General features: G+C 40.0%; 1 protein-coding gene and 1 non-coding gene across 7 annotated transcripts; one reads left to right on the top strand and one right to left on the bottom strand.

Moving 5' to 3' along the window:
• Nucleotides 1-57364: 57364 nt before the first annotated feature.
• On the bottom strand, nucleotides 57365-277278 carry REPS2 (RALBP1 associated Eps domain containing 2). Of its 6 annotated transcripts, none has more exons than XM_003924137.4 (18): nucleotides 276897-277278; nucleotides 214285-214408; nucleotides 199453-199601; nucleotides 196233-196359; nucleotides 191524-191621; nucleotides 170861-170996; nucleotides 166102-166165; nucleotides 159964-160106; nucleotides 153327-153421; nucleotides 147975-148044; nucleotides 146454-146507; nucleotides 142223-142268; nucleotides 138993-139129; nucleotides 110387-110448; nucleotides 78101-78184; nucleotides 76922-77067; nucleotides 67019-67124; nucleotides 57365-58716 (listed from the first exon to the last, which is right to left on the bottom strand). In XM_003924137.4, exons 1-18 carry the CDS (start codon nucleotides 277134-277136, stop codon nucleotides 58648-58650), a joined length of 1950 nt encoding a protein of 649 aa, XP_003924186.2. In that variant the 5' UTR covers nucleotides 277137-277278; the 3' UTR covers nucleotides 57365-58647. The 6 variants fall into 6 exon arrangements, with proteins under 6 accessions (XP_003924186.2, XP_039331536.1, XP_010333200.2 ...); XM_039475602.2 differs by having other exon boundaries at nucleotides 147975-148041; XM_010334898.3 differs by having other exon boundaries at nucleotides 196233-196356.
• On the top strand, nucleotides 174572-174703 carry LOC120366688 (small nucleolar RNA SNORA16B/SNORA16A family). Its single transcript, XR_005581268.1, has one exon. It is a non-coding gene; the product is annotated as a small nucleolar RNA SNORA16B/SNORA16A family (small nucleolar RNA).
• Nucleotides 277279-288358: the final 11080 nt, after the last annotated feature.

The following is a 288358-nucleotide window of genomic DNA, read 5'->3' as shown; positions in this document are numbered from 1 at the left end:
CTTGACTTCTTAGCAGCTGAGGGAGCTCTTGTATAATATCCCATGCTTTCTGTAGCCCCATGCCTATTAGGAAGTGTTACCTGCATGAATTTTTTGAGAGAAGAGATGTTCCAGAAGATTTTCTATTATTATTCTCTTAAAGTGTCAATAAAAATGTGTATATATTATACAAAAGAATGTATAAAACATATGTATATGCATAGCCTAAAGAAAAGCAATACAATGAACATCCACGTACCATTATCCAGGCTAAGGAGTAGAACTTTATCATATCCAGAAGCCCCTGCACTCCTTATGTCCATCTACAATTGAACTCCCCTCTCTACCCCACCAAAGGTAACCATTATCCTTAATGTGTCTTAATCTCCCCCTCACTTTGATTTCTATTTTTTTATCACCCTATGCATGTATCTTTTTTCCATTCATGGAACTTTATGCAAACGGAATCATACTGCATAACTCCCTCTATGATTCTTCTCATCAAACATCTCATTTCTGAGATTCAGCCATGTTGGTGCATATAGCTATAGTTCCTTCATTTTTACTGTGATAGAGTACTCCATTATATAAATCTATCACAACTGATTTATTCATTCTATTGTGGGCAGACACATGGGTTGAAAATTTATTATTCCACGTTTCTAACATCTGGCTCTACATTCTAGGCCATCCTCCCTCCTCTGCTTGAGTTGTGCATTCAGTTTTTGTAATGGCGAACAATGCCCTACATAGAGAGGGGCTTTGAAAGCCCCATACTTACCACAAAGCCTCTCCCCTACACAGACTATCCCTGGGAGTCCTAGGATCCAGGTAAAACTCACTTTGTGTTATTAGCATAAAGTTGATATTAAGGGCTGTTCCAAAAGACAAAAGCAGCCTCCAATTGGGCACAGCTGTCAGTGAGGAATAAGGAGAGACCATGAGTAATCCACACAATTGGCCTCAGAGCCACTCCCCATTTTTGCACATGGTTGCTGGTGGGATTTCCCGCCCAATTGCTAGCACCCATGTCTTAGTTAGGCAGTTGCCCTAGGCTGCCAGAGCCTGCTTGGTCCTTGGGTACGGAAAGCTGGAATTGCCCAGGGACAGCCCATTGGCAAAATGGCTGATGGGTACAGGATATAAACACCCTTGTCCCCTGATGTAGACACTATCTCCGGTGACGGAGACACTAATCCTGCCTGCACTGCTGCAGGATTGAGTCAGTTTTATCTCCATGGGGTTTTCCCTGATCCACCCTCACTTGGCCTCCTTCCCTTCTCACTGCCACTTCTGCACTCCCCAACTGGGCTTTAAATCAGTACTTTCCTATGAAGTCTGAAGTCAGAGTTTACTTATAGAGAACTTAAAAGGAAAAAAGTGAATATTGATATTGGGAGGCTGTGGGTCCCACTACTCAATTAGATAAAGATGGAGCAGGGTGAGAAGTTTGCTTAAGAGCCTCAGACCTTTGCATATACAATCTGGCGACAGGCATCTATGCCACCTCCTAGTTCAGCCATAAGCCACAAGGCCTGCCTCCCCTCAGCAACTGCCATTTCTCTCTAATCTTGGCAAGGTCTTCCCCACTAAAATGCAAATAGGTCTCCTGAAAGCTACTGAATGTGGCATCCCAGATAAACTTTGCTTGGGCTGGCCCTCATGCTTCTGAAAAGTGTCATGGAAAAGGCACACAGGTTTGACTCCTGATCACTCCTCCTGGCATTCCAATGAGGAAGGATTTGGGAGCACTTTCACCTGGGAAGGGGAGATAGCAGAAGAATGCTCATTTCACATCGACTGGGCCATTTCTTACCATATTTGCTCTGAAGGAAACTTAAATTTATAAGCGTCCTTGATCACAGAGGGTTATGGAAATATTAAGGGAACATATTCAGTCTTAATGGAGAGTGCCTCTAAATCATGTGCCTTGGTAGCACAGATCCTGCTGACTCAGGATTTCAGAATTAGCAGCTGTGAAAAATCCCTACCGTCCATCATTGTAAAACTCATCATTTCCCTGGGGTCTGAAGCTAGCAGAGCTAAGGAAGAAAGAAAACACACTGAGAAGGAGACACTGCAGGAAAAGTAGTAGGGACTTTCAGAGTCACACACTGACATTCATCATCATTAGTCAAACGAAGAGGGAAGCCAAGGGCCGGCAGCCTCCCCATTATTGACTTCCACCTCTGAAGGTCTGGAAGAAGGTGGGCCAGAGATCTTGTGAGAGGCTCATGGTCTTTAACCCAAGTGCCACTTGGGTGCGAAGTGGCCCCGTAGAGACTTTCAGCAGAGCCATCGCTGGGTACCCTTGGTCTTCCTGCCCTGGCCTGTGCACGATGGACAGAAATTTGGTAGAAGGTAATTATGAATTAGAGGAGAACTGAAATTAAGTGTAAGATGGGTTTCTGGAAAAGGTGTAGGTAAGATCAACAAGGTAAGGCCTCAAGAATGAAGACTCTTCAGGAGCATACATGGTTGTGAACAGAAATACTCTATGTTCACTGAAATCCATTTCCTTCGCTTCTTCATACCGCTGAGGAAGCAACATTCAGTACAGTCCTTGTTCTCTGCTCTGAGCTGTCAGGAAATGGCCCACTAGGATCAAGCTGGAATCAAACTTCTGTCTAACACTCCAGAGTCAACTCAGTCTGCTTAGTTAGCTTGGGAAGGGATCAATTACCTGCTGCTTTACCCTCTGGTATGGGTAAATCTGTACTTCCTTCCACCTGCCTTTCTGAGGTAGAGGACATAGTGGATGACACTGAAGCCCTAGGGAAGGGCAGTGCCTCAGGCAGAAGGGACCTGGATCTCTGCATGACTGCATGGAGCGAAACCTTTATCCTCACATGACCAACTGGACTATGTGAGCAAGAAATAAATGTCTATTGTGTTAGGCCCCTCAAAATTGGGAGGTTCGTCTGTTATAGCAGCTAACATTGCCTAAATTAATTGAATGAAGAAGCTGGACCATGACAAAAGCAACCTTCAATATTCCACTATTAGGCCAAGGATGGGCCCTGGTGGCAACAATCCTAATGGGAGGCAAGGAAACACACAAAAAACCTAGCTGCCTGAATCAAAAATGTCCCTTAAAAATTTGAGAAGCAGAGTGATATACAAAAAACAAGTGCTATGCAGGCCAGCAGGTGAAAGCATGAATTCTGCTTCTGTCATTTGCTAGTGATGTGATCTCACAAGGAGGTTTCTCCTCTAAGACTTAGTTTCTTCATCTGTAAGATGGAGATAATAATATTTAATTATTGTGGTTGTTGTATCAATCAGATTCAATGAGATTACACATTTAACATGTCCATACAATTCCTGACACCTAGTAGGCCTGTCTGAAATATGAGTTTTCCATTTTCTTCTTTATCTTTCTCTATACCACCATTTCCCCCATAATCACTGGGTAGTGACCTCAGCAAAATGGCATACACATATACCTTCTCCCAATTTATCAGGCATAGGAGAAAGGCAGAGGTTGGTGCTGGCCTTCTCTGTCATGCTGGGGCCACTTGACCAAGGCTTTCATTCCTTTGATTGATCACATTCATTTCGAACTGCATTTGGCTGCCCAGAGAAATTCATCTCCAGCCTTCACAGTGAACTGGAAGGCTGGCTTGGCCCCAAAGACACCTCAGCAAATTTGCTACCCAGCTCCAGTGGCAGGCAGCCAGGCATCTGGTCCCTCAGTCTCAGGCATGCGGCTGTGACTGACAGCCAGCAGGGAGCTGAAGCTCTGATGTGAGGATCTGCTTTGGCTTCTAGAAAAATAGCAGCAGCAGTGGCGGCAGCAGTGACAGTAGGCTCCATTGAAAAGCAGCCCTACCAGCACAGCTGAGGCTGATGCCCTGCTGCCCAGGGACCCACACCGGAGGGTGAAACAGCAGGTAATTGATGGCTTCCCAAACTAACTTAGCAGACTGAGTTGACTCTGGAGTTTAAAACAGAGGTTTGATTCCAGCCTGACCCTCGAAGGCCATTTCCTGACAGCTCAGAGCAGAGAACAAGAACTGAATGTTGCTTCCTCGGCTGTATGCAGAAATAATCCCTGGCAAGTGTGGGTGGCTCTAGTAGTGAGTCTCAACCCTAGCTGCACATTAGAATCACCTGGGAGCTTTAAAAAATCCTGATACCCAGGCCAAGACCCACACCAATTACATCAGAATTTCTGGGGCCAGGACCCAGGCATCTGTCATTTTTAAAGCTCCCCAGGTGATTCCAAGTGCAACCAGAGGTGAGAATCATTGATCTACAGTTTTCAAGTACCGGCCCAAGCATTAACTCCCTTGATGTACACGAGGTAGTGTAAGTGCTGTTAACCCTCTTTGACAAAGGAGACAAACTCAAACGAGAAGAATAATTTGCTTAGTAATATGCTTGATGAGTGAAGAAGCTGGAATGCAATTCAAGCCTTTGGTATTTAAGTTAGTCAACTTTTGTTTACCCTTCTGGCCTCATCTTCTTCTATAAAATGGGAATAGCATTAGTATTTACTTTACAGGTTGTTGTAAGTATGGTGTAACTCAATTCGTTTTTTTAAATTCATTTTACGCTTCAGTTTGGAAGATGGCCGCCTAAGAACAGCTCAGGACTTCAGCTCCCAGTGAAAGCGCAGAGTGTGACTGGACGCCACATTTCCAGACGAATTTTTATTGCCCACAGACCAGGAGATACCCAGGTGGAGGGGTTGCCAGCGCCGTAGTCCTGGCCGGCGCAGCTGTTTTGGCCCCCGCGGGGCTGATTCGGCCCGTGGCTGCTGTGACCACGCCCTGTTGCTGCGGTTCTCCGTACAAAAGCCACTGGTCTGGGAGCCCCCTTAGCTGGCAATCGGAGCCCTGAGACAGCAGAGTTGCCCATTCATCTGAAATAGCGAGTCAGGCCAGGAGATTCCTAGGCAAAAAATCCGCCAGGAGCCAGCTCCGCTGTTTGAGCCAACTCAGTGAGTCGCAGAGTGGGAGATCCCAGCGCCTTTTCAACAAGCGACTGGAACGCGGGGTCCTTCAACTTAAAAGAAAAGACTCTGAGTCAGGGAGCCAGGTGATCAGGCTCAGTTGGTCCCAGCCCCCCACCCCCAACAACAACGAAAACAAAAACAGTAATTGGAAACCCTCTGGGTTGAGCCCTTCAAACCAAGCACAGCTGAAACCGGGATGGTCCCGCTCAGTGGGGGTGGGGTGTCCGCCATTACTGAGACTCTCCACCACTATGGAGGCAGGCCGCCGTCGCCGAGGCAACGCGCCGTCGCCGAGGCAACCTGCCACAACAGAGAGAGTCCGCCATAACAGAGGCAGGGCCACCGTTGCCGAGACAGTTCTAAATACGCCCATATAAACAGGACTGCAGGGAAGAGCACAGGCCAGCTGGGCGGAGCCCACAGCAGCTCAGCAAAGCCTCTGCAGGCAGGCAGTGGCTAGGCGTGCTGCTATCTGGGCAGGTCAGACTTGAAAGAAAAATCAAAAAAGGCAGTAGCACAACGGAAACTCATAAAGCCCCAACTCCCCGGGACAGAGCACCCGGGAACAAAAAGTGCTTTATGAGTTCAGCTGCAGCAGACCTCAACGTACCTGCCCAGCAGCTCTGAATGAACAACGGAGCTCACAGCTCAGGACTTAAGCCCCAATAAAAGATAGACTTTCTCTACAAGTAGCTCCCTGACCCCCATAGATCCAAAGACTCGCCTAATAAAGGAGAGAACAGACTGAAAGTAGGCGAGCATCCTTCTGGGACAAAGATAGTGGAAGAGGAAACTGGCAGCAACCCTTACTGTTCTGCAGCTGCTGCAGGTGATCCCCAGGCAAGCAGGGCCTGGAGAGGACCTCAGCAGTCCTACAGCAGAGGGGCCAGACTGTTAGAAGGAAAGCTTAAAAAAAAAAAAAAGAAGTAACTTCAGCATCCACGAACTAGAAGCTCACTCAGAGACCCATTCTGAAAGACAGTAATTACAAAGACAACAGGTGGATAAACCCACAAAAATGGGAAGAAACCAGCGCAAAAAGGATGAAAACTCCCGAAACCAGAACACCTCTCCTCCTAAAAGGGATCACAACTCCTCACCAGCAAGGGAACCAGACCGGATGGAGAAGAAGGGTGATGAAATGACAGAATCAGACTTCAGAAGGTGGGTAGTAAGAAACTACAGTGAGCTAAAAGAACATGTTCTAACCCAACGCAAGAAACTAGGAACCTTGAAAAAGATTGGACGAAATGCTAACGAGAATTGACAGCATAGAGAGGAATATAAGTGAATTGATGGAGCTGAAAAACACAACACGAGAACTTCGCGAAGCATGCACAAGCTTCAACAGCCAAATAGACCAAGCAGAAGAAAGGATATCAGAGGTCGAAGATCAACTCAATGAAATAAAAAGAGAAGGCAAGAACAGAGAAAAAAGCGCAAAAAGGAATGAACAAAATCTTCAAGAAATGTGGGACTATGTGAAAAGACCCAATCTACGTCTGATAGGTGTACCTGAATGTGATGAAGAGAATGAATCCAAGCTGGAAAATACTCTTCAGGATATTATCCGGGAAAACTTCCCCAACCTAGCAAGGCAGACCAATATTCAAATCCAGGAAATACAGAGAACACCACAAAGATATTCCTCAAGAGCAACCCCAAGGCACATAATCGTCAGATTCACCAGGGTTGAAATGAAAGAGAAAATGCTAAGGGCAGCCAGAGAGAAAGATCGGGTTACCCACAAAGGGAAGCCCATTAGACTCACAGCAGATCTCTCAGCAGAAACCCTACAAGCCAGAAGAGATTGGGGGCCAATATTCAACATCCTTAAAGAAAAGAACTTTCAACCCAGAATCTCCTATCCAGCCAAACTAAGCTTCATAAGTGAAGGAAAAATAAAATCCTTTGTGAACAAGCAGGCACTCAGAGATTTCATCACCACCAAACCTGCTCTACAAGAACTCCTGAAAGAGGCTCTACACATATAAAGAAACAACCAGTACTAGCCACTCCAAAAACACACCAAATGGTAAAAGAGCATCAACACAATCAAGAAGCTGCATCAACTAACCAACAAAACAGCCAGGTAGCATCAAAATGACAGCATCAAATTCACACATAACAATACTATCCCTAAATGTCAATGGACTAAATGCCCCAATCAAAAGACACAGACTGGCAAATTGGATAAAAAGCCAAAACCCATCAGTGTGCTGTATCCAGGAAACCCATCTTACACGCAAGGATACACAAAGGCTCAAAATAAAGGGATGGAGGAAGATCTACCAAGCAAATGGAGAGCAAAAAAAAGCAGGAGTTGCAATTCTCATCTCTGATAAAATAGACTTTAAAGCAACAAAGATCAAAAGAGACCAAGAAGGACATTACATAATGGTAAAAGGATCACTGCAACAAGAAGAGCTAACGATCCTAAATTTATATGCCCCCGATACAGGAGCACCCAGATACATAAGGCAAGTTCTTAACGACTTACAAAGAGACTTAGACTCCCGCACAATAATAGTGGGAGACTTTAACACCCCATTGTCAATATTAGACAGATCAACCAGACAGAAAATCAACAAGGATATCCAGGACCTGAACTCAGACCTGGAACAAGCAAACCTAATAGACATTTACAGAACTCTCCACCCCAAATCCACAGAATACACATTCTTCTCAGCACCACATCACACCTACTCTAAAATTGACCACATAATTGGCAATAAATCACTCCTCAGCAAATGCAAAAGAATGGAAATCATAACAAACAGTCTATCAGACCACTGTGCAATCGAGTTAGAACTCAGAATGCAGAAACTAACTCGGAACCGCACAGCTTCATGGAAACTGAACAACTTGCTCTTGAATGTTGACTGGATAAACAATGAAATGAAGGCAGAAATAAAGATGTTCTTCGAAACCAATGAGAACGAAGACACAACATACCAGAATCTCTGGAACACATTTAAAGCAGTCTCTAGAGGAATATATATAGCAATGAGTGCCCACATGAGAAGAAAGGAGAGATCTAAAATTGACACCCTATCATCAAAATTGAAAGAGCTAGAGGAGCAAGATCAAAACAACTCAAAACCTAGCAGAAGACAGGAAATAACTAAGATCAGAGCAGAACTGAAGGAAATAGAGACACAAAAAACTCTTCAAAAAATCAATAAATCCAGGAGCTGGTTCTTTGAAAAGATCAACAAAATAGACAGACCACTAGCCAGATTAATTAAAAAGAAAAGAGAGAATAACCAAATTGAAGCAATAAAAAACGATAAAAGGGATATCACCACAGATTCCACAGAAATCCAAACCATCATCAGAGATTATTACAAACAACTTTATGCACATAAACTAGTAAACCTGGAAGAAATGGATAAATTCCTGGACACCTGCATCCTCCCAAGCCTAAACCCGGAAGAAGCCGAAACCCTGAATAGACCAATAACAAGGTCTGAAGTCGAGGCAGCAATTAAGAGCCTACCATCCAAAAAAAGCTCAGGTCCAGATGGGTTCACAGCCGAATTCTACCAGACATACAAAGAGGAGCTGATACCATTCCTTCTGAAACTATTCCAGACAATACAAAAGGAGGGAATCCTTCCCAAATCATTTTATGAGATAAACATCATCCTGATACCAAAACCCAGCAGAGACTCAACAAGAAAAGAAAATTTCAGGCCAATATCTATGATGAACATAGATGCAAAAATCTTCAATAAAATACTGGCAAGCCGATTGCAACAGCATATCAAAAAGCTCATCCACCAGGATCAAGTAGGATTCATCCCAAGGATGCAAGGCTGGTTCAACATACGCAAGTCCATAAATGTAATTCACCACATAAACAGAACCAAAGACAAAAACCACATGATTATCTCAATTGATGCAGAGAAGGCCTTTGACAAAATTCAACAGCCCTTTATGCTAAAAACCCTCAATAAACTAGGTATTGATGGAACGTATCTCAAAACAATAAAAGCTATTTACGACAAACCAACAGCCAATATCATACTGAATGGGCAAAAACTGGAAGCATTCCCTTTGAAATCTGGCAATAGACAAGGATGCCCTCTCTCACCACTCCTATTCAATATAGTACTGGAAGTTCTAGCCAGAGCAATCAGGCAAGAAAAAGAAATAAAGGCTATTCAAATTGGAAAGGAAGAAATCAAATTGTCTCTATTTGCAGATGACATGATTGTATATCTAGAAGACCCCATCATCTCAGCCCAAAATCTCCTGAAACTTCAGCAAAGTCTCAGGATACAAAATCAACGTGCAAAAATCACAAGGATTCCTATACACTAGTAACAGACTTAAAGAGAGCCAAATCAAGAACAAACTGCCATTCGCAATTGCTACAAAGAGAATAAAATACCTAGGAATACAACTAACAAGGAATGTAAAGGACCTCTTCAAGGAGAACTACAAGCCATTGCTCAACGAAATAAGAGAGGACACAAACAGATGGAGAAACATTCCATGTTCATGGTTAGGAAGAATCAACATCGTGAAAATGGCCATACTACCCAAAGTAATTTATAGATTCAACACTATTCCCATGAAGCTACCAATGACCTTCTTCACAGAACTGGAAAAAAACACCTTAAACTTCATATGGAACCAAAAGAGAGCCCGCATAGCCAAGTCGATTCTAAGCAAAAAGAACAAAGCAGGAGGCATCACACTACTGGACTTCAAACTATACTACAAGGCTATAGTAATCAAAACAGCATGGTACTGGTACCAAAACAGAGACATAGACCAATGGAACAGAAGAGGGGCCTCAGAGGAAATACAACATACCCACAACCATCTGATCTTCAACAAACCTGACAAAAACAAGCAATGGGGAAAGGATTCCCTGTTTAATAAATGGTGTTGGGAAAACTGGCTAGCCATGTGCAGAAAGCAGAAACAGGACCCCTTCCTGACACCTTACACCAAAATTAACTCCAGATGGATTAAAGACTTAAACATCAGACCTAACACCATAAAAACCCTAGAAGAAAATCTAGGCAAAACCATTCAGGACATAGGCGTAGGCGAGGACTTCATGACCAAAATGCCAAAAGCAATGACAACAAAAGCCAAAATAGACAAATGGGACCTAATCAAACTCCACAGCTTCTGCACGGCAAAAGAAACAGTCAGTAGAGTGAATCGGCAACCAACAGAATGGGAAAAAATTTTTGCAGTCTACCTATCTGACAAGGGGCTGATATCCAGAATCTACAATGAACTAAAACAGATCTACAAGAAAAAAACAAACAAGCCCATTCAAAAATGGGCGAAGGATATGAACAGATACTTTACAAAAGAAGACACACAGGAGGCCAACAAACATATGAAAAAATGCTCATCATCACTGGTCATCAGAGAAATGCAAATCAAAACCACATCCAGTTAGAATGGCGATCATCAAAAAATCTGGAAACCACAGATGCTGGAGAGGATGTGGAGAAATAATAACACTTTTACACTGTTGGTGGGAATGTAAATTAATTCAACCATTGTGGAAGACAGTGTGGCGATTCCTCAAGGACCTAAAAATAGAAATCCCATTTGACCCAGCCATCCCATTACTGGGTATATATCCAAAGGATTATAAATCATTCTACTATAAGGACACATGCACACGAATGTTCATAGCAGCACTGTTTACAATAGCAAAGACCTGGAACCAACCCAAATGCCCAACGACGATAGACTGGATAGGGAAAATGTAGTACATATACACCATGGAATATTACACAGCCATCAAAAACGATTAGTTCACGTCCTTTGTAGGGACATGGATGAACCTGGAAACCATCATTCTCAGCAAACTGACACAAGAGCAGAAAATCAAACACTGCATATTCTCACTCATAGGCGGGTGTTGAACAATGAGAACACATGGACACAGGGAGGGAAGCACTACATACTGGGGTCTATTGGGGGCAAATGGGGGAGGGACAAGGGGTGGGGAGGTGGGAAGAGATAGCATGGGGGGAAATGACAGATACAGGCAAGGGGACAGAAGGCAGAAAACCACACTGCCATGTGTGTACCTATGCAACAATGTTGCATGTTCTTCACATGTACCCCAAAACCTAAAATGCAATAAAATAAATAAATATTACCAAAAAAAAAATTCATTTTACTTAATATGTATATATGACTGTCCAGTGTGCCCAGGACTCTTCAAGCACTTTACAAATGTTAACTTAGGTTAGTTTGCTAAAATGCATCCTGTGCCCTCCTACACCACTCAGGGAAATTGACCTAGGGAGCAATTTAGCAACACTATCGATTGCCTCTAAAATATGTGAACTTTTTAACCCAACAAATCCATCTTTTATAATTCCTGAAAAGAAAATAATTAAGGACCTATGCAAAGATTGAACCACAAGGGTGATTGGGTGATCACTGCAGTTTTATTTAAAATGACAAAAAAAAAAAATGGGAACGCTAGGTTTGTAATATAAGGGATTCATTAAAGGTTCAAATATAAGGGATTCATTTGTCATACACCACTTAGAATTGGGCCACACTATTTCAAAAGAAGAAATAGTTTGGCTCAATTCTAAGTGATGTATGGCAAATGAAGCCTAGAGTAGCTTCATGTTCACACCCTGTGTAATATCCTCCACTTCTGGAGTATGAGCAGGACCTGAGACTTCCTTCTAACAAATAGAATATAGCAAAGGTGATGAGGTCTCACTCTTGTGCTTAGATTATGATAGAGACAGAGATATAATACTCATCTTACAGGACTTAAGGAAATAAACCACCATGATACAGAGAGGGCCACCTGGCAGGCAATTGTGGGTGACCTCTAGGACCTAAGGGCAGCCCCCATTCAAGATCCAGGAAGAAGTCAGGCCCTCATCATACAGCCTCAAGAAAAGAAATTGTGTCAACAACCCAAATGAGCTTGGATGAGAATCCTTCCCCAGTCAAACCTCCAGATGACTACACAGCTTGACCTACCTCTTGATAGCAGTCTTGTGAGACTCTGAGCAGAGAATCAAGCTAAACTGTGCCTGAGCTGCTGATTCATGGAAACTGTAAGATAATTAATATGTGTTGTTTTTAGCCTCTGAATTTGTGGTAATTTGTTATACTGAAGTAGAAAACTAATAGAGGTATTACTTTAGATGAAAGACATTTATAAAATATTATCAAACTACAAAGCTCAGATTATAAAGAACTACAATACACACAAAAAGACTCTGGAAAGTAACAATATAGTAAAAATTGGAATGACTTTGATTTCCTTCTTTTTGATTCTCTGTACTTTCTAAAATTACTTTTATTGTTAATATACTATTAAAAACATTAAAAATGAATACTAAATAAAATATTCAAGTGTTAACAGTGTATCTCTGGGTGGTAAAATTATGTATTAATTTTGTATTCCGAATTTTAGGAAATTATTTGAATTTTTCTGCTTTGAAGAGCTGACACTGACTAGTGTAATTAAACAGAATAAATAAATAACTCCCAATTGTTTGTCCCAGTATAGAAAAAATTCTACCATTATTGCTCCCAGATTTAATTAAGACAGAAAAACTATCACCTAGGGCCTGTAGTCCATTCTCACATTGCTGTAAAGAACTACCTGAGACTGTGTAATTTATAAAGAAAAGAAGTTTAATGCACTCATGGTTCTGCAGGCTATACACAAAGCATGGCTGGGATGCCTTAGGAAACTTATAATCATGGTAAAAGGTGAAGGGGAAGTAGGCACATCTTACGTGTCTGGAGCAAGAGGAAAAGAGTGAAGGGGGAGGTGCTACACACTTTCAAACAACCAGATCTCATGAGAACTCACTCACTATCACCAGAACAGTAAGAGGGAAATCCATCCCCATGATCCAATCACCCCCGACCAGGTTCCTTCCTCAACAATGGGAATTACACTTCACTATGAGATTTTGGTGGGGACACAGACCCAAACCATATCAGCCTGTCTGCCACAAATCAAGATACAGAATAGCAGAGCTAACAGCACAAATTCTAGTATGACATGGCCAGGATTCTAAGCCTACCTACCTATTGTATTTTCTGAAATTGGGCAAATTATTTAGCCTTCGTATATTTGTTTCTGCATCTACAAAATGGGGTAACATCTATCTCACAGGGCAAAAATATCATGGGACTCAATAAGATCACGTATATAATTAATCTTTAGATGAGCCTGACATGTACTCAATGAACATTGGCTAGTGTTACCATCATCATTATCATCATCATTATTATTATTAACCAACCTCCCATCATAGGGATGGCCAATATTTCCGTCCCAGTATTATCCTTAGGTTCAGCTCTTAAAAACAAGTGCAAAAGAAAAACATAAGAATTATAATTAGGAACCAGGTGTGGTATATCACGCCTGTAATCCCAGCACTTTGGGAGGCTGAAGTGGGTGAACTGCTGGAGCCCAGGAATTTGAGACCAGGCTGGGCAACATGGCAAAATGCCATCTCCACAAACCAATAAAAATATAAAAATTAGCCAGGTGTGGTGGTGTGCACCTGTAGTCCCAGCTCTAGGGAGGCTGAGATAGGAGGATTGCTTGAGTCCAGGAGGCCAAGGCTGCAGTGAGCTGTAATCACACCACTGCACTCCAGCCTGGGCAACAGAGTGAGACCATCTCAAAAAAATTATAATTATGGCATATTTGTTCAGATATTAGAAGGAATCTCACATCTCTTGAAATGCCTAAAGTGGATGCTGTGGGATGCTAAAGATACATTTTGCCCATTTCTTTTTCTTTTTTTTTTTCTTTTTTTTTATTGCATTTTAGGTTTTGGGGTACATGTGAAGAACATGCAAGATTGTTGCATAGGTACACACATGGCAGTGTGGTTTTCTGCCTTCCGTCCCCTCCCCTGTATCTGTCATTTCTCCCCATGCTATCTCTTCTCGCCTCCCCACTCCCCCATCCCTCCCCCATTTCCCCCTAATAGACCCCAGTGTGTAGTGCTCCCCTCCCTGTTGCCCATTTCAATGTTAGAAAGAGGTTTAAATAAAATTAGCATTATGCTTTGCCAGGATGATACGGGGTGTTTGGAACTGGCCCTTTAAGAATCTGAGTCAATCTGGTTTGAGGTTTATTGCATGCTATAATAAACTGGTTAGTTATGGTGTGAGGTGAGCCAGGTCTAGGTCAAAGCTCTCTCTCAACATTCCAGAGGCCTCTGGGAGCTGGGAGGGAAGCACTCCAAGGCCGCCATGAAGCACAGCTGGAGAGATACAGCTGCCCTTGGGATATTGTCAAAATCTGGGCTTGGCTGGGGCAGGCCAGGCCAATAAGACTTCACAAACAGGCTAGAGCAGGGGAGAGGCCAATACCAGGCGACCTGTAGGCAGGGTGTCTGTTGGTGCGGCCACAGGCAATAGGCAAACACCCTGCCAGCCAGACAGATGGAGTCAAGGATGTCCTACAAAGTTTTCACTGTCTGAGATAGACCTGGCCTTTGGAGTCTGGCAGAGAGGTGAGAGAGGCCAGGCCAAGCCAACCAATGGCACAAAGGAGCAAATTTACTGGTGGCAGTGCCACAGCTCCAAAGTGCCAAGGATGGCTTCTTGTCTCAAGGAGCAATTCTAAGTGATGGGTATCTCTCAGAAGCATGTGGCTCCAAAATGCTCCCAAAGACAGGCACTGAATTTCCCTCAGAGTGACCAGAAGTGAAATCCATCTAAATCTTTCCCCAGAAAATTCCTAAAGATCATCCTGCTTCCTCAGGAGGGCCTGTGTCACTCACAAAGAACTAGGCAGCCAAATGGTGGCATCTATTTTGTTTAGATTAGGATCTCAGTAGTGCATGGCAGAAAGGAAAAATGTATCCCAGACTCAGAGAAGGGACAGTGCCTCTCTGGCAGAGCTGGCATTATTATCATTGTCCTTTAAAAGAATCTTCAGATCTATTTTTTTGAAGAACTGGCCTTTGAAGATTCCAATCTTGAAATGCTAGAGCCAGTTTTCTAACTACCAACAACCAAACAGATGGAAACAAGTTTAGGAGTAAATATTTTCTTGTGCATGGTTGGACTGTCCAAAATTTAACCAGTTTCTTACCCTGGAAGTAAAATGTCTAACTTGAAAGGACACTCTACTTTGGTGCTTTCCTTTTTACTTTCATAGCTAAAGCCATATCCAGGTCATTGTCTCCTTAGTCCCAGAAGGCTGGAGGAGCCATTTCACCCTGACTTTGGCTGCTAAAGCCTACATCTCCAAACCACTGTTCTGAGGAGTACAATACCCAACTCAAATTCCTGTGATGGTGCCAACATTCATCAGGGCAAGTAATGCCAGATGCAGCAACAACCCCCAAATCTCAATGACCTAACATGATAAAAGTTTATTTCTTGCTCATGCAAAGTCCACTCTGCTGAATGGTTCTCCTCCATGGGGAGACTCAGGAATTTGGGGTATGTCCATCTTGAGGTTCTACCATCCCATAGGTGCCTGGGTATCATCTAACTGCCAGATGGGACAGAGGGATAGCTTGGAGGGTCCTATACCTAACCCCTAGCCATCTCAGCCTGAAGGTTACACATACCCTTGCCACTTGCATCCCACTGGAGGAACTAGTCATGTGCAAAGAGAACTGGGGAAAGACAGTCCCTGGCTGGGTAGACCCTCTCTGGCAAAATGGGTTCTACCCCATTTTGTAAGGTCTACTCAACACTACAGAATGGGGAACCCAAATCTTTGATGTTCAGCCATTCTTTTCTTCCATAGTGCTTCTTTGATTTTTTCTTTTTTGAGATAGAGTCTCTATCACCCAGGCTGGAGTATAGTGTCATTATCACACCCACTAGAGCCTCAACTTCCCAGGCTCAAGCAATCCTCCCACCTCAGCCTCTCAAGTAGGTGGGACTACAGACATGCACCACCACACCTGGCTAATTTTTAAGATTTTTTTTGTAGATATGGGGTCTCACCCTGGTGTCCAGGCTAGTTTCAAACTCCTAGGCTCAAGTGATCCTCTTGCCTTGGCCCCCTCAAAGTGCTAGAATTACAGGTGTGAGCCATCATGCCTAGCCCCACAGTGCTTCTTTACCTATTAATTCTAAAATTTTTAGTATGGCATTCAAAGCCTAATATAGCCCCAATTTGCCATGGATGCCATCTTTTAACTCAACAGAATGATCAAGTTTTCCCCTAGATATATTAGTTAGCTTTCATTGCATAGCAAACCATTCCAAAACTTAGTAGCTTAAAACAACACAATTCTTCAAGTCACAATTTGCGTTTAGCTTAGCTGAGAGGTTCTTCTGGTCCAGTTGTACTCACCCATGTCTGTGGTCAGCTGCTGAGCTGGCTGGGGGCTATAGGTCTAGAAGGTTCCTCAGCTGGGGCAGCTTGGCATTGCTTCACATGGTCTCTCATCCTCCAGCAGGCTAGTCCTGGCTTGCAAATATGGCAGTTTCTGCTTCATGGCAATGAGAGCAGAATTATGTTGAGTCACCTGAGGCCCAAGCTTAGAACTCACACAGCTTCACTTCTGCAGTGTTTTATTGGACAAAGCATGTCAAAGCCATTTCAGATTGAAAGGTTAGAGAACAGATTCCATGTCTTGATAAGAGGAACTTCAAAACTACTACGGCAACCAAGTACTACACTCTCCCATGCCTTCTCTACAACGTGCCTTTAACTGAAACCTCCCCTTTCTCCCTGTCTTTGCCTGTGGACAAGGTCAAGTTCAAATGTCTCTGAATCCATAACAGCTTTTGCCTTAGTTTAGATTGTTCCAAAAATAGAGCCTGAGACAAGAACTTGAATACAGATATTTAGTGAAGAAGTGAAGACAGTAAAACAGATATGGAGTACAAGCCAATATAAGGGTACTCTACTGAGATCACTGTTGAAGGCAATGAGAGGTAAATTCTACAGAGATCCCTGAGAAGCTATGGGATGCCTCTTAGACAGTCTTGCCCTGTTGCTCAGACTGGAGTGCAGTGGTACAATCTTGGCTCACTGCAACCTCCACCCATCAGGCCAAGAGATCTTCCCACCTCAACCTCCCAAGTAGCTGGATCTACAGGTATGTACTACCATCCCCAGCTAATTTTCGTATTTTTTGTATAAATGAGGTTTCACCATGTTGCCCAGTCTGGTCTCAAACTCCTGGGCTCAAGTGATTCTCCTACCTCCATCTCCCAAAGTGCTGGGATTACTGGTGAGCCACCATGCCTGGGCCCCATCTTCTATTGGTTGAGAATTACCCCACTGAACAGTATCTTTCCCACTCCTTTAAACTGCTCTTACACATGGACCAAGCCAGCTCCCACAGCATTAGATAAAGCCCTGAAGCTGAAAGATACATGTGCCAACTTGAGGTGGGATGCTGTCAGCATGACTCCAAGTTTGCCTGGAACTATCCACTGCAGCTGTGTCTGAAACCAGAGGGAGATCAGAGGTTTTGTGAGGCGCCTAAAATGTCAGGTATAATTTTCCTGATATCTTGTTGGAAGTAAATTCTCCCTGCTCAGAGATCCTGTGCTCCAAAGTTTCCATCACTCCAGTGGCACCCATCATACAGTTTTTAATTGCAGACATTCACGTATGTGTATAATCTCCCCTGCTGAACTACAAGCTCCTGGAAAACAATAGCCACATTGGATAGAACTTTTTAGAATCCTATCTTGGCTCCTAATGCAAAGCCCTGTCAGTTGTGTTGGCTGCATAATGGAAGAAACTCCTAGATCCAACACATTGTAATGTACTCTTTTACTCATTTGCTCTGTCAACATGTAACAACTCTAAGTGCCTACAATGGGCAGTATCAGAGCATCTGTAAACAAACAAACAAATAAAAACAAGCAGAAGACTGACTCTCCCCAGTCTTGAGATGCTTTTAGTCTAATTACGTGTATAAACCACACATATATACCTAAAGTCTAAAACACCTAAAACAGCAAGTAAGCATGTCTAAGGCAGTGCCATGGTAGTGATCTGAGTGGACAATAGTTAAGTAGGGAAGAAGACTCAGTAGTGATGTTACTTTGGTCTGACTGCTCTAACAGAGGTCTATCTAGCGAAGGAGGTAATATAATAAAAAGGCAGTGCTATCTTTACCAAATGGCTCAAAATTTTTACAACATTCTTCAGATTATAGACAAAATATACATACTTTCTAGAAGATTTGGAAGAAGCCAAAAAGAAAAAAGAATAAAGTTAGTGCTCTCTCATAATCCTACCACCCAAAGGCAACCTCTGAAAACATTTTGGCATAGTTCCTTCTTGCCTTTTTCCTACATATTTATGTTATATGGCTGAAGTCATACTGGGTGTTGATTCCTGGTTTATTTAGCATGAGAACTATAAGAGACAGAGAAACTTAAATCCAACTCCCACACTGTATACATGAGAAATAGAAGCCCCAAAGAAATCAACATAAAAAGGCCTCAGAACCAAGATCAGAATGGAGGTCTCCCAATCTTAATCCAGTGCTCTTTCTATATGACACCACCTCTATTTACCTTTTCCTCACCATATAATTGTGAATCCAGGCTTCAGAAACTTATGTTTGAGACTTAAAAATTCCCAAATCAATATATATGCCTAAAATTGTCTGTGTACATTTGTACACACCACTGTGGAAAGAGCTAATGGCCGCCAACATGGCTGTTATGAGAGTTAAAGAAGATAGCATAAATGAGAAAGCACTCAGCATACAGCAGGGACTCTGTAAGTGTGACTGGGGCATACACATGTGTGTAGAGAAGGGCAGAGAAGAAATCCCAGCTCTGTTTTCTCCACACATCCTCAGGTATGGGCACACAATGTTCTGTAGCTCAGGCTGGAATATAAAATAAACTTCTCAGCCAGGAAGGTGGTTCTGCCAGGTCTCCTCTGTGTCTGGGTGGATTCATTTTTCTATAAACTTTATGGTCCTTTGCAAAGAATGACTATAAGTGCTGCAGATGTTGCAGGCTCCTGTGAGCAGATGTTCATGACTGTAAAAAATCTCAGCCTTTTAAGTCAACGAGCTAAAACCCAACATAATGTTCTGGGCTCATTTATTATTTTCCCCCATTACAGCAGGCTGTGGATTAGTAGCAGTGAAACAACTGCACTTCCTGGGGAGTAGCCCACGGTCACTGGAGTCCCAGATAAGCCCAATCTCTCTGTGTCTTAGCCACTATAATTATCTTTTTTTCTGGGCTTGACTGACAACACAAACCCTCTGATACCAGAGGAGAAATATATTCAGGGACTCTGTGGGTGACAAAGAAAGAAACATTTCTTCTACCTCTGTCCCCACAGCAACTTCCAACCCCTCCACTGCTATTATCACCCAGGTCAGAGGCAAGAGGATTAGAGGATCAAAAGAGAGCTTTGGAACTATTTAGCTTCCCTCTTGTGCTGGAACTCAATATAATCATAAAATTATGTATAATAATCATGAAGGCATAAAGGAATTTTAGGAATAGAGCATTAGTAGAAGCCACTTTTTCCTTTCTCTCTTTTTTCTTTATTTCAGCAAATGCAAGAATACCTCTTTTGTTCACATATACCTCAGTGCCTTTTGCAGGGAGGGATCAGGTTACTTGTATAAAGCTATGCATAATTTCTCTTCAAGAGTAAGGACAGGGCATAACATTCTCACCACCATAAGCAAACAAGTACACAAGCTGTTCTTTCTCCTCCCCACCACCCAACCTCTCCTCCCTTCATACCACTCCTGCTTCCCAAGCTTAGAAGTAAATGAGTAATGATAAACAACCTCTCTGACATGATGCTTCAACATTAGGCCAGGGCATTGCTAAAAGCACACTCCAAGTAATTTTCAAAAGCAGAGTTTGTTCAAAAGCACACTCTGTTCCTCCCTCAGACAACTAAACAGGGTGCAAATTGGTTTACAACCTGATTCCCTGCAAATGGAATAAAAATGGAGTAGCATCCCTTAAAACAGAATTCTGGGGAAAGTCACATGAAAATATTGGACCCACGTTAAATGCCCAAGGGGAGAAGAAGATTCTCAGGAAGGCAGATACTAAGAACAATTTCTAACTAGCAAACAAATAGGCACTTCATTGCTGAGCTCATCCCAAGCAAAGCAGCCAGGAGCCACCCTGGTTCTGTTGGTGGCAGTAGGCAAAGGTCCAGGTTCCCTTAGTTTATCCAAACTGGTTCATCCATCACCCACTTAAGTATGCAGTTTGTTTTCAAAAGTCATTGCCAGAGGTTTCTCTCACAGCCTGACTGACTCAACAGATCCATAGAAGGAGCCAGGACTGCTTAGTTAGTTTGGTGGTCAGAAGTTGAAGAATTTCCCATCTAACAACTTCTATTTTCTCTACAAAAATAATGACAAGTTTGTTTCCTGTAAATTCAGTTCAAGTGGTGCGCGTGTGCGTGCGTGCGTGTGTGCGTGTGTGTGTAGTGGCGGTGGGAGGGTATCTAGGAAAATGAAGAGGGTTAGAAATAACCCCTGCAGAAAATGGGAGAAAGGGAGCTAAGGACATAAAAGATAACTGTTTTGAACACACCACAGAACTGACCCAATAAAGGTTGATTAATTTTGTTCATCTTTTCAAATACCCAGCTTCTGGTTTCATTGATATTTCTCTATTATTTTTATATTTTTCATTTCATTAATTTCCATTCTACTCTTTGTTCTTTCTTTTCTTCTGCTTGCTTAGGGTTTAGTTTTCTGTTGTTTTTCTAAGTTTCTAAAGGTGGAAAATTAGGTTATTGACTGGGGATTTTTTTTTTTTTTTTTTTTGAGATGGAATTTCACTCCTGTCACCCAGGCTGGAGTGCAAAGGCGTGATCTCAGGTCTCTGCAACTTACACCTCCCAGGTTCAAACGATTCTCCTGCCTCCACCTCCCGAGTAGCTGGGATTACAGGCATGTGCAATCACGCCCGGCTAATTTTGTATTTTTAGTAAAGATGGGGTTTCTCCATGTTGGTCAGACTGGTCTCGAACTCCTGATCTCAGATATCTGCCCACCTCGGCCTCTCAAAGCACTGGGACTACAGGCATGAGACACTGCACCTGGCCTTCTTCTTTTTAATGTAGGTATGTACAGCTATAAACTTCTCTGTAAGCTCTACTCTAGCTGCAATTCATAAGTATTGTCTATTTCTTGCTCCAATTTTGACAGCTTTTGCTTCGTATATTTTAGGACTCTGTTGTTAGGTGAACATATGTTTCTGATTGTTATAACTTCCTGATGTTCTTCTTTGTCACCAGTAACTATTTCTGTCTTAAAATCTATTTTGTCTGATATTAGTATAGTTACTCTAGCTCTTTTTGGCTGTTTCATGACATACCTTTTTCTGTCATTTTGCTTTTAACTTATCTGTGTCTTTGAATCTAAAGTGTATCTCTTGCAGACCATGTATTATGGGATCATGTTTTCTGTAATCTATTCTGTCAATCTCTGCCTTTTGATTGGAGTGTTTAATTCATTTATACTTAATGTAATTATTAATAATGTGAAATATATATCTATCATATTGCTATATTTTGGGGTCATTTTCTTAGTGATTTCCCTGGGTGTTGGAACTTATATCTTAACATATAACACTTGTATCTTGACTTATAAAAATCTAGTTTCACAACTTAATTTCAATAATACACAAAAACTTTGCTCCTACATAGTTCCATTCCTCCCTGCCTCTTTTGTGCTGTTATTTTCTACAAATTACATTTTTATACATGTTCATCAACAGATTTATAATTTTTGCTTTGTGTAGTTGTCTTTTTAATCAGAGAGGAGAAAAGAAAGAGTTACCAACAAAATATATTTATACTATTTTTTATCTTTACCTATGTAGTTACCTTTACTGGTGTTCTCTATTTCTTGATGTGGAGTCAACTTACTATCTAGTGTCCTTTCATTTCAGTATTTACTATGTCTTGTAGGACAGGTCTGCTTGTGACAAATTCTTTCCATTTTTGTTTATTTCAGAATGACTTCATTTCTAAAGAACAGCTTTGCTGAATATCAAATTTTTGGTTGATAATTGTTCTTTCAGCACTTTGAATATGTCATCCCACTGTTTTCTAGCTTCAGTGGTTTCTGGCAAGAAATCAGCTCTTAATCTTATTGAGGATCCCTTGTACATGATGAGTTGCTTCTTTTTGCTACTTTCAAGATTCTTTACCTTTGATTTTCAACAGTTTTGTTAAGAGGTGTCTTCATGTGATGCTCTGACTTTTTCCAACTAGGAGTTCATTGAGATTCTTGGATTTGTAGATTCATGTTTGCCATCAAATTTGGGAAGGTTTCACCCATTATTTCTGCCCCTTTACCTCTCTTCTCTCTTTCAGGGACTCCCATTATACAACTAATGGTATGTTTTACAATGTCCCATAGGCTTCTGAGGCTCTGTTCATTTTTCTTCATTTTTAAGTTTCTTTCCTAAGAATGAACAATCTCAATTCACCTCTCTTCAAGTTCACTGATTCTTTCTTCAACCTGATCAAATTTGCTGTTTTTCCCCTCTAGTACTTTTCAACCCTGAATTTTTATTTGTCTGATTTTATAATTTCTATCTCTTTATTGGTATTCTCTATTTGGTGAGACAACATTCTCATGCTTTCCTTTAGTTTTTAAGACATGGTTTCCCTTCACTGTCAAATATATTTAAAATAGCTTATTTAAATTATGTATTTGTCTAACAAGCCCAAGATCTGGGCCTCCTCAAGAACAGTTTCTATTAATTGCTTTTACTCTCATATTTGGGGCATACTTTCTTTCTTTTTACATCCTATAATTTGTCATTACAAACTGGACATTTTTCCTCCTCCCCATGGTTTGTTGTTGTAGCTGTTTGGTGTTGTTGCTCTTTGCTCAGTGACATTCCTGAACTAATTCTGTAAAGTCTGTATTATTTGCTTCTACTTAGCTTAGCAGTCAGTTAACAATTGTACTGTCATTTCCTTAAATGCCTTGAACCAATAACTTTGAGTCTTTGCTGAGGGGCTCTCTGTGAATGTTAGGACACACCTTTTACACTCAGCCAGTATGAATGTTCTTACAGTTCTTGTCTAGATTCAGTCAGTTTCCTTTAATTGTTATAAGCCATTGGTTAATTTACAGAACTAGTTTAGAACTCTGTCATAGACTTCCCTTTCTGCTTATGCAGAAGCTTAAGGTCAGTCAGAAGTGAGGGCTTAGAATATTCTCAGTTGTTTCTTGAGCATGTATGCAGCCCTGAGTATGCACTCAAACCCATACATGTATACATGTGTGTAGCCCTCTAGATTTCCAGGAATATATGAGAGCTTTTCAAGGCCACTTATGAATATCTCATTTCCTAGTTTTTCCATTTATGTTTTTTAGTTAGCTTGTTATTTGTCTCAACTTTTACTACTGCCTCAGGCAGCCATGATATTAAACAACTGTTGCTGATTGTTTTTGACAAATGCCCTTAGGAGAAGGCAGTTCACACTGGATGAGCTCTGAGTCAGGTCAAATAAAGACAAGTATTTTGAGTGAGATTTTCCAGGGAACTGTAAAATAGGTCAAATAATGACAGTTCTCTAAGAATGGGGCTTTGAAAGAGCTCCAACTCTGTTCTGACTTACCCAGTGGCTACCAAGTTGCTGGTTTTCACTGCAGTTGCAGACTGTTAGTTTTCAAGGCTATCACAGAACTGGGGAGAGGAAGATGGGAATTAGACAAGTTAAAATCCCAGAAAACTCACTGTTCTTAATGAGAGTCAGCCTGTTTAAAAAATTGAATGCTTCTCAGATTGCTACAAGCTTTGGGTTAATTTCCACAGTTCTGAAAAAGTTGATTTTGACCTGATTTGCCTATGTTCTTGTTACTTTTATAAAGCAGAGGATTTTCAGAGGTCTCTGCTCCAACATTCCCAGTAATATTAATTCCAGGCAGTTCACTTTTAAAGAATGCTACAGTCTTGGGCAGGAGTGAGATGGATTAGCTAAAAGTATGGAAGTAAAGATGGCTGTTGCTTCTTCTCAGTAGGTATTGCATTATTATTTATAATTATCCACCCTTCCCTGTATCAATGCCCTTTGATCTGTGATGTTATATTTCTTTGATCTATAGGTGGAATATATTTCCCTTACCCATTGATGATGTTTCTTGGCCATGTGGAATGCAGACAAAAGTGAGCATGTCAGTTCTGAGCTTAGACCTTAAAGCAGTTGATATTTCCCCCCACTCCTTTTATGCTTCTGTCAATGCTATGAAAACATATTCAGTTACAACTTTCTGCTCCAAGAAGGAAGAGAGACACTGGGAGCTAGTCTGAACCCAACCTTCAACTTGCAGCCAAGTTCAGCCAAGCACAGTTTATATCATCCAAATGCCAGCCAACACACAGGTGCATGAGCAAGAACAAATTATTTAAGCCATTGAGTTTTAGAATGGCTTTTAATACAGCATTATTGTGGTGATAGCTGACTGATACAACACATGTTTTTTGGTCACACCCTTAGAGTCTGCCTATTCTAAGAGCTGGATCTCAAATGTATCTACCAGTTATTTGTGCCAACACCACTTTCCCTCTCCCTCTAAACAAATGGAGGAGTTTGCTCCTCCTTCTCTTGACTAAGATAAGGAGCCAAAAAAAATTTGTCAGTTATAGATGAGCATCTGATATAAAAGGCAACAACTATAACAGATCAAGAACACCCAAGCCAGTCTTTACTTCTCAGGAAAGCAACCAACAAATCACTTCCCAATAGCAGAAACCCAAGGTCAAAAGGCCAGGTCTTTTTTCCAAAAGAGAAATGACTAATTCTTAACTGAGGAACAGTTTGTAACATGGAAAGCTATAATGGAAACTCCAGTTTTCATTCCAGGGATTTTTTTCCTCCAGAAAACTAGGTATTTTCTTCAAAGCATTTTGAGATCATACTCTTGTGATTGCATGACATCATTTGTAGGGGAAAATGTTTTTTGCCACAGCAACTTTCTGGTCAAATTTTGCCCTGAAAAATGGTAGACTGTGTGGAAGATATGTGAGAGAATGGATGGGAAGGTACATGGTAAACTTTATTGGTGTTTTAAAAAGTATTGGTACTTTCTCTGTTGACTACTGTCTTTTGCTCAGTTAAGTTTTTAGTCTTTAATAGGTAAGCTTTAACTTACCAATGATGTTAATCATGAATGATGATCAGTTATCATTAGAATAATGTTAGAGACTGAAGTAAATATAGAAGAACTGGTTAATTCTTTTCTGGATATAAGAAAGAGTGTGTTCTGAGTTGGTGAATAAATATACATGGGTGAAAGTCGAAGCCCAGTAGTTCACTGTTTGATGACTTTGTCCTCAATCTTAAAACATGTTTTATTTAAGTAACCCCCTTTCAAAAGGGGCTTGTGCACATCAAAGAAGTGTTGATTTTCTACATAAAAGAAAAACATATTTCCTTGAGAACCAAAAAGTAAACCAAGCACAACTGCTTGTTCGGGGATTTGCAACATATGGAAGATTCACATTTTCTTCAGTTTGTGATAGCCACTCTTTTTTGTCTATCACAACTCTCATCATACTCTTCTTTCAAGTAATGGAACCTCAATTTTATTCACTATGACTATAGCATAGCTTAAAGGTTACATTTTCCCAGTCTTTCTTGCAATTAGATGTAATAAAATGACTAAATATTGGCCAATGAAATGTAAAACGATATACACACACATATATGTACAGTTTATAGGAAGTCTCTTTGAAAGAGTGGTAATTCCCTCCTTCTCCTTCCTACTGCCTGAATATGGATGTGATGGTTGCACATCCAAGCTAACCATATTGGACCATGATGTAACTTAGAGAAAAAAATCCCATATGTTAAGGATTATAAAACAAAATGATATTCAGCAGGCTTCCTGACACAACATGAAGCCACTATACTAGCCCTGGCCTATTACCTCCAGAGTTCTCTTACCTTATATAAAATTCTGTTCCTTAAAATCAGGCCCACTGAATAATGTACATGTGGTAAAATTCTACCCTTTTTAGCCATACAGTTTGATGAATTTTGATGAGTTTACACAGAACCACCACTACATTCAAGATGTAGAACATTTCTATCCTACCCCCAAAATTCTCTCATATTCCCTTGCATTCAATCCCTTCCCTCATCCCAGCCCCTAGCAATCTCTGATTTGATTTCTGTCCAAATAACTTACTTTGTCCAGAATGTCACATAATTGTAAACATACTATGTAGCCTTTTGTATCCAGCTTTTCTCACTTAGCATAATGCTTTTGAGATCCGTTCATGTCATTGCATGTATGAATAGTTTGTGCCTTTTGTGGCTCAGCCACCTCAATTTGTTTATCCATTTATGAGTTAATGGATATTTAGGTTATTTCTAGCTGCTATAACTATTTGTGTACAAGTCCTTGTGCAAACATTGTCCTTTTTTTTTTCTGAGACAGGGCCTTACTCTGTCATCCAGGCTGGAGTGCAGTGGTGTGAACATGGCTCACTGCAGCCTCCATCTCCTGGGCTCAAGTGATCCTCCCACCTCAGCTTCCCAAGTAGACAGAACTACAGGCATGGCCACTGATATGGTTTGGCACTGTATCCCCACCCAAATTTCATCTTCAGTTGTAATCCTCACATGTCAAGGGAGGGACCTGTAATCCCCATGTGTTGATGGAGGGAGCTGATTGGATCATGGGGGCAGTTTCCCAATGCTGTTCTTGTGATAGTGAGCGAGATCTCATGCGATCTGATGGTTTTAGAAGTGTTTGACAGTTCCTCCTTCACATACTCTCTCTCCTGCCACCTTGTGAAGAACATGCCTGCTTCACCTTTTACCATGATTGTAAATTTCCTGAGGCCTCCCCAGTCATGCAGAACTGTGAGTCAATTAAACCTCTTTCCTTTATAAATTACCCAGTATCAGGTATTTCTTTATAGCAGTGTGAAAAGAGACACATATAGCCACCATGCCTGTTTGATTTTTTGTTTTTTTTTTTTGTTTTTTTTTTTATTTTTTAAATTTTATTTTATTTTTTAATTATACTTTAAGTTCTAGGGTACATGAGCAGAATGTGCAGGTTTCTTACATAGGTATACACCTGCCATGGTGGTTTGCTGCATCCATCCCCCTGTCATCTATATTAGGTTTTTCTTCTAATGTTAGCCCTCCCTAATCCCCACATCAAGATACCATCTCATGCCAGTTAGAATGGCAATCATTAAAAAGTCAGGAGACGACAGATGCAGGAGAAAATGTAGAGAAATAGGAATGCTTTTACACTGTTGGGGGTGGGGTGTAAATTAGTTCAACCATTGTGGAAGACAGAATCTAGAAATAAAAATACCATTTGACCCAGCAATCTCATTACCGAATATATACCCAAAGGATTATAAATTATTCTATTATAGAAACACATGCACACATATGCTTATTGCAGCACTGTTCACAATAGCAAAGACTTGGAACCAAGACAAATGCCCATCAGTGATAGACTGGATAAAGAAAACATGGCACATATATACCATGGAACACTATGCAGCCATAAAAAAGGATGAGTTCATGTCTTTTGCAGGGACATGGATGAAGCTGGAAACCATCATTCTCAGCAAACTGATGCAAGAACAGAAAACCAAACACCACGTGTTCTCACTCATAAGTGGGTGTTGAACAATGAGAAGCCATGGACACAGGGAGGGGATTTTTTGTTTTTTTTACAACAAACTTCCTGTAAACTTCCTTTGTTTTTTTAGTAGAGATGAGGTCTCACTGTGTTGCCCAGGCTGGTGTCAAACTCCTGGTCTCAAGCAATCCTACCTGTCTGGGCTTCCCAAAGCACTGGGATTATAGGCATGAGCCACTATGCCTGGCCTGTTCATTTCTCTTTAATGTGATTTATGAGTAGCATGATAGGTATATGTTTAATTTTATAAGAATTTGCTAAATCTGTTTCACTCGCCACCAATGTATAAGAGTTCCAATTGCTCTACATCCTTGTCAGCACTTTATAGTGTCAGAATTTTTCATTTTACCCATTTTAGTAGACATGTAATGGTACCTCTTTGTGGTTTTAATCTGCATTTCTCTAATGATTAATGTTGAACATCCTTTCATATGTTTATATACCATCCATATTTTATGAAATGTGTTCAAATCTTGTTCACATATTTTTGTCTTATTAATGAGTTGTATTTAGACTATAAATCTTTCATAAAACAATGTGCTTTGTAAATATTTTCTTCCAGAGTGCAACTGATCCTTCCATTTTCTTAACATTGTCTTAAAAGAGCAGAAGTTTTCATTTTGATGAAGTCTAACCAATTCTTTCTCTTATGGTTTGTGCTGTTTGTGCTCTTTTAAAGAATACTTTACCTACCCAAGACCCCAAAGATTTCTCCTTATGCTTTCTTCCAGAATTTTTATAGTTTTAATGCTTACATTTTGGTTTATGTTGTAATTCAAACTGATTTTTTACCTATGGTACTAGGTAAGGGTTGAAATTCACCTTTTTTACATATGGTTATCTAGTTGTTTCAGTAACATTTGTTGAAAGACTATCCTTTCCACATTGAATGATCTTAGCACCTTTGTAAAAAAATTAGTTAGCCATGTATGTAGTTAACTATTTATGGACTTTTATTTTGTCCCACTGATGTATGTCTGTCCTTATGCCAATGCCATTCTGTCTTGATTACTATAGCTTTATAGTAAGTCTTGTAATCAGCGAGAGTCCACTGACTTTGCCCTTGTTTTTTGTGTTTGTTTTGAAATTGCCTTAGCTGTTTTAGTTCCTTGAATTTTCCATATAAATTTTAGAGTCAGCCTGCAGTTTCCACCAAAAAAAATTCTTGGATTTTTTTTTTTTTTTTTTTTTTTTTTTTTTTTTTTTTTTTTTTTTTTGAGACGGAGTTTCGCTCTTGTTACCCAGGCTGGAGTGCAATGGCGCGATCTCGGCTCACTGCAACCTCCGCCTCCTGGGTTCAGGCAATTCTCCTGCCTCAGCCTCCGGAGTAGCTGGGATTACAGGCACGCGCCACCATGCCCAGCTAATTTTTTGCACCTTTAGTAGAGACGGGGTTTCACCATGTTGACCAGGATGGTCTCGATCTCTTGACCTCGTGATCCACCCGCCTCAGCCTCCCAAAGTGCTGGGATTACAGGCTTGAGCCACTGCGCCCGGCTCAATTCTTGGATTTTTGACTGGCATTGCTTTGAATCTATAATTTGGAAAGAACTGACAATCTGACAATATTGAGTCTTCTAATTTATGAGCATGATATATCAAAAAAGAAAAAGGCTGGGCATTGTGGTTCATGCCTATAATCCCAACACTTAGGGAGGCCAAGGTGGGAGGATTGCTTGAGCCCAGAAGTTCTAAGACCAGCCTAGGCAACATAGCAAGAACTCTTCTCTATAAAAAAATTTAAAAATTAGCCGGGCAAGGTGGTGCACACCTGCATTTCCAGCTGTGAGGGAGGTTGAGATGGGAGGATCACTTGAACCAGGAAGTGAAGGCTTCAATGAGCAATGATCGCACCACTGCACTCCAGCCTGAGTGACCAAGTGAGATCCTGTCTCAAACAAAAAGAGAGAGAAAAAAAGAAAGAAAATGCAATCTTGTTTCAAACACTGTTATCTAAAGTTTTTTGCTACATGCAGCCAAGCCTAACACTAACCAATGTAGAAGCAGTCATAACTCCTCATGAATGGGACAGATACTCTATTAAAATAAAGACAGAGATGCTAAAAAAAAAAAAAAGGGATGGGGGCATGTCAAAAGGACACAGGAGCCAACCTGAAAGAGCTTCTGATTGGCAAAGTTAAAACGATTTCAGCAACAAACTAAATAACAATAGTATTAGATTATAACTCAAAGATTACAATAAATATTTATGAATCCATACTGATGTAAATAAATGATTGAATAAATAAATGAGAAAGAAGAGACAAATATTTCTTACAGAAGTGTTCCACTTAACAAATGCAGAAAGAATGAGGGAAATCGAAAAGTCACTCTGAGAACACTATAGCAGAAATTGCTTCAGGCAAGATTCACTGATGTGTATGCATATGTCAAAATTCATCCAATTGTACACTTTACATATGTACAGTTTACTGTACATCAATTATATCTTAGTACAGCTGAAAATGTATAAATTTTATTGCTTTTTATTCTCCAATGAAAAGTTAACCATTCAGTGCTTCACTCAAATAAAGGTGAACTTTCTGTAGGCAGAAAAACTGTTCTAATACCTATACTTAAGGTCTCAAAGCATATCCAACGGAGTCATAGCAGGCTCTGTTGGTGATCTGCTCTTACACCCTCCCCCTTACTACTTCAGATGCTGGCCTGACTTCCTACAGCCAGCACTGCATTGGCCTGAGGGATTTCTCTGGCTGCTGAAGCCCACTTTGCCTGCCCACTTGTCAGGCCAGAAGTGCCAGGGAATTGATGCCCCCAGAGGAACTGCCCTCAACCAGTGAGTGCTAGGAGTTGACTGATGTTCAACTTCCTCATGTCTTAGGTGGAGTAATTATGAAATGCATGTTCTACATGGTTTCCTAGAGTACCACAACAGAACTGTGCTCTCCAGTTGTCCATAGAGCTAACTTACTGGCTGCCTTCCCATCCTTAACCTACTTCCTTACTGGTATTTCCTTTACTTCCAAATAAACTACTTGAAATTGAATCCTTGACTCAGGTCTAGTTTCTGGGGAAACTTAACTAAAACAAATATATAGTGGGTACCTTTGATGAATCAATGAGCATCTCTTAGAAAAATTGCTAAGGAACATACTCCCCCAAATAGAAAAATTACCAAGAATTTAAAGAATGTAAACACTTATTTTTTTTATCCTACAAATAGGCTTTAATATAATTGTCTATAAAACCAATACAATTAATAATAAGCAATATTTGCAACTGGCTTACAATTGGTCAGCTTGTCACTGTTTCTGGTGGGTAACTCATGCAATTACAGCCATGACTCAGTCTATTCTTATTCTAACAGTATGTATTTGTCTATTTGTCACTTTTCAGCAACTCTTTTCCCCTAGAATTTTTGTTTTTGCTACCCTTTACTTGTTTTCTTATCTGAGAAGAAAAGGGGAGAGCAAGCTCACTGAACAAAGCTGCAGCTTTATAAGGCAATTATTTATCCTAATGAGAGGGAATGCTGAGCTCAAGACTTGAACACAATGGCCCAACAATGAACAATTTGTGTCACAAATTAACATGGCAATTAAAAACCATAAGAAATAAATATTGGAAATGAAATAGTTCTGGAAACAGCACCAACTGACATACTTGTCACCTCTGTGAAGAAAGTGTTGGTAAGTATGATAGATTGTAAAAATTGCCTCATATTCTTTACCTTTACCTTTAACCACATCCCCTTTTCCATTTAACTTTGCAGTGTCCTTCTCCTGTGCCTCTCTAGGCTCAGCCATGTGGCTTGCCTTAGAGTGACAGGATGTAGGAGAACATAACACAAGCAGAGGCTTGAAAGGACCTTCCATGACTGGACTGGCCTGCTCTTGCCCTCTACCATCATCATGAGGACATGCTCAGGATGGCCTGCTGGAGGGTAAAACAGGGTTGCAGAGCAGAGCCAAGCCACCCGACTCATTTCAGCCAAGGCTATCTCGAACCAGTTAACAGCCAATCGCCAGATATGTGAGTGATCTCAGGCAAGACCAGATATAATGCCCAGCTGATCCCAGCTTAAATCACTAACCCACAGACATATTAGCTACATTTGTATATAATATTTTAAGCCACTGAGTTCTGCAGTAATTTGTTACATAGCATTTTGGTGGAGATAGATAATTAAATACAGTAAAGTTGGAGATTAAAAAATATAACCTTTCTTGGGATAATGAGGCCCGAAATTCACATGAAAATGGATAAATTCAGCAAGTCATCTTAGTACTTATAAATATCTAGATTAGTGATGAATTCTAAAACACAAAGATCAGAGTTTGCAAGCTATTGGCCCACCACTCACATGCAGTCTAGGGATGTGTCCCTATGGAATGGCAAAAGCACAATTTGTTGTCTTTTTTAAGTCAGAAAGAGTACATGAGTCCATATTAGACAGCTTACCTCTATTCATTTAAGCTTCTTTCCCTGCTATAAATTGAATGTAAAATCTAAAGCTAATCCCTAGGTTGAGGAAAACTTGACTCTGTGTATCAGCCAGGGTTCAGAGAAACAAAACCACTGGAACTATGCAGAATAGGAATTTATTTATAGGGATTTGACCTGTATTAATCTATTCTCACACTGCTATAAAGAATGGCCTGAGACTCAATGATTTATAAAGAAAAGAGGTTTAATTGACTCATAGTTCCACATGACTGGGGGGCCTCAGGAAACGTAAAACTGTAGTGGAAGGCAAAGGGGAATCAAGGCAAGTCTTACATTGTGGCAGGAGAGAGACACACCGAAGGGGGAAGCACCACTTTTAAATCATCAGATCTTGTGGGAACTCACTCACTCTCATAAGAACAACATGCGGGAAACCGCTCCCATGATCCAATCACCTCCTACCAGGTCCCTCCCTCGATATGTGGGGATTACAATTGGAGATGAAATTTGGGTAGGGACACAGGGCCAAACCATACCGTAAGTTAAGCAATGGGAACTGATAAAACAGCCTCAGTTTGGTTGTTTCATGTGTATCTGGTGCTGAGCCTGAAGTTAGGTAGGCCTGAAGTACGTGAGGAGGGCAACTGGGACCTGAGAAACAAGTTGAAACTTATGTTAGCCTTTCTACATCTCCAAGCCTCCAACTTTGCTGCCTTGGGTGACCTGCAGGAGACCTTAGTGCGCCTGCCATAAAACCACACTCACACCTGGCCTGGGATATGGAGACACTGAAGGAAGAGATCCTGTGAGAACTGAAACTGCAAACCTGGCTGCTGACTTACTAACAAGATGTCCCAGCTGATCCATGAAAATGTACACAAGCTGCAACAGGGCCTGACCTATTCCTGAGAGCAAACTAGCTATTTCCACCTTCCAAATTTCCTGCAAGCTTCTCCTGTGGCTGACCCTAACTAGAAATATATGCAGAGAAAGGAACTCTGGGAAATGTAGTACTGGCTTAGTCGAGTTGACACATTATAGAGCCACCACATCTTGACACTTACTTGAACAACTGAAAACTTGGGTGGGCATCAGGAAGTCAGCTATTATATCCTAAGCTTTAAATTTCTGGATGAAAACTAGAGAGAGATGAGCCATCAAGTTCCTGCTGTGTGTCTCAGAAAGCTTTTGACTGCAAGTGAGTCAAACTGACTTAATGTAGGGAGACTTTATTGTCTCACATAATAAGATGTTCAAAGGTGGTATGGTTTCAGAGAAGGCTAATTAGTGGCTGAACAACTCGATACAGGATCCACATTCTCTCCATCTTTTTGCCCATCATCCTTAGCATATTAGGTTTGTCCTTAGGCTAATCTCTTCCTGGTCACAGGGTGACTGAAGCAATTCTGACCATCACACTATAACATCCAAAGCTGTCTAGCCCTGAAGCATGAGGAAGCTTTTTCCAGAAGTCTCCCTAACAGATCTCCCTTAATGCCCCATTGGCCAGAACTGGTCACATGTCCACCCTAAACCAATCATTGGCCAGGAAAATGGAATTACAAAAATTTAGCTTTATAACCTATGTTTTCCACACAACTGTTTCTCTTATTTTGGTTACTTGCTTTATAACATATGCTCCAAGTTACAGCTATTATAACACATACTCCGAAATGCAGCAAAAGGCACAAATAGCACTTTTAAGGTTTTTTTAATGTTAAACTAAACTGGCCTGGTCATTGACATCACTTTTCCTCTTTCTCACTGGAGTCCATCACTGGAGCATTTATATACTGACAACCAGTGAATGAATGATGTAGGCTGCCCTGAATCACATGGTTACCCATAACCTGGATCAAACTGGGTTTCTATTAGCAAGGAATAACAGGACAGAGGGATGGGCAGTGGCTTTTCTTGTGTCTATTCAGTCACCTGGCATTTACTTTGCACCTGCAACCATATCGAGAGAACAAGATATGAAAGCCTCACAAATAACATGTATGGAGGGGGAAAGAATTTATCTTTGACCCAGAGAAATGAAATGTGACCATCTTGTGAGTTCAATAGGGAAGCTTAAAATAGGTATATAAAATGGCCAACAAGCACATAAGAAGATCCCCAACATCATTAGTCATTAGGAAAATGCAAGTCAAAACCACAATGAAGTACCACTTCACACCCACCAGGATTTTCCAAAACCATGGAAAATAACCAGTGTTGGTGAGGATGCAGAGCAATCAGAACCCTCATGAACTACTGGTGGGAATGTAAAATGATGTAGTTGCTGTGGAAAACAGTTTAGCCATTCCTCAAAAAGCTAAATATAGAGTTACCACATGACTTAGTAATTCCACTGCTAGGTATATACCAAAAAAAAAAAAAAATTGTCCATGTAAAAACTTGTATACAAATGTTCATGTCAGCATTATTTATATCTAAAAGGTGGATACAACACAAACAACCATCAATGAAAGATTAGATAAACAAGTTGTGGTATATACATATAATGAGATATTATGCAGCCACAAAAAGAAATGAGGCAGTGAAACATGCTACAATACAAATGGACCTTGAAATATTATGCTAAGTGAAAGAAGCCTAACACAAAAGGTAAAAAACAGTATTACTCCAGTTATATGAAATGGCCAGAAAAGGCAAATGTATAGAGAAAGCAGATTCATGGTTGCCAGAGACTAGGGGAAACGAAAGGGAAAGTTATTGCTCAGTGGGTATGTGGTTTCCTTTGGGGATGATGAAAAGGAGGCAGGTGCACAACATTGACAATAAACTAAATGCCACTGAATTGTTCACTTTAAAACACAGTTAATTTTATGTTAGGTGACTTTCACTGCAATAAAAAAAATCATATAAAAAATAGACACATGAGAAAAAACACCTTTTCCCACCTTCAGATGTCATTGTTAAGACTAAAATGGTTGGAATTGCTACAGCCACCTTGTGATCATGAGAAAATAAGTCTGAGGAACAGCAAACAGCCTAAGATGGCAGAGCAAAAAGATGGAAGGAACCTGGGTTCTAGATGGGTTGCCAAGTCATTTAATTAAACCTTCCACAGATCACTCTTCCTTAGGACTTTTTATTTTGTGAGATAATAAATTCCCTTGTCAAGAAGTCCTAGAGATTAGATGTTTTGCCAAATGCCTTTACTTTTTTCCCTTTTATTTATATTGCTTCTTGGAAGCTGCTAGATTTCTGGAAATTTCTCTGAATGATTCTAGGTACTCCTATAATAATTTTCAGGTACCACATCTTTTGAAAACGCTCCTACTTACCTGCAGAAAATAGACATGCACCATTCCTGCTGTTATAAAAACCACCCCTGTGAACCTAACCATTCTAGATCTTCCAGAAGTGGGGACTGGAACAGAATAGCTCCCTTCTGTTCAGATCTTACCTGCAATCCACAGGCACTTGAGGTTATACAGTCAGAAGGAACCTAATCTGCAACAGGATGGACCTCTTTTAGTCTCAATTTTTCTTCAATTAATTTTAATGTTTCTGTATATGCTATTGGGGCTTCTTCCCATTCCCACCACCACATATTGGTACATGTGAACATGTATGTACACACTTGCACAAGTTCCACAGCATATCCCCAGAGAAATATATTTTTAATCTTGAAAATCACCCAGAAATCACAATACCACAAATACTTCAATATAGTTCTACCTCAGCCTCCCCAACCTCATCACCAAAGGAAGCCACCTTGGTGGAAGGAGAGAGGCATCTTGCCACCTCCTGCCCCATCCTCTAGGATACTTGAGCCATGGTTGTGGAGTCCCATGTTGGAAGCCACACCTGCCATTCATCAGGAGCCCAGGCAGAGTCTCCTTTGTATTACCCAAGATATTTTGTATGAAGCACTCAATCAATGTCTATTAAGTTTGGTGTCAGGTGTAACAAGCCCCAATTATGACTTTGTGACACTGGATAGCTGACAAAATTCTTCCACATGCATCATGTTATTTAATTAGGATTACAGTTCCTCAAGGTGGGTCTTCTCCTCATCTAGACTTTATGAAGGGAAGCCAAGAAGTTAGGAGGGGTGATTTTCACAAATCCATGGCCTGAAAAGGGCATCTAGGACTCTAGCCTAGATCTTCTCACCCCAGATCTCTTGCCTTTTCTTTCTGTTCTCTGTTGTGGACATCTGAGAACCAGCTGCCAGTACCCAGCCCTCAGGGTCCTCCTCTAGAGGACCCAAGAGTCTCCAGGGACTCCCTACCATTGTATCGTCACCCCAACCCCGACCCCACCATCCAGGCTGTCTGATGCTCCTTTTCCTAACCTCATTGTTACAACATCCTATCTGCAGCTGTGCTAAGAAAGGGTACTTTCATGGTCAGGCTCATAAACTGGGGAGGCAATAGTAGCGCTGCAGGACTGATGTAGACAAAAACAGAATCACCTCTAGAAATTCACCAGAAGCAGCCACTAAGCCACTATACCTCTATGATCTTTTTTATTTTCCAAAAGACAGTCTTTCATAAAAACCATGAATGCTGGGAGAGGTCAGAAAGGGCCTTTTATTTTTTGGCCTTTCCCTAATCCCATCTTACTCCAACTCCAAGGAATACCTGGTGGACACCATAATGTTGGAAACTGAATACAGACTTTGTATTAGTTTCCTATTGATGCTGTAGCAAATTGCCATAAATTTAGTGGCTTAAAACACTGATTATCTTGCAGTTCCTTAGATCAAAAACTTGAGTAAAGCGTGGGTCAACTAAATCCTCTGCTTAGAGTTTATCAAAAAAAGGTGGGGTGCAGGAGATCCACAGGGTTATGATACTTTCTGGAGGCTCTGGGGATGAATCTGCTTCCATGCACATTCAAGTTGTTGGCAAAATTCAGTTCCTTGTGACTATAGGGTTAAGGACCCTGTCTGCTTACTTGTTGCTAGCTAGAAGCCTTTAATCAGTTCCTTAAGGTTGCCTTGCATTCCTCATTACATTGCCCACTTCATCCACAAGTCTTTTTCATGCTTCAAATTTCTCTGACTTCCTCTTCTTCGTTTAAGGGCTAATGTGATGACATTGGGTCTGGTGGATAATCCAAGATAATCTCCCTATTTTAAGGTCAACTGAATAGTGACCTTAATTGCATGTATGCAATCTCCTTTGCCAAGTAACATACCATAACCACAGGAGTAAGATCAGAGAGTGGAGATTATGACAGCCAAAATTCTGCTTATCACAGTCTGTCCTCTGGTGGCCCCCATAATTCCCATCTATTCCACAAGCAAAATATATTCACCCCATCCCAAGGTCCCTAAAGATCTCATCCCATTACAGCATCAACTCAAAGTCCAAAAATCTCATCTAAATCTCACTAGTTTAAAAGTTTCACATCTTGTCATTTACATAATCTAAACTAAGTACAAATACAGCTCTGGGTATAATCTCTTAACTACAACTTCTGGGGCACAATACCTCTCCATCTGTAGATGTATGAAATTAAAGAAACAAGTTATCTGCTCTTAACATACAATGGTGGGACAGGCATAGGGTAACAGTTACAGACATTATGCTTTAAAAAAGAGGAAATAGAAGTAAAAAGGAATCACTGACCCAAAGCAATTTTTAAGTCCAGCAAAACTCCACAGGTTCTAAGGACTAGAAATAATCGTCTGTTATTGGAAAAAAAACACCTTAAACTTCATATGGAACCAAAAGAGAGCCCACATAGCCAAGTCAATTCTAAGCAAAAAGAACAAAGCAGGAGGCATCACAGTACCAGACTTCAAACTATACTACAAGGCTACAGTAATCAAAACAGCATGGTACTGGTACCAAAACAGAGATATAGACCAATGGAACAGAACAGAGGCCTCAGAGGAAATACAACATACCCACAATCATCTGATCTTCGACAAACCTGACAAAAACAAGCAATGGGGAAAGGACTCCCTGTTTAATAAATGGTGTTGGGAAAACTGGCTAGCCATGTGCAGAAAGCAGAAACAGGACCCCTTCCTGACACCTTACACCAAAATTAACTCCAGATGGATTAAAGACTTAAACATCAGACCTAACACCATAAAAACCCTAGAAGAAAATCTAGGCAAAACCATTCAGGACATAGGTGTAGGCAAGGATTTCATGACCAAAACGCCAAAAGCAATGGCAACAAAAGCCAAAATAGACAAATGGGACCTAATCAAACTCCACAGCTTCTGCACGGCAAAAGAAACAGTCAGTAGAGTGAATCGGCAACCAACAGAATGGGAAAAAAATTTTGCAGCCTACCCATCTGACAAGGGGCTGATATCCAGAATTTACAAAGAACTAAAGCAGATCTACAAGAAAAAAACAAACAAGCCCATTCAAAAATGGGCGAAGGATATGAACAGATACTTTACAAAAGAAGACATACAGGAGGCCAACAAACATATGAAAAAATGCTCATCATCACTGGTCATCAGAGAAATGCAAATCAAAATCACATTGAGATACCATCTCACACCAGTTAGAATGGTGATCATTAAAAAATCTGGAAACAACAGATACTGGAGAGGATATGGAGAAATAGGAACACTTTTACACTGTTGGTGGGAATGTAAATTAATTCAACCATTGTGGAAGACAGTGTGGCGATTCCTCAAGGACCTAAAAATAGAAATCCCATTTGACCCAGCAATCCCATTACTGGGTATATATCCAAAGGATTATAAATCATTCTACTACAAGGACACATGCACACAAATGTTCATTGCAGCACTGTTTACAATAGCAAAGACCTGGAACCAACCCAAATGCCCAACGATGATAGACTGGATAGGGAAAATGTAGTACATATACACCATGGAATATTATGCGGTCATCAAAAATGATGAGTTCGTGTCCTTTGTAGGGACATGGATGAACCTGGAAACCATCATTCTCAGCAAACTGACACAAGAGCAGAAAATCAAACACCGTATATTCTCACTCATAGGCGGGTGTTGAACAATGAGAACACATGGACACAGGGAGGGGAGCACTACACACTGGGGTCCGTTGGGGGGAAATGGGGGAGGGACAGGGGGGTGGGGAGGTGGGAAGAGATAGCATGGGGAGAAATGACAGATACAGGTGAGGGGACGGAAGGCAGCAAACCACACTGCCATGTGTGTACCTATGCAACAATCTTGCATGTTTTTCACATGTACCCCAAAACCTAAAATGCAATTTTAAAAAGAAATCCATATTAAAAAAAAAAAGAAAAGAAATAATCATCTGTTGGCTCTCAACTTTACCTTCTGGGCTCTCAGCTTCACCCTCTGGACTCTTGGTTCCACCTTTTGAGTCATCATCCCTTTTTTATGAAAGTTGGTATTTATCTGTACCTAAGTATTTATATCAGTTTGCTGCCTGCCAGGAGAGTTTGAGGGATGTAACAGCCTTCTTTCATTTAATATACTCTCTGTTCCTTCTAGTGCAAGCCAACAGTGTTCTTATTGGTATAAAATTCTTAAGAACTTTGGGAATCTCCCATGGATGTCATGGAATGAAAGCCAGGTCCATAAAATTTTTGAAATAACTTCATCTGTTTTTGACTTCTGCTAAGATGACTGAGGGATAATCCTCATAAGCTTTCTTTAAAACCCCTGGTTTGATTGTGAGAATCTGTGAGTCACACATTTAACCTCTTTAGAGGGCCTTTGTGTGGCCAAAGACTTTGACCTTTGCAATCTGGATAGACTGAGGATTTCCCAAATCATCAAATACTTGTTCCCTTTTGTTTAATGGTTCTTCCCTCAACTTATCTTTTCTCTCACATTTAACTCTCAACTTATCTGTTTCTCTCACATTTAACTAAAAAGAAAGGGAACAAACTAATGTGTGCTTTCAACATTTTGCTTGGAAATCTCCTCAGTGAAATTTATAAGATCATCATTCACAAATTCTGCTTTCCACATTACTGCAGGACACAGTTCTGGTAGGCTCTCTGCCACTATAACAAGGATCCTGGGTAAGTCACTTCACTTCTCAGGGTTAAAGGTTTCCTCATCTGCATAATAATTCTAGTTTCAATTTTTTTAGGAGAGAGAATTCCACAGAATGATGTTAATCATCTTCTGAGTGGCTCTGAATTTTAGACATTACTGGATTTCACAAAAAGAAAGATGTCATGAAACCATCCAGTGGTCACATTTTGGCCAGTTCAAGGAAAGGAGGAGGGTCAATTTGGCCAAGTTGTTTGCCCATCTTTAAATCAATAGTGGGCTGGTGGTCTTTGAGATACTCTCTGGGACAGGGGCCACATCTTCTATTTTCCAATGTTCAGCACAAGGCCAAGGCCTGACAAACAACCAGTCAACAGTCAATTTTTAATTTAACAAACACATGCCTAGCACTTACTAGGCACTGTTTTAAGTGATGTGTAGGGGTAGAGGCACTATCATTGGTAACTTATAGATGAGGGAGTGAGGCATAGAGAAGCAAATAACCTCCCCAAGATTACTAAGCTATTAAGGAATAGAGCCAGGATTTGAATCCAGGCAGTCTAACTCCAGACCCTATGCTTTTATCAACTATGTTACGCTGCCAGGATGCCATCGTTCAGGCCACCTACTCCTATTCATCGTAAGAGTGGGGTTAGAAGAGGTAACAAGAGGAAATTTTCCCCAACTTCACCCCATTGCTTCAACTTAAGAATGGTGCTTGGAAGAAGGAAAGAGACTAGACCCAGTTTGGAAAGAAGGCAGAATGTAAGGAAGTTGGATATTAATGAGCTCGAAATGTAAAAAGTTTAAACTCAGTCTGTTTCTGCATGACTTCTGCCTCATTGAAGCTTGAAGCTGACTTCTCAGGTCTCTAAAGAATCATTCAGAGAGGCTGAGAAATTCTAGAGACAGAGCAAACAAAGTGAAAAGGGGATCAGTTGTGGTCTTCACAGAGCCAAGCCAGGCTGAACACAGGGTGGGGGCCAATGAAAAATTTTGATGGAATCATATTTTGAAATATTCTTTAATTATTACATCTATCAGAGAGGAAGAAAGTGTTATTTAAGACATAAACTCACTATAACCAGCTGTTCTGCCATCTAAGGAAAAATTATTTGGAAACAGATGTCTACATTGTTGCTTCCCCTCACCTAGGCTGGTCAAGTAAAGAGTGAGAAAATGTGGAAATGTTAAAGCCTCTTTCATTCTTCTGTGCTGCTAAAGGTGAGGTCGCAAACAGGCAATGCGTCGGCCTGAGCTGGCTTGCAGACCTGTTTTGTTTGGCCTGTGTATTGTCAGCCTGCACAGTGGTTTCTTTCCCCTCAGTGTTTTAAATTAGAAATAGTTGCCAACATAGAAAAAGCAGGCAAGTATCCTAGACAGATGTATTGTAAATAAGTTCTACTGTTCTTCAGCTTGCCAAAAGTCTCTTAGTCATGAATTCTGATAAAAAAGTGCTTAACATTAATGAAATTCAATGTATAAATTTTTTTTCTGAAGTTAGTGCTTTGTACAGCCTGTTTAAAACCCTTTTTATGAGACACGTGAACGTATTATCCTATGCATTCTTCTAGAAACTTTATTGTTTTACCTTTCACATTCAGATCTATGATACATATTGAATTAATTTTTCTGCACGGTAACTATTCCAGGTTCACTTTTTTCCATGTGGATATCCAATTGCTCCAGTATCATTTATTGAAAAGACCATCTTTTCCACCACTGAATTATGATGGTTTTTAAAAAAAAAAAAATTGTAAGTCAAGGGATCATATATGTGTGGCTATATTTCTGGGCTCTCTATTTTGTACTATTAACCTATCATTTGCAACAATACTACACTGTCTTAATTACTGTAGCTGTATAAGTCTTGGAATCTGGTAATCTAAATCCAAGTTTGTTGTTTGATATTATCTTGATGATTCATTGTGCTGCACACTTAAATTTGGTACATGTATGTATGTAACAATCCAACTAAAAAAGTAAATAACATGAAAAGGGATTACTGGGGGGTGAGGGAGACAAAATATTGAGTCTCTTTCAAACAATCTGTCATTTATCAACACAGGTGCCTGCATGGCAATAATTTAGGGCTACCCTTATACACAGGGTATGCAGTCTCCAATTTGCCCCAGTCCCCACCATTCCCCATTGTTCCCTACCACTGAAGCAGATGGGCCAGTGCCACTTCTGATCTTACTCCTGACTCACTTCACTCAATTTATATTGCTGCCTGAACCCTGGTGACAACTGAATTAATGGACTAATTTCACAGAGCTTGTTGATATAGCTTTGACCATGTGAAGGGTTGTTCCTGATAGTGGTAAGAAGGCTAAATTGCTCTAGGTAATTGAGAGAAATGGAAACAAGGCTGAGGGGCTCTTCTGGAACAGTTTCTCATTCTTAGCACTATTGACATTTTGGGCCAGATCATTCTTTGTTGTGGGGGATTGTCCTGTGCATTGTAGGATGCTTGGCAACATCCTTAGCCTCCACCCACTAAATGCCAGTAGCATCTCCCAGTTGTGACAACCAAAACTATCTCTAGGCACTGCCAAGTTACAAACATTGCCAGACAGTGCAGAAGCAGAATTCCACTCAGTTGAAAACAACTGGCCTAAACTCATAATGGAAACAGTAAGGGTAGAAGAGGTCTGATGTGGGGGTAGACTAACTGGGTTAGAAATGGTGACAGGACCCCTAAAGTTCCCACCTCCCCATCTTCCTTCGACCAGCAAAAGCAGAACAATAGATCTATAAAAAGCAAAAGGAGGAACACTTTGAGAAAGTGTGAACTATGCAGCATGGGGCAGTAAAGAGGACAGCTGCATCACAAACTCCAAGGGGTGTCTTATCATATAAAACACAAGGTGATATCCAATAAAAAAGTAAATAAATTTAAAAATACAACATGAACAATGCCTCCTGGAGCTGTGCAATGTGATGATTCTGGATATAAACTTATTTAAAAGCTCTCATCTCTTTAAATATTCTATGAATTCTGCCCCATTTCCATTCCGTCCTATCCTCCATACACATACACACAAACGCCTCATGTAAATGGTATTTTGGGGGAAAATAGATTGGCAATCGATCAAACTAATGCCTAGGAAGCATATCAGAGCCAGAAGTGACTAAGATAAAAACATTAGTCCCTCCACCATAACCTCTGCCTCTCAGAACCTCCACAAAGATTGGGATGCAGGCTCCCAGCACACATGGGTTGAAGTTCAAGCTAATTTCATTTGAATTTCAAAGGACCTGCATCACAATTCTCTGTATCTGTATTTAATTTACTTTGGTTTCCTTTATTCCATTCCCTACACATTATCTTTCTTCCCCCTGGCTTCCCTTCAGTCTTGTAGTTTTGATTAACTCTAACACATGGATGGAGGCATACACTTTGTTCTGTAGTGCTATGCTCAGGATAGAAATGGTCCACCCCAGGTTCAAGAATAAGTGGTGTATTCTCTGCAGAAAACGTTAAAACAACAAAATTGACTAAAAGTTAGTTGGCCTTTATCATCATCATGAACCCGTAATTCTCAACAACGTCAATGATAAAGTACTCATCCTCCCAAAAGATATTTTGTTGGTCTACATTCTAAACAATTACTGTGGCTACTGTTGAGTTTTAAACATATATATACACATGTATATTTAATGTCTTCTGCTTATGATGCTAGAGGATTTTCACAGGTGAATCTTGAAATTTTTACAGTTTCTGTGTCAATTCCTTCTTTTTGCCAAATCTACTAAGAGGATTTCAGGGCAAATAAAGGAAAATATATCCGGGATATAATTTAAAAACCAAAGTTAAAGATCCTTTTCCCTCTATGTTTGAAAGAAAAATGCAATGGGTTAAACACCACTCAGAGCCTGAAAATACTTTTGTTCACACTTCCAGAACACTTAACATTTGAAAAACAATATGGCAGGGTTCTTTGAAGTTGCAGTTTGCCATGGAGATGCTCTACTTGAAGCATTCTCTCCTGCAGGCTTGGTAACTTTTCAAAAATGTTAAATAAACTCATAGAGCACTCTTGTTCAAAAGGAATTGGATATTTCAGCTTCATTTCCACATTCTTTATTTCTGCCCTTTGATATACTTCTTGATAAAACCTCTCAGTCATCTCAGGACCCCTGACATCTCCTCCAAAAAGACAGAGGTGAAGATGGAAAGTCTCACATCATTCACTAGGACTACTGCTTACCAGGGTTTACTTGTGTTCTGGGTTTTGGTCCTTTGCCCAAACAAATGCCAGAAGATATATATAACAAGTCAAACTAGCAGTTTTGGTCCAAGTTAAAAGACTAGTTTACAATCTTCCAGCAAAACACTTCCTTTCTAGGGAGCAGGAAACAATTTGGAGAATACAAATCATTCCTTGAATACTCATGAAGTAAGCAACTTCATGCACTTCTTAAATCTTGAAAAGAGCTGGGATGCTGGGAAGATGGCCGCCTAAGAACAGCTCAGGACTTCCGCTCCCAGTGAAAGTGCAGAGGGTGAGTGGACGCCGCATTTCCAGACAAACTCTTATTGCCCACAGACCAGGAGATACCCAGGCAGAGGGGTCGCCAGCGTCGCAGTCCCAGCCAGTGCGGCTGTTTTGGCCCCCGCGGGGCTGATTCCGCCCGCGCCACTACTGTGACCACGCCCTGTTGCTGCCGTTCTCCGTACAAAAGCCACTGGTCTGGGAGCCCTCTTAGCTGGCGATCAGAGCCCTGAGATGGCAGAGTTGCCCATTCATCTGAAATAGCGAGCCACGCCAGGAGATTCCTAGGCACAAAATCCGCCAGGAGCCAGCGCCACCGTTCGTTCGAGCCGACTCAGTGAGTCGCAGCACGGGAGATCCCGGCGCCTTTTCAACAAGCGACCAGAACGCGGGGTCGTTCAACTTAAAAGAAAAGACTCTGAGTCAGGGAGCCAGGTGATCAGGCTCGGTTGGTCCCACCCCTATACCCCCAACAACAACGAAAACAAAAACAGTAATTGGAAACCCTCTGGGTTGAGCCCTTCAAACCAAGCACAGCTGAACCGGGACGGTCCGGCTCGGTGGGGGAGGGGCTTCTGCCATTACTGATACTCTCCACCATTACAAGGCAGGCTGCCGTTGCCGAGGCAACCTGCCATTGCCGAGGCAACCTGCCACAACAGAGAGAGTCCGCCATAACAGAGGCGGGGCCACCATTGCCAAGACAGTTCTAACTACGCCCATATAAAAAGGACTACAGGGAAGAGCTCAGGGCAGCTGGGCGGAGCCCACAGCAGCTCAGCAAAGCCCCTGCGGGCAGGCAGTGGCTAGGCCTGCTGCTAGCTGGGCGGTTCAGACCTGAAAGAAAAATCAAAAAAGGCAGTAGTGCAACGGAAACTCATAAAGCTCCAACTCCCTGGGACAGAGACAGCCAACAGGTGGAAAAACCCACAAAAATGGGAAGAAACCAGCGCAAAAAGGATGAAAACTCCCGAAACCAGAACACCTCTCCTCCTAAAAGGGATCACAACTCCTCACCAGCAAGGGAACCAGACCGGATGGAGAAGGAGGGTGATGAAATGACAGAATCAGACTTCAGAAGGTGGGTAATAAGAAACTACAGTGAGCTAAAAGAACATGTTCTAACCGAACGCAAAGAAAATAGGAACCTTGAAAAAAGATTGGACGAACTGCTGACGAGAATGGACAGCACAGAGAGGAGTATAAGTGAATTGATGGAGCTGAAAAACGCAACACGAGAACTTCGTGAAGCATGCACAAGCTTCAACAGCCAAATTGACCAAGCAGAAGAAAGGATATCAGAGGTTGAAGATCAACTCAATGAAATAAAAAGAGAAGGCAAGAACAGAGAAAAAAGTGCAAAAAGGAATGAACAAAATCTTCAAGAAATGTGGGACTATGTGAAAAGACCTAATCTACGTCTGATAGGTGTACCTGAATGTGATGAAGAGAATGAATCCAAGCTGGAAAATACTCTTCAGGATATTATCCAGGAAAACTTCCCCAACCTAGCAAGGCAGACCAATATTCAAATCCAGGAAATACAGAGAACACCACAAAGATATTCCTCAAGAAGAGCAACCCCAAGGCACATAATCGTCAGATTCACCAGGGTTGAAATGAAAGAGAAAATGCTAAGGGCAGCCAGAGAGAAAGGTCGGGTTACCCACAAAGGGAAGCCCATTAGACTCACAGCAGATCTCTCAGCAGAAACCCTACAAGCCAGAAGAGATTGGGGGCCAATATTCAACATCCTTAAAGAAAAGAACTTTCAACCCAGAATCTCCTATCCAGCCAAACTAAGCTTCATAAGTGAAGGAAAAATAAAATCCTTTGTGAACAAGCAAGCACTCAGAGATTTCATCACCACCAAACCTGCTCTACAAGAACTCTTGAAAGAGGCTCTACACATATAAAGGAACAACCAGTACCAGCCACTCCAAAAACACACCAAATGGTAAAAGAGCATCAACACAATCAAGAAGCTGCATCAACTAACCAACAAAACAGCCAGGTAGCATCAAAATGAAAGCATCAAATTCACACATAACAATACTATCCCTAAATATCAATGGACTAAATGCCCCAATCAAAAGACACAGACTGGCAAATTGGATAAAAAGCCAAAACCCATCAGTGTGCTGTATCCAGGAAACCCATCTTACATTCAAGGATACACAAAGGCTCAAAATAAAGGGATGGAGGAAGATCTACCAAGCAAATGGAGAGCAAAAAAAAGGCAGGATTTGCAATTCTCATCTCTGATAAAATAGACTTTAAAGCAACAAAGATCAAAAGAGACCAAGAAGGACATTACATAATGGTAAAAGGATCACTGCAACAAGAAGAGCTAACGATCCTAAATATATATGCACCCAATACAGGAGCACCCAGATACATAAGGCAAGTTCTTAATGACTTACAAAGAGACTTAGACTCCCACACAATAATAGTGGGAGACTTTAACACCCCATTGTCAATATTAGACAGATCAACCAGACAGAAAATCAACAAGGATATCCAGGACCTGAATACAGACCTGGAACAAGCAAACCTAATAGACATTTACAGAACTCTCCACCCCAAATCCACAGAATATACATTCTTCTCAGCACCACATCACACCTACTCTAAAATTGACCACATAATTGGCAATAAATCACTCCTCAGCAAATGCAAAAGAACAGAAATCATAACAAACAGTCTCTCAGACCACCGTGCAATCGAGTTAGAACTCAGAATGCAGAAACTAACTCAGAACCGCACAGCTTCATGGAAACTGAACAACTTGCTCTTGAATGTTGACTGGATAAACAATGAAATGAAGGCAGAAATAAAGATGTTCTTTGAAACCAATGAGAACGAAGACACAACGTACCAGAATCTCTGGGACACATTTAAAGCAGTCTCTAGAGGAAAATATATGGCAATGAGTGCCCACATGAGAAGAAAGGAGAGATCTAAAATTGACACCCTATCATCAAAATTGAAAGAGCTAGAGGAGCAAGATCAAAAAAACTCAAAACCTAGCAGAAGACAGGAAATAACTAAGATCAGAGCAGAACTGAAGGAAATAGAGACACAAAAAACTCTTCAAAAAATCAATAAATCCAGGAGCTGGTTTTTTGAAAAGATCAACAAAATAGACAGACCATTAGCCAGATTAATAAAAAAGAAAAGAGAGAATAACCAAATTGATGCAATAAAAAACGATAAAGGGGATATCACCACAGATTCCACAGAAATCCAAACCATCATCAGAGATTATTACAAACAACTCTATGCACATAAACTAGTAAACCTGGAAGAAATGGATAAATTCCTGGACACTTGCATCCTCCCAAGCCTAAACCTGGAAGAAGCCGAAACCCTGAGTAGACCAAAAACATGGTCTGAAGTCGAGGCAGCAATAAAGAGCCTACCACCCAAAAAAAGCCCAGGTCCAGATGGGTTCACAGCCGAATTCTACCAGACATACAAAGAGGAGCTGATACCATTCCTTCTGAAACTATTCCAGACAATACAAAAAGAGGGAATCCTTCCCAAATCATTTTACGAGACAAACATCATCCTGATACCAAAACCCGGCAGAGACTCAACAAGAAAAGAAAATTTCAGGCCAATATCCATGATGAACATAGATGCAAAAATCTTCAATAAAATACTGGCAAACCGAATGCAACAGCATATCAAAAAGCTCATCCACCATGATCAAGTAGGATTCATCCCGGGGATGCAAGGCTGGTTCAACATACGCAAGTCCATAAACATAATTCACCACATAAACAGAACAAAAGACAAAAACCACAGGATTATCTCAATTGATGCAGAGAAGGGTTTCGACAAAATTCAACAGCCCTTTTAAACCCTCAATAAACTAGGTATTGACGGAACGTATCTCAAAACAATAAAAGCTATTTACGACAAACCAACAGCCAATATCGTACTGAATGGGCAAAAACTGGAAGCATTCCCTTTGAAATCTGGCACTAGACAAGGATACCCTCTCTCACCACTCCTATTCAATATAGTACTGGAAGTTCTAGCCAGAGCAATCAGGCAAGAAAAAGAAATAAAGGGTATCCAAATTGGAAAGGAGGAAATCAAATTGTCTCTATTTGCAGATGACATGATTGTATATCTGGAAGACCCCATCATGTCAGCCCAAAATCTCCTGAAACTGATAAACAACTTCAGCAAAGTCTCAGGATACAAAATCAACGTGCAAAAATCACAAGCATTCCTATACACCAGTAATAGACTTCAAGAGAGCCAAATCAAGAACGAACTGCCATTCACAATTGCTACAAAGAGAATAAAGTACCTAGGAATACAACTAACAAGGAACGTAAAGGACCTCTTCAAGGAGAACTACAAGCCATTGCTCCACGAAATAAGAGAGGATACAAACAGATGGAGAAACATTCCATGTTCATGGTTAGGAAGAATCAACATCGTGAAAATGGCCATACTGCCCAAAGTAATTTACAGATTCAACGCTATTCCCATCAAGCTACCAATGACCTTCTTCACAAAACTGGAAACAAACACCTTAAACTTCATATGGAACCAAAAGAGAGCCCGCACAGCCAAGTCAATTCTAAGCAAAAAGAACAAAGCAGGAAGCATCACACTACCGGACTTCAAACTATACTACAAGGCTACAGTAATCAAAACAGCATGGTACTGGTACCAAAACAGAGATATAGACCAATGGAACAGAACAGAGGCCTCAGAGGAAATACAACATACCCACAATCATCTGATCTTCAACAAACCTGACAAAAACAAGCAATGGGGAAAGGACTCCCTGTTTAATAGTGTTGGGAAAACTGGCTAGCCATGTGCAGAAAGCAGAAACAGGACCCCTTCCTGACACCTTACACCAAAATTAACTCCAGATGGATTAAAGACTTAAACATCAGACCTAATACCATAAAAACCTTAGAAGAAAATCTAGGCAAAACCTTCAGGAGACAGGTGTAGGCAAGGACTTCATGACCAAAACGCCAAAAGCAATGGCAACAAAAGCCAAAATAGACAAATGGGACCTAATCAAACTCCACAGCTTCTGCACGGCAAAAGAAACAGTCAGTAGAGTGAATCGGCAACCAACAGAATGGGAAAAAATTTTTGCAGCCTACCCATCTGACAAGGGGCTGATATCCAGAATTTACAAAGAACTAAAGCAGATCTACAAGAAAAAAACAAACAAGCCCATTCAAAAATGGGCAAAGGATATGAACAGATACTTTACAAAAGAAGACATACAGGAGGCCAACAAACATATGAAAAAATGCTCATCATCACTGGTCATCAGAGAAATGCAAATCAAAACCACATTGAGATACCATCTCACACCAGTTAGAATGGCGATCATTAAAAAATCTGGAAACAACAGATGCTGGAGAGGGTGTGGAGAAATAGGAACACTTTTACACTGTTTGTGGGAATGTAAATTAATTCAACCATTGTGGAAGACAGTGTGGCGATTCCTCAAGGACCTAAAAATAGAAATCCCATTTGACCCAGCAATCCCATTACTGGGTATATATCCAAAGGATTATAAATCATTCTACTACAAGGACACGTGCACACGAATGTTCATTGCAGCACTGTTTACAATAGCAAAGACCTGGAACCAACCCAAATGCCCAACGATGATAGACTGGATAGGGAAAATGTGGTACATATACACCATGGAATATTACGCAGCCATCAAAAACGATGAGTTCACGTCCTTTGTAGGGACATGGATGAACCTGGAAACCATCATTCTCAGCAAACTGACACAAGAGCAGAAAATCAAACACCGTATATTCTCACTCATAGGCGGGTGTTGAACAATGAGAACTCATGGACACAGGGAGGGGAGCACTACACACTGGGGTCCGTTGGGGGGAAATGGGGGAGGGGCGGGGGAGTGGGGAGGTGGAAAGAGATAGCATGGGGAGAAATGACAGATACAGGTGAGGGGACGGAAGGCAGCAAACCACACTGCCATGTGTGTACCTATGCAACAATCTTGCATGTTCTTCACATGTACCCCAAAACCTAAAATGCAATAAAAAAATAAAAAAAAATTAAAAAACAAAGAAAATAAAATAAATAAATAAATAAAAAGAAAAGAGCTGTAATCTCAGAGTGGTTTATGCCTTTTCATGCAAGGCCTTCCCATTTGGCCTTGTGCCCTACCTTTGCATCCTCCTCTGCTCCACATTCCATATCCATTTGCTATAATTTGAATGTTTGTCCCCAGCAAAACTCATACTGAAACTTAATCGCCAAAGTCACAGTGTTGCGAGGTGGGGCCTTGACTAGTTAATTGGGTCATGATGGCTGCCCTCATGAACGAATTAATCTATTCATGAATTAATGAGTTATCATGGGAGTGGGACTTGTGGCTTTATAAGCAGCAGCAGCAGAGAGACCTGAGCTAGCATACTCAGCCCCCTCACCATGTAATATTATCCCCTCCCCCTGCCACCTTGAGACTCTACAGAGTGTCACCACCAGCAAGAATGCCCTCACTAGATTTAGCCCCTTGATCTTGGTCTTCTCAGCCTCTATAACTGTAAGAAATAAATTTCTTTTCATTATAAATTATCCAGTTTGGGGGTATTCTGTTATAAGCAACAGAAAACAAGTTAAGACACCATCTAGTCCATCCACAGGAGAATTTCTTTGCAGTTCCAGAATATATCATGCTCTTACCCTATCCCACCTTAGCACATGCAGCTTTCTCTGCCTAGAATATCCTCTTCTTCCTAGTTAATGCGTATCCCTCTTTTAAAACTATTCCATGAAGCCTTCCTGAATCCTCATCATCTGGGTTAAATACCACTCCTGTGTGTTCTTAGAGCAACCTGGCCTTGTGTCTTCTGGTATAAACAGTGTTCACCAAAACTTCTTCCTCCTGAGCTCACAGGTAGACTAAATTTCCCAGTCTCCCTTGTGGTTAACTTTTGTCAGATGACTGAATTCCAGGAAATGAAAAAAAGTGATGCATGTTACTTCTGTGAAAGGTAATTGTATCTTCTCCACCGTCTCGCTTTTCTCAAACCTAAAGTGAGAGGAAACTAAAGGGAGGAAAGAGGACAATGGGCCCATACATGTAAGGCGTCTGGGTCCCTAAACAACCACAAGGAAAACAGGCCAACTGTAAACATCCATCCTGGATGGTGAGGTGAATAAGATTCATTGAACTCTCATGGTTCTTTGTTATGTCAGTTGTCCTACCCTTACACAGCACAGCACCTATCCCACTCTGCACTGCAAGTCATTTGTAAGTCTCTGTCCCACTGGACTGTGGGCTGGGGGGAGTTGTATATTGTTAGTCTCATTTACAGCTCCTAACATAGTGCTCAGTTAAACAGGAGGAACACATTAAATAAATATCAATGGAAAGAGGGTCATGGGAGGGAAGAAACTCATGGATAGAAAATGTAGCACAGCAAAAACTATGCCCTGGAAACACAATTAGCCTTTGCTCTGAATCAGTTGAGACTGGATGAGTCAGTTTTGCCTTTCTGCACCACAGTTTCTTTGACTATAAAATGAGATTGGCTAGTCTGTGGTTCCAACTTTGGCATACACCAGAATCACCCAGAGGGCTTATTAACACACGGATTGCTGGGTCCCACTACCAGAGTTCCTGATTCAGTTGGTGCAGGGGAGGGGTGGTAAGAATTTGCATTTCTAGTAAGTACCTGATGATGCTGATATTGCTGTTCTGGGGACCACACTTTGAGAACCGCTTGCATAGATTATCTCAGATCCCTTTTATCTCTAAAGCAAATGGCCCAGTGATCCACATCAATGCTTAGGAATGGTCAGGGCCTGGTGATCTCCAGCATCCAAGCTTATGGGTCAAACGATAGATGATTCTTCCAGAGTTAGTTTGGCCTTTGGGACTACTAGATTGGAAATATCCTATGTGTGGCCCACCATTTGCATTCACAATATGGAATACATGGAATAAAACCCCTCACCCAATAGGAGAGGTGCCTCCCCAAATTATTCAAATTTTAAAGGTAAGAAACTGTAACAAGGGTGCCAGATTATTTGTTTGAGATTTCAAGCGAACTCTTTCTGATCCTTCCCGATCACCCCAACTCCAGCTAAGGACATCATGATGGGAATATTTTTGAACAAAAAGAACACTAACAAGACAAAGCAAATAACCTAGGCCCACATTAGGTCAAGTTTTCAATTTAGTGGATCTTTAAAATGTACTGTGAATCAGCCATGATATCCCATGACTGCCAAGTGATTACTGTGCTCAGGTATTTTAAGAACCTGTCTCAGATCACCAGGAGGTAAAAATAACCGAATCTCAGACTGATTTAATTGAAAAAACTTCCAACTCCTTTTCCCATCACTTTCATTAAATGCATGAGCCAAATGCAAACCACAATATATTGACAACGAAGACGCTATAAAAGCCACACTTAGTTATCATACATTTATTTTTAACATAGCACCCCAGTTTCACATCATGTATATTTTCCAAAGTTGGACATCTTTAACTTACTATGTTCTTCATAGACTTTTCAACAAGTGTGAAAAAGAGGCAGTAAGGTTAGCTTGAGTCTACAAGTCACAATCCAAATATAGGATACCTATGTTTAAGGTCAATACACAATGTTCCCAATGCATAGCAAATGAATGAGACTCTGGCTGAGTAAAATATTAACACAACTTGTTAGCACATTATCACGAAAAGACAGAAGGCATCAAATATATACTTTGCTGTTATACTTTTTACTTTTCAATGTACTTGTAGTGAAAAAATATACATTTTTACTTTCAAGGTTAAAATAGACCATCAGCTCATTATCTCTCTTGGCCAATAGCTATGAAGACTAAAATGGTTCTTCTTGCCTCTGGCTCACTTGAACATCTTATTTGTGCTGAAGACAAAAAGGATGGCAGTGCTAAAGAAAAGGGTATACCCAGTTCCCAAGATAGATGCAGTGAGGCTCTCACACAAGGTGACTTAAAACAAAAATAACACAACTCAGTTGATCCAGTCGCCACACAATGGGGTTGCTGTATCAACTGTTCCAGCCCCAGGACAGAGCTCCCTGAAAGAGCTTTAGGATCTAGCCCTGTTGGTCAACAGAGTGCTTCGGGATGTAACTGGTACCTGAAGGTTTCTTTACTGTAGTTCCCAAATTCCAATTTAAGCCCTTGTAAAGTCTGATGCCTTCTGGTCTTCAGAGTCATAAACCCGCTCTCTCTAATCTCTGACAGTCATGACATTAGCTTACAGCAAGACCAGAGTATTCACAAAACATGACAAAATGAGCATTCCCCAGTTGTTGACAGCAGAGCAAGGCTTTAACTAGAACATGTCCTGTGTATTGAAACCATGCAATGCCTCCTAGAAAAGGTTCCTTTATCATCATGTGTATTAGCATACGTAGAAAATAACTATACAAGCCTAAAAGCAACTATGTACTTCGTATGTCTTACTCATACTAACAGACTGGCTGCTTTAGGGCATGCATGTAAGGCAGCCTCCAAAAGCCTTTTTTGGGGGAGGGCAGCAGCTCTTCGAATCTGCTTGCACTGCTTTTCAAGTCTGGCCCTCAATGTCTGCTGCTCTCAGGAAATTCACATAATTGGATCCATTTCTCCTTACAAACAAGTGAAGCAGTGTGGCTCACAGAGTAATACCCACCTTCAAATTGCCATCAATGACTAATCTATCAGTGTTGGTGGTATCTCCCTTAGCTTATGCTGAAGGAGGAGCAAGATATGTGAGCTGAGGACTCCAAAACCAAATTCCCACTTCTTACTAGGAAGTTGAACAATACTGAGTCATGATGCAAAACAAAACATAACAAAACACCCATAACTAAAGTATAAATTCAACTGATCCTTTGAAATGAGAGTTTTAAAAGAATAAACTTGAAAAAGTAAAGTAGTTAGAAAGAAAAACCAAAGTTACTAATGTTCTCTTTAAACAGAGGGGGAAAAGACCTCAACTATTATTTCATTTTATTCACATTCAGAATGTTCAAACCACAACCTAAATAGCCCTACTTGTCAATAATATGGAAAGATCTAGTTGCTATTATATATTATATTCTTTTCTTTTTATTTTTAAAACCACATTCCCTTGGTGATATCTAGTGAGAAAGTGTGATTCTAGTTTGTGTTGAACAAATGTTTTTAGCTCTAAGGTGTTATACTGTAATTGAGATCTTTTCAACTACTGCTTAAAAGAAAACATTAGCAAATGCCTGCCTTAATTGCAAAAAAACACATGAATTCCAATATTACCTTATTGATCTTCTGAGTACACATCTATTAGAACCATGGCTGTGAAATCATTTCAGAAACAGACAAATGTCATTTAGAAACAGACTACAGAATCAAATCACAGCTAAAGAGAAGAATGCTTTATGACAGTTCAGACAGTGGTAGGAAATCAAAGGCAAATTCACATTTTTTATTACTCACCCTAAAATATGCTGAAATTGAACATTTGTGAACCAAGTAGCTAAAAATATATTGAAGAAAACTATAACTTAACTACATATTGAGCTCATTTCAATCACAGTAGTCTATTTTAAAAACAAACTCCCATAAGGAATATAGGAATGGAATCCATTGAAAGCAACAGCTGTCAAAAACTCTGCCAAGAAACTCAGAGTAACTTATTGCATCATAAAAGGTGAGGTGTTCAGAAAAACAAATAGTTCAATCATATTCTTTTCTTTCAGACTTTGTCACTTCAATCCACGAGAAATTTCTAGAACTAAACTCCCTAAAAGATGTTTTCAAATTTAAAGACTAAGTCAAGGAAATTCAGCATGGTAAACAGAAAAAAAAATACCTTTTAATCTATTTTTAGTATTGATCGAGCTTAGAGAATCTTACTCAAAAACATAAATTCGGACTAGCATCCCAAATCTGCCACTAGTTACCTCTTTCTATAGATTTTTTGGGCCAGGAACTGTTGTTTCTTAGGGCTTTGATTTCCCCACATGCAAACTGCAAGTGATGGGTACCAGTACTGCCTGCCCAGCTCTGACATGCTATTCTCCAGTGACAGTAAGATGGGCACAGCTTCCAGCTAAGCTGCCTCCTCTCTCAATCATGCCCAAGCACTTGCTTAATATTTGTAAAGCAGTTAGATCCTTCCAATTAAGGTAAATATCTGCCTCAATTACAATATACACATTAATTTCAGATATCTACTTTTTGGGCTTGCTTTGATGTCTGCTGGATAGGAAAGTGGCAAAAGCATTATGCGACATACAAGATGCCGAGGGACCCAATAAGCTGGCTGTCAGCTACTACTGTGCTTTCTGTGGGACTATAGGATCCCAATGGGTGAATACCACTTAACAGCAAGGTAATTCAACCCGTATAGATGGGGACAACACTGACCTTCTGTCTATAGAATTCTCCCCAACAGGCAGGTCTAATTTTGGAGTCGTTTTATAGAAGAGGTATAATGGTGATTTCAATAACTCAGCCATCCTATAAGTCACATTAAAGGCTTGCAGAAATATTATCAGGCATTATAATCCTAAATTAAAAGTGCACATCCTAAGAAAACACAGAAAGAGAGGATAAGCACTACTTTGGTAATAACAGCAGTGTGTCATTACTTGTGTCTTACACACACACACTTAACTGTTTTTTTAAACTCCACTTCTAAGTAACTAATAAACTGTGGTTACAATTAAGTCCACCCAAGAAGGTTGGTATAAATATTATTAACGTGTGTGCTTGCCTATCTCAAAATATTGATGAGATTATGAAACTTGGGGGAATCTGATTGTCCAATGCAAGTTTTTTCCCTTAATGGAAACCAAGCCAAGCAAACAAAACCCCAATCTCCTAATTTGGCTCACTCTGACACTGACTTCATGGAGGGGAGGGGGAAAGCATGTCAATATTTTTTAAATGAATAGTGCTGATTAACATTCCTTGGTTTATACATCTACCTAATGGAAATGAAGTGCTATCCCAACTGAGAGCCTATGTACTGGAAGATTATGAGATAAAGTGCACATGCTAGTCTCTCCCAGATTGAATTTACCAAAAGCCAAACATGCTGTGAAATGTCTGCAGTAAGAACACTGCTGATAGCCGGGCAGGGTGGCTCATGCCTATAATCCCAGCACTTTGGGAGGCTGAGGCGGGCAGATTACTTGAGGTCAAGAGTTTGAGACCAGCCTGGCCAACCTGGTGAAACCCCGTCTCTACTAAAAATACAAAAATTAGCTGGGCATGGTGGTGGGCGCCTTGTAATCCCAGCTACTTGGGAGGCTAAGGCATGAGAATTGCTTGAACCCAGGAGGGAGAGGTTGGGGTGAGCTGAGATTGTACCACTGGACTCCTGCCTGGGCAACAAAGCAAGTCTCTGACTTTAAAAAACAAAACAAAACAAAACACTGCTGATAAAATTTGTTGTAGCCCCTAGATCTCAGAACATGGAAAAAGCAGTTGCCTAAAAATTTGCACTGACCCATTCATAATCTTAGAAAGAGTTTAAACTTATTCCCAACCCTTCCCCCACAGAAAACAAAAAAGGCAGCAAATGGGGAAGAAAAAAGGGAATAGAGAAATAGCCCAATATTCATGATTTTCAAAATCAAATCAATTCAAAATCCTTAAATATGCATGCAATAGATTCAACAATTTGTTTTTCTGTGGAAAAACATCATCTGTTTGAGCCTTTCTCCTCTGCCATTAAGCTATTGATAAAGCTTGCCAATGGACTAAGGAAACATTAATAAATGCCTACTTGTTCTAAAAGCTCTCAGCTCTATTAAAATCAAAGGCTGAATCCTACATATTGTAAACCTATCCAAAACTGCTTCAAAAGACCCTGTACACACACCCCCACCCTGATACCCTAAGAATGGGGAAATTAGTAAAAATGCACAAAAGACAACATTTCTTGCCATTAGTCTCTCTGGTGTTAATGCTGGCATGCCCTATGAGGGCCAGTGGCCCTGTGACCCTGTGGTCCCATTTTCAACTTGGGCTTTCAGGAGAAGCAGTAGCTACTTAAAATTTCTGTAGGATACTGGCTTCTGCAATTTGAGCTTACTGTTTTACATCACCTACACTGAAGTTAATTGGGCTCCTCTGAATCTGATATAAACCAATCACTTCCCAAGAGTACACTTTACGGAGAACCAAACAGTCATATATCCACCATGAGGACCACTTTCTTTCATTATCTCTTCATACCCAATACATTTGCAATCCAGGTTAAAAATAACTACTAGAGATTGTTGGTAACAACCATTTCCCCTTCTTCCCCAGTTTGGATACCTGGGTTCAAACAACAAATGTTTATCAATCCTAACAGTCTCATCAGCCTTTCATATTTGATGGGTGGTTTCCAAGGTCATGCACTTACAGATATATTATCCTATGCAGTATAAAAGTAGAGATCTGGCAACTATTTAATTTGATCAGGCAAAGCAGTCAAAGCAAACTTCTCTTGCCCAAAAATTTACATAAAAGAACTGAGTTGTCTTGCTTGATGGCCTAGCTTGACCAAGTTAAATAGCTCATTGCCAAAACTTCCACTTTACAGAGGTGTAAAGACCCAATAAGTCTTTGACATTCAAGAGGAAACAATAGTCATCTATTATTTATAGCTAGATATAATATCAAAATGGCAACAGAGAAGCAATTTTTGGCATATAGTGGTGGAGGGCACAGCGCCAGTCTAAATCTGATGCTCTTATTTTATTTTAGCTTTTGTTTTTGTTATCGTTGCACCAAAGACTATCAAGTTGGAATCCCAATTATTCAGGAAACCAACCTACTATATGTGATATGCATACAAAAAGCATCCTGAAAGTACTTGGATACAAGCATCCTGAAGATACTTGGTTACAAGGTTTTATGCAAATCATAAATTCTTTAAATAAATAATGCTCTCCGTTATTTTTACTTGCTAAAAAACTGATTTTTGATAAGGAGCAGCATCTAACACCTTGAAAAAGTACTTAAGAATAGGAGACAAATTCCACTGATAATTACCATTTCAAGTGTGATAATCAGTTGAAGTATTTTTTCCACCAGAGTAAAACATATGAGTGAAGTGCAAGAGAAAAGGTCATATGGATTATATTTTGCTGCTCACAGCTTTTGACACAGTCAAACATCTATGACAAGTAGTTGGGTTCAAAACATTAGAAATAAAGATCTTGGCAGACAAGGTCACCCACTGTCACTTGAACCATGGAGGGGGGGTCACAACACAGTGACTGGACGAAGTTGTTCCAATTGGTTTTCCAATGCAATTCGTTCTTGATGAACCTCCTGAGTTGTACAAAACAGAAGAAAAACAAAAAAGCAAAGGGGTCATTTCTTGAATTCATCCCTACTTCATCAGATATTAAAAGGAAACTTATGGCTGGACCCACAAACACCAGTGCTGTATAACTCAAGAACAGGAGGACTGGGAGGTACCAGATTTAAGGCTGGCGACCAGACAAAAGGGGCTTCCCAATTTGTAATTTCTCAACTCCTTTCTGAAGACAATGAAATGAAACTGACCTACTCCCCTCTACCACCCCACCCTAGTTTTAGCCTGTTTTAACAGGATCAGTAGCTAGTGGAGAGCGTCATTAAAAATTAAAAGACTAGGAGAGAGCTGAAAGCAAAAACAGACTCCCAATACTGAGTGGTGGGCAAATAGGACTTAAATTTCTAGTTGCAATCTCAGGTTTGTAAACCAGCACCATACTCAGTCAGGTCTGAAGACCAAAAAGGTATATTAGTCGCCCCTCCACCAAAGTCTCATCCAGGTTTCTGCACAACATATGGTATGAGGTACAACATCTGGGTGAAAGGCAGAAAAGAGGCCAAGCAATCTGCTGTTTGGGAATTCAAACTTTCAGGCCTAAAATGGATTTTTTGGCAAGAAGAGAGGGAACACATAAAAGTACTCAAGTAGAACCAGTCACAGTGGGAAAGAATTCCATATAAAGGCTGAATTGTGAGATTCAGAAGAACCAGTATGCTAATAGTCAGCATACAACTTCACAAGTATTTATTCACATGCTCTCCTAGCCACTCAGCCAGAAGTCTTTTGGTTTCTATCTCCTATAGGTAAGGTACTGCTCTAGCTGTGATGGTATCAGCAAAGAACATGCCAGATCAGAGTAACAGGCCTTATATTCAAATGGCTTGAGAAAGATAATAAAGTTAATGAATAAGATACTTCCAGAAGGAAATAAATAAGATGGCATCAGAGAGAGTAACACAGTGGGATCTGGGAGAAAGGAGAGAGAGTGGCCTGGGAAGGCTTCTCAGAGTTAGCACTACTTGAGCAAAGACTTGAATGAAATGAGGAGTGAGCCATATGAAGATATGGGGGGAAGGATATTCACAGTGACAAAATGGCAACTGCAAAGGCCCTGAGGGACAAATGAGTTTGGTGAGTTTGATGAACAAGAAGCCTGTGTGACCCAGAGAAGAGGGAACAAGGAAAACATTGGCAGGAAATTAAGTCAGAGATTTAGGCAAGGAACCAGATCATACAGGGCCTTGTGGGCAGAGGAAGGAATATGGAAGAGTCGGGGAGGGATGGCATTGAGAGTTTATAATCAATGAAGGAAGATGACCCAACTTATAATTCAAAATTTTCACTCTGGCTACTGTGTAGACAGATTATAGGAGGGTGAGACTGGAAGCAGGTGAGCAACTGAGAGGTTACTGCATGGACCCAGGTGAGAAATGAAAATGGCTTCCATCAGGATAGAAGCCATAAAGATGAAGAGAAGTGGATGAATTCCAGATAAATCTTGAATCTAGAACTAGTAGGACTTGCTGATGAAGTTGATGTAGGAGAGAAGGAAAATCTGGGAATGACTCCTGGGATTTTTGTATGAAGAAAGTAGCTGGCTAGTAGTGATATTGAGAAGCAGAAGATTAGATGAGAAATTGATATTTCAAGAAGAGGGTTTGGAATCAGTTATCTGAGATGTATATTAGATATCTAAGGAGAAAACATTAAGAAGTTATATATGCAAGTCTAGAGCTCAGAGGAAAAGAGAAGCAGGGTTTGAAGACATGAATTAGGTTTCACTAGTTTATGGATGGTCTTCAAAGCCAAGAGACCATATAACATCATCTAGCAAAACAGTATAGATAGAGGTTTCAGGTAAAGATATAAGAATGACCAGATAAAGATGTAAGAGTGACCAGAGGTACCATACTCTCTTCCTCCTGGAGCACAACTACAACAATACAGTAACTTTTCAAAGTCACGAACCCACAAGACAGGGAAAACAAAAGGGACAAGATGATAGCAGAAAGCTGAGTGGCAAACTGGTGAATGGTAAATGACTTAGGAGATACAGGAAAATAAATGTGGGGATTCTGCCAGCTGCTGAGTATGTGTATTCCAAGCATGAATTCCAGAGTTAGGGAAATAACCACAGGGTGGGTTTGGGAGTCCACTGGGTCCACTGTGAGAGGAACGTAAGCTAAAACTCCATTGATCACCTGATCTCCCTAAGCCCCAACTCTGACTGATGGACCACAGTGACACTTCGCATCTCCTGGAATTAGTGTCAGCTCAGAGCCAGTATCTAGTAATTCTCCAAAAGTCTAATTATTTCCCTTCCTGTAATGACCAGTCACACTGGTAAATGGCAGCAGGGTCCCCTTGGGAAAGGCTAGGAGAAATATTTACAATATAAATTTTTGGCTGCATGGTGGGCCCTTCCTTAAGGAGACACAGACGACCCTTCATCATCCAAGAGGGTCTGGACCTGTAAACTGGCTTAATCTGGGAATTAATTGAGGGGCTATGACTATAGTTCTGTTTCAATTATTCTTCAGACTTCCATTCACTAGACTTAGAACTTTTCCACTCATACAGATTAAGTAAAGAAAGCTGAGTCCCAAGCTAACATGAAGAAAAATAAGAACCAATTTAATTTTACATAGGAGAATTCCTGAAAGACTCAAACTGGCAACACCAGATATTTATGAAAGTGGGAGTGCACAAGGGGAGATGGGGGCTGGCTAAAGTAAGTGTTGGTTGAAAATCTGTTTCAGAACCAATTAGATCCCCAGATCATTCCTGCCACCAGGGCCGAATGCTGAAGGTTTATTTCTTGAAACGGTACAATAGAGAGCATCTGGATTAGCAAGAAACAGTCACAGTTGAGAACAAGATACTGGGCTGGAAATAGGAAGAGTGAATGAATATCCTGGAATGCTGAAATCTACAGCCCTCTTGCTCCACTGAACCAGCTCTTTCCCTCTATGCAGGTGACCAAAACAGTCTCCGCTCTGGAGACTCCAACCAGACCAAGAGTAAAGAACTAATCATATTCCCTTTGACAGTTCCACAACTATATAGTTGAGCCAAATTGCCAGATAGTGACAAGCCTCACAATATGCAATGAACTTCCAATCACTGTTTTCATCTTCCTTTTAAATATGAGCAAAGAAGAGCCATCAGATATTGAAGAAAAGCATCTAAGATAAGGCAAATACAATACAACACAACACAACACACACACACAAACTATTCAGGAAGAAGAAAGAAAAATGACCATGAAAAAAGATCACAACAATTAAACAAGAATAAGATATAATCAAAAATAATCAGAGAAGAAAAAATAATTATTGGTCATTAAACAACAGAAGATTTAGAATATATGATTAAGTTTCCAGAAAGAGACAAAAAGAAAAAAGAAAAGGTAGGAAGAAAGAGAAAAGAAAGAAAACAGAAGAGAAAACATGAGAAAATTAGAGAACTGATCTAAGAATTCCAATGTCTGAATATCAGTAAGGGAGAATGAGAAAAAATGGAGGTGAGGGCAAGGGGGAGGCAATAATCAGCAACAAGAAAAAAAAAATCCCTCCAGAACTCAGGAATATCAGTTTCCAAATTAAAAGAACTCACCAAATGTAGAGAACAATGGATGAAACTGGCCTAACCCAAAGCAGAGGGAGACAGGAGAAAAACCAAAACCAAACAAAATGCAAAATAAAACAAAAACAAGTTCACATACAAAGTTTCATATAACAGAATCAACTCTGACATTTAAAAAACAATCTTATTTTTTAAATTATCATAGGGTAAAACAAGTTTTTTCTTTTAGGGTACAGATTTGTGTAACCACCACCACAAACAAGATACATTACAGTTCTACTAAACCCAAAAGTTCCCTGGGACTACTCATATAAACTCTCATCTCATGCATAACCTCTGCCAGCCACTGATTTGTTTTCCCTCACTATAGTTTTACCTTTTCAAGAACGTCAAACAAAAGGAATCATACAGTACACAACCTTTTGATACTGGCTTGTCTCACTCGGAATAATGTCTGAGTTTCATCCAAGTTGTGTATCATTTATTTTCTCCATTGAGTACTATTCCCTTGTATGAAAGTACTACAACTTATTCATTAATCTTTTGAAGGACATTTGTGTTATTTTCAGGTTTTGGCTATCATGAATAAAACTGCTAAAAGCATTCATGTATAGATTTTTGAGTGAACATAAATTTTCATCTCACTAAGGTAGAGAGACTTCTGAGTCACACAGTTAGTGCATGTATAACTTCATAGGAAACTGCTGAATGATTTTTCAGAGTGGTAGTACCATTCTGCATTCCCACCACCAATAAATGAGAGCTCCAACTGGCAGCAGTTGGTGGTGTCATATTTTTTGTTTTAGAAATTCTAATATGTGTATAGTGGTATGTAACTGTGGTTTAAATTTGCATTTCCTGAATGGCTAATGATGTTGAATATCTTCTCATGTACTTATTTGCCATCCTTATATATTCTTTAGTGAAGTGTCTGTTCAAGTTCTTTGCCCATTTTTAAATTGAGATGTTTTGGTTTTGAGAGTTGTTATTATTGAGTTTTAAGAGTTCTTTATATAATTGAGATATAAGTCTTTCATCAAATACGTGGTTTGCAAACATGTTCTCCTAGTCAGCAGCTTGTCTCTTAGTTTTCTTAACGATCCTTGGCAAAATAAAAGGTTTTAATTTGGATGAAGTCCAATTTTTCAGTTTTCTCTGTTATGGATTGTGCTTTTGATGTTATTTCTAACCCCAGATCATGATTTTTCACCTACGTTTTCTTCTAAAAAATTTTATAGCTTTATGTTTTACATTTACATCTATGACTCATTTCAAGTTAATCTCTGTATAGATGTGAGGTTTAGATCAAAGTTCCATTTTTAAATGCAAATGACAAATTGTTATAAAACAATCTGTTGAAAACTATTCTTTCTCACTGAATTGATTTTGCACCTTTGTCAAAGATCAAATGGCTGTTTTCATGTGGTCTATTTCAGGACTCTGTATCCTATTCCATTGATCTATGTATCAACATCTTGATTGCTGGAGCTTGAGAGTAAAGTGATTCCTCCAACTTTGTTCTTCCTTTTCAAATTTGTTTAAGCAATTCTAGCTCCTTGGTCCTTACATATAAGTTTTGGGATTAGCTTGTCTACACTCACAAAAAATCCTGCTGGGATTTTTATTGGTTTTGTCATAAATCTATAGACTACTTTGGAGAAAAATAACATTTGAAAAGATATTTCATGAAGTAAGATATATGAAAGGTAAATAATCACAAAGAAAAGTGGTCAACATAATTAGCAAGGAGATGATGATAAAAACTATATCACTAAAGGGCTGGCTAAAATTAAAAAGAATCATTACACCAAATGTTGGCAAAGATGTGGAACAACTGGAACTCTCATACATTAGTGATAGGAGTACAAATTGCTACAACCACTTTGGAAAACGGTCTAGCAGTTTCTCAGAAACTAACCACATACACTTACCACGTTACCTACTAATCCCAATCCTAGGTATTTATCCAAGAGAAATTAGAACATATTTTCATACAGAGACTTACTTAAAATGCAGTTTTATTTGAAATTGCCAAAAACTGGAAACAGCTCAGGTGTCTGTCAATAGAATTGATAACCAAATTGTGACATATTCACTCAATGGAATACTACTCAGGAATAAAAAGGAACAAATTACTGATACACACAAAAATATAAATGAATCTCAAAAACAATACTAAGTGAAAGAAGTTTTACACACAAGTATAAGTTATAAGACACCACTTATATAAAGTTATAGAACAGGTAAAACTATGGTATAAAAATTAGAATAGTGATTGCCTCTGTGTGAGTAGGGCAGGAATTGACTAGGAAAAAGCATGAGGGAGCTTCCTGGGATGATGGTAATATTCTCTATCTTTATAGGGGTTTGGGTTCCGTAAGTACATGTACTTGTTACAAACTCAGCAAATGTATACAAGATTTGTGCATGCATTTTGTATAAACATTTTACATCATAAGAAAAAAACTTCTAAAAATTATTGAACTCTAGCTAATAATAAACACACTAGAGTATTTAGGGAAAGTATACAGATATCTGTAATTTACTTGAAAATATGTCAAAAATTAAAAATAAAAAATAAATAATAAAAAGAAAATATGTCAAAAATAAGAGGAACTGATGGATACAAGGATAAAAGGGTGGATATGTGATAAAAACAAGTATAGTAAAATGTTACTGGTAGAACCAATGTGATGTCTATAAAAGCAGTCACTTATGATTCTTTCAACTTTCCTGTAGGTTTGAAAATGTACATACTAAAACATTGGGGCAAATGGGGTTGGGGTATAAAAGTGAAGTCAGGAAAAGAAGGGATAGCAGAGAATGAAAAGCACCAGTGAAGCAGAAGGAAAACCAGGAGAGTATATATAGTATCTCAAAAACCAGTTAGCGAAGCAATTTCAGAGGAGGAAATGATCAATTGTGCAGATGTCTTCTGAAAATTTTAATAGTATTAAAATAGTCGCATTGGATTTAGCCATAAGATGGGTGTGAGTAGAGGAGAGCAAAGTGAAAGAAAGAAACCACTGGTTGGAAAGTAAAGATAATGAATAAAAACCACTCCCAAGAAACTTTGCTGTGAAGGGGACCAAAGAAATTGGGCAGTAATTGGTCAAGTGTTATGGACAATACTGGAGCATATTTACATGTGGATGGCGAATGATCCAGTAGAGAACCGGGAGATATAGCGAGTAGATGCATGTCCTCTCAAAAGATATATTCAAGTCCTAACCCTCAGTACCTGGTCACATTTGTGACCTTAAATGCAAATAGGTTCTTTCTAGATGTAATCAAGTTAAGATGAGGTCATGCTAGATTAGGGTGGGTCCTAAGCCAATGATTGGTATCCTTATGATAAGAGGATACAATAAGAAATTTGGACACAGACACAGAGAGATACAGGAAGAAGGCCATGTGACAACAGAGGCAGAAACTGGAGTGATGGAGCTGCAAGCCAAGGAACGCCCGGGACTGTCAGCAACACCAAAAGCTGGGAAGAGGTTAGGAAAAACTCTCTTCTAGAGCCTTCAAAGAGAGCATGGCTCTGCCAATGCCTTGATTTTAGAGTTCCAGCCTCTAGAGCTGTGAGATAATAGATTTTGGTTATCTTAAGCCACCACATTTGTAGTATTTTGTTATAACAGCCCTAGGAAACAAATATACAGGAGAGTAATGATGAAGAGAAACAGGGGTGATGTCCTTGAGAAGGTGAAATGGAACCATTTGCAAGTTACCAGGGGAGAGGCTGGCCTTTGATAGTACCAGGGCCACTTCCTTCTACTGAAATAAGAATTTATGTCGAGGATTTAAATAATTAAGGGCTTACCCAGAAGCTCTGGACAATAAAGAATGCTCCAAACAGCCTTCATAATAGATTATCTTTCCTTTTAACTCCTATACAATATGAAGCCTACATATTAAAGTCACTAGTCTTCCTCTAACTATGCATGAACCAACCCATGAAACTTAAATACAGTAATTCTCCACTTTCCAAAAGGGGTTTTGAGAACAAAGAAGCAAGTCTTGTCAACAGGGATGAACTAAATAGTCAGCAAATGGTCACATCAGATCACTGTACATGATAGGTATGGAGACATCACGATATACCCCACCCCCTAAATATGTACAATTATTATATGTCTATTAAATAAAATAACACCTTTTTAAAGTACAAATATGTTTAATAGAATTCAAGTCATACAAAGCATATTCTCTGATCACAATGGAATTGAATTAGAAATCAACAACAGAAAGATCTCTGCAAAATCCCCAATTATTTGAAAACTAAGCAATACACTTCTAAATACCCCATGTGCCAAAGAATAAATGAAAAGGGAATTTAGGAAGTATTTAGAACTAAATGAACACAAAATACACAACATTCAAAATGTGTAGAATGCAACTAAAGTTGAACTTAGGAAGAAATTTATAGCACTGAACATTCATATTTGAAAAAAAGAAAGTCTTCAATCATTGACATGAGAGCTCTCATCTTAAGAAGAAACTTGAAAAGCCAAATGAAACCTAAAGTAGAAGAAAGGAAATATAAAAAATCAGAGTAAGCCAGACATGATGGTGTACGTCCATCATCCTAGCTACTCAGGAGGCTGAGACAGAAAGAGTACTTGAGCCCAGGAGTTCAAAGTTGCAGTGAGCTATCATAGAATATCACCTTTTTTAAAAGCCAGAGAAAAGCCTGATCATCTAAATCTGGGAGTCATTCCTTACCTTGAGCTGCTGCTGGAGCTCACTGTTCAGCCGAGCCAGCACTGCGTTTGCCTCTTTATTTTTGCGGATAGCAGTTTGAATGGCCTTCTTCTGTTTGGAAGACTGTCTATAGAAAAGCACAAACACTTCAGTGAAAAAGGACTTAGAAGGCTGGACCCTTGAGGGTCAGAACTCTGATTCATGAGAGGTGTTAAAGTAACAAGTGGTTAACAACACAGGGCTCCAAAAATAAAATCTCATATTCACAGGTGGCCAGACAGATAGACACCAAATGAAACAAATTTGTTGGGATGAATTATTTACACCTGAAGTAATTCCCATTTTATAACTTGAATAAAAGCTGTGAAGTGGGTCTTTTCAAACATTTGTGTTCCATTATTCCAAGACATTTTAATAAGTATTTCTTCCTGATAAACCATATTAATTGGAATGCCCTTTTTCTGTAAGAATTAATAGCACTTAAAAGAACTGCAGGTGCCCCCTGTGAACAAGTCTGAAGGAAAAGAATAATATTCTTTTTAGCAAAAATTCTACATTAATTCAGCCAGACTACCTATCTCTACCTTATTTGTTATTAGGCATGAATGCCTAAGGATATGTGTGTGTGTGCATGCATGTGCACTCGTGTGTATGTGCATGAACCAGCATATATCTGTGGCACTTGAGAAAAACACAGAACATTTTAATAGCCATATTCCCCAATTAACAGCAAATTCACAGAACAGGCATAACCAGAGTGACCACGCATCCTACTGTGCCCATTACAGTCTCCATTTAAACTATCTGTCCAGCATAAGTACTATTAGCACCCTCTTTACCTTTCAAAACCATCCATGGTTGGGATGATAAACAGTGTGTTTGCCACAGGGATAATCTATAATCTTTCATCCCACAGCAAGAAACACTGAATTATTAGAGCAAAAGAGCAATTGATGTTCTCCTAGAAAAACAACCATATGTGCTACTACTGAGAGATGGGTTCTAGGCCAAAGCAACTGAACTAGGATGGACTGTGACCACTGTACAGATCTGATTAATACTGAAAATTGGCTGGGTGCAGTGGCTCAGGCCTGTAATCCCAGCACTTTGAGAGGTAAAGGCAGGATGATCACTTGAGGCCAAGAGTTTGAGACCAGACTGGGCAACAACAGTAAGACTCCATCACTACAAAAAAAAAAAGAAATTGGCTAAGCATGATGGTTCATGCCTGTAGTTCCAGCTACTCAGGAGGCTGAGGGTGACAGAATCATTTGAGCCCAGGAATTTGAGGCTGCAATGTGCCATGATTGTGCTACTGCACTTCAGCCTTGGTGACAGAGTGAGACTTTGTCTCTAAAAAATAAAAAAAAAAAAAAAAGAAAGTGAAAAGACAACCCAAAGAATGAGAGAAAATATTTATAAAGATGGCTCAATTTTATCATATATCTGACAAGGGAGTTGTACTCAGAATAAATAAAGAACTTATAACTCAAATATAGAAAGATTAATAATCCAATTAAAAGTGGGCAAAGGATATGAATAGATATTTCTCCAAAGAAGATAAACAAATGGCCAACAGGCACATGAAAAGATGCTCAATGTCATTAAACATGAAAGAAATGCAAATCGAGGGTGGGATCGATCCAAGATGGCCAAATAGGAAGAGCTCTGGAGTGCAGTTCCCAGCCAGAATAACACAGAGGGTGCATAATCACCACATTTCCAAATGAGTTTTTACTGCCCACAGACCACGAGATTCTCGGGCAGAAAAGCACCATGAGTTTCCAGCATGGCTGTTTCAGCCAGCGCTGTGGGTCTCTGCACAAAAACTGGCACAAATCCGGGCAGCCGTTTCAACAGGCGCCTGGAATGCCTGGGATACAGAGCTACCCATTCAACTGAAGAAAAAGGGGGCTGAAACAGGGAGCCAGGTGATCTGACTCAGCTGGTCCCATCCCCGACAAAGATCAGCAATCTGAAACACTCTGGATTGAGAGTTTCGCAACAAGCACAGCTGGACCTGGGACGGTCCAGCTCAGTGGGGAGAAGGGCGTGAGCCATTACCAAGGCAGTCCGCCATTACCAAGGCAGTCTGCCATTACTGAGGCAATCCACCTTCACCAAGGCAGTCCACCATTACTGAGGCAGTCTGTCATTACCGAGGCAGTCCACCATTACTGAGGCAGACCACCATTACCGAGGCAGTTCTAACAGGAAGTTCACACAGCAGCTGGGCAAAGCCCACAGCAACTCAGTAACGCCTCTGCTGGCAGACTGTAGCTAGACTACCACCTTGCTGGGCAGGGCATCTCTGGAAAAAGGCAGCAGCATGTCAGGAACTTATAAATAAAGCCCCACCTTCCCAGGACAGAGCACCTGGGGAAAAAGGTGTTTATGAGTTCCGCTGCAGCAGACTTAAAGGTACCTGCCCAGAAGCTCTGAACGAAACAACAGAGCTCCCAGCTCAGCACTTGAGCTCCTATAAGGGACAGACTATCTCCTCAAGCAGCTCCCTGACCCCTGCATATCCAAAGAGACACCTCATAAAGGAGAACTCAGGCGGGTACCTTTCTGGGATGAAGATAACAGAAGAAGAAACTGGCAGTGACCCTTACTGTTCTTCAGCCCCCGTGGGTGATACCCAGGCAAGCAGGGTCTGGAGTGGACCTCCAGCAGGCCTACAGCAGAGGGGCCTGACAGTTAGAAGGAAAACTAAAAAACAGAAAGAAATAACTTTGACATAAACAAAAAGGACGTCCACTCAGAGACCCCATCCAAAAGTCACCAACAACAAAGACCACAGGTAGATAAATCCACAAAGGTGGGAAGAAACCAGTGCAAAAAGGATGAAAACACCAAAAACCAGAATGCCTCTCCTCCTCCAAGGGATCACAACTCCACACCAGCAAGGGAACGAGGCTGGATGGAGAATGAGTCTGATGAACTGACAGAAACAGGCTTCAGAAGGTGGTAATAACAAACTTCTCTGAGTGAAAAGAACATGTTGTAACCCAATGCAAAGAAACTAAGAACCTTGAAAAAAGGTTAGACGAAATGCTAACAAGAATAAACAACTTAGAGAAGAATATAAATGACCTGATGGGGCTGAAAAACACAAGAGAACTTCGTGAAGCACACAGAAGTTTCAACAGCCGAATCGACCAAGAAGAAGAAAGGATATCAGAGACTGAAGATCGACTCAATGAAATAAAACGAAAAGATTAGATAAAAAAGAGTGAAAAGAAATGAACAAAGCCTCCAAGAAATATGGGATTATATGAAAAGACCTAATCTACATTTGATAGGTGTACCTGAATGTGATGGAGAGAATGAATCCAAGCTGGAAAACACTCTTCAGGATATTATCCAGGAGAACTTCCCCAACCTAGCAAGACACGCCAATATTCAAGTCCAGGAAATACAGAGAACACCACAAAGATATTTTTCAAGCAGAGCAACCCCAAGGCACATAATCATCAGATTCTCCAGGGTTGAAATGAAGGAAAAAATGCTAAGAGCAGCAAGGGAAAAGGTCGAGTTACCCACAAAGGAAAGCCAATCAGACTCACAGCAGATCTCTCAGCAGAAAATCTACAAGCCAGAAAAGAGTGGGGGCCAATATTCAACATCCTTAAAGAAAAGAACTTTCAACCTAGAATTTCATACCCAGCCAAACTAAGCTTCATAAGTGAAAGAAGATAAAATCCTTTACAAACAAGCAATTGTGGAGAGACTTCGTCATCACCAGGCCTGCCTTACAAGAGCTCCTGCAGGAAGCACTACAGATAGAAAGGAACAACCAGTACCAGCCACTCCAAAACGTACCAACTGGCAAAAAGCATCAACACAATGAAGAATCTGCATCAACTAACAGGCGAAACAACCAGCTAGCATCAAAATGGAACCATCAAATTCACGCCTCACAATATTAACCTTAAATGTAAATGGGCTAAATGCCCAAATCAAAAGACACAGACTGGCAAATTAGATAAAAGTCAAAACCCATTGGTGTGCTGTATCCAGAAAACCCATCTCACATACAAGAACACACATAGGCTCAAAATAAAGGGATAGAGGAAGATTTACTAAGCAAATGGAGAGCAAAAAAAAGCAGGAGTTGCAATCCTAGTCTCTAATAAAATAGACTTTAAACCAACAAAGATCAAAAGAGACAAAGAAGGACATTACACAATGGTAAAAGGATCAATGCAACAAGAGCTAACTATCCTAAATATATATGCACCCAATACAGAAGCAGCCAGATACACAAAGCAAGTTCTTAATGATCTAGAAAGAGACTTAGACTCCCATACAATAATAGTGGGAGACTTTAACACTCCTCTGTCAATATTAGACAGATCAATGAGACAGAAAATAAACAAGGATATCCAGGACTTATTTCAGATCTGGACCAAGCAAACCTAATAGACATCTACAGAAATCTCCACCCCAAATCTACAGAATATACGTTCTTCTCAGCACCACATCACACCTATTCTAACACTGACCACATAATTGGAAATAAATCACTCCTCAGCAAATGCAAAAGAACAAAAATCATAACAAACAGTCTCTCAGATAACAGTGCAATCAAATTAGAATTCAGGATTAAGAAACTAATTCAGAACCATACAACTTCATGGAAACTGAACAACTGGCTCTTGAAAGTCGACTGGATAAACCATTAAATGAAGGCAGAAATAAAGATGTTCCTCAAAACCAACGAGAATGAATACACAGCATACCAGAATCTCTGGGACACATTTAAAGCAGTGTCTAGATAAAAATTTACAGCAATAAATGCCCACATCAGAAGCAAGAAAAGATCTAAAATCAACGCCCTATCATCAAAATTGAAAGAGCTAGAGGAGCAGGATCAAAAAAACTCAAAAGCTAGCAGAAGACAAGAAATAACTAAGATCAGAGCAGAACTGAAGGAGATAGAGACACAAAAAGTCCTACAAAAAAAATCAATAAATCCAGGAGCTGGTTTTTGAAAAAAAAACCAACAGAAGACAGTCCACTAGCCAGGTTAATAAAAAAGAAAAGAGAGAAGAATCAAAGAGATGCAATAAAAAATGATGAAGAGGATATCACCACAGATTCCACAGAAATACAAACTACCATTAGAGATTACTACAAACAACACTATGCACATAAACCAGTAAACCTGGAAGAAATGGATAAATTCCTGGACACTTGCACTCTCCCAAGCCTAAACCAGGAAGAAGCTGAAACTCTGAATAGACCAATAACAAGGGCTGAAGTTGAGGCAGCAATTAATAGCCTACCAATCAAAAAAAGCACAGGCCCAGATGAGTTCACAGCTGAATTCTACCAGACATACAAAGAAGAGCTGGTACCACTACTTCTGAAACTATTGCAAACAATACAGAAAGAAGGAATTCTTCCCAAATCATTTTATGAGACCAATATCATCCTGATACCAAAACCTGGCAGAGCCTCAACAAAAAAAGAAAACTTCAGGTAAATATCCATGATGAACACAGATGTGAAAATCTTCAATAAAATACTGGCAAACTGATTGCAACAGCACATCAAAAACCTTATCTACCACAATCAAGTAGGCTTCATCCTGGGGATGCAAGTCTGGTTCAATATACACAAGTCTATAAACATAATCCACCACATAAACAGAACCAAAGACAAAAACCACATGATCATCTCAAGAGATGCAGAGAAGGCCTTGGACAAAATTCAACAGCCCTTTATGCTAAAAACTCTCAACAAACTAGTTATAGATGGAACATATCTCAAAGTAATAAAAGCTGTTTACAACAAATCCACAGCCAATATCATACAGAATGGGCAAAAACTGGAAGCATCCCCTTTGAAATCTGGCACTAGACAAGGATGCCCTCTCTCACCACTCCTATTCAATATCGTATTGGAAGTTATAGCCAGAGCAATCAGGCAAGAGAAAGAAGTGAAGGGTATTCAATTAGGAAAAGAAGTCGTCAAATTGTCTCTATTTGCAGACGACATGATTCTGCATTTAGAAGGCCCCATCGTCTCAGCCCAAAATCTCCTGAAACTGATAAGCCACTTCAGCAAAATCTGAGGATACAAAATCAATGTGCAGAAATCACAAGCATTTCTATACACCAATAAAAGACTAAAAGAGAACCAAATCAAGAGCGAACCCCCATTCACAATTGCTACAAAGAGAATAAAATACCTAGGAATACAACTAACAAAGGATGTAAAGGACCTCTTAAAGGAGAATTACGAACCACTGCTCAGCGAAATAAGGGAGGACACAAACAGAAGGAAAAACATTCCATGCTCATGGTTAGGAAGAATCAATACTGTCAACATGGCCATAATGCCCAAAGTAATTTAGAGATTCAACACTATCCCCATCAAGCTACCTATGACCCTCTTCACAGAACTGGGAAAAAATCACCTTAAACTTCATACAGAACAAAAAGAGAGCCCAGACAGTGAAGACAATTCTAAGCAAAAAGAACAAAGCTGGAGGCATCATGCTACCTGACTTCAAACTATACTAAAAGTCTACAGTAATCAAAACAGCTTGGTACCGGTACCAAAACCAATGGAATGAAACAGAGGCCTTAGAGGCAACACCACACATCTACAACCATCTAATCTTTGCAAACCTGACAAAAACAAGCAATGGGAAAAGGATTCCCTGTTTAATAAATGGTATTGGGAAAACTGGCTAGCCATGTGCAGAAAGCAGAAACTGGACCCTTTCCTGACACCTTACACTAAAATTAACTCCAGATGGATTAAAGAATTAAACATAAGACCTAACACCATAAAAACCCTAGAAGAAAACCTAGGCAAAACCATTCAGGACATAGGCATAGGCAAGGACTTCATGACTAAAACACCAAAAGCATTGGCAAGAAAAGCCAAAATAGACAAATGGGACCTAATTAAACTCCAGAGCTTCTGTACAGCAAAAGAAACAATCATTAGAGTGAAACGGCAACCAACAGAATGGGAAAAAATTTTTGCAAGCTACACATCTGACAAAGGCTAATATTCCAGAATCTGCAAATAACTAAAACAGATTTACAAGAAAAAAAATAAACCCATTCAAAAGTGGGTGAAGGGTATTAACAGACACTTTTCAAAAGAAGACAGATGATGCCAACAAACATGAAAAAATGCTCATCATCACTGGTCATTAGAGAAATGCAAATAAAACCCACATTGAGATATCATCTCATGCCAGTTAGAATGGTGATAATTAAAAAATCTGGAGACAACAGATGCTGGAGAAGTTGTGGAGAAATAGGAACACTTTTACACTGCTGATGGGAGTGTAAATTAGTTCAACCATTGTGGAAGACAGTGTGGCAATTCCTCAAGGACCTAGAAATACAAATTCCATTTGACCCAGAAATCCCATTTCTGGGTATATATCCAAAAGATTATAAATCATTCTATTATAAAGACATATGCACACGTATGTTCATTGTGGCACTGTTTACAATAACAAAGACCTGGAACCAACCCAAATGCCCATCAATGATAGACTGGACAGGGAAAATGTGGCATATATACACCATGGAATACTATGCAGCCATAAAAAAAAAAAACAATGAATTTGTGTCCTTTGTAGGGACATGGATGAATCTGGAAACCATCATTCTCAGCAAACTGACACAAGAACAGAAAATCAAATACCACATGTTCTCACTCATAGGTGGGTGTTGAACAATGAGAACGCATGGACACAGGGAGGGGAGCATCACACACTGGGGTCTGTTGAGGGGAACTAGGGGAGGGACAGTGGGGGTTAGGGAGGTCAGGGAGGGATAACATGGGGAGAAATGGCAGATATAGTGATGGGGGATGGAGGCAGCAAACCACATTGCCATGTATGTACCTATGTAACAATTCTGCATGATCTGCACATGTACCCAGAATCTAAAGTACAATAATTAATACATATATAGAGAAATGCAAATCAAAACCATAATGAGGTAACACTTCACACTCATTAGGATGGCTGTAATTTTTTTTTTAAAAAAAAAGGTAAGTGTTGACAAAATGGAGAAATTGGAATGCTCATACATTGCCAATGGGAACATGAAATGGTTCAGCCACTATGAAAAGTTTGGCAGTTCTTCGAAATATTAAAGATAGAGTCACTACATGACTTAGCAATTCCACTCCTAGGTACAGACCCAAGAGAAATGAAAATGTAAGTCCACACAAAAGCATGTACACAAATAGTATAGTGGCATTACTCTTAAGAGCCAAAAAGTGGAAATAACCAAAATGTCCATGAACTGATGAATCGATGAATCAAATGTGGTCTATCCATACAATGGAATATTATTCAGCCATAAAAAGATAAGTCCAGATTTATGCTACAACTTCGATGAACCTTGAAAACATTATGCTAAGTGAAAGAAGCCAGTCACAGAAGACCACATTTAATAATTCCATTTTTGTGAAATGACGAGAATACACAAAGCCATGAAGATAGTAGATTCATGGTTGTCAGGGGCTAAGGGGAAAGGAGAGAATGGGGAGTGATTGCTAATGGGCATGGACATTCTTTTAGGATGACAAAAATTAGATCATCATGATGGTTGCATAACTCTGTGAATAAACTAAGAACCACTGAATTGTATATTTAAAAACATGAACTGCGTGCTACATGAATTATATTGCAATAAAGCTGTTATAAAAAAGAGAAAAAGAAAACATTTCTGTATGAACTCCACCAGAAGACCTGACATCTACTCTGGAGGATGTTAAGCCACCACTGACTGAATCAAATTAACATGAAGCTGAAATTAAAGTGGAGTGCTGGTGTAGAACATGGAAGAAAATTGAGCCATCTTTGTCTCTGATAGGAATTAACCCCCACCCCGCCTCCAGGCTTAATGAGGGCTGGAAGACGGTCAAAGCTCTTAGCGAATGTGATGAACAAAATATACTTCCTTTATGGGCTGATATCACCAGGACCTGTCCATGTGGGGATAAAAAAATCATCTGAATGAAAGAGCTGCAGAGATTCAGAATGGGACTCTGGCTTCAAAGACAAGTGGCTAACATCACCCACAGAATCTGCTGCTTTTCATTCTACAATAGTGTAAGCAGAAGAAAATCTACAGCAGCATCTGAGACCTGCAAGAGCTCGAAAGCAGGGTCATGATGGCCCTTGAGTATTTATTTTAGTGACTGGCCAGGCTCACTTGTGGTCAAGTGACAGGAGCAGGTTTCTGTCCTCAACACCTTCCTCAATTTCACTACAAAGAAACTGAAGCAAGTGATGGCTCTTCTCAAAGCCAAAGTTTTACAAAGAAGGATAGTTTGCCCAGAGCATCATTGTCTCAGTCCCTGGCCATGTCCACAGGTGTCTCCACCCTCCCTCCAATATCTGTTCCAGCTGGTTAGATAAATATAATAGAGGTTCTGCATGTATCCATTCTGTGCTGAGATGACCAACAACAGAAACTCTTTGCAGAGATTTAAAAAGAATCACATACCACACCTACTAAAAGTGTGTCTATGGGTGAAGGAGCTAGCCATTTGTCCTGAGGGAACAGAAGAAAACACAGGCAGAGGGGCAAAATTGCCATTTACAATACTATCTTCTTGCCAAGAAAATCCAGGACAGCACAAGAAAGAGGGGTAGGAAACAACAGAAGGTGAGAGGAAGGGAAAGAAATCAAACCAAACCAAAACACCACAGCCTAGGACTCACCTGCCCCTTTATGTCAGGTTAAGTCCTATAGCTTATAAAGCCTTCTATGTGACTGGGAGACTTGAATCCCATCACAGAGATGAACAAGATAAAACTTACGACCATGAAATCCTTGTATTGATGTGCACGTAAATGTCAACACATTTACACATCCGCGTACATCTCCGAGCGAGATTCTGACCTCACTCTTGTTTATGTGGTCTACTTACTTTTGGACTGTTGGATGTGGTTTCACAGTTGCTGCAGAAGCTGGCCCACTTGCAACAGTGGAAGGCTCTTGGTTTTCTGTAGCTTGATTTTCTGGTCTGAATTTCCTACGAATGGGCTTTGATGGTGGCTGAGAATACGGTACATCCTGTGGATTTAAAACAATAAAATTTAAAAGTTAAACATTTAAATGTTCCCTCCACTCTTCTTGCCAGTGTCCCACATTCCTTTAGCCCCGACCCCAAGATCAGGAGGGTGCTCTATCTATTGACCCATAGCTCAGCAAGAACTGGGGGGCACAGGCATCAGAGTTCAGTGGTCTTCCCTTTTTTCTTTTTTAAATGTTTCAAGAAGTCTATTACTTCTCGTCACCTGAAACTCACACAGACCCTGGGTGCATCTCACACCATGGGGCCTCTTCTAACTGAAGACAAGATATGCTCCTGCCTCACTTTGGAGCCTTTTAAAACCTAAGCTTTGGAAGTTTTTAAAAGTCTTAGTCACATGCTCATCATTCTCCTCCTACCCCCAATTCCTACATAAAGTCAAGAAAAGGAGCCACAGTGTATTCTGGAAGGACACAGTTGTTCCACTTTCTTGGAGGACTCCGCCTCACCTGTGCTCCTGAGCCCAAGGCCCACTTTCTCTGAAGGTAGAAGAGCCTGGGAGAAGGACAAGAAGAGGGTGAGGAGATGAATGGAAAGCATGATGAATGATGGGTACTTACTGAGCAAATGACAGGTGTCCCAGCAGCATGGCTGGGCAGATGCCAGGTGAAAATGCCAGGATGCAAGAGGAAACCATGGTACAAAGACCAAGAAAAAGAGCTATCCCACCCCAAGAGGTGCTCACAGAAGCTTAGCAGGTAAATGGTATTTCGCTAAATACATGTGTCCCTCCCCAAAGCCCTTTATGATCTTGCCAAAAACAGGGCCACCATGTTTAGCTGGGGAGTTAAGAAGGTGAGTATGTACTGTCATATACAAAATGACATCAAGGGTCAAGCCCAGGAATCTTCAGGACCCCAATCTTCACAAAGAACCCACATTCTAGGAAATCTGAATCATTGACATTCATTTCAGGACACAGAAACCTTCAAACAATAGATTTGCCAATAGAGATAAGAAGCCCAGAGGTGGGAATCACAACACCATCTGATAGCATCCTGAGGCTGACCTTACCTTCTTTGAGGGACTACTTTCTGCAGCCTGGGATGGGGCTCTGCTCAGCTGTGGGAGTAACTCGGCCTCCAACACTTGTTCAGACTGTAGCAAGAGATCAGAGAGAGGACAGAAATGCAAAAACACAATCACCTAAATATATAACAAAGAGCACTTAGGAAGATAATCACCAAGGGAAAAACTGATTTAGGCCACCTTGCAGCCAAGAATGCTTATATCTGCTGATCCTTGGGAAAAACCTCCCATAGATGATGCTATACCCTCCCATCCCTCCTTCCCAGATTGTTCAACCTTAGGAAAAGGAATCACGGGAATTTCTTCCGTAATTGAACATGTGTATGTCTAAAAAGCGAATGCTTTGCAATAACAAACTCTAAAAATAATGAGGCTTATAAAAAAAACAGGGTTAGAAAAAAATTATTTTAATTTGAGCACCAACAAAAACAATCATCATCATTTAAAACACTGTGATGTTTTTAAATGTGAAGTCTCTAATAAAGAAATACTCTATGAAGAGTATGAAGAAGAGGTGAGAACTATCCCCCAGGCCAACCAAAGCCCACGCGCTGCTGCATTCCCAGATCCAGCACCTACATTCCACTGCAGTCGACGCCACCATGCCCAAGAGAAAAGCTGAAGGGGACACTAAAGAAGATAAAGCCAAAGTGAGGGTAACCCCAGGGAAAATCTGCAAGGTTGTCTGCCAAACCTATTCCTCCAAAGCCCAAGCCTAAAGAAGCCCCTGTAAAGAAGGGAGAAAAGCTAAAGGGAAAAAAGGGGAAAAAGCCCACGCTGGCAAAGAAGGGAATAACCACACAGAAAATGCAGAGGCCAAAACAGAACAGGCACAGAAAGTTGAAGGCACTGGGGATGCTAAGGGAAGCATGTGCATTTTTGATAACTGTGTACTTCTGGTGACTGTGCAATCTGAAGTACTCATTTTTTATTAAGTTTTATAAAAATGCAGATTTTTTTTCTTTTAAGCCATGTTGTTAGCACACTGAACACGTTGTTGTGTTTTATGGAGAAGTGGTATATGTCACTAACAGTATGTATCTGAAGCTGGACTGATGTGGAGGAAACACCTTTCCCTTCTAGTTTTGTAAGACATCTTCTTGGTTCCCAGGAGGAGGGACTGTCTGACATTGACACACACAGTCACCTTGGCACAAAGGCCTTGTGACATGGAGAAAGAAACTCCTCTAAATGTCCCCCCTCCCTCTCTACCTTCAGTATACACTTAACTCCCTTAAACCCTCTCCCTGTTGGGGTCCGGCCCCTAATAACCAGTTACCAGCCAGGCTGGCAATCTGGACTTTCCAGTAAGAACCTTTGAAAGACCAGTGCTCTGTTTCTAGGTTGTGGATCTTCAGATAAATTCTGCTATTTTTGTTTCATTTCCTGAAAGTCAAGGTCAGCTCATGAAAAGTTCTTAAACAGCATGTTGAATATAAAATGTCAAGCCTCATTCTGAACTTTCCCTCTTCAGGGCACCAAATAAAGACTTCATTGGGTTTTATTTTGGTTTTCTGGTTTTGGAAGTCCACTGAAGGAGGGAGTCTGAAAGTCGTATACTGTTTATGATTGTAACTCATGTCCTGCCTGAAATACCATGATTGTTTACAAAAAGCATTTTTAATAAAGCTGGATACAGTTTGGGGGAAAAAACAACAGGGAAGTGACAAAGCCACTTTAGTAAATATGGCTCTTTACCTTAAAAAAGAAAGAGGGACTGTAGTCAAAGGGTTATCAGAAGGGTCGAGGGTATTGAGTGGGATGGAATCAGTGACTAGACTCACAAAAATTGGCAAGGAATGTCCCCAAAGCACTTCAAGACAGATCGGGTGCCAATCAGTGAAGTGGAAGAACAGGGTAACTGGGCCTCATGAGCAGCTCCCTATGTCCCCCATTTCCCCCAGTCTTCTGCCTACAGCTATGTTACAGTAGTTTGCTTTCAGCCACTAGTAGCCAGTGATGCCAAAACATTCATGTGCTGAGAAGGAACCCCACATATGAACCAACATGACTTCTACATCATACTGACACCAGTCATCTACTGACCCACAGGTAATTGTCATTACAGAAATACACATTATAGCACAACAAACTGACTTCATGTGCCCACTCTGTCCCTAACCTGGCCTTCTCTAACCTCCTTCAGAGTGTGGCTTCTTCCTCTGACTCCACTGAAATGGCTGGTTCCCAAGGGTGCTAACATACTCCCACTTAGCATATTATGGCTGCCTCTTCATGTCTTCTCCTCATAGATCTTCTGCCCAGTGTAGTGCCTTTAACTACTTTTTTCAAACTTCTGCCCCTGGCATCTGAGAAGCTACAATCTCCTAACTACAGTAATTATTTTTCCTGTTTTGACTCTTCTTATCCCTCAAACGTAGGATTTCTCAAGATTCTGTCTCTGGTTCCCCACCCACTTTTCCCTCCCTGTTCATTCTCTCTCAGGATAATCCCATGTGTTACTACATTTTGTCCCAAGCAACTCCCCATCTCCTCTAAATCTACTAGGCAAGCACTCAATGTTCCTGATTTCTAGTTCCAACTAGTTCTTATTGCTTTCTCTCTTCCATTAAAGTAACTATGTTGTTGTTGTTGTTGTTGTTGTTGTTGTTATTAATAGGTACTATGATGCATACAACACTTACTACGTTGTCATACATTGATCAAAGGGCTTTGCATGGATTATTGCAATTCATCATCATAGCCCAAGGAAGTAGTTATTATCCCCATCTTATTGGTGAAGAAATCGAAGATCAAGAAGTTAAGGAACTCACCCAAAATCACACAAATAGCAGAGTCTGAATGCAGGTCTTGATTTCTATGCAGTCTTAGGTACTCTCAAGGCCTGGGTGTTACTCATTCAAGACATATTTATTAAGCAGCTACTACAGGCAGGCCCTGTGCTAGCACTGGCACTCAAGGATGACCAAGACACAGACCCTGCTTAAGAGAAGCTTGAAGTCTAGTGGGAGCAACAGGGAAGTGACAAAGCCAACTTGCTTCAGTGGACTGTGGAGGGCAAGTATTAGGACTTCAGAAGCACCCAGCCTCATAGGTACACAAAGACTCAGGAGCAGTTGATGTCTCAGCTGAGGCCTGGGCTAAAAGAGCAATGTGTAGGGATGGCGAGAAAGACCCGAAAGTAAGCTCACACAGGGACTCCCATGCTCCAACATCCATAATTTCAGCCGGGGCTACCACAAGAATACTGACGTCAATCCTCAAGATGAGAAACATAGGAGAAGCAGGAGTGAGGGGAACTTGTCTTTAGGCAGACTGAGTTTGAAGTACTTGGGAAACAACTAAGCAAAGCTGTCCAGGAGCCATTCACTGTCAGGAGTCTAGAGAATTGAAGCCCTTACCCTACTTTCCCTGGAGGTTCATACAAATGGAGGCATACTCCAAGCTCTATGAGCCAAAAGTTGGCTTTATTAACAGCTAAGAGAGGACCCAGTAGCCAACTGAATGCAGGGCCTCCTGTGAACCATGCTGAAGAATCCAACTTGAACCTGAGGCCCCTTCTTGCCTTTTACCTGGAAATCTATTGCTTGGAAGGTAATATATGTTCTGTCCCACGTCTAGGCATATAGCCTCCTGCAAGGACCACAGGTATGCAGTGATATCTTGCAGCAGGTAAGCAGAGAGAGGATAACAGTTTCAGGCTCTCTACCTTTCAGTTAGTTGGTTCTCCTCCATCACCAGGTGGACAGAGAAGTGTTTGCTCTACCACTCCATTCCCTGGTGAGATAGCAAAGTTTCCTTGTGGAAATACTTAAGGAGATGATAAATGGATGCTTTTTCAACAGAATGAGGGTTCCAAGCACAGCAAAAGTAACAGAGCATCTTTGTTATTGCCTCATTTTTCTCTTAAACTTATCTAAAAACACAAACAATGGGGTAGGGGTTGAGGAAGCAGCTGTGAGATGTGTCTTAAAATGTTTTTCATTTGCAAATTTACCTTTCTGAAGTTGTATGCAAAGGCCTGGGTTTTCCAGCTCTATATCTGGTAACACACTACTGCATGGTGTTATGTCAGGCTAAATCTGACCATCCATCCCCTAAATTGATCCATCTATCAAGCATTCAGAGGAGCAAATCTCAGGAGGGACCTAGGACACAGGCTTCAGGAAGGTCCCGGAATAAAGCACAACCTTGACAGAGCCAGACATTATCCCAGGAAAAGAGACTGGCAAAGATAACCAGCTTTGTGATAAGAAAAACTAAAGATGAGATTGAAGCATGCGAAAGACCCTCTTTACAATAAGCTTTCCTTCATAAAAGTAGTGTGAGGTTTACGTTAGGCTTGGCATGTGGAAAGTAGAATAAGGTAGGGAGATTTCTTTGCTATTTCTTGAGACTTTTCTAAGTTACCAATTTTGGAAGAATGATAATCCAAGAAAACAGGGGGCCTCAGTGGTTCTCTTCCTCCTCTGTGTATTTGGGGCCAGGGGGAACAACTCTACCACCATGATAATGGCCTTGTCCAAAAGCTTTGGTTTTCTTAACTGAAATCCAGTGACTGATTCTTGTGGGAAAAAAAAGAACAGATATACGGATTATAATTAATATTGCAAATGGCAGTTCTGCCCTCATGGTTCCATGTGTAACAACATGTACCCAGTCAGGATGTCACAAACCAGGAAAATGTACATTTAGCAAAGAGCTCACTGAAATGTGAGCTAAAGGTTCCTTTTAAAAATATGTATCTAACATTATAATATTAATACTTCCTTATTCACAAATAGTAAATATACTTTCATTCTAATTTTGCAATGAAAATCCTGGACTTAGAGAGTGCTACCACTCAGGATGTGGCAAATTGTCCTGGGTCTTGGACCATTCCCATGGTTGATGGCATAATATGATCCCTGCTGAGTTGCCTTCCCAGAAATGAACACAGGTCCAGAGAGACTAAGAATTTCTGTGCATTCATTTATTCAATTACACAGATATCTCTTTAATATCTCTGGTGTGTCAGGGACCATGGTAGGTGCTTGGGACATGAGTAGGAGGAGGTCCACTGTAGTAGGTGCTATGTTGGCCCAACCTGGGTCACCTTTCCCTGGCTGGCATACCATCCCCCAGCTGCTCTGAGTGTTGGCTACTGAAGACTCATAGCTACTCTCTTCTCTAGAGACTTATTCTCAACTAATGGGAGCCTATCTCCCAACCCCACCTCCACAGCCTATAATGACTGACTTAGAGAAGGATATAAAAGGCCAGTCCCATCTCAAGCAGGGTTAACTCTATTATGCAATTATGTATCAGAATCCTGCCCGTGTATCAGGCCAAGGTCAGATTTAATCTCAGACTACATCATTGCTTGGCTCCTTCCCCTTCCCTACTTTTCTTCCCTCTCCTCCTGGATTTTTTTCTAAAGAACACTCTCTCAACAAATCACTTTTCAAGAATCCTCATCTCAGGTTCTACTTCTAGGGAAGTTGACCTGAGACGCTACGCAACGTACTCCCAGGAGAGGGAACTGAAAACACTCTAGTATACTCCTCCTTGTTGTCTCTGTTTCTGTTTTTCTTTCTCTCTCTTTTTTTTTCTCTCTCTCTCTCTCTCTCTCTCTCTCACACACACACACACAAACACACACACACGCACACACACACACTGCTTGTTCTGGAGACAATAAGCTGCCACACTGTGAGAATACCCAAGGAGTCCTAACAAGGAGTCCATGCAGCAAAGAAGTGAGGCCTCCTGCCAACAGCCCTGTGAGTGAGCCATCTTGAAGTGGGTTATCAGCTCCAGTTAAGTCTTCAGCTGACTACAGCCCTGAAAGGCATCTTTACAGAAGTCTCACAAGAGAATGTGACCCAGAACCACCCAGCTAAGTCACTCCCAAGTTTCTGACCGGCAGAGGCTTTGAGTTCGTAAATGCCAGTTAAGTTTCTGGTGGGGGAAGGGCATTCTGATATATCTGGAATTTGGGATCTTGCAGGGTGGAGGAAGGGTGAGGAGTGAGGAGAAAAATGGGAGTGCTGAAGCTGGAGAAGGGCAGTATGGTCTCCTAGACCTGGTTTGTCCTGGGTCATTTGCCAGACACTCAACACCATCCCCGATTTCCATACACTTCCCTATGCCACAGCAGGTAGAATCCTGGGAATATCTATTCCTTTTCATAAGTACCTAATTCCTTAAATTAAATCTCTTCTAGTAGGAAATACCAAGAGTAGTTTCTGTTTGCCCAACCAGACTGACACATATCCATCCTGAGGAGCTGAGCTTATCCTGAGGGGCACAGGGGCCACTGAAGGATTTTAAGTAAGGAAGCAATCTGACTAGAGTTCTATTTTACAAAGGTTATGCTAGATCCAGTGAGTAAAAAGGACTAGAGGCAACTCATACCTGGGGAAAAGGAACCCAATTCAAATGCTGAAGAAGAAAAGATGATGGTCATCTAGGCCAGGTTGGTAGGAAAGGGTTCAGGCTGACTTAAGAGCTACTCAGATTGGAAACCAAAGACACCCTTGGTGATTTTTGGAATGTTGTAAGTGAAAGAAAAGGACACATGGAACCCAGGTTTGGATCCTGGATAATGGGTAAGTGGTTGAGGGATAAAGTAGTTTAAAGCAAGAGGCAGGTATGATGACAGTATGGAAACAGAATAAAATTAGGCCAATTAATCACAAAGCAGTGCTAGAACCACCCGTATATATCTTCTAGTAGCATCTCTGAAAGAGGATACCAGCAAGCACCAGTTCCATGAATTGTGTACAGCAGGGATTGGCAAACCTTTCTGTAATGGGCAGATGGTGAATATCTTGGGCTTTGAGGGCCAGACTGCCTCTGTAGCCACTTTGTAACTCTGCTGTTGTGCTAAAGCAGTTATAGACAATACAATGAATGAGCACAATTGTGTTCCAATAAACTTTACTTACAAAAACAAGTGGTGGGATAGATTAGGCCTATAAGCCATAATTTTTCAGCCCCTGGCCTAGGGGGAAGAAGAATCTACAGACAGGCTTAGGAAAGACTGCCTGGTTTATCTCCCCCTTGGAGATTCACTGAGCACACAGCACGTTACACACTCTGAAATTCAGTGAGGTAAAGGAAGTCACTTGCTTTTGCTTAACCCATCAGTTTCCAAACTTATTTGGTTTCAACTCCTTATTCTCATGTAACTCCTATTAACATCCTGAAGAACTAATGTTCTGTGGAACACATTTTGAGAAACACTTACTATAGACTGGATTTTAGAGGAACAAAGGAAGAACATTCTATTTGACTTGAATGCCAAATGCCATGTTCCACACCTAATCCTTGGGGAGGTGCATTCTCCACGGTGGTTGGCAGATCCAACTCCAGGGGCCCCTGCTGCACTCCCTTTCCCTCTAGCTTTGGCCTAGAGTATGGAGGCAGGGTGAGAATGAGGTTGCTGCCTGGCCAGAAGGGGCACCCTTCTCCCTGCCATAGCAGTTGTTGCTGCTGTTGCTGCTGTTGACTACTTCTCTGCATGAATTTATTTACAGGGATCCTTTAAAACTTCTTGGACAAAAACACAATAAAAATAGTTAATTACAATAGTTAAGGCAGATGAACATAACATTGACAAATTATGGCTTTTTTAAGGAGTTTAAAACAGTACGTCTCAGATTCCAGCTCCACTGAGGCAGGGTAGCTTTACAAAGATACCACTGGTCCCATCTGAGTCCATATACTCATCACACTTCTCACCTGGGCCACTGCAAATACTTCAATGGGTCTTTTTCCAACCTTCAGTTCTAGCCTAGTCTGATCTACCCTACACACCAATGAGAAATTAATCCTGTAAAACACCATCTAATCAAAATGCTTTTTCTCAAAGCCCTTCACTGGCTCCTCAAGGCCTATGGCACGCAACACGATTCCTCAGCTATTAAAGGTCTTCCATCCTCTGGCTCCAATTTACCTCTGCATCATAACTGGGTTAGTTCACCCATATGGAACCTGCTCCAGGCATATAAATATTCCCTGAATTGGAAGAAGTTTCTCCCCAACTTAATTGTTTGTTCTAGACCAGGCGTCCCCAAACTTTTTACACAGGGGGCCAGTTCACTGTCCCTCAGACAGTTGGAGGGCCGCCACATACTGTGCTCCTCTCACTGACCACCAATGAAAGAGGGGCCCATTCCTGAAGTGTGGCAGGGGGCCAGATAAATGGCCTCAGGGGGCCGCATGCGGCCCACAGGCCGTAGTCTGGGGACGCCTGTTCTAGACCCTCTAGCCCAGTGGTTCCCAAATATAACTGGCACAGGATAATTACCTGAGGAACTTTTTACAAATTACAGACTTGTAGATGCTATTCCAGGCTTCCCTCATCAGAATCCCCTAGGAATGGAGCATTAGAAACTTGTATTTTAACAAACTCCCTATGTGATTTTTATGTTGCCAGCCCAGATCAACACCAGGGACCACTGATGGTCCAAACCAGGCGTCCCCAAACTACAGCCCGCGGGCCGCATGCGGCCCCCTGAGGCCATTTATCCGGCCCCCCGCCGCACTTCAGGAAAGGGCACCTCTTTTATTGGTGGTCAGTGAGAGGAGCACAGTATGTGGCGGCCCTCCAACGGTCTGAGGGACAGTGAACTGGCCCCCTATGTAAAAAGTCTGGGGACACCTGGTCCAAACTCTTCATTTAAGAGATGAGAAAACCCTAGCCTGGGCAAGGCCACAGGTGCTCTTGCAATAACTAACTAGGTTTCTTGTTTCTCATCATTCACCATGGAGGGAATGGCGGTATATGCCACATGGTTCTATAGATAAATATTTGCAGATGGGCAAAATCTTCAGCAGTAAGATTTTGTTTCAAAGTCAAATTTGCAACAACAACAACAAAAAAGTCAAATCCCACTTAAAATATGAATAGTCTGGCTGGGCATGGTGGCTCATGCCTGTAATCCCAGCAGTTTGGGAGGCAGATCACTTGACACCAGGAATTTGAGACAAGCCTAGCCAACATGATGAAACCCCATTTCTACTAAAAATAAAAATATTCGCTGGGTGTGGTGGTGCACTGCTGTAATCCCAGCTACTCAGGAGGCTGAGGCAAGAGAACCCAGGAGGCAAAGGTTGCAGTGAGCCGAAATCTAGCTACTGCACTCCACATCCAGACTGAGCGACAGAGCAAGACTCTGTCTTAAAAAAAAAAAGACAAAAAATGTCTAACTGTAGAACTTTGCTAAGGTTTGGATAATAGGTAACTTTTTTTTAGGTATGCAATATTGGCAGGTCAGAAAAAGAAACTCAAGCTTTGTTTATCATTCAAGGATCCAGGTGGATTCCAAGAATGGGGATCACAAAAGCAGCAGATAAATTCTAGGCAGATGAGTAGACAATCCTGCTGCTGCCTCTAGGGCCTTTCCAGCATTCTGTCAGTATTCTAAATATCATTTGGTGCCTAGTTTTCACCTGCCCCCCATCTCAGCTGGGCAAGAACACACCAGAAAGCCATTTGGTAAACCCAGTAATCAAAGACACAGAACCAATGGCCTAGCACACCACTGTTCCACCCCATCATTCCCCAACCAGGCTCAAAGAGAGGGGTAAATAGAGCCTCAAGAAGGTCCAAAAGACTGAATTCTCAGCAAGAATGATTACTAAAATCCATGACTCAAGTCACCTGTGATGAAACAGGACATGATGAATGGTAAGCACCTGGAGGGCAGGATCTATTTTGCTTCACTATCATTTTCCTGGTATCTAAGCTGAATGCCAGCAAACAACGGGTCCTCTAATCAATGTGTGGAACAAGTGAGCAATGAATCCAATACCGTTTCGTACTCCACTGAAGAAGAAGTCAGTAATTCATCCCTTAGTAACTGGAGCCACAGAGCACAGAACAGTTACAAGGTATAGGCTCTGGAGTCAAACCCGGGTTTTGCACTTGCTCGCTGTGTGAGCTGGTCACATGCTTAGCCTCCCTGAGTTGCAATTTCTTCATCTGCAAGGTGGGATACTTCACCTAACTCACAATATTATAAAGATTAAGCAAAATATCTGTCCATAATTACATAATAACTGTTTGACAATGGCAGCTACTATCATCATTAGGATTAAAATTATGATTGATTTCCCAGGCATAGTTGCTCCTACTGCAGGCAGCAGCCAATCCTACATAAAGGCATTTTCCCCCTTGCCAAAAAGATGAAAACCTAGGCGGAGAAAATGCTGGCTCCAATTTACTTTATAAGCAGATCCCACAAAGCAGGCTTTCCACAGTCTAAATCTGTGCTTCTGGGTATTATTGCTACTAATATTGAGGGGAAGAAAATTTTAAAATAAAATCCCTTTCAGACTTTCATGTTTCATGGCTGCCTTAGCATAGATATCTCAGGCAGTTTGCAGTCAACATCTCTGGTTGGCACCCCCCTCAGCAGACCAATCCAACATTAGAGACACTCAGGAAAACACCGATAGAGGGGCTCAGGGACAACTTTTCAGGGTGAAAGTGGGTACCAGTGACTATAATGGGCAGCTAGCCACTGGATTTAGCACAAGGCAGAATGCCCTGGAGATTCCTAGAACCCATTAGATTATGGATAACACCCACGAAATAGACCTACTGTTACAACTAAAGTACTCTGAGCATTTTATTTTGGTCTAAAAGACAAATATTTTGACCATGACCTGGGTTTTGTTCTTCTATATCCAATTTCTAGTAATAGAACAGAAATCTGAGTCAAGTCTGAACTGCACTCTCTACATCACATACCTAAAGCCATATTATAACAACATCTGCAGAGTCAACAACATGAGCCTCAAAGGTAAGGTGATCTAAAGCAGGATTCTCTAGAGACTCATACTCCCCAGGGATGGGTTGAAGAAAGATGCCCCATGCATGTCTCTTGCCAAACCAAAGAGACCCTTACTAAACAGGTACTCACCAGCAGCACAATTGAAAGGCACCTTGTTATGAGGCCTTTAGAAATCCTTTCTGCTGGGTTCCAATCCCTGACATATATAGGCATGGCAATAATAACAAATGTATATACAAATTTCAAAATGCCTCAGAGTCCTGACCTATGAACCAATATTTTATCACGCTTAAATCTGAATTCCTTTCCTAGTTCCTTTGGTGTGATGGAGTGTTACAGTAACATCCTTTCTGACTTACTAATAGTTCACACTTAGACTGCGATAAATGTCCCCTTTTGGGTTGACATAGCCCTTCCTGCATGAGCCATGTCCATCAGAATAATGTGGCTTTAAAATTTTTCAATTAGAAATAGCTGGCCAGAAGCTTAGTTTGGCTGGATAGGAGATTCTGGGTTGAAAGTTCTTTTCTTTAAGGATGTTGAATATTGGCCCCCAATCTCTTCTGGCTTGTAGGGTTTCTGCTGAGAGATCTGCTGTGAGTCTAATGGGCTTCCCTTTGTGGGTAACCCGACCTTTCTCTCTGGCTGCCCTTAGCATTTTCTCTTTCATTTCAACCCTGGTGAATCTGACGATTATGTGCCAAACTAAGCTTCATAAGTGAGGGAAAAATAAAATCCTTTGTGAACAAGCAAGCACTCAGAGATTTCATCACCACCAAACCTGCTCTACAAGAACTCCTGAAAGAGGCTCTACACATATAAAGGAACAACCAGTACCAGCCACTCCAAAAACACACCAAATGGTAAAAGAGCATCAACACAATCAAGAATCTGCATCAACTAACCAACAAAACAGCCAGGTAGCATCAAAATGAAAGCATCAAATTCACACATAACAATACTATCCCTAAATGTCAATGGACTAAATGCCCCAATCAAAAGACACAGACTGGCAAATTGGATAAAAAGCCAAAACCCATCAGTGTGCTGTATCCAGGAAACCCATCTTACATGCAAGGATACACAAAGGCTCAAAATAAAGGGATGGAGGAAGATCTACCAAGCAAATGGAGAGCAAAAAAAGGCAGGAGTTGCAATTCTCATCTCTGATAAAATAGACTTTAAAGCAACAAAGATCAAAAGAGACCAAGAAGGACATTACATAATGGTAAAAGGATCACTGCAACAAGAAGAGCTAACGATCCTAAATATATACGCACCAATACAGGAGCACCCAGATACATAAGGCAAGTTCTTAATGACTTACAAAGAGACTTAGACTCCCACACAATAATAGTGGGAGACTTTAACACCCCATTGTCAATATTAGACAGATCAACCAGACAGAAAATCAACAAGGATATCCAGGACCTGAATACAGACCTGGAACAAGCAAACCTAATAGACATTTACAGAACTCTCCACCCCAAATCCACAGAATATACATTATATACACCATGGAATATTACGCAGCCATCAAAAACGATGAGTTCACGTCCTTTGTAGGGACATGGATGAACCTGGAAACCATCATTCTCAGCAAACTGACACAAGAGCAGAAAATCAAACACCGTATATTCTCACTCATAGGCGGGTGTTGAACAATGAGAACACATGGACACAGGGAGGGGAGCACTACACACTGGGGTCCGTTGGGGGGAAATGGGGGAGGGGCGAGGGGTGGGGAGGTGGGAAGAGATAGCATGGGGAGAAATGACAGATACAGGTGAGGGGACGGAAGGCAGCAAACCACACTGCCATGTGTGTACCTATGCAACAATCTTGCATGTTCATCACATGTACCCCAAAACCTAAAATGCAATAAAAAAAAAAGAAAAAAGAAATAGCTGGCCAGAAAGGGAGCTATAAAAATTATGTTAAGAGTTAGGAATCAGCCATAAAATAAATTCACTATTGATGAGGACGTGGAACTGGAGTAGGAACACCATTAATGGAGTGTAAATCAGTACAAACACTTCGTAAAACTATTTGGCAGTATCTACTAAAGCTGAACATATGCCTACACTATGACCCAGAAATTCTACTCTTAGGTATATACCCAAGAGAAATGAAAACACTCATCCACTCAACAACTTGGATACAAATGTTCACAGCAACACTATTCATAATTGCCCAAATCTGAAAAGTACAAAACTATCCATCAATAGTAGAAATTATTGTTGTATTTGCACATACAATGGAATAGTACACAGCAATGATGTCAATTACATTCAACAGTGTGAATAAATCACACAAACATCATTTAATAAAAAGAAGCCAGACAAAGAGTACATACTGCATAATTCCACTTAAAGTAGAACACAGGTCAAACTAATTTATGCTGTTAGAAGTCAGAATAGTAGTAACCCTAAGAATAAGAGACAGTGACTGGAAAACAGTACAAGGAGGGCTTCTGGGGTGCTAGCAATATTCTGTTTCTTGATTTGGGTGCTGATTACATGCATGTGTTCTGCTTGTGAAAATTCACTAAGTTGCACATTATTGACGTGCAACATGCATGCTGAAGAACAAGTTGCACATTCAATGTGCAACTCAATGAATTTTCACAAGCAGAACACATGCATGTAATCAGCACCCAAATCAAGAAACAGAACATTACTACAACTAACAAAGGATGTAAAAGGAAATGAGAGAGGACACAAACAGATGGAAAACCACTCCATGCTCATGGTTAGGAAGAATGAATATTGTGAAATGGCCATACTGCCCAAAGTAATTCAATGCTATCCCCATCAAGCTACCATTGACCTTCTTCACAGAACTAGAAAAAAACCATTTTAAACTTCATATGGAACCAAAAGAGAGCCCGCATAGCCAAGACAATCCTAAGCAAAAAGAACAAAGCTGGAGGCATCATGCTACCTGACTTCAAACTATACTACAAGACTACAGTAATCAAAACAAGATGGCACTGGTACTAAAACAGATATATATACTAATGAAACAGAACAGAGGCCTCAGAAACAACACCACACATCTACAACCATCTGACATTTGATAAACCTGACAAAAACAAGCAATGGGAAAAGGATTCCCTGTTTAATGAATGGTGTTGGGAAAACTGGCTAGCCACATGCAGAAAGCTGAAACTGGACCCCTTCCTTACACTAAAATTAACTCCAGATGGATTAAAGATTTAAACATAAGACTTAACACCATAAAAACCCTAGAAGAAAACCTAGGCAAAACATTCAGGACATAGGCATAGGCAAGAACTTCATGACTAAAACACCAAAAGCAATGGCAACAAAAGCCAAAATAGACAAATGGGATCTAATTAAACTTAAGAGCTTCTGCACAGCAAAAGAAACAACCATTAGAGCGAACCAGCGACCCACAGAATGGGGAAAAAAATTTTGCAATCTACCCATATGAAAAAGGGCTAATATCCAGAATCTGCAAATAACTAAAACAGATTTACAAGAAAAAAAATAAACCCATTCAAAAGTGGGCGAAGGATATGAACAGACACTTTTCAAAAGAAGACATATACGCGGCCAACAAACATATGAAAAAATGCTCATCATCACTGGTCATTAGAGAAATGCAAATAAAAACCACATTGAGATATCATCTCACGCCAGTTACAACGGCGATCATTAAAAAATCTGGAGACAACAGATGCTGGACAGAATGTGGAGACATAGCAACACTTTTACACTGTTAGTGAGAGTGTAAATTAGTTCAACCATTATGGAAGACTGTGTGGCAATTCCTCAAGGATCTAGAAATAGACTAAATTCCATTTGACCCAGAAATCCCATTACTGGGTATATACCCAAAGGATTATAAATCATTCTATTATAAAGACACATGCACACGTATGTTTGTTGCGGCACTGTTTACAATAGCAAAGACCTGGAACCAACCCAAATGCCCATCAATGATAGACTGGACAAAGAAAATGTGGTACATATACACCATTGAATACTATGCAGCCATAAAAAACGATGAGTTCGTGTCCTTTGTAGAAACGTGGATTAATCTAGAAACCATCAGTCTCAGCAAACTGACATAAGAACAGAAAATCAAACACCACATGTTTTCACTCATGGGGGGTGATGAAAAATGAGAACACTTGGGTACAGGGAAGAAAATACCACTCACTGGGCTAGGTGGGGGGGAGGGGAGGAGAAGGACAGTGGGGGTGGAAGACGGGGAACGATAACACCAGGAGCAATGCCTGATGTAGGTGCGATGGTGGTTGGGGGGGCCGGGGATAGGCTAGAGACAGCAAACCACTATGGCACTTATGTACCTATGCAACAATCCTGCAGGATGCGGGATGTGCACACGTACACCAGAGGCCAAAATACAATTTAAAAAAAGAAAATCCAGTAGAGCCAATTTCCTGTGATGTCCTTAAAGTGCCACCTAGTGGCACAAGTTAAATGTAAACAAGAGGGAAGTTTTGCCTCTAGCAACTTCAAAAATACGGCCCTATTTCTAACAGCACATTCCGGGATTGGGCTGAAACAGTGCCCTAGACTAAAATTATTGGCACGATACATAAAGAAAAAAAGTTCTTGTTGCCTGGCACATAGAATCTTGATACAAGGATTCAGAGGCAAGTGAAGCCGTCTACCACGGAGCATGCTAGTGTTAGTGAGCCGAAGATACACATCTCTTCCCAACTCCACTTGCAGTCAGCATGGTGGGAGCATTCACAAAACAGACAGCAACAAGGGCTGCAGACTGGGGCTTTCCCCCAACCCTCAGGGGAGAAGGTTTACCAACACACTACTGATACCTACAAAATCTGCTGGGCAGAGCAGGGTATTTAGGAGGGAGTTGGGAAGAAAAATTCCTTTAACCTGTCTTCTCTGGACAGGCTTGTTTCCTTCTTCCTCTTCTTCAAGGTACACTACTGTGGTGAGGCCTAGTCTGGCTTCTTTTAATTGTGCTTGCAAAACAGAGATGGGGAGGTCTATCCACTGCAAACTTTTGAAGCTGCCAGTTGTATGAAAGATACTGCTCAGAGTTTTGCTAGTAAAGTCTGAAAGACAGATCATCTCGGTGAAAGGTCCTCAAGGAAAAATCAGAAACCATAGGCATGTGATCCTTGATATAAGAGCAGGAGGGTTAAAGGCTGATGGGGAGGCCTATCCATCTGTCCACTGATTCTTCTCATTGCTATTCTTTTGATCTATGGCAGGATTCTCGTGACTCATGTTCTCTGATGGAGAAGGTTGAAGATGCCCTATATGTGCCTCTTGCCAACTGATTCTCCTTTGCATTTTCATTATTTATAAACAGGTGACCATCTGGATTTCACCTGTAGGCTATAATTTGCCAATCCCTGATGTAGACAGAGGGACAGCCCATGAAAGGTCACAGATGAGGGTAACAACGTGCTTCTACTACAAGTGGTTTAGCAAGCCAGTTCAGCACTCATTCTGGGCTTGTGGCAACTAATTTCTAGCTATCTGGAGTCTGTTCTGTGTTTGCCAGCTAGATCCCACCTCCATTTCACTAGTCCTGTGGTGATGACAATTATAACAGCTAAATGTTGTTGAGGGTTGACCATGCACCAGGCATCATTCTAAGTGCTTCAGAGATCTTTACTGATTTAATCATCACAACCCTATGAAAATGGGTACTACCATGATCCTCATTTTACGGATGATGAAATTGAGGCACAGAGAGACTAACTGGCCCAAAGTCACAAAGCCAGTAAGAGGCAGAGATGGAATTTGAAACCCCAAGCCCATGCTCTTAAATCCTTTGTCAGGCTGCCTCCCTGAGCCCAACCCCTGGTTAGTGTCCTTCATTGTCCTTTCCCATTAACATGGTAGTACATTTGGGCACCCTCCCAATCCACATTCGCTCCTCCCTTGATCCCCTCAGGAGTGCTTCCTTAACGTCATAGTGCGGGCCGGGCACAGTGGCTCATGCCTGTAATCCCAGCACTTTGGGAGGCTGAGGCAGGCAGATCAAGAGGTCAGGAGTTCGAGACCAGCCTTGCCAACATGGTGAAACCCTGTCTCCACTAAAACTACAAAAATTAGCCAGATGTGGTGGCACGCACCTGTAGTCCCAGCTACTCAGGAGGTTGAGGCAGGAGAATTGCTTAAACCCAGAAGTCAGAGGTTGCAGTGAGCCAAGATCATGCTCACTGCACTCCAGCCTGGGTGACAGAGCAAGACTCTTTCTCAAAACAAAACAAAACAAAACAAAACAAAACAAAACAAAACAAAAAGGGCAAAGCGCAATAGAGGGCAGCAGAGAAGAGAAATGAGGATTCCATTGCTCAGGAACCTAGAAAGCAAGCATAACTGAGCCCCCCAGGGAAAAACTGGGCTATATTGTTAGTTATTAGAAACATTGTGACCAGTTTATTGCCTACAACCTGTATCAATAAAGCATGAAGAAATGGGTTTAAATGAGACACACGGAAAATGACTCAGTTTTAAGAACCATGAGAGACTATAGAATAGATAGTGTTGGGCATGACTGCTGTGAGAGGGTAACGCAGAATGAAGGAACTATGGAATAAGGATCACATCACAATCTTTGTGCTCCCATAGTTCTCAGCAAAGTGTGGGCCTACAGTAAGCACATTCCATTAGCATCTGATGAAATGATTAGATGAACTTATGGCATCTTCCGGAAGAATGATATCAGCAGAGTGAGCATTATATAATAAAACAGTATCATGGGCATAAGACAATGAAGAAGAACCTAAGAAAGAAAACAAGTCACCAGAAGTGAGGTAAAGCTATTTTTTAACTAGTTCCATAAAATAAAATGTATCCCTGACAAAGATAGTATGTAAGTTTGGTTGTAAGAAAGTAATTGTGATATGTGGTTTCACAGCACAGCATAGTAGTATAGTAAGAGCTGGCACCCTGGGGCTAAATAGCCAGGGTAGGAATCATAGCCTTAACTCTTTCTATCAGTGACCTTGAACAAGTTGCTGAGGTTCTCTGTGCCTTGGTTTACTTATCTGCAATGTGAGGATATCAACAGAACCCACTGCACGTTGTTGTTGTGAGGCTTAAATGAGTCAATATTTGTAAAGCATCTAGAAGAGCATCTGGCACTCTGTTGAAATGCTTGATAATAAATAAAATACATGAAGAATCACAAAGCCTCTATGGTTTCTGTATTCTTAAAATCAATTTTGAAATGCCTAATTATTTATTACCAATTATCTGTTCCCTTTTAGAGGGTAGAATAAGGGTTACCCTTGGCCTTTTGCTACATCAAATATGGCCCACAAACCAAATGTGAAGGCCATTTTGGCTAAGATGAATGTACATCTGCACTGGGGAAGGCACTTAAAAACAAGTATTTGAGATTAATGTAGGAAGGAGTTCATATTTAGAAAATTATTGGTGGGCCCAGAGTGTAGAAATTTCATCAACTTTTACTTAGCAGATCTACAGTTAATTTTTATGATGTACGGTGAATGATTTTTCTCTCTCTACATGCTTATTAAATATCTAGCACTTCCCCAGAAACCTTTTCCAGCCCTCTTCTTCTCCTATAGCAGGCCAGCTTACTTACTAACTGCAAGATCCAATTAGTTAACTTCTGCTCTCTGAATCTCAACTTTGCCTTCCATAAAATGATATGCAATGACAGATTTGAGAGTGTCAGCACGAAGTGTTAAAATTTAAAAGACTCAGTACCACTTGGAAGCCAGATAAAGGTCCCTGTGGGGCCAAATCACAAAGTGGTAGGTCAGGCAGAGGGTGCAGAAGCAGACAGAGGCAGCTGAGAGCTCCTAATAACAGGTATTTAAGTGTCCCACATTAGGCAGAGGACTTTTCTACCAAGTTCATTTCCTATTGCCAGAGGCTAAGCTATCACTTTGCTACCTGTGAAACTGCAAAATCAAGATGAAGCCTGTAAAGACGCTCTGGGCTGCCTACTTAGGAAAGAAACTGAAGCAGAAATAACACTGAAGCCTGGTTCTGGGCTAAGCCACCATCGAGTGCCAACTACAAGACCCCTGACACCTGCACCAGATGGAAGTGCTATATGTCAAGTATAAGAATCAGCTCTTGACTGGAGGCCATGGATGCCAGGAATAGCTGGTAGAGATAGCCACTAAACTGGTAGAAAGAGAGGAGCTCAGAGAATTGAGAATGAGATTTAACTCCAACTCAAAATAAGCCTACAAAACAAAATTCAAAAAGCAATGGTAGAACAGCTAAATAAAAAAGACAAATTTGCTCCTGACAAAAATGAAAATAGAACAAGTTAAAAATAACTTTAAGTATGTTTAGAATCTTCAAAGTTAAAAGTGGAGAATACATCCTAAAAAAGGTATAAAACAAAAATAAGGAAAAGTAAAACAAGAACAGGTTGCTATAAAAAAGAATGGATTGTAAAATCTAGAATCAAAGAATACTGATAGGTGCTTAATAACAGAATAGAAAATAATTCTAGCCTATATAGTTATGCAGAGGATTTTTAATTTGTAAGATGAAGATTTCATCCAAAGCAAACCCAGCAAGATCACAACATAAAAAGATGAAGATAACAAAGTGCAGTGCTCACATCTGTACATTCCAGTACTTTGGGAGGTCGAGGCGGGAGGATTGCTTGAGCCCAGGAGTTCAAGACCAGCTTGGGCAACATGACAAAACCCCACCTCTACAAAAAATACAAAAAATTAGCCAGGTGTGGTGGTGTGCACCTGTAGTCACAGCTACTCGGGAGGCTGAAGTGAGAGGACAGCTTCAGCCCAGGAGGTCGAGGCTGCAGTGAGCCATGGATCATCCCATCACACTCCAGCCCAGGTAACAGAGCAAGATCTTGTCTCAAAAAAGGAAAAACCAAAAGATGAAAGGCTCATTACTAGAAATTTTTTTAAATGTGTTGACAGAAATACAGCTAGTTTGAGTTCAAGAAGAAAACAGAAGAAATAAGTAGAGAAGCAAAACCCACAGAGATATCACTAAATGTTCTAAAATTAAAGATGATTTTCCAGGAGGAAAACGCATGCCAAGTGTCACCTGAAATAAACAAATTTAAATCTATGCTTAGACCCATTACAGCACCATCAAAACAGAACACTGAAAGTAAAAATAAACTTTTAAAAGCCACCCTAGAGAAAAGACAAAGCTGCACCAAAGAAATAAAAAATAGATTGACAGTAGAATCCTGAGCAGTGGTGGCAATAAATTCTAGAAGAGAAGGTAATGCATTCAAAATACTGAGGAAAAATTACTTTCAGTCTAAAATTCTGTACACAGCAAAATTACTATTTAAGAGTGAGGACAATAAGAGTTTACTATCCAAAGAACATAGATTTAAAAAATGACTAGATGATAATACCTCAGTACACTATTCCTTTGAACCTCACAATTGCTAGAGTCATCATAACAATGTATTTATGCAATATATGCCTTATGGCAATTTCTGAGAGCTAGTCTCTAAAAGTACCTTCCAAAGGTCATTTTATTCCGGTAAATCTTCAAATGACTTTTTATTCTAATTGTCATATCAGATGACTTTTTTTTTCCTTTTCCCCAATCCTTAATTGAAAGACTAAATTTTTAGAAGAAAAACTGCATAACTTCCCCACCAAAACAGCTATTTAAATTTCTACCAATTACTTAGCAGTCTTCTCCAAGTATTTAACCACAGGCACTCGACATTTAGGACTGAACTGCCTAGAGACCTTCATAGATACCCCAATTCATGTAAAAACTACACATACAGAATCTCCCAAAATATAGAAACTTATAAAAGCAACTTATAAGACAAGATAGGTAAATTATAAATGAGTTACCTAAGCGATCTCTCTAGACCCCTGAAAAGAGTTAGTAGAAATTCACTAAGGAGCTAAGAATCTCGAAACCCTACTGGGAAGGGAACAGTGGCGAATCTAAAACTAATTAGAAATCCGATCACTGGAAAGGGGTCAATTACCATGCGCCATGGACCTTCAAGATCACCCTCAGAGATAAGAAAACCTTACTATCAAAGGTCTACCATATACTTATGTGGTACAATCAGGAAACACTTCTGTATTCAGCTGTTACCCCTCTTTTCTACTATTTGTCATGTAATCATTTTAATAGATGCCTAATATTTGAATTAGGCAGATATACATTACCCTTGACCAGTACTTTCTTTCTAGACATGAAGGTGGTCTGTATTGTTCTTATTTTTATTTATAATACTAAAATAAATGTCATCATAGAACTTTTCCTTTCTTTTAAATTAGTTACTAGGATAAATTCTAAAGACATTTGTTGATAAAGAGCAAAATGCTGAGTGCTTCTTTTAAAAAGAAGGAAGGGTAACAGGCTTACATTTAATCTTTTTTCCTTCATTCCAATGCTGGTATTTCATTAGTAATTCTCACCCTCTATTTTCCTTGCACTTATCACTATGGTCATTTCCTTTGCCTTTTGAATTTGTCATTCAGTGCCAACTGTTTGAGAATAGTAGTTTTCAAATTTAAGAAATCCTTATAAGAGAACTTCCAAAACTCTTGAGATTCAATCAACACAGGTTGGTCTGAAACAGAATTGTTTCTTCATGATACATGAATCTAGAGCTATGAGTAGCCCTGGGCAATCTATGAGCCGATTCTACAACTAGGGAATATATAGTAAAAGGTACTGCCAAAGTTAACAAAGGAAAAATACATTACAGAAAACAAGCATTCCACTTGAATATCCAACTTTGATAAATTTAAAACAGTGTTATCTAGGGCAAATGATAAATTTATCAGAACCTGATTTTACTTTAAAATAGAGCCCTTTATTTTGACCAAAGATTGACACACAATTATACTCTTGGTCAGTCTAGCTAAAGGTTTATCAATTTCGTTGATCTTTACAAAAAAATCAACTTTTCAACTATTTTCTCTGTTTTTCTGTTCTCTATTTTGTTTATCCCCGCTCTACTCTTTATTATTTGTCTGCTAGCTTTGGATTTAGTGTGCTCTTTTTCTTCCAGTTTCTTAAGGTGTAAAGTTAACTATTGATTTTAGATCTCTTCTTTTTTAATATAAGTGTTTATAGCTAAAACGTCCCCTCCGAGTACTGCTATCATTGCAGCCCGTAGGTTTTGGTATGATTTTGTTTTCGCTCATCTCAAGGTACTTTCTAATTTCACTTATAATTTCTTCTTTGTGTTTTTAATAGTATGTTAATTTCTACATATCAGGGAATCTTCCATTTTACTTCTATTATTAATTTCTAGTTTCGTTCCAGACATCAGAGACGACGTTTAATATAATTTCAATCTTTTTAAATTTATTGAGACTTGTTTTGTGGCCTAACATATGGTCTATCCTGAATATTCCATGTGCACTTGAGAAAAATGTCCATTATGCTGATGCATGTTCTATAGTTATCTGTTACATCTAGTTTAGAGCCATGGTATTGTTTAAGCTTTGTATTTCCTTATTGTTCTTCTGTCTACTTGACGTCTCTAGTTTACTACCACGTCAGTCCTCTTTCCTCTTTAAACCTTTCAGTCTTCATTCTGGCCAGGCATGGTGGCTCACACCTGTGATCCCGATGCTTTGGGAGGCTGAGGAGGGAGGATTGCTTAAGCTCAGGAATTTGAGACCAGCCTGGGCAATACAGCAAGATCCCATCTCTACAAAAAATAAAAACATTAGCTGGGTATGGTAGCATGCACCTGCAGTCCCAGCTACTAAGAAGGCTGAGTCCCTTCAACCCAGGTGGTCACGGCTGCAGTGGGCTATTATTGCACCACTGCACTCCAGCCCAGGCAACAGAGCGAGACTCTGTCTCAAAAAAAAATCCTCTTTCCATTATAGTATTTCCAAGGTTTTTACTTAGCAAGGAGAAGCAGAGAAAATTAGTCCAACCTATCTTGTCTCTCAACTGTGTTTCGTGATGTTTTATCTATATTACAAAAAAATTCTTGAACAGAGAATGCAAAATAGTATCAGACATCTTAGTATTAGAAGGATTCCTCAATCCAATCTTCTTATTTTACAGAAGGGGCAATAGGTCCATGAGACTAACTTACCTAATTCCCACAAAGCCACATAGCTACATAGTAGCAGGGCTAAGGATAAGACCACAGATAGACACGTTCATATTACTACATTCAGCACAGTGTGGTACAGCTTCCAGTATGTTCTTTCACCATCACATTAAAGTACATCCTTGGTTTATATCTTCTTTCCTTAATCACTGAAATACTCATTAACATGTTGTGATTTTCAGCTAATCTATAGCATACACTGTAGGACAGAACAAAATAACTTTGGAAGAGAATGAAAGTATCGTCTTAGGTGACATATGTTTATAAACTCACTTTGGAATAATTTCTGAGTTTCTAATACATGCATAAATAAAAAATATCTTGATACATATTAAATTCATATTTTGATAAGTGAAAATCAGGATGTTTTATATACCTTTGAAAGTTCATAAATATGCTTTAACTACACAGGCAGTATATGAAGGTGACTCAATGACTTTTACACATTACATGAAGTCATCTGAATATATTACAGCAAGAGATTTCACATCTGGTGTTTATTCATGAAGATTCTAATTTGATAAAAAAACATGCAATTTTTAAAACAGTGACATTTCTCTATTGTTTACATTAAATAATGTTTCCTACTATTTTCTTATAGATATTTGAAAGTTGACAACAATATAATACAGGTTAAGCATCCAAAATCTGAAAGTGAAAAATCCAAAATGCTCCAAAATCCAAAACTTTTGTTGTTGTTGTTGTTGTTGTTGAGACAGTCTCAGTCTGTCATCCAGGCTGGAATGCAGTAGCACAATCTCGGCTCACTACAACGTCCACCTCCCTGGTTCAAGCGATTCTCCTGCCTCAGACTCCTGAGTAGCTGGATTACAGGCACATACCACCACGCCAGGCTAATTTTTGTATTTTTAGTAGAGATGGGTTTTACCATGTTGACCAGGCTGGTCTCAAACTCTTGGCCTCAGGTGATCCACCCACCTCAGCCTCCCAAAACTTTTTGAGTGCCAACATGAGGCTCAAAGGAAATGCTCACTGGAGCATCTAGGATTCTGGATTTTCAGATTTGAGATGGTCAACTGGGTAAGTATAATGCAAATACTCCAAAATCAAAAAAAAATCTGAAATCTAAGCCACTTCTGGTCCCAAGCATTTCAGACAAGGGGTACTCAACCTGTACTTCATTTTACCATCTTAAAAACTGATTTAATATGTGTTAAAAATAGATACAGTATGTATGTTATGCTTTAATAAAATTTATATTAAAAATGGGGCTGGGCAAATTAGCAAATTAGCTAGCCCTGTAAGAGATTTACATAATCACCAGGAATTTCTCCAAAAAAAAAAAAAAGAGAGAGTGTGTGCTCTAAAACTCTTAATTTCTCCCAGAGGAATTTACTGTTTTGAATCATCAACTGTGTATTAACTTGTAGAAATAATAATTTTAATGACAGGATATTAATTAAAAGGACAAATTATTTTAAATGGTGTCAAATATTTCACAAGTTCAGGGCCTATGAACTGCCATTTGAGTTTAAGTAAGCTGCAGTTTTTACTTCCAAATAAAACAAATGTAGTATTTTATAAAAAGTTGTGCGTAAAAAATTTGACGTTGAAAAAGAGTAGCATGACAGCCATATTCCTATTGGGTTCAATATCACTTTCAGGACCTGATTCTAGCCAAATGAGGAAGTTAGATGAGGAATTAACTGAATGGACCACAGCTGTTCTATTCTCCTCTCAAGGCCATGTGTTCATGGCTAGCCTCTCACAGCAGTACACACAGGATCTGAGGCATACAGTGACTAGTTCTTCCAGCAGGACCTTCCTGTCACATCCTCTAGCCCTGTTGACATCAGTCACCACAAGAAGCCATTGACTCCCAGTCCATCCCTTATGAGCTGGGTTCTTGTCCCCATAGGGTCTGAGTACATCCCCTAAGGTGACCTCATGCCTCCCCACCTCCAGAACCCTTTTCATTGTGCCCTATAAGAACTCATCAACAAAATTCCCTATATTCTCAACCTCTTCTCTAGGCATTCCTTCCTCTTGCCCTAATTCAGTGCTTCTTGTCCTAATTCAGTGCTTCTCATCTATGGCTACACTTCAGAATCACCTGGGGAGATTTTTAAAACTCCCAGTGGCTGGACTTCAGCATCCCATGCCAAAATCTCTGGGAGTTGCTCCAGGCCTCAGCAGGTTTAAAGCTCCCCCGGATGATTCCACTGTGCAGCCAAGGGTGAGAACCACTGGACTAACTAAAACTCTGTACTCCTGTCAGTTTCTGCTCCCCAGACAGAACTCCTTTGGTAGCGGCTGTTTCTTTCCCACAGCCCTGCCGCAAATGGAACTAGAAGTGAATTAGGAGGCTTGCTACCCACGGCACTTTCGGAACACTACAGCCATTTTCCCTACAATCTGGCTTTCCAAATTTCAGGCAGCTCCTCAAACATATCAGGACCTCTTGCATCCCTGTTTCTCTGCATTTGTATTTTTTTTTTCTCTCTCTCTCTCTCCAGTAAAGCTCTGTACCTTTTAGCCAGCTAGAAAGAAAAGTTCTCTTGTTTCTTCAAAACTGATTTCATTGTTCATTTCGCCCCTTCGATGAGCCTTCTTGGTCTCTCTAAGCTTAAAGTTATTCATTAAATGCTTCTCCCACAGTGCTTTCACCCTCCAGTGCTATTTTTAGTACTCATTAGATTGCTAGTGAGGAATACTTTGTTACATATAAGGTGAGAAATTAGTGGCAGAAATAGGAAAATTCTGAGCGCATTTGTCTGCAGGGAACCCCAATTCATCAAATGTGGTGCTAACAGAAAACTTAAAAGATAATGTGTTGTATCCCCAAAATCTTTTCTTTATTAAAGATAGTTACACTGAAGCTGTGGCTCTATCACAACTGCCATAAGAAAACTGTCATGAGATCAACACTATTAAAAGGATTTAGCTACTGAAGTACCACATAGTCCCTTAGCAGAGAACTGACCTTAGCAGAATAAACACGAACTCTATAGATGGCAATTTGCTGGATTTATGTGCACACTAACAGTGAGCCAATACATGTAACTAACTCTCACTTTAACACTACTTTAGGCCGGGCACAGTAGCATATGCCTGTAATCTCCAACACTTTAGGAAGCTGAGACGGGAAGATCACTTGAGTCTGGGAGGTCAAGGCTGCAGTAAGCCCTGAACATGCCACTGCACTCCAGCCTGGGTGACAGAGCAAGACCTCATCTCAAGAAAACAAAAACAAACAAAAAAAATTAAAAAGCACCCATTGCTCTATATGAAATCATTTACTTTAATTGCTTTTTTGTTATTTATGCTATAAATCAGTGTTTTTTTGTTTTTTTGTTTTTTTGGTTTTTTTTTTGAGACAGAGTTTCGCTCTTGTTATCCAGGCTGGAGTACAATGGCGCGATCTCGGCTCACCGCAACCTCCGCCTCCTGGGTTCAGGTAATTCTCCTACCTCAGCCTCCTGAGTAGCTGGGACTACAGGCACGTGCCACCATGCCCAGCTAATTTTTTGTATTTTTAGTAGAGACGGGGTTTCACCATGTTGACCAGGATGGTCTCGATCTCTTGACCTCGTGATCCACCCACCTCAGCCTCCCAAAGTGCTGGGATTACAGACTTGAGCCACCGCGCCCGGCCAAATCAGTCTTTTTTTTAAAAAAAGTTACCTCTTCTGAGCTGAGCCAAAAGACAATGTTCCAGTCTCTAGTCTTGCCACAGGAAAATGGGAAACACAAACTACTTTTTATATAGTCACTAGGTTCTTCTTTATCTTACCTACAGTATGAAAAAAAAAGATGTTTCTTTTAACTTATTCCTTTTCTAACTCCAGGGCCCCATTTATGTATAACTTAATCCAGATGTTCATATCATAGTGGTTCTTGAGTAGGTATGAGCCAGCTAAACTGCTTTTTATGCTGAAAAACCTACACTTCATCTCTCTCACTTTATAGAAGAATATATACTTTTGGTGTATGTAGAAATGATCTTTATATATCTTTGTATGCATACTACAAATATACAAACTTATTTTTCTTATATACGTAAAACCTAGAAAGCCAGGTTTGGTAGTGTGTGCCTATGGTCCTAGCTACTCAGGAGGCTGAGGTGGGAGGATCACTTGAGCCCAGGAGTTTGAGGCTGCAGTGGGCTATAATCATGCCACTGAACCCCAGCCTGGGTGATAGAGGAGACTCCATCTCTTAAAAAAAGAAAAAAAAAAAAAATCCTGGAAGCACATCACTACTGATTTGCCACATAGTTTGTAAAATAGTGCTCCTTTATAGGAAACAAAACATTTTCTTCTTCATGCCCATTTAACAAGTTAAATAAAATTTTTAAATTGAAAAACTTAATTTTACTCTCTTTCATAGCTACTAATAAATAGAATAGTTTTAATTATGTTAGGTTTCCTAGTTTCTTTACTAGGTCTCCTGGTGATGATACTATATGCAGTCTAATAAAAGAAGACTTTGTAGGTATAGATATAGATATATTTCCAAATTCAGGCTGATGGGCCTCATATAGCAAGGAACATTCAAAAAATTTAACGGACCAAAGTAAGAATTCAGTGTTTAAGTTCTAATAAAACTTGCTGTGGGGTGGTAAAAATGACCTTATGAGAGAGTAAGTGAGAAGGAACAGAAAAGCGAGGATGAAACCAGGTCAAACTGAAAACATGGACAATGTGAAATCCCAAGTTAATGTGCTGTAAATTTTCATGTTCAATTTTTCTAGGGAAAACTATTGCATAAGATATAAAATTTAACTTTAACCATATAATACAGAGATAAGGTGAAAGATGAGAAAGGTTTGGAAATGTTCTTAGCAATACCTTAAGACTGGTGTATAACTGTTTCATAACCATTAAGCCCTCAGGATATTAACAGGCATATTATTTATTAACATTTTATAAAACACCTTTTAAGCTCAGAGGTACACATGCAGGTTTGTTACATAGGGTTTGTTATACAGATTTTTAAATTTTATTTAAAAAAATGGGATACATGTGCAGAACGTGTACATTTGTTACATAGGTATACGTCTGCCATGGTGGTTTGCAGCACCTACTGACCCACCCTCTAAGTTCCCTTCCCTCATCCCCCCAACCCACAACAGGCTGTGGTGTATATTGTTCCCTTCTCTCTATCCATGTGTTCTCAATGTTCAACTCCCACTTATGAGTGAGAACACGTGGTATTTGGTTTTCTGTTCCCGTGTTAGTTTGCTGAGGATGATGGCTTCCAGCTTCATCCGTGTCCCTGCAAAGGATATGATCTCATTCCTTTTAATGGCTGCATAGCATTCCATGGTATATATCTACCACATTTTCTTTTTTTATTTTTATACTTTAAGTTCTGGGGTACATGTGCAGGTCATGCAGCATTGTTACATAGGTATACACATGCCATGATGGTTTTCTGCATCCATCCCCCCCGTCACCTACATTAGGGTATTTCTCCTAATGTTATCCCTCACCAATCCTCCCACCCCCTGCCATCCCTCCCCTTGCCCCCCAAAACCCCACAACAGGCCCCAGTGTGTGATGTTCCCCTCCCTGTGCCCATGTGTTCTCATTGTTCAACACCCACTTAATGAGTGAAAACATGAAGTGTTTGGTTTTCTGTTCTTGTGTCAGTACATTTTCTTTATCCAGTCTATCACTGACGGACATTTGGGTTCATTCCGTATCTTTGCTATTGTAGACAATGCTACAATAAGCATATGTGTGCATGTGTCTTTATAGTAGGATGATTTATGTTCCTCTGGGTACATGCCTAACAATGGGATTACTGGGTCAAATGGTATTTCTGGTTCTAGATCCTTGAGGAATTGCCATACTGTATTCCACAATAGGTGAACTAATTTACATTCCCACCAACAGTGTAAAAGTGTTCCTATTTCTCCACAGCCTCAACAGCTTCTATTGTTTCCTGACTTTTTAATAATTGCCATTCTGACTGGCATGAGATTGCATCTCATTGTGGTTTTGATTTGCATTTCTCTGATGATCTGTGATGATATGCTTTTTTTCATATGTTTGTTGGCTGCATACATGTCTTCTTTTGAGAAGTATCTGTTCATATCCTTTGCCCACTTTTTGATGGGTTTTTTTCTTGTAAATATGTCTAAGATCCTTGTAAATTCAGAATATTAGACCTTTGTCAGACGGGTAGACTACAAAAACTTTCTCCTACTCTGTAGGTTGCCTGTTCACTCTAATGATAGTTTCTTCTGCTGTGCAGAAGCTCTTTAGTTTAATTAGATCCCATTTGTCAATTTTGGCTTTTGCTGCAATTGCTTTTGGGGTTTTTGTAATGAAGTCTTTGCCCATGCCTAAATCCTGAATGGTATTGCCTAGGTTTTCTTCTAGGGTTTTTATGGTTTGGGGGTTTTACCATTAAGTCTTTAATCCATCTTGAGTTAATTTTTGCATAAGATGTAAGAAAGGGGTCCAGTTTCAGTTTTCTGCTTATGGCTAGCCAGTTTTCCCAGCACCATTTACTGAATAGGAGATCCTTTCCCCATTGCTTGTTTTTGTCAGATTTGTCAAAGATCAGATGGTTGTAGATGTGTGGTGCTATTTCTGAGGTCTCTGTTCTGTTCGACTGGTCTATACATCTGTTTTGGTTCCAGTACCATGCTGTTTTAATTACTGTAGCTTTGTAATATAGTTTGAAGTCAGGTAGCATGATGCCTCCAGCTTTGTTCTTCTTGCTTAGGATTGTCTTGGCTATACAAGGTCTTCTTTGATTCCACATGAAATTTAAAATAGTTTTTTCTAATTCTGTGAAGAATGTCAATGGTAGTTTAATGGGAATAGCATTGAATCTACAAATTACTTTGGGCAGTATGGCCATTTTCACGATACTGATTCTTCCTATACATGAGAATGGAATGTTTTTCCATTTGTTTGTGTCCTCTCGTATTTCCTTGAGCAGTGGTTTGTAGTTCTCCTTGAAGAGGTCCTTCATATCCCTTGTTAGCTGTATTCCTAGATTTTTTTTTATTATCTTTATAGTGATTGTGAATGGGAGTTCATTATTTGGCTCTCTGCTTGTCTATTCTTGGTGTAAAGGAATGCTTGTGATTTTTGCACATTGATTTTGTATCCTAACATGTATTTTATAAATAAAGATATCAATGGTCATAAAAGCTAGGAAATTGCTGGCTTTAACAGAATTTACCAGCTTTCCTTACTATAGGCCTTCAAAGCCTTTAGTGAGCTCACTTACACAGTGACTCTCCCAGAGGGGGTAGAGGGGCAGCAGCCTGCAAATCTGTATCACAGAGTCCTATTAATACCTCCCAGAGACTGTTTTATCACAAGCAGTTTGGGAAAGACTAGACTATATAGGTGTCCCATACAATTGGTTAGTAAGATTCTCCTAGGGTCAATGTCAATTTGACATAGCACAAAAACTAAATATAACCATGTGTGTATTGTCCAGGACTTCATATATTTGAATGTATGTGTCCCACTTACAGTAGGCAAAAGGAGGGAATGGGGGAGAGAAATGGAATGTGGATTTTCTGCCTCCATTTCTTACACATCTGTTCTTAAAATCTGAAATCTCCATAGTTAGGTAGCTGAGCTGGAGGCTTGGGCTGAGAACTGGGCTCACTGTTTATACTGTGATGGGAAATCTGATAGACGAAGAAGCAGACTCATTCATCAACAGTAACTAGAGAATTCCCAGTCCCTTAGTCATATCTTTGGTGACTAAGCTCTAAAAGCAAGCAAGAGGCCCACCTCAAGCAGCTCAGGTAAGACTCCTGATAGCAGCAGCATATTTTGGGACTTAACTGGCATTTTCATAGCAAGAGCAAGTTAGGAGTTTGGTTACAAAAGCCCTTTCAGACAGGTCTTCCATGCATTCGACCAGGTGGCCCTCAAGCCCCAGGCTTGAACTAGCAGCTAGCAAATGCCTCCTCATTTAGTTGTGACCAAGTCCAGGTTTGCTGTTGGTGCAGAGCAGGAGCTTCATATCATCAAGGTCCTCCTTAGGGGCCTGTGATGAAAGCCTCCATTGCAAGTGCAATGGATCTGCTGTCTGGCTGTATACATAGACACTTAGACTTCAGTGATGGGGACAGGATGGGGCCTTTAGGAGAAAGACTGCAATTTGGGATCTGGCTCTACTATTTACTAGCTATGCCGCCTTGGGTAACTTGCTTAGCCCCTGTATACTTCAACTTCTTTATCTGTAAAAAAGGATAGTATTAGTACCTGTATCTACCTCAGAGGAGTTTTGTGAGGTTTAAACAATGCACTGAAAGCACTTAGCATAATGCCTGGTTTATTATAGATGCTCAATAGCCATAGCTAATAATTTGAATGAGAAGAAATTATAGCCAAGGAAAGACTTAGGGGAAACTAAGGTTTGGCATTAGATATACAGCAGAGCCTCAATAAATACTTGTTGACGGTTCACCCAATATCTCTTAAGGCCAATGTCAGATCCTGAAAAAGGAGATTTCACTGGTTTATATGCAAGTCAGGAAGAAATGGGCTTTTTATTACCTTTCACACTAAAGCAGAAAGCCAATACCTCATTGTATTTGTATCTCAAGGTTGAGTGGATGCTAAAAACCATTTCATTCGCTGAAAGAAGGACAAGCATGTGTTAAAAGTAGTTTCATTGACTCATGAGTCCTGAGATGTCCCCATATGGAAGGATAGCTCTGAACCACCCAGAACAATAAAGTAGAATCAGGGACTATCTACAGAGAAATTTCCCAACATTTTCTGCCAAAAATCATGAAAAGTCTTTAACGATAGAAAGTTTCTTCAGCAGCAATTAACAAAAGGAAAGATCTGTAGCACCATATACCATGCTCCATGCTCCATAGACTTGCTATTTGCTTCTCATTTTCAGCTTTGCAAAGTGTTGATGAATAAGGCCATAGTAGCACATGTAAATAAGGCAGAATTAATTTAGAGCTGAAACAGATCTTGGTGACATGATCTCCCACTCCTGCTATTTCAGCTTTTTGTTCTGAGGAAAAATACCATCCTAAAGAAAGCACCATAGGCCAAAATCATGGCACTAACCCCATGTTGATAACCATTTTTTTAAATTTATGTAGAATTAATCACAGCTCCTAAAGTGCTGATGAAAATATAGGCACCTAGACTGCACATACTATACAGAAAAACCATGTCCCCACTTCCAATTAGAGAGAGACCCCTTCTTCTACTCTTCTCTCTGGAGGAAAACAGATGCACCCCTGGACAGCCAAGAGTGAACTAGTATATGTGTGCTTGGTGGCTTATTGAGGAAACTTTCTCTCTTCCACATGAGGCTGGAGTGCTGGCTGGATGAGAAGAAATTAAACCACTCTCTGCTCTCTTCATAGGGTATCAGCTTGGGAATCTCATGGACCAGATCTGTAGCAATCAACCCTTGCAAAGAAACACAGCGATAGGACAACTTCCCTACCACCGAACAATTTACGGAAATCAAATATGTCTCCTACCTGTGATGGACAAGGTCTCGGAGGGAGCGCAGGTGGTGGGGGTAACAATCCTGACTTAGTAGCTGAAAAGAAAAACACATACTGTTAAGGATCAACCCCAAAAATAAACAACAAAAAATTCTTAACACTTGTTAACTTGGAATGGCAATGGCATTTGCATTTAACATCTTTAAGTTTTTTAAATCCTTCTGAAGGCTTAAGAAAAAAGAGTAAATGTTATTTCTAATCCCTTTTTCATTTTCATCCTAACCCAAACTAAAGTATTTATGTAGGCTGTTATGATTAAGATGACGTAATAAAACAGTATGGAAAAGACACCTGGAACGCGGCATGGGAAAGGTGGTCAATTCTTCATTATTCTAATGTTACTTAGTTTCAAACAATCTAGGACAAAAGTCGGAAAGAGTCATCTCTGATTTCCCTCATATTTCTCCCTAGCTCTCAGCCACTACACTGCTCATTAGCTCAGTGAGTATGCTACAGAAACTAAGGGAGCTGGAACCCAAATGAGGAAGCTTGGCTGCCCTGTAAATGCACCTGGGAATGGATCTGAAAGCAGTGGGGGAGGCCGACAGTGATGGACTGAAATGATATTTAGGGATTCTTCAAACACCTCAATTTCTTTTTCTCTCCCTGATATTTATTATCAGGGATAACTAAAGCTGTTTCTAAAATAATCTGGCCACATCTGAAGAATCTTTACAAAGTATCAATCTAACTTTAAATGTTGTGAGATACAGACAATACTGTGTTAAGCCAAGAACATCTGAATTGTACCTTAGCAAAGAAAATAAACAGCTGCTATGAAATTATAAAGTTCATAATAACATACAAGAAGTAAGTTTAGCATTACACAGTGGCGAGTTGAACCACATTCTTTACAAAGGTCTTAGAAAAACACCATGGTCCAAATAACTATATGTATGTAGTTTATTTGCTAATTTGTAGTATGCATTTGGACAATTTTCTGTGCCTTAAAAAATAAATCGGAGTAATGTACCAAGAACATAAAAGATTTTGCAAATTACTTTTGATTTCCCTTAGCTAGCTGGATCAGACAAGCTGTAAGACGGAGTTTGGTGGTTTCCACAAATGTAACTCACGGTAGTATCACATTTTCATTTTGAGCCAGTGCATGGATATGGTACAATCCTGTGGGCCTATCTATGATTTCTCTCAATCTGTCTTTCATTAAAATGTATGAAACACATCAGTGGGTCAAAGCTCCAGAGATGGTAAGAGCTTGAACAGCCGTCAGTAACAAAGCACACAGCAGGAGAGAATGCTGAAAGCCTTCAGGAATTATTCATCTCAGGGCTCCTACTCTTTAGGTCCTTACAGATTGGACCTCTAAAAGTTAACAGTTACTTTCAAAACAAATGAAACAGGCCAGGCATGGTGGCTCATGCTGTAGTCCCAGCACTTTGGGAGGCCAAGGTGGGTAGATCCCTTGAGCTCAAGAGTTTGAGACAGGCATGGGCAACATGAAGAAACCCCTTATCTACAAAAAATACAACAATTAGCCAGGTGCGGTAGTGCACACCTGTAGTCCCAGCTACTGGAGAGGCTGAGATAGGAGGATCGCTTGAACCCAGGATTTGAGGCTTCAGTGATCCATGATTTTGCCACTGCACTCCAGCCTGGGCAGCAGAGTGAAGCTCCGTCTCAAAAATTAATTAATTAATTAAAATAAAATAAACAAAATCTGTGCAAGCTTCTAAGAAAGAGGCCAAGCAATTGTATTGGAATAATGTGTGTGTATTAAAACAACTCTTTATTAACCAAAAAAAAAGGACTATACAAGAAATGATGAGCCATTTAATTAAATTGGCTTCTGCTTCCAGCCAAGATGAAGTTAACAGAGAGCAGATTTACCCACCCATTTAAAACAATCAAAAACAGATAGAAAAAAATACGAAACAACAGTTTTCAAGGAACTGGAAAATCAGGCAACAAAAGACAGTGAACCCTGAGAGAGAGGAAACCAACCAGGTAACCCCTGTGACTGACTGTCTCTACTCACTGCCTTGAGAGTTGTTAGAAACAGTATTTAGATCCTGATTCAAATCTCATTAAGTTCTTCTGCATGATTTAATTGTTTAAAAAGGCAAATGCCCTGCTCTTGTAAAAGATGATGTGTGGGTCTATTTCTGTATACACCTGTAGATAAAAGCATGTCACCTACAACACCATTTATTGGGGTTCATCAGAAATTGGCCCAAATATGAAGAAGAAATGGAGTAACAGACTGAGACCATTTAATATGGAATCCTGTTTCAGTTTCTCACAACTGAGCTCCAAGCAACAAAACAGTATCACAGGTATGTGTCCGTTGTTCATTCTGAGTCTTTCATTCTAAGAGTGGCATAGGTTAGTTTCCTCATTAAATTCTGAGAGCATTTTGGTGGCGGGGAAGCTCCCACACTTATATAAAAAATATTATACTTTTTTTTATTGCATTTTAGGTTTTGGGGTACATGTGATGAATATGCAAGATTGTTGCATAGGTACACACATGGCAGTGTGGTTTGCTGCCTTCCGTCCCCTCACCTGTATCTGTCATTTCTCCCCATGCTATCTCTTCCCACCTCCCCACCCCCATGCCCCTCCCCTATTTCCCCCCAACGGACCTTTTTTAAGAGATAGGATCTCACTCTGTTGTCCAGGCTGGAGTAAAGTGGCACGATGATAACATGGCAGTCTCAAACTCCTGGGCTCAAGCAATTTTCCTATCTTGGCCTCTTAAAGTGTTGGGATTACAGGTGTATCCACTGTGCCAACCATATTGAACAAATATTAAGAGGAGCTTTGTTTCCTCTTTTCAGTACCTTTGCCACATTTTTGTTTTTTCGGTCTTACCTAGCTAGAATTACATACTGTAAAAGTTGAATTTAAATGGTGATAACGGGCATTCTTGTCTTCTGTTGATCTCAAATGGGAGCATTTATTAGCTCACCATAAGGTACAGTGTTGGTGTTTGCTGTAGGTTTGTCATAGATAACATTTACTAGATTATGAAGGCAGTGCTGGTGGCAGGCAGCACAGAGTGCCAGGCTCTTTTGTTTGGCTGAGGGAAGGGCCATTGGCCACGGCCCCACTGTGGCCACCCAGCTTGCTGCTTTTCTGGACGCCACTCCCCTAGCCAATCCAACCCGACGCGATGCGCCAGTAGCGCAGCACCGATTCCTCTCCGGCTGTTGGGCGCTGCTCTGAACAGCACCACCCTTTACACCAGAAAGCTGGCACACACTATGAGGGGGGAAGAAACAAGAAGAAAGCAGAGGAGGTGCTAGAAGATGAGGAACAGGAATATGTGGCGGAAAAAGTTCTCGACTATCAAGTGGTGAAGGGCAAAGTGAAACATCTCCTAAAGTGGAAGGGGTTCTCATATGAGGACAACACATGGGAGCCAGAAGAGAACCTGGATTGCCCCAACTTCATGAGTTTCCGCAGTCACAGAAAACAGCACATGAGGCAGATAAATCAGAGGAAGGCAAGTGCAAAGCTGATTCTCATTCTGAAAATAAGGGAGAGAACAGCAAACCAAAGAAGAAAGAAGAGTCAGAAAAGCCACGAGGCGGCCGGGCGCAGTGGCTCACGCCTGCAATCCCAGCACTTTGGGAGGCCGAGGTGGGCGGATCACAAGGTCAAGAGATCAAGACCATCCTGGCCAACATGGTGAAACCCCGTCTCTACTAAAAGTACAAAAATTAGCTGGGCGTGGTGGCACGTGCCTGTAGTTCCGGCTACTCAGGAGGCTGAGGCAGGAGAATTGCTTGGACCTGGGAGGCGGAGGTTGCAGTGAGCCGAGGTTGCGCCATTGCACTCCAGCCTGGTGCCTGGCACCGGGACGAGACTGGGAAAGAAGGAACAAGGAAGGAAGGAAGGAAGGGAGGAAGGGAGGAAAGGAGGGAGGGAAGGAGGGAGGGAGGAAAAGAAAAGCCACGAAGTTTGCTCAAGGTTTGGAACTGGAGCAGATTATTGGAGCTACAGACTCTTGTAGAGAGCTCACGTTCCTGATGAAACGGAAAAACTCGGATGAAGCTGACCTGGTTCCTGCCAAGTAAGTCAATGTCAAATGCCCACAAGTTGTCATATCCTTCTACGAGGAAAGGCTGATGTGGGCATTTCTACTCCACGGAGGATGATGACAAAAGAGATGACAAGAATTAACTCTCTTTGAGTGCCAGCACCTGTCACATCTGACTGTGGGTTTCAGGTGGGAAGGGAAGGAGTTCTACTTGTCTTGACACCATAGAGGTGGCTTGAGAAGATGTCCTTTGAAGAGCCAGTGTAGTTACCGTGCCCCCCCTGCAGCAGCCCAACTGCTTTAAAGCCATTCCAAGCTTGCACACCCATCCCAGTGGAAGGGAAGGGGGATAAGTGTTTCAAGGCAACCTTTTCTACACTTCGCTGAGAAAAAGCAAAGGGCCTTCTATAAAGGACAGAACTTGCAGAACTGGATGTGCGGGGGAGCAAAAAATTCTGTAGATCCTCAAAGAGCATCTCTATAACCCACAGCTTTCCTCCCAATAGTGTTAACTCTGCATTTTTACAGCATAGCATGTGTGTACTTTTTGGCTATTACTGCTGTATTATTTGGGGGAGGGAGGAGTAAGAAGGGGAGAAAGGGAGATGAATAGCATCATTTTGATTAAAATGTGGGGACTGAGAGGGGAAATGGCGAAGCAGCAATGGAAAGAACAGACAACTAATGATTTGCTTCTATGTCCAGAATATTTTACCTTTGAAAAAAAAATGTTATTGGCACCATAAATAAGGACTGTGAGAGACTGTTTAAAAGGTGTGAATGTCTGAAATCTATAAGCCAAGGTGTTCCCTACCTAAACTTAATGCACTTAGTCCCACCCACAAAAGACTAAGCCAGTTCATAAGCTACCAGAGTTGCCATTTTTGAGATGGGAACTGACTGAAGAGAGAAGGTCTTTTATTGGAGAGTATACATTAGAAACAGATCATTTTGTCTCAGAGGTGCTAATTCCTGAAATTAGAAGATCCTTTCTTTTCCATTAATGAATTTATAAATATCAGCATGCTCATCCAAGCCACTGGCTGAGGTGTTGGGGAAGGGGAAGAGGGTGGTGGAGGAAATAAGACAGTAGGGAAAGTAAAGGGTCCATGCTCTTAATGGGGAGAACTTTGGGAGCCATTCTCTTTTTTGAGCTTTGAACTCTGAAACTATTGGTGGCAGTGTTCAGTACAAGTTTCACAGAATTGATTTAAGAGTTTAGTGATTTCAAAAGCCTCAGTCTCAGGGGAAGATTAAACTTTCATACTCGGCAGTGGTTTACTTTAAAGTGGGCAGGCACGCGCGCGCACATACACACACACACACACACACACACCACCACCACCACCACCACCACCACCACCACCACCACCACCATTTTTAAAGAAATCCTAAGAAGTAACTGATACCCAAAATGTTCTGTCCTGACTCGAGATCCGTAAGTTCTTGATATTGTCTAGTCTTGGATCTAGAAGCACATCATTAGTTGTCTGGATCTAAAGCTACATTATAAAATCTTTTTAGGCATGTGTTAGATTTCTGTGAGAACTTTGTTTAAATGTAAACTTCATACCACACCATCAGTTTTTGTCTTAATAAAACTACAGATTTATAATTCCTGAAAAAAAAAAAGATTATGAAAATTCCTATCTATCCTTATTTTGAGACTTCTTTTTGGGATAATTTATTGTTGGATTTTTTTTTTAATAAAAGTTTTTTTTATTGTACTTTAGGTTCTGGGGTACATGTGCAGATCATGCAGGATTGTTGCATAGGTACATACATGTCGAGGTGGTTTGCTGCCTTCATTCCCCCATCACCTATATCTGGTATTTCTCCCAACATTATCCCTTCCCACCCTCCCCAACCCCGCTGTCCCTCCCCTAGCCCCTCCACAACTGACGGCGGTGTGTGATGCTCCCCTCCCTGTGTCTACGTGTTCTAATTGTTCAACACCCGCCTATGAGTGAGAACTATTGTTGGATTTTAATCAAAGCTATAACTCCAGCTATTAAGATGATGGTACGATTTTTTTTCCTTATTATTTGTTAATGTGGTAAATTACATTCTGGATTGTCTCTTATTAAAACACCCTTGCAGATCTGGGATAATCTCAACTTTTTCAGGTTTTTATATCTGCTAGATTTGGTTAGCTGATATTTTGTTTAGTATTTTTCCAACTATATTCATGAGTGAGACTAGCAAGGGATTTCCTTTCTCATATGGTCCTCTATTACGCTTCATTCAGGAGAGCACAACCCCCCACCCCACCCCCAACCATGCCCTGTTTATACTCTTAAATAGGTTGTATAGGATTGGAAACTTTTTCTTGAATATCAAGTAAAAATTTGCCCAGGAGAGTCATCTTAGCCTGGAGTTTTCTTTAAACAAGGTTTTTAGCTCATGATTCTATTTCTTGAATTGTTAAAGGACTCTTCAGACTTTCTAATTCTTAAGTCGACTCTGATAAATGGTATTTTTCTAGTCATTTATTCATTGCCTAAAATTTCAAATTTATTGGCATAAGAGTGTCCATACTCCCCCCCTTATTAATCTCTGCCTGTATAATTTTCCCATTCGTTACATTCAAGTTTTCCTTCACTAATCTCAGCTGGCATTTGTAGTTTTGTTACTCTTTTCAAAAAACCAACTTTTAACTTTTGAGTCTCTGTATTGTATGCTTGCTTTCTGTTTCATTAATGCTGCTTATCTTCTTCCGTTTACTTTCTTTGGACATATCTTGTTCTTCTACCTTAAATTGGTTGCTTAGTTCACTACTTTGTAGCTTTTCTTTTCTAATGTAAGCACTTAGGGTTATAAATTTTTTCCAAGTACCTCTTTAGAAGAGTATCATAGGTTTTTATTTGTGATATTATCACTCAGTGCTGAAAGCTTCCTAATTTTCATTACAGTTTATTTTATGATGTCTGAAGTAGATCTTTTAGAATTTCCTTAATTGAGAAGTCTATTAGTAGCAAACTTAGTTTATTTTACTGAAAAGTTATTTTTCCTCTCTTGAAATAGGATTTAATTGAGTATAGAATTCTAAATTGACAGCTATTTTCTCCCAGCACATTGACAGTAACGTTCCATTGCCTTCTGGATGCCACTATTGCTATTGAGAAGCCAGTTATCTAATCACTGTTTTGTTAGATAGCCTATCTTCTCTCTGGTTGCTTTTAGGATCTCCTCTTTGTTTTTGGTACTCTGAAATATCAAACTTTATCCTATGTCTGCATATGTATTTCTCTGTCATCATTTTCTTTTATCACTTGCTTAAGCTTCAGTGGAATTTCTGAACCAGGCAGCAACACATTAATTTTGGTCAATTCTCAGTGATTCTTTAAATATTGTCTTTCTATCATTTTTTTCTCCCCTCTCCTTCAAGAGCTCTCTAACTGTACTGTGTTCTGGATAATTTTCTAAGATCTACTGTCCAAGTAACCAATTCCCTCTTTAGCTGTTCTTAATGTCTCACAAAATCCAGTCTTTGAGTTTATTTTACAGAATTGTTCTTTTCTAGAAGTTCTATTTGGTCTTTTTTGAAAATGCTTTTTAATTTTTATAATTTCTTGGCCACTCATTTTCTCCCTCTTTTCTTTCAACATATTTATATAATTTCAATATCTGAGGGTTTTGTATTTCCTGTTTGTTCTTGCTCATTGTGCTTCATTTCCTAATGTGTTTGGCAACCTGTGACTCTGAACTCATATGCCTTAGAACTTTATCTATAGGAAAACTTTGAGGCTTGTGGAAAGTGAATTCCTCTTCCCTCCATTGCTTCTGCAAGAAACCTGAGGGTACTACCAACCTGGGACCACTTTAAACTAAAATCTTGGACTGATACTGTGTAAAATTCCTCGTTTCTGCCGTATGACCCAATGTTGTATTAAATGTCCTATCCAAAGACCTTTGAGTATAGATAGCAGTTTAAATACATGCAATTAATCTCACTCTTAATTCATTAACACAAAAGTGAAGAGAATGGTTTAAGTGCTCTTGTTTAAATTTGGAACTGGGAAAAGAGATGAGCAACTCAGCTGACTAGGCAGATCTCAGAAAGCAGGAAGTAACCAATTTGTACCACAGAAGCACCCCCTAGTTCTTGGGAATTGGGGACATCAAACTCCTCTGAATGTAGGGGTAAAATGAGGAAAGCAATAAAAACCTAAAGCAATGAACTAACCATGGATTTGTTTCCTACCCTTCAGGAAAAGGGTATACTATGACAAGACCCTTCAGGATCTGGTTCTAGCTATTTTTCATGCTAATTTTGGCTTCAGGGGCCCTACTCTTACAGTCCCCTCTACTGTAGTAGCTATATCTCATATCTGTCTCACCGGATAACTTAAAATACAGTAAGCAATCAACAAATATTTCTTTAAACTATCTTAAGATCTATAGGATTATGATCCATCCTCATTTTTAAAAAAGAAGACTGATTGAAGCAGTTTAGGACCAGTTAGATCCTGAGATTTTCTCCCACATTCTACACAGTTTCAGCATGTTTCTCACTCCAACAAAAGGCTAGATACAGTTTTCTTTTCAGGGAAGTCACCAGGCCCAGATGAAGGCATGAGGGTCATGCTGAAAACAGATTCAATAAAAATATGCACTTTGGATCCTGAGATTCTTCCAGCCTTCTTCCCTTCTGCTCCCAGACTGCTCCTTCCTGCCAGAGATTAGGAGAATGTGTTCCAGAGAATCAGATCAGCCGGGAAGAGACATCTAAAGAATTGACATCAAGGGATCTCCAATAGGATGGCCTGGCCAGCCATTCTACCATGAAGCCAATAGCTGGCAAGTTCCATCCATTTGTTAATATATTCCAACCAACTTTTTAATCCTTCATCCTTAAATATAAGTGGATGACTAAGTATTACCAGATATCTGCAGAAAACGTTCTAACCTAAGGTAGGGATCAATAAAAACAGGAAGAAGTAATCTCAAAGAAACAGATTTGACCTACACTAGCAGAAAACTTTAAAATATATATTATTAATATCATCAGAATGATCATTAAGTTTATTCCAGAAATATTTAAACACTTACTACATGGGAGATATTATTCAAGGTACTGGGAAAATATCCATGGGAAAAACAGGGGGGAAAAAAAAGTTATACCCTTATGAAGTTCATATCCTACTGACAAAAGAGACAATGGGGTAGGGAGTGACATAAAATTTTAACTAGAATCATCAGAGAAAGTCTCAATAAGACATAAGAAATGCTATTTGCAAAGATGAAATGATGGGGTGCTATTTAAAAAGAACATTCAGAAAACAAAAGAAAAAAAGAATACTTGGAAATTAAAAGTAAACTAGCAGAAAGAGAAGGCTCAATAGAAAGGTTCAAAGATAATCTGAGGAAATCTTCCAGAAAGTAGAGTAGTTACCAAATGAAAGTTCCACAAAGAGAAACAGAGAAAATGGCATGAAAAATAATCAATTAAATGGTTCAATAAAATTTCCCAGAAATGAAGAAAACGAGTTTCTAAATTTAAAGGACCCACTGAATACCCAGGACAACAGATGAAAACAGACTCATGACGAGTCATATCATGAAATTTCAAAGTACTGGAGTCAAAATAATTTACGAGTTTTCAGCAGGGCATGGGAGAAGAGAGCATGTCATATACAAAGAATCAGAAGTCCAAATGGTTTTAGACTTCTTCATATATCATCAGAAGCTAGAAATTTATTGGCGCGATTCCACCAAAATTCCAAAGAAAACTTATTTCCAACTGATGATTATATGTCCAAAACTAGCAGCCTGAATGATGGTACAATTAAAGATATTTTTAGACATTCAGGATCTCAAATTGAACTCCATGCACCCTTTCTAAGGAAGCTATTAAAGGGTGTGCTTCACCAAAACAAGAGAGTAAGCCAAGAAAGAGAAAGACAAAGGATACAGTATAAAAGAAATCCAACATGGAAAAAAGAGGAAGGGAATCCTTGAATGACAATATAGGGAGATCCCATGATGAAAACTATGTACCAGTCACTGAAGACAATTACTTTATATTTCTTCAAAAAAAAGTGAAACTGACAGAACACCTGAGGTGTCAGAATTTCATAAGAGGAACTCTAGAAAATTAAAGAAATCTGTGGTTGAATCAAGGGCAAGTACATTGACAAGAAACAAGTCAATTATTCACTCCAAGTCAAACAAAAACCTGTACAAGTAAAAAAAGTAATTAATTTACTATATAGCTTACATGGCCATAACAACAATAATATAAACACTAAATGTTAATCTAATCAAAATTATAACTATACTAGAAGGGTGGAGGAAAAAGATACTGAGGGAGGGAAAATGATGGCAAAAATTAAAGTCAACAAGAAGTTTTACAAATATGTTATTTAGAACTATGAAGGAAATACCAAAATAACCAACATTTTAAAACCCTGTAACAGAGTGCATTCTCCTGTCTCGGAATTCTATCAATGGCCCTGGAGGAACTTTTCAGACTTCAGTATGTCCCCTCAGTTCAGCATGCAGCCCTGGGCCTTCCCTTGTACCATATCAAAATATCAGCTATGATTATTTACTTTTGCAGCTCTCTTTCCTGAAGTCATTTCCATTGACCCTTAGTCAAGAAAAAGTAAAATTAAGAATACTCATTCATTTCACTTTCTTCTAGATCTAGGGTCTCGATGAGAAGTCTCAAGATTTGCCTACTCACACACACAGCTTCTGTAGGGAAGCTGGCAGAGTCAGAAGTGCACCCAGAGCCTCAGGATTTCCCTCAGTTGCCACTCTTTTCAAAAAAAAAAAAAAATAGCATTAGCTCATGCATTTTTTCTTGTTCAGTTGCTGCTGAAAAACCCATACCTTGTCTTTATAATTCTGTGTTCCTTTCTTTTGATGGTGAGAGATACTAATCTAGCTACACTCTATCAATTTTGTCTAATTCATCTTTCTGTCTCCCACAGCACCTAAACACACTGCCTTATGTTTGGTAAGTACTCACACAGTGGTTGGAAATTGGAATTTAATTTAATTTTAAAAATCTTCTCTTACAATATTTTCAGTCCACTCGAGTTAAAATTGGATCCAAATATTTTTTCCAGTATGCTCTATTTAGTCTAAAGCGAAAACACCTTCATGCAAACTGAAATTTAACAAATACTTTGATCACATGGTGGAAGGCATAGAAAAGAAAGAAAAAAATATTTTAGCTGAATAATCTAGTGTACATTTGCAAAAGATGGCAATGTACTTGTTAATAGTAATAGCTGCTTTCCCAGGAGGGAAAAGAAAGCAAGAAGATGGGAGGAGAATGTTGTTCCTACATACTTGAAAAGTTACCATACTCATTAAGCAATTGCAGGTTTATTCATGAAGGATTATAGTTAATAAAGTGGGATACCAGATATCAGCAAGGGTTTTTCCAGCCAAAAATTTTTATAAGTGTAATCCAATGGAAAATAATAAATACCCCAATCCTGAAAACCACATTAAAACTTCAGGAAAAGAAACTGTCATTTAATCCTAAATTCAGAAGACAGACTAATAATTCCCAGTGTTTAAAACAATTTCTTTTTTTTTTTTTTTTTTTTTTTTTTTGAGACGGAGTTTCGCTCTTGTTACCCAGGCTGGAGTGCAAAGGCGCGATCTCCGCTCACCGCAATCTCTGCCTCCTGGTTTCAGGAAATTCTCCTCCCTCAGCCTCCTGAGTAGCTGGGATTACAGGCACGTGCCACGATGCCCAGCTAATTTTTTGTATTTTTAGTAGAGATGGGGTTTCACCATTTCTTAAGTTTATTGAAAGACATGCAGATTCTGATACTGATCTTCTGGATCTCTGTTTCCTGATATCTTAATCCAAAACTCTAACCTCTAATAATTTTTATCCTCTTATTTCATTATGCTTAAAAATTTCTAGGCAAAACATTATTCATAAATGTTACTACTTACTAATTTCCTTCAGATTTTTACAAAGCCCCTAATCAATAACTAAATGAAAATATATTCCAACTTATTGAGTAAAAATAAAGCAGCAGATGTAGCCATTGAAATCTTTAGGAACAGAAAGCTGATTCTTCAAGGGAGCAAAACTTGGAATAACTTCAGCTGTGGAAAAAGGCTCCCATTCCCTCTAGGAATATTTTATGAAGAAAATAAAAGCATTCAAATACCAAAGAGGCGGGAAACACTCCAGGAACGGAAAATGTTAAAAGGAGCCTCCCAGTGGGACTTATACTCTTAAATATCAATGAAGTAAAGAGCCATATGCAAATCTTTAAGGATTTCATCCGTAAGGATCATTCCTCTTCTTGGCAAGTTCATAAAAATGGCTATTTCTTTGTAATAGAAATTGTTCATTCTTTCTCTCCTTTCTAATCATAAAAACATGTATGATCTTATACATATCCCTTGATCACCCAGGCATACAGAGTGATGGGCATGTAAGTCATATACACCCCTGTATGTAACAAAAAACACCTTGCCAGAAATACCTGCCTCTATCCCCGATGAACACTCACATACCACCCCCCAAAATACAAGCTTATTTAATTCTCTATGGAACAGAATATACTTTTTCACCAGTTAAAAGAGATTAACTTACACATGCATTGTAACTGTTCAACAAGGAAAATATTAATGACTGAGTTTAGAAAAGTAGTGAGATCAAATCTGATTCTTTCACTTTACAGATGAGAAAACTAGGACCTGGAGAAATAAAATGGCCTTGCCAAGGACACAAGGCTACTATGGAGCTGTAATCGTACCACATTTTGAACCTACAGGGTAGGTGAGCAGAAAAATGCAGATATGGAGGATAAACAGCTAGACAGAGGGTATTCTACATTCAGGGAGTAAGCATGACAGAAGGCTTCAAAGCAAAAAAAACATTGCTACCTCAAGGAGCTCAAAGGATGCTTCTGAATATGCTAAAAACCACAAATGAAGTAAATAAAATACTACACACTATCTAAAAATATGCTATTACAGCAAATATTTAGACTTCTGAGTCGTGGGATTATCTGTTTGCAGGATTATGTATTACTCCCCTGCATTAAAAAACATTCAATATAGTACTAACATAAAAATAAACATATAGATCAACAGAAGAGAATGCAGCATCCAAAAATAATCCCTTATATTTAACAGACAAGTGATTCTCAACAAAGATGCCAAGGCAACTGGAAAAGGAGAGTATTTTTTGACAAGTAGTACTGGGACAATTGGATATTCATATGCGAAGAGATGAACGTAGATCCTTACCTCACACCTCATACAAAAATTAAAATAGATTCAAGATCTTAATGCAAGAGCTAAAACTATAGAAGTTTTAGAAGAAAACAACAGAAAATCTTCAAGACCGTGGATTAAGCAGACTTCTTAGATATGACACCAGAAGTACAATCCAAAAAGGAAAAAATTTAACATTACACTTTGCAATGTTGAACTCAAAACTTCCACACTTCAAAACATATCATTAAGAAAATGAAAAGACAAGTCACAGGCTGGGGGAAATGTCTGCAAATCATCTATCCAATAAAGGATTTGTATTCAGAATATATAAAGAATTCCAGAATATACAACTCAACAAGACAAATGCCCAGTTTTTTTTAATAAGCATGATTTGAGTAGACATCTGATATGGTTTAGCTCTGTGCCCTCACCTAAATCTCATCTTGTAGTTCCCATAATTCCCACACGTTGTGGGAGGGACCTGGTGGGAGATGACTGAATCATGGGGACAAGTCTTTCCCGTGCTGTTCTCATGACAGTGAATGGGTCTCATGAGATCCGATGGTTTTAAAAATGGAAATTTCCCTGTACAAGCTCTCTTCTCCTGTCTGCTGCCACATGAGACGTGTCTTTTGCCTTCCACCATGATTCTGAGGCTTCCCTAGCGACGTGGAACTGTAAGTCCAATTAAGCCTTACTTTTGTAAATTGCCCGGTTTTGGGTATGTCTTTATCAGCAGCATGAAAATGGATTAATACAACATCTCATCAAATAAAATACAGGAATAACTAATAAGCACATGAAAAGATGCTCAACATCATTATTCATCAGGAAATACAAATCAAAAGCACAATGAGACATCACTTCACACAAAGTAGGATGTGGGATAATCAAAAAGATAATAATAAGTGTTGGTGAGGATATAAAGAAACAGTTACCCTCATACATTTCTGATGTGAATGTAAAATGGTACATATACTTTAGAAAACAATTTGTCCATTTCTTAAAATGTTAAACATAAATTTACCACATACCCAGCAATTCCACTCCTATATATCTAGCTAAGAAAAATCAAAACATATGTTCACACAAAGACTTGTATTCAAATATTAATGGCAGCATTATTCATAATAGGCAAAATGTAGGAACAACTCAAATGTCTGCCAAACTGAAGACTGGATAAACAAAATGTGATATAGCTATATAAAGGAATATTACTCAGCAATAAAAAGGAATTAAGTACTGATACATGATACAACATGAATGAACCTCAAAAACATCATACTAAGTAAACAAAGTCAGACACAAAAGACTCCATATTGTAGATTTGATTTATATGAAATGCTCAGAAAGGAAAATCTGCAGAAACACAAAATAGATTAGTGGTTGCCTGGGACTGGGCATGGAGATTAACTGTAAACAGGTATGTGGGATATTATTGGGGTGCTGAAAATGATCTAAAACTGGATTATGGTGACAGTTGCACTATTTGGTAAATTGACTACAAATCATTAAATTTTACACTTAAAATGGATAAACTTTATAATCTATATGCCTGAATAAAGTATTTTTAAAGATAAGGGTAGAAAAAAGTATAATTAATAATATGGGGGATGAGAGATATGAAACAAGATGGGCCACAGTTGATAACTGAAGCCAGATGTTCAGTATACTATTCATCTTATATTCTTCCTATATTCAGAGATTTAATAACTTCATTTTTGAAATTAAAACAAGAAAATGGATATATTCCTAACATTTCCAAGTATCTATGAAGGCAAAACTTACTTTCCTATCTTCCTGAAGTACTTCAGAGAAATCTGCTAATATTTTAAATCACATAGAAGGAAACACAGAAAAAAAAAATAAAGAGTCCCTTGCAAAAGTTACCATATTCATTCTTTAATACATCCTTTAACTTTAGATATTAATTAGTGTTACTGCCTGTAGAAAAGTAGTAAAATGTGCCTCCTGAATTAATTTAATGTAGATTGCTTTCTCTGATACCAAATCTGCTGCAACAAAGATTTGAACAAAGATTTCCCATCTTCAAAAGATTCTGATGGAGAACAAAGCCCTTATATTGCCTGGATCTTAGTCTCCTCATTGGTAATATGTGAGAGTCGGCCAAGATGACATTCAAGTTCTCTTTTAGTATTATCACTTTATGGTTCTAAAATTTATCCATGTTTACTAATAACTCCTTTTTCTTGTACCATAGGATATGCAATAAGGGTTAACTAGGTCCTGGATGGAGACACGGGCAGACTTAAGTGACAAAAATGCATGAGATTGAAGCTTGGTCAAAGATGGGTCTCTGGTTTCCTTTCTCATATTACATTTCCATAAATGCATTCCTCCTAAGAATTTTACTATTAAAATCCTTAGGTTGGTTGAAATCACTAGTTGTGTGTCTATATATGTTTTAAGGTAAATCAAACTAAAATTTCAAGAAGTAAACATCTTTTTCTCAGGATTAGTTAGTACTCATTCACTAGCAGCTGTTTCTATGACATTTTCATTAGAGCTGAATAATATGGTGGGGAAGAAAGAGCGAATATGAATGTGTGTTAGGAGGAAGGCAATCTATGAAAATCTATCATCTTGAAACTGGCTCTTTTCCACCACTATTGATTGATTGATTGATTGATTGATTGACAGAGTCTCACTCTGTCGTTGCCCAGGCTGGAGTGCAGTGGCATGATGTCAGCTCACTGAAACCTCCACCTCCCAGGCTCAAGCCATTCTCTTGCCTCAGCCTCCCGAGTAGCTGGGATTAGAGGCACACATCACCACGCCCAGCTAATTTTTGTATTTTCAGTAGAGACAGGATTTCTTCATGCTGGCCAGGCTGGTTTTCAACTCCTGACCTCAGGTGATCCACCTGCCTCAGCCTCCCAGAGTGCTGAGATTACAGTGCCTGGCCAGTACCATTATTTTTTAAAACATACAGTTAGACCAACTGCTAAGCCTTAGACATTTCAAAATGACTGTGATGACAACTTCTCCACACCAAAGTTCCTTGCTTATGCCACAACCTTTTGCAATCTGGCTTAACCCTACCACCCTAATGGGATTGTCCTCCTAAAACTTCCCAAGGACACGGTCTACAAACCCCTTCTCCATCAGTCTTCATTTTTCTTGGCCAGTCAGCCAACTTGAATCTTCTAGTCTCTATTTCCTTCCTGTAAGACACTCCTCCCCAGACACTCCAGGCCACAGTATTATGTCCCTTATTGAGCTAATATAATTACATGACTTTGGGTTCAGTTCCACCAGATATTTGGTGTTTACATAACAGGTACTGAAGAATTTTGAGTAGGGAGGTGATCATAGCTGTGTTTGCAGAAAATTAATTATGTTGCTTTATCAAGGAAAGAACAAAGCAAGCAAGCCACATCTGAGGCTACTATAGCAGACTCCAGGAAACTAGTAACAAGAAGTAAATCAAGACAGATGTCAAAAAAGAATCAAAAGGATTTGACTGCAAAGTCATGTCCTTCAAAGTTTAGCTCACCAGCCTTGTGCACCCCCTTGCCCACAAATCCACTGATCATTCTAGTTAGCAACCACCCAAACTTGGCACCCTTCTCACAATCACACATAACTGTGACACTGATTAGCAGAGTTTTTGGGCATATCCATATTTCTCTTGGAATTCTCCAAAGTGCCAAGTACCCAGTAAACACTCATTAAATGCTGGTTGAATAAGACACTTTTCTGTTCACCATTACTGAAGTCTATTTCAGTTTTCATATAATTGTACAAATTCAGACGCATATAAAGAATATGATGTACTGAGAATTATATTGTCGTATGATCTCCTTGAGCTCACAAGTTTCATAATAGTCACAAACTAAATGTCCAACAATATGAAAATGCTTAAATAAACCACAGTCGCAATTAATAAAGGTAGAAAAAAATAGAGTATCACCATTTTACAACTATCGATGAAATAATGAATCTAAGCAGTAGTTTGCTGGAAAAAGCTCATGCCAGCTTGTAAGAGCCAACCGTGTGCATCTGTTCACAACTCCACCTTCAGTAATCCATAAGTAGGAATGAAATTAGCCATGGCAGGAGCGTTTACACCATGAAAATTGGCAAATGGCCAGTTGTTAAACATTTACTGACACACCACTGGATGTAGGCAATGATGATCGATAGCTGATAAAACCATTATTTGAAATGTCGCTGGAATCTTTATCATAACACATAGATCAGGCTAATACAATGTAAACCCACTAATCAATCAAACATCACAAAAACAAAGGCATTAGACACTAGAGATCTCTTAATATGGTGCAGTAAGAAGTACACAGCATCTCTAGGAAGTATTCTTTTCAAAAATCTAAACTAATTCTAATCAAGCCTAGACCTACCAATCAGTTTATAGGAAATACAGGAGGTGGAAGAAAATCAGCAAAATACAGAATGTGAAATAAGTCTACAGGGTAGATGATTATGAATTAATGAATAAAAGAAAAAGAGAAAAAAAAGATTGAGAGAAGAACCTATCAGTTAAGAGACTTAACTATGCCAAAACAAGTGCAATGTGCATGTAGCCCTTGTTTGAATTCTGACTGGAACAAGCTAGTATAAAAAGACATACTTGGCCGGGTGCGGTGGCTCAAGCCTGTAATCCCAGCACTTTGGGAGGCCGAGGCAGGTGGATCACGAGGTCGAGAGATCGAGACCATGCTGGTCAACATAGTGAAACCCCGTTTCTACTAAAAATACAAAAAATTAGCTGGGCATGGTGGCACATGCCTGTAATCCCAGCTACTCAGGAGGCTGAGGCAGGAGAATTGCCTGAACCCAGGAGGCGGAGGTTGCGGTGAGCCGAGATCGCGCCATTGCACTCCAGCCTGGGTAATAAGAGCGAACTTCTGCCTCAAAAGAAAAAAAATGATAAAAAGACATACTTGAGATAATTCAGAAAATATGAACACTGGCCAAATATTAAATGATATTAAAGAATTATTGTTAATTTTGTTATGTATAACAAAGGTATTGTGCTCAAGTATTTTTAAGACCTTATCTGCTAGAGAGATACAGAAAAAGTTTACATATAAAATTATATAATATTTTGGTTTGCTTCAGAATAATATGGGGACGGAGATTCTCAACTTTTGCATAAATTTGAAATTTTTCATAATATAGTTTTTAATACAGTAGGCAGCATATAGACTATATATAAAAGAAATAAAAAATATAAAAGAAGTACAAAAGTAATGACATGGATATCTCCAAGAAATACTGTATTTTAAAAATGCATGAAGAAAACATAAATAACGTAATGAAAATTATTTTAAAGACAAAAAAATGAAACTCATCTCATAGGTATGCATAAACATTCATAAATGTGCTAGAAAACGTCAGAAGGAGGCATTCCTTCCAGGGACACTGGGCTCGAAGGAAATGAGGTCAAGATATGTATCTATAATGTTTAAATTTTATACACAAGAAGGTATTTGCCTATTACTTAAGTAAGTTTTATAAACATTTTTTTAAATAAAGATCGTAGAATACAGTAACATTTCCCACTCCATCCTCCAGGGATTCTAGCTCTATTCCTTGCCGTTCCCCTGACTTCCTCATTAAAGCACCTCAGCCCACCAAGAATAGCTATAAAATTGGAAGAGGGGAATAAGAGAATGCATCCTGTCCAAAAGCGGGACTGGCTGCACCCTCACCTTGGCAAGCCTCTGTAAACCTTCTCCAGGATTTTATCTTCTATAGGCACAAACCATTGTACTGTGCTAGCACAGAAACTTTCACATAAGTTACTAGAAAAGGAAAACAAAACAAAACAAACAAACTTAAAAACACTCTAAATAGAGAAAAGAATAGGAAAAGCAAAAGGCAGCCAAGGCCAGATAGCTCACTACAACCATACCTTCCAAAGATTGAAACTGGTATATATATAGATATTTATGTTGCATAATGGCACAGAGAGGACTGGAAATACCTGGACTGGATTCTTACCTCCAAAAACGTTCATCTAGCCTAATAGCCCAAATATATGTCTCCATGTTTATAAACTTCGAAACTTCAGATCTGATGCTAAGGGGACACAATACTGTAGCCAACCCCTTTTATCTCTCAACTACTGAAAAGCTCAAAGGGACACCTTAGAGCTCTATCAATATGAATGCTGAGTTTGTTACTTTTAAGGACAGATCCCTACCACAAACAAGATGAGGCCTGAAAGCAAGGATCTAGGTCCAGAAAGTTAGAAGGCACTCTTTGGCCCTTCAAATACAAACAGCTGTAGTGGTGGTAAACTGCCCAAGTTTGAAGATAAGTCCTGGTCCTTAGCTGGCTGGTGAAGCTGCAGGAGGCCTGTGGCCAAAGGAATAATAGTATTATGTCTTCTGCTGTGTCCTAAGAACTCAACCTCCAGCAGAGGCAGTTGAACAGACACATCTACTAAATATCTGACCAAGTAGATGAGTTGGGAGAGGAAGGTGGGAAAGAGAGAAGAGAAATGCTGCGTCTTGTCAAGGTTGCAGAGTGTGGGTTCCAGCATCAGATTGCAAAGTTCAAACCCTAGCTCTAACAGCTACTAGGCACCATGACCTTGGGCAAACTAACTTCTGTACCTCAGTCTCTGCATCAATAAAATGGTGATAAAACAGCACTTACCTCACAGGGTTATTGTGAAGATTGGAGATTATACACATAAAGTGTTTTAAATATGTTCCTTACACAAAGTAACACTCAAATTCATATCACTCATGATCACTATTACATCTTGTCAGTATTAGATGTGAATGTAGCAGAAAGCCCAGAAAGCAACTCTGACAAATAGGAAAACTTGACTTAGGACAGAGTGGACATTTCATAAGTAAAGCATATGCTACTTGATAACTGGAACTAGATAAACTGTTTTCACATGAGAGGGAAAAAAAAAACATAAAACAGAATGCAAGCATTCTATAATGACCCTTTCGATGTTTTCCAAACACTAAAAGTTATTTGCTCCTTAATTTGTGGGTAGTGCAGGATTAGTTAAGCAGTTAGAAGTCCAATAATGAATACATACCTTATCTCATTACCTAAGTTAATGATGTGTCCAGATAACTAATAAACAAGTTCAATAAGGTTACAAGATACAAGATGATTATACAAAAACCAACTGTATTTCTATATACTAGCAATGAAAACTGTGAAAATAAAAAAAAATTTTAAGACCATTTAGAATTGTACCAAAAAAAAATAAAACTTTTAGGAATACATTTATCAAAAGAAGTGCAAAACTTGTATACTGAAACATTGTTGAAAGACACTGAAAGATCTAAATAAGTGGAAAAACATCCTGTGTTCATGCATTGGACAACTTACTGTTATTAAAACAGCAATACTAACCAAACCAATACACAAATTCAATGCAAGCCCTACCAAAATCCCAGCTGGCTTTCTGGTTTCTGCAGAAATTGACAAGATGATCTTGAAAAAGAATCAAACAGGAAGACTCACGCGTCCCAATTTCAAAATTTACTACAAATCTACAGTTATCAAGACACTGTGGTACTGGCATAAGGACATACCTATAGACCAATGGAACAGAACTGAGAGTCCAGAAAAAAACTCCTATGTTTATGGTCAATTGATTTTCAACAAAGGTGCCAGAAAAATTAAATGGAGAATTAACAGTCTTTTCAACAAATGGTACTGGGACAACTCTACACACAGAAAAATAAATTTGGACTCCTATCTCATACAATATAAAAAAAATTAACTCAAAACAGAGCAAAGACCTAAATGTAAAACCTAAAACTATAAGACTCTTAGAAGAAAAGAGGAGTGTTTGTGACCTTGAGTTAAGCAATCATTTCTTTGATAATGACAGCAAAAGCACAAGCAACAACAACAAAAATACACAAATTAGACCTCATTAAAATTAAAAAGTTTTATAATTCAAAGGACACCATCAAAAAGATGAAAGGACAACACACTGAATGAAAGAAAATATTTGTAAATCAAATATCCGTAAAGGAACTTTTATGCAGAATATATAAAAAACATTTACAAATCAACAATAAAAAGACAACCAAATTTTTAAATGAGCAAAGATTCTGAACAGACATTTCTCCAAAGACAATATAAATATAACCAGGAAGTGCATGAAAAGATGTATAACATCATTAGCCATTAGAAAATGAAAATCAAAATCACAATACCATTTCATGCCCACTAGGATGACTAAAATAAAAAAGGCAATTACAAGTATTTTGAGGATGTGAAGAAACACAATTGGAATCTTCATACATCACTAATGAAATAAATTGGTATGGCTGCTTTGGAAAATAGTTCAGTAGATCTTAAAAATGTTCAACATAGAGTTACCATATGAACCAGAAATTCCACTCTTACATATATACTTAAGAGAAAGAGGCTGGGCGCGGTTGCTAACACCTGTAATCCCAGCACTTTGGGAGGCTGAGGCGGGTGGATCACGAGGTCAAGAGATCAAGACCATCCTGGCCAACATGGTGAAACCCTGTCTCTACTAAAAATACAAAAATTAGCTGGGCGTGGTGGCACACGCCTGTAGTCCCAGCTACTTGGAAGGCTGAGGCAGGAGAATTGCTTGAACCCAGGAGGCGGAGGTTGTAGTGAGCTGAGATCGCGCCACTGCACTCCAGCCTGGTGCCTGGCAACGAAGCAAGACTCTGTCAAAAAAAAAAGAGAGAGAGAGAGAAAGAAAGAAAAACATGTTTACACAAAAACTTGTACATGAATGTCCATAGCAGAATTATTCATAATAGTCAAAAAGTGGAAACAACCCAAATATCCAAAATGTGGTTTATCCATACAATGAAAGATTATTCAGCCATGAAAGAAATGAAGTATCGATTCACACTACAGCATGGATGAACCTCGAGAACATTATGCTAAGTGAAAGAAGCCAGACACAAAAGACCACATATTATACAATTCCATTAATACAGAATTCTGGAATGGGCAAATCCATAGAAACAGAAAGTAAATTAGTGGTTGCCAAGGGATCAGGGAAGAAACGGGGGGAATGGGAATGACTGCTAATAGGTATGGAGTTTCTTTTTGCAACAATGAAAATATTCTGAAATTACATAGTGCTGATGGTTATATAACACTATGGATATATTAAATATCACTGAATTGTGCACTTTAAAAAGGTGAATTTTATATCATATAGACTACATCTCAATAAAGCTTTCATTTAAAAAAAAAAACTGCCCAGACTGCCAAATTGAACCCTTGGCTAGCTGTGTACTATGGACCCAAAAGTTTGGGGTGGTGGGCAGGTATCCCATAGTCCTACTAGATTTTAAAAGGAACAAGTAGCTCTCACAGGAAAAATACAATAAGGAAATATATAAGATCACAGCTGCTTGTGTGGCCAGATTCATCTTTTAGAGAACCTGAAAGTTAAGTTTGATATTAGGAACATCTCTTACTCCCGAGGAGTTTATCTACTCCTTAAGTTACAGAAACAAATATTCATTTGTAGAAAACCCAGGAAAGACTTCTAAATTTGCCACTGGATAAACACAGCCACTTCCAAGTTAAGACAGAGTCCTTACCATGACGTTTTACCCAACTATACATCTCACAGTGTAAGCTTTCGGAGGTCCTCCAGAACTTACTCCTCAGTGTTGGAAGGGCACTGAAATGGAATCTGAAGAAAACATCACAGTTTTAAAGAGTGCTCAGAACGCTTCTGTCATTTCAGCTGTATTCCAGGAGGTGGTAGCAGATGATCATAAAGATACCCTGAATACAGAATTGCACGGAAGTTTGAGATAGGTAAACTCAGGCAGGAAAGACATCTCTGGTACTCTCAGATACCATCATTGCAGCTGAAGAGTGAAAAGCAAATTTTTTATAATAGGTGACATTTGTACATGAGACAAAATTAAAAAGATACAAATAGACATTGAACAGAAAGTAAGCTTGTTTCCCAGTCCTGTCCTCAGTCATAGTTTCCCTTCCCCAAACGCAACCATCATTACCAGTTTCTTTAGCATCGTCCTGAAATTGTCTACACGTTTACAAACATACACATTCTGCACCATGCTTTTGTCACTTAATTTATCTGAGATAACTCTCCATGTAGTATACGTACTTGTTCTTTTTAACAGCTTTGTACAATTCCATTGGATGAATGTACTATAGTTTCTTAAACATGGAATAAGCTGTTATTATCATATCTAAAGCAGAGTTGGGAAATTAGCTACCTATGGACAGACAGTAGCCCCAGATGCATTCTTTTCAGCCATCACAATGGTTTTAATGTGTGGATCTCAATGTATCTGGCCATATGGAGTGTGGTTAAAAAGAAAAAAAAAAAAAAAGCTGACCATCAACATCCCCTCTCCTTTTTTTTTTTTTTAACAGTAAGAAGGGTATTACTGGGAAATGGCTGCCCTACCAAGAACTACATTTCCCAGCTGCCTGGCAACTGGGTCTATCCATGGGCCTAGGCCTCCCCAGCTAGATTTGAGAGGAAATGATGAAAGGTCCTGGTCTGAAACTTGAAAAGAATGGCCATGTCTCCTCCACACCATCTCTGCCCCCACTTCTACCAGGCTGATGCTTAATGACTGGAACAAGGCAGAGCTAAGGCTTTCTACTGTCACCATGGAAACCTCAGGCTACGAACCTCAGGCATGGCTTTGGAGGAGGCAGGTCTGAATCAAGTGTGGATAAGAGGGATAGTTCTCACTGATTCCGTGGACAGAAGAAACCCCTTTTATGAAAAAAAAAATCACCTCATGAAAATAACTGTTTCATTGAGGAAAAGGAGGTTAGGTACTGGCTTAGTGTGATTTTTCTTACAGGAATCTCAGTAATAAAAGATGCTTCATAGCTATAAATACAGAGCTATAAAATCCAAACATCACTTAGCAAATTCTGGGTCTTAATGCCTCTAGGTTTTAGATACTTGCATTATCACTGACTTAAGACTTTCTTGCACATTTTTACTATCTGTTAAACACAGTAGCTGCGTGGGACTGTAAGGGGATGGCTCCAAGAACTGGGTCAGCTATAACAAACGGTGATCTCCCTATTACACGCAGTGATCATAGTGTATCCACTTCTCCTTATGAAAACACATGCCTCAGGTTTGATGCCAGTACCTAGAGCCCCAGGATCATCTAGGCTACTATAAATCACACATTCACACTCTCTTTACAGATCCTAAAGCTGAAGGCAACTATTCTCTATTTCCAAAGTTGGTCTTGTTCATTTTTATAGATTTACATTCTAAATCAGCCCTTTGTTCTCTTTCCACATATCATGTTACCTATTTTCATAAATGTAAAGGCATTAATGCCACCTACTTCTAAGCTATTCCTTTAAATGCTACTTGAATCATACAACAAGAGTCTGTGGATTTTCCTTCCTTTGGTTCTACAATTTTTTATTCTATTTACTGCTTCTTCCTTTGAATAAACATCATCACCCCTATATAACAACCATCCCATCTTTCTCTTCATTTTTCTCTTTTATTTTTCTTTCCATCTTCTCTCCATCCTATTTCCTTTCCACACCATCACTCCACTTTGAACCACTCTGTCTCAGCACCTTAGCTTTAATCACACTGCTTTTCATAATCCTGTGAGTCCCATCTTATTAAACAAGGGCCTCATTTCATCTTTCCCTTTCAACTCAAGTCCATATCTTGCTTCATCTCACATTATTTTCCCCTCTTTTCTTTACCTTTCCTTATTCTTCTATTGCCATAAACGGGGTGCCCCAGGCAGTCTGTCTTTAGTGATAAAGTTGGCAGAAGGAGGGGACATGGAGGCGGGTGGCTGGAGGGACAAGGACCAGCAGAGCAGCAGGTGAGGTAGGCTTCCCTGTGGCCACCCTCACTTTCCCAAGTGCCTGACAGAAGGGTGGTCCAGAACTTCTTAGGGAAAATGAAGAAGAAACAAGTGGTCCCCATGGCTAGGCAAAGAGAGATGTAGCAGCAAAAGCTGGCCAAGCCTTCTGAGCAGGCAAATCATAAGAGAAGAAATATTCATGGCCAATAACAATACAAAAAGATGCTCAGCCTCACTAGGAATTAGGGACATAAAACTGTTTGCCTATTATATAGGTAATGATTAAAAAGACAAACATTAACCGGTGTTGGTGAGATTGTGAGGAAACACTTTCAGACAGTGTTAATGATGGAGTAAGTTGACAGGTTTTCCACCTCATGCTTTGGCAATATACAGCTACACTTTAAATATCTACAACCTTTGACCCTGCAACTCCAACCAACAGGATTTAACCTAAGAAAATAATTAGATGATGAAACAAAGGTATGGACATGAAATCATTAATAACCTCTCCCTTGTTTATATCATAAGAGCAAGTTGGTGGTATGGGGGAGCTTGGCAAGAGGAGGCTGAGGGGAGGCTCATGCCTGTGGAGGAGTGAGGGGGGAGAAGGACAAAAAGAGAAACAGAGGGTGGGAAAGGAGATAGAAGAAGGGGCATAAAGAGGACACAGGGCACAGGGTGGAGAGAGGGAGAGGTTTGTTTGCAAAGGTGAGAAAGGAACAGGTCATGGGGTAGTAGGTGAGCTTGAGAGGAAAGTATGGGGAAGAGAAAAGGCAGAGAGGAGGAGAGAAAGATCTCTCTATCAAAACACAGTCAACTATGGTATATCCATATCATGCAGACCTTAAAGGGAATGGTGCAATCCTCTATATGAAATAGAAAGATGGTTAATTGGAAAGATCAACACACAGGACAGCAAGCCTAGTGTGATCCCATTTATCTGAAGTGATACATAAAGATAAGTGCAGCAAAGGGATGGCTACATGTATGCATGATGCTCAGTGAGTTGACTCTTCCGGTAGGTTTAGGCTCTATTTCATGAATTTCTATTTTGTCAGCATTTCAATAATTAATTTCTAGCAATATGCAATACATTAAAATTCTATATAATTTAGACAGACCCTTATATTTTCCTGTGAAAATTAACCAACATGAACATAAATGAAGTAGATGTAATTATACCACCGGCTTTTCATACTGCAGAAATGTTCTATTCTTCATGTAATAAACTTAAACTGCTCGTTAAAATTTCATTTGTATAATTTTGTACTGAAAAGACAATGGAATTAGGCTGCTGTACACAGACATCACCTACCTAGCTATTCTTTGCCTACAAGGGACCTCATCAGGGCATTATCAAACCAAATACTTTTCATCTTGAAGTCACATTGACACGGAGATATTAAAGAAAGCTGTCTTAATTCAGGTTTCCCCTAAAGAAGCCCCTCATATAGGGTCTTTGGAACAGGTATATGATTCAAGTGAGGGGAAAGTGAGATGGGGCAGGAGGGAGGCAAGACAAGAAAAAGTACATTAATGAATGGGGTTAATACAGCAGGTAACTGGGGTTCAGTTCTTTCGCAGGCCTTCCAAGAAACTGGGTAGGAAGAATCACAGAATTGTCCACTAGGTGTCAAGGAAGTTGGGGTGTTATCCTCATTGGTGGAGCCTTGCCATTTCAGGCATTAAATTCTTGATCCTTCAGGCCACGGGAATTTCGGCCTTAGATGCTCACTAAGGCCTGTGGGCCAAATACAGTACTACAGGTTGAGGATCCCTAATCCCAAAAATCCAAAATCCCAAATGCTCTAAAATACTAAACTTTTTTAGTGATAACATGACACTCAAAGGAAATGCTCATTGAAGCATTTCAGGTTTTTTTATTATCTGCCCAACTGATAAGCATATAATGCAAATATTCCAAAATCCAAAAAATAGCCAAAGCCTGAAACACTTCTGATCCCAAGCATTTTGAATAAGCAATGCTCAACCTCTATTTGGATTATATTTATTATCTCACCAAAACCTTAAAACTCTATGGAGTATTGGCTCTACTGTACAGATTAGGAATCTGAGATGCACAAGCATTAAACCACTTGCTGAAAATCAAACAGTGAATATGCAGCTGAGCTGAGCTCCACATCTAGTTCTGTCTCATCCACTATGTGATGCAACGTGATAAAGCATGTCAATTCTCCAGTACAGCTGGCATCTCCTTACTGGGTCACACAACCTGAAAGAGACGTGTGAACATTTCCAGCCTCCCTCCTTGCAAGGGAAAGGTAGTGAGATAGCTGCCCAGATTGTTTTAATCCTCTTGCATCCATAAGACAATCTTCGAGTTCATAATCCCCCAGCCATGTGAAATTTTTATAGCATCATCACCTATGGTTACTCCTACCCTAAATACCAGTCACTATGAAATTTATGTCAGAATTCAGATCAAAGTATGAGAGGAAATTCAAGGCAAATTTTTGTCTGATGAACTCATGGCAGAGAATTATATTTGATAGAGAGTTCCAGATTCTAGTATATTAAAAAACAATCTATAACTTTATTGTGAGGAGAGTACTTTATTAGAACAAATAAAACATGCTGAGCTCTACCCAGACACACAGGTCACGCTAATGTGTGAGCCAAGGAAAGTCTTTTCTTGCTTTAGTAGAAAAGATAATAATTTGCAAATCACTAGCATCTGAGGCTGGCCTGATTTAAAATGCACACAGACAGAGAAAAAGTTCCAGGAAATCATTGTATTTATAGCTTGCCTGCATGAGTCAGTGGAAAGGCCCTGGCTGCTCCCAAAATAACACTTGGGACAGCACTGTATCCTATCACCTTCACTAAAGCAAAGGCATGTCTCATCTTCTATTCCTTAGGTTCCCTAGGAGTTTATCTCCTACTACACAGGAAACCAGGGGAGCAGACAGGGCCCCTCTGTCCTCCCCCCACCTACAGCCCAGCTACACAGCTGCTGGCTCAAGAGCATCCCATCACCAGAAGCCCAGAGCAGCCTACCTGAAGGGGCCCTGGCCCTAGGACCCTCCACCAACTACCCAACCATCAGTCAGAATCAGAGTCCCTTCAGCATTAAATCTTACAGGACACAAGATCTTCTCCACAGGTGTAAAGTGCAGGAGAAGGCTCTGGCTAGGCCTCAGTCTCCAAGATCTTTCATAGAAGAATGACTCAAGCATCTGAGGAAATGACAGCAATCTATCTTGTTTAGAAATTACCAGTGATGCAGAGAATAAGACCCCAGCCACACACTCAGCAGACTGCATGGGGGTGAAGCGTTTTTATCCTCTTGGTAGAGAAATTCCCAGTTCTTGATCCATAACAAGTGTGGGCAAGGCTCCAGACACATGAGCTATATATGCGTCTAGAATTGCTTTCCCTCCCAAGAACACCATAGCCACATGAAGACCTTCATGGAATGTGAAACTGCCAGGTCAGCCCTTTCTCCAGACTCACAGAGGTCTCTCTGGCAGACACTCATCCACTGGCTCCAACAGGAAATGGAAGGGGTCAAGGGCAAAGGGCACTTCACCTGGCACACTGGGCTGGAAGACTTTATTCAGATCCAAGGAGGAGGCTCTGGAATGGGTTTTCTGTGGCCGAGGTGGCGGGGTGGGAGGGTCCTCGCCCCTTTTCATGGCCTCTTCTATGGAGGTGCTAGAGTAAGATCTGTAGCAAAATAAGGGAAGGTCAGAAGGGAAATAGCAAAGCTTTACTCTCTGAAGTTGGGTTGAAATGGAAAATACCTGCAAAGTCAAAGTGACTAAAAAGAACCGATGAGCTACCAAAGCAGCCACAAGTTCTATTATCCATTGAATGCCACTATGCACAATAATTGTCCAAATCCAACCATGAATTGGGATCTTTTTTAATCTCATTGTTTTTATTATACCTTAGACCTAAATCGACCCTCCCACCCAAAAAACCTTGTACAAATTCAAATCTGTTTCTATTGGAATTGTTAATAACATGGAGCCTCTCAGACATTTCCACGTTCTAACAGAAGGGCTTCATGCTATAAACTGATTGGAGAACTTTTCTCCTGTTCACTTGCAAATGTGATGACAGGCCAATGTGGAATTGGGACAGATAAGCTGAGGGTAAGAATCCAATGTTCAAGGGAGTATGCCATAAATGAAGCTAGGAAAGGAAAACCCACTCAATCAGATTGAGGGGTCTAGCCTGTCTTGCCCTGAGAAAGCAAAAGCCTCATTTTAAGCTTCTTCCTCAATCTATAGCAAAGCATAATTAACTGGGCAACTTCTGAGGCTGTAACTCCAGTAATACCATTTTTTAAAAAAAGGAACTAAGTAACCTGCAAAAGGTCAAATAGAAAGTTACACAGCTCAATTCAAACTCTAATCTCTGTTTCTACATTCCATTTTTAAAATGTTCTCATACTGCCTATGAGTCCAGGGGGGAATACTTTGGTGGTAGCAACTAGAATATTTATTGGAGATCTACTTACTTTCCAAATTCAATTCAAATCCATACACTGTTCTATTGCCTGGGAATAGGTTTAAGGACAGGATCCCAATATGATGATCAAGAAGGGGCCCTAAGATGTAGATATAAACATCTATTGTATTTAGCTTCTCAACTAACTTCATGTCAAAGCAGGAAACAACCTTTGAGTCAGAGGTACATCCTAGAGACAAATTAACCTCTGAAAACCGTTCTTTATACTTAGCTATTAGAGAAGGATTTAGGAATTTAGAATCTATCAATTACTATTACACCCCTTCAGTTCTTGACAGAGCTGTTCTTGACATCATGAGTTTTTATTTTCCTGAATAAGTTTCTCAAGGTTTCTTTGCGGTAACTGAGGGTTTTGTCTGTCTTAGAAGGTTGCAACTTTAATAAAGCCACCATAATGGCATGTGATGTGCTCTGGGGTGGTCCCTGTAACATAACTGGCAAGACAGGCAAGGCAAAGTCAGGCAGAAACTAGCATGGAGGAACGCTCTGACACTTTAAACAAGAATCAAAGGGAACTGATACAGATGGACAAGGTTCTTAAATAGAAACATTCACTTTAAAAAGACAATTAGAGACACTAGCTAGAAATAAAAAGAACCTTCTATGCCACATATAGCTGTAGTGACATCTTTCATTCAAAAAAGAATAATGTGTGTATAAATAATGTGTTTGCATGCACATAGTTAAGCACACAATCCCACAGCGCATATTCCTCATTTTCATTTTATTTTCATATATAACCTGTATGTTTATATCTTCATATGGAAAGTTACTGAATATAAAAAAGTGAGATTGTATAATCATGACTGCTGCAACCAATTAAAACGTAAATGTGCAAGGAGTTAACAAAATGATGAATGCAGTGGTGTTAGAATGGTGATTTTCTCTCTTTCCCTTATATTTCTATAAAAATTTATTAATTCAAAAAGGCAGATAAAAATAATTCAATTCTCTTGATTTTCCCAGTGGGAAGTACTGAAAATAAAATCATCCAAATTAGACAAAAAGAGCAATCTCTGAAAGGATAATATGTAAAATTTAGCCAGACACATTAATAATAGAATATGTGGCTATGAGATTTTATAATTTCACTGGCTTTCTGGGAGAGAGAAAGTCAGCAGAAGCTAAAACTTTGAAGTTCTATTTATGGTTAACATAGTACACATAGCAGATTTCTGCAATTCAAAGGCATTTCCTACTAGAAAGCATATCCCAAAACTAGTACAGACTAGTTCGTGAAAGATCTATTCATCCTTTAAAAAAGGATGAGTAAATGTGTCGACCACAGAGCAAAAGAATGTCTACACCTTTCCTTCCTACCTAAATGAGTTACTCTACTGTTTTTAAATATTGATAAATATAAAAATATAGATATCTGTATCTTATATAAACAAGGAAACAAAACTCCAATTTGGAAAATGCAGATAGAAAGGGTAACTCTTTGACTTACGAAGAGATGAAATTCCTTAAATATCAGTATTTCAAGCATATAAAATATGATCAGACTAAAAATTTACTTTTTCAGGATTGTGTCTAGTAGGCAAAGGAGGGAAAAATGTCACTAAGAGCCAAAGCAAAACAGAAAATACATGCATGGTATCCTTGGTATCCTTACACTGCAGTTCTACCAGTGAAAACCATTTCCCTTCCTTAATGGATTAATTCTATTAAGTGTCTGTATTTCCCCTCTGCTCCTCCTTTCTGAGTCTCACATCAACCACAGCTCTGCTTTACTGGCTTTCTCTCTTTTACTAGCCTCTTTAAAAAATGTGAAGCCGAGAAGGGGTACTAAGATAGGTTCTAACAGACCATAAGCATTGCTTACCTGAAGCTGCAAGCTTCGCTGAAGTTATCACAAGCATACAAGCATTTTCTTTCCCTACTCTAGATTTTATTACCCAGACTTTTGACTTTTTGGTGTTCACCTTGTCACGATAGCAAATTTTCGTGTTCATTACCTTACCCATATTTTCCCCTTTCCAAATCTACTTTCCCCTATTAGTTATCATCTTGCAACAAGTGGGTTATCTCACACAATCCACTTCACGTCGAGGGGCCATAGGGCATTAGCCACCACCTTCTAGCACTAATGAATACAGAAACCAAGGCTCCCAGCATCACTGCACATTCCCATCAAGCCATGCATAAGTGAAATGCTTCATATTCTAAGCTTTACACCTAAAGGAAGAGGAAATCATGTGTTGGGTTTTTGGTTTGTGGTTTTTCTTTCTAGGCAGGGGCAGGGCACAAAGGGCATTAAAGCAGAAATTAAACAAATACTACCTGGATCTTGGTCTTGCTTTGAGACTGTTGGAATCCTTGGGACTTGCTGAAACAAAGATTATTTGTTGTTTGCTTGGGTTTCATTTCTGCAATTAAACAGGTTTATATGCAGCACCTGGGCTAGTACAGAACATACCAACAGATAAATGTGAGGTAAAAGTGCCCACGTGGAGAACTGGATGGCTCCCACATTTTCATGATTTCCTCATTTTATTTCAAAATCTAAAGGCACAATTAAAAGGAAATAAAAACCAGAATATTTTTCCTTTGGCCAGAGCACTATTTGAGAGGCCATTCTCAAATCCAAGTTGATTAATGAAGACATTCCAGTATAAAAAGACAACCCCTTGAAAGAGTTGTCTTTTTATATAATGATGGATTCACACTTGAGGGTTTCTTGGTCTATCATGATAGCCTAGTAATAGATTTTGAACCAGTCTACCCTGAAGGATAGGAAGAAGCTATCTAGCTACATGTTTGTTTGTTTGTTTTTTTTAAATACACTACCACAGCAGCATGGCCACAGAAAACCAAAGCTCTCACAAGTTAAGTGGAAATGAGTTATACAGCTTCTCCTGTAAGAAAATACCCTTGTGTCCCACATCTCTGTGACTAAATCATACAGAGAATTATGAAACAAAATCACTGAATCTTTTGCCAGTCATATGACTTTTCCTCATTAAATTTAAATTATAAACTAACTTGCTCACTGACAACACCCATAGAGCCTACTTTCCCTTCACAAGTTGTGAGGAGTAATTAGAAACATTTACAAAAACATTGATCCTCTATTTATGCTTTCAATCCTCTATGGAAGACAACTTTAGGAACCAGTAGCTATGCTCAGGTGTTGTAAACATTGCAAATTTTTTATCATAAAATGTCATAAAAAATCATAGAAAGGTGCTAGTAACACAGAACCAGAATGTAATTTCTTTGTTTGCATGAATTCTTCTGAAAAGAAAATGTCTCTGCACAATCTCATCCTCTTTTACATTGCTCCAAAGAGAAAAACCCTCCTTGGTATGAAGCAGCCTGAATTTATGATGATCATTAAAATGCTTGGGTTAGGTAACAGGGCAGAGAGGAGAGGCAAAAATCCTCATAAATGCTAACAAGGCACAAAGTAAACTACTGGTCAGCTGCAGAGAGATGCACTTCTCCCAACCCAAGCATTCTGGCTTGCTGTAGTGAAAACACAGGCATCTGCCAGTTTCAAACAGCTGAAACACTGCCAGGGCACAGGAAAGCCTGGAAAGCCCAAGGAGTTTGAGTCCCCTTTTGCCCATTATTGTGCACTCACACCTAGATATAGTCAGAAAAAGACCTCCCTCCCTCCTATAAACCCAAGTAGCAAAGAAAGCAGCCTTCAGAAGCCTCTCTCCCAGTCCAGGAGGCTGCCTTGGGGCTGGGTGGACAGAGTGGACCAGACTCACCGCAGAGCTGGGGAAGCCCTCTGCGCAGGCTGCCTGCAGCTGGCTCCGTGGCCCTCTTCTCCCTCAGGCCCCACTGCTTTCAAGAAATACGTGGGTAGCAGAGGTCCCGGCCATGATAAAATACTGTTCCCCAAACCAGACCATGGTGACTTTTAATTCCTTTGTCAACTGCCATTATCTTTGTCTGTTTGCTGGTAGGGATGGGTGTGGAAGGAGGGGTGAGCCCTGCTGGTAAGAGATAGACAGAGAGACAGACAGACAGACAGAGAGACAGACAGACAGATGGGGTGAGGGTGTGGATGTGTAGTGGAGAGACAGGACTAGAGACCAGGCCAGGAGTCCTGAGACCAGAGCACTCCTCCTGGCTATGACACTAACTAGTTGTTACTTCCCTGAACCTCAGTCTCCTTACCTAGAAAACAAAAACCATAAAAATGCAGTCTCTTTCTCACAGGAACAAATAAGGTGAAAGTATTTTAAAAATTGAATGTATTTTAGAATTGTAAAATATTACTATTATAGAGTACATAAATAAAGTCTCCTAATTTTTCAAGCCTGGAAATCTGGTTTCTAAATTTATTTTCTTCTAGGATAGCAGAGGAGGGGCAGGTAGGAGCAGGTAACGGAGGGAGAGAACTGCTCTATCCCATTAAAACCATGGGGCCATAGTTGGCAATGGAGCAGCTGCTAGAATCACCAACAGCAGTCTGAAGACAGCACTGTGAGGGTGAACCAGCCAAAAACACCTCAGCATGAGCCAGAGACATCAAGAAAAAGACCACCATTGTGCAGGGTGCTCTGCTGAATTAGGTTGGAATGGGTATTGTTTAAGACATCTCTTAAGACTCCACTAATATAGACACTTCCAGCAATTACAACAAACAGATCACAGCTTCTTATATGGCTGAAAAGAGGGAAGAGGAATGCCAACTTCCTAGAAGACTCAAGGCATGTCATCTTTCCAGGAAATGGCAACGGAAAGAGGAGCAGGCCTAGAGATTAACCCTCCAAAAGGCAGCAACTGAACTGAGGCCCACATGGCATGGACAGCCATCCAGAATTCTAAATCACCATCTTGAAACTATTGTGTCTCCCACTGAGAATCTAAACATTTCCCAGAAAAGGAGGGATTAACTATGTTTAAGATGAGGAACTCTCTCATACCCAGAGAAGGGCAGCAGTGGGAAGAACAAATTGGAAAACACATACCATGCTCCTGGGCACAATGTGAAATAAACTGACATACTTCCTGTGCTGTGGCACACCTGTCAAGTTTTATTTGGTGATACCATGTCCTAGACAATGAAGTAATGTTAAAAATGAGATCTAAAGCTCATGCCCCACAGGACACTTGATCTTGTGTTTAAATTCCTTTAAAAAAAAAAAAAGTAGGAAGAGTTATGATCCTCAAAGGCTATTGGAGAAGCACCAATTTAACACTCCAAATTTAAACAGCTTTTACTAATACTACAACATGAAGTTTACGAAAACTGGAATGTATCCACTTTAGTTCCAGAAATTAGAGCTAGAAGGAACTGACCCCAGGTGTTTGGCCTACATTAACAGAGCATTTTACCCAATGAGGAATAAATTCAAATCTGTTTCATAAGTCAAAATTAAGCTTGGGAATTCCCATCACTCTTGGAGTCATGATTAATATATAACTTTAATTTTCTATTTTGTAGCATCACCTTACAGATGTGGTGGTTCCCAAAATAGGCTATGTACCAGAACAAACTGGGAAGCTAAGTAAAAATACAGATTCTCAGGCCTCCATAATTGAAATCCATCATCCACATTCATTCATATTTATTCTCATTCTCATATTCTCATTCATTCTCTCTCTCTCTCTCTCTCCCTCCCTCCCTCCCTCCCTCCCCTTCCCTCCACCATCTTTTCCCCCCATTCCCCCAACTCCTTCCTCTCCCTCAACCCATCTCTCTTTGAAACTCTGAAAGAACTTGACATTTGGGAAATATTTTACCACAGCATAAGCCTCAACATTATATTGATTCCTCTGCTCCAACGTTCAACAAATAAGCCCAGGATGATAGCTAGCTTATCACAACAAACATGATTGACTTATTTAAAACATGCAAGAAAGGTAACAGCAAAAGAGAAATCAACAACTTCTTTCATGTCCTTATAACTAGAGCTCCAAATAGTAATGTCTTCTGTAGCCACTTTGTTTTTAACCAGGTTCAACTTGGTTCAATGACGGCTCTACCAACAGAGAGCTGGGGACACAGGCGCAGCCATTCTCCATGGCTCCAAAGACACAAGTCTGACTCTCCAAAAAACTGGACAATTTTAATTTTGCTCCTTGGAATCTACTCCATATATAAGCACATATAGTTTTGCCTTCCTGGTGGTGAAGCATAATAAAAATATTTGAGACTTCTGCTTTGGAAATGGAAAACACCAACTCTGGGCCTCCAATTGATCTACCCTATAGGCTCCTTACTCTACAAAAACCTAAAATGGCTTATTGAAATCATCTCAACCTCAAGCCTTCTCAATTTTACACTTAGTAACAAGACCCTATATTTACACTGAGTGATCCTTTGTGATCCTTTCAGTGAAACTTAAAAACGTAAAAAGATATCACCCTGTTTTTATATCTGAAAAGAGAGAAAGGGTAAAAAGCCAAAAGGTTTCCTTGTAATAAAATACAAGACAAATAAATAGAAACAGACACACTATCACAGAGGTATCAATCTTCTACTCACTGACTTGCTGTTTTTTTTAATTTTAAAAAATTATATAGAAAGTATACAAAAATGGTTTTCTCCTACCTGGATCCTCAGACACGTCCTTTGGTAAGGCTTCATTGACAGTACTTTTCAAAACTAGCAGTGTTTTGTTTTTAAGGAACAAGAAAGAAAAAAGAGGAAAAAAAACTATAAAATGTTATTTCTGAGGCAAATTACATTAAAACAAAGAATCCCTAGTCATCACTTATAAAAACAGGTCTTACAAACCTCTAAAAGTTGCTATAGCATTTACTAAAACAATAAAGACCTGGAATATGGAAATAGGTTATCCTTCTACAAAGAGCAAAGACGTATTTTTCAACTTTCCAGAGAGAACACCTCTACCAGATAGGAGGAGTACTACCAAGAAGTATTGGGAGTTTTTCCCTCTTTCATTCCTGACACCCAGACCAATGACATGAGAATTCCTGGGAGTAAAATCCGGGCTTCAATATTTTTACAGCTTGCCCAGTTATTCCACTATGCAGTTAGGAGAATGGTCAGAGTACATGCTGCCCAGTTCTACCTGTCTCTCCCAAGCAGGTATTTAAATAGAGAGCATGCAATTACTGTCACTTAATGGAAAACTTATTTTTCATGTTTAGCCCCCATACAATGCCTAATCAATGGCAGGCCTCAACAGTAAAACCTGAAATAGCTTCACTGATTTTTAGTCCCTTCAAATAAGCCTCTCATTTATGAGTAGTAAATCAATATCAAATAACAGGCAGAATACTGGCTTGAGGCTTAGAAAAAAATCTTGGTTCTTGCCCCAAATCTTTTTCTTAATAACTAAGCAAATGATTCATAGTATCTGAATTTCACTTTACTCATCTCTAAATTTTAGGTGATAAAACAGACCAGCTTCCATTTAGTTTTGTAAGGACTGAATAAGACAGTATGTGAGGAAGGACATGGTAGATTATAAAGCACTATACAAAGTATAGCAAGCGGGGGAAGAGGGTCCCTCCCACACTTGTAGATATTCCCAGGCCAACTCATCCCTGGGAGTAGCTCTAACATGGAACATGTGCTGCACTGCTTCTTAGCTGCCCAGTAAGATAGGAAAATTGTTGCTGGGCTTCATGTCACACTCCCACAGTCACAAAACCAAGAAACAGATAAATGCTACGGACAGAAGATAACTGTCCGTAAGATACTTCTGTCCAGAAGATAATTTCCTGATGGATTAGAGCTGTGTGCAAATGTGCATTTACACTGATGTCTGGGATCACATCTGCAAATACAAGATGTTAAGCTCTCAATTCGTTCAGTTTCTAGTTATTTCCTAATTGCTACGATCAGATTCCAGTGTAAGGTGTTAGAGTAGCCTGAGGGCCAGCAATGACTAAGGGGCCAATGAGTTGGAAGACTCTGGACACTCAAGCTCTTGCTACCACTTTGTGAACTATTGTTTTATGATTTGAGCTACTTAATCTATCCAAATGTGTTTACATGCTGAGAACCATCCTCATATGCTCTAGAAGCCACCATTCCAAGAGGAGTAGATAAGAAAACAGAGGTAGAACACTGATTAAGGAAGAAAACTCATTATTTTACTACCTTGTTTGTCATCACCAGTCGCATCTTGGGTAGGTACAGGAAGGTCAGCCGTGTCTTTAACAGACGTCTTCTTTGAAAAAGAAAAGTAAATGAATTAAACTGGTTGGAATGGAAATTAAGTGATATGCACATATGATGAAAATGGCTTAAAAGCTAGTATTTCTTGCCAACATTCCTGTCTGCAGTAAACCCTGTCATTTAATACTATCTTATTTTTTTAGGTTCCTAGTGAGAAATATGTTAATGTGTATTGAAATTTTACACACACAGGAGAAAAAAATGGTTCAGATTAAGGCACATGTATTGAATCTGAATTCAGACTGGGATTCAGCCAGAGAACTGCATAGCAACTCTTGTCCATTTGGCAAAGAACAAACCTGTCCTTTATGTATTTTTTTTTTTTTTACAAACACAAAGAAGTTCTGACAAGTGGCCCCACAATGTGGGTGTTTGCCAAGATCTGTCATGCAGATGGTGTCTAAACCTGAACACAACAGCGTTCTTGTTGTGAGATAAAAGAATTTTATTTATGAACAGATTAAAATTTTCTCCTAATGCAAATAGAGGAAGTCCTCACTTATACTAATATGAATACCCAAATATATCAAGTATGAGTTTTTTAAACTGTTTAAAATCTACTTACCATAGATTTATTTCTTATAAATTCTCAATTTAACACACATTCTAGCTATAGTTAATAACAACGTATGGTATACTTGAAAACTGCTAACAGAGTTGACCTTAAATGTTCTCACCACATCAAAAAAGGTAACTATGTAAGATGACAGATATGTTAATTAGCTTGATTGCGGTAATCATTTCACAATATATACATAGATCAAAACATTGTGAATATATATTTTTTGTCAATTATACGTCAAAGCTGGAAAAGAATACGCACTCTAAGGCCTATGACAAGATTCAGTTAAAGAATAATATATATTCATGTTTGCTTTATTTATATACGACAACTCTGGAAAGATATGTAAAAATTGAAAGGTGACTTGGTAGATGAAGGAAAGGGATGGGAGGAGGACTTGTCATCCTATGCTTTTTGATATTGTTTATATTTAAAACACAGTCATAAATCAAATAAAGGTAAATTTTAACATTTATCTTGAAGGAAGGAGAGTAGTCATCTAGTGTTCCAAAAAGTTAATTGGCTTACCTCTCAGAACCTAAACAACCCCAGAGAGATAAGCAATACTTTTGTTTTCAAACTGTTCCGAAAAAAGAGACTGAAGTATTACTTAGTAGGAAACTGGTCTATGATTTAACAGTCTTCACTTAGGTAATTCTTGGCATTAAAAGGAAGTGTCCAGATATAATTTCCTATTCGAAGTCCATCTCCAAAAGAACAGACAATGTATCATAACAATGCATTTCTTTCACTGCCTTCTTCCCCCTGCATTATAAATCAGACCCCTTGGGAGAATAACATAATTTAGGAGCAGGCAATGTAGATAAAAAGAAATCTCAAAAAACTGTTGAAAGAAATTAAATATCTAAATACATGGAAAGACATCTCACGTGCATGAGTTAGAAAACTTAGTATTGGTAAGACGGCCACACTCTCCAATCTACCGGTAGAAAGAACAATCAGTAATAGTTTAGAAGAACATGAAATATTCTTCTGTATACATATTATGACAGAAAAAAGAACACTTAAGAGAATAGGATAAAATGCTAAGAACTAGTAAATCTGAAAAACAGCAAAAAAAAGAAATATTGAATCATTAATTATTACAATCTGACCTATACTTCTACAAATTCAATGAAATATTTCATTGTCAGAATTTGGCAAGCTTGTCCTAAATTTCAAATAGAAATGCAAAAAAGTCAGAATAGCAAAATATTCTTGAAAAAGAAGAACAACATTAAATGATTCACAATTCCTGATTTCAAAAATTACTACAAATCTAAAATTATCAAGACACCAGTAATAGTGAAACAGAGAGTTAAATTATGAGTGAACTCCCATTCACAATTGCTACAAAGAGAATAAAATAGCTAGGAATACAAGTAGCAAGGGATATGAAGGACCTCTTCAAGGAGAACTACAAACCACTGCTCAAGGAAATAAGAGAGGACACAGATGGAAAAACATTCCATGCTCATGGTTAGGAAAAATCAGTATCATAAAAATGGCTATACTGTCCAAAGTAATTTATAGATTCAATGCTATCCCCAACAAGCTACCACTGACTTTCTTCACAGAATTGGGGGAAAAAAAAAAAAAAAAAACCTTAAATTTCATATGGAACCTAAAAAGAGCCAGCATAGCCAAGACAATCCTAAGCAAAAAAAAAGTAATTCAATTTCAAAATGGATAAAGGGCTTAGATACTTCACCATAGAAGATACACAAATGGCTAATAAGTACACAAAAAGATGCTCAACATCATTAGTCATTAGGAAACTCAAATCAAAACCACAATGAGATATCACTTCATTCCACTAGGGTGTCTAAAATCAAAAAGGCAGACAATAAGTGTTAACAAGGACATGGGAAAACTGGAACCCTCATACACTGCTGGTGTCAATGTGAAATAGTGTAGTTGCTTTGGAAAGCAGTCTGATAGTTCCTCAAAAAGTTAAATTAAGTTATGATACAATCCAACAACTCCATTCCTAGGTATACAGTCAAGAGAACCAAAAATACACATCCACACAAAAACTTGTACATCTATGTTCATAGCAGCATTATTTACAATAGCCAAAAGTGGAAGCAATGCAAATGTCCATCAACTGATGAATGGACAAACAAAATGTAGCATACCCATACAATGGAACATTATTCAGCATTAAAAAGGAATAAAGCACTGATACATGTTATGATCTGAGTGAACCTTGAAAACATTATACTAAGTGAAAGAAGACAGTCACAAAACACTACCTACTATATGCTTCCATTTATATGAAATGTCCAGAATAGGCAAATCCAGAGACAGAAAATAGATTAGTGATTATCAGAGGCTGGTAGAGACAGGAAAATAGGAAGTGACTGCTCATGAGTATTGGGTTTCTCTTTGGGTAGATGATGTTCTAAAATTAAACTACAGTGATGGCTGAACAACTATTAATATAGTAAAAATCACTGAACTGTATACTTTAAATTAGTATGGTATGTAAAGTCTACATCAATAAAGCTGTTTCGAAAAAGAAAGAAATCCAGTAATCTAAGAGACACTCATAAAGAGGAATATACCTGAAATTATCATCTGTAATTCTTAATGGAAATAAGCACATGGTTATAGCTCTGCTGTCTTTAGTAAAAGATGTATCACTATGCCAATTTCTCATGACCTGAGACCTAAATCAGCAGCAGCTTTTTCAGAACACAAGCACCTATACTGGAGTCATTGATCACAGGGCTGGTTCCAAAATCTAGTTCAACTCCACACATTCATGATAGATGAAAAGACCGGTAGAAAGAACAATCAGTAATAGTTTAGAAGAACATGAAATATTCTTCTGTATACATATTATGACAGAAAAAAGAACACTTAAGAGAATAGGATAAAATGCTAAGAACTAGTAAATCTGAAAAACAAGCAAAAAAAAAAAATATTGAATCATTAATTATTACAATCTGACCTATACTTCTCAAATGGACAAACCATCAATTAACCCTATTACTTTGTCCTTGAATTCTGTTTACTGTATTCATTGTCTAAAACTATACCATCCTCAAAAATAACAATCTGGTTGGAAAAGAGGGACTTTGTATTGTTGTTTTGCTTTCTCTTTGGATAGGGCGGGAAAAAAAAAAAAAAAAAAGACTAGATAGTTTTTAATCTCCCCTACCCAAGGAGACCACTTAAAGTATACAAAAGTATATGAAACTAGCTGCATATAATGTCCACAAAGGTGAATATATGTAACGTCATCCAGGATGAGAGAGAGAGAGAGAGAGTGTGTGTGAGTGTGTGTGCATGTGTGTATATGTGTGTGTGACAGATTTTATGGCCATTCTAAGGAAGATCAACTTATAACCTCATCATTTTATGTAAGCAGAGGAGCCATCACATACACTCACATACACGCACGCACACACACACACACACACACACACACACACACAGAGTCAGAGAGCTATAGCGATATCCATCCTCACTTGATAAAGCTCTTCAAACTCTGCTAGAATCACCAAAGTTAACTGAGGGCCATGAAAAATGGCAAACTATTTTGTCTGTCTCTTTGTCATATTTATTCTGCAGAAAAAATGTTAAGCAAAATTCTTCAAATGCACATTTGTCATTCCTCCTGAAATGGCTTTTCTTTATATCTTTTTCCCATGAGTAGAAATCTGAGGAAACTACCAGGAAGGCTACAACTCAAAGAAAGAGGAGCAAAGTGTCAAGGAGAGATGTTAGAGGGGCACTGGAGAGGCAGGCTTGACTGGCTCACAGAGGAGCAGAAGGTGCCATCCATAACACATGCTACAGGCATGAGGGACTCATGTAAGAGGATAAATCATCATGCACAGTCACAAGAAATTAAAGAAATGTCCCTGTTCCCTGCCTTTGACTTCTATCATCTTACAGTGGTTTCAACTTGGGTCAGAGGACTCTAATAGGAGTCTGCGAGTAAAGCTCCATTCATTAAACATTTCCATGTCTTTTAAGGAAGGGAACAGCAGGTATCCTAAGTTGTCATCATAGTAATCATAATGGTGATGATGATGACCATAACAGTGGTGATGACAACGACAGTGGTGATGACAACAATAACTATAACAACTCCTATTTATTGATCCATAGCTAAGGCTCCCTGAGCACTTGGCTAAGCTCTCCCATCCATGGCCCAGCACTGGGGGAATTCTCCCGAGTTCCTTTTGGGGATCATCCAAATCAGTCCTCATTTGGTCCAAAAGCTAAAAACGCTGAGGGAGCTCCAAATGTGATTTGGGGCCCTCATATAAAGTTCTCAAACCTCCTCTCAAAACAGTTCTGGTTCAGTATAACGTATTAATGCCCAGCTGATAAAAAATACAATTAAAATATTTACTAGGGAATTAAAGCTTGGTTAAAGTAAATAACTTGGCTCGAATTTTCTGGCTTAGTTTGGCTATACCTACATGTTACCTCTAGGAGGTCTAGAGATTATGTTACTTACTTTACCATATCCAGTTTCAGGGAGAAAAGGGAAAAAAATTATAGATACATCTGGTGTCTAGATCTAAAAGGCTCAGCATCAAAGTATTAATAATTTCCAAGTATAAAGAGAAAATGTTATAAAAGTTCATTTTCAAACAAAAGAAAAGTTCCTTTTCCAGAGTTCGTAAAGAACATAGGCTAATGGATTTAACTCCACACACATCCTTATTTATTCGCATATGAAGATCTTTCACCTCCATCCGATTCAAGTCACGAGGTTGTTGATTTGCCGGCAATGACTCAGAATAAGAATCAAATAACTGACAGTCCCACTTGGGCTTAGGAAAAGCTAGGAAAAAACAAAAAGAATATATAAGAACATTTCCTATAGCCATAGTAATCAGTGTTTCCCACTGGCTTTTCTGTGCTCATTAAATATAAGAACAAAATCAGCTAGCTTCGATAGACCACTTATGGCATTCATCACGCTGAGTTATTTTAAGTTCTTTACATGGATAACCCCAGTACTTCTATTATCCCCATTCCACATGTGATGAAACTGAGAACAGGGAAGTTAAGCAACTTACTCAAGGTCATACAGCTGATAAATGGAAGAGCAGGGACTTGAACTCCCAGTAGTCTGGCTGAAGGATATGTGCTCTGAACATTTCATGTTATAGCATAGTAATTTTCCACATTAACCATCACTATCACAAATGTAAGTCTTAACTATGTTACTAGGGTAATTTCTAATATATAGTGACATTAAGGAAATACATCATTTAACTACTGTTGGAAATAGGCAAGATCTTATAATGATGTGTACCCAAGTTAATTTTATGAAATATTTATCTCCTTGGTTGGCAGAAATGATAAAAATAAGAGCATAAATTCTTGCTGATTTACAACAAAGAAAAAAGAATCACATTAAGGGTTGCTTTCAATATGCAACAGTGACGCAGGCTGTTATTTGGGTAGTTGAATGAATTCACATGAGAAAAGATCAGGCTACTTGGTAAGCTAATTACTTCACACCAGAATATGTCTTAGAAGCAGATTCTGCTTCACTAGTTTGTCACAAAGTAATTAGGAAAGAAATATTTCAACAGCTAGAAAATTTGTCAATATTCCAAAGAGGAAAAGCAGACTGTGGCAGATAATAAACAGAAGCTACAAATCAAATTTGTCAAGACAAGCTATTAGGAAATGAAATTGTAATGCAAGGTTTAAAATTTTTGAATCTTACTTTAAATAATAATAATTACTATAATTTTGAATCTAATGTGAAAAGTTGGCATTGGATTGGCATTATTTTTAATTCTTCCCCACCCTCCCACTCTCATCAGGGACTGAAATGCCAATATCCTTCTGCAGTAAAGTACTGGCCATTGGCCAGGCATGGTGGCTCACACCTGTAATGCCAGCACTTTGGGAGGCTGAGGCAGGAGGAGGATTGCTTGAGCCCAGGAGCTTGAGACCAGCCTGGGCAACAGAGTGAGACCCAGTGTCATCTATGTATCTACCTACCTACATACCTACATGTCTATCTAATTTCAAAAAATAAATACATAAAATCAGTAAGTACTGGTCCAAGTATCAGTACCACATGGAGTTGAGTGCAAGCACCTTAATTTTTTCATTTGCTTACTCTGGTTTGAATTTCACTGATACCAGATGGGGCAAACTATGGGCCCTGGTGGTTTTTCTGACCATACCTCATAATCTGTTTCCTTAGCAAAAACTCAGTAAACACCTTTCAAAGCACCATTCCTCAGTCCAGCCCCTAGAGTGGTGTGAACCATTATTAAGATTTCTCTTTCTGATCTACCAATCAGGGCTCTGACTAGAATCATATGACTGATGCTTTATCATGAGTGGTTCCTTCCTGTGAAGAAAGCTAACACTTTCCAAAACTATAAATGTTGTCAATCACCTGCTAAATCTCTCTCCAAGGTGTCCACATCTCTCCATTTCACTGTCACCTCCCCAGTGCAAGTGCCTCACTGCTCCTGACTGGCCAGCTACCACAACTTGGTCTCCCGATTTCTACCCATGCCCCTCAGAATCTGTTCTCTGGACCGTAACCAGCATGATCGTTTCACATAGGAAATCTGATTGTGTCATTTATCTGCCTAAAATAAAGCAACATTATTGCCTGTCATTTGTTCCCCACCTTCCTCCTCAGCCTCATCCCAGCCCCACTACCCCTGGTTCTGTGCACGCCAGACACTGTGGCCTGAAATTCCCACTCCTCCTGTGCTCCGAGCTGCCTCTGAGAGCCTCCTCAGCATACCTGCCGCTCCCCTTTCCCAGAACCCCGCTTCTCCCTTCTTCGCCTATGTAGCCCCTAGCTCAGCCTTCACATCTCAGCCCAAATGTTTAAGGAAATCTTCCCTAAGGTCATGCACCCTCTTGCTGCACCTGTACTTCCCCTTCATAGGATGTATCAACTATACAGGAGTTCTGTCTCATACAGCATTCTGACCACAGAAAATGATGTGCTACCTCTCACACAGTAAGTACTCCATAGATATTTTTAAACAAACTCTATGACAAAAATTTCTATCAGAACCCACCCAATCACCTATCAAAAGGTGGCTTTTTTTTTTTTTTTTTTTTTTTTGAGACAGTCTTGCCCTGTCACCCAGGCGAGAGTGCAATGACATTATCTTGGCTCACTACATCCTCTGCCTCCCAGGTTCAAGCGATTCTCCTGCCTCAGCCTCCTGAGTAGCTGGGGACCACAGGTGCACACCATCATGCCTGGCTAACTTTTGTATTTTTTGCTAGAGACGGGGTTTCACCATGTTACCCAGGCTAGTCTTGAACTCCTGGCCTCCAGTGATCCTCCTGCCTCAGCCTCCCAGAGTGCTGGGATTACAGGTGTGAGCCACCGAAGCTGGTAGAAACTATCAAAAGGTGACTTTTGATGAAACTATCAAAAGGCTAGTGAGTAAGCCACTAAATAATACAACTCTGTCCTTGAAGTTTTACTATTAGGGAAAAGGGACTATTTCTATAATTGCAAGTAAAATGGCATCAGATACAATTCCTGTTCCATTATTTTAGAAAACAGGCCAGGTGGCTCGCGCCTGTAATCCCAGCACTTTGGGAGGCTGAGGTGGGTGGATCACTTGAGGCCAAGAGTTCAAGACCAGCCTGGCCAACATAGTGAAACCCCATCTCTACTAAAAACACAAAAATCAGCCAGGCATGGTGGCAGGTGCCTGTAGTTCCAGCTACTCAAGAGCCTGGGACAGGGGAATAGCTTGAACCTGGGAAGCAGAGGTTGTAGTAAGCCAAGATCGTGCCACTGTGCTCAAGCCTGGGTGATGCAGTGAGACTCTGTCTCAAAAAAAAAAAAATTATTGTTTTAGGAAACAAGCTTGTCTAGTCATAAATGCATGAAGATATCAACCAAATTTATACTCTTCACCAATCTTATCAAAAACTGGGTTAGATTTTCTAAAAACTGAATATAGATTAGAAAAAAAGCTGGAGGCTGGGCGCGGTGGCTCAAGCCTGTAATCCCAGCACTTTGGGAGGCCGAGGCGGGTGGATCACGAGGTCAAGAGATCAAGACCATCCTGGTCAACATGGTGAAACCCCATCTCTACTAAAAAAAATAATACAAAAAATTAGCTGGGCATGGTGGTGTATGCCTGTAATCCCAGCTACTCAGGAGGCTGAGGCAGGAGAATTGCCTGAACCCAGGAGACGGAGGTTGCAGTGAGCCGAGATCGTGCCATTGCACTCCAGCCTGGGTAACAAGAGCGAAACTCCGTCTCAAAAAGAAAAAAAGAAAAAAAGGAAAAAAAACTGGAAAAAGAGTCAAGCTTTAAAAAAAAAAACACTAAATGAAATGCCATTAAAATGAAAAAAAAAAAAAAAAAAAAGTCCAGGCATGGTGGCTCACAGCTGTAATCCCAGCACTTTGGGAGGCCAAGGCAGGTGGATCATGAGGTCAGGAGTTCAAGACCAGCCTGGCCAATTTACTGAAACCTCGTCTCTACTAAAAGCACAAAAAATTAGCCTGGTAATGGCGGTGGGCGACTGTAATCCCAGATACTCGGGAGGCTGAGGCAGAGAGTTGCTTGAACCTGGGAGGTGGAGGTTGCAGTGAGCTGAGATCACAACACTTCATTCCAGCCTGGGCAACAGAGCGAGACTCTGTCACACACACACACACACACAAAAGAACAAAAAAATGAATAGGATCATTCATATTTTGCAAAGAAAAGCAAAAAAAAAAAAAAAAAAAAAAAAAGAATGCACAGAGAAGACCTAAATGGTTCTGGTCATTTTCTTAAGCTTCATGCAATGATAAACATGGGTGATAAAGCATTTTAAAATATGCTATCACTGAATTTGATAGGGTTTTATGAGTTATTTCATGTTTTCCATTAGAACTATAAAATTATTAATTAAAATTAATCCCACAAGCCCTGGAAATGATGTGCAATTTTTGTTTAATTGAAGTGTATATGATGAATTCTTCCCTCGTTTCTGTATAAATGCATGCTGACAGTCTCCATAAAAGACCAGGAAGAAACATGGGGCTTTCTTCCATGTGAAGAAAGATGGCATTTCATTGGCACTCTTTTTTATAAATTCTCCTCTATTGAATAAGCAGGTCAAAAGAAGCCATTTGCAGTAGGAAAGGAATCAAGAGATTACTTCTTTCCTGTTAACATACTTTTAGCTCATGGCTTTCAGGTGTCTAAAAATTAAGTCAGTTACTTTTTTTTTTTTTTTTTTTTTTTTGAGATGGAGTCCAGCTCTGTCACCCAGGCTGGAGTGCAGTGGCATGATCTTGGCTCACTGCAACCTCTGCCTCCCAGGTTCAAGTGATTCTCCTGCCTCAGCCTCCCTAGTAACTGGGACTATAGACGCACACCACCACATCTGTCTAATTTTTGTATTTTTAGTAGACAAAGTTTCACCATGTTGACCAGGTTGGTCTCAAACTCCTGACCTTCAGTGATCCGCCTGCCTTGACATCCCAAAGTGCTGAGATTACAGGTGTTACCCACCACACCCAGCCATTATGTCAGTGACTTTTGAAACAGTCTGTGAAACACTTGGACACCTACAAAAGTGACTTCTCAAATAACAAGGCATGGCATTTGCCACAGGTTCCACGGCCATATGGCATCAAAACAATAAAACAGACCCCCAAACAGAAAACTCAGTGTGGGTATGGGAGATGAGGTTACCCAGGACTCTTCCCCAAGGCTCAAAAGAGGGCACAGTAAAGGTATTAAATATAACTAACCCTAGAACAGAACTTGGACCTTTGCCACCTGTTAATTCCCTTCAGAGAGAGATAAAAGCCCCACGTGTCTCCAATCCCAAGAAAAGGGGTTCCTCTATGACCCTGCACTGCCTTGTCAATGAGAGCCATGTAGGCATCAAGATAACCCCCAGAAGGAAGGGAGGGAGGGAGGGAGGGAAGTGGGGGGGGGAGAGAGAGAGAAAGAAAAGAGGGGAGGAGAGGGGAGGGGAGGAGACGGGAGAGGAGGAGAGAAGAGACCAAAGAGAAAAGAGCAGTTTCCCATGCTCCTCAATTGCAAGGTCATTCCTGGGACCCATGAGAGTTCCCAGCATCTAAGAATGGGCAGCAGGCTAGACCTACAGACTGCAGTAGGCAGAAAGCAGGTATTGTTAGCAAAATCCAAGTCCAGAAATTTAGGTTTTGCTCTCTGAACTCTCCCCTTCTTGTATTTTATGAGGACACTTGAAGAAGATCCCAGAATGGGTCACTCTTCTCCCAACATGTTTACCTGTCACTTAGCAGCAGCCACAAACATAGACTCTTCCCTTTGAGTTCCTATCCTCTTGCTAATCTAACACAGAAAATGACAAACTTTTTACCTAAAAAAGTCAAGAGGCTCCGAGACTGACTTAGATAAGACATTTGCCACTTTGAATCTGGTGTCATCATGAGGAAGGGACTAGACAAGATAATCTAAGGCCTTTTGCAGATCTAATCACAAAATTTATACTCTACTAATAAGTAATTATAGTTTCTTTAGACACTGCTCCCTCTTGCTAATAATCACCCATGACTAAGCTCTCATTTCTTTAACAACCCTTCCTAAAAAGTGAGAAAGGTTGTTGAAAGCACCAGCTGTTTCTAGGGCCTCTCAATGAGCACTACACTTCAGTGAATAATGGAAATCAGACCAGTGCCCACTTGCCTTTGAAAAGGGCAAGACACACTATTAATTTTTCACTCTCCCAAAGGAATTAATACATATGTTATACTCACAATGACTCTTTCCTATCTAAAGGGTCCAAAACAATAGTTTGGGTGAGACTGTTTTATTAAGTTCTATTCTAACCCGCTGATATGCTAGAATATTCTCTATCTGCATCTGACTGTAGTCACATGGGTATATACATATATAAAAATGCATCAAGCATACATTTAAGGTGATAGTGCTTTGCACATTTCACTGCATGTAATTTTTTGACTTTTAAATTAGGTATAAGAGTTCTATTCCACTCCATCACCCAGGGCCACCTGGAGACACAGATGTGCCTAAAGATGCCAAGTTAACAGTTGGCACTACAAGATCTTCCTCTTCATTTTATACCAGCTAGGAAGTTCGGTACTTGCCTATTTCACAACTGTCATGAAAGAGTAACTAACTTTGGTTCAAATCCATCTAGATGGTATAGAATGAGAAAAACAAATAACTCACACTTACCAAGAGCAGCCCTATTCCTCACATTATGAAATGCAAAAGTCTAATATTGGTTAAAGAAAAATAACTATAAATACCAAGGACTCCCCAAAGTATCTGGACATCATTTTAAGAAACGAAAGATTTTTACACGGCCTGGAGGAAAAGTACTTAAGGTTTACAATTTATGGTGAGGCCTTACCTGCCTGCAGGTACTCTGGCTGCAGAGTTGGAGGCAGGCCCTCAGGTAACGGATAGCCGTTCTTCCGAGCCACAATGAGATGAAACGCAGCACAGAACTCAGGCAGGGTCAGGGCTCCGTCACAGTCAGCATCACTAAGTTCCCTAAATGTAACAAATGTCATGAGTACCTAACATGGGGCTTACAGAAAAAGTTATTTGGCCCAAACATCTCAATAAAACTCCCAGACTCTCTGGTGATGGCCCTACCAGATACCAAAACCCTCCTAGCCAAAGCCATTTGAAATCTCTGGGGGCCACTCTGAGGAAGAAAAATGCTGATTGATGGGATCAGCATCAGTAGCATTTTATAAATAAAAATTTAAATTATTCAGGTTCCCTAATTGGTCTGTTTAACAACACGGAGGACATGGTACAAGAAACTATGCCACCAGAAAGAAAAATGACACCCAGATGTCCACAGTCATTGAGTAAATGCAGGCTGCATGAGGTGAAAAGCCCTGGACATAGTGTTCAAAACAGGCAGAGGAAGGTGGCCACAGCCATTTTGCAGATGTCCCAGCCATTAAGCTGTTTACCCAGAGCACAGAAATAAGCTCTTTGTTTTTCAGCTTTAAGGGAAAACCTTGGAATTTTCAAGTTACATAGATTTTTATACCAAACTGTTCTTTGTTTGTGAACGCTCTCCTGGGCAAATAAAAGTAAGCTCAATAAAAAATGGAATGAATTATGTTTTAGGATAAAACTAGTAACTAAAGAAGACTGGAACCAGATAAGACAAAAAGGAAGAAAGGGGAGTCTTAAACAGGCTTGTCTTCACGCTAGTCATTATTTCCCACTAAAAGGCACAGACCTATTTACTCAGCACAAAAGAAACTTATTTGCCAAAGTATTATAACTAAGACCCATAAGCTTAACCATTTCTTAGGTGGACAGGGACAAGCATACTTGTGTTAGGACAGAGATAAGACACATACAAAATTATTTTAGAAAGGTATTATTATCTGAAAGAAAATGTATCTCTAAGGTGAGCTCTATAACCTCCTCCTCCAATTTTGAATGCACTGGGACCCTGAAATAGCTGTTCCACAGAGTGAGGGGTCAGGAAACTGCTTCAAATGTTGGATAGAGAGAATGCCATTCAGCTTTCATGGTGTGTCTCAACAAAAAGATAGGAGGCCTCAGGCCAATAATGTTTAGACTGGGAATTCTGCCAAAATAAATGGTATTCTTTTTTAAATGATCATTTCTTTTTTTTTTTCCTAGCTGGAAAAGCTAATATAAGGGTGGAGCATGGTGGCTCATGCCTGTAATCCTAGCATCTTCACAATCCAAGGTGGGAGGATCGCTTGAGGCAAGGAGTTCAAGACCAGCCTGGTCAACATAGCAAGATCCTATCTCTAGAAAAAACTGAAAAGTTAGCTGGGAACATAAGAGACATATAGAGAACTCTCCACAGAATATACATTCTTCTCAGCACCACATCACACCTACTCTAAAATTGACCACAGAATTGGAAGTAAATCACTCCTCAGCAAATGCAAAAGAATGGAAATCATAAAAGTCTCTCAAATCACAGTGCAATCAAATTAGAACTCAGAATTCAGAAACTAACTCAGAACTGCACAACTTCATGGAAACTGAACAACTTGCTCTTGAATGTTGACTGAATAAACAATGAAATGAAGGCAGAAATAAAGATGTTCTTCAAAACCAACAAGAACAAAGACACAATGTACCAGAATCACTGGGACACATTTAAAGCAGTGTCTAGAGGAAAATGTATAGCAATAAATGCCTCCATCAGAAGCAAGGAAAGCTCTAAAATCAACACCCTATCATCAAAATTGAAAGAGCTAGAGGAACAAGATCAAAAAAATTCAAAAGCTAGCAGAAGACAAGAAATAACTAAGATCAGAGAAGAACTGAAGAAGACAGAGACACAAAAAAAGCCCTTCAAAAAATCAATAAATCCAGGAGCTGGTTTTTGAAAAGATCAATAAAATAAACCACTAGCCAGATTAATAAAAAAGAAAAGAGAGAAGAATCAAAGAGATGCAATAAAAAACGATAAATGGGATATTACCACAGATTCCACAGAAATACAAACTACCATCAGAGATTACTACAAAAAATTCTATGCAAATAAACCAGTAAACCTGGAAGAAATGGATAAATTCCTGGACACTTGTACCCTCCCAAGCCTAAACCAGGAAGAAGTCAAAACCCTGAAAAGACCAATAATAAGGGCTGAGGTTGAGGCAGCAATTAATAGCCTACCAACCAAAAAAAGCACAGGTCCACATGCGTTCACAGCCAAATTCTACCAGCCGTACAAAGAGGAGCTGGTACCACTCCTTCTGAAACTATTCTAAACAATCCAAAAAGAAGGTATCCTTCACAAATCATTTTATGAGAGCAACATCATCCTGATACCAAAACCCGTCAGAGACTCAACAAAAAAAAAGAAAACTTCAGGCCAATATCCTTGATGAACATAGATGCAAAAATCTTCAATAAAATACTGGCAAACTGATTGCAACGGAACATCAAAAAGCTTATCCACCACGATCAAGTAGGCTTCATCCCAGGGACACAAGGCTGGTTCAACATACACAAGTCTATAAACGTGATTCACCACATAAACAGAACCAAAGACAAAAAACACATGATTATCTCAATAGATGCAGAGAAGGCCTTTGACAAAATTCAACAGTCCTTTATGACAAAACCCTCAATAAACTAGGTATTGACGGAACGTATCTCAAAATAATAAAAGCTATTTACAACAAACCCACAGCCAATATCATCCTGAATGGGCAAACACTGGAAGCGTTCCCTTTGAAATCCGGCATTAGACAAGGATGCCCTCTGTCACCACTCCTATTCAATATAGTATTAGAAGTTCTAGCCAGAGCAATCAGGCAAGAAAAAAAAGTGGGGGTATTCAATTAGGAAAAGAGGAAGTTAAATTATCTCTATTTGCAGATGACATGATTGTATATTTAGAAGACCCTATCATCTCAGCCCAAAATCTCAAGCTGATAAGCAACTTCAGCAAAGTCTCAGGATACAAAATCGATGTGCAGAAATCACAAGCATTTCTATACACCAATAACAGACTAACAGAGAGCCAAATCATGAACAAACTCCCATTCACAATTGCTACAAAGAGAATAAAATACCTAGGAATACAACTAACAAAGGATGTAAAGGACCTCTTAAGGAGAACTACAAACCACTGCTCAAGGAAATACGAGAGGATACAAACAAATGGAGAAACATTCCACACTCACGGTTAGGAAGAATCAATATCATGAAAATGGCCATACTGACCAAAGTAATTTATAGATTCAACGCTATCCCCATCAAGCTACCAATGACCTTCTTCACAGAACTGGAAAAAAAAAAAACGCCTTAAAATTCATATGGAACTAAAAGAGAGCCTGCATAGCCAAGGCAATCCTAAGCAAAAAGAACAAAGCCGGGGGCATCACACTACCTGATTTCAAACTATACTACAAGGCTACAGTAATCAAAACAGCATGGTACTGGTACCAAAACAGAGATATAGACCAATGGAACAGAACAGAGGCCTCAGAGGCAATGCCACACATCTACAACCATCTGATCTTTGAAAAACATGCAATGGGGAAAGGATTCCCTGTTTAATAAATGGTGTTGGGAAAACTGGCTAGCCATGTGCAGAAAGCAGAAACTGGACCCCTTCCAGGCACCTTACACTAAAATTAACTCCAGATAGATTAAAGACTTAAACATAAGACCTAACACCATAAAAACCCTAGAAGAAAACCTAGGCAAAACCATTCACGACATAGGCATAGGCAAGGACTTCATGACTAAAACACCAAAAGCATTGGCAACAAAAGCCAAAATAGACAAATGGGACCTAATTAAACTCCAGAGCTTCTATACAGCAAAAGAAACAGTCATTAGAGTGAACTGGCAACCAACAGAATCGAAAAAAATTTTTTACAATCTACCCATCTAACAAAGGGCTAATATCCAGAATCTACAAATAACTAAAACAGATTTACAAGAAAAAAATAAACCCATTCAAAAGTGGGTGAAGGATATGAACAGACACTTTTCAAAAGAAGACATATATGAGGCCAATAAACATATGAAAAAATGCTCATCATCACAGGTCATTAGAGAAATGTAAATCAAAACCACATTAGATACCATCTCACGCCAGTTAGAATGGCGATCATTAAAAAATCTGGAGACAACAGATGCTGGAGAGGATGTGGAGAAATAGGAACACTTTTACACTGTTGGTGGGAGTGTAAATTAGTTCAACCACTGTGGAAGACAGTGTGGCGATTCCTCAAGGACCTAGAAATAGAAATTCCATTTGACCCAGAAATCCCATTACTGGGTATATACCCAAAGGATTATAAATCGTTCTATTATAAAGACACATGCACACATATGTTCACAGCAGCACTGTTTACAATAGCAAAGACTTGGAACCAACCCAAATATCCATCGACAATGGACTGGACAAGGAAACTGTGTCACATATACACCATGGAATACTATGCAGCCATAAAAAATGATGAGTTTGTGTCCTTTGTAGGGACATGGATGAATCTGGAAACCATCATTCTCAGCAAACTGACACAAGAACAGAAAATCAAACACCACATGTTCTGACTCATAGGCAGGTGTTGAACAATGAGAACGCATGGACACAGAGAAGGGGGCATCACACACTGTGGCCTGTTGCAGAGGGCCAAGGAAGGGACAGCAGGGGGTGGGGAGGTCGGAGAGGGATAACATGGGGAGAAATCCCAGACACAGGTGACAGGGAGATAGAGGCAGCAAACCACATTGCCATGTGTGTACCTATGCAACAATCCTGCATGATCTGCACATGTACCCCAGAACCTAAAGTACAATAAATTTTTTTAAAATCAAATAATTGACATGTAAAAAAATCAAATAATTTACATGTTAAAAAAATCAAATAATTTACATGTTAAAAAAATCAAATAATTGACATGTTAAAAAAGTCAAATAATTGACATGTTAAAAAATCAAATAATTGACATGTTAAAAAAATCAAATAATTGACATGTAAAAAAAAGTTAGCTAGGAGGCTGAGGTAGTAGGATTGCTTGAGCTTAGGAGTCAGAGGCTGCAATGAGCTATAATTGTGTCATTGCACTCCAGTCTAGGTGACAGAGTGAGCCCTCATCTCCAAAAAAAAAAAAAAAAAGACCTAATATAAGGCTTGTAAAAGCAAAATATGTATATATGGCTGAAGAACCTAAATCCAGCTCAGAATCCCCGATACATTGGCATGCACGAATATTATTGGAGTAGTTTTCCAATAAGATGCACAAAACATGACAAGCAATTTTAAATCCTATCATAATTCTATAAATCCTCATGCAAAAAGCTTTACATAAACATTCCAATGTTTTTAAATAGCAGTGTGATCTCCTGCCCAGTTTGGGGGAAGAACTAGCCCACACACAGCCGAGAGTTTACAGCAGCATCGAGCATTTTCATGAATGCAAATAGAGCCATCTGGACTATCCCAGCACAGCCCTTCTGGAGGCAGAGCACATAAAGGTACAGTGGATACCACAGCTGCAAGTTTGAATTAGGGCCCAGCTGATAAACACCAGCCAAATTTACAAAGCTCAGAGGCAGCTAGAATAGTCAAACCTAACCTAACTCCAAAATATTCCTCAAACTTCTGTTCACTTGGCCTTATAAAATATAAAATACATAGCTTGTCAAAGTCCTTTGGTTACTTTATCACACATAGTAGGAAAGTCTGAAAATGAAATCTACAAGATGATAACTCTCATGTGCCCACAATTGCCTAGACTGAAAAGGGATTGAGATGGGGATAATAATTAGGAAATTACTCTAAAATAATAGTTAACACTTATAGTGCTTAGTACGTGCCAGATATTGTTCATTGTACTTTTCATATGATAATATTTCATTTTCACAGGAACAAAAATCTGAGTTGTATTCACTCTCATAGTCTGTTTAAAACATCATCCAAAATATAAGACTTTTTAAAAGGCAAAGGTAGGAACTGAAGGATGGGTTATGTATGATGGTATGAATGTCATATGGCATTAATTGTACTTACCAAATATAGGAGAGTTCTGGAATGGAAAGCTTTGATTTGGTGAAGAAGTTCTTGGCCACAGAACCTGTCAAGTGCCATTGTTTAAATAAACCATTAATTACTCAGCTAGAGTAGCTTTTACATTTATATACAAATAAATCACAATTTTCAGCAATCTCTTCTATATAACCACAAACATATTTATTCCTCAAAGCAATTATGAATCATGGGACTAAAAGCAACACATGAATAGCTTTTTTAAAAATATGTAAATTACAATAGGGCAAAAGAAGCAATAACATAATGCTCATGATAGATGCAAATCATATAAATTAATTTCTGCTTCATTTTTATCAAAATATGTAAAATTTTACCAAAAATTTAAAAGACGAATTTCAATACTTTGAACAAATTTGGCAGATTTCAAATAGAAATTTCAAATAGAAAAGTAAAAGAAAACTGACCAAAAAGAAGAAAACTAATACCAATGATCCCACCACACAGAGATAAGACAGACATCTTGGGAAAGAATTTTTGGTGAGAATTAAGAACTCCTAGTTGCTTTTTGAGAAACTTATCCAAGAATCTTTCTTTCTTCATTGTTGATTTACCTGTATCCATTGAAATCAGGCAATCATTCCACTTTACATGTTACATAATTGCAAGATTCAGCTGTACTTGAAATGTTAGACCTTACTGAGACTGAAATTTGAATACTTTCGGCTCCCAATACAGTTTGATATAGCAATTCCACTCCTAGGTTTGTATTCAAGAGAAATAAAAATATATGTTCACATAAAAACTGGTACACAAATATTTAAATAAGTATTATTCTTAATACTCCAAAAGTGGAAGAACCCCATATGCCTATCAACTGATGAATAGATAAATAAAATGAGATATACTGATACAATGGAATTATTCAGCCATAAAAAGGAATGAAGTTCTGGTACACACAACATGAACGAGCCTTTAAAACATTATGCTAACTGTTGGTGGGAACATAAATTAGTACAACCACTATGGAAAACAGTTTGGAGGTTCCTCAGAAAACTACAATTAGAGCTACCATATGACCCAGCAATCCCACTGCTGGGTATATACCTAAAAGAAAGGACATCAGTAAATCAAAGAAACATCTGCATTCCTATGTTTGTTGCAGCACTGTTTACAATACCTGAGATTTGGAGGCAACCTACGCGTCCATCAACAGATGAATAAAGAAAATGTGGTACATATACACAATGGAGTACTATTCAGCCATTAAAAAAATAATGAGATCCAATCATTTGCAACAACATTGGATGGAACTGGAGATCATTATGCTACATGAAATAAGCCAGTCACAGAAAGACATCACATGTTCTCCCTTATTTGTGGGATCTAAAAATCAAAGCAATTGAACTCATGGACATAGAGAGTAGAAGGAAGGTTACCAGAGGCTGTGAGAGATAGTAGCAGGGAGACAGTAGGGCTGAGGTGGGGATGGTTAATGTGTACAAAAAACTAGTTAGAAAGAAAGAATAAGACCTATTTGATAGCACTATAGGGTGACTATAGTCAATAATAACTTAATTGTATATTTTAAATAACTTAAAGAATGTAATTGGATTGTTGGTGACTCAAAAATGAATGCTTGGGGGGATGGATATCCCATTCCCCATGATGTGATTACTATGCATCATGTCTGTATCAAAACATGTCACGTACCCCCATAAATATACACACCTACTATGTACCCATGAAAACATTTTAATTTAAAAAAACTGAAACATTATGCTAATTGAAAGAGATGAGACACAAAAGACCATATGAGATTCCATTTATAGGAAAAGGGATACATTCTGAGAAATGCATCATTAGGCAACTTCCTCATCATGCAAACAACACAGTGTACTTACACAAACCTAGATGGTACAGCCTGCTATACACCTAGGCTAGATGGTAGAACCTATTGCTGCTAGGCTACAAACCTGTACAGCAGCATGTTCCTGTACTGAATACTATAGGCAGTTGGAACACGATAGTAACTATTTGTGTATCTAAACACAACTAAACATAGAAAACAGCCTGGACAATATAGTGAGACCTCCTCTCTACAAAAAATTAGCCAGGCATAGTGATATGTGCCTGTAGTCCCAGCTACCCAGGAGGCTAAGGTAGAAGGATCTCTTGAGCCCAGGACGTCAAGGCTGCAGTCAGCCAAGATCACACTACTGCACTCTAGCCTAGGCAACAGAGTGAGACCCAGTCTCAAAAAAAAAAGAGAAGGGGGGAGAGAAGGAAGGAAGGGAGAGAAAAGGAAGGAAGGAAGAAAGGAAGGAAGGAAGGAAGGAAGGGAGGAGGTGAGGGAGGGAGGGAGGAAGGAAGGAAGGAAGGGAGGGAGGGAGGGAGGGAGGGAGGGAGGGGGGAGAAAAAAGGAAAGAAGGAAGAGGAAGGAAGGAAGGAGAAAAAAGGAAAAAATGAAGGAAGGGGAAGGAAGGAAGGAAAAGGCCGGCCATAGAAAACATAGAGTGAAAATATGGTATAAAAGATGAAAAATGGTTCACCTCTATAAGGTCCTTACCATAAATGGAGTTTGCAGGACTGGAAGTTGCTCTGGGTAAGTCACAGAGTGAGTGATGAGTGAATGTGAAGGCCTAGGACACTGCACTACTGTGGACTTAGTAAATACTCTACACTCAGGTACACTAAATTTATAAAAAAAAAAAAAAAATTCCTCTCTTCAATAATAAATTAACGTTAGGTTACTATAATTTTTTTACTTTAGAAACTTTAAAATTTATTTTAACCTTCTTGACTCCTTTGTAGTAACACTTGGCTTAAAACGAAAACATATTGTACAATTTTAAAATAATTTAAAGAGTGTAGTTGAATTGTTTGCAACTTAATAGACAAATGCTTGAGGAAGTGGATGCCCCATTCTTCATGATGTGCTTGTTTCACATTGTGTGCCTGTATCAAAACATCTCATGTACCCCAAAAATATATACACCTATGTACCCACAAAAATTTAAAAATTAAAAAAAAATTGTACAGCTGTACAAAATTTTTTCTTTCTTTATATCTTTATTCTATTACTTCTATTTTTTAATTTTTTGATTTTTTTAACTTTTAAACTTTTTTGTTAAAAACTGAAATACAAACATTTATCAGCTTAGGCTCTCACAAGGTCAGGATCATCAATAACACTGTCTTCTGCCTCCACACCATGGAGGTGACTAGAAGGGGACAATAATATGCAGGGAGCTATTGTCTCCTATGATGACAATGCCTTCTTCTGGAATACCTCCTGAAGTTCCTGCCTGAGGCTATTTTACGGTTAACTTTTTTTTATATAAGTAAGAGTATACTATAAAGTAACAATAAAAGTATAGCATAATATATAATAAGGTAATAAGGGTCATTTAGTGTTATTATATACTATACATAATCATATGTGCTAGGCTTTTATACGACTGGCAGCACAGATTTGTTTATATCGGCATTATCACAAAAATGTGAGCACTGCCTTGTGCTGCAACATCATGATGGCTACAGCATCACTAGGTGGTGAATGAAGTTTTTCAGCTCCATGATACTGTTATGGAACTGCCACCATTGACTGACTGAAATATCTTTATGTGGTAACTGTAGGTAAGAGAAAATCACTGGGGCTATGTAATAGGTACACAGAGGTTTGTTACACCAGCCAGTCTAGTTGTGTCTACATCTGAAATTCTGCAAGATACAAAAGTTAAAAAAAAAAAAAAAAAAAAAAAAACATTTCTAACAATTACCTGTTTGCATTTGGCTAAATACCTGCATATGTCATGAAGAAACTCACCTGAACACAGGGTAAGATTAGCAAGTGGTCAAATCATGCAATATGGGTTTCTGCTTATTTTTCCTTAATCATGACATCAACATTAATTTGTTACATTTGTACTATTCTGCCATCAATAAAGCTATTACCACCAATCAGGAAATGATGTTTGCAATTATTTATATAAGTATATTTTAATTTTATGTGCCTCATTTCACAAGATTAAAAAATCTTAGCCTACACTTCAATATGGCAGGTTACAATTATTAAGAACATACTGTTATTCTTCAAATTTTAAAATCTAAAAAGAAAGGTTTATGAATTTTTCTTCCAGACTCTACTATTTCACTGTTAGTTTAGTCCTTCAGCCTGGTAAAATGTAGCCACACTGGCATTAAATCAGTTCCTCTCAGCTTGAATTTTACATGAGAACTCAACAGGAATCTATATATCTGAAGACAACCCAGAACAACTGACAAGTGGGAAAGCACTGGCCAATTTTTCTTCCCCATTTTAGTTTCTCTCAAAAAAGCTGGAGGAGAAGCACTTGAGCCAAAGAAAACGAGCCTGAGTTTGAAGTTTGAAGGCACAAATAACATAAAAAGACCTGCGACACCAGCTCATTAGGAGGCCACATTCTGTCCTTGCTTGAGCTCTAATATAACGAGGAAGCAATGAGAGGCGGCCCCTTGGCACGACACTCTACCATTTCGAGAACTGCCTCAGCTGATAAGGTGCAGGTCTGGGCCAGGTTCCCCCCAAATTCCCATTTAAGCCCTTTGAAATGAAAACATAATTTTCCAAATGTCATTGGCAACTTTTTTCTGCATGGTTTACATCTGATAAGAACTTGGACCTTAGATGAAAACAAACTGAAATCACAGAAGGCTGCCATATCCATTTTGCATGAATGATTTCTCAAGATGGTGGCTGTGATTCCAGTGAGAGTGATGCCTGGGGAATCCACATTTTTACCTGAAATGAAAGAGCTTGGGTCTGGCTGAAGGGATCGAAACTGATTGACATAGTACTCGCGCTGTTCTTCTGTTATCCTCCAGGGTTCATCGAGGTAACTGCTGTTATCCTGTAGTTCTCTCTCCACTGAAAAGGACTTTAAGAATAAATTAAAAAGTAAATGCTCAGAGAACCTGTCTTTAGTGAGATGAAGTAAAAACATTAAACACCAATAAAAGTTATTGTGTGTTATGCTTATTTTTTTTCCTCAGTTGAAGAAATTTAACTGCCTCATAATTAGAATCTAACTAGAACATAAATTTAAAGGCAGACATCATGCTTTGTATATTTTCTGTATTCCTCAAAGTTAACAGGACTGAGGCATGAAATACTGAATACTAAATAAGCGACAAAAAAATTCTAATTGTAATGAAGGAAGGGTTAAAAAAAGATGATCATTCTTATCTTCCACTATTGCTCACATTTTTGTCCTTTCAGATTAGCTGAGTGGATAATAAAATAATCTAAATTCTTTTTAAATCATGAAAAAGAAACTAGAACAGCTATAATCATATATTTTTTACTGTTGCAGTTACACTGAAACGCTGTATAAATCCAGGAATCAAGAGCTCTAAGTCAAATCCCACATTTCCAGGTCCTACTTGAGTGGCAAATCAGGACCACTGAACCTCTCATTTGGCATTTGTGAATTAGAGATAATATTTAGTAACAGTGCTGGGTGGTGAGAACAGCTGTCACGGTACCACAATAAACAGGGTAACAAGGAGTGCATCAGACCTGCCACTAGAGGGCATGCAAGTCAAATTTGAGGATTTAAGAGCCTAGAAAACCAGGGAAGTAGTGCAGGAAAAAACAAAGCTATGGTAGGCATGGGGGACTAAGAAAAATGTCGATGCTGGGAGGAGGCGTGTGCCTTCATTCCATCCCTCCCATGAACCCTAAGACTAAAGTGCTACTTGCCAAGGACCACCTTCATGGGACCAAGAAGTGGGTAAACACAAGAAGACTGAGGCTCGGCTGGGCACAGTGGCTCACACCTGTAATTCCAGCACTTTGGGAGGCCAAGGTGGGTGGATCACGAGGTGAGGCATTCAAGACCAACCTGGCCAACATGGTGAAACCCCGTTTCTACAAAACAAATACAAAGATTAGCCGGGCATGGTGGCACACACCTGTAATCCCAGCTACTTGGGAGGCTGAGGCAGGAGAATTACTTGAACCTGGGAGGCAGAGGTTGCAGTGAGCCAACATCATGCCACTGCACTCCAGCCTGGGCAAATAGAGTGAGACTCCACCTCAAAAAAAAAAAAAAGAAGAAGGAAGAAGAAGAAGGAAGAGGAAGAAGGAAGAGGAAGAAGAAGAGGAAGAAGAAGAGGAAGAAGAAGAGGAAGAAGAAGAGGAAGAAGAAGGAGAAGAAGGAGAAGAAGAAGAAGAAAGAAGAAGAAGAAGGAGAAGGAGAAGGAGAAGGAGAAGGAGAAGGAGGATGAGGCTTAATGACAAAAGGAGGCTAGGAAATAAGGGGAAGGGTATTGCTGCTAAAGAGCCATCAAGGTGCCTGCTTCTGAACACACTGTCAAGGAGGGAATTAATCATTGTGAGGAAATTCCACCCAGTAACCCTAGAAAAGACAACGGACATCTCCTCCCGTTCCCCATACCCACACACACACCCCATTCCAGGAATTAATTCTTTCCAGGAACACATGTCTCCCCTCTGACAATGTTTAGAGAAGAAAGGAGACTAGAAAATGTTGAGCTATGATAGAACCTTGAGGTGTCACCTCTGAAGTAAAATATGTATTACTTTGCCATCTCACACCTTGGATTAAGGGTGCTTTGGGAAGGCCAGGACAATGTGGTGAAATACTACCTGTAGAATGGATATTTCCAGAATTGCGAAAGTGAGAATACACCCAGCAAACAAGCTATTCCTCAAAGTCATTTGGGTCCTTTGGTCAGAAGGAAGGTTACATAAAGAGGTTGAGAACGGTAGGGTTGTTAGTCATTTGTAATATATATATATATCATTTTCATACTAGATGAGTTTCTACTAAATGTAAATCAAACCATTCTTAAATGTTCAAGAAGTCATTATCCATTAGTTAATACCTTAAATTCATAGAGTACTTTGAAATTTACAAGCATTTCACACACTCCTACTTGTTTGAGCACCTCAAGACTTTAGAGATATAAGTGGGTATTAATTATTATCTTTTTTTCAAGCTCAAGGAACTTACCCATATCCATTAGTGAACCCCTGCAGGCAGCAAATAATGACCCTTTTTTTATTGCATTTTAGGTTTTGGGGTACATGTGAAGAACATGTAAGATTGTTGCATAGGTACACACATGGCAGTGTGGTTTTCTGCCTTCCGTCCCTCGCCTGTATCTGTCATTTCTCCCCATGCTATCTCTTCCCACCTCCCCACCCTCCCCGTCCCTCCCCCATTTCCCCCCAATGGACCCCAGTGTGTAGTGCTCCCCTCCCTGTGTCCATGTGTTCTCGTTGTTCAACACCCGCCTATGAGTGAGAACATGCGGTGTTTGATTTTCTGCTCTTGTGTCAGTTTGCTGAGAATGATGGTTTCCAGGTTCATCCATGTCCCTACAAAGGACATGAACTCATCGTTTTTGATGGCTGCATAATATTCCATGGTGTATATGTACCACATTTTCCCTATCCAGTCTATCATCGTTGGGCATTTGGGTTGGTTCCAGGTCTTTGCTATTGTAAACAGTGCTGCAATGAACATTCGTGTGCATGTGTCCTTATAGTAGAATGATTTATAATCCTTTGGATATCCCAGTAATGGGATTGCTGGGATAATGACCCTTTTTTAAATCTCTTTTTCAAAGGCTGGATCTTGCATATCGGGATTTTTTTAACTGGGTTGTATCTATCTTAATTTTTTCAAAAACCTCTTCTTATTATAAAAATACACAGGTCCAGAGCAGTGGCTCACGTCTGTAATCCCAGAACTTTGGGAGGCCAAGGCAGGTGGATCACCTGAGGTCAGGAGTACTGGCCAACATGGTGAAACCCCATCTGTACTAAAAAAAAAAAAAAAAAAAAAAATACAAAAAATTAGCCAGGCATGGTGGCAGATGCCTGTAATCCCAGCTACCTGAGAGGCTGAAGCAGGAGAATCACTTGAACCTGGGAGGCAGAGGTTGCAGTGAGCTGAGATCGCACCATTGCACTCCAGGCTGGGCAACAAGGGTGAAACGCCATTTCAAAATAAATAAGATAGATAGATAGATAGATAGATAGATAGATAGATAGATAGATAGATAGATCAAAAAAAGATCAAAATCCAGTCTGACCACCAAACAACAAAACAGACCACACAACCTTCCAAAATGCTCCCACCAAATTCCAAAGCCATGCCCTAGCAGCACTTCCTGAATGAGTCCAGATGTCTGACCAGGTTCCGTTGGTAGAATATAGGGTGAGGGATGTCAGCTTGAACTGGATTGGATTACTGGCCATGATGTAATGTAGATAACTCATAGGAGCACTGCCCTCCAGGTCAGCACTGATAGAAATAGCTGGAGCAAAGGAATCTAAAACCTAGGCATGGGCAGGAGAGACGAACAGACCTATGACTCAACAATTTGGTGGCAAAGATGGTTCGTGAAGAAGGTGGGATGTGGGTTGGAAGCTCTGTCCCACCACTTCTGAGTGAATGAAGACACGGAAATCTTCATGCTGAGTGGCCCTTATTGCACCTGCAGCTGCTTCCACATAGCTGCTGTAGTCAAAAAGGAGCCCAGAATCAGTTTCCTTGACCGTCACCATTCTGTTTGCTATAACTAATCTGTAACATTTTGGGAAAATACAGTTCCACTGAAAAAAGAAAAGAGAATAAATCTCCAAGCTGGATGCTGGGTCTGCTGCATTCCCGGGTCTGACATGGAAGCTGCTGTTCCCCTAGAACGTGTCCCTTCCCTCCTGCTCATAAAGCTGCCATGTAGCTGCTTCTGTCAACCCATGTGTGCCTCTTTCTCCAATGCCATAGCCATCTGCTTTCTAGTTCCTCTCCCACATTACCTCAGTGTGGCATTAGTGGCCTCTTAGCAGGTCTCAAGTCTACTCTGACAACAGAAATCAGGAATGAACAGAAGGGGGTGATTAACTCCTCTGCTTAAAAGCCTACAGAGATGACCTGCTGCCTAACAAAACGTCCACTCCTGCACCTGGCCTTCACAAGCCTCACACCCCAGCCTTCTCTCAGCAGGCTTTCCGACTGTACATGCTCACTCCTCAGGGGTAAGATGTGTGTCTTCTTCCCAGAACACTCTTGCCCTTCTCAAATCCTCCAATGTACCTGCCATGCCCACGGCCATGACAGAGGGCACTGCCTGTTCCCATGCTCTGCTGCAAAGGTGGGTGTGGCAGCCTTGTGTGGGCACCATGACCCAACTCATGCCTGGTGTCACCTGAGCAGGAGTAAGGGTGAGTGGGCACACCGTACACTGTCCTTTGGGATGCTCTGACACAGGCTTAGGTTGGATGCTCATTCCTGGGAATGTGGATAAGAAATATCAAAGCCAATGAACAGAGAAAGCAGACCCTAAACAGATGCTCAGCAGGGCCGTGGTATAGAGAAAGGGCAGGTGGGGCTTAAAGTTATGAGAGTGCCAGAACCAAGCATCAGCAGAAGCTGGGACATAGGTAGAGAAAGGACACAAAGAAGGAGGGCAAGGAAGGCTGTGACAGCCTGAAGATAAGTGGACAGTAAAGCAAACTTAATGCAACTGGGGCAAGGCCTGTTAACAGCAGAACAAACATGAACAGCCAAGAACTCCCACCCCTACAGACCAGTGGGCCACTCCTTGGCTCTCACTTCTTAGATTCCCATGAAAACCACAACCCCTCTTCCTTTTCAAGAAAACTTAAGTGGGAAAGGAGAGTCCCTACTCCCTAAACCTAGAAAGGCCTTAGGACAAAGGGAGAGGGCATATGAGCACCATGTAACTCATAGAGTGGCCCTTCAACTGGTTAGCACTAAGTGTGCTAGCCTATCCCCCATCTCTTTCCCCTTGCTTCTCTCTGTATGCTTGAAATTGATTTAATAAACCAATTTGAGCATCTTAAAAAATATGAATCTTGGCTGGGGGTATTGGCTCACACCCATAATCCCAGCACTTTGGGAGGCCAAGACAGGCAGATCACTTGACTCCAGACCAGCCTGGGAAACATGGCAAAACCCCATTTCTACCAAAAAAAAAAAATTTAAAAATTGACAGGCATGGTGGCATGCACTTGTAGTCCCAGCTACTCAGGAGGCTGAGGTGGGAGAATCACCTGAGCCCAGGAAGTCAAGGCTGCAGTGAGCCATGATCGATCATACCACTGCACTCCAGCCTGGGCATCAGAGCAAGATCCTGTCTCAAAAACATATGTATGAATCTTTATGATAGTCATAGTAAGTATCACATGTTTGAACATTTAAAGTGTTCATCCTCACCCAGGTTTCAATCTGAAGGGCAAGAGCCATGTCCGATACTCCTTTATCCTAACTATAATCCCTGGCAGAAACTTCACAGATACTAAAAGGTAGTATGAGCTCTACTTGTTGACAGGCTTCAGGAAGTTCAGAAATATGTCTTGTATTACAAGAGATGTGGAAGCAATGTTCTATGATGTTCTTTGTGAAAGAAAACCTGTGAGTCTGTTTTCACATTTTAAAGTTGGAGATCTACCAAAAGAAGTCCTGGTCTGTCTTCCTGTAGTTCACCTATGGTCTGATCTCCGTGGGGGTTCTCAAGTTCCATATCCACTAAACCAGTATTTCAAAGTCAGGTAGGGGCATATGGAAGGATCTGATAACATTCCACACACTATTATGCTGAAATATTCCAAAAGAAAGCTGATCCACTGCAAGAAACAAAATGATTTTAACTTTGCTGTATAAACAGCGACCTGCTCATTCACTCATGCAGCAGATACTTACTGAATGTCAGCAATATCCCAGATACTAGCAAATAGTGATACACTGGTGGGCAGATTCTTTTTCCCAAGAAGCCCAGAGTCCAGTGAGGGAGAAAGGTAAACAGGCAATCTCAAAACAGCAAGGTAAAGTGCTTTAGTAAGACAGGATACTCTAGAACTTTGCTACTCAAAGTGTGGTCACCATACCACCGTTATCAACATCACCAGGGGGGGCGCTAGAAATAGATTCCCAGGCCCCATCCCACACTGAGTGAGTCAGAAAATCTGAGAGTGGGGCCCAGGAATCTGTGGTTTAACAAGCCCTATCAGTGATTCAAAGCACACTCAAGTTGAAGAAGCAATGCTGTAGGACGTGCAGAGCAAGGCAGCCAAAAGGAGCAGCATTTGCAAAGACACCAAAACATGAGAAAAACGGCCATCTCCTGAAAGTAGCTCCCTTGGGCTCCGGATATGTAGGACAGGCTGCCCGTACAGGGTGGATGTTAGTGGTGTTGCCTCAAGATGGTGCAGACAGAAAAAGCAGGACCCAGGTCATGAAGGCTCAGGTACACCAACTTATGGGGTTTAGACTGTTTCTAGAAGACAATAGGGAGCCATAGATAAGTATTAAATGGTGCAATCAAATAATCAGATCTGAGTTACAGAAAGATCACTTCAGTGAGGAGAGTGAACAGGGAAAGACTAAAGGCAAGAAAACCAGTTAAGGCCCTATCTGCAAGCCCAGCCAGACGTAAAGTTTGCCCAGAGCTGGGGAGAGCTATAAGAGGAATAAGAGAGAAAGAAGCCATATGGCCACCACCAGAGGAAGACCCATTCTGGAAGTGGAATGTAACTCAGCACCTCTTTGTCAGCAGCTAGGGGCCATCCCACTGCAGGACCCGGATGCGTTGACTCATCTCTTCTGAACCAGCCCAACAATCAACCGCAACAATCAACACAACTTCTCATGCAAAGATCTGAAAAGTCAGTCACCTAAGAATGGCTCATTGTAAAGCCTGAAGACACTGAGAAATGAGGGTGAATAAGCTGTGGAGACTTAGCTTTCCAAGTAGAAGTGAGGACCAGGAAAAGCTTCACTTTTGCATGTACCCTAAAAAGGCCTCCCCCAGTCAACTCCAGCTCCAGTGGTTTTGTTGGCCGAGCAGAGATACTTGCTACTTGGTGCCAATTTTGAGCTCTGCCAGTGTTTTATTTTTTAAATAAAAGGAGGGAGAGAGAAATCTTTCACATCTGTCTGCCTAAGCCACATACATATGATTCATTATACAGTTTCCATACACACAGGAGAATTAGATTTGCTTATATTTAAAACATTCAATCCACTGGTTTTGTTTCAAGTGAAATGCAAATATTTGGCATGGCAAGTTATTATCTCTGGGGAAAGCAGACTGTTTATAATGAAAGACTTCAAAAGACTCATTAAAAAGTAATACTATTAATAAAATCCAAAAAGGTGACATTTATCCCCACTAACTATCAAACTATCTTAAAAATCAAGCAAAGCTAAATAACACAAATTACAAGGAAGCATTGTTGGAGAGAACTTAAAAAGGGTGTGTATATTATTTCAACCATAGAACATTTCTGTTTAAAACATAAACCCACCCTAAAGGCATCATATAAATGCCGTTTTAGAGTCCAGCCATTTCACCTATGAGGGGGTAATGATCTTTTAACAGTGTCCTGTTAGTGCCTTAGTAAACAAGCCATCTAGAGTAGCAAAAGCTCATACTAAGCCCACAGCGAATATGCGAGGATGCCTCAAAATATTTTGGAAATAAGATTACCATAAGGCAATCACTGATTAAAACATGATCTCATTAGCAAAGATGTGAGAAGACTCGATTACCATAAAGAAAAGGATGACTACTGGACTGGAGAAACTACACTATAGTCCAAGTGAATATTAATTTGCCTAAAGAAAGATCATGGGAATTAGTCATGGGGCTGAGAAAAAAGAAGTCATAGAGGCAAGTGGTAGCAGTGCTGATAGGTGGGATTACAGCAGACTACTCCAATAATTCATGCTCTACTATGCCTGGTATAGAGGAGTCACTAAGTGGCTGCCCAACCAGCAATGACAGTTTCCAGCCTCCCTTGAAGTTACATGCAGTCATGTGACTGAGCTGTAGCCATTGCAATGTGAGCACCAGCGGCCTGCCCTACTTACAGGCAGAGCTAGTACCCTGTGGCACTCCTCTACTCTCTTTACCATGTGCCCACTGAACAGACGATGGCAGAGTGACAGGACAGAAGGAGCTCTGGTGCATGAATCACCATGCCGAGGACTGCAGTCTGCCAAACTGCTATATGAGTGAGAAACATAGCTACTATGCAAAGTCATTAAAATGTGGGGCATATTTGTTAAAGCAGCTGTTTCCCCAGTGAATGTATCCTTCAAGCAAGGCCCAAAGGAAAGGAAGATCTGCCCCTCACAACCACACAGCCAATCCTGGAGATGGAAGCCTGAGGCTAACGTGGTTTTGCAATTTGACCAATGACATTAGACCATTATGAGCCCAAACAACTTTCTAATTTTAATTTGATTGTCTATGCACACTATATATAGAACACAAATGCTGATTCATTTTTACAGCAGTCTTTCTGTGTTTGGGTAATACAGGTTCATCTTTCATGGATATGAAGGAGATTCCCAGTTAAAAAGATAAGATAGCTCGAGTAAAACTGTGGGGAAAGTGTTCAATGAGGAATGAAAAGGAGCTAGAGAAAGAGACAGAGCTCAGCAATTCTGTTTTAACATGAAACCATTCCATATGATGCGCGATCAATCTTGTTTATGCTTTGCCTCTCACCCTACCACATATTATCCCATAAAGTCCATGAGGACAGGAAATTATGCCTATCCTGATCACTGTTATATCCCAAATGACTGGAAAAGTGACTAGCATATAGGAAACACTCAAGAAGTATTTGCTGAGTAAACAAACAAATATTTGAAAAAATTCTCAATCCCAGTCTAGAGACAGAGAAAGGTTAACCTGAGTTCTCTTACACTGACTGAAGCTGGACTTTATAGGCATTTACCACATAATGTCATCCGACATTATAAAGGCTGAGCCCTCTCCCCTACCTCTGAAGTCAGAGAACTTTTTTAAAACTTCCTTTTTTCTAGTCTTTATTTCAAAATAATTATAGATTCACAGGAAGTTGCAATTAATAATTTGGTTTTGTCTGTAGAGAAGTTAGTTAAAATTAAATCCCAACAGAGAAATTTAATCTCATCTGTTTCTTCGGGGAAATAAACACACAAAGATGCCTTTAACCACATATTACCAAACTCACTTAGGGATCTAATGTCAGTAGTTCAGAGGCTGACTGCCAAACTGTAGGAATCTCTCTGAGCCTAAAGTGCAACACACAGTTGATGCTTATTACAATAAGCTTTACTTTTCTAAAACTATCACTTAGACATAGAAAAATGTTTAGTAACAAATATTTACTGCTTTGCTAAGCGTCAGGCGCCGTAAGTACCTAATGGACACAATCCATTTTCATCTTCACAACCCTGCAAGGTAAATCTGGTAATTCCCATTTTGCAGAACAGGAAACTGAGGATTAGGTAAGGGAAATAATTTACCAAGACCACGCACCTATGGCAAATAGGTGGAGCCAGAATACAAACTGGGTCCAAAGTATGTACTCTTGATCATCAAGCTCTGTAGTTATCTCTATCTGTTCATCCATCCCTAAAAATAGAGCATTTCCCTTATAGAAAGAACCTCACTGCAATGCCTAAATCATTGCTGCAAATTTGCAGATTGAGGATCTGAGCTTGACTTATGATTATGCTGTATTTACACCCTCCTCCCCATCATCTAGTTTAGTTTTAGATTTTGGCTGGTGAACTATTAAATTATACTGACAGAGCACCATTTTATTTCTCATATAATTTTTGCATGTAAGCATCTGGCACATCATCACGAAAGAATCCTAGAGATAGCCAAACAATCCAGGTATTTAATCATTTTACTGTGACTGCAGTATGTGGCGCTAACAGTATTTTTATTAACACAAGAAATGCTCATTAGTAGCCACTGCCTCCAATTCTCTTCTCAGGAGCCAAGATCTGCTGTTCCAGAAGGGCATTTTTCCTTCATAATTATCAGGATTTTGTGCTCTGCTCAGAGGAGAAAGCCAAGAAAGATGAGAAATCAGCAGTAAGGGGAGACTCTGACAAGGCTGCAGACTTCCATTAACAGAGCAATGATGTTCCCAACCTCGTCCTTACTGGTCAAGCCAAGGCTGCCTGACTCTTCACTATGTTCTCCCCTTCACACTCAAGGCAGCCCGAGTTCAGATGGGAAACAGATGCATCCAGAACTTGGGCCAAATTCAAGAATGCTTTGGAGAATGAGACTACTGACTGGAGGTACAAAAAGAATTCAGGTTCCAGAGGCAGGCAGACTTGTGTTCCAATCTGGCATGTCACTTGCTAACCAGTAAATTAACTTCTGAGCCATCAGCTCCCACCTGCAAGGCAGTCACATAGCCCACAAGGCCCTGCATCCCTCTCTGGCCTCATCTTCTACCCACTCCAGGCTCTAGCCACAGCTGCCTTCTTTCAGTTGTTCAAATGTATCTGCTCTCCATGTGAAATATGGTAGAGACTGGGTCATTCAATGTCCATTCCACCCTTCAGCATAAGTCCCAGCACTGCACAAGTCTGGCTAGCTAAAAACTCCACTGTCAAAACACCTTTGCTGCTACAATTCCAAATAGGACTTAGGTTCCACTTAACAAATACACACATGGAGGACTGATGCAGACCCGAGTTACAGGCAGGGAACAAAGCTTTCATTTGGCTGCCAAGGTTGTGTGTGGTGTGGATCTGGTTGGAGCTGACACTAGGGCAGCAGTTTCCCAATGCTGCAGCTTTCTGATTGTGACAGAGGCAAAGCTCTCTCAGCAGCCCAGCTCTGCTATGCGGTTTTGGAGATTGTTGGAAACTCAGAAGAGTCTGTATCTTCAGCCCTTCCAAAGACTTGGTAGGCTGTCCAAATCCCTTATTATAAATCACTATTTGTTTCAACTAGCCAAAGGAGATTCTGGTGTCCATAATTAAGAACCTTAATCAAAATGTGCCCTTTGTCCAGGGCCTTACCTCTACAGGAGACTCTCCACTCCTCTCCTCACCTCCCAGCACCATCCTTCTTTTGCCTATTTAACTCCTATTCATCCTTCACAGCTCAGCTCAACAGATATTTTGTTAAAGGAGCCTTCTCTCACTTTCTAGCTATAGGCTGAATTCCTCTGCTACATGGCACCATGCCTTTAAGGCCTTTAGGGCAATTGTCAGTTTTCAATTACACATGCATAGGTGGGATCATTTGATTCAAATCTATCTGCCCCTTTTGACTGCAAGCACCTTGAGGGCAAGAGACTGTATAGTACTCAGTGTACCCCTGTCATGATGGCTGACTCATGGAAGCCACTTAAGTATTTCCAAATGGACAAATGGAAGATGTAATACCTACCTTGTGAGGTTGTTGGGAGAACTGAAAAGGACCAACACAGCAATGGGACCAAAGAGGCACCTTAGTCAGTTGTGACTATTGTTGGGATAGACAACTGGGGGCATAACACTCCCTGATCCCCTGAGATCAAGGGAAAGATTGACAGGTCCAGGGGCTAAAATGGTGCCAGTTGTAAAGAAATCTTCCATATCCACAGCCTGGCATATAACTGAGACCAAAAGGTCCTGGGGAATAAGCCACTATCCTTTCCAGAGTTACAAACTACTGCCTGGAACCAGGAGTTCAATCCAGTGTTTTCAGCTACATCTGGGAGGCTAAACCAACTAAACATCTCTTTTATTGTCAAGAAGTGTGGGTACACAGTGAGCACCTGAGGAATATACTAAGAAACAGGTAGAGGCCAGGCATGGTGGCTCATGCCTATAATCCTAGTACTTTGGGAGGCCGAGGCAGATGAATCACCTGAGGTCAGGAGTTCAAGACCACCCTCGCCTACATGATAAAACCCCATCTCTACTAAAAAAAAAAAAAAAAAAATACAAAAATTAGCCAAGCGCAGTAGCACACACCTGTAGTCCCAGCTATGTGAAAGGCTGAGGCAGAAGAATTGCTTGAACCTGGGAGGCAGAGGTTGTAGTGAGCTGAGATCACACCACTGCACTCAGCCTGGATGACAGAGTAAGACTCCATCTCAAAAATAAATAAATTAAAGAAAAAAGAAACAGGTAGAAAAGATTTATACTGTGAAAATAAACTTCAGTATCAGTTGAGATTAAATGTTTCTTTCCTTCCCCAAAAGTTAAGGGCTAGAAAATCAGAAAGAGAACTATAAGCAGGTGAAGAAAATAAGTAAGCAGGAAACTGGAGGCTATAAAAAAATAGGAACTCCTTGTGGCAATAGTGTCTGCTCAGGTATTTGTGGGTTCTTCAGCAGACTCAGTGAAGTAGGACACCTGGAGGACACATTAGCCTTTGACCCCTTAGGAGATGGTGTAAAAGTCCATCTGGGGTCTCAAATAAAATGGGGAATGAATTTGGTGAAAGAAGATCTCAAGAATAAGACACATACATACCTAGAAAATGCATGAAACTCATTCTTCCTATCACACACACACACACACACACACACACACACACTCCCTCCTTCCCTCTATCTACCTTTATCTCGACCTCTATCTCCTCCTCCTCCCTCCCATTTCAGTGAAAGGACAGAATTCAGCTGTCTCAGCAATGCTGAGAGGTACACACACACACACAGTGTTGACATTTATCATTTCTAACAATAGAGCACTTTTTTTTAGCCCTAATCTCTACCCATAAACTAAGTAATTCAACTTTATTGTCATGACCTTATAAATAAGAAATCCCCCATTGCAGGCAGGCCTGGGGTTCTCCAGAACTGGGAAGCAGCTGGGACCATAACCTCCTTCAGGGGTCTCAGGTGCCAGGATCTCCCACCGACCACTCAAGGAGCAGTCTCCACACACACTATAGTATATCTTTGGTCCAAAGGAAAAGACAGACCAGTTTCTGGTTTCATTCCACTAAGAATGACAAACCAAGTAATCAAAACAGCATGGTACTGGTACCAAAACAGAGATATAGACCAATGGAACAGAACAGAGGCCTCAGAGGCAATGCCACACATCTACAACCATCTGATCTTTTGATGAACCTGACAAAAACAAGCAATGGGGAAAGGATTCCCTGTTTAATAAATGGTGTTGGGAAAACTGGCTAGCCATGTGCAGAAAGCAGAAACTGGACCCCTTCCTGACACCTTACACTAAAATTAACTCCAGATGGATTAAAGACTTAAATATGAGACCTAACACCATAAAAGCCCTAGAAGAAAACCTAGGCAAAACCATTCAGGACATAGGCGTAGGCAAGGACTTCATGACTAAAACACCAAAAGCATTGACAACAAAAGCCAAAATAGACAAATGGGACCTAATTAAACTCCAGAGCTTCTATACAGCAAAAGAAACAATCATTAGAGTGAACCGGCAACCAACAGAATGGGAAAAATTTTTGCAATCAACCCATCTGACAAAGGGCTAATATCTAGAATCTACAAGAACTAAAACAAATTTACAAGGAAAAAAAAAAAACCCATTCAAAAGTGGGCAAAGGACATGAACAGACACTTTTCAAAAGAAGAATAGATGAGGCCAACAAACATATGAAAAAATGCTCATCATCACTGATTATTAGAGAAATGCAAATCAAATCCACATTGAGATACCACCTCACACCAGTTAGAATGGTGATCATTAAAAAATCTGGAGACAACAGATGCTGGGGAGGATGTGGAGAAATAGAAACACTTTTACACTGTTGGTGGGAGTGTAAATTAGTTCAAGCATTGTGGAAGACAGTGTGGCGCTTCTTCAAGGACCTAGAAATAGAAATTCCATTTGACCCAGCAATCCCATTACTGGGTATATATACAAAGGATTACAAATCCCTCTATTATAAAGACACATGCACACGTATGTTCATTGCGGCACTGTTTACAATAGCAAAGGCCTGGAACCAACCCAGATGTCCATGGATGATAGACTGGACAGGGAAAACGTGGCACATATACACCATGGAATACTATGCAGCCATAAAAAAGGATGCGTTCATGTCCTTTGTAGGGACATAGATGAATCTGAAAACCATCATTCTCAGCAAACTGTCACAAGAACAGAAAATCAAACACTGAATGTTCTCACTCAGAAGTGGGTGTTGAACAACGAGAACACATGGACACAGGGAGAAGAGCATCACACATTGGGGTCTGTTGTGGGGGCATAGGGGAGGGAGGAGGGGTAGGGAGGTTGGAGAGGGATAACATGGGGAGAAATGCCAGATGTAGGTGACGGGGGATGGAGGCAGCAAACCACATTGCCTTGTGTATACCTATGCAACAATCCTGCGTGTTCTGCACATGTACCCCAGAACCTAAAGTGCAATAAAGTGTATATATATATGTGTGTATGTGTAAAAGATGCTAAAGAGACATGCCAAATATGAACAAGCATGTACAACTACTACACATGTGCATGCAAATGACCACCCAGAACATGCTTAGTAGTAACATTTCTTCCCACCCCTGTGAATAACCATGTAAGGCTCCCATAAAGGGAGGCTCCCTCATGCTGTTCTTTGCTGTCTCATCCTTATGAGCAGCCCGCCCTGAATCCTCTCTCAGGGTGTGCTGTCCATTCTACACCTCACTTTCAAAATATTTTTTCTTTGCAATAAATTGCCCTATGCTGGGAAAAAAAAAAAAAGAATGACAAACCAATACTCAAAAGAAAAAGGGGCACTGGAAATGAATCAACAGTTCACAGAAAAGGAAATACAAGCGGCTCATAAACTTAATATACTTCACTTCACTAATAAAGAGACATGCTAATTAAACTACACTGAGCTATCATTTTTCACCTCTGAGAGTGGCAAAGATCCATAAATTTGTTAGCACATTACATTTGCAAAGGTATGAGAAAATAGACATTTTCATACATTGTTGGCAAATACATAAGCTGCTACACCTCCAATTTGAAAGTAGTTATCAAAAATTACAAATATATAGGCATTTTCACCCAATAATTCAATTTCTAGGACTTGGTCCCATATATCTACAAAACACAGTGATTGCAAGCACGAGATGTCAATTAAAAGGGGCTGGCTAAATGATTTATGCAATATGCAGACAATGAAATACATTTGTTAAAAAACAAAAAGATGAGGAAGTACTTTATGTGCCACTATAGAACACTAATAAAGCTTATTGTTAAAAGTGCTAAATGCATGCTAGATGTACAGTATGCCACCATATGTCTAAAAAAGTATAAGTATGTTTTACATATATTACATATAATTATATATAATACATATTTTCACTTGTAAGATATTCATATACATTATATAAATGCTTTGTATAGAGCTATATGAAATACATGGGTCATATTAGTTGCCCCTGGGATGAGTGGCTTTGGAGAGAAATGGCAGGGACACTTTTGACTGTGCCCTTTTGTATCTTTTGAATGTTTGACATATTTTTTAAATCTGTAATTGCTTTGAAGAACAATCGTGTTTGAGAGTTCACACACGTTCATATGAACAGCCACCAAGTAATGCCTTGGTAAATAACTGTTGAACCCCAAAAGAAGCCAGGTGGGCCTGACCTGCTTTGTAGGTCACATCCCCGGGCTGAGTATTAGGTTAGACAACCAGAGTGGCCAAGACAGTACCCAGTACGCCCCACTTGTTTACCTGCTTCACTCTTCTTCCAAACTCAGATGACCAACTCTCTTATAACTCAACTCTAACCCACTTCACTCAATCCCATCCCAACCCAACAGTCATTCTCACTCCTCCGCTCTCCTTATCCTCCTGGCATCCTGGTCCAGTCTACCCATAAAATATCTTTCATGCCACAAGAAGTTCTCTCGGTGCTATATCAGCCTCCCAAAAATACTATCTCCTGCTGTTTTCATCAAAGCTCTTAGAATGAACAATTTACTTGGGGTAACTGTCAATTATCTTCGTCTCAGGCCAACATCACAGCCTCAGGAATATTCATTTCTTTCATCATCTTTCATATACTTGCCTTTTCTCTTGGGTTCCAAGAGGCCCCAAGGAGTGGAGATCACCTGCTTCTGGCCATAAGTACCTGCAGTTATATCTATGGGAGAAGGTACGGCAATAAACTAAGATGGAGAAAAAGTAAGGGAGGAAAGTAGATAACTAAGTTAAATAAACATTTTTCAAGTTACGCACTTTGAGATGAATACGGTGCTGGTTAACAATGCCTAACATACCCTCCCCTACCTGTTCATTAGAAAACCTACAACAGAAATATAGCTAAGTCCTCTGAGGAATGGCAGAGTAATAGAAGTCTCCAAATATGTCATTTTTTCATCTCTAAAGAAGAGTAGTGAGTATTGAGAATACATTCTAGAAAAACGTCTTTCACCCCTCCAAAAAGCAAAGAAAACATCACAGCAGTATCCTGAGGCTCTGAAAAGTGAATGTGTTTTGGTTTTAAATAAAAGATAATTTTTTCTAGTATGATATAGCTGGAAGAATATTTCGTTTGCCAAACCCGTCTCCCTAAAGACAGGTAAAAATATATTCCGCATGTACACACATTCATATATATGAATACCTGTATTTGCATGTATATGTGCAAAATGCTCCTAGAATGATACAAAAGAAACGGGCAACCCTGGCTGCCTCTGAGATGGAAAACCAATAATGGTCAAATGCCTATCCCTCTGGCTGAGTTTCACACATAAACAAGCTGACGAGCAATGGACCTTTTTCTTTTTAAGAACGAAAAAAAGGGAAACATCACATGTACAAGAAAATATCAGAAAACACTTGGGTTTCACGTTCTCAATGGGGAATAAAAGCACAGACGAATTGGGACAAAGGAGAAAACGAAGGCAAAAGTTAGGGTGAAGAGTAACGCTCCCACGCAGAGAACACTGACCATCTGGGAAATGGCCATAGAGTTGACGGAGAACGGCAGTGAGCTGCTGTGGCTGAAGACATAGGTGAGGGCCAGACAGCAACATGGATGACATGTTAAGAGCCATGGGCAGAGAGGGATGGGCTTCAGTCAAGTCAGCAGGATGATCAGATTTGTGTTTTGTGTCTTTAAGATTGTTTTCATGTGAAATGAGAATAATAAATTGGAAGAATGCAAGAGTGGAAGCAAGAAGAAAGAGAGGGGCTGATATAATACAATCAGTGAACAGGAAAATGGCCTGAACGAAGAAGTAGAGAGGGATGGATAGACACTAGCTCTTTGGAAAGTGGTACGGTCAGGACTTGGAGACTGAATAGGCATAAGGAGAGAAAGAGAGAAGTCAAAAACAATGACCAGCATTATGGCCTGTGCTGATGGGTGGGTGGAGCTAAGAGTGGAAAAGTGAAAGCTGGTTTTGTGGGAAAAAAAAAATGTCAGTTGCAAGTGACAGTGGAACATTAGAGTGAAGATGTCTGGCAGATGGGGCAATGTGGTCATCAGCATCCACAGAGCTAAGAGTAAGTAGAGTGAAAAGTGGGCCCAGAGGTCTCCAACATAATAAGGGGCAGGCAGAGAAAGGAAGATTGAAAAAGATGAGGAAAGAGCAGCCACAGAAACAGGAGGAAAACCAGGAAAGCAGGCATGATGGACATCAAATAATGAGAGCATTTTGAGAAGGTGGTCAGTGTCCACAGCTGCCAAGGAGACAAAAAAGACAAGGACTTAACATAAAGTTTCTCACACCCCGGGCAAAAACAGAGGCAGTGGAGAAGAGTGGGAGTAAAGGGTGCAAGTCTAAATATTTTGCCAGCAAAATTACAAATGACTATACCATCTAGATCAGGCGTCCCCAAACTTTTTACACAGGGGGCCAGTTCACTGTCCCTCAGACCGTTGGAGGGCCGCCACATAGTATGCTCCTCTCACTGACCACCAATGGAAGAGAGGCCCCTTCCTGAAGTGCGGCGGGGGGGGCGGATAAATGGCCTCAGAGGGCCACATGCGGCCCGCGGGCCATAGTTTGGGGACGCCTGATCTAGATGTTGAGGATAATTTGTGAAAAGCAAACCACAAAACAACCTCTAAACGTGATAACAGATGAAGCAGAAAATAAGTCTTATAATTTCTTTACAAAGCACTATCAACCATCCATCACCATAGGATATGCTTAGTGCCTGAAATTCTGAAGGAAAAAATATACAACACCTGAACAAAAGTGAAATCCCTAAAATAGTAAGCAAAAAGATGTATCATTCCAATGTTTAGGCACTGGATTGGCATAGGCACGTCTAAAATGCCAACACCATGCTGGGAGTCCCTAAAGGCTTCCCCTAGGACTCAGAGGACATGTCCCCTTGTAACAGGCAGGAAGAACTTGAATACAAGGCCAGAGAACTAGCTAGAAGAGAAAGAAGGTTGCCATTGGCACATTAACATGGCAACATGAGGGGAATTAGTAACCCCAGCCTAGGCCTAGCACCATGCCCAGTAAACATTAATCCCCTATCACCAAGAACCTTCACTTCAAATCCCTTCATCTACATGACTAATCCAGGTTGGCATTTTGCTTTCTGGAACATGGCGTTCAGCCAAACCAAGTTAACAGGCATAAGAAGGAAACCTAAGAACAGAAGAAAGAACAACCCATCAGCCATGAAAACCACAAACACATTAAGAGAATTGGACTACTGCTGATTGTTACAATGAGCTGTTAAATCCATTCAAAGTCATTTGTATTACAGAAAAGAGAAAGATCTCAACACATTGCACTGTGTTGAGAATACAAAATAGGTGGTACTTAATAGGTGTTCACTAAGCATCAGTTGAGTGAAGGGCTCAAGAAGCATGTTTGTCAGCAGAAAAGGGAACCTGGGGATTAGAAGAGAAGTCACAGGATGCCAATCCAAATGAGCACCCATGACCATGCCATCCAGGGGGCTAGGTAGAAAGGGTCTGGTGAGCCTAGTCACACCACTGTAAATCTCAGTATGCACTGCTAGTTTAGGATGACTATCATCCTAACCATTCAGGATCTGGCCTCTGCAGACCCAGGACATAATCTGTAGGAACCTGCACAGCCATGTTTTGGAGAGCTTAGGGATAAATCCCAGTCCTATTGATACCTTTTCTAACATAAACCTCACTCCACAGTGGGTGTGATTCTCATGTTTAAAGGCACATATTTTTGTACTGCAGGATCTCTAAACACAGCCAACTACTACATCTGGAGCTCAGCTGAAGAAACAATTGTCTTTTCCAACTTGGGGATAAAACTGAGCTGTACTGGCCCTGGGAGCAAAGGCACATTGGTTCTCCAATGTGGTACCAATAAGGGATTTTTTTGAGAATTTTTTTTACTACACCCAATGTTTCTTTATGTAGCAACTCTAGAACCTAGCCTTCTTGTAATACGGGTCTCTAATGTAGTGCAAAGTAATGAAAACAGCAGGTTTTGACACTGGACAGGCTTAGACTCAAATTCTCCCTTTGTCATTGACTAGCTATGAATGAAACCTTAGACCAGCCATTTGACCTCTCTCAGCCACAGTCAACTCACTTATACTATTAGAAGCAGCAATAATGAGATCTTATGGTTGTAGGAAGCATTAAATATAAATAAATAGCCTGTGGCTAAATTAATATCTTTAAGAAATTATTTGTACACAGAGTGCCACCTTAGAAGATCAAGTTCTGCACCACGTCTAACACAGTGCCCCATCCCCAGAAGGTATTTCATGAACATCAGGACCTTAAGACTTTGTTTATTCCATTCTAAACTAGCAGCCCACTTCTTTACGGGAGTGTCTGACACCACCCTTGTGAGTAGAAGTGCCTGTGCAAAAATGTTCCTTCTGCTCAAGTTAGACAATTGAAATGTTATACAAACCGCCCCACTTCCTCTTTACTGTCAAATAGTAAATGCATGCACATGCATGCACACACACACACACACACACACACACACACACACACTTCTTTGAGAATATAACTTCCCCAGCACAGGACCCAGAGACACTACACAAGGCAACAGCTGCAGACAGAGAACAAAGTAAGAGCTCTTTATCCAAAGGAAAACACTGGAGAAAGGGAAGCTGAAAATAGTAAGCTGTGGTATAGCCAGAACAAACTGAGATATCATCTGTGCTTTTGCCATAATATTTCTTTGGTATTTATTACAAAAGGAAACAGTAGCTACTGCCACTTATACAATAACTGTTCTCCAAACAGCATTGGTCTAGGCACTGAAAGAGAATACAGAACTACCTCTGCCTTCCAAAAGTTTACCATGTAATTAGAGAAACAAAACAAATGGAAAACAGTTAACTATGCATTAATTGAGTAATAATAAAGAATAAGGCAGAGACAAGACAGGCTGCTTTAGAAAAAGTGAAGCTCTCCTGAAGCCGGTGGCTAATGATTTGATAGGTGAAGGCAGACGGATATACTAAAGACCAAGAAGCAGCCTAGTTTATTCTAGAGACACTGAGAAGGGGTAGAAACATACACAGTAGAAAAGATTTAGGAATTTATACCGGCAACAAACAAGACATGCAATATTTGCATGAGGGAGCAGTTTTAGATCTTCCTTGCAAGGAAAAGGAGGGGCCATCAAAAAGCCATGTCCCCAAAGTCCAAAGCTTGCCTCCACTGTCCCAATGGCATAACCCTACATCATCACTTACCCGGATAAGGGAAGTCTGATGCCGAAGGGGCTTGGTTCCTGGGCCCCCTGAGGAGGATCCCTCGGGCTGGACAAGAGGCTGCCTAGCTTCATAAGGAGCTGAAACAGCAGAAAGGAAAGTTAGCATGGTATGCAAAGATTCCATCCAAAAATGATGACTTCACATTCAAACTGATACAGCCTCTGCTTTTCAAGAAAGAATTGGCAACAGACTCACGAGTATACACTCATAGGGTCACCTAAGACTGACAACCCCTGATTCTCTTTGGCACAATTGCACTAAACAATCTAAAGACATTCAACCAATTCATGATAGGCAGAAAAATATTTACACTGAGTTAAGATTAGGAATAAATTGTGAAGGCGGAATAGTGAGAACTTAAATTGGGATAGAAAGCAACAATAGCTAGAAAAGTGTCATAAGTGTTCAAATTCCAAATATGAGGTAAATTCTATATATACCCCCATGTAAATGTCTTCCACTGATCGTCCACTTCCCCAAAAAGAAAACTAATGTGCATTTTGAACACTAAAAACCAACATTATTTTTGAAAAATAAATCAGACAGAATGTAAAATCATACAGAGAAAAATACAAAAGTGAATATATTTTATATTTATTATTCTACTATTCACTAATCAAACTTTTTTAAAAAAAATTTTTGCTGCCTTTAAAAAAAATGTTTTAAGGCCGGGCACGTTGGTTCAAGCCTGTAATCCCAGCACTTTGGGAGGCCGAGGCGGGTGGATCACGAGGTCAAAAGATCGAGACCATTCTGGTCAACATGGTGAAACCCCGTCTCTACTAAAAAAAATACAAAAAATTAGCTGGGCATGGTGGCGTGTGCCTGTAATCCCAGCTACTCCGGTGGCTGAGGCAGGAGAATTGCCCAGGAGGCAGAGGTTGCAGTGAGCCGAGATCGCACCATTGCACTCCAGCCTGAGTAACAAGAGCGAAACTCCGTCTCAAAAAAAAAAAAAAAAAAAAAAGTTTTAAGCCACAAAAATGAATGTATGTTTTCACTCCTTTTATTTCTGGAAGACTTAATAATGATCTTGCCAATATGGCAGTTAAACATAACCAGGTAGTATGCAGCTCCAACAGAAAGCAGAAATTATTACCCAAGTTGAAACTGTTTCTCATCTCTATAGGTTAATAGTTCGAGTTTTTTAAAATATATAAATAAGTAAAATTTTTTCTTTCTGTAGCTTACTTACAAATAAAATCAGGTAGAGAGCAGAGCAGCCTGTTATGACCTAACGTTTAGCATAGTTTTCTCTTTTTAAAATAAAGAAGGTACAACAATAGCACATTGAGAATGATAAATCACTCTCGGGCACACGTCTGCTTTTTATATTTCTTCCTAGTAACTGGAACACAACATTATAATACATTAACACACATTAAAATAGCAAAACAATTGCCTGGTAACCCATTAAGTGGATTTTCAGAAATTGCTAAGAATGAATACAAATATAAAAACTGCAAAACAAACATACATAGCACATAATCCAAATCTTAAAAAGTAAGTCTCAGTTTGTAGGCAGCCATTGTGTTCTGGGAAATAGGATTTTAAAAAATCATTCCATGCTGATGAAACACTGAATTAAACCATTAATTACCAATTGTGCTCTGCCAAAAGGCTTGAAATAAAGTAAACTGTAGCATGGTTGGGGTGCCGGTGGTCATGAGTTTTCCCTAGGAAGCAAATCTCATGTGCCTCTGTTTCCCATAAAAGCTTCTACTTCTACTTCCAGGGGAGACACATGGGGGAACAGGCCACCATCTGGCCTTTGCCTTCTATCTCTCACCTACAAGGGCCTTCCCTTGGAAAAGACAAACCTATCTCATCAGTAAGGTTCAGATGAAGACTCAGCTGCATGGGGGACCATTTTTGGAGAGGCAGATTGTCTCTTCCTACTTTTGTGGGAAACCTGGGATGGCCAAGCCTGCCTGTGACTGGAAAGGTGAGTGTTTAAAGCCCATCTGGTCACAAATCTAAGACATATGCTCTCATCAGCTATATCAATAATAAAGCTGATATTCAGGCTGTCATCAGTCTGACTTCTGGCTCCTTCCTCAATGGGATCTGAATTCAGGAAGTTAAAAAGTAGCTATTACTCAACTCTCTCTCTTCCCAAATCAACCCCAAACATGCAATACAATGCAAAACAAATAATTCTTTGATCCCCTTACAAGAGGTTTAATAACAACTGGAAGTACCACCTTTCTCCAAGGGGAGGTGTACCAAAAAAAAAAAAAAACTTAAAGATTTCATCACTCTAAAGTTCATTGTCAAACCAGAACTCTTCGGCAGTTTCATATACAACTACCCTAAAACTGAGTGACTCTATTCCTAGGAGCCAGGGAAATGACAGCATATGTCACAAAAGAACTTGTACACGAATGTTCATAGAATCCTTATTCATAACAGCCAAACACTGGAAACAACTCAAATGAATATATTGTCAAATTGTGGTGCATTCACACAATAGATTCCACTACTAAATAATAAAAAGGAATGAACTACTGATACAATAATATGGATAAATTTCAACCATTATGCTGAAGGAAAGATGGCAAACACATGTGAGTACAGTCAGTCATTCCGTGTGTTTTCATTTGTATGAAGTTCTAGAAGAAGCAAAACTAATTACAGTGATGAAAATCAGAACAGTGCTTACATTAGGGGGCAGGGCGTGACCGGAGAGGGTATCTCTGGCATAACGGATATGTTCAATTATTGATCAAAGTGGTAGCTACACAGTCCTATCCATTTGCTAAAACTCAAATTGAAGATCTAAAACATGTGCACGGCTGGGCATTGTGGCTCACATCTGTTCTCCCAGTACTGTGGGAGAACAAGGCAAGCGGATCACTTGAGTCCAGAGGTTCAAGACCAGCCTGGGCAACATGGCGAAACCCCATCTCTACCAAAAGATACAAAAAAAATTAACCCAGTATGGTGGCACATGTCTGTAATCCCAGCAACTCAGGAGGCTGAGGTGGGAGTATCACCTAAACCTAGGAGATCAAGGCTACAGTGAGCCATGATCACGTCACTGCACTCCAGCCTGAGAAAGTGAGACCCTGTCTCAAAAATAAATAAATTAAACGTGTACATTTTATCATATGTATATCTTGCCTCACTTTTTTTAAAATATGAAAAGAAATGAAGGCATAGACAGCTTTGGCGCAGGCTGCTGAGAGTCAAGAAAGATGGAGAGAAGCAAGCTGCTTCGTTACCACTGGGGGAATGGAAGCCCAATTTGTATGGAATGAGGAGAGAATGGGGCATGAAGTAGGTGAAACAGAAAAGTTTTCTAAGGAATACCAAAGGTAGAACTTGCTGACAGGCTGACTCAGTAAACAAAAACAGTTTGACCTGTGAATTAAAAACCAACTTCCAAACCCAAGTAAGATTAGAAATAGAAAAATAGCCACTCCCGAAAATAGGGAAATCAGACAGGGGAAACTACAAGAGGAAAATGAAAAATTCTCAACCCCATTAAGTTTCTGACCCCACTGAGACATTCAGGTTACAAGGACAGTGATTTTTGTTGTTGTTGTTACTATCCATTAGCAACATCATCTTGCACGTGCATAGTACTTAATTTCCAAACCGATTTTATACTCACGTTCTAACTTAATCCTCTAACACCCCTCTAGGATACTGTTACTCCATTTTAAGACAGAAAAGGTAATCATGGTTCAGAGATGTTCAAAGGCCTGCCCGAAGTCCAACAGCTAGTCACAGAAACCCACACCTTCTGCTTCCAATCAAAAGTTACTGCCATTATGCCACGTCTGCTTCTCTCTGCAAGATTACAGCCTCTCTTCATTCAGCCTAGCACGCAGTTTTATTTCTGTGTCCCTGTAAAAGTCACCACTATTTTTAATGCAGTAAAAATCTGCAGAAACTGGGTCATTTGGGGCCACAGCCCACAAAATAAAAAAGGAGGGCTGCAGATATCCAATTCTAGAATACCTTTAATTGGTCATATCTTAAACTAGGAGTCTGAACCCCAGGAGGACAAGATGCTGTAGTGAATTTCCAGTGCTTTAGGCACTGCAGCCTGAGCAGCCAACTCTGCAAGTCATCCTCAGAACTAATGTATTTTACCACCTAACGAGACCAGCAGAACATAAATGTGAGCAAGAAGACAACCCCACAACTGTGCATGCAACATACTCCTCAGCAAAATGCTACCTCAGCATTTCCTTTAGCCTTATTCCAAAGCATAAAACCTAAATATTTTCATTTATGTGCTCAGTCTTCAAAGGTTGGATCAACTCTTTTGCTTTTTTGGTTATATTTCTTAAGAAATTTCATTAAAGCAGTTACTATATAAATATGCTTGGTGTGTTTGCAGAAAGGAATAACAATTCCAAAAAAATACACACCCTTAACATGGTATGTTCTGTTCAATAAAATCCATTTATGAAAGATTAAATCATCTAGTTGTTAGAAAGTCTAAAGACGAACTAGTTTCTAGGACAGGAAACAAAACATTACTCAGATATGTTTAAATCCATTAAAAAAAAAAAAAAAAAAACCTTGCTTGAGAATATAAAATTAAATTGAGCCATGTTTCCAAAGACAGGGGTAATTAAATCAGGAAATTAAACAGCTTGAAGCACTGCTGCCTGGTAAATTAAGGAGTCTCTAAGACGCTGCCTGGGACAGCTGGCCCCCAGGTCGCCTCTTACCTGGATGCATCTGTTCTGCGCTGCTCCGCAGTTTGCTGTAGCCATGGCTCAAGGGCACCCTCTGGTAATGAGGCGGGGAAGAAGGAGGGGAGGCGAGGGGTGACATCGTGGGAGACTGTGTTTCCTGCTTCAAAGAACCAGATCAGAGTTCAGAGGCAATCACTCAAGCCTGGCGTTCTGAGCCGCAGTCAGGAAGCATAACGCAGCTCTACCGCTGGTGACCCAGCTGATTTAACAAATGGGGGGAAATGTTTCTCAAAAAATGCAGTGTGGTTAAACAGCAGTGTCTGAGGATTCAAAAAGTCTCCCAGAGAATAACATGTCATCAGTGCTGAGTTACCTAAATTACTGAAACCAGCCTGAAACATTTTTGGTTATTCCAGTATTTTCCTTTGGAAAATGAAAGACACTGATCACATGAAATAACATTCATACCCCCTCCCAACTGTGATCTCTCTGTGGATAGATTTCATTTTCTTTCATTAATAAATTTATTTCCTGGATTTATACTTATCAAGTCTACCAGCAAATGTGAATATTAAAATATATTTTTAAATGCTTAATATTCTTGGAGTTTACTATGTCGAAGTAAAATGCTAGTTTTTTTTGACAATGAGAGATTGCAAAACAATTCATTATAGGTAAACCATTCCAACCAGCTTACTCCCAAATACTAAGGTGAAATCTTAACAAGCTACAATATGAATCTCAATTCAAATATGAACCTGATGTAGAACCCTAGGCAAAGTAAGCAACCTTATCTGCTGCTGGGTTTCCTCTTTAAAAAAAAAAAAACTTTACTAGTAGACTGGTAAATTTGGAGTACTCAAGTAACAAGAAAACAGTGGGGTTTTTTTGGGTTTTTGTTTTTGGATTTTTTTTTTTTTTTTTTTTTTTTTGAGACAGGGTCTCACTCTGCTACCCAGTCTGAGGCACAGTGGCATGATCACAGCTCACTGCAGCCTTGACTTCCTGGGCTCAAGCGATCCTACCACCTCAGCCTACCTGCGCCACCATGCACAGCTAATTTTTTTTTTTTTTTTTTTTTTTTTTTTTTTGGAGAAGTGAGATCTTGCTATGTTGCCCAGGCTGGTCTTGAATTCCTGGGCTCAAGCGATCCTCCTGCTTCGGCCTCCTAAAATGCTGGGATAACAGGCATGAGCCACTGCCCCTGGCCAAAACAATGCTTTTTATCAACATACAGACTATATATATATAGGCTCCCTTAGTCTTAAAAGAAATACGATCAAATACTCTTCCCTTTTTTTTTCTTTTTTTGCTGGGCACGGTGGCTCACGTCTGTAATCCCAGCACTTTAGGAGGCCGAGGCAGGTGGATCATGAGGTCAAGAGATCAAGATCATCCTGGCCAACATGGTGAAACCCCATCTCTGTTAAAACAAAATACAAAAATTAGCTGGGTGTGGTGGCATGTGCCTATAGTCGCAGCTACTTGGGAGGCTGAGGCAGGAGAATCACTTGAACTCGGGAGGCGGAGGCTGCAGTGAGCTGAGATCATGCCACCGCACTCCAGCCTGGCAACAGAGTAAGAATCCATCTCAAAAAAAAAATACTCTTCTTCAAGAAAAAGAAAAATATATTTGCTCTAAAGCATGAGCTCACACCCATAGATTGGGTGGGGCATGCATAAACTCAGCCTGAAGTGAAAGGATTTATTCTCATTCACACAGCCAGGGACTGGGCCTGGAAATTTCCCAGGGCATCAACCACCATGGGACAGTGGACCCTCATTCCTCTCCAAATGCTGGTGGGAAATCATGCCAAAGAATATTGACTGAAAATTCCTACACCTCCTCCTTTTTAAATATATCCCTGAAGAACCAGTTTAAAATGTGTCAGAATTATGAAAGTGACAGTATATGGAATTGTTTAACAAGATGTGCTACACCTCCCTTAACTATCCATATAAAACTTCTGCAGCAACACTTCATCTACACAACATCACAGGGGTAAGTCACAGAAGTTAGTTTTCCAACATAATTGGTTAACATTCATTGCATTTTAAAAACATTTTCATTTGAGTTTTCTTTTTTTTTTCTTAAGACACACTCTCGCTCCGTAGACCAGGCTGGAGTGCAGTGAAATGATCTCAGCTCACTGCAACCTCCACCTCCCAGGTTCAAGCTATTCTCCTGCCTCAGCCTCCCAAGTAGCTGGGACTACAGGTGCACACCACCACACCCAGGTAATTTTTGTATTTTTAGTAGAGATGGAGTTTCACAATATTGGCCAGGCTGGTCTCAAACTCCTGACCTCTGGTAATCTGCCTGCCTTGGCCTCCCAAAGTGCTGGGATTACAGGTATGAGCCACCATGCCCAGTCTCAAGTGTTCCTATGATATAATAAATTTCTTTACCTTGTAGAAGATACTAGGTTGAACATAATCTGACTTCTATGCATGATTCAGTATCTTTGTTGGAAGTATGAACTGTATCTTGATGTCTGCAGGTACACTAATGTGTAGACGATTTATTTCTTCCTGATAGGCCCACTCTTCTGAGATTTTATACTTTTGTGTCCACCAATCATCATCTGACTATTGCAATTAGTGGTCTAATTTTAAAAGTCTATCCTCCCTATAATGGTTCCAAACCTCCTAAATGGGTAATGGCAGCATTTCCGAAGGTGATATTCCAAATATGTTCCCCAAGAAAGAATTTCCTAGTGAAAGAAGTTTAGTAAACACAGATTTCCAGGTCTCTTTACTGCAGAACTTCTCAGGCCCTTCACTGTGCTAATGTGCACTATGAATTTCCAAGATTAGGGATTTAGTCTTTCCCTCAGGAAGAGGATATGAAGCAGCATTCTCCAAACACATTTATTATAATAGGAAAAACCTTTTCTACAGACTTCTTTTTGGAGAAAAGAACCTACTAAAAACTCCTGGAAGATACATTTCCAAGAATCCATTTAGAAAACTTCTAACCTAGGGAAATCAATAGATGTATTAAATCAGTAGCCTTATTTTAGACACAATTCTACTTTAAAGTAGGCTTTAAAGGGGCCTTGAGTGGCTGGTGGTGATTCATATGCGTCAGCCTCTCTTTCTTGCTAAGAGAAAACTTTACTGGCTCCCTTCCAAGTCTGTAATTGGGTTCCAGATGGTAAGATTTGCTGGAAGCTGAACAGTAGATACAAGGCCCTGCTACATGAGGTTTCACAGTCGGAAGCAAATGAACATGTCTGATCAAACTGTTTACCTGTTTATCCTCATCGTCCATTCTTTTGAAGGAATTTTTTTCCGTGGTTATATATGGAATCTGAACCTTAGTTCCATGCAGCTCAGCTGGGTTCCCAAATCGTATCTCACCATCATTCTTTGACATCATAAAGCGAGGCAGAGGCAATTCTTTAGGACCAGAAATCAGAGAAGCTCCAGTCAGACTTTATTTAAAAACTGCAAAAATGGAGAACTCAATGGCCAAAAGACGAATCATTTTTGAGGAAAAATTCCAGAGCACTAAATATAGATTAAATTTAGATTTCGATACAATGAGTACTCCTATAATAATGTCATGATTTTTTAAATGCTATGGTTTAACCAGAGTATTCTGGCTTAATATTTTTCAATGTTGCCAAATCGCAGAATAAATTCAGATTTGGGACTGATCTCCCACTTCATCCTTCAGTCCAATAACCAAAAAAAAGGATATGACATTGTATAATACAATAAGTGACAAATGGTGGCAGGTAAAATTCATATAGAGCTTAAATATGCCAGGCACAGTATTAAAGATCTGCAAACATTAACTCATTTCCTCCCCACAACAACTGTGTATGATAAAACTATCATTACCCCCACCCCATTACAAAAGTGGAAACAGACATAAAGGAGCTAAGTAATGTCCCCAAGATCACACAACTCATCTGTGACAGAGGCAAGGTTTGAACACAGGCAAGCTGGTTCTTAACTAGTGCTCTACAGAAAGGTCCCTTGTTCCTAAGGCAAACTTACTGGGTAAAACAGTTTCTCATCCTATATAATTCTTTCAGAAATTTTCACATCCAATCTCTGGTTGTCTTTTCATAATGGAATAAGAAAAACAGTATCAAGTCAGAGCAATCAATCCATCATTCAGCCAGGTTCTACTGTCAAAACCATTATCCACTCATAATGTTACAAAGAGTTGAAATGCAGTGGTCTGGTATATTTACTTATCTTTCAAAATTCTAACAAAACTATTCTGGAAGTGGAAATGATACTTTGGCACACGTCTAGTTCTCAGTACATCATGTTACATACAATTGCGTAGCACAAAACCCTACAAAAATGGGGACAATATTATGGATTATGCATAATGACTTGCATCTGTATCCATTGTTCAGGATAATATTCATCAGTGTGCCTTTGCACTTCCACTAGCTCTGTATTCCAAAAACACAGCTGCACTTTCAATGATTGATGCTGTGCTAAGGCCAGAAAATATCTTAGCAACGGCAAGCAAGTATCCTAGAGCTCCCCAGGCAAAGAAGGCCCCTGGTTCTCCAATATCCACATGATGTTTATTTTTAGTTGCTATGTCCACATTTGATTCAAAGAAGCAGGTGGCCAGGAACAGTGGCTCATGCCTGTGATCCCAGCACTTTGGGAGGTGAAGGCGGGTGGATCTCCTGAGGTGAAGAGTTCGAGACAAGCCTGGCCAACATGGTAAAACCCCATCTCTACTAAAAAAATCAAAAATTAGCCAGGCATGGTGATAGGCGCCTGTGATCCCAGCTACTCGGGAGGCTGAAGCAGGAGAATTTCTTGAAACTGGGTGGCAGAGGTTGCACTGAGCTAAGATCACGCCACTGCACTCCAGGCTGGGCAACAACAGCAAAATTCTGTCCCATGGAAAAAAAAAAAAAAAAAAAAGAAGCATGCAATATGACAAATCCCTGTGTAATCAATCAGCCAAGGGCCCAAGAGACGTAAATAGAGTAACCAATCTCAATGTTTCCCAACCTCAGGCAGCTCTCCAGCACTCAAAGCAGGAATGGGCTTCAAAAGCAAAAACGCAAGTGAAAAGAAACTCTAGAATCTTAGTAAGCCAAATATAAGCTAATCCTATGGTTTTGGTCTCAGGTAAATGCTCCAGCTCAGTCTGCAAAAAGGATCTAAAAAGATGAAACAAGATCACATAAAATAATTTGCACCCTGATCTGCCCATAAGAAGATGACTCTACTTCCAAGTACTTATTGAGGGAGAAAAGAAAGAAATGCTCGGTATTTACTGGCATTCAACAGATAACTCCAAGGAACAATGGAATACACTCATGGAATTATGAATATCAATTATTATACTAGAACTTAAATAGGGCTCCCAGATATTGTCTAGGACACTGTCACTTCACACATTCTTCCACCCTGTCTATGGATATTCTTTAGAACTATTTGCCTAGAAAACCACCTCTCCCCCACCCCAGACACCCACCAAACAGCAAAAGACAAAATACGGTTGAATTTCTCTCATACTTTCTTTGGTCATGTGGTTTTAAACGACTCTCACTTAACAGAATTCTAACCATACATAATAATATTCTTATCATTGAAAACTCATGAAGGTGCCATTTCCCTTAACCTGATCCAAGCTTTTAAAAAGTGAAAGGTAAAAGTAGTTTGCAAATGTTCATTCTGAATTTTTTTTGGTTTTGGGGTTTTGTTTTTGGAGGCAGGGTCTCACTGTCTCCCAGACTGAAGTGCAGTGGCACTAACGTAGCTCACTGCAGCCTTGAACTCCCAGACCCAACTTATCCTCCTGCCACAGACTCCTGAGTAGCTGGGACTACAGGTGCTTGCGACCATACCGGCTAATTTCTTTTTCTTATTTTTTGTAGAGTTGGGGTCTTGCTATATGCTCAGACAGATCTCAAATTCCTGAGCTCAAACAATCCTCCCACCTTGACTTCCTAAAGTGCTGGGATTACAGGCATGAGCCACCATACTCAGCTGAATATTTTTCCTAGTCACATGTGTAGAAAATTTGATAGTAAAACTTTGAAAAAAGTAATCAATAAAGTATCTGCCGTACAATAATGTCTGTCAAGAAAAAGGTCTATTTGTAGTCACTGGTTAGAATCTTATCTCCCAAACTGAATTGAATTAATACACAGGAAACAAAGTCAGAGTTCAAACTAAACGTTTAGAGGGTCTGAGGAGACAATGAGAGTGGCCATCCAAGATGACAATTTGTTTCATAATGGTACCCTAGGTTACAATCTTTGAACATAGAAATGCTTTGTATATTAAATATAAATGACTATTTTTTCCTTCCACAAAGAAAACTATGCCTGCTCCTTTTTAAACACTTGACCCTCTACAAAAAAGAAAAATCCTTTGTTTTTCCATATTTGATAGAGATACAGATATATTAGAAATATTTCAGGCTAGGAGTGGTGGCTCATGCCTGTAATCCCAGCACTTTGGGAGTCTGAGGTGGGAGAATCACTTGAGCCCAGCAGTTTGAGGTCAGTCTGAACAATACCATAAGACCCCATCTGTACAAAAAAAAATTAATAAAAAAATCAGCTGTGCATGGTGGCATATGCCTGTAGTCCCAGTTACTTAGGAGGCTGAGGCAGAATGATCGGTTGAGCCCAAGAGTTCAAGGCTGCATCATGCCACTGCACTCCAGCCTGGGTGACCGAGTGAGATCCTGTCTATCAAAAAAGAAAAGAAAAAAAAGAAATACCTCAATTTCCTCAATCCATTAAAAAATGTAACAGCATAAATGCAATAATAAATAGCAAGTAACATTGAGCCTCATTAGCTAGATAATATGGAGTGGAGGGTGCTGGGCAGAGAGCCCATGTTCCATCAAAATGGCAGTTGCTGTTCACTCTCCTTCAATGTTATCTGCCAGAAAAAGAATGTGAGCTACATATATACTTGTGAGTTTTATAGTAGTCATATTTAAAAGGTATTTTTTTTAAAAAAAAGTGAAATAAGTTGGTCACAAAAAGACAAGTACTGTGTGGTTTCACTTATATCAAGAGTAGTCAAACTCATAGAAGCAGAAAGCAGATGGGTAGGCCAGGTGCAACGGCTCACGCTTGTAATCCCAGCACTTCGGGAGGCTGAGGTGGACAGATCACTTGAGGTCAGGAGTTCATGACCAGCCTAGCCAACATAGCAAAGCCCCATCTCTACTAAAAATACAAAAATTAGCTGGGTATGGTGGTGCATGCACCTGTAATCCCAGCTACTTGGGAGGCTGAGGCATGAGAATCTCTTGAGCCTGGGAGGCAGAGGGAGCAGTGAGCCATGATCATGTCACTGTACTCTCTCTCTCAAAAATGGGAAGGTGTTTCATGAGTACAGAATTTCCATTTTGTAAGGTGAGATGAAAAGGTTTTAGAAATTAGTTATATAACAATGTGACTATATTTAACATTACTGAATTATACATTTAAAATGGTTAAGATGGGAAGTTTATTTGCATTTTATCACAATTAAAAATTTTTAATTTCAAAACATTTTTAATGGTGAAATTGTAATAATCTATTTTAACTCAATATTATTTCAACATGTAATCAACAAAGTATTAATGAAATATTTTACATTATTTTTTCATATTGTCTTCAAACTCCTGTGTATATTTTATCCTCCTTGCATGCCTCAATTCATACTTACCACATTTTATATGCTCAACAGCTACTAGCTACCATACTGAAACAGCACAGCTCTAGTTGATAGCTGCTACATGGGAATGTTCGCCATTGTGGCCAGAAATCTGTATTTTACTAAGGAATATTATAATGCTAAATGTAAACAACTGATTGATTTCTTTTTTAATTATGCAAAAAGTACTTTGTATGGAGGGATGATTTATAGGGAACTGTATGTGTTCCACTTGAAGAATTTTGACAAATACATATATATGTATGTATGTGTGTGTGTATATATATATATGTATGTATGTATGTGTATATATATATATCCATCCCTGTAACCAATACCCAAATTAAGATACAGAATTTTCTTTCATGTTTCTTTCCAGTAATCTCCTCCCTTTGTTCCACCCAGCAACCTCTGTACTTTCTATACTTGCAGATTATCTTTGCCATTATGAAACTTCATAAACTGAATCATACAATATCTGTTCTTGTGACTAGCTTCTTTTATCACAGACAACCTTTTTGTCTGTGATAATCACTCAATGCATTGTACACATAGTTCATTCTTTCTTTCTTTCTTTTTTGAGATGGAGTCTCACTCTGTCGCCAGGCTGGAACGCAGTGGTGTGATCTCGGCTCACTGCAACCTCCGACTCCCTGATTCAAGCTATTCTCCTGCCTCAGCCTCCTGAGTACCTGGGATTACAGGCACGCACCACCACGTCCAGCTAATTTTTGTATTTTTAGTAGAGATGGGGTTTTACCATGTTGGCCAGGATGGTGTTGATCTCCTCCTGACTTCCTGATCCACCCGCCTTGCCCTCCCAAAGTGCTGGGATTACAGGTGTGAGCCACCATGCCCAGCCCATTCTTTTTCATTGCTATGGAATAATCCACTTTTAAGAATATATTGAGCTGCAAGCAGTAGCTCACACCTGTAATCACAGCACTTTGGGAGGCCAAGGTGGGTAGATTGCTTGAGCTCTGGAGTTTGAGACCAGCATGGGCAACATGGCGAAACCCCATCTCTATAAAAAAAAAACACAAAAATTAGCCAGGTGTGGTGGTGCACACCTGTAGTCCCAGCTACTCAGGAAGCGGAGGTGGGAGGATGGTTTGAGCCTGGAAGTTGCAGGTTGCAGTGAACCAATACGGCACCACTGCACTCCAGTCTAGGCAACAGAGCAAGACCCTGTTTCAAGAAAAATTTAAAAAAGAATATATTGAAATTTTTAATCCATTATCCCATGATGAACATTTGGATTGTTTCCAGTGCGAGACCATTGTGAATAAAGCTGCTGTGACATTCTTATAAATGCTTTTTGATGGACATGAATTTATTTATCTTCGGTGTATACCTAAGAGCCAAATCCGGTCTGCTGCCTATTTCTGTACATCCCACAAGTACAATGTTTGAGTATTGGAAAAAAATCAAAAGAAAAACATTTCATGATGTGAGAACTATATGAAATTCAAATGTCAGGCCAGGTGCAGTGGCTCATACCTATAATCTCAGCACTTTGGGAGACCAAGGCGGGCAGATCATTTGAGGTCAGGACTTTGAGACTAGCCTGACCAACATGGTAAAATCCTGTCTCTATTCAAGTACAAAAATTAGCCAGGCATAGTGATGAATGCCCGTAATCCCAGCTACTCAGGAGGCTGAGGCAGGAGAATCGCTTGAATGCAGAAGGCAGAGGTTGCAGTGAGCTGAGATTATGCCACTGTAGCACTCCAGTCTGGGTGATAAGAGTGAGACTCAGTCTCAAAAATTAAAAATAAAAAATTTTTAAATTCCAATTTCAGTGTTCATAAATAAAGTTTTATTAGCACACAGCCATGCTCCTCTGTTTACATGTTGTTCATTGCTACTTTCATATTATAACAACAGAGTTAAGTAGTTGTGACCAAAATCATACTTTCCACAAAGTCGGTCTGGCCCTTTATAGAAAAAGGTTGCTAATCCTTGTCTTACAGAATTCAGTGGTTGAAGTGAAGTATGGTCCTACTAAATCAATAAAATTCCATTTAACAGAAAATATTTTACAGTGTTTGAAGTCTTTCATTTAAATAATTTAATTAAAAATTCCGTTTCTCGGTCACACTAGCCACACTGCCACACTTCAAGTGCTCAATAGTCACATGTGGCAAGTGACTACCATATTAAATAACATAGCTTTTCTGTAATGTTTGACAAGGGATTCCCTGATTTTGTGCTTACAACAACTCTATAACGCAGGTGCTGTTGGTATATCTTTTCCTCCAGTGAGTCAGTTGAAACAGAGAAATTAAGAAACTTGCCTGAGGCCACACAAATAAAAGGTAATGAAGGAAAGATTCAAAATGAGGTAGCCTATTGCTGGGACCTCCATTCCCAGCCACAAGGCTATATTGCCATCCTGAGTATTAAAATTCTTTCAAGTACAAATTTGAACATTTAGCATGAAACTGTGCCATTTCAGAAAATGACCTAGAGAAAACCTGCAGGTGAGGAAATAAGCCCAGGAAAGGGAGAACAAGACTTGTCTCAGTCATGCAGCGATACAGTGGCAGAGTTATTACCTTAACAAAAATTCTTGACTCCTGATTCCTGGCTCCCTTCTCTCCCACTACTTTTTGTTAACCTATTCACTTATACCAGCTACTTATAGGTTAACAAAGAATTATGACAATAATTTTCTACAATTCCAAAGTGAAACTATCCCTACATTTTCCTGAAGTTACTTTGGGGAAAATCAAAAAACAACAACAACAACAACAACAACAAACACCGGGCCAATGTTATCAACCCAGGCCTGGGTAATCAAAGCTATCTAGTCTCCTATTATCCTCCTGTCTACCCACTGATCTGAAATGCATCTTGCCAATTAGGAAATGAGTAGGTAATAGGTGGATGGCGGGGTGGAGGTTACAACGGGAAGGGTGATCTTATAAATTTTTGGCAGAGGAGGATGGTTAATAAGTTAAATTTCCTAATCCCAGGAGTGAGTTAAGAGGTCCACAATCCACTGGGCTCTGCTGCTAGCAAGGAGTATCCCCTTAATTTTACCTCTCTGGTCTTCAATTTCACCACTATGCCTCTTCCAACATATCCTCTATATCCATCCCATACACTGCATTTCTCTGAAGAAGGGCTCTTCACTGGGCTCCACGAACAGGCCATAAGGGTCCAGAAACCCCTGACATTGAAGGGAATATTCTTTACATAATGTAAAGTATATTTTCCTGCTAAGATCCAGAGCTTTTACTGGATTGTCAAAGAATCCTACAACAAATATTTTTGCAAATAAATAAGGTGGTAATCCACAGCTGAGAAGGTTGGGGAGAACCTTTGGGGAGGAACAACAATAGAGCTAACAATAGGGGTATAGTCTAGAGGGACAGAACCCCTAGAAAACACAAGTGCCCAGCCATATAGGTGAACCCGCATAGGTGAACTTTGTCCAAAGCAGCTCTGTGTCCCTGTAGCAGGGCTGAGAGAGGGGGTAAAGGAAATTGCCAAAGGAATCACTGAGGAAAAAAAGGAAAGGGGGATTGGGTTGAACGTTCATCAGAAAGGATGAGTTGACCTTAGCTTAATGGGACATCCCAACATAGTATTTAGTGCTCAAAATAGAGACTCTGTATGGACGGACGGACAGACACAGACACACACACACACACACACACACACACACACACACACACAAACACATAGCCAGCTACAACCTTACCTCCTAGGCTTCTTTCTTCACCCTTGGGCGGAAGAGTCTTTTCTATGAGTTAACAAACTGGTTGTCACACTCAAAAGATTTCTCTCCTAGCCCTAAGATATAGGGAGGGTTTGTCGAATAGGCAAAGCACAGGAACCCCCACCCTCAATTCAACCAGAGAATATCTGCTTTCATCTTTCCTTGAATAAAATAATTCTTGTTTGAAAACAAAGCCACAGAAATAGGACTCAATGCTGCAAAATCCTTCTACCTTTCTTGTATGATATTAAAACAAAAACAAACAAACAAACAAACAAAACTAGAGCACAGGAAGCAAGCCGTCAGGATTAGACTTCCTATGTCTTTATCCTTATTTTACAGAAGGCTTTCTCAGTCTCAACATTACTGATATTTTAGACTAGATAAGTTTGTTGTTGTTGGAAGAGGAGGTCTTGTCCTCTGCAGTGTAGGGTGTTAAACAACATCCCTGACCTCTGCAGGTTAGATGCTAGTCAGTCCCCCTCCACAGCTGGGACAACCAAAAATGTCTCCTCACATTGCCAAAAATCAGCTGAGTTAAGAACAATTGTTTTACAGATAAGGGTGGAGTCAAAGGGAACTCAATGATTTGCCTCACTATCTTCTTAGCAGTAGAATCGTTACCACAACAGTGGTTCACAAATTTTGGGATTTCACAAAATAGGAAAAATTTCTCCCCCAACAACAACAGCAACAAAAATGAAGAAAGCCAACATAAAGCTGCCAACATTTTATCTTATCAAGAATCTTACCCCAAACTACTACCCATTATCAATTTCATAAAGAACACTTAGCAAGAGGAACTCAAAAAAAAAACCTAAACTTAGATTTCACTACATTTAGTTTCATAAATGACTCACTTTTTGTCCCAATTCTCTCTCCTTCCACTGCAAACTGTGCCAGACTGCAACCAGACCATAAACCAGTTTGGGGAACACAGCCCCAGAGCCTACATGAATCATGCTATTGCACTATCAGAGTTCACAGGCTCCCAAAGGGACTACTGAAAAGAAATCATGGGGTCTGTCACATTGACTAAAAAAAAAAAAAAAAAATCCCTATTTTCCCTACTGTAACTGAAATTTAGCATTTCTTCCCATTATGAATATAGGCAATAAGCCATTATAGTATCACTAGCAATACCTGTAACTTTGTTACCTATCAGATCAGGTATTTTTATATCACATTACGGTTGTAGACATCTTTAAGTATTATTTATGCATATTACTACTTTTAAAAAGTAGTGGTTATTTCAATCACTGTTAGATGTTTTACTTAATGCATTAATAAACAAGCATGTATGTTTTGGGGTTTGGGGGGTGGTTGCTCACTGCAACCTCCACCTTCTGGGTTCAAGCTAGTCTCCTGCCTGAGCCTCCTGAGTAGCAGGGAATACAAGCATGTGACACTAGGCCCAGCTAATTTTTGTATTTTTAGCAGAGGCGAGGTTTTACCATATTGGTCAGGATGGTCTTGAACTCCGGGCCTCAAGTGATCTGCCCACCTCGGCCTCCCAAAGTGCTGGGATTATAGGTATGAGCCACCGCGCCAGGCCTAGAAGCACGTATATTGTTTTATAACAATTTCTTTTAACTATTTTAGTGATTATTTTCGTATAATTGGTTTCCATTATAATCCTGTGTCTTTGTTGCATTTAAAAAATCATTCTGAGAAGGGGTCCACACGTTTCAGATTGCCAAGGGGGCTCCTGGCACAAAAATGATGAGAAACCCTACTCTAGGTCCCTCCTAACCTTCCCTCAGTCCTCACATGTGCTCAAATTCAGACCCTGGAAAGAAAGGTAACAGCAGGTCCCAGGGCAAATGTTCACCACATGATTTCCTCATCAGAAATTCTCTACCAGTCCTCAATTTTCACCTTCTTTTTTTCTGCCTTCCAAGTAAGCTGTTTTACCATCTGTTTAACCCCAGCTCAGACTAGGGTGGAGCTAGAGAGATACCTAGTGCCGTGCAGCACCCTAGTCCAGTTGCAGCTACTATAACCATACGTGCGCGCGCAACACACACACACACACACACAGATACACAGTTTAAGCAAAGCTCTTGAAAATGCTTGATGCAGCTTTCATTCTCAAACTTGTCTCCATATAAGAATCACCTGGAAAGCTGTTAAAAATCCTGATGCTCAGACTGGATCTCAGACAAATGAAATGAGAATTTCTGGAGATGGACCCAGGCATCTGTATTTTTTACTTTATATTTAAAGCTCTCCAGGTGATTCTCAAGTACAGACAAGGTTGAAAATCAGTGCCTGAGAAAGATGATATGCAGACTGAGATGACTTCTGTAAAAACTCCTCTGGAGTTCCAGGAGAATCCAAATTCCAATCGTTTTAGACTAAAGAATGACAGATGATTAAGACACCCTCCCCATGCATAAACAGGCATCTCTTCACTTATTCATTCAACCAATACACACTGAGTGCCTATAATGCCTCACAATGCAAGGGGCGCCAGATCCTCTTCCCCCACAGCTTATGTAAGCTGGAAAAGTGAAGAAGACAGACAAAAAACTAGTGAAACCTGTAAGGAATATTTACAAACTCTGCTAAGTACTATCAGGAAACAGATGCTGGGAAAGAACAAAGTGGGGAGGAGATTGCCCTGCAGAAGCATTAACCAGCAGGCCCACCCTAGGATCACCTCACTTCCTAGGGATATGGACTTCTGCTCTGACTTATTGTTTACTCTTGGTTGGGCATTTGATAATCCTGAAAGGGTAGATATTAACTTGGAAAAAACTGTTAGCTAACAAGTAATTCTTGTCTGATGGCAATGCAAATATGTTCATCTTAGAAAAAAATACAACAGCCATGTTGTACTTGTATTACCCTGTAGGGTGTTAATCAGGTTTATACCTAATTTAGCAATTCTATTTCAGTATCCTTTCTTTCTATGACTATAAATAAGTCTGACTCTCTATACTCTCTTGAACCAGTTTTACCACCTGCTAGTTCCTTCATGAATTAATGAATCTGACAGAACTACTTTAGGCAGGATAGTAGGGACAGGCTCTGAATCCTGAAGGTTGGGAAGGAGCCAGCCAGGGGAAGCAGAAACGAAGAACAGATCCCCAGGAACCCAAGACCACAAGATAAAATGGGCATATGGCTTACAGCAGGAAAAAGGTCACCCAGAAATGGCTAGAAGGCCACTGAGACTGGGGAACAGGTAGCGAGCAAGGGGTTGAGGTTTGAGATCAGGATGGAAAAGTAGGCAAGAACTAGATTGTGTAGGGCATTACAGATCCGTATAGGAACTTTGAATGTTGTACAAAGTACAACAAGCAAACTACTGGAGGCTTTAAAGGAGGAAGATGGAATAATCTGCTGTGCATTTTGAAAAGATCATACTTTCAAAAGTAGGAAAAGAGGCTGAGTATGGCAGCTCATGACTATAATCGCAGCACTTTGGGAGGCTGATGCAGGAGAGTCAGGTGAGTCCAGCAGCTCAAGACCAGCCTGGGAAACATCACAAAACACCTCCATCTCTACAAAAAGACATATATATTAGCCAGGCATGGTGGTGTATCCCTGTAGTCTCAGCTACTCAGGAGGCTGAGGCAGGAGAATCATATGAGCCTGGGAAGCAGAGGCTGTAATGAGCCATGATTGCACACTGCACTCCAGCCGAGGCGACAGAGTGATGCCCTATCTCAAAAAAAAAAAAACAAAACAAAACAAAAAAACAGTTTGGGAGGCTGAGACGGGCCGATTGCTTGAGCTCAGGAGTTCGAGACCAGCCTGGACAACATGGCAAAACCTCATCTCTACAAAAAATACAAAAATTAGTAGGATTAATAGGGAATGGTGGCGCATGCCTGCAGTCCCAGCTACTCGGGGCGGGGGAGGGGAGCTGAGGCTAGAGGATCCCTTGCACTGAGGAGGTCAAGGCTGCAATGAGCTGTGATCGTGCCACACTCCAGCATGGGTGACAGAGCGAGTCTCTCTCAAATTAAAAAAAAAAAAAAAAAAAAAGGTGGGAAAAGAGATCACAATAGAGACAAGAGGAGGGGCTAGGGAGCCAGTCCATTGTGATATCCAGGTAAGTAGTTGAAGGTTGCCTGGTTTAGTAGGGACAAAGAGATAGAGGCAACAGGCAGTGAGTTTGGAGCCACACTGCTAGGATTTTTGATGGATTCTATTAAGAGGTGAGGGTAAAGAAGGAATCCAGGATGACTACTGGGTTTCTGGTTTGTGCAACTGTGGATGCTGGTGGCATTCACCAAAACGGAAAGGACTGGGTGTTAGAGGGTCACGCATATTCACACAGGTGCATGTTATTCATGACATAAGGGTATCCATCCACAACTCCCTGGATATGATGCCCTGGGTGTGATGAGGCTAGCACCCCCTTTCATATTAGGTTCTCGCAGTGATCTCTTTGGCTTTCAAGATTTGTGTCATCAGGCATTAAGCTAATAGATTTCAAGCAACAAACTGGAAAATTCTAAGTGACAGCTGAAAGTTTGGCCCAATCTTGCCCTAATTCTTCTTCAACATATGCTAACTGCAAATAATTTATATTTGATCAATCTTTAAATGAAGGAAGATAATTCAGCATTAACTCTGGATATATGTAAATCTTCAGAGGTAAAAGGCAGCAATGGGTTTATAAAACAAAACTGAGAAAGCCTTATATTTGTGATAAACTGTTAATCCTTTACCCAAGTGATAACTTCAACAATCCTGCTCCCTGCCCTCAGGAAATTTAGCTGCCAATCTGGGCACAAATCAGGTAAAAGACTTAAGTCTAACTTAAAATAAACAACAAAAGTTTATTCTGTATACAATAAAACAGCTCTAACTTTCCCAGAACAAAAAATTGGAAGATACTATAATAAAGTGTAATGATAATTTACAATGAAATAAAAACTATCAGTGCCTACCACAAATCCAAATTCAATGTGATGTAACTTTCAACTAATCAAAGCAAATGACCGCTATGTCTTGCAGCAATGAACATTAAGCCTGCCTGTCAAATGACACTCCATCAAGAAACCTATTCCAAAGAACCAAATTCTGTCATACCAAGGGATGCCTTTCGAGTCCGATATTTTCCCCATTCAGAAAATATTACATGATAACAGATTACCATCAGCATCTTACTAAATAGAAAAAATTGAAACAAGGCTATTTTGCATAGAAATTAAGAGCATGGGGACTGGAAGTAGATCCTGGCTCCAAATTCTACTAACCTTATCTTCTTAGGTAAGTTACTCAACCTCCCTAATGTTCAAACTTCCATATTTGTAAGATACGAACAACAGCAGCACCACAGTAGAGACTTGCAGTTGTCCTCTCCTTGCAGGCACAGGAGAGAACTGTGTTATCCCATCTGCTCTGCATTGAAGCAGATTAATGTGACAAGTTCTGGCCAACACAATGTGGGCAGCAATAACTTCAGTCATGTCTAGGCCAAAGTGTTTAACTACTAGGGTGAGATGGGGAACAGGTGTTGTATTGGAGGTACCACAAGATAAAGCAGCTAGTATCACATAGTCACCACACAGAGGGCAGCTGCCCTGGGTCACAGTGACCCACTGCAAAGTAGGAAATGTACCTCCATCTTGTTGAGGCACTGACATTGTGAACAGCATTTGTTATCGCAGCTTATCCTAAGCAATGCAAACTGACACAAATACCTAATCTAGTAGGGTGTCATGAGGACTAAATGAAACAGTGTCTGGCACACGATAGCCCCCTAATAAAGATTAGCATGATGACTGCCACCTCCTGATTGGTTAGTGTGAAGGGCTTGGTCTTCCACAGCCAGCCATCTATGGCAATCTTTTCAGCCATTTGGATTGTCCTATGTGGTTTCCATGAGCTGGCCATAAATCCTGAATCCACTTGTATGTCAATCAGACTTCACAGGACAGGTGTGAATAGTAAAGAGGTTTTTAATCTCAGAATGAGAAAAAGGAAAAAAAAGTTTCTGTGTACCTGTATGGACATATGAAAGTAATCTGTATCACAGTGAATTATCAGAGGACCTTGGTACATCCCTTGAATAACCATCTTTTTCACAGATTTTTAAAACCAATCCTGAGGCAGTAGAAATATCGCTAATAGTTGGGGGCTTTGCTTTTTGTTTAAATTGTAGAAAGTGCTCAAGCATATAGTGGGTTGAGGGCAGAGATGGCAAGATAAGAAAATATTAAATCAGAACTTTAAGAAGATAAATTCATTCTGCCAAAATTTTGGTAGAACTTACTAGCATCAGAATAGTGCTTTGGGAACTGAGAATTAAAGGCTGAGCACTGGCAGGGATGGGAAACAGAGAAAAGGCATGATTCCACTCAAACTCCCTTGTTACTCTTCCCCTAATCCCTAACAGAGCCTTCAATAACATTATAGATACCTCAAGTGGAAAATTAAACTCAGTGTGATTATTTCCCACAGGCTCTAGAATTCCTGGCCCAATCTCATCCTGCTAAAGAATAAAATCTATTTTAACTGTAAATCAGTTAAAATGAACTAATCTCAGCTTACTCTCTGAATTTTTCCCCCATTTAAAAAAGAAAGAAACTAAGCTACCTACCTGCTAAGTTTTCTTATTTTGTTTTGCAGAAGAGTTGGAAGAAGCAAGGAGAAATTCCACAAAAGTTTAAACCCACTAAAAATGGTTCTTATAAATGAGCAACTCTCCAGGGACAATAAAACATACAAATGTGAGATACTCACCACATTTAATACTCTCTATCCGCACCGGGAGGCCAGATTGTGCTGCAGCAATTAATTTCAGGGCAATGTAAAATTGCGTTGGACCAAAATAACCAACCCGCTTTGCACCACACAGTTCTGTGATCTGAGAACAGACAAGAAAAACAATGCTCAACACCCAATTTCACCACAGGAAAATGAGATAAGATACGTGAGGAAATCTCAAGGGTTTCATCCAGTGGCTAATCAAAAAAGTCCCTTGAGAACCCATGTGTACCCAGGGGTCAATTTCCTCTTCCTTTCGTTTGCAGGGAGGCTTTTGATTCAGATTACTAAATTCTACCTATGCATGATGTTTCAGAAGTGAGTCACTGATTATTCCTCCTCTTCCAAAGAGAAAAATAAAGGTGACAAAGGCTAGCTGTTGCTCTGGTTACAAATGAGAGTGACTTTTTCAGGGAGTGGATGCTAATGTTCAAAGTCTAGAAAGTCACTAGGGTGAAAAGAGAGCAGATTAGTCATTACCACTATTCACGGATTATTCGTTTATCTAAATTAAAAGTGAATTAATTATTTTTATAAAGTCCTCAGGCAAAACAATATCCTAATCTTTGAAATTACATCTTGGGTGCTCAGTTCGGAGGAACAAAAAAGTTCTATACACACATTTTTTAAGACATTGTAATAATTGTCAGTTTCCATCCCATCACCTGGAACAATAACATCCTCCTCCCCACCTAGATTGAACTCAAATGTTACTTTTCTGTAGCTCCTTTCCACCTCCCTGATACAGCTTATTTTCCCAATATACTCTCAGAGTACTCTATCCAAGTATCTGTTAATGTCCATCACACGATACACTGTCTTAGACTTGCTTCAAAATAAAAGGAGGAAGGGGAGGAGGTGTGGCACATGGGTGAAAGAAGCATAACCAAGAGTTAGTAATTGTTAAGTTTGGTGATGGGTGCGTGCTTTTCAAAATCTCCATATTCAAATTTTTTGTGACTATTTCCAAATTTATCACATTATAATTATCTGCTTATCTCTGCTTCCCATGAAAATGTCTTCTCTTCAAGGGCAGGGGGTAACTTCCATTCATCTCCTAGCATAAGGATAGCCACCCAAGATACAGTCAATAAATTCTCAATCAAGTGAATGAAACATACCCTCAAAAATAAAATATCTCTGAGTTTTATAACATAGTCTTTATTGTGAATATATATATTACACATCTTACACATCTTAAGATATCCCACACATGGAAAAAAACACATCAACATTAGTATAGTTCCAACATCAAGATAGTGGTCTTGCAGAATAACTCCTAATATTAAGAAATTGTAGGCCAGGCACAATGGCTCACATCTATAATCTCAGCACTTTGGGAGGCCTCAAGGAAGATTGCATGAGGCCAGGAGTTCAAGACTAGCCTGGGCAACATAGAAAGACCCCATCTCTATTTTTAAAAAAGAAAAAAAATAGTAATCCTTGGTATATGAAAAAAATAACAACTGTATTTTCTGTGATTGTTAATTTTCTATCAAGCTAACTTTCAGTTGTTCCATTACCATAACTACCATGTCAAACTGGAAAGCTCTTTACTACAGATAACTGAAATTGCTGGTAAAACATTTATGGTACTTGAAGACTAAGACCTTAAGCTGACATTAGCAAATGACCTTATTTACCTTGAAAACTGTCCCTTGGTCCCATATCACCACTAGAATCATTGCTTTGGAGCCAAAGTAGAATACATACACACAAGTGAGTAAAGCCCATAGGTTACTTTTCTTGCTTTTTGTACACCAAACCTCCAAGAGACATGCCAACAACATTCTGAAATATTCAAGCCTCAAGGAAGAGAAAAGAATTATAAGCCTTTGGAACTTACACATAGAGCCTCACAAGTCTAGGAGTTCTGAATTAAAAACAACCAAAAAAATGCAACAGGTTAGTTCTAAAAGGTGTTTTTCATTCATCAAGTTTTAAAGTTTTCTAAATTTAAAGTCTTCATGGAAAAGCTCTAAGTTGTGGGTAGAAATGTCTAATGGTATCTAAAGAAAATAAGGTGGAAATAAAAAACAAAGTTTATCCCAGATACTCAATTAGTGGAGATCTTTTATATCATTGTTCCTTCAAACAGTACAAATCACTGAGCTTTCTTCAAAATAAAGGGAAAAAAATGAAAAGATTCTACCCCTTTTCTTTAGTCTAAATTCCAAACCTGTAACACTTCCAGCTGGATCCATCTTAGGTTACGTATTGTGCAAATTCCTAATAAAGAATAAGAACCTATGGACTAGTGTTTTCTCAGGTGGAAGGCAAGAGAAGGGAAAAAAAGGAATAGACGAAATCAGCTTCCTTACAGCTTACAGATGTACATTAAATGGCTGGGATGCTGGATACAAATCAGAAAAATTCACCGACCATTTGGGAGAAATATGAACAAAGTTCTGGAAGGAGGGTGAATGCCACTAAAATAGCTTCCCTCCTACCTAATTCTGCAAGATTAGGTTACTGTGCTGAGTAACCAGTCCACACATGCTCCAGTTTGCCTGAAATAATACTTTCTTTCCTGGCTGAAATCTAATAAATTTTCAGAACTATTCAAAAGTTTAAATAAGCTTTTCTCTTTCAAGTATTATTAAAGGTTTCCTTAGAAATATTTAACAATGTAAAAACTCTTAGTGGGAGGGCCTGAAAGAATTCTCCAAAAGCACCCCTATTTTCTACTATCCCTCTGCTCCAGCTAGCAAAATCCAGATTCTTTGCTCTTGCCTCGACTGTTTCAGGTCCCGTCTCCAGACACGCACACCTTCACACACCAGCTCCCATATTCTATTCACATATTAGAAATAAAATTTTGCGCCGGGCGCGGTGGCTCAAGCCTGTAATCCCAGCACTTTGGGAGGCCGAGGCGGGTGGATCACGAGGTCGAGAGATCGAGACCAACCTGGTCAACATGGTGAAACCCCGTCTCTACTAAAAATACAAAAAATTAGCTGGGCATGGTGGCGCGTGCCTATAATCCCAGCTACTCAGGAGGCTGAGGCAGGAGAATCGCCTGAACCCAGGAGGCGGAGGTTGCGGTGAGCCGAGATCGCGCCATTGCACTCCAGCCTGGGTAACAGGAGCGAAACTCCGTCTCAAAAAAAAAAAAAAAAAAAAAAAAAAAAAAAGAAATAAAATTTTGCTTTTTTAAAGAGAAAGGGTGTTATAATTCTTTAGAAACATTCTTTGAAAACATCTTTATGCATCTGTGAACACATAATGATCCAAGATGTAAGCTACTCCTACCTTGCAAATCAATTTTGGAAGCTATGTTATCTTTTAAATCCCACAAGATGCCATTTAATTTAGGTCTAGTAAGCCTACAATAAACTATAAGCCAAATCCAGTCCAGATGCTAAATACAAGCTATACTGGCCTAGGTTATGGCCCAGATCTGATTTGTCAGCATTCTTGGCCCAAGGCCCAAAACTCACTCCAGTAGCAGGGAAGACTCAGCCTGCCACTCTGGCTCAGATGTAATCTAAAAAAGGAGAAGACTCTGGGCAAAAAAAAAAAATTGGGAACATCACTAGTGGAAGCAAGGATCAGTACAGCATCCAGAAACCATTTGGCAATATCCATAAGAATTAAAATTTACTTTTTGATCTAGCAATTCTACAGCTAAAAATTCATATTCCATTTTACATTAGCAAAATGACATATGCATGTGGTCATTAATACAGTATTGCCTAAGTCACAGACTAGAAAACTAGAAAACACTTAGAGGTCCACCATCTAAGATATTAGTTTAATTAATTGTGGTTGATCCACACAATGGAATTCTAAGCGGCTCTAGTGGACATTTGCCATATCTGTGACTCCATCATCTTTTGAAGTCCTTCTCTATTTGTAGAAATTTTACCTATTACAAGTCCCACCTCCCAGTTTAAAAGTTGAGAATAAAATTCCCAGACTCGATTGAAGCTAAGATGCAAATGTGTCACCTAGCCTCCACTAATCAGACACATCCACACCAGACTTTGCTACAGAAGTGAGAAATGTAAGGCAAGAGGCTCTGCTCAGAGCTTCTGCTTTTGCAGGTGTCACTACTAGGCTGCCTTCCTTGTGCAGGAGTGGAGGTAGAAGCAGTTGCACTCATATCAAATACCTAGCATCTGCTGTTCAGTGGAGGCAGCAGCATGGGTGGCTTCCACTTAATACTAATACTATGTGTGCCTTGGGGCTTTGTTTCTGTGCACTCAGATGCCAGCCTGTTCCTCCAGCCCTCCAAAGGGTTCCATGAGTTACCTAAAATCCTAATCCCTTTTTGACTTAACCATCTAGGCTGGATTCAGTTGTTTGCCATAAAAACCACCAATTAACAAAGAAAAAGGAAGTTATTTTCATGCCAATATAGAAAAATCATCAGGCCAAAGTATTAAAAAAAAAAAAAAAAAAAGCAAGGTGCACAGAAAGCAGTTGTATAGTAGGTATCATTTCTTCTGAAAGAGTGTTGAATATAGATGAATTTATTTATATTTTCATAAGCCATCTCCAGAAGCTGAAACAAACAAAATTGGCTTCTGGATGCCTTCAGGGAAGAACACAAGGTAACTAAGTCACAGTGGGGAGAAAGAGTTTTTTTGCTTTTTGTTTTTTGTTTTTGTCTTTTTTTTGTTGTTTTTATTTGTTTTTTTGGGGAGACAGAGTGTACTGCATATTATTTTGTACCTCTTCAATTCTGAATCATGTGGATATATCATCCATTTTATTTTTTTAGACACGGTCTCACTCTGTCATCCAGGCTATAGAGCAGTGGTGCAATCACAGCTCATTGCAGCCTCAACCTCCCAAGCTCAAGTAATCTTCCCACCTCAGCCCTCTGAAAATAGCTGGGAATACAGGCACATGCCATCATATCTGACTACTTTTCTTATGTTTTGTAGAGTTGGGGGGGGGGGTCTCCCTATGTTTCCCAGGCTGGTCTTGAACTCCTGGACTCAAGCAATCTGCCTACCTTGGCCTCCCAAAGTGCTGGGATTATAGAAATGAGCCACCATACCCGGCCATTATTATCTATTAAAAATAAAATCAGAAAAGTTGTAAAGAATACAACCTAACACCAAGTTAGCAAGAAATATTAAAAACATACCCCAGAACCATTCCCCTTCTATCTGTTATAATTTCAAAACAAAGTATCCAAGTGGGATTCAGTCCCATTTGGGTCACCAGGATTTTGTTATCCACACAATGGGTGGGTTCAATCACTTGGCAGGTTATAGTCCAATGACCCCAACCAAGGAGGATACAGCAAGGGGGTTTTATTACTCGCAACAAGTAAGGAAGTCACTGGAGATAGTTCCCCAAAGCAGTGCCTCCCCAAACAAAGATGAAAACAAGGCTTTTATTTGGGCTGATTAGCTGAGTCATTGTACACAGAGGTGGAGTAAAGGAGTGCAGACACCAATCATGCTTCTACCTACATGTATAGAAAATGACAAATAAGCTTCTCCCTGGATGGGGTTTTAGTATGGTAACAAGGAGAGTCTGCCAAAATTCATCTGCAACTCAGGCATCTCTGGATCTAACCAGGCTTTTACTTTTCCAAGACTGAGCTTCTACATGGAACTTTTTGAAACAAGAACTGAAGGTGCAACAGTTAGGCACAATGTAGCCTAGAATTCCTGGGCTTAAACCATCCTCCTGCCTCAGCCTCCTGAGTAGCTGGAACAAGAGGCATGTGCCACTGCACCCAGCTAATTTTTTTTAAAAAATTGTAGGGACAAGGTAGGTCCTTTTTCATAGTACATACCCCAAAAACTGGGGAACCCTGGGTTACAGCTGAACAAAGCTTCAAGAGTCTCCACTCACTAACCTCATATTTAACTCACAAAGGCAGTACTCTTTCTTCTAAGCAACAGAACAAAGCAGTAGTTTGCTTTATTAAAACTAGCTATCTTTGCTAGGTGGCACTATCTAACTGGGCGACTGTTGGAGAAGACACCTGACCTCCCTTGGTCTCATGTACTGGCACTAGCAGTCAGACTGAAACTAGCTAGTCCCATAGACAGTTGTTTTAGATAAACATAGAAACTGACCCTTCTGGTCTTAAAGCTTGAAACTTGTTTGTTTTATCTGAGTTCCTTCCTCAGGAAAGGACCTTCAGGCCTCTCAGAAAAAGTATCAAAGAACTGAAACTCACCAAATCACTGCACCAGAGGCCTCTTTGCCCCTCTCTAGGTCATGTTTTCTTACACACTGTTACATTCCTTCCCTGCTATATAAATCCCTAGTTTTAATCAGTCAGAGAGATGGATTTGATACTGAACTCCCATCTCCTCAGCTGCAGCACCAGATTAAAGCCTTCTTTCTTGGCAATACTTCTTGTCTCAGTGATTGGCTTTGTGGCAAGCAACAGGACCTAGACCAAACCCCTGCTATTTCAGTAACAAGACTAGATAGAGTACAGGGCTTTTTTGAGATGCACAAATTCTATAAAAAGGAATTCTATGGGTGAAACCTAAAATTATGGTTTCAACCTCTCCTTCTGATACATACTACTTCTACTTTTTACTATGATTCTCGGTACACCTGCTACATTCCCCTACAAGACTGTAAGTTTCTTGAGGGCAAGTCCTGCATTTTAAAAATCATCTTTGCATTCCCCACAGCACCCATCCCATTGATTTCCAACTAAGAAGGCTCACAAAATAAAATACACATGTATCCTGGATTTTAACTCTTCATGGCATGATGAAAACCCCTACACAGTGTGTTCGGTATCTTTGAATATTGAATTATGTCACTCTATCAACCTATTCAAACAAATTAATTGTTTAAAGTCTTAAGGGATCAGAGATGCCACCTGATCATAGGATATCAAGAAATAGAACCTCAGGTAAGTCATTTTGTAATCACCTTATTCCATGAAGGAAAGCCGAAGAGAAATACAACACAGCCTACCAGAAATTTACTCAGCCTTTGCTTGGGAGGATTATATTAAAATCCAGAGATATGCTAAAAAAAACAAATAAGAATTGGCATGCCGTTTTTTAAATAGAGATGGAGTTTCACTATGTTGCCCAGGCTAGCTTCAAACTCCTGAGCTTCAGTGTTCTTCCCACCTTGGCCTCCCAAAGTGGAAGATTACAGTCATGAACCACTGCGTTCAGCTGAGCATGGTTCTTAAAGATGAGAATTCAAAGAAATTCTATACTCAAACGAGCTGCTTTGGTTGTCCCTGACTCCCATGGTGTATTCTCTCCTCTGCTATTAAGAGAACTGGCAGAAAGGTCTGGGATAATCCATATAAAATTCATTAGAAGTAGGAACTGAGGTTCTTGCATAATTGATGGGCATACATAGGCTTGACAAAGTGATTCTATGGATTTTTTTATTATGCACCTAGATTGTTTTTCGGAAACAGAAAGGATAACAGGTGCCAATAGCAGCTGATGACAATGATCTCTTATGACTTTTGTAAACTAGGCATTCTTTGGCAAGTCAATACCATGGCTTTCCAAGCTGCCCAGCTGGCTGCACACATGCAGGCATGCATTGCCACAGAGTCAGGAGTTCCTTGGGGTTGGCACCTGCCTAGGATAAAACCAGGATCTAATAACTCAAGGGTGAGAAGAGGGGAAGAAGGCAAGGGAGTGAACCACTGAGGCACAAAGGAAGCATCTACCCCACTAGTTTAGAAGAAAAGAACAGTAGACTCAACAATAAGAACTAACATTTACTGAGGGTAGACTATGTGCCAGGTACTAACTTAAATGTCAGAAATTAATGACATAAAGTAAACACACACATATACAAAAGCAGGCTTCACAGTAGAACTGAGTTAAAATACAAATACGGCTCAGATTACAAAAGAAAATTAGTTTTAGCATTCTGGCCCAGGTTTCGAGGCTCTGCATATCACAGAATTTTTGTACAGCTGGAGGCAGAGAAATCTCAGGTGAACACAAATGTACTGCCAGAATTATATAAAGCTTTAACTGGTTCTGGCAACTCAGACTTATCTCACCAGCCAAAGGATTGGTTTTTCAGACAATTCATTTATTGACATTTTTAGTGCTTTTCAAAAGTAAAATTACAGATTGAGGTTATTTGGCATTTTTATAAGTTTGTTGGTTTCTGTCCATTCTATATTTTATATGGAATACTTAATATTTTATGCACACATGCATACACACATATTCACATTTATTTATTAGAGAAACAAGTACCTAAGTGAGAGGAACAGAGCAAGCAAAGGCATTTCAAGTAAACAGAACACCAGTATATTACACATAGATCCTCCACATGCTTCCTGGGGGAATGAATGAATGGAAGTTCAGTCTCAGATCACACTGAAGTTCTCTCTCTCAGGCCCAAATCTAGATCAGTTGAGATCCTCTAGCATAGAGCTAAACTCATACCAGAAATATCCATTGTTGGTGGGATAGGCAATCTGACTTCATCAATTTGGTTTCTTCATGGAGTTCCCAGTGAAGACCCAATCCAATTATTAAAATGATAAATGTACCCCTCTGACATTCTGGCAGTTCCCTCTGAGGAAGCTGGCCCTATTCAAAGCTGGCTGCTCCAAGACACACTAAAGCTGGGGAAGGGCCCTGTTTATGACTGTTCTCCCCATAGCAAGATCTCATGACAACCAGCACCTTCAGGTCCCGTGCATCACCATGGCAAATCTAAATGGCTTGAAGGGGCTCTGCCCCAACTAACCAGAACCATGCCCCAAACCTGTCTTGCTATTGGCCCCTCCTTTGACCTAACAGCCACATTATATGAACCAGACTGACCTCTTTCCATGACTGAATCCCCCTTCTGTGTCCAAGGTATACCCATCCATCCTCTTCCCTCTCTAGATACTCATCACTCTAAGGCTTTGTCTTGCTCTCATCTGTCTTTGTCCTGCACCTCATCCCCAGCTACCTGCTGGCACTTTCCTGATATCCAAATCCATAAACCTTCCCTACTCTTACATCTCTTGCCACTGAGCAATGCTTGCCAGATGGACATCCATAGGAGTCAGGCAAATCTCTTCCTACTACCTGGAATCACCTGCAGACACTATTTCATCTTCTTAAACTTTCCACTGACTGATTTGATACAATCTACCCATCCCCCTAAATTGATAGTCCCACCACAATGCATGAGCTTAGATCTAGGTTTTTATTGCTCCCAAGATGTTTTATCCCAAGTACAGTTCACTGTCCACAGTTATGAACAGGGTGAAAGGGCCTGTCTCCAGCTTTAGTGCCCTGGAGCAGCCAGCTTTAAACCAGGCCAGCCTCCTCAGAGTGAAGCTGCCAGAATATCAGGGAGGCAAGAGGTGCATTTATTATTTTAATAATTGGATTGGGCTAGGTGTGGTGGCTCATGCCTGTAATCCCAGCACTTTGGGAGGCAGAGGGAGGGGAATCACCTGTGACCAGCCTGACGAACATGGAGAAAGCCCATCTCTACTAAAAATACAAAATTAGCCAGGCATGGTGGCCCATGCCTGTAATCCCAGCTACTCGGGAGACTGAGGAAGGGGAATCACTTGAATCCGGGAGGTGGAGGTTGTGGTGAGCCGAGATTGCACCACTGCACTCCAGCCTGAGCAACAAGAGCAAAACTATCTCAATTAAAAAAAAAATGGATTGGATTGGGTCTTCACTTAACAACTGAGAGAGATTCAATACAAAAAGAGCAAGCCCTGTCCTCAAAGAGTTTCTAATCTGATTGCGGTGTATGCATCTAAGAAGTTTGAGGGAAATGATCAACATTTATTGAACGTCTATTACACATTCTCTAGGCATTGTGCTTTTCTCTTTATGTGTATTATTTCTAATATTTAAATGAATCCTACATGAATTGTTTTTCAAATAAGATTTTCAGAATTCAGAGAATTTATTAGAGAAATTCTCAAAAACTAGAAGCCATCTGGATTGAAAGATCTTACTGCCCAACAATTTGTATTATAAATGTTACATGAATCAAATTCACTGTGCAAATAGCCAACCCCTTAGATTTACACAGATACCATTCATTCAGTTCTCTTAGATGGCACACGATGCCAGTGAATGGAGTCTCTGGGCCCACCAACTGAAAGACACATACTCTTTGTACCTTAGCAGCCAGAGATACATCCAAGTTAGGCCCCAATATTTCCTGGCCTTACAAATGGCTATCAGCACACATCTGTGAGAGAGGGAGCAGGTGTAAGAGGAACAACCTCAGAATTATTTTCTCTCAATAAAACTTAAGAAGAAACCACAATGCTGGTTTCATCATAACTGTGCTGAAACCAACTGAGCTAACCAGAGTATACAATAGAAACTAATGAACATTTGCCATTTTTCTTTTGGCTGCCTGATATCAGAACCCCTTGCCAGTGTTTATAAAATTTTCCACCTGCTTTCAGCTAAATAAGCTAAAAGTGTCAGATTCTCACTTTCCTGATTTCTTTTCAATCAGGATATAGGCACAGGACCTAAGTTCTGCCAGACACCACCCACGCAATCATTTGTTTTTGTGTTTATTATTATTTCAATAGCTTTGGGGGAACAGATGGTGCTTGGATAAAGAACTTACATGGGTAAGTTCTTTAGTGGTGATTTCTGAGATTTTGATGTACCCAGCACCTGAGCAATGTACACTGTACCCAATGTGTAGTCTTTTATCCCTCAACTCCTCCCACCCTTCCCTCTGAGGCTCAAAAGTCCATTGTTTCATTCTTATGCCTTTGCATCCTCACAGCTTAGCTACCATTTATAAGTGAGAAAATACAATGTTCGGTTTTCCATTCCTGAGTTACTTCACTTAGAATAATGGTCTCCAACTCCATCCATGTTGCTACAAATGCTATTATTTCATTCATTTTTACAGCTGAGTAGTATTCTATGGTGTATGTATGTGTGTATATATGTGTGTATATGTATATGTGTATATATGTACATATATGTGTACATATACATATAATACACACATGCATGCAAAATATATTTTTCTTTATTCACTCGATTGATGGGCATTTGGGCTAGGTCCATATTTTTGTAATTGTGAACTGTGCTGCTATAAACACACGGCATACAGGCATCTGAATCAGTAATGAGTGCTGCAAAACAGCAAGAATAGTAGATGATTGTCTTCTACTGACAGGAGCAACATCCAGTTCCAGGGGCAGCCCCACTCTCAATGTCCAATGCAGGCAACGCTGGTGGTGTAGGTGGAGGCATCCAATATTCAGTAGCTACCAATTCTGTGAGGTTATCTGACTGTAGTTCCAGCAGTACTGCCCCCTAGTTGTGCAGTTTTCAAGCCTTGTCCCCAGTCTTCCAAAAGAAAGATGGAGCTACCCAATATCTTGCCAATAAACTGCTTTTCTGCTTAGATTAGCCATAGGCAAGCTCTGTTATTAACTGGACTGTGTTACTGAGAACCCTGGGTTTTATAGAGGACAGGTCAAAGGTGAGCCTTGATCATTCCAGAGCTTTCAAACTTCGCTGTATCAATTATCTACTGTTGTATAACATACCACCCCAAAACTTAAGTGCCTTAAAGCAACAGCATTTATTTAATTCACAATTCTGGGGGTCAATAATTTGGGCTGAGTTCAGCTGGGCAATTATACTGATCAAAGGCAGGCATCACTGATCTCAGGTGAGGGTCACTTATGCTTCTGCAGTCAACTATTGGGTTGGCTGGGTACTGCCATTTTCCTCCACATAGTCTCTCTTCCTCCAGGAAGCCAGCCAGGCATTTTTACAAGGTGGCAGAGTTCCTAAAGCAGTAAAAAACTGAAGCTCTACCTCACGCCTAGGATCAAAACCCACACAAGGGTCAGATCAAATCAACAAGACAGCCAAGATCCTAAGGATAGGGAAACAGACTCTACCTCTTGATGGGAAGAATTGCAAAGTATTGTGAGAATTCTGTGATATACCATACCTGACTATTTGATAAACAGCGCAATGGGGAGGGTATCACAATAGAGATAATCCTAGGGAATTCTCCTTTATTAGAATTGCTTATACCTAGAATCTGTGCTCTCACCACTATTTCCATGAACCATCACCAACTTCAGCCACTGATACAACAATAGCTAACTAGAAGCAATGAACACACAGTGCTTAACCAGCAAACACCACAGGCTGTAAACAGTTCACACAGGTTAGGCCCCGTGAATCTCTTACCCTGCAGGACATACTAAAGAGCATGGGCATAGTCATGTGCCATGTAACACCAGCTCCCTGGCTTTGGCCTTTCTCTAAACCTCAGTTTTCTTCCCCCAGGACTCAAAAACAACATTTTCTGCATATGAAAATAAATAGTCTGATCACTTCAGACAGAGGACTATTAACATCCCTAAGTTACAGAAAAGCCTAATATAACTGTAACGGAATCTAAAAAGGCTCGGCTCAGAATTTATTACGATCTTTAAGAAATTTAACCAAATACCCCTACCAAGAGACACTCAAACTGGCAGACCCCACAAACATTTATTTAATTGAAACTAGGTGTTTCCTTGACAACTGTTGAACTGAGAAAGGAAAGACTCCTGCAAGAAGTCTCCATGGAAACCGCCCAGTCCTTACATCTACCATTCACCTTATACTTTGGCTGGCATTCAAGCACATCAAACCAGCAATAAAAACGTAAGGAAGTTGGAAGGGCTTTGGGGCAATGAAGAATGTCTATGTTTCATACAGTGAGATTTTTTCCTGGAAAAAGAAAGCAGAGTCAGTCCAAATATCTGAGGACTCAGAATAAGAAGCCTCTGAATGTTCAACACATTTTTTTAATACCCCATGTCTTAGTTTGTTGAGGCTGCTAGAACAAAATACCTTAGAATAGGCGTCCCCAAACTTTTTACACAGGGGGCCAGTTCACTGTCCCTCAGACCGTTGGAGGGCCGCCACATACTGTGCTCCTCTCACTGACCACCAATGAAAGAGGTGCCCCTTCCTGAAGTGCGGCAGGGAGCCGGATAAATGGCCTCAGGGGGCCGCATGCGGCCCGCGGACCATAGTTTGGGGACACCTGCCTTAGACTCTGTAATTTATATACAAAAGAAATTTATTTCCATTCTGGAGGCTGGAAAATCGAAGATCAAGGTGTCAGCAGATTCAGTGTGTGGTGAGAGCTCACTCTCTGCCTCATAGATGGCACTTTCTTGCTGTGTCCTCACATACTAGAAGGAGCAAACAAACTCCCTCAAGTCTCTTTTCCAGGAACACTAATCCCATCATGAGAGCTCTGCCCTCATGCACCTCCTAAAGGCCCCACCTCTTAATACTATTGCATCAGAGACTAGGCCTCAACATAGGAATTTGAGGGAGACACAAATATTCAAACCACAATACCCTAAAAACAATATCAAAAGCATAGTATATCGGTTTCCTAGGGCTGCTATAATAAAGCACCACAAATTGGGTGGCTTCAAACAACAGAAATGTATTTATTATCTCACAGTTCTGAAGACTGAAAGTCCAAAATCAAGGTGTCACTGGGTGGGTTCCTTCTAAGGGCTATGAGGGAGAATCGGCTCTATGTGTTCCACCTGGCTTCTTGCAGCCCCAGCTGGTCCCTGGCTTGTAGATTCACTGCTTCAATCTTCGTCTTCATAGGAGGCTCTCACTGTGTGTATGTGTCTTCACCTGATGGCCTTCTTATAGGGACACTCCTCATATTGGATTAGGAGCCCACTCTACTCCAATATAACCTCACCTTAACTTAGTTATATCTGCAAAGACCCTTTTTCCAGATAAGGTCACATTCTGAGGTACTAGGGGTTAAGACTTTAATATATCTTTTTGTGGGGGACACATTCAACCCAGAACACATAGCTTTTATATATTTTATTTTACCTATTCACTAAACATAAGTTAAAGCCAATTGATAGGTCCATTTATTTTGTGGCTTAATCTAAATAGAAGGTTCATACTTGGTCAAACAGGCACACCTAGCTACAATGATATGTGGGCAGTACAACCTTTACTGTGGGCATTCAGGAGCCCAGCTCAAAACTGGAGTTTCTACTGCAAAAGAGAACAAGAGAATGAATATCTCTATTACACAGGCAAAGAAGAATCACTTGGGAAAAACGAGTCTAGTGTCTAGATACCATGGCCCTTAGGTGAAAACCCACTGCATAAATGAAATCATAAAAGTTAACTGTGCTCAGAAAAGACCTTAGTACTGACATTTAAAAACTGGTTTTTTGTCTAGCAAAAAACCAGAAGCAAGAGACACTCAAAGGGCACACAGTGAAGAACATCCCAAATTAGAAGCACTTGAGAGAAAAAGTCAATCATACACCTATGCATGGGGACTCACTCACATGGGCCCATGTGGCTCCATTTCATAACAAAAACTGAGTCAGAACTTCAGAACACTACCAAATACAAAAGTGCTACAGTACTTAGTATTTGTGATTCTGACTCTGATCTTTTTAGATCCTGGGTTGTTTTTTTTTTTTTCTTAAATAGTTTTTTAATTAAACTTTTTATTTTGAGACCATTGTTTTATATGCAGAGGTAACAAATGATACAGAGAAATCCTATGTACCCTTTCCCTACTTCCTCCCAATAGTAACATCTCGCAAAACTACAGTACAAAACCATAACTGCAATGTTGACATTGATACAGTCAATAGAGAACATTTCCATGCCCACAAGGACCCTTCAGGATGTTTTTTTTTTTTTTTTAATTCTGAGATAGAGTCTCACTGTTGTCGCCCAGCCTAGAGTGCAGTGGTGCAATCTCAGCTCACTGCAACCTCCACCTCCTGGGTTCTCCTGCCTCAGCCTCCCAAGTAGCTGGGATTACAGGCACCTACCACTACACCCAGCTAATTTCTGTATTTTTAGTAGAAACAGTTTCACCATGTTAGTTAGGCTGATCTCAAACTCCTGACCTCGAGCAATCCACCCGCCTTGGCCTCCCAAAGTGCTGGGATTACAAGCATGAGCCACCACACCCGGCCTCATGATGCCTTTTATAGCCATCCATTTCCTTCCTGCCCTTGCCCCCTCAAGCCCTGGCATGTACTAATCTGTTCTCCCTTTCTATAATTTTGTCACTTCAAGAATGTTATATAAATGGAATCATGGTATTTAACCATTCAGGATTGGCTTTTCTCACTCAACATAATTCATCTGGAGATCCATCCAGATCATTGCATGTAGCAATAGTTCCCTCCTTTTTACTGCTGGGTAGTATTCCATGCTATGGATATACCAGTTTGTCTAACCATTCACCCATTAAAGAATAGCCGTATTGTTTCCAGTTATGGGCTATCATGAATAAAACTCCTATAAACATTCACATACTGGTTTTTATATAAACATAAATCTTCACTTCTCTGGGATAAATGCCCAGGAGTATAATTGCTGGGTCATAGGGTAGTTACATGTTTAGTGTCTTTGTTTTTGAGAGGAGCTGTATCATTTTACATACCATCAGCAAAGTATGAATGATTCCATTTCTCTACAGCCTTGCCATCATTTGATGCTGTCATTATTTTTTATTTTAGCCATTCTGATAGGTATGCAGGGATAGCTCACTGTGGTCTGAATTTACATTTCCCTAGTGGCTATTGATGTTGAACATCTTTTCATGTGCTTATTTGTCATCTGTATATGCTCTTCAGTGAAATGTTCCTTCATGTATTTTGTCCACTTTCTAACTGGGTTGTTTTCTACTGTTAACAAGTTCTTTATATATTCTAGATACCAGTCCTTTGTCAGATATGTAGTTTGCAAATATTTCCTCCCACTCTGTAGTCTATCTTTTCATCCTTTTATCAGGTCTTTCTTGGAGCTTATTTTTTATTTTGATGAAATCCAACTTATCAATTCTTTTATGGATCATACGTTTGGTGTCATGTCTAAGAACTCTTTGCCTAGGCTTAAATCCCTAAGATTTTCTCTAATTATTTTTAGTTTTATGTTTTACATTTAAGTTCGTGATACATTTGGAGTTATTTTTCATATAATGTATGCTATTTACAGCAAGGTGGTTTTTTTGGGTTTTTTTTGTTTTTTTTTTTTTGGAATATTGATGTTCAATTGACCTAGCACCATTTGTCAAAAAGGCTATCTTTCCTTCTCCATTTAAGTGCTGTTGCAATTTTGTCAAAGATCAATTGGGCATATTTCTGTTGGTCTATTTCTAGAACCTTCATTCTGTTCCATTGATCTATACATGTATCCCTCCATCAATATCACACAGTCTTGATTACTGTAGTTACATGTCTTAAAATATTACAGACTGATTCCTCCTGCTTTATTTTTCAAAATTGTTTTAGCTAGTCTAGTTCTTTTCCCTTTCCATATAAATTTTATTATGTCTACAAAAAAATCTTACTAAGATTTTGATAGGAATTACATTAAATCTGTATATCAATTTGGGGGAGAAATGATATCTTTACTACGTTGATTCTTCCAATCCCAGAATATGGTATGTTTCTCCATCTACTGAGACCTTTAATTTCTTTCATCAGCACTGTGTAGTTTTCAGCATACAACTCCTGTGCATGCTTTGTTAGATTTATACTGAAGTATTTTTGAGTGAATGTAAATGGTATTGTATTTTTAATTTCAGTATCCATTTGTTTATGGTTAGTACGTGGAAATACAACTCATTTTTGTATGTTTATCTTATATCCTGAAACCTTGCTGAACTCACTTAATTAGGTCTAAGAGTTATTTTGTAGATTCCTCAGGATCCTCTATGTAGACAATCATGTCATCTGCAAATAGAGACAAGTTTTTGTTTTCTTTTCTTTTGTTTTCTGAGACAGGGTGTCACTCTGTTGCCCAGGCTGGAATGCAGTGATACAATTATGGCTCACTTGACCTCCCAGGCCCAAGTGATCCTCCTACCTCAGCCTCCCAAGTAGCTGGGACCAAAGGCATGTCCCACAACACCTGGCTAATTTTTTTTTGACTTTTATAGAGATGGGGGTTGCCCTACATTGCCCAAACTGGTCTGGAACTCCTGGGCTCAAGCAATCCTCCTGCCTCACCTCCCAAAGTATGAGCAACTATACCTGATCAGTTTTATTTTTTTTACTCTCTGCTCTGTATGCTTTTTATTTCATTTCTTGCCTTATTGCACTGGTTGGAATTTCTAGCACAATGTTGAAAACCAGTGATGAGAACACACATCCTTGCTTGAAAATGATTCCAGGTATAACCTCAAAGATATAGCAAGACATGAATGGAAAATAAATAAACAAATAAATAAATAGATATGTAGATAAATCTAAATTAGGAGTTGTCAAAGTAAGGCCTGCAGGCCAAATCCAGCCCACTGTCTATTTTTATAAGTAAATTTTTGGGGAACATGGATACACACAATCATTTAAATGTCTATAGTCATTTGGGCACTATAAGAGTGTAATTGAGTAGTTGTGACAGAGACTAGACAGTCTGCAGAGATTAAAATATTTGCCATCTAGTGTTTACAGAAAAAGTTGAACTCTGATTAAATAAACAATGTCTGCATAAAATAATGATGTCTTGTAGAGTTTAATATATAGTACTAAAATACAAGTCAATAACAATATAAGTTAAAAGGAAGGATAAGTGGAGTTAAAGGTCTTTGCATTATTCATGGGAAAGATAAAGGTAAACATTAATGCTAATAATTTTTTACCAAAACATCCCCTAAACACATCCTCTTAGAAAAATTAGGTAGAAAAACTTCCATCTCTCCTCTTCCCATTGTTTCTTCAGTCAAATCAAAGTAGAGTCACTCATTCACTAGCATCACTGGGCAGCAAGGTGATACATGTCTCTAATAAATTCCTCCTTAAAATATTTGTAAGATGACCAGGCATGGTGGCTCACACCTGTAACCCCAGTACTTTGAGAGAGGATGAGGCAGGAGGATCGTTTGAGCCCAGGAGTACAAGAACAGGCCGGGCAACAAAGCAAGACCCTGTCCCTACCAAAAAAATATTAAAACTTAGCTGAGTGTCGTGGCTTGCCCCTGTAGTTCCAGCTACTGGGGAGGCTGAGGTGGGAGTATTGCTTGGACCCAGGAGGTCGCAGCTGCAATGAGCCATGATTATGCCACTGCATTCTAGCCTGGGTGACAGAGCAAGACCTTGTCTCAGGAAAAAAAAAAAAAAAAAATCTATAAAGTTACTAACCAGTTCCAAACCATCTATCCCCTTACTTTTCACTGCTAGGGTGACTAACCATCCTGGTTTGCTGGGGACTGAGTAGGTTCCTGGGATGTGGGACTTTTTAGTGCTAAAACCAAGAAAGTCCAAGTTGGTCACTCTACTTCCAACAGCCCACAGTAGTGAAACAAACCGAGTGGAACTTAGGTAGTTCTTCTCTTTTCCATTCATTTATTGTGAGGTCACTTCTAATGATCCAGTGAGCAGGTCACTTAATGAACTTAAACTCACTAAAATTAAGTGCACAGCCTCACCTACAGAAGTCACTTACAATGGCTCCTCCAAATGACACCTTTGAAAGCACACAAACTCCTTCGTTCCTCAAAGCTGCAGTGTGTCAGCAAGTTAACTGAAATAAAATAACTCATAGATATCTTGTCTGCCTCTGTTTTCCTGCTTTCTAGTTCCCAGTGTCCTACTAACTAATACCAGTATGTAGCACAGAAACAAAATCTATTTTAATCTAAGAGAATTGGGAAACTTCCAAAGAGCACTGACCTGAAAAATCTTGACAGAGCAGAGGAAATTGATTTTCTACCAAAGCCATGCAGAGGATTAGACTCAGATTTAGGCCAGTAAAAGATTTACATTCCATCCAAGTCCCAATATAACATGATGCACAGATAAAAGCATACTCGTGGGTGGACATAGCTGATACATATTAGAAAATCCAAAATAAAAGTCAGCTTTTAAGAATCACAGTCCAAAAGGTAAAAACACAATATATAAGCTGCATTAAAATTTCAGTGATGGAGCATAGAATAACAAGTCTTTGAAATGGATTTTAAAAATTAATTTTTTCCTCATCCTCGCCTCTTTTCAAAAAGATTTCCCACAAAACCTCAGGATTGGAAAATAGCACTATTCATGCATTTATAATGATCAAAATAAATTCTTAAGATTGATAATGAATGCATAACTTAAAATTACAAAAACCTCCAGCTTCCTGACTTCCAGATCTTAGGCAACAACTCTACCTCCATGCCACTACCCACACAGACAACTATATGACTACCTTGTTTTCATTATAACCTCTATTAATAATGGTAAGAACTCCCACACACATCTGTGCTTAAAACCAAAAGTAGTATTATTGACCAGACTAGGTTGGCCTTGATTGATCTAGGTACCTACCCTGGACAACATAAAATGAGAAAGCAAATCTACCCATCAGGAGGCCACCTATTCTGACTACAGTGAAAATTTAAATTAAAGCTGTCTCTTTCACAATGTTCTGCACTTTTGCAAATTTTCTTCAAATCATGGATTTTTTTCAGTCTTCTTTATATCTAAGAAAAGAAATATGATGCACAGGATGTCACATCAACAGATAAAGCCAGGAAAAGCTATCCCTATGTAAATGAAGCATGACATTGGGACAGCAGGAGTCAAGAACATAAGTGAGTGAGCCAGCCCCTGTGTAAAATTGGTCACAACCAACTGAACACAATTTTGAAAGAAAAAAGGAAAATACTTGAAGGAAGCACAAAGTTCTAAGCCAATGCAAACAAGAGTGATTAAAAGTGATGGGTTGATTCCTGAAGTGGAAACATTTATTTCATGGTTGCACGATTAGACACAGTAAATCCATATACCTCTGTATCTAGCCAGGGCCTTTCTTTTATTCCCAAAAGGTCAAAATCAAGTGTAATAACAAAAGTATAGTTAAACTGCTTCAGGAAGATTTCCAGTTAGCATCTTCAAGTTTCATGAAAACCTAACTTAACATTGAAGATATATAGAAAGAAAAAAAAAACTCAGTTCTAAATTTGTATAAACAGAGCCCATTTCAAAGAGCCACTTGAATTGATGTGTACCACACATTAACTATAAGGGGATGCCTCCCAGAAATAGCTGAAAAAATGAAGGAATTCCTGAAAGAGGTCTCCATGGAAACTGCACAGTCCTTGCATCTACTATTCACCTTATACTTTGGCTGGCATTCAAGCACATCAAACCAGCAATAAAAACACCAGAAAGTTGGGTGGACTTCAGCAAATGAAGAATTCAGTGTTTGGTAAAGGAGATTTTCCAGGGAAAATAAGAACAATACACCAAACCTTTCAGGATTCAAGAAGCCTCTGCTAGTCGAACCCATTAAAAAACAAATCTCCCATGAAGTATCTGCACCATGGCCTTTATTTTATTTTACCATTCACTAAAAATGTTTACAAAAGCCAACTTATATTTTCATTCACATTCTAAATGATCTCAGTAGCTTAAAGTACAAAACACGTGTTTGGAATCTTAGAATATGAAAAGGAAATATAATTCATAATTTTGTAACTATAGCAAATGAGGATCATTAACATGTAGTAAGTAGCCTCTGAGATGGCCCCCAGTGATTTCCATCTCATAGTATTCTTGATGCCTTGTATCATCCTCTCCCACACTGTATCAGAGTTGTGTATGTGACCAATAGAAAAGGGCAGAAGCTATCATCTGTGACTTCTAAGGCCAGGTCACAAAAGATATTGTCACTTCTGCCTTGCTGTCTCTCTCAGATCCCTCACTCTGGAAAAGGCCAGCTCCCATGTCATGATGACAATCAAGCAACCCTAAAGAGAGACCCACATGGTGAGGAACTGAGGCCTCCTGCCAACAGCCCTGTGAGTATAACACCATGGAAGTGTATCTTCCTCTCCAATCAGGCCTTCAGATGGCTGCAGTCCTGGAAGACAACTTGTTTGCAATCTCCAGGGAGATCCTGAGCCAGAGCCACTCAGCTTAGCTTCTCCTAAATTACTGATTCTCAAAACTATGTAAGACAATATTGCGTGTTGTGTTAAAGTGCTAAGTTTTGAGGTAACCTGTTATACAGCAATAGATAACTAATACAGCCGGGCGCGGTGGCTCAAGTCTGTAATCCCAGCACTTTGGGGGGCCGAGGCGGGTGGATCACGAGGTCGAGAGATCGAGACCATCCTGGTCAACATGGTGAAACCCCGTCTCTACTAAAAGTGCAAAAAATTAGCTGGGCATGGTGGCACGTGCCTGTAATCCCAGCTACTCAGGAGGCTGAGGCAGGAGAATTGCCTGAACCCAGGAGGCGGAGGTTGCGGTGAGCCGAGATCGCGCCATTGCACTCCACCCTGGGTAACAAGAGCGAAACTCCGTCTCAAAAAAAAAAATAAATAAAAATAACTAATACAACATATAATTGTTAGAAATCAGGCATTACCTTCATTTCTCCATGTTAAAACCAATGCTAAAGAAGTAGTATAGCAGTGTGAAAAGAACAGGGTTATGGAGGCAAACAGATGTGCTTCGAATTCTAGGCCCACCACTTATAAGCTGTGTGATCTTGGTCAAATTACTTAACTTCAGTGCCTCAATGTCTTCATCAAAAACAAAATGGAGGGCCGGGTATGGTGGCTCATGTCTGTAATCCCAGCACTTTGGGAAGCCAGGGCATGTGGATCACAGGAGGCCAAGAGTTCAAGACCAGCCTGGCCAACATAGTGAAATCCCATCTCTACTAAAAATACAAAACATTAGCTGGGTATAGTGGTGCATGCCTATAAGCCCAGCTACTCAGGAGGCTGAGGCAGAATCATTTGAACTTGGGAGGCAGAGGTTGCAATGAGCCAAGATCACACCACTGCACTCCAATCTGGGCAACCAAGCGAGACCCTGTCTTAAAACAAAGCAAAACAAAATGGAGGTAAGGAATATCAGTTTCAGAGAGTATTTGTAAAAATTCAAAACACATACAAAGAGCCTGGTGCCAAACAAACATTTAATGTTAGTTCTCTCCCTTTTTTGAGGAGTACATGATTCTGCTAAAAATGAGGCTTGATGTATAAACATAACTACAATTAAACTGAATATTGAACCCTACAGAAGTTGGAAAAGACCCGCAAATCAAGGGAAGACCTCAGAGCCATTACCAAGCTGTCACATAATTACCAAAAAAAAAGACCACCCTGTGTGCTCTATTTTATATACTTTTTTCCATTTAATCTTCTCAACACCCCACCTCAACCAGTACAAACTAGGTTATAGTAAAGCAGAGTTTCTCAACTTCAGCACTATTGACATTTTGGATCAGATAATTCTTTGTTGTGGGAGCTGTCCTGTGCAGTGTTGAATGTTTAGCAGCATTTGTCCACTAAATGCCAAGAGCACTTCCCCATGTGTGATAACCAAAAAATGTCTCCAGACATTGCCAGATATATCAGGGCAAGAAATGCAAAACTATCATTGCTTGAGGACCACTGTGCTAAAGTATCAAATAGTCACCAGATTCTGATGGCTTAAAATGACACTTTTTCCATACTCATGCAACAAAATCTATGAGGGCTCTGCCCCACATCATTTTCACTCTGGTACACAAGCTGATGGAGCTGTGTCCAACTGGAACATCAGTGGTCATCACGGCAGAAAGGAAAAGAGATGAGGCAAACAACATACTAGTTATAAAATCTTCTGCCTGGAAGAAGGCACACATCACTTCCCCTCACAGGTCACTGGCCAAAGCAAATCCACTGCCAAAGCTGATAGTAAGAAATGGACACTGAATTGTTTAAGCAATAATACAGTGTGGGGAACACTCCCGTGTGAGACCCCTAAAAGGTGTGAGTCTCACTATACGGTGAGTTTGATCCCAAACACAGTTTCCTACTGGAGGCAGTCAAGCTATCCGGAAATATAGGAAGAAAGATGAATGATCAGTTTCTAATATCAACCACTGCTTTGTCCCGCAGAGCAACAAACAGGAACCCGAGCAAGCCTGTCGTGGATGAGAAAGGGATGGGACAAGAGGCGCGAAGAATGGCAGCAAGACAAAAGTTCTGATCAAGCTGCAAAGTTTATTTCAAAATGGGTTCCTTATATAGGGAGGGGAGAGGGTAGAGAGGGGAAAGGGGAAGTAGTTCTGATAGGCTGGGAGACGAGTGTTTAGCTTATGATCAGCTACCCCATTGGTGCAGCCATGCATGTTCTGTGCGTGATCAGGTTCTTTATTGGTGGCCCTGAGGCATGTCTTGCCCGTGATTAGGTCCTCCATTGGTGGCCCTGAGGCATGTCTTGCCCGTGATCAGGTTCTCCATTGGTGGCCCGCCACCACGCCCGGGGCATGCTTTTGGCGGGGAGGGCTGATGCAACCTTTTGTTTCGATTGCAGCAGCTTAGCCTGGGTTCCCAACAAACCACAATATCGTTTGGGCCTAAAACTATGCGTTGCTGCTAGACCGAGTAACCCCCTGCCAGCAACCGGTTCCTGCTTTTAACCTTTTTATGACTCTCTCTTTAAGAATAAGTTTTAACCTTTTCTTTACTTACCTGACTGCCTAATGGTTTAACTGTCGATATTTGCAAAGCAAATGCCACCATAAGGGATGGCTTTGATTCCTGACTCAGAGATTCCTGAATGGGGAAATTGAGTTAAGTTGAGTTAGGAGTAGACAAAGGAGAATCCGGTTAAAAGATATTCTGATAAGCAAAACCAGAAAACCTTTTCACATCTCAGTTCTAAAACAAGGTCAAACCGGAGATACCTGCAGCCAGGAGGAATAATGTTTGGATGAAAACAAGCTTTGTGATTACAGGAAACTCTGTTACTTTTTACAACCACTGATTGCATATCTGACTTCTCTATTGTATAGGCCATGTAAGGTATACATTTGCATTTCCTCTTGCAACCATTGTGTATCTGATTTCTCTCTTGTATAGGCCATGTAAGGTATACATTTGCATTTCCTCTTACTATGACGTAGACCAAAGCCAAGAAAGTATATTTATTCCTGGCATTTGAAAAATAAAATTTGCTGTTTAGGCACAGCCTATCAGCCCTCCAGACGCCTCGCTTTCTCTCTCTCTGTCTTTATTATTTTCCCAGGCGCACTCCCTCTTCCAGGTATTGGGACCCTCTTGCAGGTCGAGAGACCCCCGGGCAGACGTGCCTACCCGTCCCGGACGGTCCACGACAATACAGTCTTATCAACTCCTAAAACATCCAGAGGTACTAACATTCTATATTCAAAAAAACAATAACTTGACAAAATTCACACCACCTATAAAATCAAGATTCAAATGATGTCTACCAAATACATGAACAAAAAAATCAACACTCTCTCCACTTTAACACTGATTTGCAAACTGTTCTATGGAAGTAGACAGTTTCTAAAAGTGATTCAGGGATTCTGCAACATTAAAATTTAATTTCGGTTTAAAAATAATATGATTCCACTGCTAGGTATACATTCAAGATAAGTAAAAACATACATCTACATTAAAATGTATACATGATGTATACATGAATGTTCATAGCAGCATTACTCATAATAATAGCTTAAAGTGAAAATAACTCAAAGTCCATGAACAGATGAATGGATAAATGAAATGTGGTATATCCAGAAAACTGAATATTATTTGGCCATAAAAACAAATCAGGTAGCCGGCACAGTGGCTCACACCTGTAATCCCAGCACTCCGGGAGGCTGAGGCAGGTGGATCACCGGTCAAGAGATTGAGGCCATCCTGGCCAACATGGTGAAACCCCATCTCTACTAAAAACATAAAAATTAGCTGGGCATGGTGGTACACACCTGTAATCCCAGCTACTCGGGAGGCTGAGGCAGGAGAATCACTTGAACCCAGGAGGTAGAGGTTGCAGTGACCCGGGCCAAGATCACACCACTGCACTCCAGCCTGGTGACAGAGCAAGACTCTGTCTCAAAAAAAAAAAAAAAAAAAAGGAAAGAAAGAAAGAAAGAACTAAAGTACTGATACATACTCTAATATAGGTAGACCTTAACAACATTATGCTAAGTGAAAGAAACCAGTCACAAAAGATTACATATTGTATAATTCCATTTGTATGAAATGGCCAGAAGAGGCAATTCATAGAGACAGTAGGTTCATGGTTGTTAGGGCCTGGGGTTAGAAAATTAGGGGACAGTAAGAGGGTGACTGCTAAAGGGTATGAGGTTTCTTGTTGGGGGTAATGAAGTGTTCTAAATTTGTGATGATGGTAGCACAATCCCATGAATATACAAAAAAAATTTTTTTTTTTTTTTTTTTTTTTTTTTTGAGACGGAGTTTCACTCTTGTTACCCAGGCTGGAGTGCAATGGCGCGATCTTGGCTCACCGCAACCTCCGCCTCCTGGGTTCAGGCAATTCTCCTGCCTCAGCCTCCTGAGTAGCTGGGATTACAGGCACGCGCCACCATGCCCAGCTAATGTTTTGTATTTTTAGTAGAGACGGGGTTTCACCATGTTGACCAGGATGGTCTCGATCTCTTGACCTCGTGATCCACCCGCCTCGGCCTCCCAAAGTGCTGGGATTACAGGCTTGAGCCACCGCGCCCGGCCACAAAAAAAAATTTAATTTGACACTTTTAATGGGCGACTCATATGGTATATGATTTGTATGTCATATACCATATAAGTGGTATATTCTGGTAACAAAAAATGTTACCGGAATAGAAATAAAGTGTGTCTGTTTCTTGTTGTAATCCTTTTTTTCCCCTAGATCACTGTAAAATAAATGTGATACAATTTTTGCCTATGGGTAAGGATAATCGATGCAGATATTCCTATACACCAATAAGAGACAAACAGAGAGCCAAATCAGGAGTGAACTCCCATTCACAATTGCTACAAAGAGAATAAAATACCTAGGAATACAACTAACAAAGGATGTGAAGGACGTCTTCAAGGAGAACTACAAACCACTGCTCAAGGAAATACGAGAGGACACAAACAGATGGAAAAACATTCCATGCTCATGGTTAAGAAGAATCAATATTGTGAAAATGGTCATACTGTCCAAAGAAATGTATAGATTCAATACTATCCCCATCAAACTACCACTGACGATCTTTACAGAATTGGAAAAAACCACCTTAAACTTCACATGGAACCAAAAAGGGGCCTGCATAGCCACGACAATCCTAAGCAAAAAGAACAAAGCTGGAGGCATCACATTACCTGACTTCAAACTATACTACAAGGCTACAGTAATCAAAACAGCTTGGTACTGGTACCAAAACAGAGATATAGACCAATGGGACAGAAAAAATGCCTCGGATGTAATGCCACACATCTACAACCATCTGATCTTTGACAAAACCTGACAAAAACAAGCAATGGGGAAAGGATTCCCTGTTTAATAAATGGCGTTGGGAAAACTGGTTAGCCATGTGCAGAAAGCTGAAACTAGACCCCTTCCTTACACCTTATACTAAAATTAACCCCAGATAGATTAAAGACTTAAACATAAGCCCTAACACCATAAAACCTAGAAGAAAACCTAGGCAATACCATTCAGGACACAGGCATAGGCAAGGACTTCATGACTAAACCACCACAGGTAATGGCAACAAAAGCCAATAGACAAATGGGATCTAATTAAACTTAAGAGCTGTCAGGTACAGTGCTTGATCACATGTGGAAGAAGGTGGTGGATCCAGAGTCACAGACTTGCTGGGGAATAAAAATGCATTTAAAGCTTCACAAAAGTATGTATTTTTCTGTTATAAGATAGCACCTGTCACAGAACCAAAAACCAACTCCCAACTCCTTATGTGTGCTCTGTCAGCATTCTGCTAGAGAACACTAAAAAGCAACTAAGACTCCTTTAAAGATAAAGTGGCTGCCCTTAATCAAGTGAAAGTCCAGAATGATGCTCTCATATGACAGCAAATTCACTGTCACTTTTTGCAAAATAATGTGTTAAGGAAAAGCCACATATTACATCTTATTTAAACCTTCCTGCAGCCATTTTGCTTGTGTTTTCTGCATTCCTAGTCCCATCCATGAACTGACAGTTTCATGGCTAAACCTCAGGATAAGCCAAAGTATGGGGTTCCAATTCCCATCCGGGATCCAAGTTCCCACATCTGCTCCACGGAATACTGTGGGACAAGAAAGGGGGAGGCAAGAGACACTGTCTAGGGAAATTTCTGCAAGAATATGACTGACTCCTACCACAATCCACAAGACACTGAATGGAACTTTTCTCCTCTCCCATAGATTTAATAATCTTCTACTGAATCCAACCCATCATACATCCGAATGCCTTTTCTTCTTCCATTTCTGAAGACAAACTGTCAAATGAAAGTCAGACATGACTACAAAGTAATTTGTAGGGCACACATGTGAGCCAGCACAAAAGAATTCCCTTTTAACCTTTAAGTTTAGATTTTCTATGAAAAGTACTTAAGAAAGAAACTGCTTTCTTAAACTGTGGTCAGAAAATGAACATATAACAGTGCTTCTAATCCTCATTCCATTTGGAACTTAATGTTCTGTTCTTAATGTCCTGTGCCATGGATGCTTTGGCAATCTGGTGAAGCCTTATAGATCCCTTTTAGGAATTATATTTTGAAGTGCAAAAATAAAACATATGTTTACAAAGGAAGTCACTTACATTAAAATAATTATTAAAATATTATAAAATGCCAATTTGTGATATAGTGATATATGTGACTTTTGTTATGCACTAAGTATCAAGAACTGGTGGTAATGCGGCCAGGTGTGGTGGCTCACACCTGTAATCCCACAACTTTGGGAGGGCAAGGTGGGTGGATCATGAGGTCAAGACATCAAGACCATCTTAGCCACATGGTAAAACCCCGTCTCCACTAAAAATATAAAAATTAGCTGGGCATGGTGGTGCGCTCCTGTAGTCCCAGCTACTCAGGAGGCTAAGGCAGGAAAATCACTTGAACCCAGGAGGCAGAGGTTGCAGTGAGCTAAGATTGTGCACTGCACTTCAGCGTGATGACAGAGCAAGGCTCTGTCTCAAAATAAATAAATAATACAAAAATTAGCCAGGCTGTGGTGGTGTGCACCTGTAATCCCAGCTACTCTGGAGGCTGAGGTAGGAGAATCGCTTGAACCTGGGAGGCAGAGGTTGCAGTGAGACAAGATCTCACCACTGCACTCCAGCCTGGGAGTGCCAGAGCAAGACTCTGTCTATTAAAAAAAAAAAAAAAAAAAAAAACTGGTGGTAATGCCAATAACTGCCCAAATTTTGATGCAGTGATTAGAATAAACAATATTTCAAGATATCTGCAACTGCTGTGATACAATATGAAAATATCTGTGAGGACAAACTCACAGGTGGGACTAATAGTACTGTGATTTGTCACCTGCATGCTTTAATTGATGAAAATGCTAAATATCCATGGTTAGTCAAAATAAAGCTGTAGTTTTTCTCCATCCAAGAAGTCACCTTGAATTCTTTAATTGATGAAAATGCTAAATATCCATGGTTAGTCAAAGCTGTGGTTTTTCTCCATCCAAGAAGTCACCTTGAATTCAATCCACAGATTTCTTAGAGATCTGACAACCCAGGTAAAAAACCCACATGCCAAAAAAACAAAGTAATAGCCTAAGAGATAAACCTTTCCCAGAGGAATGTGAATTTTAATACATCTGTAGACACTATTCAGGATGTTTACCACATAAATGACAAAGATACATAGGGTTGTTAAGTCTAATGCTTTGTGCCGAGTACCTAAGAAAGCTAATGTTAATAAAAATAAACAACATTAAATAAATGTAAATAAGTACACCTGAGATAAACGAAACAACCCATGATCTCTTCTATTCTGGACATTCTGTTGACATAAATCCTGCTGTTAGACTTGGCTGAGTGCCTAGAATTTTTTTGGACTAGCCCTTAACTATGGAAGAAAAAGCAAATTTTATATTATCCTCAAAATGTATCCTCCATCTACATCCTACACTTCTTGAGACTGTTCTCACTTTTTTTTTTTTTTTTTTTTTTTTTTTTTTTTTTTTCAGAGAAAATCTCGCTCTGTCACCAGGCTGGAGTGCAATGGGGCAATCTCGGTTCACTGCAACCTCCACCTCCTGGGTTCAAACAATTCTCCTGTCTCAGCCTCCCACGTAGCTGTGATTACAGGTGCCCACCACCACATCTGGCTAATTTTTGTATTTTTAGTAGAGATGGCATTTCACCATGTTGGCCAGGATGGTCTCGATCTTTTGACCTCGTGATCCACCTACTTTGGCCTCCCAAAGTGCTAGGATTACAGGCATGAGCCACCACGCCCAGCCGTTCTGATTTCTTAATCAATATTGAAGTAAGTAAAAATCTCCTGTGGCTATGAATCTTGGCATGCTTAATAGTATCCATGGAAACATCCTAATTGAAAACATTCAGTTCCCATTGGATCATCTCCTATCCCATGAATCATTTAAGAGAATTAGTTTAAATCCTCCCACATACTTGACACCCTATAAAGAATCTTGCAGTGCTAGGTAATACAGTATATGGTATGGGGGCAAACCTATAATCTAAGCACTCAAAATAATTCTAGAGAATTGCTTATGGGCACTCAAAACCCTGACTTAGGGTGTTTTACAACAATTGTTAAATTTAGCATTTTGTCTGTAACATAAACAGCAATGTGAAGTTAAGGTAAACCTATCAGAAATGTTCTTTTTTATTGCATTAAAAATGGATCATTAATTAACTTACACCATAGAAAATAAGGTGTTAGAAGCTAGGAGCCACTTGGTTTCTCAACTTTCCTCATAATTTTGCCTCATGTGTTATTAAATGCCCCATAATTTCTAGTTAGAATCAACATTGCTTTTCCTAGTTTAGAGATCCAGTGCTACAAATAATGAATGAAGGATCATGAAAAGATCCAGTTCTATTATTTTTCTCTCATCCAAGGAACATCTGTTTTATGTTAACAATCGTTGCTAGGGTGAAAGAGGGTAGAGAATCAGATGCTGACATTAAGAAAAGCCGTTTTATCTTTTTATACTTCTTCCTTACCTGCAAAATAGAGGCTGAGATGCTGTGCCCCTCTTCTGCCAAGAACTTCTGAGGATTACTGTAATTGAATCCAAGCCTTACCTTTACCACTTCTGCATCCCAGCAAAACTACTCCTCCTTTTAGAGCTCAGAGCATCCTTTTGAAGTCAGCAGGAGTGGCTCAACAAAAAAAAGAAAACACAAGGGCACAGAAGGAGCATGGAAACCAGCCAAGGCTGACAGAATTTCAATAACCTGGGATTTGAAAAGCTGTACAAATATGTTTATTATCAAGATGTTTCAACTTATTATTATTAGCTTACTTTTATTGAGTAAAAGGTCTTCTGTGCTCATGCCAGATGGCTGGGAAAGTATTAGGAAATCATTTCTGAACGATGGTGCTCAGTAATCCAAAACAAGCCAAAAGTTGAACCTCCTGCTATTTGTACAACCCATCATCCACACAAAGAGCAAAGAAAACGAAGTGTTCTTCTTTCTTTTAGTTTTCTACCCTGATTGGGTTATAATTATGACATAAGAAAATGATCCCACAATCCCAATACTAAATATTTGTACCAATATTTAACTGAATTTAGAATAGAGGCTTTCATTTCATCCCTACTCTATAAGAAGAGTAACTATCCAGGGACCACCATGATGTGGGCAGCCTAAGGCATGTGGAAAGGCCAGGGTGGATGAGATACCACATGGTGAGAGACTGGCCACAGACACTGAGGAGCCATTCATAAGAGTGAAGAAGCTATCTTAGAAGTAGAACCTACAAAAAAACCAATGCAATCTGGAGCAGAAATGAAGAGCTCAGCTAACATCTTCTTTAATCCCTCACTGACAAAACTACGAAAATGGTTATCCTAAGCCACTAAGTTCTGAGGTGGGCTCTCAGGCAGCAGGATATAACTGAAAGAAGCAACCATCATATTTTTTTTGAGACAGGGTCTTGCTCTATTGCCCAGGCTGGAGTGCAGTGGCATGATCATGGCTCACTGCAGTCTCAATCTCCTAGGCTCAAGCAATCCTCCCATCTCAGCCTGCCAAGTAGCTGGAACTACAGGCATGCACCAACATGCCCAGCTAGACTTTTTAAATTTTTTTAGAGATGGGGGTCTTCCTATGTCGCCCAGGCTGATCTTGAACTCCTGGTGATCCTCCTGCCTCGGCTTCCCAAAGTGCTGGGATTAGAGGTGTGAGTGACCGCATCCAGCCATGTCATCACATGGCCTTTGGTACCACCAGAGAATTGAAAGTAAGGTAGCATGAGCATTCTTCAGACAAGAGTAGAAAATGAATGAAGGTCATCCCAGCTGGCTCAGGACCTCAGAATCATCCATCCTTAAAACTCAGGCAGATATTAGTTTCAACATGAAGTGGAGAGCCTCACTTCTGGCCAACTCATCCCAATAGGAATCATTAAGGCCCTACGGGCACTAATGGCAAGAGACTACCTCATTCAAGTAAAGGTCTCCCAAAAGCAAGTAGCCAAAAGAAGGTCCCTATAGAAACTGCTGAATCTTCAGGTAAAACACCTCTTGACTCTAAGAATTCTTCCCAACTGTATGAACTCCAGAGAAACCCTGCAAATGGTTTGGCAGATACCTAACTGATAACAGATACGCAATCTATCAATACACTAATCTTTCAAGAGCAAGAGACTAAGGCTTGTCCTGGTGTCTCCTATTACAGACCATCTCAACCAAGGAATCTGCTCACGGTTTCAAGGCCTTTTCAAATCTGTCAAGGAAAAAAAAGAGATACCAAATACCATACAGCAACTAACTAGGTGGGTCACCACCTAGACAATTTTATGATTTGAGTATTTTGAACCTGCAGGTATTTATTCAGCTCCAGGCAAATAGGGATATATGTCCACACTATCTATAGTTTATAGTGCTATTAAAAGATTAGTTCTAATATGTATTCCTAACTCAGAGGAATGATTGACATTGGGTGAGTTCTTGAAGAACACTGAGGAATGTTACTAAAAATAAGGACCCCCCCCCTTCTACTCGGTAAAGTGCTTTTACAGTTTGGTCTCAAAGCATCCTTGAGAGAGAAGTAGGTTTTGTTCTGTTCACTTTACAGACCAAGAAACACAGGCCTCTAACTGTTAGAATTTATTCCAAGTTATAGGTATTTATACCTATCAAGCCATGTACAAATATATGGTTGATCTGAGTGGCTATGTCCAATTGGTAGACAACCAAGGTAGAAAACATAAGAAACAATTTAAACTCTGGCCTGCCACCCTAGAGGAGTAATTTCACCACTCTTTATACTTGCCCCCTCCAAAATACCCTACTCTCAGAGGTAAAGATTATCAAACTAATTATTTTTGTTTACTTTGAGAATAAAAATGGTTCCCTTATCAGGATTTAGAGTTATAATATAGTAACTCATGCCAAAATCCAGAAATTACCCTGTTAGTATATGGCAAATAATATTTTTATCATAGTTCTGATCTGGGAGCAAAAATCAAATTATCTTACCCCAAGAATTTGGTGTTTATTCTAAAATATTGTTATGGCATATAAAATGAGGTTACTGGGGGCTGGAGGAGAAGGAATTGGGGAGTTATTGTTTAGTAGATACAGTTTGTTTGGGATGATGAAGAAGTCCTGGAGATGGATGGCAGTGATGGTCGCACAACATTATGAATGTACTTAATGCCACTGAAGTGTACACTTAAAATGGTTAAAATGGTAAGTTTTAGAGTAAATTTTAAATTTTTTAAAGAAATAAATGCCTGAATGAGGAAATAAAACTCATGAATGGCTAAATTATGCACTAATAATTTCATGGTAGAAAAAGAAAGAAAGATTAAAACAGTTTGGATTTCATGTTAGACATATTCAATCTGAATGATTGTGAAAGCCTTTTCACTCATAATTTTTCAATCTAAACACTGTTGTAAGAGGCTTCACAGTATTGATTACTCTGATATGTCACATCTAAAAATACTTTACATTTAAGCAAACAGTAATTTAACCAAATGATCAAAAAGTTACAATCTCCAATGAGGGGGTTGAAACATCATGTGCTTCAAAAATGTTTAACGTCAGACACTTTTCTTTATATATATGTGTGTGTGTGTCTGTGTGTGTATTTTGAGATATGTTCCATCAATACCTAGTTTATTCAGAGTTTTTAGCAGAAAGGCTGTTGAATTTTGTTGAAGGCCTTCTCTGCATCTGTTGAGATAATCATGTGGTTTTTGTCTTTGGTTCTGTTTATGTGGTGAATTATGTTTATAGACTTGCAATATGTTGAACCAGCCTTGCATCCCCGCAATGAAGCCTACTTGATTATAAGCTTTTTGATGAATAAGCTTTTTGATGTGCTGTTGCAAGCAGTTTGCCAGTATTTTATTGAAGATTTTTGCATCTATGTCCATCATGGATATTGACTTAAAGTTTTCTTTTCCTGTTGATTCTCTGCTGGGTTTTGGTATCAGGATGATGTTGCTCTCATAAAATGATTTGGGAAGGATTCCCTCTTTTTATATCGTTTGGAATAGTTTCAGAAGGAGTGGTACAAACTCCTCTTTGCATGTCTGACAGAATTTGGCTGTGAACCTATCTGGACCTGGGCTTTTTTTGGTTGGTAGGCTATTAATTGCTGCCTCAACTTCAGCCCTTGTTATTGGTCTATTCAAGGTGTCAACTTATTCCTGGTTTAGGCTTGGGAGGTTGCAAGTGTCCAGGAATTTATCCATTTCTTCCAGGCTTACTGGTTTATGTGCACAGAGTTGTCTGTAGTAATCTCTGATGGTAGTTTGTATTTCTGTGGAATCTGTGGTGATATCCCCTTCATTGCTTTTTATTGCATCTATTTGATTATTCTCTCTTTTCTTTTTTATTAGTCTGGCTAGTGGTCTATTTTGTTGATCTTTTCAAAAAAACAGCTCCTGGATTTACTGATTTTTTGAAGGGTTTTTTTTTTTTTGTCTCTATCTCCTTCAGTTCTGCTCTGATCTTAGTTATTTCTTGTCTTCTGCTAGCTTTTGAGTTTTGTTTTTTTTTTTTATCTTGCTCCTCTAGCTCTTTTAACTTTGATGATAGGTTGTCGATTTTAGATCTTTCCTTGCTTCTGATGGTGACATTTATTGCTATACATTTTCCTCTAGACACTGATTTAAATGTGTCCCAGAGATTCTGGTACATTGTGTATTCGTTCTTGTTGGTTTCGAAGAACATCTTTACTTCTGCCTTCATTTCATTGTTTATCCAGTCAACAATCAAAAGCAAGTTGTTCAGTTTCCATGAAGTTGTGCAGTTCTGAGTTAGTTTCCAAATTCTGAGTTTTAATTTTATTGCACTATGGGCTGAGATAACTGTTATGATTTCTGTTCTTTTGCATTTGCTGAGGAGTGATATACTTCCAATTCTGTGGTCAGTTTTAGAGTAGGTGTGATGTGGTGCTGAGAAGAATGTATATTCTGTAGATTTGGGGTGGAGAGTTCTGTAAATGTTTCTTAGGTTTGCTTGGTCCAGGTCTGAGTTCAAGTCCTGCATATCCTTGTTAATTTTCCATCTCGTTGATCTGTCTAATATTGACAGTGGAGTACTGAAGTCTCCCACTATTATTGTGTGGGAGTCTAAGTCTCTTCATAAGTCATTAAGAACTTGATTTATGTATCTTGGTGCTCCTGCATTGGGTGCATATAGATTTAGGATCGTTAGCTCTTCTTGTTGCATTGATCCTTTTACCATTATGTAATGCCCTTCTTTGTCTCTTTTGATCTTTGTTGGCTTAAAGTCTATTTTATTAGAGACTAGGATTGCAACTCCTGCTTTTCGTGTTTGTGTGTGTGTGTGTGTATATGTGTGTGTGTGTGTGTGTGTGTGTGTGGTTGGCTCTCCATTTGCTTGGTAAATCTTCCACCATCCCTTTATTTTGAGCCTATGTGTGTCCCTGCATGTTAGATGGGTTTCCTGAATACAGCACACCAATGGATTTTAACTTTTTATCCAATTTGCCAGTCTGTGTCTTTTGATTGGGGCATTTAGCCCATTTACATTTAAGGTTTATATTGTTATGTGTGAATTGGATCCTGCCATTTTGATTAATCTCAGACACTTTTCAAAAGAAGACATATATGTAGCCAATAAGCAGATGAAAAAAAGCTCAGCATCACTGATCATTAGAGAAATTCAAATCAAAATCACAAGGAGATACCATCTCACATCAGTCAGAATGGCTATTATTAAAAAGTCAAAAAGAAACAGGGTCCAGTGAGGTTGCAGAGAAAAAGGAATGCTGGTAGGAGTGTAAATTAGTTCAACCATTGTGGAAAAGAGAGTGGCGATTCCCCAAAGACCTAAAAAGAAATACCATTCGACCCAGCCATCCCATTACTGGGTATATACCAAGGAATATAAATCATTCTACCATAAAGACATATACACGTGTATGTTCACTGCAGCACTATTCGCAATAACAAAGACATAAAATCAACACAAATGCCCATCAATGATAGCCTGGATAAAGAAAATGTGGTACATATACACCATGGAATACTACATAACCATTAAAAAAATGATATCTTGTCCTTTGCAGGAACATGGATGGAGCTGAAGGTCATTATGCTTAACAAACTAATGCAGGAACAGAAAACCAAATACTGCACGTTCTCATTTGTAAATGGGAGCTAAATGATTAAAACACATGGACACACAGAGGAGAACAACAGATGCTGAGGCCTACTGGAGGATGGAGGGTGGCAGGAGGGAGAAGAGAAAAAAAAAACTACTGCATACTTGGTTTAGTACCTGGGTAATGGAAATAATCTGTATAACAAACCCCTGTGACAAGAACTTACCTATGTAGCAAATTAGCACATGTACTCCTGAACCTAAAAGTTTTTCTAAAAATGTATAATCTCAATCTAAACAAGAGGAGACATCAACCAAACCCAAATTTGGTACATTCTTTTTTTTTTTTTTTTTTTTTTTTGAGATCGAGTCTCACTCTGTCACACAGGCTGGAGTGCAGTGTAGCAATCTCCTTAGCTCACTGCAACCTCTATCTCCCAGGTTGAAGTGATTATCTTGCCTCAGCCTTCTGAGTAGCTGGGATTACAGGCACCCTGGCTAATTTTTTTTTTTTTTTTTTTTTTTTTTTTTGTATTTTTAGTAGAGATGGAGTTTCACCATGTTGGCCAGGTTGGTCTCGAACTCCTGACCTCAGACAATCTGCCCGCCTCGACGTTCCAAAGTGCTGGGATTATAGGCGTGAACCACAGCACCTGGCCCCAATTTGGTACATTCTACAAAACAATGTCATAAGTTTGCCATTGTTCACAATGTCGATGTCATGAAAGACAAAGAAAGACTTATAAGATCTGTTCCAGATTAAAGGAAACTAAAAAGTGCTGACAAATAAATTCAATACGTGATCCTGGGCTTGATACTGTATCAGGAGAAAAAAAATTTCCACTGAAGAACATTTTAGGGATAATTAATGAAACTGGAATATGGATGGCATTAAATTTCCTAAATTTGAATAATAGTATGCTTATGTACACTTTTCAAACTTAATACCTCAGTGGGAAACTGGAAAATTATATCTTGACTAGATATTGTAAAACTGAAGAATAAAAGAACTGTATATAACCATGGAATATTACGCAGCCATGAAAAACAATGAGTTCACGTCCTTTGTAGGGACATGGATGAACCTGGAAACCATCATTCTCAGCAAACTGACACAAGAGCAGAAAATCAAACACCACATGTTCTCACTCATAGGCAGGTGTTGAACAATGAGAACACATGGACACAGGGAGGGGAGCACTACACACTGGGGTCCGTTGGGGGGAAATGGGGGAGGGACGGGGGGGTAGGGAGGTGGGAAGAGATAGCATGGGGAGAAATGACAGATACAGGTAAGGGGAAGGAAGGCAGCAAACCACACTGCCATGTGTGTACCTATGCAACAATCTTGCATGTTCTTCACATGTACCCCAAAACCTAAAATGCAATAAAAAATAAATAAATAAATAAATAAATAAAAATAAAAGAACTGTATATAAATGCTGTAATCTAGTTAGTAAAAGTGTTTCTCAAACAGACATGGGTTAGCAATTCTGAAACTATGTGTACACTAGATTTAAACAAATAATATTAAGCTTAAACTATTAAGGCATAGAAGAATACAATGTATGTGATCTAATCTCAAATGATTTAGTATATGGCAATTAATATATAAATACAGATATATAAAGTACATATACATATATGGATAGACAGAAAGAAAATGGTAAGGCACATGTAGCAAATGTTAAGTAAATCTAGCAAAGGGTATATAGGATTTCCTGGTACTATCCTTGCATCACTATTTTCTGTCAGTTTGAAGTTACTTCAGTATAAAAAGTTTAGTCTGGATCCTTGAATTAACATGGCAGAAAATTGCCTACACAACCAGAAATGCCCATATTGGGAAGAAATGCATCTGTTGTGTTAAGCTCCTAAAAGTTGAGGGACACAGCTGCTAGCATTACATTAACCAATACAATAGGATTTCAATATAATTGATCTTTGCTTCTTGTAGGGCCATAGCTTTATTTCCCTTAATCAAATATTTGCCACAAATACTCCATGATATAGAGTGATCCACCAAAGAATGAAAAAAAATAATCGACAAAAATTTGAGGATAAATAGGATATCTGCATAGTCTCAAAGCATCTCCCCCAAGATATTTTAATCACAAAGAGAAAAGGTAATAATTTTACCATAGAGAAACTCTGTAGACAGCAACTTAAAGAATCAAGGTACATGTCACCACTAAAAAGACACATCAACATCATGAACTCCTTGTTATGATGCACTGAAAAATATGCATCATCATATTCTTGCCAAAAATGCACAGCCTTATTCATAAGAAAACATCGGACAAACCCAAATTGAGGAACATTCTACAAAATACTGATCTGTACTCTTCAAAGATGTCATTAAAGATTAAGAAACGATTACAAACTGGATGAGACTAAGGAGAAATAACAACTAAATGCAATATGGGATCCCGGATAGGATCCCAGAACAGAAATAGACCACCAGTGGAAAAACTGATGGAACTCAAATAAGGTTGTAGTTTAGCTAATAATACTGTACCAAGATTAATTTCCTATTCTAATCCCTTATACAAAATGTTAACATTAAGGGAGCAGGGTGAGGAATATAAGGGAATACTACTATTTTTCGTAACTTTTCCATAAGCTGATCCCTTGAGTGATTGAATGAGTATCCCTACTAGATTGATGTACAGGTTAACCTCCACTCCTACTCGAAACTCCACTTATAAACAATAAAAATTGGCTTGTTTTTAAGATTAAACCTTCAAGCACAATAGAAAGGAAAACGAGAACAAAATTAAAATGACTGGGAAACAGATGGACATAAAGTGACTACAGGAAAAAGGTTAATTTATACAACAGACTCTGGAAAAGGACCCAGCTCCTTCTGAGGTGTATATAGAGCTGGAAGCAGGAAGAGCATTTCAAAGCTAATACACCAGTATCTTAGGTGGCAATAAAAACTGCCAAATAAGATAGGACACAGTACTCTATCACTTAGCATTTATCTTAGGCTTATTAAAGGAGCTCTCTTAGACTTTTCATATATCATTCATATACACATAGAAAGGGAAATAAGCAAAATTAATTGCTCAAGGTTTTCCTAAAAATTCTTCACATTTAGAATTTAATGTCTGTCCATATTTTTGACTCAGAGTGGTCAATGCCTATATCTTTCTACAGTGTTGTCTTCTATGCCATCAACAGCATTTGGTAATACAGCATTTCTTAAAAGAATCCATAAAAAGAAACTGGAACCATCAGTACTCAACTTTGAAATTATGTAAAGCTAGCCTATTTTTGACTGCCACTTTGGGATGTCTGGTAAACACTGGGGGAGCATCCAACTTAGCACCTCTCTCACTCCCCCACCTTCTAGCTATTTGGTTCCTATGAGTCTCTAACAGCCCCATTCTAGTCTCCAATATATTTTCTCAAGCCACTTACACCCAGTCTGCAAGTTTTGATGCGTATAAGACATCATCTATCGTGAAACATTTTAATTTTAGATTGGGGAGAGAAAGTCTGCCTCAAAAATAGATTAAACAAATCAAGACGGTGTGATATTGGCACAGTCTAGACATAAACCCTTACATTTACATAAGGTCAATTGATTTTGCACAAGGGTTCCAAAACAATTCATTGGGAAAAGAATAGTTTGTTCAATAAATGGTGCTAAGACAAGTGGATATCCATATACAAAGTATCAAGTTGAACGCCTACCTCACACCACATACCAAAATTAACTCAAAATGAATCAAAGACTGACATATAGAAGCTAAAACTATAAAACTCTTAGAAGGAAACATAAGTGAAATCTTTGTGATCTTGGATTGGGCAATGGTTTCTTAAATATGACACCAAAAACACAAGTGACAATAGAAAACAATAAACTGAACTTCATCAAAATTAAAAGCTTTCATTCTTCAAAGGATACCATCAAGAAAGTAAAAAGACAATCTACAAAATGGAAGAAAAATTTGGCAAATCATTTATCTGACAGAGGACTAAAATATGTATTATATGTATTGACTCCAGAATATATAAAGAACTCTTACAATTCAATATTTTATAAAGACAAATAGCCCAATTTCAAATGGACAAAGGATCTAAATAGACATTTCTCTAAAGAAGATATATGAGTGGCCCATAAGCACATGAAAAGACATGCGACATTATTAGTCATCAGGGAAATAACAATTAAAACCACAATGAGATAGCATTACACACGAACTAGGATAGCCATAATCAAAAAGACAGACAATAACAAACGTTGGTAAGGAGGTGAAGAAATTGGAACCCTCATATATTGCTCATGAGAATGTCAAATAGTACAGCAGCTTGGGAAAAAAGCCTGGCAGTTCCTCAAAAGGTTAAACACAGAGTAACCATATGACACAACAATACAATTCCACCCCTAGATATCTATTCAACAGAAATAAAAACATATGTCCACAGAAAAAACTACACACAAATGTTCAGAGTAGCATTATACATAATAGGCAAAAAGTGGAAATGACCCAAATGTCTATCAACTGATGAATTGATAAATAAAATGTGGTATAGCCATACAATAGAATTGGCAATAAGAAGTGCTGATACATGCTACATTTAAAACATGCTAGTAACATGCAATCACAAATGACCACATACTATATTATTTCATTTCTATGAAATGTCTGGAATAGACAAATCCATAGACAAAAAGTAGATCCAAGGCGGCCTAGGAATGGTGGAACTGGGGGTGAATGCTAGTTAGTATGGGGTTTCTTTTTCGGGTGACAAAAATATTCTGGGAATAGTGGTGATGTTGCACAATTCTGTGAATATACTAAAACCATTGAATTGTACACTTTAAATGGGTGACTATATGGAATGTGAATTATATCTCAACAGGGCTGTTACTTTAAAAAGTGGGAAAACAGGCTGGGCGCAGTGGCTCACATCTGTAATCCCAGCACTTTGGGAGGCCAAGGCGGGCAGATTACTTGAGGTCAGGAGTTCAAGACCAACCTGGCCAACATGGTGAAACCCCGATTCTACTAAAAATACAAAAACTTAGCTAGATGTGGTGATGCATGCCTGTAGTCCCAGCCACTCAGGAGGCTGAGACAGGAGAATTGCTTGAACCCAGGAGGTGAAGTTGCAGAGCGCCGAAATCAGGCCACTGTGCTCCAGCCTGGGTGAAAGAGCGAGACTTCGTCAAGAAAAAAAAAAGTAGGAAAACGAGAGGCAAAGGAGAAAACCTTTTAAAAAAAAAAAATTGCAAGAATGTTCCAAAGTTGATTATGGTAAGTGTATTAAAGATACAATCTTAATCGTAGCAAGATTTTTTTTTTTTTTTTTTTTTTTTTTGAGACAGAGTCTTGCTCTGTCACCAGGTGCCAGGCTGGAGTGCAATGGTACGACCTCGGCTCACTGCAACCTCTGCCTCCTGGGTTCAAGTAATTCTCCTGCCTCAGCCTCCTGAGTAACTGGGACTACAGATGCATGCCACCAATCCCAGCTAATTTTTGTATTTTAGTAGAGACGGGGTTTCACCATCTTGGCCAGGATGGTCTCGATCTCTTGACCTTGTGATCTGCCCACCTCAGCCTCCCAAAGTGCTGGGATTACAGGCGTTAGCCACCACACCCAGCCTCACATGCAAGATTTATTAAAGTAAAATATTACAATAAGTCCAGGTGGCTTAGTTCAGATTATTAAACTGTCAATAGGTATATGTTGGCTGAAAGCCCAAAAGTAGAAAGCAATATAGTTAAAAAATAAATGCAGGGTTATAATTACTAGGGAATATAATTCCTGATCTAGCAAAGGAAACACACTAACTGATAAAATAATAAAATTCATTACTCTCCCTCATTTGAGAAGGCTTATAATTATTATAAAAACCAATATGGGTATGGGCCAGGCACGGTGGCTCAAGCCTGTAATCCCAGCACTTTGGGAGGCCGAGGCGGGTGGATCACGAGGTCAAGAGATCGAGACCATCCTGGTCAACATGGTGAAACCCCGTCTCTACTAAAAAATACAAAAAATTAGCTGGGCATGGTGGCGCATGCCTGTAATCCCAGCTACTCAGGAGGCTGAGGCAGGAGAATTGCCTGAGCCCAGGAGGCGGAGGTTGCAGTGAGCCGAGATCGCGCCATTACACTCCAGCCTGGGTAACAAGAGCGAAACTCCGTCTCAAAAAAAAAAAAAAAAAAAAAAAACCAATATGGGTATGAAAAGAGCTGAAATTAAGTATATTTGAGATATGCCATAGTACATGAAACCAAGCTTATGACAAGAGAAACATTTAGTGGGAGAAAGAAAAATATATTGCATGCCAAAAGAAAATTCATATACATATGAGCCTGTACATAAATCCAATCTGTCCATATATATATATAAAACGCAGATGCATGCCTGTAGTCCCAGCTACTCAGGAGGCCAAGGCAGGAGAATTGCTTGAACCTGGGAGGCAGAGGCTGCAGTGAGCCAAGATCGTGCCACTGCACTCCATACATACATATACACAGATTCGACTTATGTACAGGTATATATTTTTGAGAAGGAGAATCACTGTCGCCCAGGGTGGAGTGCAGTGGCACGAAGTTGGCTCACTGCAACCTCCACCTCCCAGGTTCAAGCAATTCTCTGCCTCAGCCTCCCAAGTAACTGGGATTACAGGTACCCACCACCATACCTAGCTAATTTTTTTGTATTTTTAGTAGAGACAGGGTTTCACCATCTTGGCCAGGGTGGTCTTGAACTCCTGACCCTGTGATCCATCCTCCTTGACCTCCCAAAGTGCAGGGATTACAGGCATGAGCCACTGTGCCCAGCCCATTTATATACTTTTTTTGAGACAGGGTCTCACTCTGTCACCCAGGCTATAGTGCAATGGTGTGACCACGTCTCACTGCAGCCTTGACTTCCCAGGCTCAAGCAATCCTCCCACTTCGGCCTCCCAAGTAGCCAGGACCACCAGCATGCACCATCGCACCTGGCTAATTTTTGTAGATATAGGTCTCACTGTATTACTCAGTCTGGTCTTGAACTCCAGCTCAAGTGGTCCTCCCACCTTAACCTCTCAAAACGCTGGGATTGCAGGCATAAACTACCACACCCGGCTAATCTGCTTTTATTATTGAGGACCATTTCCCATTCTAGATGTAGAAGAATACAGAGAAGAGATTGGCAAACTTTTTCTTAGGGTCTGGGGCCTATATGGTCTCTATTACAACTACTCAACTCTGCCACTCTAATTTGAAAGCAACCATAAACAATACGTAAACAAAGGAGTGTGGCTGTGTTCCTATAAAACTGTTTATGGAAACTGAAATTTAAATTTCATGTAATTTTCACGTCATAAATTATTCTTTTTATTTGTTTCCAACCATTTAAAAATGCAGAAACCATTCTTAGCTTATAAAACATACAAAAAAATGGGTGGCAGGATGGATTTGGCCTACAGGCCAAATTATGTCAACTCCTAATAGAAGAATGCTTTCAATATGAAGAACACTTCGACATACTGGTAAGCAAGTCTTCCAATACACAAGAATACTTACTCACCAGACTGATAGAAGAATGCTTTCAATATGAAGAACACTTTGACATACTAGTAAGCGAGTCTTCCAAAACACAAGAATACTTAACCAGAAACAGAAAGCCATGCTAAAAAGTGTGCCTTATCTGGGAAATAATCACAGAAACTGTCAAGAATGTTTACAGGAATTAAATGAGTTAATTCATAAAAAGTTCTAAAACTAGTATTGCATACGCAGCAAACCACTCAATATTTTCTTCTGATAGTATTAGTAGCAAGATATCCGTACAGAAAAGACTCCAACAGAAAAGACAAAGGCAATGGTTCCGTTTCTGCAATACTATCGTGCATATCAGAATTGAAGCTGCAGATTAGGCATCCCTAATCTGAAATCCAAAATGCTCCAAAATGTGAACGTTTTTGAGTCCTAACATGAGGTCACAAATGAAAAAATCTGCACCTGACCTCATGTGACAGGTCATAGTCAAAACAGTTGAAACTTTGTTCCATGTACAAACTTACTTAAAATATTGTATAAAATTACCTTTAGGCTATGTGTATAAGGTATATATAAAACATTAATGAATATTTTGTTTAGACTTGTGTCCTATCCCCAAGATATCTCATTATGTAAATGCAAATATTACAGTCTGAAAAAAATCAAAATCCAAAACACTTCTGGTCTCAAGCATTTCAGATATGGGATACTCAAACTGTATTACTTTTAGGTCTAAAATTTCCAGCTGCAGTATTTTCTTAAGAGGGTCTCAAATTCTCAAAGCTAGAGTGAATTTCATTTCAGTAGCAGGGAGCTGTTATTTACTCATTACAATTAAATCAATACTCATTCTGACAAATACTCTAAGACAAATTTCTAGAAGAAAGCTGAGAGGATGATGAAAAAATGTTTGAGAGTTACTGCTCTAAGAAATTGCCCAAAGGATTTTTCAAAGGAAAAATTAAGATCTGGGTCAGATTCTATTCTTGGCTACATGTGTGAGGTCAATACTAAAAGCAACATAGAAATCTGACCTTTCCCAAGGAGTGGTTCCACCTAAGAACTTACAAGAAATTCGGATTTGATTAACAGCTAAGAGCTCATCTCTTCCACCTCACTACTTCCTATTTCTTGGTTTATATGTAAAAGGTGCTTAAGAAGAACCATGTGAATGAGAAATTCATCCCTATCGGCCCCTGCAGTGCAACCTTGTGCTGCACACCCTGACAGAAAGAGAAGTCGTTTACTTATTACAGTGAGAGGTGGCTTCAATCATCATATTGACCTGACCTGCAAAGGAAGGCTTGTAATTCATAAACAGAGCACCACTGCCTGCCTTTTCCAGATAAAATCAATTTGAGAGAGAGAAAAAAAAAACCTAATACTTATTTTAATTTCACAACTTTAAACAATGGAATGTTGGGAAACTACTCTTGACAAAGCAGCCTGCTATACATTCACCCAACCACCTGTCACTAACATCATTCCCAAACACAAAGGGCTATTTTTGTGTAGTACACTACAGAGATAGATAATATCCTATTGCCATAGCAACAAGTTTTCCAGAAGATATGCTAACCCATGAAGAATGCAAAACAGAACAAAGCTATTTTTTTGCATTTGCCTTTAAAATATATGAAGAGGATTTTAAGGTTTTTAAGGCCTGGTTTGCTCAATAAAGACTTAGTGGATTTGAGCAATGTCTAAAGAAATCCTTAGGCCACTGACCACTGCCTATGAATAAAAAAGAAAATGAAAACAAATAGAACAAATCCTGAATGTATACATATATGCATACAGCTATTTTTCAATCTTTTTTTTTAAGGGACAGGGTCTTGCTCTGTCCCCCAGGCTGGAGTGCAGTGGTGCAATCACAGCTCACTATAGCCTCGACCTCTCGATCTCAAGCAATCCTCTTGCCTCACCCTCCTGAGTAGCTGGGATCACAGGCATGCACCACCACACATAGCTAATTTTTAAACTTTCTTTTTGTAGAGATGGGTGTCTCACTACATTGCCCAGGCTAGTCTTGAACTCCTGGCCTCAAGCAATCCTCCTGCCTCAACCTCCCAAAATGCTGGGATTACAGGCATGAGCCACTGTGCCTGGCCTGGCCCACATATAGCTATTTTTTGTGGCATAAATTTAACATGTACAACAGGATGTCCATAGTGAAATGATAACTACCAGTAAGCAATCTGACCTACTCATCACCTTCCATAGTTACCTTTGTGGGGAGAAGAGGTAAGAGTACCTAAAATCCACTCTTAGCACATTTTCCATATATAATACAATATTATTATCTATTGTCCTCCGGCTGTACATTACATCTCTAGACTTATTTAGCCTATATAACTGCAAGTCTGTACCCTTTGTCCTACATCTCCCCATTTCCTCCCTTGGTGAGTATAGCTCTATTCTGTTTCTATGTATTTGACTCTCTTTTTCAGGTTCCAGATAAGTAAGATCATGCAGGATTTTTCTTTCTCTATCTCATTTATTTTACTTAAGTTCATACATGTTGTCACAAATAGTAGGATCTCCTTTTTTAAGGCTGAATAATAAAGGCTGAATAATATTCTATCGTGTGTGTGTGTGTGTGTATGCTACAATATTTTTAGCCACTCATCCATCAACAGTCACTTAAATTGTTTCCCTATCTTGGTCATTGTGAATAATGCTACAAGGAACACAGAAGTGTAGATATCTCTTTGACACACTAACTTCATTTCCTTTGGGTACATACCCAGCAGAGGAATTGCTGAATCATATGGTAGTTCTACTTTTAATTTTTTTTTAACTGCCTCAGGTTTATTTGTACAAATAGTACAGGAGGACCCCAGCCCCATGCAGATGGCAGCCCAGGGGTTCACACTAGTTCTTCTGTCCTCACATTGGCATACAGGGATATCTACTCTGAAGCCTTTGTAGAGGCCTGGGCACCTTTGGGAGCCTGAGCTGGAACTGAAGCTAGAGTTGCAGCCTGGGCCTTGGTTTCATGCTTAGCCTTGGCCTTTCGCCAGCAGAGCCTGAACCCCTTGGTAATGCGGGCATGAGCATGCTTCCCAAGCTTGGAGTGGGCAATGTAGGCAAGTCAATAGAGCTTGCAGCTGACACCTTTGGGATCTTGGGCTTAACCTCCTTGGGCTTTACGAGGACCTTGATAGCCTTGGCACATGCACTCATGGCCTTGCCATTGTTGGCCGGCATCTTCTTTAGGCCCTTCTTGATATGCTTCTTAGCAAAGTGCATGTTCCTCAGGAACTTGGGGTCCACCCTCTTAAGAGATTCATACCTTTGTGATCAGAGTTTCTTGATACCATTTCTGTGCCATTTTCAGGACTGGTTGTGTGTGGTGTTGTTCTTGGACTTGGCCATGTCTGCATCTAAGCTGCAGCTCCCAAAGCACCTAGAACCGAACTTCTACTTTTAATTTTTTAAGGAACTTCTATACTGTTTTCCATAATGGCTGTACCAATCTACATTCCCACCAAAAGTATAAAAGGATTCCCTTTTCTCCACACCCTAACCCTCATTATCTCTTACCTTTCTAATACCCATTCTAAAAGGTATGAGCTGATATCTCATAATGGTTTTGATTTGCATTTCCCTGATGATAAGTGATGTTGAGTACCTTTTTATAACCTGTTGGTCATTTGTATAGCTTCTGTGGAAAAAATGAATAATCAGATCCTTTGCCTATTTTTTAATCAAGTTATTCGTTTTCTTACTATTGAGTTCTGGAAGTTCCTTATATATTTCTGATATTAACTCCTTATCATATATATATGGGTCACAAATATTTTCTCCCAATCCATAGGCTGCCCTTTTACTTGTAGATTGTTCCCTTTGCCATGCAGAAGCTTTTTAGTTTGATATAGTATCACTTGTTTATTTTTGCTTTAGTTGCCTGTGCTTTTGGTGTGATGTCCTAAAAATCATCGCCAAGGCCAATATCAAGGAGCTTTTCCCCTATGTTTTCTTCTAGGAGTTTCATGGTTTGAGTTATTAACATTTAGGTCTTCTTTTCCTTTTTCAGGTTTTGTTGTATATTTTAAAAACACATTCTAAGTTGATTTTTTGTATATAAGCATCTGGTTCATTATTTTGCCTGTGAATATCCAGTTTTCCTGATATCATTTATTGAAGAGACTATCCTTTCCCCACTGTGTCTCTTTGATGGCCTTGTCAAAAATTAGTTGACTGTATATACTTGGGTTTATTTCTGGGATCTCTGTTCTGTTCTATTGATCTGTATGTCTGTTTTTATGCCATGATATACTATCTTGATTTCTATTACTTTATACTGTAATATAATCTGAAATAAGGAAGTGAGATGCCTCTAACTTTGTTGTTCTTCCTCAAGATTCTTTTGGCTATTCTAGGCCTTTTGTCATATTATACTAATTTTAGAATTGTTTTTTCTATTTCTGTGAAAAATGCTATTTGGATTTTGACGGGGATTGCACTGAACCTGTATATTGTTTTGGGTAGTGTGAACAATTTAACACTATTAATTTTTTAATGCATAAACATGGGATATCTTCCCATTTATTTGTGTCTTCAATTTCTTTCATCAATATAATGTTGAATGTACAGATCTTTCACTTTCTTGGTTAAATGTACTAAGTATTTTATTATTTTTATACTATCATAAATGGGACAGTTTTCTTGATTTCTTTTTCAGATAGACTATTATTGGTGTAAAGAAATGCAACTAATTTTTGCATGCTGATTTTGTATCCTTCAACTTTACTGAATTCATTTATTAGTTTTAAGAGGTCTTTTGTAAAGTCTTCAGGGTTTTCTACATACAGGATCATGACATTTACAAACAGGGATAATTTTACTTCTTTTCCAATTTAGATGTCGTTGTTGTTGTTGTTGTTGTTGTTGTTGTTGTTGTTGTCTGATAGCTCATGTTAGTACTTCCAGTGCTGTGTTGAATAAAAGTGGCAAGAGTGGGCATCCTTGCTTTGTACCAAATCTTTCAGTTTTCCCCCACTGATTATGACATTAGCTGTGGACTTTACATAGATGGTCTTTAATGTGTTGAGGAAATTTCCTTTTAAACCTATTTTGTTGAAAATGTTTATGATCAAAAGCTGTTGAACTTTGTCAAATGCCATTTCTACATGTAGGTAAATGATCATGAGTTTTTCTTCTCTTTTTTCATTAGAGACAGGGTCTCACTCTGTTGCCTACGTTAGAGTGCAGTGGGACAATCAGTGCTCACTGCAGCCTCAAAATCCTGGGTTCCAGTGATCCTCTTGCCTCAGCCTCCTAAGTAGCAGGACTACAAGCAAATGTCACTATACCCAGCTCTTTTTTTTATTTTTTGTAGAGACAGTGTTTCACTATGTTTCCCAGGCTGGTCTTGAACTCCTGGCCTCAAACAATCCTCCCACCTCTACTTCCCAAAGTGTTGGCATTACAAGCATGAGCCACTACATCTTGCTTGTCTTATATCTCTTATTTCAGTAATGTGGCATATTACAGTCATTGTTTTATATACATTAAACCAATCTTGCATCTCACGGATAAGTGCCACTTTGGTCATGGTGTATAATCTTTTTGAGGTGTTGTTAAATTTGGTCTGCTAGTATTTTATTTAGGATTTTTGCATCTATGTTCATCAGACATACTGACCTGTGGTTTTCTTCTCTTATGGTATCTTTATCTGGCTTTGGGATCAAGGTGATGCTGGCCTCAAAAAATGAGTTTGGAAGTACTCCCTCTGTTTTTTGGAAGCGTTTAAGAAGGATTAGTATTAACTCTCCTTTGAATGTCTGGTAAAATTCAGCCATGAAGTCATCTGGTCCTGGGCTTTTTCTTTTCAGGAGCACGTATAGCTATTTTTGGGTAAGGAAAATTCCTACAGAAATCCTACCCTATAGGGAAGGAAAAAGCAAAACTAATGCTTGGCCATACCCCCAAACATTATAAAATACTCTCTTCTGCCTTGAATTTATCTCCATTCCCATGGCAACCTTTCCCACCATATGTAGCTACTCCTAGCAGAATCTGCAAGAGGGTCACTCCATTGTTATATGTTTCCCAATGTCATGAATAAAGACAAACACTCCAACTTATAGAAAGCCTTGGCCGGGCGCGGTGGCTCAAGCTTGTAATCCCAGCACTTTGGGAGGCCGAGGCGGGTGGATCACGAGGTCGAGAGATCGAGACCATCCTGGTCAACATGGTGAAACCCCGTCTCTACTAAAAATACAAAAAATTAGCTGGGCATGGTGGCACATGCCTGTAATCCCAGCTACTGAAGAGGCTGAGGCAGGAGAATTGCCTGAACCCAGGAGGCGGAGGTTGCGGTGAGCCGAGATCGCGCCATTGCACTCCAGCCTGGGCAACAAGAGCGAAACTCCGTCTCAAAAAAAAAAAAAAAAAAAGAAAGCCTCACTCTGACCGAAAAGTATGCATATAGGCTGGGTGTAGTGACTCACATCTGTATTCCTAGCACTTCTGGAGATCAAAGTCAGAGAATCACTTGAGCCCAGGAGTTCAGGGCCAACCAGGGGAATATAGTGAGACTCTGTCTCAACAAAAAATTTAAAAATAAGCCAAGTATGGTATGCCTGTGGTCCCAGCTACGTAGGGGGGCTGGGTGGGAGGACCACTTGAGCCCAGGAGGTAGAGGCTGCAGTGAGCTGTGATGGTGCCACTGCACTCCAGCCTAGGTGACAGAACAAGACCCTGTCTCAAAATAAATAAAAGTATACACACATACATATTTCCATATCCAAATGCAGACAACCCCATATTCCTCAAGGCTTCCCTGGAGAATTAGGAAGAACTTCAGATGAACCAATCACTCCTATCCAACCCTCTCTTCTCCTTCATGGAGGTCTATATCGCCAGGCTCTTTTTGGCACAAAAAGACTTTTCTTGGTCCTACCACTGGCTATGCCCCATCCTTCCTAGGATCCAGGGTAGTGTTTCCCCCTCCTACTTGTAGCCTGTGCTGGTTTTTTGCTCCATTCGCCCCCTAGAACCACTCTTAGCCCTTTTCATCCACTCAGCCCAAGAGGCTAACCTTGATAAGCTTCAATACACAGACTCTGTTGCCTCTGGCTTCTAGTTGGGTTAGGACAATGAGAGGTACTGCAGCAAATCAGAGGGCAGGAGACAGAAACTGGTTACTTCTCCCCCATCCCCTCATCCCATTAGCCCCTCTCTGGCCATAGTTCTGGCAAACACTATATTTTTTCATAACCATTGTTCCTGTAGAGGGAGTACCTTTCACAGCTCCAGCAATGACATTCCCTTCCTTCGCCACTCCAGGTCTAGGGATGGCAATAGCTTCCTCCTATAGTCCCTTCATGCCTCAACATTCCTGTTTCCACTAAAACCCTTTGAGCATGCCATTTCCTGTGGGACCCTGAGTGATACATAGCCTTACCCCAATTTCCAATGGCTTCCTTGGTTTCAAGGTTTGATCTGTTATTCTTGACCCTAGACTGTCTTATGTTCTGCTTCACCATGCCACAGAAGCTTCTTAGAAATGATCGAAGTCCTCCCTTACTAAGACACATGCCCATGGAATCGCACACTTTAAGCAAGATCCCAGCATTTACACAGAATTGCTATGAAAGCAATAGCCTCTCCATTGAGACTTCATCAGGAAATTCCCTACTTTCACATTCTTTTTTAGCCTGTCTCTTCAATCAAGACTGAGATTTAATTTATATATATATATATATATATATATATATATATATATATATATATATATATAAAATGAAAGGTATTTTAAGAAGTCACTTTCATCTATGTGACCTTGGTCAAGTAAGTGAACCTCAGTGCCTCAGCTTTTGTTTTCTTCAAAACAGGGATGACACAATAACTATCTTATGGTTTAGTTGTGAGAATTAAATGATGAACATTTTACAAATTATATGATAAAACCAAATACATGGTAATCAGTGAACAAATGTTGGCTGCTATCATGGTTTTTATCATCATGTATGTAGAACTAAATTTTGCCCCCAGGAGGCATCTGACAATGTCTGAAAACATTTTTTGTTATCACACCAGGAAAAGAATAGCTACTGGCATCGTGTGGGTAGAGAGCAGGGATGTTACCTGACAACCTACACTGCACAGGACAGTCCTCCACAACAAAGAATGATAGAGCCCCAAAGTGTCAGTAGTGCTGAGACTAAAAAATCTTGATCTACAATAAAGAATAAAAGAGGCTAAAACATCTCTATGCTAAATTTTGCATGCTTTACTCAGTACTGGGTCTATAAAGGTACCAGAGATTATGCAAAGGTGAGTTAAAACAATTTTTTTTTTTTTTTGAGACAGAGTTTTGCTCTTGTTACCCAGGCTAGAGTGCAATGGCGCGATCTTGGCTCACTGCAACCTCTGCCTCCTGGGTTCAGGCAGTTCTCCTGCCTCAGCCTCCTGAGTACCTGGGATTACAGGCACACGCCACCATGCCCAGCTAATTTTTTTGTATTTTTAGTAGAGACGGGGTTTCACTATGTTGACCAGGATGGTCTCAATCTCTTGACCTCGTGATCCACCTGCCTTGGCCTCCCAAAGTGCTGGGATTACAGGCTTGAGCCACCGCGCCTGGCCTAAAACATTTTTAAATAATTTTAAAGAAACTTTTTTAAAAACTCAAAAAGCAACAGGGAAAAACTGTTGGTGTATCATCATCTGTTTTACACAAAGCTGACTCTGAAGTAAAGGATAGACAAAGAGATTATTGTACTAAATATGTTTTTTGAAGGCATGAGGCAAACACTACACATTTCAGAAAGCCTGCACTTAAGAAACAATCCCTTTTTTTTTTTTTTTTTTTGAGACATAATCTTGCTCTGTTGCCTAGGCTAAAGTACGGTGGCACAGTCTCGGCTGACTATGATCTCTGCCTCCTGTATTCAAGCAATTCTCTTGCCTCAGCCTTCCAAGTAGCTGGGACTATAGGCACGTGCCACCAAGCTCGGCTAATTTTTGTATTTTGTAGAGACAGGGTCTCCCTATTTTACCCAGGTTGGCCTTAAACTCATGGCCTCAAGTGATCTGCCCACCTCAGCCTCCCAAAGCGCTGTGATAACAGGCATGAGCCACCGTACCCAGCCAAAAACAATTCTTAATTGCTGGAATTTATGGGATTCACTTTAATTAGTTGGAATTTATGGGATTCACTTTAGTTAGTTGGAATTTATGGGATTCACTTTAATTAGTTGGAAAATTAACACAGGTGAAACATTTAATTACCTACCTCAAGGAGACTGAACCAAAGTATTTTTCTGTAAACCAGTAGCAAAGTGTTACAAATGAATTCAGTCAAAGTGAACATTTCCTACTAGCCTAATGTTAATAATGGCCTCTCCTGGTTCTGAATGATATTATGAGGATGATTAAGTTTCTCAAGTCTGTTAAAATGACTTTTTTCTTCAAGTCTACATTCTAGCCCAAGTCTCTGAAGTAGAGACAGTATTAGTAAATAAAACAGGCCCAACAAGCAGCTGCCACTTGCTCCAGAGGGGCTTGTCCTTACTCCTTTGCAGTGAAGCACAGCCGAGAAAGCCAGATAAAAAGGTCAGGAGCAAAGCTCAGAGCCGGGACTGTGGGAACTGTCCCTGGTGAGGTCTCAGAGAAGTCAGCTGAGCATCCATCCACTCTGGGCTTCCTGCAGGACAGACTGGAGGAGGAGGGACCATAGCAGTCTGAGAGAATCTCACTCTTGACCATGGACTTGCCAGCAGCACTGCTGTCATTTAACCAAAAACAGTGAACCCTGTTGCCTGGGTAACATGGCAAAACCCTGTTTCGACAAAAAAATACAAAAATTAGCTGGGTGTGATAGTGTGCACCTGTAGTACCTGCTACTCGGAAGGCTGAAATGGAAGGATATTTGGGCCCAGGAGGCAGAGGTGTCAGTGAGCCAAGATTGTGCCACTGCACTCCAGCCTGGGTGACAGAGCAAGACCTTTTCTCAAAAAAAAAAAAAAAAAAAAAAAAAACACAGTGCTATGGTTTTTTGCCTACATGCATAATAGAAGGAAGTGCTCAATTTCAGTTGGGGGAAGGGCAGGTAGTAAAAAAACAAAAAGATATAATTCTTTTCCACATCTAACTTCACAGACCCCTGAACTGACCCAGGTTGAGAAGGCCTGATTTAGAGCACTGCGTGCAGGATTAGCCAGGCAGGGCATTCACATCTGTTTTTCCACTTTTTTTTCCTGCCTTCTACTAGTTAAGAAGAAAAACAATTGCCTAAAGACTAAAATTGAAAATACCTACGAAGTTACATTTTTGCCAGTTCTACTTAGGATGAATTATGCATGAAAATGTTTCTTAAAAAGATAAAGGAATTCTAAATTAGTGGCTGAGCAAAACATACATATATTCTGGCCACAAAAGGCTAAACAGAATAATTTTCTACTTCAGACAAATCCTGAAAAGCAATTGTGGTGGAAAGATCCTTAAGGTGTCCACACCAAAATTCTCACCTCCTGGTCTCTGTGCTTTTGTATAATCCCTTCCCCTTGAGAGCAGACAGAACCTGTGATTTGCTTCTAACTAACACACTATGGCAAAGGTGATGGAATGCCACTTGTCTGAGCTGACTGGAGAGAGTCACTGTCCTGCTGGCCTTGGAGAAGCCAACAGCCATGTTGCGAATTGCCTATGGAGAAGGCCATGTGGAGGGAACTGCAGGAGGCCTCGAAGTTGAGAGCCTCTGTTTCAAAATCACAAGGAACTGAATTCTGCAACCAAGTGTTGGACCTCCACAGAGGTCTCCAAGCTCCAGACACCTTGATTGTGGCTTTATGAAACTCTGAGCTGAAGACCCAGCTGAGCCATGTCCAGATTCCAACCCACAGAAACTGGGAGATAATAACTGTGTGCTGCTTTAAGCTACTAAGTTTGTGGTAACTCGTTATAGGGTAATAGATAACTAAAGCAGCAACCAAGAGAGGGGGTGACCATCCCAGTTTGCTTAGGACTATCTGAAGGCTGAAGTTCCATGCCCCGGGAAACTCTTCAGTCCTGAGCAACCCAGGTTAATTAGTTGCCCACCAATAGATAAGTATGAAGAATAGCATGCCATGAATACAAAACAAGAGAAACTTGCCTATGCAAAAAAACAGAGTGTTAGAAAAATCCCTTTCTCTTTTTAAAGTTATAAGCAGGCCAGGAGCAGTGGCTCACACCTGTAATCCCAGCACTTTGTGAGGCTGAGGTGGGCGGATCACCTGAAGTCAGGAGTTCAAGACCAGCCTGGCCAACATGGTAAAATCCTGTCTCTACTGAAAAATATAAAAATTAGCTGGGCATGGTGGTGAGTGACTATAGTCCCAGCTACTCAGGAGGCTGAGGCAGGGAGAATTGCTTGAACCCAGGAGGCGGAGGTTGCAATGAGCCAAGCTCACACCACTGCACTCCAGTCTAGGAGACAGAGCAAGATTCCATCTCAAAAAAAAAAAACAAAACAGTAAGTTATAAATAATTAGCAATACAACTCAAGATTTCCTCAAAACCAATTGTCTACACCCTTAAAATAGGACAACCCCTCTTAGGAGTGTGAAACTAGGACAATGTTCAAATCCACCTTGCATTCCTGGTCTTCAGTTGGTTACTTTTTCAATCTCCCTACAGGTTTCCCAACTATTCTAAATCAGTTGTCAAGCCTGGCTATGTCCATGACAACCAAAGGTTTGACTGTATTGAACCATCATCAGTCTTGCCATTTGACCATAGGCCACAGGTACCTTTTCTGCCAAACTTAAACCTCTGTATGTTTCCATTTCCTTCTGCCTACCCCGGTTCCTTCCTTAAAGATAAGCCCTATGAACCATATGATGTCTAAGACTTGCTTCAGCATAACAAAGGGGACAGGGAACAAAGACGAAAATGTAGATGGAATAGAATTAACCATGCACTGATGGTTGTTGAGCGTGAATGGCAAGTGCAGCAGGATTTAATGCATTATTCTATCTACTTGCTTATTTGAGATTGTCCATTTTAAAAAAGATGAGAAAAAGCAGGGCGTGGTGGCTCACACCTGTAATCCCAACACTTTGGGAGGCTGAGGCGGGAGGATAACTTCAGCCCAAGAGTTTGAGACCAGGCTGGGCAATATAATGAGATACCATCTCCACAAAAAAATTTTAAAAAGAAAATTAGCCAGGCTTGGTGCTGCACACCTGTATTCCCAGCTACTTGGGAAGCTGAGGCAGGAAGATCGTTTGAGCCCAGGAGGTGGAGACTACAGTGAGCCATAAGCAGACTGCTGCACTCCAGTCTGGGTGACAGAGCAAGACCCTATCTCAAAAAAATAAAAGATGAGAAAAAAAAGAAAGCCCATGAAAGTCAATTAATTAGCTCAAACATTCCCTAGCACCCTCCAGAATATAAGTGTGCATTCTGCTGTCTATAAAGGTGTTCTTAATGTTCATACATGTTTCAAACAGTCCCCCAGTCATGTGACACTCTATATAAATAAGGAAAAATGCCACCTACTTCCCTTTGGCATAAGGGTCTCTTTACTGCACTGTAACAATGAGTCATTGTAAATGTAACTAATAAAGATTTTTTAAAAGGAAACATAAATGAACTGAAGTTACATGTGTCAACAAGATGAATTCCAAAAACATAACAATGACAGGAAAAGCAAGTTGCAGAAGGTTACACAGAATACAGCATTCCTTATGTTGAAAAGACATCCAAGACAATACTTTTTTTAGCGATTTATATATACACAAATATATATATTGACACATACATACAATAAAAGTAGAAAGAAACCTTCAAATCATGCACACCAAATTCAGAACCGTGGTAGGGTAGGGAGGGAGGGGAATGAGACCAGAGAAGGAGACATAGGAAGCTTTCACTCTAGCTGGACTGTTTTACTTCTTATATAGTGTGGTACATACCAGTTATTTGTTGGGTAACTCTCTCGTTTTGCATGCCTGAAATATTTTATTACAAAAGAGTCAACAAGTAACTATTATGCAGAGGTACTCCTTTTAACCAGGCAATGGTTTGGCTCTGATACTTCCTGTATCTACTAGCATTCATTCTCTTTTAGAAAAAAAAGGGCCCGGTGTGGTGGCTCAGACCTGTAATCCCAGCACTTTGGGAGGCTGAGGCAGGCAGATCACCTGAGGTCAGGAGTTCGAGACCAGCCTGGCCAACATGGTGAAATCCTGTCTCTACTAAAAAGAAAAAAAAAAAAAAATAGCCAGGCGTGGTGGCATGCACCTGCAATCCCAGCTACTAGGGAGTGGGGTGCTGAGGCAGGATAAGCGCTTAGACTGGGGAGGCGGCAATTGCAGTGAGCCGAGATTGCGCCATTGCACTCCAGCCTGGGGGAAAAGAGTAAGACTTCGTCTCAAAAAAAAAAAAAAAGAAAGAAAAAACACTGTTAATCTAAAACAACATATAGTTAGTCCTAGTTACTCAGGTGTTTTTTGTGTGTGTGGGCTTTTTTTGTTTTTGTTTTGTTGCGGTTTTTATGAGACGGAGTTTTGCTCTTGTCCCCAGGCTGGAGTGCAATGGCGTGATCTCAGCTCACTGCAACCTCCGCCTTTCGGGTTCAAGCAATTCTCCTGCCTCAGCCTCCCGAGTAGCTGGGATTACAGGCACGCACCACCACGTCCAGCTAATTTTTGTGTTTTTAGTAGAGGCGGGGTTTCACCATGTTGGCCAGGCTGGTTTCAAACTCCTGACCTCAGTTGATCCACCCACCTCAGCTTCCCAAAGTGCTAGGATTACAGGTGTGAGCCACCGTGTCCAGCCCCTAGTTACTGTTTTAATATGCTGGCCTCTATTTCTTTAAGGTAGAGTTACAAAATGATATGATCTAAAGATATGAAAATATAAAGTTGTTTCATTTACATTTTTTAAAAAATAGTTCTGGCTAAAAATCTAGCAACAAGCAAAAGTTCACAAGAATTTGTCTTTTACCTATAATTTTCTTTAATTATTAAACAGTTGCTTCAAAGAATCAGAAGACAGCCTTCAGAAAGGACTTCTTCCCAAAGGTGAGGGCATGCGCACAGATTTTTTTTAATATTCCCTACTTCTCACAGCTTTATTTTACTTATTTGCCTCAGTCAAAGCTGCTTAAACAACCAGACAACTTACTGTTTTTTTTTTAACCATCAGTGATTTCCCTTGATATGGAAGCAACTGTGTTTTATAATTATTCCCCTTAATGTCCAAGAATTAACTAACATAAAAATGAAAACCAACATAGACAAAGCTGGAAACCATCATTCTCAGCAAACTAACAGAAAACCAAACACCGCATGTTCTCACTCATAAGTGGGAGTTGAACAATGAGAACACATGGACACAGGAGGGGAACATCACATAATGAGGCCTGCCAGTGGGTGGGGGGTGAGGCTAGGGGAGGGATAGCATTAGGAGAAATACCTAATGTAGATGACGGGTTGATGGCTGCAGCAAACCATCATGGCACATATATACCTATGTAACAAACCTGCACATTCTGCACATGTATCCCAGAACCTAAAGTATAACAAAAAAATTTAATACAGATGAGATTGGGAGCATATGTGTATAATTACATAAGTCATGTATGTTTTACATAAGCATAGAAAGAAATGTAAAGAGATATACACCAAATTGACTTTATATACTCTTGTTACTTGGCTTTGAAAAAATAATGTTCTCATTTTTGAGTTTTAAAAGAAAACTCCAATAAAATGTATATATGTTTAAAATTTTTTAAGAAAATGAAAACTAATTTTAATGATGACTTGGAATATGTACAGCATTCCCAGAGACTAAGACATTATTCTAAAAGACAGATATTATAAAGCAGTCTATATAGTTTGTTAATTCATCACATCAAATAGAAAACTTGCTGCTTTAAGGTAGATATTTTATTTTTTAATGAGATAGGGTCTGACTCTCACCCAGGATGGAGTGCAGTGGTGTCATAATGGCTCATTGCAGCCTCAAACTCCTAGGCTCAAGGGATCCTCCCACCTCAGCCTCCAGAATATCTGGAACTACAGGTGTGCCCCAGAGAGAATTAAGTAGGGTGTGTGTGGTGTGTGTGCGTGTGTGTGTGTGTGTGTGTAGATGGGGTTTTGCCATCTTGCCCAAGCTAGTCTTGAACTCCTAGGCTCAAGCAATCTTCCAGCCTCAGACTCCCAAAGGGCTTGGATTTACGGGCATGAGCTACTGGGCCTGGCCATAGCCTATTTTAAAAGGTCTTTTGGTCTCTTTACAGAGTATTTATTTCCCTGTGCTGACCTATTTTAAGAGCAGGATTCTAGCACTAGGTAGAAAATGACAGAATGAAACACTTTTAAACTAGAAAAAGAAAATATGTCTAAGAACAGGTAAATGGTTTTGTTTAATTTTCAAGACAGAGCTACAAATGTTAGAGTGATTTGTTTCCCAGGTTTAAAGTATTTTGTTGGTATTCAAAGACCGACATTTTACTAGAAGGCATGGCATGTGCTGAGAATCAGGTCTGGGTTTGACACATATTTGGTTTGGGTTTGACAGCCTTACTTTACTTAATTTTGAGACAGGGTCTTGCTCTGTTGCCTGGGCTGGAGAGCAATGGTGTGATCATAGCTTGCTATAACCTTAAACTCCCCGGCTCAAGGAATTCTCCTGCCTCAGCCTCCAGAGTAGCTAGGACTACAGGTGCAAGCCACTAGGCCTGGCTATTTTATTTTATTTTTTGTAGAAACAGGGTCTTGCTATGTTACCCAGGCTGGTCTCAAACTCCTGGCCCCAAGGAATCCTCCCATCCTTGGCCTCCCAAAGCACTGGGACTACAGGTGTGAGCCACTGCACCCAGCTGACATTTTATTTTTGAATGTTATATTTCTTTTCTCAACCAAAAAAAAAAAAAAAAACTCTGTAGTATAAAAACATTTTCATTGGAACATAAGCTCCATGAAGACAGAGATTTGTGTTGGGTTCACTATTATAACCTCAGCACCTAGGACAGTAACTGACACACATCAGAAACTCATATACGTTTTCTACCTAGTGCTAGAATCCTGCTGTTAAAATCAGTCAGCAAAGGAAAATAAATACTTTGTAAAGAAACCAATTCATTTCTGGTGGGAATGCAAAATGGTACAACCACTTTGGAAGGCAGTTTGGCAGTTTCTTATAAAACTAAATATACTCTTACCATGCAATCTAGCAATCGTTCCCCTTGCTATTTACCCAAATGAGTTAAAAGCTTATATCCTGCATGTAACAAAAAAACCTGCATACAGATGTTTATAACAGCTCTATTCATAATTGCCCAAACTTGCAACCAAGATATCCTTCAATAGGTGAAGAAATAAACTGTAGTACATCCAGACAATGGAATATTATTCAGCACTATAAAGAAATGAGCCACCAAACCATAAAAAGACATGGAGGAATCTTAAGTGCACATTACTACATGAAAGAAACCAATATTAAAAATACTATATACTGTATGACTCCAACTACATGACATTCTTAAAAAGGCAAAACTATAGGACAGTAAAAAAAAAAAAAAAATTCAGTGGTTGCCACGTGTTAATGGAGAGGGAGGAATGAATCAGTGGAGCACAGATTTTTAGAGCAGTGAAACTATTCTGTATGATACTACAATAGTGGATCCATGTCATTATACATTTTTCCCAACCCACAGAATGTACAACACCCAGAGTGAGCCCTAATATATAGACTTTGGAGAATAACGATGTGTCAATGTAGGTTCATCAATTGTAAAAACTCTATCATTCTGGTGTGGGATGTTGAGAGTAGGAAAAGCTATGGGTGTGTCGGGACAGGGGATATATGGGTACTCTGCTAAATATTGCTGTGAACCTAAAACTGCTCTGAAAAAATAGTCTATTAAAAAATATGTTGAGGCTGGGCACAGTGGCTCATGCCTGTAATCCCAGCACTTTGGGAGGCTGAGGCACGTGGATCACCTGAAGTCAGGAGTTTGAGACCAGCCTGGCCAACACGGTAAAACGCTGACTCTACTAAAAATACAAAACTTAGCTGGGCGTGGTAGTGGGTGCCTGTAATCCCAGCTACTCGAGAGGCTGAGGCACGAGAATTGCTTGAACCTAGGAGGCAGAGGTTGCAGTGAGCTGAGATCATACCACTGCACTCCAGCCTGGGCAAGAGTGAGACTCAGTCTCAAAAAAAGAAAAGTTGAGATTTTGTATACATATGCCATATATCTCACACACACGTATATTTATATGCATGTATGTGTAGGTGTGTGTGTGTGTGTGTGTGAGTATCTCAACTGGCGAAAAAACCCTAAGAGGCTCACTTCCATAACAAAGTAACAAGTATAGTGGTTTATTTTTACTCCAAGGAGCAAATAAAATTAGGTATTTTTATAAAGCATTTACTTGTGGTAAGACTGCAAGATACTCACTCTTCCTGGAACATTATTATGGTCATCTTAATTGTATGCTTATTAAGAGGAAAACCTGGTTGTTACCACAGAAAATACCAGGGCTTGTTAGTGCCTCCAAGATTTGAGCAGTTATACCTGTTGGGCCACTTAAATCTCAACTTACAGGTTCCTGATTAACAGGGAAAGGGTAAAAACATCTACATTTGTTTTAAAGAATGGCTAATAAACTGATGGGGTAATGGAAATTAAAGTGGATGGAGCACACACCACTAAAGTGATGAGTGAAAATTAGGTGTTTGCTGGTTGCTGACTTTGACTCTCTTAGGATTACATATCCAGTTTGCCTTCAATGTTCATTTTCACCTGTACCAAGAATACTGAGTTATGGTAATTTTGTTGGATTAAAGGGGGTAATGTGTTTTTGCTTTGATGGGCTGAATAAGGAAGCTTCAAGCTCTGAGAGATTTACTCCAAGCAATCTTGCAGGGATGTCCTTTTTGTCAGTATTTGAAGCAGTCTTTTGCAAACAGATTTCAAGTGGACATCAAAAATATAATCTTATTCATGCAAAGGCACTGTGCCTTTGGTCTTAAAACATATGTACCTCAAGAAAGTGTGGATTCTAACAACAGGATATCCTTCTTCCCAATTCCTAAGGAGGCATCAACCAACATATTCAGATTTAATATGCCCACCTCCTCTTATAATATCCGATGCATTACTGACAACAAAGTAAGTTTAATAGGTACCCAGCTGTCACTTACTGCTGTATAGCCTCAATCAATTATTCCTCTTTCAGCTGGGAAGCAGCTACAGCATTGAATAAATATATTATGCTCGGGAGTATTCTGAGGGCCTCATATAATAGTCATGGTTTGTGTTTTAAGATACTGAGTTTCTCTTTACCTGGTACAGCTCAAGTACTCATCAGCAATGGCAGAACTGTCTACATATCAAGGACTTCTTTAGGGACAAGCAGCCATGCTCAGTTCTGTGAATACTAGTTATATTTTCAGAAATCCCAAATTCAGAAAGGTGAATGATTGATTACAAAGTGTCTAAAGTTATGCTCACCAACATACAGCCATATGCACACTCTAGCAGTATAAAACGCAGTCTCAAGTAATTTTTTAAAAAAATACAAATGAACACAATGAAATTGCAAGTGAACCGTAAAACCCTCAGATCTCCTTTGAAACTAGATTTTAAAGTACCACTCGTCACTCTAAATATTCGACTAGTGTTAATAACATTCATACTATTGCTTTTAGGAAAAGCTTCATTTCACGTTTTGAACCTGATACTAACAATCTTATCACCATGAAGTTCTAGTGACATGAAATGACAAACAAAGGGCTTGTCAAGTAGTCTTTCTCCAAGCTCCAAAGAAAGCAAAAAACGAAAATAGCGTCTGGTATGAATCATCCCCTAGTCCTTTTCTAGGTATAGAACAGCCAAAAGGTGGTAGCTATGACACCCCTTACTTTTCAATTCTATTTGAAATCCAAGTAATGATAAGATGGGAAACTATAGCTGTTCCCCATGGTGAACTTCTGAAGTCCACCTCTAGCCTCAAATGGAAAATTTGGCTTTGACCTGACAAACGTCCTCTTGCAGTCCCGTGTCCCTGCTCTGCAACTTGTCATTAAGGTTTTCGATTTAATATTAATATTTACAAATATGTTACAGGCAGTTATATATAGTAGATACATACGTATCACAAGTACATAGAGAGGACAATATTCAGCCCCGGGCTCGAACCCTACAGACACACACACCCTTCAAGTTCAAATCCCAGCAAGGCACCCTGAGAGCCCACTCAGGAGAGGGAGGGGCAGGAGCAGCGAGCAGAGGTTAAAACAGACAGCAGCCAAAACAAACACCACTTCCAGAACAGGACAAACTTTAGGTCTGGACGGCTGCAGAACCCCAGAAATGGCCGGGGGAGGGGAGGGAGTGTCAGTCTCAGAGAAGGAAAATGGGGAGAGCGCACCCAGCACTGGGCGAGGAGCTCAGCTGCGGAGGAGGCTGGTGTCCCCCGGGGACAAGGGCGTCGCCGCAATCCCCGGCTGCAGAGCCCTCTCTCTCTGAGAACTGGCCGAGGCCTCCGGGTCCCTGAGGGTAGCCCTGCCGCCCCACTCGCAACCTCCGCCCCCACAGACACTGTCCCCACAAACCCGCAGGGACAGGAGGCGGAGGGACCCTACCTGGTGGAGCGTCTCGGCGGGCAGCTGCGACGCCCGAAACAGGTCAGCCACCGGGCCAGCGGCCGCAGTAACCGTGCCGGGGGCGACTCTGGAGGCCTCGGGGGGTCCAGGCCCGGGGCCCCCGCCCGCGGCGCCGGCGCAGCGCGCGAAGAGCTCAGAGTAGCACTGCTGCTCGCCCTCACTTAGCAGCAGCGGCGGCGGCCCGGAGCCGCAGCCCCCACCCCCCGCTGCCGCCTCCATGGGGCCTGCAAAGGGGCGCGGCGGAGCCCTGTCCCTAGCTGGGGTGCCGCTGTGTCCGCCACAGCCACCGCCACCTCGGCCTCAGCCACCGCCTCCGCCGCCCCCACGCCCGAAGCTGCCGCGCCGCCGCTTCCTCCCGGCGCCCGTGGGCCCCGCCCCCGGGCTTGAATGTTGTGCCTCAGCCGCGCGGCACATGGAGACAGGCGCGGCGCGGCCCAATCACTGCCTGGGATCTCACCTAGGCCCCGCCCCCGCCTCCGGCCTGCCCCGCCCAGCTCCAGGTAACTAACGCAGCGCGCCGCCCGCCCTCCGCCCTTCACCTGCTCCACCGCCCCGGAAAGGCGGGTCCCGTGCCTTCCCAAGCCCACACTTCAAGAGAGCGGAGTCTTTGGCCATCCGCCCTGGTTGGAAGGGGGCACCTAGACCCAACCGGACAATAGCGCTTTTCGGTAAGCGGGGAAGGCTGGGATGTTGTCTCGCTTAGAAGGCTGTGGCACGTGTGGTGACTACACCACGCCGTGCCCTAGCAAGAAAAGGGACAAGGCATGGCAAATTAGGTTTCTTTCTTCCACAGCAGTACTGCTCACGTCGTAAAGAGCTAGAAGAAACAGACATCTGTCCAAACAGGGTCCCACTAGCCCCAGAGTGTTTGGGGTGGTATAGGAGGTAGGCTACCTCCTCAGACATGACTCAGACCAGAAGTTGAGAATAACGTCTGTTACTTGTAAGTACTAGAGTAGTAACAGTATAAAAAGACCCATTTTGCAGATCATTTGGTCCAAACTCTGCTTTTTTTTTTTTTTTTTTTTTTTTGAGATGGAGTTTCGCTCTTGTTACCCAGGCTGGAGTGCAATGGCACGATATCGGCTCACCGCAACCTCTGCCTCCTGGGTTCAGCCAATTCTCCTGCCTCAGCCTCCTGAGTAGCTGGGATTACAGGCACGAGCCACCATGCCCAGCTAATTTTTTGTATTTTTAGTAGAGACGGGGTTTCACCATGTTGACCAGGATGGTCTCGATCTCTTGACCTCGTGATCCACCCGCCTCGGCCTCCCAAAGTGCTGGGATTACAGGCTTCAGCCACCGCACCCGGCCTCCAGACTCTGCTTTTACAGATGAGGAAACCCGTGTTCACCTTCATTCCTCCAATACTAGTTGAATATCTAGTATGTAGCAGATTTAGATGCTAGGGCCTGAAAATACAAACCTCGGTAACACAGGATCCTCACTCTCCAAAGGAAGCACTTCTTTTGGTAGTAAAACAGGCATTTTTTGAAAGTACAAAACTTCTTCAAGCTCACACCAAAAATCAATACCGGAACCCACATCTTTCCACCCCTGCCCATGTCCTCTCTCTCCTTTCCTCCCTATCCTAAAGCATACGCACTATGATTTTTAAATGTGCTTGCATCCACCGCAGGAAAAAAGTGGCCAGTACTCTAGCCACTCTTTTTTTTTTTTGAGAGGGAGTTTCGCTCTTGTTGCCCAGGAGGGAGGTTGGCACAGTCTCGGCTCACCGCAACCTCCGCCTCCCAGGTTCAAGCCGTTCTCCTGCCTCAGCCTCCTGAGTAGCTGGAATTACAGACGCCGGCCAACAGGGTTTCACCATGTTGGTTAGGCGGATCTCGAATTCCTGACCTCAGGTGATCCATCCCCCTCGGCCTCCCAAAGTGCTAGGATTTTTTTTTTAATTGCATTTTAGGTTTTGGGGTACATGTGATGAACATGCAAGATTGTTGCATAGGTACACACATGTCAGTGTGGTTTGCTGCCTTCCGTCCCCTCACCTGTATCTGTCATTTCTCCCCATGCTATCTCTTCCCACCTCCCCACCCCCATTCCCCTCCCCCATTTCCCCCCAACGGACCCCAGTGTGTAGTGCTCCCCTCCCTGTGTCCATGTGTTCTCATTGTTCAACACCCGCCTATGAGTGAGAATATACAGTGTTTGATTTTCTGCTCTTGTGTCAGTTTGCTGAGAATGATGGTTTCCAGGTTCATCCATGTCCCTACAAAGGACGTGAACTCATCGTTTTTGATGGCTGCGTAATATTCCATGGTGTATATGTACCACATTTTCCCTATCCAGTCTATCATCGTTGGGCATTTGGGTTGGTTCCAGGTCTTTGCTATTGTAAACAGTGCTGCAATGAACATTCGTGTGCACGTGTCCTTGTAGTAGAATGATTTATAATCCTTTGGATATATACCCAGTAATGGGATTGCTGGGTCAAATGGGATTTCTATTTTTAGGTCCTTGAGGAATCGCCACACTGTCTTCCACAATGGTTGAATTAATTTACATTCCCACCAACAGTGTAAAAGTGTTCCTATTTCTCCACATCCTCTCCAGCATCTGTTGTTTCCCGATTTTTTAATGATCGCCATTCTAACTGGTGTGAGATGGTATCTCAATGTGGTTTTGATTTGCATTTCTCTGATGACCAGTGATGATGAGCATTTTTTCATATGTTTGTTGGCATCCTGGATGTCTTCTTTTGTAAAGTATCTGTTCATATCCTTCGCCCATTTTTGAATGGGCTTGTTTTTTTCTTGTAGATCTGCTTTAGTTCTTTGTAAATTCTGGATATCAGCCCCTTGTCAGATGGGTAGGCTGCAAAAATTTTTTCCCATTCTGTTGGTTGCCGATTCACTCTACTGACTGTTTCTTTTGCCGTGCAGAAGCTGTGGAGTTTGATTAGGTCCCATTTGTCTATTTTGGCTTTTGTTGCCATTGCTTTTGGCGTTTTGGTCATGAAGTCCTTGCCTACACCTATGTCCTGAATGGTTTTGCCTAGATTTTCTTCTAAGGTTTTTATGGTATTAGGTCTGATGTTTAAGTCTTTAATCCATCTGGAGTTAATTTTGGTGTAAGGTGTCAGGAAGGGGTCCTGTTTCTGCTTTCTGCACATGGCTAGCCAGTTTTCCCAACACCATTTGTTAAACAGGGAGTCCTTTCCCCATTGCTTGTTTTTGTCAGGTTTGTCGAAGATCAGCTGGTTGTGGGTATGTTGTATTTCCTCTGAGGCCTCTGTTCTGTTCCATTGGTCTATATCTCTGTTTTGGTACCAGTACCATGCTGTTTTGATTACTGTAGCCTTGTAGTATAGTTTGAAGCCTGGTACTGTAATGCCTCCTGCTTTGTTCTTTTTGCTTAGAATTGACTTGGCTATGAGGGCTCTCTTTTGGTTCCATATGAAGTTTAAGGTGTTTTTTTTCCAGTTCTGTGAAGAAGGTCATTGGTAGCTTGATGGGAATAGCGTTGAATCTGTAAATTACTTTGGGCAGTATGGCCATTTTCACGATGTTGATTCTTCCTAACCATGAACAAGGAATGTTTCTCCATCTGTTTGTATCCTCTCTTATTTCGTTGAGCAATGGCTTGTAGTTCTCCTTGAAGAGTCCTTTACATTCCTTGTTAGTTGTATTCCTAGGTACTTATTCTCTTTGTAGCAATTGTGAATGGCAGTTCGTTCTTGATTTGGCTCTCTTGAAGTCTATTACTGGTGTATAGGAATGCTTGTGATTTTTGCACGTTGATTTTGTATCCTGAGACTTTGCTGAAGTTGTTTATCAGTTTCAGGAGATTTTGGGCTGAGATGATGGGGTCTTCCAGATATACAATCATGTCATCTGCAAATAGAGACAATTTGATTTCCTCCTTTCCAATTTGGATACCCTTTATTTCTTTTTCTTGCCTGATTGCTCTGGCTAGAACTTCCAGTACTATATTGAATAGGAGTGGTGAGAGAGGGCATCCTTGTCTAGTGCCAGATTTCAAAGGGAATGCTTCCAGTTTTTGCCCATTCAGTATGATATTGGCTGTTGGTTTGTCGTAAATAGCTTTTATTGTTTTGAGATACATTCCGTCAATACCTAGATTATTGAGGGTTTTTAGCATAAAGGGCTGTTGAATTTTGTCGAAACCCTTCTCTGCATCAATTGAGATAATCATGTGGTTTTTGTCTTTTGTTCTGTTTATGTGGTGAATTATGTTTATGGACTTGCGTATGTTGAACCAGCCTTGCATCCCCAGGATGAATCCTACTTGATCATGGTGGATGAGCTTTTTGATATGCTGTTGCAATCGGTTTGCCAGTATTTTATTGAAGATTTTTGCATCTATGTTCATCATGGATATTGGCCTGAAATTTTCTTTTCTTGTTGAGTCTCTGCCGGGTTTTGGTATCAGGATGATGTTTGTCTCGTAAAATGATTTGGGAAGGATTCCCTCTTTTTGGATTGTCTGGAATAGTTTCAGAAGGAATGGTATCAGCTCCTCTTTGTATGTCTGGTAGAATTCAGTTGTGAACCCATCTGGACCTGGGCTTTTTTTGGGTGGTAGGCTCTTTATTGCTGCCTCGACTTCAGACCATGTTATTGGTCTATTCAGGGTTTCGGCTTCTTCCAGGTTTAGGCTTGGGAGGATGCAGGTGTCCAGGAATTTATCCATTTCTTCCAGGTTTACTAGTTTATGTGCATAGAGTTGTTTGTGATAATCTCTGATGATGGTTTGGATTTCTGTGGAATCTGTAGTGATATCCCCTTTATCGTTTTTTATTGCATCAATTTGGTTATTCTCTCTTTTCTTTTTTATTAATCTGGCTAGTGGTCTGTCTATTTTGTTGATCTTTTCAAAGAACCAGCTCCTGGATTTATTGATTTTTTTGAAGAGTTTTTTGTGTCTCTATTTCCTTCAGTTCTGCTCTGATCTTAGTTATTTCCTGTCTTCTGCTAGGTTTTGAGTTTTTTTGATCTTGCTCCTCTAGCTCTTTCAATTTTGATGATAGGGTGTCAATTTTAGATCTCTCCTTTCTCCTCATGTGGGCACTCATTGCTATATATTTTCCTCTGGAGACTGCTTTAAATGTGTCCCAGAGATTCTGGTATGTTGTGTCTTCCTTCTCATTGGTTTCGAAGAACATCTTTATTTCTGCCTTCATTTCATTGTTTATCCAGTCAACATTCAAGAGCAAATTGTTCAGTTTCCATGAAGCTGTGCGGTTCTGAGTTAGTTTCTGCATTCTGAGTTCTAACTCGATTGCACTATGGTCTGAGAGACTGTTTGTTATGATTTCTGTTCTTTTGCATTTGCTGAGGAGTGATTTATTGCCAATTATGTGGTCAATTTTAGAGTAGGTGTGATGTGGTGCTGAGAAGAATGTGTATTCTGTGGATTTGGGGTAGAGAGTTCTGTAAATGTCTATTAGGTTTGCTTGTTCCAGGTCTATATTCAGGTCCTGGATATCCTTGTTGATTTTCTGTCTGGTTGATCTGTCTAATATTGACAATGGGGTGTTAAAGTCTCCCACTATTATTGTGTGGGAGTCTAAGTCTCTTTGTAAGTCATTAAGAACTTGCCTTATGTATCTGGGTGCTCCTGTATTGGGTGCGTATATATTTAGGATCGTTAGCTCTTCTTGTTGCAGTGACACTTTTACCATTATGTAATGTCCTTCTTGGTCTCTTTTGATCTTTGTTGCTTTAAAGTCTATTTTATCAGAGATGAGAATTGCAACTCCTGCCTTTTTTTGCTCTCCATTTGCTTGGTAGATCTTCCTCCATCCCTTTATTTTGAGCCTTTGTGTATCCTTGCATGTACGATGGGTTTCCTGGATACAGCACACTGATGGGTTTTGGCTTTTTATCCAATTTGCCAGTCTGTGTCTTTTGATTGGGGCATTTAGTCCATTGACATTTAGGGATAGTATTGTTATGTGTGAATTTGATGCTTTCATTTTGATGCTACCTGGCTGTTTTGTTGGTTAGTTGATGCAGCTTCTTGATTGTATTGATGCTCTTTTACCATTTGGTGTGTTTTTGGAGTGGCTGGTACTGGTTGTTCCTTTATATGTGTAGAGCCTCTTTCAGGAGTTCTTGTAGAGCAGGTTTGGTGGTGATGAAATCTCTGAGTGCTTGCTTGTTCACAAAGGATTTTATTTTTCCTTCACTTATGAAGCTTAGTTTGGCTGGATAGGAGATTCTGGGTTGAAAGTTCTTTTCTTTAAGGATGTTGAATATTGGCCCCCAATCTCTTCTGGCTTGTAGGGTTTCTGCTGAGAGATCTGCTGTGAGTCTAATGGGCTTCCCTTTGTGGGTAACCCGACCTTTCTCTCTGGCTGCCCTTAGCATTTTCTCTTTCATTTCAACCCTGGTGAATCTGACGATTATGTGCCTTGGGGTTGCTCTTCTTGAGGAATATCTTTGTGGTGTTCTCTGTATTTCCTGGATTTGAATATTGGTTTGTCTTGCTAGGTTGGGGAAGTTTTCCTGGATAATATCCTGAAGAGTATTTTCCAGCTTGGATTCATTCTCTTCATCACATTCAGGTACACCTATCAGACGTAGATTAGGTCTTTTCACATAGTCCCACATTTCTTGAAGATTTTGTTCATTCCTTTTTGCACTTTTTTCTCTGTTCTTGCCTTCTCTTTTTATTTTATTGAGTTGATCTTCGACCTCTGATATCCTTTCTTCTGCTTGGTCAATTCGGCTGTTGAAGTTTGTGCATGCTTCACGAAGTTCTCGTGTTGCGTTTTTCAGCTCCATCAATTCACTTATACTCCTCTCTATGCTGTCCATTCTCGTCAGCAGTTCGTCCAATCTTTTTTCAAGGTTCCTATTTTCTTTGCGTTGGGTTAGAACATGTTCTTTTAGCTCACTGTAGTTGCTTTCTTTTTTTTTATTGCATTTTAGGTTTTGGGGTACATGTGATGAACATGCAAGATTGTTGCATAGGTACACACATGGCAGTGTGGTTTGCTGCCTTCCGTCCCCTCGCCTGTATCTGTCATTTGTCCCCATGCTATCTCTTCCCACCTCCCCACCCCCCGCCCCTCCCCCATTTCCCCCCAACGGACCCCAGTGTGTAGTGCTCCCCTCCCTGTGTCCATGTGTTCTCATTGTTCAACACCCGCCTATGAGTGAGAATATATGGTGTTTGATTTTCTGCTCTTGTGTCAGTTTGCTGAGAATGATGGTTTCCAGGTTCTTTGTAGGGACATGGATGAACCTGTCGTTTCTTACTACCCACCTTCTGAAGTCTGATTCTGTCATTTCATCACCCTCCTTCTCCATCCGGTCTGGTTCCCTTGCTGGTGAGGAGTTGTGATCCCTTTTAGGAGACGAGGTTTTCTGGTTTCGGGAGTTTTCATCCTTTTTGCGCTGGTTTCTTCCCATTTTTGTGGGTTTATCCACCTGTTGTCTGTCTCTGTCCCAGGGAGTTGGAGCTTTATGAGTTTCCGTTGCACTACTGCCTTTTTTGATTTTCCTTTCAGGTCTGACCCGCCCAGCTAGCAGCACGCCTAGCCACTGCCTGCCCGCAGGGGCTTTGCTGAGCTGCTGTGGGCTCTGCCCAGCTGCCCTGAGCTCTTCCCTGTAGTCCTTTTTATATGGGCGTAGTTAGAACTGTCTCGGCAATGGTGGCCCCGCCTCTGTTATGGCGGACTCTCTCTGTTGTGGCAGGTTGCCTCGGCAATGGCGGGTTGCCTCAGCAACGGCGGCCTGCCTCCGTAGCGGTGGAGAGTCTCAGTAATGGCGGAAGCCCCTCCCCCACCGAGCCAGACCGTCCCAGTTCAGCTGTGCTTGGTTTGAAGGGCTCAACCCAGAGGGTTTCCAATTACTGTTTTTGTTTTCGTTGTTGTTGGGGGTATAGGGGTGGGACCAACCGAGCCTGATCACCTGGCTCCCTGACTCAGAGTCTTTTCTTTTAAGTTGAACGACCCCGCGTTCCGGTCGCTTGTTGAAAAGGCGCCGGGATCTCCCGTGCTGCGACTCACGGAGTCGGCTCGAACTGCGGCGCCGGCTCCTGGCGGATTTCTTGCCTAGGAATCTCCTGGCCTGACTCGCTATTTCAGATGAATGGGCAACTCTGCCGTCTCAGGGCTCTGCTCGCCAGCTAAGAGGGCTCCCAGACCAGTGGCTTTTGTACGGAGAACCGCAGCAACAGGGAGTGGTCACAGCAGCCGCGCGGGCGGAATCAGCGCCACGGGGGCCAAAACAGCCGCACCGGCTGGGACTGCGACGCTGGCGACCCCTCTGCCTGGGTATCTCCTGGTCTGTGGGCAATAAGAGTTCGTCTGGAAATGCGGCGTCCACTCACCCTCTGCACTTTCACTGGGAGCTGAAGTCCTGAGCTGTTCTTAGGCGACCATCTTCCCAGCATTCCCAGTGCTATGATTAAAAGTGCTACTTTTAAAAGAAAGTCCAGGCTGGGTGCAGTGGCTCATGCCTGTAATCCCACCACTTTGGGAGGCTGGGGCAGGCAGATCACTTGAGTCTAGGAATTCAAGATGAGCCTGGCCAATATGGTAAAATCCCATATCTACTAAAAATACAATAATTACCTGGCCATGGTGGCACGTGCCTGTAGTCCCATCTACTTGGGAGACTGAGACAGGAGAATCACTTTAATCTGGGAGACAGATTACAGTAAGCCAAGATCATACCACTGCACTCCAGTCTGGGCAACAGAGCAAGACTCCATCTCAGAGAGAGAGAGAGAGAGAGAGAGAGATTCATCATTCGTCTGTTGATGGACACTTAGGTTGATTCATATCTTGGCTATTGTGAATAATGCTGCAATAAACATGAGAGTGCACGTATCTCTTTGATTACAGAGAGAGAGAGAGAGAGAGAGAGAGAACACAAAAACACGGAAAGGCATGCCATGCTCATGGATTGGAAGAATTACTATTGTTAAAATTACCATACTACCCAAAGCAATCTACAGATTCAACGTGATCCCTATCAAAATGCCAATGACATTCTTCACAAAAATAGAACAAAATCCTAAAATTTGTGTAAAACCGCAAAAGACCCTGAATAGCCAAAGCAATCCTGAGCAAAAAGAACAAAGCTGGAGGCATCACACTACCTGATTTCAAAATATACTACAAGCCATAGTAACCAAAACAGCATGGTACTGACGTAAAAAGAAACACATAAATCAATAGAAAAGACTAGAGAACCCAGAAATAAACCCACACATTTACAGCCAACTGACTTCCAACAAATGCACCAAGAACAACACATTGGGAAAGGACAGTATTTCCAATAAATGGTGCTGGGAAAACTAGATATCCATATGCAGAAGAATAAAACCAGATCTTTCTCTCTCTCTCTCTCTCTCTCTCTCTCTCTATATATATATATATATATATATATATATATATATATATATGTATGTATGTATGTATATACACACACAAATATCAACTAAAGTTGTATTAAAGACTTAATCTTGATCATAAGAACTAAAACTATAAAACTACTGGAAGAAAACATTGGGGAAATGCTTCAGGACATTGGTCTGGACAAGGATTTTATGGCTAAGACCTTGAAAGCACAGGCCAAAAAAACAAAAATACACAAATGGAACTATGTTAAACTGAAAACTTCTTCACAGAAAAGGAAACATCAACAGAACGAAGAGACAACCTGTTGAATGGGGGAAAATATTTGCAAACTATTCATCCAACAAGAGATGATATCCAGAATATAAAAGGAACTCAACTCAACAGCAAAAATAAATAAATAATCCCATTAAAAAGTAGGCAAAGGATCTGCATAAACATTTCTCAAAGGAATACATACAGATAGCCAACAGTATATGAAAAAATGCTCAACGCCATTTATTATCATGAAAATGCAAATCAAAACCACAGTGAGATATTATCTCACTCCATGTAAAAGAGAAAAGAAAAGTCTCATACACTGTTGAGAATACAGATTAGTATTGCCATTATAGAAAACAGTATGGACATTTCTCAAAAAACTAAAAACAAAACTACTATATGATCCAGTAATTCCACTACTGGGCATTTATTCAAATGCAAGGAAATCAGTAATCAAAGAGATACCTGCACCGCCATGTTTATTGCAGCACTATTCACAATAGCCAAGATATGGATCAACCTAAGTGTCCACCAACAGATGCATGAATAAAGAAAATGTGTTATATATACATGATGGAATACTACTCAGACAAAAAAGATAATGAAATCCTGTCATTTGCAGCAACATGGATGGAACTGGAGGTCATTGTGTTAAGTGAAATAAGCCAGACACAGAAAGACAAATATCACATGTTCTTTTACTTTTATTGCATTTTAAGTTTTCGGGTACATGTGAAGAACATGCAAGATTGTTGCATAGGTACACACATGGCAGTGTGATTTGCTGCCTTCCTCCCCTTCACCTATATCTGGCATTTCTCCTCATGCTATCTCTCCCCAACTCCCCACCCCCAACTGTCCCTCTCCCATTTCCCCCCAACTGTGTAGTGCTCCCCTCCCTGTGTCCATGTGTTCTTGTTGTTCAACACCTTCCTATGAGAACATGCAGTGTTTGATTTTCTGCTCTCGTGTCAGTTTGCTGAGAATGATGGTTTCCAGTTTCATCCATGTCCCTACAAAGGACACGAACTCATCGTTTTTGATGGCAGCAAAATATTCCATGGTGTATATGTGCCATATTTTCCCTATTCAGTCTATCATCGATGGGCATTTGGGTTGGTTCCAGGTCTTTGCTATTGTAAACAGTGCTGCAATGAATATTCGTGTGCATGTGTCCTTATAGTAGAACGATTTATAATCCTTTGGGTATTTACCCCATAATGGGATTGCTTGGTCAAATGGAATTTCTATTTCTAGGTCCTTAAGGAATCGCCACACTGTCTTCCACAATGATTGAACTAATTTACACTCCCACCAACAGTGTAAAAGTATTCCTATTTCTCCACAACCTCTCCAGCATCTGTTGTCTCCAGATTTTTTAATGATCGCCATTCTAACTGGCGTGAGTTGGTATCTCAAGGTAGTTTTCATTTGCATTTCTCTAATGACCAGTGATGATGAGCATTTTTTCATATGTTTATTGGCCTCATGTACGTATTCTTTTGTAAAATGTCTGTTCATATCCTTCACCCACTTTTGAATGGGCTTTTTTTTTGTTGTAAATCTGTTTTAGTTCTTTGTAAATTCTGGGTATCAGTCCTTTGTCACATGGGTAGACTGCAAAAATTTTTTCCCATTCTGTTGGTTGCCGATTCACTCTAATGACTGTTTCTTTTGCTGTGCAGAAGCTGTGGAGTTTGATTAGGTCCCATGTGTCTATTTTGGCTTTTGTTGCCAATGCTTTTGGTGTTTTGGTCATGAAGTCCTTGCCTATGCCTATGTCCTGAATGGTTTTGCCTAGATTTTCTTCCAGGGTTTTTATGGTTTT

Source organism: Saimiri boliviensis, chromosome X (genome assembly GCF_048565385.1).
Source record: "Saimiri boliviensis isolate mSaiBol1 chromosome X, mSaiBol1.pri, whole genome shotgun sequence".
Classification (NCBI taxonomy): Eukaryota; Metazoa; Chordata; class Mammalia; order Primates; family Cebidae; genus Saimiri; species Saimiri boliviensis.
Note: the sequence above shows the minus strand (reverse complement) of the source record. Positions and strands in the feature narration are given on the sequence as shown.

What these genes read in the sequence shown, in the direction of transcription:
- REPS2 (XM_003924137.4), bottom strand. Translation starts at nt 277,136, where the DNA reads ATGGAGGCGGCAGCGGGGGGTGGGGGCTGCGGCTCCGGGCCGCCGCCG. An exon ending in TGGACGATGAGGATAAACAG is followed by an intron (nt 196,360 to 199,452) that starts GTAAACAGTTTG and finishes GGTTCTTTGAAG; the next exon opens with CAGGAAACACAGTCTCCCAC. An exon ending in AAAGCAAGACCAAGATCCAG is followed by an intron (nt 139,130 to 142,222) that starts GTAGTATTTGTT and finishes ATTTTGCTACAG; the next exon opens with ATCTTACTCTAGCACCTCCA.